The sequence below is a fragment of the Pleurodeles waltl genome, chromosome 9, assembly GCF_031143425.1.
Source record: "Pleurodeles waltl isolate 20211129_DDA chromosome 9, aPleWal1.hap1.20221129, whole genome shotgun sequence".
NCBI classification, from domain to species: Eukaryota; Metazoa; Chordata; class Amphibia; order Caudata; family Salamandridae; genus Pleurodeles; species Pleurodeles waltl.
In genome coordinates, this window is record NC_090448.1 from 1,001,391,929 (window position 1) to 1,001,680,286 (window position 288,358).

At 44.9% G+C, this 288,358-nt stretch overlaps 1 protein-coding gene across 1 annotated transcript; it reads right to left on the reverse strand.

The window, feature by feature from the left end:
• Positions 1–6,054: 6,054 nt before the first annotated feature.
• DISP2 (dispatched RND transporter family member 2) lies at positions 6,055–222,967 on the reverse strand. The gene is made up of 7 exons (XM_069208587.1): positions 222,685–222,967; positions 177,410–177,868; positions 101,834–101,957; positions 84,436–84,551; positions 50,154–50,284; positions 37,707–37,804; positions 6,055–9,942 (listed from the first exon to the last, which is right to left on the reverse strand). Exons 1-7 carry the CDS (start codon positions 222,753–222,755, stop codon positions 6,523–6,525), a joined length of 4,419 nt encoding a protein of 1,472 aa, XP_069064688.1. The 5' UTR covers positions 222,756–222,967; the 3' UTR covers positions 6,055–6,522.
• Positions 222,968–288,358: the final 65,391 nt, after the last annotated feature.

Consider the following 288,358-nt stretch of genomic DNA (forward strand, 5'->3'; position numbering starts at 1 on the left):
GCCATTTACAAAACAAAAGCAATTGAGACCCCAAAATATCTCTGTGCAATGTACAAAAGCCAGTTTGCGAGTCAGAAAAGTCTTTCCAACTTGCAAGTGGCTTTTGCAAACCTTTCTGTGTTAAGAGTAGGAGGAAGAGTGAATGCGGCATCCCTCTCCTATTTATGAGCCCCAAAAGTATGTATCATTGTTACGTGACTGTAAACCATTGGTCAGTTGCTGACTCCTGAGCTAAGGTGCCAAGTGATTTGTAAAGTGGAAGCTATCCTTGTGGGTCAGCTTTTACTTTAGGAATCATTGTGGGCGGACTGTATGGACACAAGGATGCATGCCTCCCCAGTGGCTTCTCTACCTGATAATATATTTTTTTTAAAGCAGCACCTGTCTTTTAAGGGACAATGGCTGTTTTTATTTTATTTTAAATTTCAATACAGGATTTCGAAAGCAGAGCTGATGGTCTGCAGTCCCTTGCATGCCTCATTCCTTCCATTCGAAGCCATTTGCTAAGTTTGCAGGTTGCTTTTATACCGCATTAATATGCAGGAGGGAGGAGGATTTCTGAATATACATTTTGCAATGCGATTGATTAGCACAAGTTGAATTATAAAATGCAACACTGTTTGCAAACCAATTAATGTGTAGTTTGCACCTGATTTGGAAACAGGGCTTCATACATTGGGCCTATAATAATTCCACAGTTGTCATGAAAAACATTAAAAATGTCATTCTCTGCTTTGCTTCCTGGCCTTGAAATGATATTTCCTTCAGTTGTGTAAGTTGTGATATATAGCTTTCCTTTGTTTACATATGATCACAGGGTTGACATTTGTTACTAAGGGAGATTCACCTTACACCACAGGTTCCTGTTAGTTAAGCAAAAAGGGTGGGATCCGCAAGGGCAGAGTGTGTGTTGATCAGATCCTTACTCTATGCAACATCATAGAGCAGTGGATGGAGTGAAAGAGAAAACTTTACATCAAATCCATTTATTTTAATAAAGCCTTTACCAGTAATCACCATGACAGGTTCTGGGGTACAGTGAGAGCCTATGGCATACCATAGAAGATAGTTCTCCTCATCAAGAGCTTCTGTCTTTTTACCTTTAGATTGTGATTATAGCTTCAAAGACAAGACTGGTGTGAGATAGGGATGTGTGATGTCAGTGTTGCTCTTCAAATTTGTCATCAACTGGGTGATGCGACTCACAACTGAGACCAAGCCAGAGGCCTTAGATGGGCCTTATTCTTTACACCTTGACTATGCGGATGACCTAGCTTAGCTCTCTCGCACACCAGCATATGCAGAAAAAGACATTTCACCTTAACATCTATTTACAGCATGTGGGCCTGAAGATCATCACAAATAAATCAGAAGTCATGCCACTCAACATCCCAGCCCTTAACCAATCAAGGTGGATGGAGAGGACCTAGCCATTACTAAAGAGTTCACCTCTCTAGGCAGTACTATCAGACATGCTGGAGGGGCAGACAGTGACATCAAGAATAGTGCACATTTTGTCGCCATGAACCATCTCTAACCAGGAACTGCTCACCACATGCAAGCAAGACAGCATGGACACCATCATTATGAGAAAATAATGAAGCAGTATAGGACACACCATCAGAAGAGAACACGACTCCATCATTAGAACATCTTTCCACTGGACTCCAGAAGACAAATAGAAGAAAGGAAGGCCAAATAACATCTGGAAGTGAACTGTGGTAACAGAAATGAGATCCCTGAACCATACCTGGGGCACCCTTTAGAAACTTGCAAAAGACAGAGAGAAGTGGAAGTCATTTGTTGCTGACCTACATACCAGTCTGCATAAAGGGCAGTAAGTAGTAAGAGGTTCTCATAGAACCTGTTAATAAATAGCTCACCTTAGCTGTGTCTGAATGAGAGTGTGCCCCTAAGCTTAAAAACACACATAACATATACAGTACACTTACTACAATAAGTATCTGTTTCTACTTAAGCACTGACACATTCTTATGCGAGGGTGGCAGATTAATAGAAATTCAATGCAAAAAACATATTTCACAGTGGAACCTGATCAGGAAATTAAGATGAATGTCTGCCACCCATCAATAAATTCTGTAGAATGAGTGTACATATGGTTCTGCTATGTTACCATGCGGTCCTGGGATTGAAATTGATTAACAAATAATTTGCATACTTTAACAAGTGATATATTAGTAGTGGGAAGACCACAAACCGTACGAAAACCTACTCATATCAGGGATTTTAAGGCTCAGGACCTTCAATAAAGCATTACCCTAGTTATCATTCAGGAACTCATGTTTTTCTGGCTGATGAACCCAGCAGCGCAAGGAGATATATATATGGGAATATGATACAAATAAATACCCATCTGTGTACTGAAAACACTTTTGCAGTCACCTAGGGAGTCAAGTCAAAGATAGCCAATGTGTTGGAACACTCTCATATCGAAATTCTGGAAAAACAACCGGAAACGTGCAAATACCTTGCTTCTAAAAACACATTATTGTCCAGCATCAGAAAAACAAAAGGTCACCTTCTGGAAAAGAGTAATATATATATTTTTAATTGTTCCATTGAGATCACACAATTTCTTATGTACAAATAAAGGCAATAACTGAATTATCTTCTGAAATGGAAACACATTTTATAAGATGAACCTATGATGTTAAAATATAAAAATGCAAACATGTAGGTGCTGTGATCAGTCTCTTTACACTTGAAAGCACATTTTTTGCAAGGGCATGATTTACTTTTATAAATCAAAATATGAGTTAAAAATCCTTCTATTGCTAATGTTCCAAGCACACCCCATATTTCAAAACATTTACTCCTCAACTCCCTCCTTCATTCTTCAATACAACTTGTGTCCCTTCACTTATTGAACCAATGTGCATCCATTGAAATGCATGCTAAAGTCATTATGGAGCAAAAAAGGAGCATCATGTTAATTACCATCCATTAAATTGTGTATTACAAAGGGGGTTATGAGTTATGTCTAAACTGCAGTACACCTGTTTTGGTGTAGGCCCTGGAGCATATCTTGGCAATAAAGACTTCCTTTTGGTAAATGTAATGATCTCTATGTTTAAACTCAACCCAGTTTTTCTTGGGAATTTTAAAGGCATAATGTATTGTGATCAGCTGAAATTACCTAATACTGAACCTATAAGAGTTTGAAAACATTAGTTTTGTATAGTATGGCAACCTGAGTGATCAATTAATTTTAGGTAGCTCATGCAGATACAAAATGGTACCCTTTAAAAACAAGCTGCACACCCTTTCCAAGGTCTGACTGCATTTCTACAAGGGGGATACAATGGGAATAAATAATTTCCCTTGTATTCTGACTGCATTTTTATAAGGGAAATAAATAATGCTGCCATGCCTCGCAGAAAGTGCATAGCTTTGCATTCACCGAAAGTGCAAAGTGAGAAGGTAAACAAAAGCTGTATGGACCATTTCTTATTTCCTAAGCATTGATTTAAAACTTCCCTGGCAAATGAACTCCATAGGTGTTTTCAGGATAGAGGCACAAAATTACCATGTTTATAAGACCCTGCTACATCCTATGTTTTATTTGCACTCATACACAGGCACCAATACTTCAAACCCTAGTTTCTAATTTGATAACATCATAATACTGTTTGGGAACCTACTTTTTCAGTTTTAATATTTGCAGTTCTTAAAGCAATACCAGTACAGCAGGAAGATAATTTGTTTAGAAAAAAATCTCAGCTGCTATATTCTGATCACTGGATCGTCTAGTCCAAACATTGAGCATGTCTGACTTACTATTTGGTAATTGTATTGGAGCTTCTTTACTATGGGGTACATAATAATTCCAAGAGTTAATGGTTTCCTGAGAGGATGGTGTGGATATGTCAAAAACAGTTTCCCTTAGGGTTAGGTTCTGGGTATCCCTCTTTCCATTTAGGTTACCTTTCTCAGCCAGGTACAGTGACCCAAAGACATCCACATCTGATGAACTACTTGATTCAATCAGCTTGGTGCTCTGGTCAAGATCACTGAGACACGTTTCATTTGAGTCATTTAGGATATCAAACGAGCTTCCAGAAGAACAAAGGCACCTAGTAATCCTGGTAGTGAAAATACTTACATTTGCTTTTCACTTCTGCAAGGACAATCCCTCTTTTAGGATACGTTGGCTTAACTTGTTACATTTAATATGTGATCACTTTCAATTGGGAGCAGGTAGAAAGGTTAAGGTGGTGTCTAAGGAATTTTAATTTAAAACCTTCTTCATTTTACATCACGATTCTGAAAATGCCACTTTTAGATAGTTCAGTTACAGAAATAGCTAGCTAGTGAATCATTTGTAAAGTTATTTAAAGAAGCAATACATCTTAGTATTATATTCAAAAATGGTTATCAACAGAATACAACTGAAGCCAAAAGACCAAATAACTAATCATATAAATTGATCAAAACAAGGAGTAACAGACACACACAAAAAAAAAGTCAAAGGAATTGTATGTATTGTTTGTAAGTGGAAAAAATAAGAATTGTAGGGCACATAAGGCATACACAACCCAACATATATTAATCACATATATGTACATTAAATCAAAGTCTCATTTAACATCATAGATTAATGCATGTAAAGTCCACTGTCTTCTTATATGGAATCAGTCTTTTCTATGCATCGATTGATCCGAAGATCCAATCATTAATGTATGAGAAGTGGAGTAGATGTCAGTGTTTTGTCTCTTGTGTCACTAGTATGTGAGACCATTCTCAAGATGATAAGAGGGTTTCACAGTGACTAACAATAATAAGTAAATGTAACTGGCAATAGTGGGCTTAATATATTAATTGTTAAAAAGATAAAGAGTGATTCAGATAAGGACTAAACATGCATGTTTTGTCACAGTTGGAGATTATTTATTGTCAATTTGTGCTCCATTGAGATTAACAAGCAAGAGCAGTCGGTGGTCACCTCCCATACCGACTTGTAACCGCCAACTGCTCTTGCTTGTTTTATTCAGTTTTATTCTGTTGATAACCATTTAGATACATTGCCTGTTTAAATAACTTTACAAATGATCCCCTCGTAGCTATTTGTTTTGGTCAATATTGATACTCATGCTCTTGAGGGGTTATTGGGTTGCCCATCTTGTTTGATGTGACTTTTAGAAAGTTGGCATTTTCTTGTACTAAACATTTGGTGCCCTGCTGCCTGTATCCTGGGTCACATGACTAGGTCTGACTGACAGTTGGTCTTTGTGTATTACTCTCAGACAGTAGGTCAGTGGGAAGATAGGTGTTGACAAGATGGGCCACCCTAACAATGAGGGCGGGGTGTCACCCAACACTATTGCACATCACAAAGGTTCTGCCCGGCACATTGACAAAGGATTTGTCAGTCTTTTTTGCCCCCTGACGGGCTGGGGCCAAGCAGGGAGGAACAAAACTTCAAACACCTCTGAGGGGGATTACTTCTAGAAACCTCTCCTACTTCAAAGTGGGCACTAGGTATAACAAGTGGATCTCAAGCCCCAACTCTTCAGTACACCTCTGGACCTGTTGAAGACTCAGAAGGACTGCTGTGCTGCACTTGCAAGAAGGACTTCTACTCTGTTGCCCTGCTACCCTCCTGCCTGCTGCCCTGCTGCCTGAGTGAAGGACTGGACCGGCTCTTGAATCCAGGACCACCAGAGTGACTCCAAGGGCCAGTTGGCCGGCCTCCCAATCAGAGCCGTTGAGACAGAACAGCCTCCAACATCCAGCATCTGGACTTTGCCTACTTTTAGTTCTGTCCCCCGCCTCAAGTGGTGCCACCCTGCCCTAGATCCTTGGAAGTGGGCTTGAAGGTGCTCTGCCAGCCCATATGTGGTCCCAACAGAACAGATGCAGCACTATGCATTGCCTTGCAAGACTCACCGTAACCGTAGCATAATGCATCCCTGAAGCAGGACTTCAAATTGCCATTGCAACTTCTTTGCACTGCTGTTTCACAACGCATCCCCAAGCATGGACTTCGCATTGCCACCACAGCTCCTTGGATCCACCACTGCATGACACATTAGTACATTTTAGTTTTAATTTCCCTAGTATTCTGGCTGCACTTTTACAAGGGAAATAAATAACGCTGCCATGCCTCACTGAGGTGGGTATTTCCACAGTTAACATGCCACATAGAAAGTACAGAGCTTTGCATTCACAAAAGGGCAAAGCAAGAAGGTAAATAAATACTGTATGCAACATTGCTAATTTCCTAAGCATTGATTTAAACCCATCACAGAACATTAGCAAATGGACTTTCAAGGTGTTTCCTGGATAGAGGTACAAAATGACTATGTTTATAAGACCCTGCTACATCCTGTGTTTAATATGCACACTCATACATGGACACCAATACTTGCAACTGTAGTTTATCTCATTTGAAGACATCATAATACTGTTTTGGGAACCTTCTTTTTAAGTTTTTATATTTACATATCTTAAAGAGACACCAATATTTTGACAGCAGGAAGATAATTTGTTTGGAAAAAAACCTTAGCTGCTATACCCAGAATTCTGGTCACTAGATCGTCTAATCCAAACATCGGGCATGTCTGGCTTACTATTCGGTAAAATTATTGGAGCTTCATTACTGTAGGGTACATGATTTTTCCATGAGGTAATGTTTTGCTGAGAGGATGGTGGGGATATGTCAAAAACAGTGTCCCTTAAGGTTAGTTTCAGGGTATCCCTCTTTCCATTTAGGTTACCTTTCTCAGTGAGGTATGATGACCCAACAACATCCACATCTGATGAACTAATTGATTCAATCAGCTTTGTACTCTGATCAAAATCACTGAGACATGTTTCATTTGAGTCATTTAGGATGTCAAATGAGCTTCCAGAAGAACAAAGGCACCTAGTATATTTATATCCTTCTGCCTCTGGCAGTTGTTCCGTTCCAGACCTGGATCTTCTCTGCTGTTGAACGCTGCTCCCTTCGTCAGCAGATGCATCTAAGTGGACTTCTTTTTCAATACTTGCAGAATGGCGATGGTCAAACACAGATCCATTCCAAACCCTAGGACTGTATTTTTGGCATCTACAACCTCTACAGAGTTTATTTCTTAAAGCTTCTGTTTCTGTTTCAAAGCTGATTTGCTTGTAAGGTGATGATGTCTGCATGGCAGAACACTGCCCAAAATCCGCTTGATGACTGACAAGGTTCTCTCCCATTTTTGGTGCGTCAACCTTAAGAGTGTGATGGGTTCCCACCCTGGAGGACTTGTTTTCCTGGAACTGCATATCTTCTGAGAGGACTGAGGGTCGGTTGGACAACTTGCTTGTACAAGTGCTATTATCAAAACTGTCACTGCGTTTCCGAGACAATGGCTGAAGTTCATACTGCTCAGTCTCTGCATTGGACTCTTGATCTTTTCGTAACTTTATCTGTTTCTCATTTCCTACACAGGTGAATGTTCCATTTGGCCTAGGATCATCCTGATACTCCTTTACAGCGCTGCTACATGGCCAAAGAATCTGTCCAAAATTTTTTTCAGGTCCAAAGAAACAGCATAAAGACTGGAAAAAGAAGCTAGCGAATCCACAGCTTATGCACTTGATCATCATAATAAATATCCCTAGTTTTCTATATGCCAACACAGTTGCTGGCAACATTATAATCCCAGCAGAGAACAAAGCAGAAGCCCCCATGGCTGTTGCACAGCTCATCTGTTTGATAGAAAAAGCCACACGAGTCAAGCGATCAGAATGTGGGCACATGTGGTAAGAAATACTGTAGTTTACGGTAAAGTCAACAGAGAGACCAACTGCTGCAGAGACAAAAAGAGACTCAACTGCATTAAGCTGCCATTCTAAAAGGACCAAGAGCCCAATGGTCACCAATACTGTCCCTCCAATGGCTATAACAGAGAAAACACTGAGCACAATATTCCATGTAGTAAGTAGTAGTACCACAAATGCGATGGCTATGGACAAGCCGGTTACCACTATGGTTTCTGTGCTCAGACTGAGCTGGAGGTTATACAAGTCCAAGTTACTTGTGAACCACCCATTTTGAAGCCCAGGCGGAGCTGCCCTTATTTCATTCGATAGCCAGTGGCTTATTTTGTTGTAAAATTGCCTGGTTGTACTGTAATTGAAACTGTAATGATAGTCGGTCTGAAACTCCAATACTAAAGCAGCTATATTTCCATCCACATTAAATCGTAGACCCAAATCATTTGCATTGCTATGATCACCTCCTTGTTCCATAACCATCATTTTTATGCAGTGCACAAAGACATCACTCCTGTATGGGAAGGGGAAGTGGTTGCAGCACAGATTAAGGTTGTGATCTCCCTTGGAGCACTGGCGACTGCCCATCCACTTTTGGAAATCCTCCATGAAGCAAACTGTGGGTTTCTTTTCTGAACTGAAATAGTAAAAAGATAGATTTTTTACTTTGTGGCAGAAATCAAGCAACCACTTCTGGGCGTCAGAGCTCTGGATGGAAAAGGTAAGATCAGGCACAAGTGTGCCATTGCTTTTTGGATTGAAATGATCCCCATTGTCCACAGGCATGATGCCCCAAACCAAGGTTATCGGCATTTGCTGCCCTTCGCCATGCTCCTGTCTTTCAAACATGAACTGGTGGCAGTACTCTGCATCATATCGTTCAAATGGGTGACTTAGTCGGAATACTTGGACAGATGACAGTTCAGAAGTGGGAAGTTTCAGTTTTGGGCTAAAGCACGAAATGTACGCACCCCCTATCGCTAAAGCAGTAAACCAGCAGATCCAGATGTACCGAAATTTGATAACACCACATGGCAAAAGTTTTTCAAACAAAAGTTTTGAAGTTTCAGACACAGTTTTTTGGAGTCCCCCAAATTTTTGGTGGAGGGACAAAATAATTTTTTTGTGCCCATGGGTATTCCAATATTCGTCCACCTTGTAGGTACAGTTTGTTGCTATGTAGCGTTCATAGAGCACCATAGATGCAGGAAGCCAGGTCACCATAAAGGTCAAGCTGATAAGTACAGAAGTCCCCATGTAGATGGCAAAGCACCGAACAGCAGTAATTTTGCTCATGTAACTAGAGTAGAATGCGGATCCAGTCGTGAAGCATGAAACCAGCATAAGATACCCAAACTGGTGCATGGTTTGGTGCACCCACTGCTGCAAACCTACTGTTGGGTTCTGCGTTTTATTTAAGTTCCACAAGTCATAGAACACAAAGGTGTGATTGGCACTTATACTGCTGAGCAGGACGATCGCTATGAGGTTCACAAAAGGGAAATAGGTCACTCTGAATGCTACCTTGTACAAAAAGAAAGAAATGATCAAAGAGCTGATAATTGCCATCATAATCATAAATGTGATGAAAACAGAGCGCAAATAAATAGATATACTTAGAAAAATTACTAATATTGCCAGAACAGGATACACAGTATCCAAGACCAGGTAGTGCTGAAATAACTTCTGTTTTAGTCCAAGATCCATCCCAGTGATTGAAGTATAGTTATCAAAGAGTTCCCAGGATTCAAGGTTGTCCAAGTAGATACTCATCATTGATGGTCCTTTCTTTGCAGGTAAAAACAACACGCTATACTTCAGTGAAGGTACCTGGTAGTTGGTGGTCTGGGGGCTCAGGAAGTCTTTATCAACAAGGAAATGAAGGAGTTGGTAAATGGCACTATATCGGGTACATTTTTCAGGAACTTTGGCACACTGGGGATGCTTCTCTGTTTCAATGCTGGGACCTAAGCACGCCGGAACCAGGGTACCTCGGTGGTAGTCTGGTGCACAGGAGCGAAGTACTGTCAGAGTATGGGAGATATCAGCCTGCGTGATCTCGAAACATGAAGATCTATTGTAGAGGACGGCAATGTAGTTCCCGAGAGACCAGCTGGGGCAGCACTCGTTGGCTTCTGTACGTTCACACAGCTCTTCAAAACTTGAATGGGAGCGGATCTGGGAATTAGTAATTAAAAATAGGTGGTTAGCCGAATATGCCATTCCTTTACATAGCAATAGCACCAATACACAGTAGTGAGAATTAGAATGAACAATGAACTATACTAAGTATTGTCTTATAACATATATATATTTGCTTTTTCCAAAGTATAACATCACATCAATAAGAAATAGGCACTTGAAATGATTCTTCAGCTCAGCACTGTTAATATGGCTGCAATGCAGATGGCTCCTGCACTGCTTCTATAGGAAAAGCTGTCCTCTTCATGTGTACAACAAATTACTAAATCATAAACATCTGAAGCATTGTCTAAAAGCAGATGATTATTAACATATTGGCCGTGTGCACTGCATCCCCTGTAAAATGATTCATTTGCAAAACAAAAGCAGATGTGGAAAACTGCAAAAGGCTCAGGCCTACAAGAGGGAAAGGCAGAGCTTAAACCATGGCCTATTTTCAGAGTTGTCCTTTCAGTTTATTGTTGCCCTCTTAGAACCAGTTCCCACTTTCTCTGGACTGCAAAAGGTGTTTAATATTCTGATACTACACATGGAGGCGTGGCAATGTACACTGACCACTTGAAGAAAATGTAGTGTTTGGATGGATTCTGTGCTCTATATCTAATATATATTAGTTGACAACTTTAAAAGCCTTCTAACATTTAGGCTGTGTCTTTCTAGCATGTAGCGACCTGTTGATCAGTAGCGTAACAAAAAATAATGGAGCCCCTGCATATTGTAAAGGGGGTCCCCTGAGTGTCCCATCTCTCCCAGATCTTCATTGGCTATGGGCTGAATGGGGGCCCGCCTGAGCTGAAGAGGCATGTGTTACGCCCCTGCTGTTGATGTTTATTGCAGGGTCTTCACTACAATGTCAAACGAATCTTACAGATACAATTCAAACACGTGGCCAAGCAATTTGTACTCAGTGGTGTGCAGTATTAAGATATGTTGCTTCTAGCAGTCACCATGTACTGCTGAACTAATGCAATTTCTTCTACACAAAAATGATGATTAACCTGCAGCGTGCCCAGATAAACTCCATTTGCTTTATCTTCAGCATCAACGCCATGAAAGCCTTAAATAGCTGCAAAGAAAACACAAGCGTGACCTACAAAGTCATCTATGACCATGCACCATGGTACATCACAATTGTGCTTGTAGTTTATAAGCCAGTCACACACTTATCTTGGCTCTTATAACCTGCTGGCCAAATAACACTATATTGAAAAGAGGGTCTTCCCCTGTTAACAGCATTGCATGTAGAAATAACCAACCACACATTTTAAGTTTTGAACTTGTAGTGAATCCTAGTTCAATTTAATGGGATAACAGGAGTTAGCTTAGCCTCTGGCTTGCAGACTCGTGCTCCTGTCACCTAGTGACTTTTAACCTACTTAGCTTGCTCTGTCTTAGCCCATTTTATTATTTAATTCTTCTAAGATGGCTGCCTTGTTGATAGTTAGACCACTTGTTATGTGTTACATTATCAGTGTCACCGCGCTAAGGTGTCAAGATCAAGCAACAAAGACAAACAAACAGTAGGTGTTCACACATAGGGATTTTCCCTCTCTAAACTTTCGAGGGATTGTTTATATTAATTGCCGTCCCAAGCATTGTAGTGTGGTTAGTTTTACATATCCTTTGCGCATTAGCTTCAGGCTTTAGGCCTTTGTGCACTTTGCCCTGAATGTATTTTATTCATTTGCTGACAGCTTGGAGCCTCTGTGCACTTTGCTCTAAATGCTTTTTATTAGGCTTCGTACTGTTATTTTTCAAATAGCCAGTTCTACGGTGTTGTTTTTTATTCATATCACACTGTTTTGCCTACTTCAGCAGTGGAGTTCTCCATAACATATTCACTCTGTGCTTCAGTCAAGGATACAGTCTGGTACATTGCCGATAGACGTGGTAGGAGTTTAGATTTGGCATTCCTGCGTAGGGACATTTTGTGATCACGATGACATGTTAGTTATAAAATCACTTCCTTGTCCCAATACACGCAAGAGGGAGATTCCGACCAGGGAACCACAACTAGACGCTGACTGCCTCGTTGCAGATGCTGAACCAGATCACAGGCCTTTGCTCAGGTATGAGGGCTGATGTCTCCCCAGTGATTCGGAAAGGCAAGCTAGAAGCTTAACATGCTGTGCTCTAAATAGAACAAGCAGAGTCAGAGTAGAAACTGTTAGACACTATGATAGCTTTGTTCTTAGGTTTTACTCTCCTAGTGACTATTTCAATCCTACTGTGTTGTATTGTTCTGGTTATTGCGGCTCACGCCTTATTATCTAAAATACAGTCGTTTTATTAAAACATTATATAAAACTTATACTGTCTTTGTCATTTGTATATGAGATCATATTGTAAATGAGAGTTGGTTTGGATCTGAGTGACCACGACTTCCCTGAGAAGTTCCAAAGAGGTCATGCGCTCGGCTGCCTAATCATTTCTTCCCCGTGGGAGAAATGAGGCACTGCTAGTTAGCCGGAGAAAAACCAGATTTAGGGTGACAGAGGTCCTTCCAAGTGGGTCAGACTCAGTCCCCCACACCGTGAACGATCCTGCTACCTAGAAATCCAGTAGTCTCATTTAGGATAATGAGAGCCCACGCGACATGGCGCCGCCGTTTGGTCTGGCTCTAATATTTAGGTCCGACTGACTCTCTCGGTCTCATATATATTTTGACTCCTCGGTTCCGTAAGCGGAGACGTCCGTGGGGCTGAGGGTTTCCGCCACCACGGGATAGGTACATCCTATTGCTTAGTGGTTGGTTGTTCAAGCTTGAACTTTGAAAGGAAAAACCCCGATTTTGGTGTGCCTTCTCTGACCTAGTGCTGTTTGAATACATGGCGAATCCAGTTGTAGTGAATATAGCACTTAATATGCGACATCCGCTCACAAGTCACCTGATAGCACATGGACTGGCGGTCCAGGGGGGTCCGGTCACTTTTGTGGTGGACGCCCATGCAGCCTATAGAACAGAACTTTTTTATTCTTGGGTCGTATTTCCAGCAGTAGATGGGGGTACAAACACTTTTCACAAATACACTGTTGCGAATGTCCCTGGACAATACAGGGCTTATGCATACTTAGAGATACCTTTATCTTATCAAGAACACCATAATTGGCTTGATGGCGCCCTCCCACACACAGTAGCACAAGTAAGGTTAGGTCCTCTGAGTAATGATAGTCCGACCTGGCCTTTATTGGCTACTTACACACTATATCCTGCGGTTGCTAATTTGGCAGTGGCTGACGTGCGTCGTTTATATATTGACTTAGCAACTACATACAGAAGACTGGTTCAGTTTGTAATGCAGGCATTAAATACTAATGCAGCGCGTGCTGCTCCGGCGCACCCACAAGCAGTGGTTCCGGGTATTAATCCGGCCACTGTACACTCAGTTATGGGTAAAGTACCGGCTAAACGTGAGGAAACTCCGTTTTGGCTGGCGCAAAAAATTAATATGCTGGAAGCAGTATTTCCCAATACGGGACCTCAGGATAAACATAGAATTTTGACGATGTGTTTGCCGTATGTGATGGTTCCTACTGTGGATTATTGTAATACCTGGGGCACGGTGTTTGCTGCGCTCTACACTACGGCACACGGTACACCGACATTAGCTAATTTACCGGAGGTGCTTAAACAAATTCAGGATGAATATGGGGCTGCCCCTGCCTTAGATTTGGGCATGCAGTTGATGGGCAATTTTGCCGCGGTTTCTTCTATTATTTTGAGTAATCTCAAGGGAGAGGCTGTAGCACTCTCAGTGCGAATGCGTCTTCGGGACGTTCCGCAGATTAATCAGGAGCGGGAACTTCCGAGAATAATAGCAGAAACATATTCCAGTATTGGTCGCGATAGCCTAGGGGCTAGACCACAAAAACCCCAAGTACAGGGTAAAAATAATAAGGATAATGCTAAGCAACAGCAACCTGAGGGTGCTAAAAAGCGCTGGTAAAAGAAACAACAGCAAACACCTAAGAAAGATGAGGGACAGTCTCCACAACCGGAGACCCCGCAGAATAGGTATAATCTCAGGAATAGGGATAATTTGAAAACGCCTGACCGATATCAATATACTGATACACACCAATCTCGTTCCTTTCAGGACTCCTCGGACAAGAGAAATGAGAGAGGTGGGCGGTCAGAGCGGAGAAATGATTACGTGAAACCGAGACAGGACTCACAACGCTCAACAGAGGTTTCTATTAAACAAGAAGAGAAACCACTACAGCAAAAGCAACAATTTAAAAAGAAAAAAGTGGCGGCAGTCTCAGTTAGACATGCCGCTCAAGAAGAGAGCTCTCTTGACGAACAAGACATGGGCGTTGGCACTGTTAGAAAGCGCGGCAGAGGTCACAATAGTTCGCCGGAGTCTTCTAGAGCATCTGGAGGTGAAAGCAACTGATGACTTCATACAAGTCGAAACGGCGGATATGCGAGTCTCTGATCCTGATAGAGTATATAAAGTGACTCTGCGATTAGAAGGGGACATTGACCGCATTGTACACGCCATCTTTTGGGACCATGTGGTAAAATCATATGATGTTCTGTTGGCCGAACAAGATTGGCCACCTGACTTTGTTTGCGACTGTCCGGTTGGGGAGGAGGTTATTACACCTTCCTTCTCACCACTTGTTCCGAGAGAACTGGCGGAGTCCTATAGTAAATCATGGGCTCTGGCACAAGCCCCCGCCCTATATAGAAATAACGTGGGGTGGGATAAGCAATCACCTTACCATGTAATTCCAATAAAGGGCGAACCTCAGCCACAGCCGCAGTATCCTATCAAATTTGAGGCAAGGGCATCGGTTAGGAAAATTCTTACACAATTGGAGTACCAGGGTGTAATTGAGCCCTGTGTCTCGCCGATGAATAATCCCTTATTTCCGGTTGCTAAACCGGACCATTCATATAGGATAGTGGTGGATTACAGACATTTGAATAGTCATACACGCACATATGCAATACAGAATTCACATAGAGCAGCGCTTATGAATAATATAGTGCGTAAGAAATACAAAACAACGTTAGATATCTCGAATGGATTTTTCTGCCAAAATATAGCGCCCGAAAGTCGGGACTATACCAGTTTCAGTGCATTTGGCTCTCAGAAATTTTTTTGTCGTTTGCCTCAGGGGTATAAGAATAGCCCAGGACTGTTTTCGGCTCGTGTGACTGAAATGTTGCACGAATTGGACCCTGAAGCGTTATCATATGTTGATGACATATATCTGACGGACGATGAGATTCTGCAACATCTAAGGCGCGTATCGCGCATTGTTGTAGGGTTTGCTGATATTGGCTATAAGTTTAATTTTAAGAAATCAAAGATTGCCTTCCTCAGTGTCATTTTCCTGGGATATGAGCTGTCGAGTGAGGGCAAGAGCTTAGCGCCACATTTTTTGGAGAAATGTGCTTTATTGCAGCCTCCGAATACGGTTCGGAAGCTCCAGTCATTGTTGGGGTTTCTGAATTTTGGCAGAACTTACATTCCTGATTATGCTACGTGTGTAAAACCCTTATACGAATTGATTCGCCCCATTTTTTCGAGTAGATTTTGGACGATTGAGCACACACACATACTACGAGAGTTACAGACTGATCTCTTAGCAGTTAAATACCTACACACACGGGACAATAAGACACATTTAGTCATCAGGGTGATACCTGGGGCTGTTGGGTTTACGTATGTCACCTTTAATGAGGGTGAGACAGTCCCGATTGCATACAAGTCCCACTTGTATTCTGCTGCAGAACAACGATTTGCACAGACTGAGAAAATGCTCACTGCAGTACAGATGGCTGTGATTAAAGAAAGACCGCTTGCCCAGGGCCAACGCATCATTGTCGTTTCCCCGATTCCGGCCTTAGAGGCTGTTACGAAAGCGAGTGTTCCTAATTCGAAAGCTTTACACCCGCGATGGATACAATGGGCTACGTCTTTGACAGCCACTGATGTAGATTACATATTTGACCCTAAACTGCAGACTCAAGAATTTCTTCAATATGAAATGGAGTACCCAGTTCCTGCTGGTACGTTGCCTATTGACCGATATCAGGTGGTCATGTACACCGACGGCTCTGCGCAACCAGCGGTTGGGACTAAACAACAGTATTCTGCTGCATGTGCGGTGGTGAGCGGCACTATGGAGGGGGAAGTGTTTTGCCCCCGACATACTTACACTAAAACTTTGGGGGATTGCACGGCACAGCTGGCTGAGCTCAACGCTCTATTGTTAGCGTTGGAGCACGCGGATCCGGCGACTTTGACCTTGCTGGTCTGTGACTCCTACTACTGTGTTCAGTCTTTCAATGAATATTTACACTATTGGAAGTTAAATGGGTTCAGAGATTCTAAAGGCAACACCATTAAACACAAACTGCTGTGGGGTAAGGTTGCGGCTCTGAAAGAAACGCTTCCTAAAGTCCATGTTGTGCATACACTTGGACACCAGCGCGTTGGAATACACGTTGCTGCGAATACTTTGGCTGATGAAGCCGCAAAATCAACAGTGGCTGTAGCCACTGTGGCCGCAGTGACTCGTTCGAGTTCCAAACCAGACACAGAGATTTCGGCCTCCATAAAAGCTACGGCTGATGGCATGCCATTTCCTAAAGGATTTCCTTCTAAATATAGTTACTGCTTGAGTAGTGCGCTAAATGCGATTGTTAATATTCCAGGCATTGGTGTACGTGTACTACCCAATAAAATTGAGAGACCTCGATTAATTTCTGCAGCACATGATGGGGTGGCGTCTGCACATGCTGGTGTGGCTGCCACAATTTCACTTTTACAGGCTCGTTACTGGTGGCCTGGTCTCTATAAAGAGACAAAGCAATATGTCCTTTGTTGTGACGTTTGTCAACAGAGTAAAGCTTTGTCGGCTAAACGCCCGCAGCAGACACCCCTTCTGATTTCAAATAAACATTTACAGTGTGTGTACTTGGATCATTGTGGTCCGCTGACACCAGATAGTGCATACAAATATATTTTGGTTGCTGTAGATTCGTGCTCCAGATTTGTGTGGGTCTGGCCACAACGCTCGGCTGACGCTCGGACTGTTATTAAAGATTTGCGCATCTTTGTTGATACATTTGCAGTTGCGGCTTTTCATTCGGACCAGGGCCCTGCTTTTGCCTCTAAGGCATTCAGGGACAACATGGCTTCGTTGGGGGTCCAGCTCCAATTCTCGTCTCCATTTCATCCTGAGGGAAATTCTGTCGTGGAGCGTTTAAATCGTGATTTAAAGCAATCCTTAACGGCCAGGGTTATAGGTACGGGTCGTAGTTGGCTAGCCCACCTGTATGGAGTACAGAGAGCACTTAATAACTTGCCTAGAAGGTCACTGGTGGGTCGTACTTCATATGAGTGCCTGTTCGGAACACAAATGTATGTTCCTGATCTAGATGGTCCTGGTGTGGAGGCGGCAGATACGCCCTTTGACATAAATGATCGTGTCACTGTTTTGCAGGATTTACAACAATTCCGTGAAGATAACTCTTCTGCAAGTACTGCTTCCACAGGAGTTAAGGGTGAACCAGTAACATCTACTGGTTGGATACCCAGGATTGGGTATCTAGTGCGTGAAAAGGTCGCAGTGAAGAAAGAATTTGGTCCTTCTTATCGAGCACCAGTCCCTGTGTTAGGGGTAAGCGGCACGAGAACAGTGATTTTGCCGCCGCTGCAAGGGGCCAAAGGAAATTGTTTTGTTTCCATTGATAATGTCAAGTTACAACATGTGGCCGATTCTGCACAGCAGACCAGGAGGGACACCCAGTAGTTCCGGAATCCCTCTCACTACTGGGGATGAAGTCCCGGTGCAGGTGATTTACACCAACGCTGTTTCCTCTCCGAGCTTGGGGAGGGTGGATGATGATCTTGCGATTGTTCCACAGACGACGATTAATATGGAATCTTTTGATCAAGTTGCTGTACGTTCTACTGATGTTTCTGAACATGTGGTTTATAGCGTGCCTAGGCGAGAGCCTCCATCTGCTTCTTTGTTCACAATTGCACCTTTTGCAAGAACTGCCTCTGGCTGCTTCAACAACGCTGATGATGCAGTGTCCAGCTCCTCGTCCTCGATATCTTCTGTCCGAGGTCCACGTAAGCTGCTGGGTTGGCTTAAACTCACATATTTTGTTTGTCCTTGGAACTATTTGTGGCTTTTTATGGCTGTAATGACTCTTTTTTTATGGTTGGGATTTGTGGTTACTTTTTTTCTAGTAATACATGGTCATTTTCTTCCTGATCGATCTGACATTGAACACGTGGAGACTGTGTTAAAACCACATTTTTCATCTCATATGGTTCGAAGAGACTTGTCCAATGTAAACATTTCTGCAATACCGATTCCGGATGGGATTGTGTGGGATAAAGTAATGTTTGATATATATGGTCCCACTGAATTGATTCAAATACCGTATATCCTCAAGCTATCAATGAATGATATTGTTATACCAGGCATTGTTTCTGATGATTGGGATGTGAAGACAGTAGATTCTATGCTAACAGATTTGCAATATTATACTGTCTACGACGAGGAAGATGCTTACCAATTTAGAGATAATCATGGTGACATGTTTTGCTACAACTATTATGGACACCACTTTATTCATAAAGCTAGTAGCCCTAAGTCCATATTTAATTATCTGCAATGGGAACATTGCTCGACTCCTCCACAAGGGAGTTCGAAAACGAATTATGATAAATTTGCATATTTTTCTGGGCATAATCAACGAAATGCTAAGTCTTACTATTTTAAAGTTACACCGTATTCTAATAAGCAAATGTTATTGACCGATACTAAATTATTGTATTCAAATTTGTTTGTATCTAAACTTTCGGTCGAGGGGTATGAATACTGGTTTAAGACTGTTGACTTGAAAAGTGTTTGGGGTACAAAAAATTGGCAGATGCAAGGCAGGGACACATTATTTAGAGCATGTCTTATCCCGGTGCAGATGATTTTCCTCAATGACACAGTGCAACAGACTAGTTGTCTGGGCTTGGCAACAGTTAGAGTTGACTCTGCCTAGTATACCTGTCCCTTCCAAATTAAACAACTGACAGCACTATGTGAATGCTACTTTTAGTGAATTTACACATTGGGTCCAGAATGGTACGCTTAACACTTCATCGCTACATCCGGGCGGGTGATTATTATAGCCTGTGGACATTAATAAGTGTCATCAACGTTTTGTCACCTCTTCAGGGGGGTTCAGGACTAGAAGGGCAGACCCTCGCTACATTTCACCAGAGCATGGTGATATTATAACTACATACAGCGTGGGGAAGCTTTGTCAGCAATGGTTGAAGTCATCCACGCTGGATGCAGTTAAGTCACATCTCACGTTACTGTCTAATGATACTGATTTACGAGATTTTTTGTCAGGTCCCAAGGTACCATGGAAGAAGAGATTTTTGTACGAAGTTTATAATGAGATTTGGAAGCTTTCACAACAGGAGGCTGCAGCCCGGTTGAGGCAGATTGATCAGGAAAATCTGCTGCAGACTTTGGGGGTCATTCTGACCCTGGCGGTCGGCGGTCTTTTTTCATGTATTCTGACCATGGCGGTTACCGCCATGGTCAGCCACCGCTTCACCGTTCCGACCGCCACGGCGGTAATGACCGCCGGGCTGGAGACCTGGGTCTCCAGCCCGGCGGTCGTCACATACCGCCGGCGGTATTCCAACCCGCCTGACCCTGGCTTACCGCCATGGATTTCATGCGGTTGGGGACCGCCATGCAATCCATGGCGGTAAGCACTATCAGTGCCAGGGAATCCCTTCCCTGCCACTGATAGGGGTCTCCCCCACCCCCAACCCCCACCCCGACTCCCTCCCCTACCCCCCCAACACCCCTGCCACCCCCAAAAGGTTGCAGGACCCCCGTCCCCCACCCCGATCCCCAACATATACACACACATACACACATACAGGCATGCATTCATGCACGCATTCATGCACATACACACACCCCCCCGCATTCATGCACGCATTCATGCACATACACACACACCCCCGCATTCATGCACGCATTCATGCACATACACACACCCCCCCGCATTCATGCATGCATTCACACGCCCCCTCAATATACACACACGCACACCCCCATGCACGCACACAACTCACAACACCCCCCACCCCCCTTCCCTAGCGGACGATCACCTTACCTGTTCCTGGTGATCCTCCGGGAGGGAACGGGCAGCTCCGCCGACACCGCCACGCCAACAGAACACCGCCACAGCGAATCACAAGTCGTGATTCGCTGGGCGGTGTTCTGTTGGCGTGGCGGTGGAGGTGGAGCTACCTCCACTTCCCCGCCTGCCGCCAGTATGGCTGTTGACGGCTCTTCGTCCGGAAACGGGCGGAGCGCTGCCAACAGTCAGAATGGCCCATGCGGAAGACCACCAGCACTGGCGGTCTTCCGTACGGCGGTCCCTCGGCGGTCTATTGAAAAGACCGCCGAGGTCGGAATGCCCCCTTTGTCTGTTGTTGATAATGGCATGCATACCCTCTCTGATCGTGTTTACACGATTGACAGTATTGTTTCCTCTGCTATTGACATTATTAAATCGGACATGTCTTCTTTATATCATGGGCAGAGTCAGACGCGGTCCATCATGCAGCTGGGTTGGACTCTTCAGACCTTGAAGGCAGGTCGCGTTTCATGGCAGCACATTCGTGCCAGAGAGATCTTTATCTCCTTTAATTTGACTCGTCAACAACAACTGATGGCTAAAGAGGAAGCGACGTATGTTATGTTGCATATTGAAAAATTGGAGAAACTGCCTTTCACGGTTGCTGAGATTCCTTCAGCTGAGTGGTTGATTCATGGGGTTATTAGTTTGCCTATCTCCACTCTGCAATTTACTTCTTATTTGAAGCATATTCCGGTGGGTAGATATGAACTACTGGGAGACAGTTACATACACGAGGTGTGGGAGCTTCCATTTCAGTACAGATGTATTAATGGTTTGAGGGAGGTTTTTCTTAGCGGTAGTGAATGTGAAGCTTCTGTCAGCCATTCCATGGTTTGTAAACAGCTGTCCTTGCACAGAGCGTGTAACGCTTCGATTGCTAACTTAGCTTGTTATCTGAAGGGAGTTCCAGTCCCGGATATTAAAAACACTTTCCAGGTGCTTTCTAACAGCAGTTACATTGTTCTTAACAGCGAATGCTGCTGTGGCATGCGTGCCGGAATAGTTTACGTTGTCGTTGTCAACAAGGCCGTTACGTGCTGCGGGAATGTGTTGTTTCCCCCCACTCAAATTAGGGAGGTAGCGGACATCTGGCCTCATATTGCTACTTCCAAGGTTAGTTTCGACAAGTTGAGTCGACTAAAGGCTTTATTGTTTCAGAAGCATGTGGTCCTTACATCTGCTAGCGAGACCTACGCACTTCAGGTGTCATCGGCGGAAATACAGTCCCTTTTGAATACTAACTTTCCAAGTCACTTCGGTGAACTGGTGGGGCGTATATTTAATGCATCCAGCACAGCTGGTATTGCACATTTTTTCAAAGCCGTTGGTGTTGGTTTTGCTCACACCTTCTCTTCCATATTCGGTTTAATACCTTCGGCTATACACTCTATTTTCGGAAGCATTTTTGGGGGTTTCCCGATTACTTTGGCTTTGTTGGTTGGAGTCTTGCTGTTATTGCTATTTTTTCGCAATGGCTGTCCCGCCACGACGAGATCCTATATTGCTGCTCCCGTCAGCGCAGCTGTTTCGTGAACGCATGATGCAGCATTTTGGAGCTACACTCCTGGGCCATTTGGAGTGTGACTGGTCTCTGTCATTCAGACCGGTTTTGGATTGTGTGCAACCCGTGTTTCGGTGCCTTTGGTGCTCGTTTGAACATGCACTGGCTTTCTGCCTCTCACTGCAGCACCCTCCAGTGGTCGATCCTGATCTGTTGATGTTCCCAATCAGGGCTCATTCCCAGACTTGTGCAATACGGTTGCGTTTGCTTCGTGAGGCGGTTTATGAGATTCCCTTCCTGGAGGAAGATGGTTTTGTCTCATTCATAGGCCCTGCACGGGGTGCCGCCCTGAATGGTTTTGGGGCTTTGGAACACACCTGCTCCGTGGTACTTTGTGGCGTGGATCTTCCGATATTGACATATATCGAAGTGGAGGAGCTCCTACGTTCTATTGCTTCTGTCTGATAATTGGATTTTTTTCTCCTGCAAAATTGACACTAAATTGAATTTGGCTTTATCGTCATATGTTTCCTAAATTTATGACTTTGTTGTCTTCTGACCTTGTCGAAATATATGGTTTTATATATTGCTTATATTTGGGGCATACTTTTATATTATTGGAACCACTTGCTACCGACAAGGGGAGGGTGTAGTGTGGTTAGTTTTACATATCCTTTGCGCATTAGCTTCAGGCTTTAGGCCTTTGTGCACTTTGCCCTGAATGTATTTTATTCATTTGCTGACAGCTTGGAGCCTCTGTGCACTTTGCTCTAAATGCTTTTTATTAGGCTTCGTACTGTTATTTTTCAAATAGCCAGTTCTACGGTGTTGTTTTTTATTCATATCATACTGTTTTGCCTACTTCAGCAGTGGAGTTCTCCATAACATATTCACTCTGTGCTTCAGTCAAGGATACAGTCTGGTACATTGCCGATAGACGTGGTAGGAGTTTAGATTTGGCATTCCTGCGTAGGGACAGTTTGTGATCACGATGACATGTTAGTTATAAAATCACTTCCTTGTCCCAATACACGCAAGAGGGAGATTCCCACCAGGGAACCACAACTAGACGCTGACTGCCTCGTTGCAGATGCTGAACCAGATCACAGGCCTTTGCTCAGGTATGAGGGCTGATGTCTCCCCAGTGATTCGGAAAGGCAAGCTAGAAGCTTAACATGCTGTGCTCTAAATAGAACAAGCAGAGTGAGAGTAGAAACTGTTAGACACTATGATAGCTTTGTTCTTAGGTTTTACTCTCCTAGTGACTATTTCAGTCCTACTGTGTTGTATTGTTCTGGTTATTGCGGCTCACGCCTTATTATCTAAAATACAGTTGTTTTATTAAAACATTATATAAAACTTATACTGTCTTTGTCATTTGTATATGAGATCATATTGTAAATGAGAGAGTTGGTTTGGATCTGAGTGACCACGACTTCCCTGAGAAGTCCCAAAGAGGTCATGCGCTCGGCTGCCTAATCATTTCTTCCCCGTGGGAGAAATGAGGCACTGCTAGTTAGCCGGAGCAAAACCGGATTTAGGGTGACAGAGGTCCTTCCAAGTGGGTCAGACTCAGTCCCCCACACCGTGAACGATCCTGCTACCTAGAAATCCAGTAGTCTCATTTAGGATAATGAGAGCCCACGCGACAGCATGTCTGTTATCTGTTGTTTGAGAACACACCTACGTCAGGGGTCCTTGTAGATCTGTATAAATATATCGCACTTTAGACAGATAATCAGAGGGATTTCAACCAGAGGGCATCGCCACCATCGCTGATATCGATGCTGCAGTCGTCTTAGCGCTGACCCAGTCTTCGTGTCCCTGCGGAGTCTGAGATAGAGACCTCATTCCAAGGTAACGAGGGTTGGGGGCTCCTCTCATGGACATGGAATTGGCAGATTAGGTTTAGCAAACCCAGCTCTCCTTTAGGTAGGAGCTTAGGCCTCTCACATTAGGGTATTAGGGCATAGTACATCTTATATGTCTTTTCTATGCATTGCAAGATGGTGGGGGTCTTTGTAATAATGACTCTCGTCTTCACAATTCTGTTTCTTGCATTATTCATTATCCTAATCATTGCAGCCCATGCAACTTATCTCCGTTTAACCACAACACTCCCTGAGATGTCTTATTCTCGAGTCCATGCGTAAAGGCTGCCGCAAATCACCTTTTACTATTGTGTTTCTGGTGAGGTGCTGCTAGTGAGCCGGTAATGTTGGGACAACAGTTGCGACTTGTTGTAGGAAAGGCGTACTCACCTACAAACAAAAGTACTGTCATCCTTAAACCAGCAGTCTTGCCCAGAGCAAGAGTCCAAAACTACGACATGGCGCCACCAACGATGGTGTTTAGGCACTAATTTACGGATTCCCCGACTATCACTGTCTCACAGACAACAGGTACCCTAAGTACCATTATACGGATACGTCCGTGGTCTTTGGGAAAATCCTCCTCAGCCGAAAAGGTAACATCTGATTAAGCTGTAGGTTGTTTGAGCTCGAACTTATAAAAGGACTTTACTCCCCATTTTTGGTGTTCCGTTTTTATAAACAAATATGGCTAACGCCATTGGCATTCCTGAAAATGCTAGACAAGCACTAACACAAGATTTATTAATGCATGGCCTTACAGACGAGGGCGGGGATGTTACTCTTATAATAGAAGCTAATGAAGCATACCAAACAGAAACATTTTACTGTTGGGTCACCTTTCCTGAGGTCGACCAAAGAACACATACGTTCCACACATATGAAATTGCGAACGTACCTCAACGGTACCGAGCATACGAGTATCATGAAATATAGCTCACATACCAAGAGCATCAGAACTGGTTTGAAAGCGCCCTACCACATATACTACAAAGAGTGAGGTTAGGTCCATTAAGTAATGACGGACCAACAAGGCCTATGTTTGCCACCTACACACCTCACCCAGGCATACAAACTATGCCAATAGCAGATCTGCGAGATTTATATAATGAATTAGTGACATTATATAGACGATTTGTTCAGTTCGCAATGCGAACATTGAACACAACACCAGCGCGTCCAGCACCGCCAGCACCTGGTGGTTATCAATTGGCTACTGGGATTAATTCAGAAACAGTACATACTATTATGGGTAAAGTGCCCGCGGAACAGGAAAAAATACCGTTCTGGATTGCCCAGAAAACTAATCAGCTGGAAGCTGTGTTTCCCAATACGGGACCACTGGAAAAACATAGACTGCTCACTATGTGCTTGCCTTTTGGGATGGTTCCCTCGGTGGATGACTGTGCCACATGGGCCATATATACTACCACACATGGTACCCCGACACTTGGCAATTTACCGGAAGCGTTAAAACAAATACAAAATGAGCATGGGGCTGCACCAGCCCTGAATTTGGGGATGAAATTAATGCGTGACTTTGACGCCGTATCCTCAATAATACTCAGTAACATTAAAGGGGAAGCGGTAGTACTGGGGATACGCCAGCGTCTCCGGGAAACTCCACACCAGGAACAAGAGAGACAGCTACCGAAAATTATTTCTGATACCTACACTAGTATAGGACGGGATAGTTTGGGAGCCAAACCAAAGAAATTGGAGTTACAAGGTACCACCCATAAGGAGGGTACAAAGCAGGCACAAGAGGGCTCTAAAAAGCGCTGGGACAAACAAAAAGATTTCAAACAAAGAGAGCTGATTCTCCACACCCGGAGAACTCCGAAAGGAGATACGATCTCAGAAATAGGGAGAACGTTGAAACTCCAGACAGATATACTGATTCACGTCCCTCTCGTTCCTTTCAGGACGCACAGGATAGACGTAGCGAGAGAGGGGGCCGTCAAGATCAACGTCCTGAGTACGTGAAAGAAAAGAAGCACTCGCCACAGTCTACCATTAAAAAAGAAGAAAAGACTACTCAGCAAAAGCCACAATTTAAAAAGAAGGTGGCAGCATTGACAGCTAAAAATGCCAGTATACTTGGGAACACTGTTGAGGAACAAGACGTGGGCAGTGACTCTGTTAGACAGTGCGGCAGAGGTCACGATATGTCACCAGAGTCTGAAAGATCATCTGGATGCGACAGCAACTAGCGATTTCATCGCAGTTGAAACAGCAGATGGCAGCGTTCTCCCCCCGATAGGGTTTATGATTTAAAAATTCAGATAGAGGGAGACGTGGAATGCACTATTAGTGTGATATTTTGGGATGAACTTACTAGTGATATCCTATTAGCCAAAAGAGACTGGCCACCTGAACACGTCTGCAAGCTCCCACATGGGGAAGATGTAATTTTGCCTTCTTTCTACGATCTTGTTCCGGAAGCAGACAAAGAAGCCTATGCTTTCTGAATGGGCTTTAGCGCAGGCACCTGCGTTATATTGCAATCATGCAGGTTGGGACAAGGAGTCTCCTTGTCATGTTATTCCCGTTGGGTCTACGCCCCAACCGCAGCTACAATATCCCATTAAACATGAAGCAAAAGCTCCGGTGAGGGAGATCCTCGCCCAACTTGAGTACCAGGGAGTGATTGAGCCCTGTACATCTGCCATGAATAATCCGTTATTCCCTGTTGCAAAGCTGGACCATTCATATAGAATAGTCATTGATTATAGACTCTTAAATAGTCATACACGTACATATGCTATACAAAATTCACACAGCACAGCACTAATAAACAATATAGTGTGTAAAAAATATAAAACAACATTAGACATTTCTAATGGACTCTTCTGCTAGAATTTAGCACATGAAAGTCGGGACCTGAGTGCATTCTCATTTGGCTCTCAGGAAACGCTTTTGTTGTTTACCTCAAGGCTATAAAAATAGCCCAGGGCTATTTTCAGCCTGTGTAACATCAATATTACATAATATTGATTCCGAGCTGTTATCCTACGTGGATGACATATATCTCACAGACAACGTCCTTGACATTCATCTTGCGAGGGTTAATCGGATCGTTTTTGGATTTGCAGACCAATGGTACAAATTCAATTTCAAGAAAAGCAAGGTAGCCTTTCTTAGCGTATTATTCCTGGGATATGAGCTATCAAACGAGGGTAAGTGGCTGGCCCGCACTTTCTAGAAAAATGTGCTCAACTGCACCCTCCGAACACACTTAAGAAACTACCGTCATTACTAGGTTTCTTTAATTTTGGCAGGACATACATTCCAGATTATGCACAACGGATCAAGCCACTTTATGACTTGGTTCAGCCCAATTTTTCTAGCAGACACTGGACAATTGAACACACACGCATCCTTAGGGAAATGCAACAGGCATGCTAGCAGCTAAACACTTGCACACACGTGACAATACAACAAATTTGGTCATCAGACTAATTGCTGGTGCCATTGGATTTACTTATGTCCCCTTCAATGAGGATGACACAGTACTCATAGCATATAAATCACATTTATACTCCAATGCTGAACAGCATTTTGCACCTACAGAAAAGATTCTGATGGCAATTCAGATGGCCGTCATGAAGAGAGGCCACTTGCCCAGGGGAAACGTATTATTGTTGTCTCCCCAGTGCCGGCCTTAGAGGCTGTCACCAAAGCAAGCATTCCTAACGCTAAAGCATTACATCCACGTTGGATTCAATGGGCAACGTCTCTGACCGCCACTGATGTCGATTACATTTTTGATCCAAAACTTCAGACACAAGAGTTTCTCCAGTATGAACAAGAGTACCCCGCACCTCTAAATATCTTGCCACTAGACAACTACCATACTGTCATATACACTGATGGTTCAGCACAACTGGCTGTAGGTACTAAACATCAATACTCAGCAGCTTGCGCAGCCATGAGCGGAGTGATGGAAGATGGAGTCTTCCATCATCACAATACCTACATGCAGACCTTAGGGGACTGCACAGCCCAGTTGGCTGAGCTTAAAGCTCTTATTCTAGCGCTCGAACACACAGAGCCAGGATGCCAGACTTTAATAGTCTGTGACTCATATTACTGCGTTCAGTCCTACAATGACTATCTCAATCATTGGAAACAGAACGGGATTAGAGATTCTAAAGGGAACACCATTAAACACAAAATATTGTGGGGGAGGGTGGCTAATCTTAAGGAAAAGCTGCTGTGTGTCCATGTAGTCCATACATTGGGACACCAATGTGTAGGAGTACACGTTACCGGTAATACATTGGCTGATGAAGTGGTCAAAGCAGCAGTAGCTACGGCTTCTGTGGCTGCAGTGCCTCATTCTCAGACGAGATTGGATAATGAAATATTGATTGCTGTTAAAGCTTTGGCTGCAGGCAAGCCCCTTCTGAAAGGATACCCTACGAATTATACTTACCATATCAGTGCGCAGAATGTTGCTTACACAACAATTCCTGGGGTTGGAGATCGAGTGATCCCCAATGAAGACCAGAGATTAGATCTAATTAAAGCAGTGCATGAGGGTGTCGCTTCTGCACATGCTGGTTTACAGGCCACAATAACACTCCTACAGAAACACTCCTGGTGTCCTAGTCTATGCAGACGAACAAAGCAGTATGTCCTTTGCTGTGACATTTGCCAGCAGATCAAGGGCTCTAGTATCAAACGCCCACCGCAGACATCCCTCTTAGTGTCCGACAGGCCACTACAGTGTGTGTACCTGGACCATTGTGGTCCCTTACAGCCTGATGGTGCATACAAATACATTTTAGTCGCTGTAGATTCTTGTTCTAGATTCCTGTGGGTATGGCCACAGCGGTCGGATGACGCCCGGACTGTTATAAAAGACTTGCTGATCTTTATCTGTGCATATGCAGTTGCAGCATTCCATTCGACTGTGGGCCCTGCATTTGCCTCTAAGGCATTCAGGGACACCATGGGGACAATGGGTGTTAAACTCCATTACTCCTCACCATACCATCCCGAGGGAAATTTGGTCGTGGAGAGGCGGAATCGTGATTTAAAGCAGTCCTTAACAGCTCGAGTATTAGGTTCAGGCCGCAGTTGGTTACATCACCTATATGGGTTCGAGAGAGCACTGAATAATCTGCCAAGTCGGTCCTTGGGGGGACGCACTCCATATGAGGTTCTCTTTGGGATACTTATGTATTTCCCAGATCTTGATGACCCTGGTATGGTGGCAGCAGAAACACCATTTGACATAAATGAACATCTCACTGTTTTACAGGAGCTTCAGCAATTTCGTGATGATAAATCGTTTGCAAGTGCTGCCACCTTAGGAATAAGGGATTTAGCGTAAACTTCGACTGGCTGGATTCCTAAAGTTGGGGATCTGGTCCGTGAGAAGATCACAGTGAAGAAGGAGTTTGGTCCATCATACAGAGCACCTCTACCAGTCTTGGGAATTCAAGGCACCAGGACTGTCATCTTACCACCACTGTCTGGTTCTAAGACAAACTGATTCATCTCCATTGATGACATCAAACTACACCATGTGGCCGATCCTTCACAGTAGACCAAGAGGTCCCTTGGGTGGTTCCCGATCCCCTCTCACTACCCAACAGGACATACATCAACATAGTAGGATGAACACCACTACTACAGACTATGCAACAATGTCAACTGCTGTTCCAGACACCTCCTTGACCATGGGGAGGGCGGAAAATGAACTCTTGCTGATTCCAGTCACTACTGCAGTGACCACCCCGGTTCAAGATCTAGCTGTTTTTTACACAAACACATCACAGACTAATGACACTGTCTACCAAGAGCCCCCACGTGAAGTGGACCAGAGTACGGATGGTGCACCGGCTCCCGTGTTTGCAGAGACTGACTCTGGCTATTTCATTGACATTAATGATTTTTCTTCGGATTCATCCACTACTGTGATTGACACTGTTTCAAAAAGAAGTAAGCTGTATCAATGGCTTAAAAAGAACTATTTGAAATACCCATGGAACTATTTATGGTTCTGTTTGACATATTTTGCATTATTTTTATGGATTGGTTTTGTGACTGTTTTGTTTTTGCTTATAAATGGTCACTATATTCCTGATCGCTCCTCTGTGGAGCCCGTTGATGAAGTTTTAACTCCATATCATTCTTCACATAAGGTCCGAAGAGACTTGTCCCCTGTAAATGTTACAGCAATACCGATTTCTGATGGGATTGTGTAGGACAAAGTTCCATTTGATATATACGGGCCTACAGAAATTATTCAAATACCATACGTGTTCAAAATTTCAATGACTGATTTAATTACACCTGATGTTGTCTCTGATGATTGGGATGTCCAAACAGTTGATTCCATGCTAACTGAAATGAAGGACTATTCCGCTTTTTTAAGTGATGATGTATATGAATATACAATGAATTATGGGGAAATGTTCTGCTATAACAATTGGGGACATTACTACCTACACTGTGCCACTAGATACAGGCCAGTATTAAACTACACACAGTGGGAACACTGTTCTACACCACCGGTGGGGAGCCCAAAATACTATAGTGATAAATGTACATACTTTTCTGGGCATGACACAAGAAAAGCAGAGTCGTATTATTTTAAAATACCTCCGGCACAAATTAGGAAAATTTTGCTAACTAATACAAAACTGATTTATTCAGATCCCTTTGTTTCCCGGCTCGAAGTTGAAGGTTACGATTACTGGAAGAGCACTATTGATTTGAAAAGTGTATGGGAAACACAAGATTGGCAGATACAGGGTAGGGAGGCTTTAATTTGAGCATGCCTGATTCCTGTGCAAATTATTTTCTTAAATGACACTATTCAGCAGACATCCTGTCTGGGGTTAGCAAAAATAAAAGACTTGAACACGCCCAGTATCCCCGCTCCGGCAAGGTTTAAAGATTGGCAATACTTCCTTAATATCACAGAGGACAAGCTAGATGCAGTGGTCAAGGCTGGTACCTACAATTCTTCACTTTCCAGTCCCGGCGGGTGGTTAATCTGGCCCACTGACACTAATGAGTGTCAGGCGCGTTTTTTGAACTCTTCAGGGGGTTTCTCGATTAACAGGCCAGACCCTCGCTTTGTATCGGGTCAGCATACAGGTATAGTTACGACATACAGTGTGGGTAAGCTGTGCCAGCAATGGGTACAGACCAACACGTTAGCCGTGGTTAAGAAACACCTGAATACTCTTTCTGAAGATGTAGACTTGCAGGATTTTCTGATGGGTCCTAGGAAACAGCGCTCAAAAAGGTTTTTATATGCTATGTACAATGAAATTGGGAAACGTTCCCAGATTGAGGCTGCTGCACGTTTAAGGCAATGTGATAAAGAAAATTTAGAAAAAGTATTAGCTGTTGTCGACAACGGCATGAATACACTGTCCAACAGGATTTATTCACTGTCAAATATAGTGTTGTCTGCTATTGATATCACTCCGACAGACTTGTCTCGGTTATATCATGGGCAAACACAGCTACGCTCCATCATGCAGCTGGGTTTGACTTTACAGACACTGAAAAATGCCTGCATTCCATGGAAGTATATTACTGGGAGTGAATTCTTCACTGCTTTTAATTTTTCCAAGGAACAACAGACAATGGCTAAAAGGGAGGCTAGTTTCACCATGCTTCGAGTAGAAAAGTTAGATAAGTTGCCCTTCACTGTAGCAGAGAGTCCTTCAACTATCTGGCTTTTACATGGCATAATTAATTTACCGATTTCGACCTTTCGTTTCTCAAGCTGCCTGAAACATCTTGCAGTGGGAAGGTACGAGCAACTAGGAGATTGCTATATTAAGGAAGAGTGGGAGTTGCCCTTTGACTACAAATGTCTGAACGGCGAAACAGAGGTCTTTCTTAGCAGAAGCAAATGTGAGACTGCTGTTCGTCATTCCATGATATGCAAGCAGGTGTCTCTTCACGGTCTTTGCAATGCGGGAGTCGCGAATTTGGCCTGTTTGTTGAAGGGTACTCCCGTCCCTTTGATTCGCCCGATATTTCATGTACTTTCCAATGGAAGTTATGTGGTACAGAACGATCAAAGCTGTTGCGGCATGCGACCAGGAATTGCCTACGCAATCTCGGTCTCGAAGGTCGTTACGTGTTGTGGAAATGTTTTGTTTCCCCCCACACGAGAGATAAAAGTATCTGACATGTGGCCCCACATAGATACTATTAATGTGAACTATGACAAGCTGAGCAGGCTAAAGGCGCTATTGTTTCAAAAACAGGTCGCCTTGACATCCGCAAAAGAGACGTATGCTCTCCAGATTGCGAGATCATCAGCCGAGAAACAATCGCTATTAAATACCAACTTCCCCAAGCACTTTGGAGAACTGGTATCCAGAATATTCAATGCTTCGAGCACCACTGGGATTGTTCATTTCTTTAAGGCTGTTGGGTCTGGTTTCGTGTCCATCTTCCAGACTGTCTTCGGAGTCATCCCGTCAGCCATCCATTTGTTCTTTTCAAGTGTGTTTGGTGGCTTTCCAATTATTTTGGCTTTGATTGACAGACTACTACTGCTATTTCTTCTGATTCGCAGAGGTTATTTCTTTACAGCTACGCAGAGCAATGGAGCCGCTCCCACCAACTCCACTGTGCTGTGAACGCATGGTTCGGATCTTCGGTGCACCCTTGCTGATGGAACTGGAGCATGACTGGTCGTTGTCATTTCGGCCCCTTCTCTGGTGCATTCAACCAGTCTACCGCTACATATGGTGCCTGTTTGAACATCTGCCTATGGTCTGTCTTGCTGTTGCACCAACATCTCCTGTGGACCACGAACTGCTGATGTCCCCGATGAGGGTTCATACACGGTCATGCCCCTTGAGACTGAGGTTGCTCAGCGAGGCCACCGATGAGCTTTCCGTTTTGAGATCTACTGTGGATGAGGACACTGCAACGGATAACGTTACACCAGAAAATACTGCTCACTACTGCTCTGTGGATCCGTTTGTACGCCCAATACTCGATTTGACATCAGATGATGTTGACTCATTTTTTAGGTCTTTGGTTGGTGACTTCGATGACACTCTTCAAGATCATGCGTACAGCAAATAATTTGATGAATTGACTTGCCATTCCCGATTCAAAATTATGCATTTATATTAACTCACTTTGGCACGCTGTGCGTGTCATGGTTGACATTAACATCTCTGTATGTGTTTTAGCAGATTTGTTTTTTATATCTTTTTAACACATTTTACAGATTTTTTTTTTAGCTTGTTTTTATGCTTTTAGCTTTTAGTTCAGAGCAATTTTAGCGTTTGGGTTCCTGTACCTTCGTCATACCTGTTACGGCCATGGGGAGAGTGTAGTGAATCCTAGTTTGTTTAAATGGGATAACAGGAGTTAGCTTAGCCTCTGGCTTGCAGACTTGTGCCCCCGTCACCTAGTGACTTTTAACCTACTTAGCTTGCTCTGTCTTAGCCCATTTAATTATTCAGTTCTTCTAAGATGGCTGCCTTGTTGATAGTTAGGCCGCTTGTTATGAGTTACATTATCAGTGTCACTGCGCTAAGGCGTCAAGATCAAGCAACATAGACAAACAAACAGTCGGTGTTCACACTTAGGGATTTTCCCTCTCCATTCTTACGAGGGATTGTTTATATTAATTGCCGTCCCAAGCATGTCTGTTATCTATTGTTTGAGAACACACCTACGTCAGGGGTCCTTGTAGATCTGTATAAATATATCGCACTTTAGACAGATAATCAGAGGGATTCCGACCAGAGGGCATTGCCACCATCGCTGATATCGATGCTGCAGTAGTCTTGACACTGACCAAGTCTTCGTGTCCCTGCGGAGTCTGAGATAGAGACCTCATTCCAAGGTAACAAGGGTTGGGGGCTCCTCTCATGGACATGGCATTGGCAGAATAGGTTTAGAAAACCCAGCTCTCCTTTAGGTAGGAGGTTAGGCCTCTCACATTAGGGTATTAGGGCATAGTACATCTTATATGTCTTTTCTATGCATTGTAAGGTGGTGGGGGTCTTTGTAATAATGACTCTTGTCTTCACAATTCTGTTTCTTGCATTGTTCATTATCCTAATCATTGCAGCCCATGCAACTTATCGCAAATTGCAGTTATGTTAAAATAAAAACTATTGAAACTTCACTGCACCTTTGTCATTGCCTGTGTTTGTACGAGACATGATATATCTGTGAGAAAGGGGTAATCTCCGTTTAACCACGACACTCCCTGAGATGTCTTATTCTGGAGTCCATGTGTAAAGGCTGCTGCAAATCACCTTTTACTATTGTGTTTCTGGTGAGGTGCTGCTAGTGAGCCGTTAAGGTTGTTGTAGGAAAGGCGTAGTCGCCTACAAACAAAAGTACTGTCATCCTTAAACCAGCAGTCTTGCCCAGAGCAAGAGTCCAAACTACGACAAACTTGACTGGTTACATGTAAAAAAATCACTGTTTGCTTTGTCTCTGGCACCTAAAATAATAAACGTTTTGTACTTTGGACGATCATCTTCTGCTGCCACCCCCTAATTTCTTTATTACGCTGAGGAAGCAATTTGGTTGGCAAGCACTACACAAAACTATATATATATCTTCACACCAAGTTGACAATTAAGTCAAGGATGCGGCACTCACAGGATTGAATCCGACTTCTTTTATTACATCACAGGACCCCTGTGATGTAATAAAAGAAGTCTGATTCAATCCTGTGAGTGCCTCATCCTTGACTTAATTGTCAACTTGGTGTGAAGATTATTGATGGGAGTAGGTCCCTCCCTGCTGCAGGCACCGACATGAGACGAGCGCGCCACTTTGGACCTGTTGGAGTTAATATATATATATATATATATATATATATATATATATATATATATATTATGCAAAGTACTCCGAAAACTGCATCAGACCCATTGCTTTTATATATATATATATATATATATATATATATATATATATATATATATATATATATATATATATATATATATATATATATTTATTTATATATTACCTAGTGGAGGCTGCCACTAGGTGGTTATAGTTAGGACCTACTTTCTATAGAAAAAGCTGTTTTTTACTTGCCTAAATCTTTGGTGCTGCTTGTCGAATCTTCACAAAAGTTTCTAAAAAAATTTGACAGTTAAGTCAGCTGCTGTCTGGAAAGATCCGTCAAGTGGAGGCTGAGAAAAAGGGCAGGTAAAAAAGGAGCTTTTCCCATTTTAATTCCCAAAGGGATTTCGAACAGCGACAGGGCCCGAACCACCGGAAGCAATTACACAAAATTTGGCAGAAAGGTAGGTCTTGGTCCAGAAAGCACCCTTTTTATTATTTGGTGTAAAACAGTTCAGTAGTTTTTGAGATAATAAAGAAAATCCAAATTTGTATATATAGGGATGTGAAGGATTTGCGACCCCTCCCAATATCATGCAGAGATCTGATTGGCTGACCACACTTCAACAAGGAAGTTTTGGCAGCCATGTACGGACTGAACTTCAGCTGGGTCCCTGAAAAAAAATAATAAGAAAAGGGGTCAGGGTAGGGACACCCTGGCCCATTAGCTCCAGTGCTGGGGTCCCAGACGCCCTCCCCTCCCACAGAGCAAAAAAAACATTTTTTGTCCCCAAAATAAAATTCAGCGGACATCGCAGCAGATCTGCCAAACATGGAAAAGAAAACAAGCACTTGTTTCTATGAAGCCCCCAGGTGGGCTGGGGCCATTGCAATTTTAATGCGGGGGTCGCTTGACCCCCCCCCCACCTTCAGCTCTGGGGACTGCAACCTCCCTGGGGCTTCTGTCAAACAAACAACGGGAGACTGTCCAGCCCTCTCCCCCTGGCAGCCCTGTGGACCACCACCTCCCCAGGGCTTCATTGAAATTCAACGTGGGAGGGGGCGCTCCCCCACCCACACATCCCCATGGACAACCACCTCCCTAGGGGTTAATTTAAATTCAAGGTGGGGGTGCTGCGCAGCTTCCCCCCAGCCCAACGGACCATCACTTCCCCAGGGCAATAATCTTTGGAGGGGGGCCATCCTGTGATGTGGCGGAAGCAAGAGTAAATGATTGTTTAGCAGTTTGGTGAACTCCTGTGTGAAAATAATTGTATGGTTACAACATATTTCAGTATCTTTGCAATGAAGGGAAGCCTGGGATAAGTCACAGGTCAGACAGAATTTGTGGGGTTTACTCCTCTTTTTTTTAGGGTAAGGTTATGACCGCATGTTTTTGATTTTGAGCATTTTACCCATAGATATCAATGCATCTATAAGATTGATCATTAGAGGAGTAAATGCTGGATGTCCTAGGTTAACTACTTTCTTGTTGCAAATAGTTGCCTGGGGAATATCTTTTTAAAGAATACTATGATCCGTGTAAGGCATTAGTGCTGCAGCACACTGGCTGATTAGTTAACCAGGCGGTTGGTCTAACTTAGTAAAATTTGCATTAGCTCTTGAAAGATGGGAATGACATGGAGAGATCTAGGCTTTGAACTACCATTTATTTAATGAAGAGATTTACATATTGCTAACATTGTCACCGAAAGGTCACTTCGGAGTGCGGGTAGCATCAAAGAATAAATAATATAGGAGTATTAAGGGCAAATTAGAATCCGGCTGAATATGAGGTGACCCAATCCAGTGTTCTTCATTTGTTACCCTTGAATTTTCCAAGCTGGTCTTTAATAGACCTGGAACAGCTACTTGATGTAATTTCCAGTTTCTGAGAATCAGGCTCGAAGGTGGATATTGTTTTGTTATATTCAAATTGCCTCATGGTCTCTGGCATGTGATTGGCTTTGAGTAGGCTCCACAACATTTATTCCAGTGTCTGCGTTTAATTTTTATGTGTTTTGCATTAAACCAATTGTTTACCTGCTACTTTATTTATTGAATTTGTTGGACTTAAGCGGGACCAGATGCTTAAGGGCAATAGTAATTTTTGTTTCTAGATGATTTATGATTTATGTTGAGAAATCTGATGTTGTCTGATCAAAAGCCTGAAGGGCCAGTGCTTGCCTAAAGCTGTTAGGGCCATAGAGATAAGAATCCCTGCTTGGGAGAGACAGCACCCACAGTACGTGTGGAAGCGTTTTACTACTACCTCACCTTCAATAAGACATTTAAACATGCTGTTTGGTCAAAGCAGGACCTGGATGTTCAATAATCAGTGGTCTGGTGAAAAGATCTGTTAAGCAATCTATTTTGGCATACTTCGCAGGAAGGACTGAAAATGAAATAGAGTTTTTCAAGTTTTTTGAAGTGCCTTTAATTAGGCATTTTGTTAGGAGGCAGGGCTTACCACTGGATGGGAGACAAGCACTGGGGCATTATGTTTTGAGACTGCCTGTGCTTAGTGCTGCTTAAGGGAGGAGATGTTGCGCAGTACAGCAAGGATTGACGGGCTTGGAGATAGGTTACATGCACAAGGTGGTTGCTCAGCGTGATACTGCCCGACAATGAACTACAGATCCAAGGAACTTCTGTACTCTCACAGGGCTTGGCAGTGTTGGAGGCCACTTTGAATAATCTAGTATAACATCCCTCCTTCTTCGCATTGTCCTCGGCAAGCAATCAAGTTGGATGTTGCTGCAGTCCGATTCCTTGCTTTGTATAGCATTACTTGTGTTTTTTGGGTATCCTATTTTCTGCTTGAGAAATGGTTGACAGGTATTCTGGATTTCAGAGAATTATTTCGGATATCGAGTGAATTGAACACAAACTCTGAACTGTTATTCAAACCTTATATTTAGTGAGCACAGATTTTGGGTCTACTGTTTTATTTTTTCAAATGAATTGTTTTTTAAGTAACTGAAGTTTATCACCAAGCACCAAAGATGTGAGTTATGGAACACAGAACAGAGGGACTAGGGTCTGAAAAGAACTTCAGTACTTGTGACTCTCTTTGTTATTGCAATTGCGCTACCATTTGAGCGAACAAACAGTGCAATGACATTTGCATGTAGAGAAGAGAAGTTAATACCCATTTCTGGAGCGGAAAATTACCAATGAACCGTTTCCTCTTTTGCTTTCTTATAATTAAACACTAATCTTTTTTTACGTTTAAAAATGCATATCAAATACACAATTCCAACATTCAGAAAATGCATACATTAATTTAAGATGAACATGACAGAAGGTTTCTCCAAAACATCATATGATAAAGTTTAAATGCCTCACTAACCTTATCTTGTTCTATTCGACACATAGACTGAATTGCTTGCAGGTTCCATAAGCTCCCAGATGTTTTTGACATAAACACAAGCTGGGAGTAACTCTTTCCTACAAAATAAAATATACGTTTAGGCAACACTGGCAAAGATGTTTGATCAATGAGATAGTGTGTAACACATACAACTTATATTTTAGAGCAATGCTTTTTCACACATTTGTTTTTAGTTGTGTTTTACTAACATAAGATTATGAAGGTATTTGAGTAGCAGTAATAAATCTAAACGCGTTTGAACTGAGAGAGACTTTAATACCTTTTGGTGATATATACAGAACACCTCGTTTATGTTAAATAATTTTATTCTAGAATTGCAAGAATACAAATTACAAAAGCTTGTATTTCCCCTCATAAAGCACCATGACATGTATTTCTTCACATTCTCCCACCAGCACAACCCCCCTACTCTGATAACCATCTCATGTTCAACTTCTCATCTCCTACTGGCTACTCAACAACGCAATTCTGGTTGAGAGCTGGGAGTAGCCATTTATCATCTACTAATGGCTGCTGAGCCGCTAAACATTGTTATTCTTTGCTTGCTGAATTAGCTGGAGGTAGCACTTCTTGGACGGGAAGTCTCCCACTTAAAGCCTGATTGGTCACTTACCCTAGTTGCCTTCCACCATTCTGCAATGTATCTATTCAGTGGAGCTGAGGTGGAGCAGCATTATGTGATATTTTTTTTCACTTTAACTCTTGCATAATCGTTGCTGAGAGAGGCAATTGCTTTTCTTAGCTCGCTGAATGAGTTGGAGGGAGTGGAGGTGGAATCTGTCGCCAACCGTCGGACTGACTGCCCCTTCCCTAGTTGCCAACTACCATTCTGCAATTCCACTATGTATTTAATGTGGTTGACGATGGGAAATCGTTTTTATACTTGTTTAAAACACTAAAGCTTTGCATTATTGCACATCACATTAACACACATTTCAAAGAACTGCCCGCTGGTATTTTGGTGTTCACTGAACATTTAGCTTGATTGCTCGAGTAAGCAGAGCCTCATTATGAAGTTGGCATAGACAAGCGAGAAACTGCAGATTTAGTGAAGCCAACTTTCTACCGTACGCCACTGTATTTATATTCCAATGTTTCCACACATTCATCACACAAGAAGGGCTGTTGACCTTCTTGTTAGCAGCTGTCTTGAGTTTTATATTAGACCATGTGCTCTTTCTCCCACTTATTGTAATTAAGAAAATGTATAAATGTCGAAATTTAAGTGAAAATTAGCATTGCATGTGTAATAAAGAGTACAGGTCTAGTGTTTGGGGTGCTGTTGTGGCGGTCACCTGGAAGGGAGATTATGTTTCCGGGGCCACTAGTGATTATTAAAGCCGGGCGAAGAGCGGATGATCTTCAGTGTTTTCCCGCCACATATAAACGAGTGTCTGTCTTGTTACACTGGCGACGAGCGGGCTCTGAGCCTGAGTGTAAACAGGAGGAGCGTCGGACATGCTCCAGAAGGTTGCAGAGCGTCGGAGGAGCCGACCAGAAAAAAAATAATAATAGAAAGAGAACTCGTCCAGCGCAGCCACGCGGAGGCGTAAAAGGAAGGGAGGAATAAAGAAAAGGGTGACAAGGTGAAGAAAAATAAAAACAAATATAAATAACATAAACAAATCCAATAATAAATATACACAAAGAAAAAAGAAAAGAATTACGAGTGGGGACCAACACAAGGAAGCAGTCAAAGAGAAGGAACCACAGGTCAGCCACGCACAGCGCCATGGCGGATGACCTAACACCAGCCCTTCACCTGCCACCACAGCATTCCATGATGTGTGCACTCCTGCTATTCAGTGAACTAGCGGACCCAGCCACTGCTTTGCCAAGATGGAAGGTATGGGTTGGGTGGCTAGAAAACTATTTTGTGGCCACCTGGGAGAGGGACGGTGCAGTCAAAAGGTCCCTGCTCCTTCACGTTGCAGGGGATGAGATCTACAAACTGTTTCGACACCTCCAGAACACTGGCAACTATGATGACTACAATGCGGCGGTGAGGGCCCTGAATGGGCACTTCGATCCACAGCTGAACCCGGACTTCGAACCGTTCAAGCTGCATCAGGCGCGTCAAAGGGAGGGGGAGTCGATTGATCTTTTCTATGCCCGGCTACAGGAGCTGGCAAGCATGTGCACTGAAGACGACAAGCCGAAGGAAATAAGGACAAGCCGAAGGAAATAAGGACACCGGTCATACAAAGATGTAGAAACAATACGCTAAGGGGTCTGATACTGAGACAACCCAACATCACCCTGGATGAGATACTCATCATGGCACAGTCTCATGACTTATCGGCTACCAGGGAAGCCGAAATGGACATGGCAATGGCACAAACACCAGAGAAAGCGCCAACAGTGAAAGATAAATGTGTGGATGCGATACAGATGCAGCAAATGAAGCAGAAGACGCCACCGTACGCCCAGACCAGACAGGAAGGGTGCTGCAACCAGTGTGGACGGGGTGCGAACAATGCCAGGGCTGCCCAGTGCAAGGAAGAACGTGTTTGAATTGCGGAAGGATGAACCACTTTGCCGCTGTCTGCAGAGGAACCACAAAAAGGTGGGGAATGAGAGGAAGAAGGGCACCCACCAAGGCAATCAAACAACTATCCCTGGACGACACATCATTTGACACCCTCTACCCCCTGCCCCAATACAGACTGGAGGACTCCTCGACAGAAGAAGCCTTCCTCATCTCGTTCACCAATGACCTGAAGAGGTGCCGGTGGCCACAGCCAACATGCATAGTGGAGGTCAAGGGGTTGAGAATCAAAACACTGATAGACACGGGAGCAAGAGTGAATGTCATGGGTGTCCACCAGTATCAACGCCTCCATCCTCGTCCACTGATGACACCCTCAAAAACCAAGATATTCACTTATGGGAGTCCCACGCCCCTGCCCCTAAAATGGCGCATAACTATGACTGTCAGGGCGGAGGACAGGACAATCCACACCACATTCCATGTTGTGTACAGAGAAGCTGACACACTCCTAGGCAGCCAATCGGTGGAGAAGTTGGAACATGTGTCATTCGCGAGAAGCATAAGGACTTGCCAGATAGACAAGGTACTGAAGCAGTTCCCTGAGCTCTAGGCTGTCTAAAGGCAACCCCAATTAGCCTTCACATTGACAAGACTGTGAAGCCGGTCGCTCTGAGATACCGGCGGGTCTCGTTTAATCTTCGACCATTGGTGGAACAGGAGCTACGTCAACTTGAGGAACAATGGGTCCTCGAAAAAGTGTCAGGGCCCACCCCCTGGGTATCGCCAATGGTGATAGCCGAAAAGCCAAAGCAGCCAGGCAAGATTAGACTCTGCATTGACATGCAGATCCTAAACACAGCGATCCGAAGGGAGAGGCATATCACTCCCACAATCGATGACATCATAGCGGATCTCAATGGCTCCAAGTGGTTCTCCAAGTTGGACTTGAACGCGGAGTATCACCAGCTAAAGCTGACGGAAGAAAGCAGGTATATCACTACCTTTTCCACGCACCTTGAACTAAGGTGGTATAAGCGATTGAGCTTTGGAATATCCTCGGCTGCCGAAGTGTTCCAGGACGCCATCCGCCAACCTCTAACGGGACTGCTGGGTGTCATGAACATAAGGAACGACATCCTGATCTACTCTACCACAGCCGAAGAGCACCACCGACATTTGCACGCCACCCTCAAGCGGCTATCTGAACATGGGCTCGCCCTCCACCAGAAGAAATGCTCTTTCTTCCAAAATTCCATTGACTTCTTTGGGTATGTGTTCAACCAGGACGGTATTCAGGTAGACCCGCAAAAGTCCAATGTGATCAGATAGGCCCCCGCTCCGCGAACGGTGACGGCCGTGAGAAGTTTCCTGGGAATGGCAACATATTGTGGGTTTCATTCTACAGTTGGCCACAATTTCTCCGAGCCCGCACGAAAGCTGAGGCACCCTGGGTGTGGGGGAATCGAGAAGAACAAGCATTTCAAGCGCTCAAGGAGGCACTCTTGTGCAAGACCACCAAGGCCTACTTTGGCCCTACCAAGAGGACGGAGTTAGTGTTGGATGGAAGTCCGGTGGGGCTTGGCGCTGTGTTGACATAAGAAACCGAGCCGAGCAAGTGGCCCCCCATGCATATGCCAGCAAGGCTTTGACCCTGATGGAGAAATGCTACTCTCAAATTGAGCGAGAGGCTTCGGCCATCAAGTGGGCCTGCAGCCATTTTCATCTGTATCTGCAAGGCCAGCCGTTCAGGGTGGTCACCGATCACCAACCTCTCGTTCCGCTGTTCAAGGGGACTGCATCCAATCCACCTCCCCGGATTGAGTGGTGGGCCATCCAACTTCAACCATATTGTTTGGAGGTGATCTACCGCCCAGGGGCCAGGAACCCTGCTGACTTTCTGTTGCGGCCCCCCAGGGAGCCGGCCCCAGTCAATGATGCTGATGAAGAAACCACCGAAGTGCAGGTCCAGGCGCTGGCCCACAACAGTTGTCCAAAGACGATGAACCTGGAGGAAATCGCAGAAGCCACGAGTGAAGATGGCATTCTGTTAAGAGTAAAACAAGCCTTTGAGAATGGGTCCTGGCATGAGTTCCTTAAAACCAACCATCATTGAACTAGGGCAGACCACGACAGGGTGATCAAGCTGTGGAGGGTGAGACACAAACTCAGTCTGTCTCCCAAACGGCTCCTTCGGAGGGGGCATCGGCTGATAATCCCTGCTCAATTGGAACAGTGAGTGATCTTGCGCTATGGAGGGCATCAAGGGACCACAAAGATGAGGGAAAAGGTGTGGTTTCCCGGACTTGAGGCGGGGTGGATAAGTGCATGAGACAATGCCCCGCTTGCCAGTTGACTACCACATCTGAAGTGCAGGCGCCAGTCATCACAAAGAACCTTGCCTCACACCTTGATCTAAGGTCAGCCTTGTTTTTTTAAGTTTCCCAGACAGGAGGACCACCCTTTTCATTGTTGACAGCTGTCCTGTGTTTGAGGTAGTTGACTCTACATCTTTTGCCAAAGTGGGCCCCGCCCTTGAGAAGATATTTGCCATGTTTGGTCTCTTAGAAAAAGTGAAAACTGACAACGGGCCTCCATTCCATGGCGCTGAATTTCAAGAGCTACTGAAAGGCCTGGGCATCCACCATAGGAGGATCATGCCCCATTGGCTGCAGGCCAACGGTGAGGTTGAGTGCTTTATGCGCACCATAAACAAGGTGTTTCGCATTGCCACGGACCTGGAAGTCAGCCTTCATCAGTTCCTGCGGGAGTACAGGGGGCCCCTCACTGTACCACGAACCACCCTCCCTTTTCTTTGATGTTGGGTGGCGTACGGCGAGACTCCATCCCCACTCCCCCTCAGTGGCAGCCTTTGCCCTACCTCCCGGAGTTGGCACAGGCCAAGAGGAAGGCGGTGAATGATCACACCAGTCAAACGAGGCATGCGGCCTGGCGGGACGTCCAGATTGGCAATCGGGTGGTTGTCAGAGACAGGCGCCCTGGATGGAAGTTCCGTACGCCCTATGAGCCAGGTGTCTGGACTGTCACTGGGGTGCCTGGCACCATGGTGACTGTGGCCAAGGAAGTGAGACGGTGACCATGAATGTTTCCTGGTTTCGAAAGGCCACTTTTGAGGACCCTGCTGAAGGACTGTCAGCTCCATGGCGAGGCCAGTGAGTGATGGAGATGAATCCCGGTGCCCAGGTGTCTGGCAGGTGGTGAGTGACCAGTACCCTCCCCAGTCTCCTGTGACCACCAGTCCGGTGGCTCACCCGAATGGGTGTCACTCCCAGTCACACAGGTACAGCCTTCGGCCCAATCCTGCTCCCAGCCAGAGACTCAGAGACTTTGTGTGTTTGTTACCAGTTAGTAATGTTTGAATCCAATATGGCAGGGATGTAATAAACTGTGTGGGTCTAGTGTTTGGGGTACTGTTGTGGTGGTCACCCAGAATGGAGATTATGTTTCTGGGGCCACCATTGATTATTAAAGCCGGGTGAAGAGCGGACGCTCTTCAGTGTTTTTTCCACCCCGTATAAACATGTGCCTGTCTTGTTTCTGCAGCGCCGCCTCACTACTCAGACGGTGAAGCACTAATCTGTTGAAATTGAGAATTTGAATTTAGAATAGTTATACTGCCTGCTATATTTTAGTACTTAACATGTATTAGACTTTCAGTGGGCTTCCCAGAATGTTATTTTTGTTCGACAACACAGTGTCAGCGTGCAAAGTGAGCTAAGGCTGGGGCCATCAGGCCGGTGGTTAGAGGCCAGAAACTCTGTTTGTTTTTAAAATTGCATGGTGTCCTGAACGTAGAAGCCAAGTCAAATGGAACGTTCACCTGTTAAAGTAAGAAAATGGTCCCAGTGTACCAAACACTGGTTGAAAAACTCTGTTCTCAATTTGTGATCAGCATTTTTGCGACCAGTGTGGTATTTGGAAACTACCTTATGTAGTAATAGGTCGGTTTGCAAAAAAGAAATGAATCGTAGTGGATCACAATTCTACCTACCTCATGATTATTAGTGAGATATGTTGCAAATTGCGACCTACTTTGATTCACTGCCATCACAGGGATGCTGGCCTGCTGGGGTAAGCAGACCACCATGTCTGTGATAGCTTTTTAATAAAGCTAACTTTTTTTGTTTTCAAATACATCCCGTTTACCTTAAAGTACATGGGAATGTGTTTATAAAGAAAAACTGATTTTCATGTTTGTTTAAGAGGCAGTGGATCACTGCCTCCTCTTAAGCCCTTTTTTCACATCCATAAAAAGAAAGTTGTTACAAGGGGACCCCTTCCGTTTTGCATAAAAGTTACCACCTCCACTGAGGTGTAGATAAAATACCAATATTTTCTGATCAGACTTTGGTTGTGAAGCATTGATACCCAGCATACTGAAGACATGCACACATCTGTATCCAATTCTAAACATATTTAGAGATTCTAAAACACTTTTCGGGATTGCGAAATGTGTTTAGTACATATGAAAAAGGCTTTAGCATTTGCAAACCCTCTGATTTACTGATTTGGATGGTTTGTGAAAGTTAAAACCCTTTGTACGTCTGTCCCAGGGTTTTATCTGATATTGCCTATGATAATACTCTCTCTATTTAAAAAAAACTATTTTCTAGACTGCATCTAAATAACAGAAGCCTTGGAATTAGGGGTGAGCTGATAAAGGAAGCATCCCATTTAGCTTCTAAGTAAACTCTTCAAAATACATTCCTCAAATTGGTGGTCTAACAGCTCCGTCTGACCCTCTCAGGAGGTTCCCGAACAGCAGCTTTCAGCACCACCCTGTTAGGTTCCAATTTTATTATAGACCCCCACCACACATTGAAGACCCCTTCCTTCTCCAATGTCAGTGCCTTCTCATCCATTCTCCTGTGGACTACTTCTTTTGACTCAAAAACCTTTAGTACTACCTTCATATCTCACTCACAACAGGTTTCCTGTTCCCAGATTTAAGCCGCTTGTTTAATTCTTCCTTTTCAGAGAGCCATAGATTGAACATAGTGAGATAAGCCATGACTGAACCATAATATTCTACTTGTCATCTGCCTCTCCCCAGATATTATGTTCTCTTTATGTAGTAGTTGCACACTGAAATATGACTTTCAGTCAATCCATTCAGGTAGGCTCCCATGGGATTTCACCTTCTTCTGTGTTCAGCATTCTCCAGCTGCTGGCTACATTAACAGTTGTTCTTCAGGGTCCAAAGAGTTCCAGACCTCCTGGGTGAGTCCCACCTGCCCACCTGCCTCACTCTACACTCTACAAAAACACAGCAGGTCTGGTTATCTGATAGGCATAGGAGGCATTGGGAGTCAGTTTTGCCTGTAGAACTCGTTATGTTTTCTATGCTGAAACACCTATAGGAACGCAACCCCTCTAGTGGCACCAAGTTCTTAACTTTTACAATTGCACAGAGTAGGTGTGCTTTCTCTGGTTACTTTTGGAGTATCACAAGCTCTTTGAAGATGTAAATAAGCCTTTTTAGGCGCTCTATCATATATGCTCAATTGTCCTTTTAACATGAAGGCCCTACTTTTCCTATACCTGCTTCTGCAGCTTTGCCAGTAAAGCCCTTTGCTGGTGCTCCTGAAGGACAGCACCCAGCTACTACTGTCCCCAGAAAAGACAACTTCACAAGTCCAAAGAGTTGCACATGTTTTATGGTGTGTGGGCTTGTGAATTGGTGCGTGGCCTGCCGATTTGGTCCCAACCGCATACGCTCTGTCAAAATTATGTTTCCTTTCCCTATGAGCGCAGCTTCTTTATTTGTCTGTCTGACTGACACACGGAGGTTTCAAATGTTAATAACAATACACCATACCTTGCTTGTAGTATAGCACGATCCCTTTCAATAATTTATGGGCTAGTTTATGTGGTTAAAGAATAGGCCAGGGCCAGTTGTCTCATGGGGACTTCTGTGTGCCACTAAGGAAAATGACAGGCAGGGCTTGCATCTTCACCTTTTCTAAAAACTTATATTTGATTTAAATGAATTTTTCAGGCCTCGTGCCAGCCATATCAGCCATTTCTGAGAGGTTTCTTTAATATGGGTCAATGATCCCATATCCAAAAAATAGGTTATAAGGCTGGTAAATGTTTTATATTTATTCAACCAGTTATGAATAAATGGCTAATCACACCTCTAAGCTGGAGATGGTGATTCAGACATGAGATGCAGTTGCACCTGGCCAGCCTTCTATTCTACTTTCAGCTTTAAAGACTCTAAATAACAAAGTGATCATGATCATGGAGGAGAATTGGGCCTTGACATGTTCTGTCAAGTGGTTTTAAACTCAGTGCACTGAAAAAAGTGGTGGTCTCTAAAGGGGGGTGGCTTATAACCTGTTGGCATGCTCTAACACATGTAACCTTGATACATGTCTGGCCCTCCTGGTTATCCTAGCACTGTTTTTTGTCTTACTAGTATTCCTAATTATCATGGTGGCTCAGGTCCTCGTTCTCCTGGTGGCTCTCCTCCATTTGGTCCTTCTCCTCCTGGTCATACCAGTCTTGATCATCCTGTTCATCGGGGCCTTTATATGCCAGGTCCTGGCCCTTTTGGCCATTTTGGTTGTCATGGTGATTATGGTCCTCTGGTGGCCCTCCTCCTCCTTTTGGTCCTCCTCATTCTCCACCATCTCACCATTCTCTCTAGGTATGCCCAGTTGTCATGATATTCTTGTGGTCCTGACTTAGTCTTGTTAGTGGTTCTGATCCTCCTCCTCTTCAGTCTTCTTCGTACACATCGTATTCTTTCTCTTTATTCTCATGGCTCTATCCCTACTGGCCCTCTTCATTCTGTTCTTCTGGGACCTCTTGTTCAAGGTCATCTGGTTGTAGTGGTTTGGTCGTGGCCATTCTAGTCCTGTGCCTCTCCGTGATACTGATCCTCCTCTTGGTCCCGCTCACCTTGTGGTCCATCCTGGTGCATTCCTGATCACCCTCCCACTGGCCCTTCTCTTCACCATGGTCTTCTCCCTCTTCATTCTCCTCTTTTTCCATTGAATAGCTTTCTGCACAGGAAAGTGTGTGTGAAATCTGGTATGTTCAGGGAAATCCATTCTGCTTAATGTGAGCTTGCACCATCTGGCATTCAGAAAAACAGCAGGTGTTACTGGTGTGACAACAGAAAACATACTCATTAGAGTTTCACCCTTGTCACTCATAGCTCTAAAAAATATATTTTTCATCAGCCTTAGAGGTGGGGTGCACCCAGAAAAAGGGTGAGTGTAAAAGGAGTAGGGGCATGGTACTTTTCCGAGTGCATCTTTCCTGACTGTCTTTGCTCTACTGTGTTTCATCTCCCTCATGGCTGTTGATATATTGTTTTGAAGGGTGTGTTATACGCAATATTTTTTTAGATATAGTAGTGGAAGATTCTGAAATACTAGTGAGTAATGTGATGAGAAGAGGGGCTTAAGGTACTCATTTATCCTGTCTTTTGTTTCTTTTTTCTGAACTATAACTGTCAGGTTCTGTAATCCAAGGTTGTGGGAAGGAAGGGGTCTGGAGTCGAGGTTCCTTTGCTGACCGTCAGAACCAGGTTCTGCCACTATATTGCCATTAGGTAGATCTGTAGGTAAGGCCCGGCCTAGATCAGTAATGGATGTCCATCTACTGTACATTTATCTGTGAGGACAGACTCTGTTCATTGCCTGAAGCGGTATGCAGAAAACGAATGAAAAAGACTCCAAATTACTGAATTATGGTAGCATTTCTAAGTTTCCCTATTTTAACTTGTACATGCTTTTGGGCATTTGTTGCACTAATAAATCTCCTTCAAATCAAATCAGATAATTTCATACTTATTATATAAGGATACCAAATGACTTCAGTTTATCAGAGACTCAGTGATTCAATCCTGTGCCTATGTTTAACAACCTAGTGAATTCTGTGAGTTGTAGTCCTGGTTCACTTCAGTTTATCCACTTGAACTAACACAAATAACAACTAAAATTATTTGTAAAACAAAAGCTCAAGACTGCAGCATTGAGTCCTTGGTAACACCAAGTCATCATACTGTATGCAGTCACAGCGTTGTTATCTTTCAGTATGCTAGTCTTCAAGATTGCCCTTGCCATCCAAAATAAATTTACTTATCATGATGACTAAACCTTCTGACTATGAAATAAATAAGCAAGGGGAGGAAATGGGCCAGGAGAAATTTCTATGTATTTTTATAGCCTTGTTTACTTTAGAAACAGTAAAATTATGTAAAGCATCAATAACATTCAATCCACATAATATCCATCTAGAGAGAGTCTTAACATACTCCCATGACCTGGTATTTCCTGAAGTATTCAGTGCAACACAATGTCGATAGGGTGCCAGCCTTAATTCTCTTTGATCTCTTTAGGTCTGAAAGAAAAGGGCATTGTTGCTTTATATCAAAAGTCACACACCTAGTGATTTTTATATTGCTTTATCAAGGGCAGATGAAACCTTGATGTTGGAATTGCCTCAATTGCCCTTTGGTAGACCTACAGACTTTTAACATGAGCAGTGCAAAGATGTCTACAGGGCCAGTGCTTGTTTATCATCTGACTGGAAAGTAGGAATTGCAACCCAGAAGAAGTATTCTAAACCGACTTTGGAACTACATTTTTACCTTTATAGGCACTAGTGATGAATAATTAAATAAATTCAGAATTTGTAAAGCGTGGCAATTCACCCGTGAGGGTCTTGAGGTACTGATCAGGCACGGGAGGATTAAGTGATTTGCTCAGAATCACAGGACGTTGAGCCGACACCAAGACTTGAACCTGGTTCTCCGAGCTCCGAAATCAGCAGCTCAGGCCGTTATGCCACATCCTCCAGTGAGGGCACTAAGAACCAGTGCAGCAGTAGCAAAATCCAGCAAGGGAGCGACTCACAAAGTTGCACTAGCCAGACTACATCAATGATCAGTCAGCCCTGCCTCCCATCTTGTCATTCCAATGTTATTTTCTTAATATGACTTCACTGTATTTTTAAGGACTGTCTTTAATTCACTTGTCTGGAACTGGGGCATGAACTTGAAGGACCAGGACAGGGTGCCACTGGACTTTCGGAGGTGGGGAGTTAGAAGACCTCTAGGCAGACACCAGGCAGCCACTCTGCTGAGGAGAATACCTGCTCATCATGTGAGCAGTTGGACTGGGCACAGGGAGACATAATCGAAACTTGAGTACAACCCTGTAGATATAGTTGGTGGCACACCAATGCTGCAATACAAGGTGTGTCACTGATGCACACAACAAAACACAGGGAATGATTTAGATTTTGGCAGACGGGTTACTCCATCACTAGGGTGATGGATATCCCGACCACCGAAATATAAATCCCATTGTTTCCTATGGGATTTATAATTTGGAGGACGGGATATTCTTCACTGTTGTGACGAAGTAACCCATTCGCTGAAATCTAAATCAGTCCATTAGTGTGGGGAAGGATAGTGAAGGACCAATGGTGGGAACAAAAGGATGTCTTTCCAAGCTAACACTCTTATGACAAATCACCACACCAAGAAAATGTGAGATAATATGCTCTCAAGTACAGCTATTTGATAGCATTAATAAAAGCAATTATATTAAATTAGTTCATTAAGAAACTAAAGAATGACCATGAATATGCCATGTACTCTATTAATCCACACATAAATGATATTACAGGGCAGCTGAGGTGCAAATATAAAAGTGTAAACCGTGGAAGGACTGAATATGTTTTAAATCATTCAATTGCTTCATTCCAAAAAGTCATAACAATCTCCACATTTATGGTTTAGGACTACTCTTTTGAATGTGTACATGTTTTTGGGTAGGTTTTCAGAGATTGGTGGCACATTTTCTTCTTCACTCCTGTTGTTTTTCCCTCTCTTTCAGCACATTAACAGGGGGTCTCTGTAGCCTGCTGTCACTTACCTGGCGGACCACAGAAGAAACCATCTTTCCCAAACTCTTGTTCCACCATTCTGCGGGTCCGTGCATCTCTTTTGTTAGTCATGACATTGACTGACGGTTCTGATCTGCTGCTCAGGCCCATCTCATCAAAACTAGAAAGAAAAGAGAATTACCTAACATGTCCAGATGCAAACGTGATGCAACATGGAAACTGTATGCCACACTAAGTAACTGACAGTAAAAATCAGCAGTCCATTCTGACCTGCTAAGCAAGGCGCCTTCCCATCTCTCACCCCACCACTAAACAACCCCAGACAGGTTTCAGCCTATCTCAGCCTCATTGATAGAGTGAACCTTGAGTCCTGTTGCGCAATGAGCAACGCATCCATGTCTGGACATACCTGTTACACTTGGAGTGTCAACTACAACTCGATGGACCCATGCCCCCACTGCATCTACAACAGAGCCAGTGCATCCATCGCTCCCAAACTCCCCAAGACACTGAACTGCTCTTTCAAAACAGCCTCCTTCCCTGAAGACTGGAAACACGCCAAAGTCCGCCCCCTCCTGAAGAAACCCACAGCCAGCCCACCAGAGCTGAAGAATTTCCAGCCCATCTTGCTGTTACCTTAGTCCTGGAAAACGCCATAAACACACACCTGCGACAATTCATCGAGGACAACAACTCACTAGCTACCTCTCAGCCTGGCTTCCGCAGCAACCACAGCTCGGAGACAGCTCTTCTTGCAGCCACCAATGACATCCGCACACTCCTCGACCGTAAACACACCGCAGCACTCGTACTCTTCAACCTCTCAGCAGCCTGACTCAACAAGGTCTCCCACAGCACCCTATGCACCAGACTCCACGACACAAGAATCAGCGGAAAAGACCTGCAATGGGTTAGCTCTTTCCTCACCGGAAGAAAACAGAGAGTCAGGCTCCCACCCTTCAGTCCAAACCAATAGAATTCAGCTGTGGAGTCCCTCATAGATCCTCCCTGAGCCCAGAGCTCTTCACCATCTACGTGGCCCAGAGCAGTCTTTGGCACAGGCCACAGGATGAACATCGTGTCATATGCAAATGACACAAAACTCATCTTATATCTCACCAAAAACCCGGACAAAGCAAAGAGGAACTTTCACACCGGAACAAGCCGTCACTGCTGAGATAAGGGACAACTGCCTCAAGCTCAACTCAGAAAAGACCGAGCTCATCATTTTCGGAAACTCCACTTTAGCCTGGGATGACTCCTGGTGGGCCACATCACTCAACGCCCCACCTACTCCGACTGAACACACCTGAAACCTAGGAATCATTCTCGACTCTTCCCTCTCGATGACCCGACAGGTAAACACAGTCACCTCTTCCTGCTGGCACACCCTCCAGCCACTGTGCAAAATCCTCAAATGGATCCCTGACGACTGCTGCAAGATAGTCACCCACCCCTTAGTCACAAGCAAGCTCGACTACGGCAATGCACTCTACCCCGGCACCACGGCAAAGAATACCAAAAAACTACAACTCATCCACAACACCTCCGCCAGACTCGTCCTGAACATACCTCGCCAGGAACACATCTCCCAAAACCTCAGGAACCTCCATTGGCTCCCAGTGGAAAAGCAAATCAATTTCAAACTACTCACCCACATCTACAAGGCCCTTCACAACATTGAACCGTCCTACCTGAACCATCGCATCTCCTGCTATAACCCCACCAGACCCCTTCAACCCTGCCAGCAGGCACTGGCCACCATCCCATGCATCCGGAAAACCACCGCCGGAGGAAGATTTTTTGCCTACCTTGTAGCAAATAGCTGGAACAACCTGCCCATGGACCCCAGAGAGAGCCCATCACCCACTATCTTAAGGAAGAACCTCAAGACCTGGTTCTTCAAATGAGGCACAGACCCCCCACCAGCACCTTGAGACCCTCACAGGTGAGTAGTTGCGCTTTACAAAAACTGATTGATTACAACTAACAACAAGGTGTTTTGATGAAATGTTTGAATAATCTAAGCCGCAGATGATTTCTCAAAGCTGCATCCCATCCCATCATTTTTTCAGGCACTTCGCTGCTGAAGACAGACACCTTAAGCAAATCAGTAGTGACCCTGCTCCCTAGGGGGAAGGTCAATACCTAGTAACTGTGCTTCAAGTAATCAAACATTTGAATATTCATTGATCAATCTACAGGTACAGTTTAAAAGAGACACATTAAAATTGGGGCTGTATTCACATTTGATCTAATGGAGGACTTCTTACAAAATCTTGCATTTATATATGCTACATAAATAGCATTTAGTAAAAAAGGGAGAACTTTTAGCTACAATGGAATTCCCAAACCTCTGAACCTAAGCAGTTCTCTCACCTCTACATTTACTAAGGAGTTGTCCAAACATAAGAGATTTTCCAGACTGTCTAAAGCCCGAAAACCTTCGCAAATCAGTCCCGATATTCACAAGGATATTTAAAGTCAGGAAATCAGACCTTTGCTTGTAGTCAGCGTGAGAGCTTGTATATATGCATGCCAAAAAGACTGTTGTGGTGTTCATGCTGACGGTCAAAACACTGACCGCCAGCGACCCGGAACCCCACCGGCCACATTATGAACATTTCTGTGGGCCGGCCGGGACATTGACGGCGGCTCCACATGGAGCCGCCGACGATGCCTCTGTGCGGCAGGTGCAGTTGCACCCGTCGCGCAGATCACTGCCTGAAAATCGGCCAGTGACCTGCGCGACGGGGCTCTGCACCGGGGCCCCTGCACTGCCCATGCACAGTGCATGGGCAGTGCAGGGGCCCCCAGGAGTGCTCCGGGGCACCCCCTCCGCCATCCTGAAAAGGCTGGCGGGAAATGAAACATTATCCGCAGGGTAGCGCTGCTACCCTAGCGGATAGTGTTTCAACTCACCGCCAGGCTGCCTGACGGTGGGTGAGGGCTGCCGATGGCAGCCCTCACCATGTTTAGAATATGGCGGTTTGGCCCTCCATGCCGAATGGCGGCTTCAGCCGTCAATGCCGGCATGGCGGGCCAAACCGCCATGTTCGCAATGAGGGCCTGTGTCCTGAAAAAGGTGGGGTGAACCATTGTAAATACCACCGAAACGCCGATTGACAGTTTTTTATTTTTCATTTTCAGTTTTTTTATTAAGTACTATAGTTATATGAAAATAGTTTTTAAGTTTGTGATTTATGGTTGAATCCTGGAAATTAAAAAAGATGTGTGAATAATGAAAGATTTGTAGAAACGTTTTTAAGCATATTACGGATTTTATGCCACAAAATATAAAATGTTGGCATGTAATAAATGAAAATATATAATTTTGCATAAACACAGTTGTATAAAAGTTTGTTTATTGAATAGATGGCATTTGATGGCTCTTGTGTATATTGATTTTTGTCTTGGTGCATTTTCATTTGTCTTTTTGAGAAAAACGTAATCCCAGTATAAAAGGTGCACAAAAGGGAACTTTCTCTTTGTTTGATATACATTGACTCTGTCCCTTTTGGCGATTGTGGGTACATCAAGTTTTCCGATCAACCCATTCCTGAAATCATGTACCGATAACTTATGCAACTCCTGAAAACCGAACAACTTGTATTCTTATGGAACGTACTGACTACCGGGGTCTGCGACCGCAAAACATTAGCCACATATGTCCACCGTACCTCGTTGGACACGTTATGCCTCTGTTGCTCCATACAGTTTCATTCCTCATCTTGCTATTTAAAGTAGCGTAGAGCACTAGTTCACTAAATAAATAAACAACGTGTTGATTACTTATTTTTGGGCCATATTTGCCGAAAATTGACGGGGTTGTTGTTTGAAACGTATCCAAGGACCACATTTAGGGGGTCATTCTGACCCTGGCGGTCATTGACCGCCAGGGTCAACGACCGCGGGAGCACCGCCAACAGGCTGGCGGTGCTCCCAAGGGCATTCTGACCGCGGCGGTATGGCCGCGGTCAGAAACGGAAAACCGGCGGTCTCCCGCCGGTTTTCCGCTGCCCTGAGGAATCCTCCATTGCTGCGCCGCCATGGGGATTCCGACCCCCTCACCGCCATCCTGTTCCTGGCGGTTTTGACCGCCAGGAACAGGATGGCGGTGAGGGGTGTCGTGGGGCCCCTGGGGGCCCCTAAAAGATTTTCAGAAAATCGCGACGGGTGCTACTGCACCCGTCGCACCCTTCCCACTCCGCCGGCTCCATTCGGAGCCGGCTTCCTCGTGGGAAGGGGTTTCCCGCTGGGCTGGCGGGCGGCCTTCTGGCGGTCGCCCGTCAGCCCAGCGGGAAACACAGAATAACCGCGGCGGTCTTCTGACCGCGCAGCGGTATTCTGGCGGCTCCTGCCGGCACTGCGGTTACCGCGGCCGGCGGGAGTCAGAATGACCCCCTTAGTGCCTTGGATGTGACCTGAAAGATTGGTGGAGTCCTGGCCTCCGCCAGCCAGGTGGAGTGCTGCCACATTCTGAGATCCCTCCTGCCTGACTCAGATCTCACGGCCAAAAGTGTATATTCATTGTAAGAAGGGAAGTAGACCCAGTGGACACCATATTTTTGGCTCTGGTCAGCATACTTGTTTTACTCAAACAACATGAACTGGAGTTTGTGTCATTAATAAAAAAAAATACAATGACCCAAAGACGCAGAGAGTTTTTCTCATGCATTTCTGAATCATTGTTTGAATTCCTTTCCAGATCCATGCAGGGAAGATGAGTGATGGTTGCCCAGCTCAGGAGCGGTGTGGGGACAGTCACCATGACCCAGCAGCCCACTGGCTTCTGACGGTGGGACTAGCAGATGCTCTGCTGTCACAAACCGTGTGGTTCCCTCACCTCTAAATGAGGCAGGAGAGCTGCAAAGTTAGAGGATGAGGCATCCACTGTTTTTTGACAAATGCCTGCAATCGCCAAACCTCTCTGTATGATGGTTAGAGGCCCTGGGGCTTTACACACTGAAACACATTTATTAAGAAATGTAAAGTAAATGCAGTTTTCAATGGTAATTATAATTATACATGCAAGGTGCAAGAAGAAAGCAAACTATTTACAAATTAACTGAATCACTTGCACACGTTATTTACTGAAACCAAACACCAGAATACAAATTTAGCATATGATTAGTACACACTGCAATAATGCTCAACTGCTGTCTATTGGAGCATTTCATGTAATTAATTTGCCAACTTATCTATCGGGGCTGGCAGATAAATCCTAAACAAAGAAAACACTATTTACAAATGCCAACATCAGTATTAACGTCTCCAAATATTGATCTGCAACATTTACATTTTTACAAAAACAAACGTTTCATAATTATCCTAACGAGCACTATGGGCTAGGTAATTGCATGGTACACACTCTGGGAAAACGGGATGTGAAAAAGAAGGGAAGGTGAATGTATAGGAGATAAAGGGTAAGAGGGAGAAGGAAGCAAGGAGTGGGGGAATGAGAGGACAAGAGTGGAGGAACCTCACACTGTATAGAGCACGAATCACTAACCACCATATATGAAGAATCCTTCCTCCAAATCAATGTTACAAAATCTTGGGACTCAAAAGAGAGAGTTTGAGCGGATCAAAGGACCTAGCATATGAAGCCTGCTCTAGAGGTGCCATAAGATTGATGCAGTCCAAAAGTTTGTGCCACTTCTTGGGAAGAAACATAAGATCTATCATCAGATGCCACCATCAGTCTTGCAGGACTCTACATAGTAGCCGTGGCCCCACTTATAAAAACCTCTTTAAGAAGCGCTTGCAGTTGCCTTCTTGTGCATGTGAGCACCAAAACTGGGGAACAGAAAATCTCTAGCATTCACCTAGTCAACATGTTTCTGGAAGGGATCCTGGTGGTCTGGCTCGCCGAGCACCACCATAATTGTCCTATCTTCGCAGTAATGGGAGATATTTTGGATGGGGATGAGTCTGATACACACGTCTCATCCACATCTACTGCTTCCTTTTTGCCGGGGTAAAATGTTCCTCAAGGGAAGTCTGCATCTCGCTTGTGAATCATCTTTTCAGGAGGATCAATAGCTAGTCCAGGCCTCTGTTACCTCCCTCTCTTCTTGCATTATCCAAACCACAATCTTGCTTTCAAGAGGCAGCAGCTTGTATATATTTTCTAACATTCTTTTAGCACACTGTGAGTTCATAGTCCACTCAAATTGAGCAGCCCTTCACCCTGTCCATACATATAGTGTTTCTTCTTTACTTAAGTTCAAGTAGTAAAGATATGATCAGTGTTACAAACCTCACCTGGAGCACCAGTGTATTCCTATAACATCTTGAGCCAAGTAACTGGACGTCACATAGAACACTTCCATAGGCCACCCATAGAGTCAACCTGTGCAAAGACACTGCATACCAAACAAGTAGACCAGATACGGACAATCTCCCTCATTAGAGAAACGTAAGAAAAAAACATTCCTCAAGAAATCAACGCCTTGAATTTTACAGATGGGTGCAACGCAGACCTACCAAAGTACTGGCACATTGTATAGTTCTTTCACCTCAGAGGCTGCAAAGTATTGGAAAAAATAATTTGTTCGTCCTGTCAACATGCAACTTACTACAAAGGAAGGCAGATCCATGCCTCAAGAAATAAATAAGCACTAAGTAAAAACAGGTGCAATTCCTCTCATCCTGCTGCAAATCGTCATATGGTATGAACATCTAACGTCCTACTACTTAAGGCTGTGGGTGGTTCTGGGCTAAGAATGATGGCAGGCTTGGACCCCCAAACCTGAGGCACAGTTGAAAAGGAGGAAAATTGTGAATAAGCTGAGGAACTCTAAGGTGCGGCGCCTGGTCTCTGAGTAGGATATGCAGACTCCATCAGAGATCCCATGAACTTCTGGGATTTTAGGATTACACCGCCATCAAGCTGTCATAGCCAGGAGCTGGGTGCTGATAAATTAATAAGGGACTGCCCTCAGATAATCGGTTAGCTTCACGTCCTATTCTGGGGGGCAAATGGCAGTGTTTCTAAAGGCGCCGGAGCAGGCTCCCAGGCAGCGGCACTTATCACTCACTGAAAGGTGTATTGTGGGTGGCTGAGTCTTAAGTGCAATAAAACAGGCTTATCCCGTCTTCATGGCTGCTGGCAACTGCGCATTTCATTCTCTGCCAGTGCCATCATCGCCTGCTTGAGTGCCGCAGTGCATTGTAAGGGTGCACATTTACAGATGAGTAGGTTAGTGCATGAGCGTGTTGAGGAGTGTACTGATTTGCTCATTTAATTTGGCATGATTGTGGCATTAGACAATATGCATGGGGATTATCCCTATGTAGTGGACATGAGCATGGGATATAGGATGTCTGGCTATGGCCCAGGGCAGAGGAAAATATTGCTCAGTGGAATATTCTAGGTTGCATTGAGGCAGGCCCGGTTCCAGGAATTTATTTCTGGATGGGCCAAGGGTGCGATTGGGTGGGCCAACGTGTGCCCAATTTACGACAATTCTGGAGGTAGCCTACAACCTGGGCTCTGGTGCCACTGCATCTGCTGCATCATTGGAAGGTAAACCCCCGTCTCCTCTTCCCCAACACCCACCTCCCCACTGCAGCTTGTCTCAGACATGAGCTAAGCTCTGCACCGGGCTTGTTTCTTTTCACCGGCATGCCCAGAGTTTTGTCTCAGACAGTAGGAATATAAGGAAAATCATCTAAAGACGGTATTTTTCTTCCCTTCAGTAAACAAGTAAAACAGCTATTATGAAAACAATGCACTATAAAATGTATTCTAGAGATTTCTTGTTGACCCCTGATTGATAATTAAACAAAAGTGGGAAAAAATCACATTTGCCAACATGGAAGAAGCACTTAACAGTTGCTTTCTCTGTGGCCTCTTTTGCGCTTAATGGGAGGGCCAAAGGTCATGTTTGAGCAGGCCTGGCCCGCCCGCTAGAACTGGGCCTGCGTTGAGGCCAGCCACTGAAAATATTAGAGATTCTGTGGCAGAGCGTTGATAAATATAAGGCAAGCTATGATTAAACACTGACAATAAAAGCCTTTGCACGCTGTTCTGGGTGTCGAACTGGGTGATATCAGGCTGAAAAGTATCAATTAGTGATTGGTGCATTCATTCTTGAAATTAGGTCTTCAGCTCAAGCTTAAAATCTTTCTAGGGTTGGAGTGTTGCTGTATTAATACGGGGCTTAAAGGAGTGGGTTTTCTTAAATGTTTAGGTCACACCTACAGGTAGCTCTTAGCTGGCTTTTTGCAAAATACCTCTTGTGGATCAAACCAAAATCCTACAGTGGGCTTAGAGCGTGCCCATTGCTTACCATTGTTATTCCTTATTGTCACTCTCATTTGCTTGATGCTTATTCGCTGGCTTGCCTTCCTTTTCTTGGGTTTGGCCGTCCTGTGGAGCATAGCCTCTTTACTATTCTTTTGATTGGCTCACTTGTATCCTACTATTGCTCACATTTAGGGAACTACTTTTTTCTTTTTCACTAAGTACTTTCTGATCCTGCATGTGTTATCTTGCTCCCCCGTTACTTTCGTTTTACACACTCACTGCTTGACTCCCCTACCTGCTCTTTACCTGTATAACAAAGAGCACTTTCACTCGGGGGTGGGAGGACGGTTAACACATGAGACCACCTTGTGGGAATCTGGCGCCCTAGCAGAACTGAAAAACTTGGCAGGTAGAAGGCAATGGGACCGAACAGAGATAACCAAACTGGGAGATGCTTGGGGTGTGCAACTCTTCACTCCTTTGAAGAGATGCAGCAGAATACGAAATGGTAGACGGTCAATAAGATGGATACTCACAGTTGCAGCATGCACTTGTGCTCTATAGGGAGGAACGGCAAGATATGGCAGAAAAGATCCCTCTCAAGTACCGGGTGCTCTCAGACCCCCTCCACAAACAGGATATTTCACTGATTTACTGCAAATTGCAGAATTACAGCCAGCCATCTCTTGACAAACTTTGCACTAAATGAGAATGCGTCCTGGAAATATGAGAGGATGAGGACGTGGGGAGGCCTGTCGCCATCCAAGTGAGGTAGCTATTAAAACTCACCTCAGATAGGTACAAATCAAAATACTGCACTACGTGTACTACACAAGAACTAGATTGTTTCATATTGTGAAGAATGAGAACGATAGATGCCTGAGTGGCTGTGGACAGCAAAGAACATTACCACACACGGGTGGAAGTGTCCCAAGATACAAGCCTACTGGCACCGAGTGGACTGGTCCATTTCTGAGGTTCTGCAGGAAAAAATCAAGGTGGGGCAAAAGTGTCTCTCTTGAGCAGTTGGGGGTACCAAATAGGGTATAATAATGGCAGATTATTTTGCAACCTGGCACTCACAGTGGCCAGACGAGACATTGCCTGATTGTGGAGCAGGGGAGAGTCTAAGGTGATGGCACTGTGGAAGACCGACTTAGATTGGTGCTTGCGGGCTTAAACCACAGTGTACAAAGCATTGGGTTGTTCATGGAAGTTTGATAAGTTTTGGTGTCCATGGTAAGACTTCAGAGACATTGGGTGAATCTGGCATAGACCTCCTGCTCGAGACTCTTGGAAGTCCTGGGAACCTTCAACTTCAAACAGGGGGTGTCGGTACAGATAGAATGCTGTATTACGATGATTGCTTTGGCACTGAATAATAAAAAAATAATAAAATATTTATTTATTTTAAAAAAAGAGTGATTTAATTCCCCTCTGTTGCTCCCCTGCTCACATTCACTTCCTATTGCTTCAACATCACCTGCTCCTCATTCCCTCCACTATTGCTCCTCTACCCATCATGGTCCTCTCTCTCTCTCTCTTTCTCTCTCTCTCTCTCTCTCTCTCTCTCTCTCTCTCTCTCTCTCTCTCTCTATATATATATATATATATATTTTTTAAAAAATATTTTTGGGTGGCCTGGTAGCTGCCATTTGCTTCTGGGTCGCTCTGCATTGCAAAAAGAGCTTTCATTCAAATATAATTTTTTAAAATTTTTTATTTGCCGATCAAAGTCGCATCTGCCATCTTGGTCCAGCAAATAAAAAATTAAAATAAATAAAAGCTGCCACGCAGTTTCAGAGGTGCACACATGTATGATAATGCATATGTCATCACTTAATTTTTCTCTTTTTTTCGCCAAAACTATTCTGCATCAGCAAAAAGGATTGGCAACAAGGCAAGGCTTACATTGGGTTTGCTAATGCTTGTTCTTAAGTTATAATAAATGCACGTGGTTCCTTTTTGGAAGTTGTGATCTATGCATGCCATTTCATTTAAGAGGATGTAGGAAATGCAGGTAGTTTATCTGTATGGACTCTGTGTTTATGCCCCTGATCTGACACTTTCCAAGCATACAGAATTAAAAGGAATCAATTCTGCACCAAGTTTAATCACCTTAGTTCAGACATATATATAATCATAGACTTGTATCGCTCTAGTATTGGCATATTGGCCACTCCTAGGTCTCTGGGCAGCTAGACCATGTGCCTTCCTCGCCTGCCCTCCCTCAGATCTCAGGCAGATGCTGGAAGTGCATGATCCCACAAAATTGATACATTTTCTAAATCATCTTCCAGAATACGGTCCAGGATTTGCTTTTGTAGATCCCCTGGTACTACAGACTAAGCCAATGTGCCAATCCAAGACTGAAAACCAGTTAGTGCAACCATCCCACAACCCACTGAACAATATTTGAGTGAGATGTGCTTCAGGAAACTAGCACTCCCACGAGATGTCACAGGGATGGTTAGTGAAATCCAAATCCTCATTCGTCAAGGAATAACAGACTCAAAAACACTAGGAAATAATGAATATATTTTAAAGATTTATTTTTAAATCAAAATCCTATTGTAGTGCACACTCTGTGAATTGTAATTAGAGTAAAGATAAACTGAATAGTAGCTGCAGTGTTTACCAAAGTATGAACAACAAAAAATACTGCAATAAATTTGCTTTACAATCTGTATAGTAATCCCACCCTCATTCTCCTATTCCTTAAGCTAAACTTAGCATCAAAAGGCTAGCCCAATTTGAGTTTCCAAGATGATCCACACCTGCTTATCTGTCTGAATAATAAGACTTTATGTTCAATAAAGTAGCAGAGCCTGCTATTCTTTTCTGGTGCTTCCAGCTGGCGCAATAAGCAAAGCAAGTTAAAGCTGAAAGCTTTTCTGCTAGCTTTTCGCCAAAGTAGGTGATTCTATTCTGCATGGCTTCTCTCTTCTGTGTCATCTGGTTCTCTGTTCCTCTCTAACCTGTGTACAGCTGATACATCTTTATTTAGTTGATGTTGAATCTTTCAGGATAACCACTTAGCACAACGTGGCCTGATGCTCTTTTGTTTCCTTTTCATTCTGCAAGACAATGCTCTTTGAGTAATAAAAGTAAACAAGAAATGTAGTTATCAGCTTTACATGAAACGTTGTTCACAACTCAATATTAATATTTAATTTAAAATCATGTAGAACAGAACAATCAAACAGTTAGCTCAGATTAAATACTGTGAATGTAATCAAGCAGGCTTGATTGTCTCGTTGCAAAGAAGAATGACACAAAAATAATTGTGCATTCTATATTAATCACATGTATTAACTTTTAAATGGTTAACATGTGTAACCGAAAAGGGGGATACCTAGAAGAGAAAAGCAAGATAATCATAACAATGTAGTGCCTTGGTCTTTTGAAAATTGACGCTTGCCATTGGTCCAGTCAGCTTGTAGGCCTGGTAGTCGGCCTCTGTGACTCAATGATATACCCTACATTTGGGAATACAACAGCGTACCCCAATATCCTCAGTAGCTGGAGACCCATCTTGATCCTGCCTTTTCAATACTCAACTTTCAGAACACCTAGAACTTTATCAACTCCTAGAAATGTTAAATCTGGCTTTCACAGCAATCACTACAAAGAAACAGCCCTCAATGCGGCCACTGATGACATCAAAATCATCCTTGCCCGAGGAGAAATGGCTGATTCTCCTCGAGCTCTCCGCAGCTTTCAAGATGGTCTCCCACAACTCAATCATCAGAAAACTTCAGTACTTATCATGGACAGAACTCAACAACTTAGACTCCCCCCCCACACCTCAGATCCCATGAAACTTATCTGTGGATTCCCTCAAGAATTGTTTGTTAGCCCAACCCTCTTTAACGTCTACATGACTCCCCTCTCGGACATCGTCAGAGCCTATGCAATCAACATAGCATCCAATGCCAATGACACACAGCTCATCCTCTCCCTTATCAACTCAACCAGCTCCGCCAAAGCAAACTTTGCCAACCGCATGAGCAACACGGCTGCTTGGATGAATAATAACTGCCTCCAGCTCAACACAGACAAAACCGAACTCCTGATCTTCAGCAACAGCCACTCCCCCTGTGATACCTCTTGGTGGCCCTCCAAACCTGGCCCACGTACACCTACAGATCATGCCAAGAACCTCAGCATCATCCTGGACACTATCCTCTCCATGAGCAGACAGGTAAACGCCCTTGCCTCATCATGCTTCCACATCCTTCTAATCAAGAGACTCAAGTAGATCCCACTTAGCACCAGGCGAACAGTCAACCAGGCTTTTATCACAATTAGACTTGACTATGGAACCGCCCTCTACTTCGGAATCCCAGACAATATTGTTCTGCGCTGACTCCAAACCACCCAGAAAGCTGATGCCAGAATCATACTGAACATCCAGCAACATAACCACATCTCAGCAATCTCCACTGGCTCCCAGTCCACCACAAAAAGCGTTACCGAAGGTAAGTAACTTGTTCTTCTGATGGATACAACTACCTGTGGATTCCTCACCTTATGAATAGAGTCCCAAAGCCGTACCGCACTCGTTGGTGGGTGCCCGCCTGATTACACCAAGAAATCTTGCAATACCGAGCGAGCAAAATGACCCTCCTCACTTCAGAGTCCAAACAATAATGTTTTACGAAGGTATGGAGGGACGCCCAAGTTGCTGCTTTACCTATGTCTACTAATGGAACTCCTCTTGCTAGGGCCGAAGAAGCGGACTTAGCCCTAGTAGAATGGGCCCTGATACCTTCAGGAGGAACTTTCTTCGCCAGAGAGTAACAAACTTTTATACACAGGATGACCCACCTGGAGATTGTTCGTTTCTGGACTGCTCTGCCCTTCCACTGTCCAACATACCCTACGAACAGCTGATCATCCAGACGAAAGTCTTTTGTCCTCTCCAGGTAGAAACTCAGGGCCCTCTTAGGGTCCAACCGATGGAGCCTCTCTTCATCCTTAGAGGGGTGTGGAGGAGGGTAGAACGAGGGAAGGGTAATAGCCTGCCCTATATGAAAAGGAGTGACAACTTTTGGCAGAAAAGCCGCCCTGGTTTTCAACACCACTTTATCAGGGAAAAACATGGTAAAAGGAGGTTTAACAGAAAGGGCTTGAAGCTCCCCAACCCTCCTAGCAGAAGTAATCGCAATCAAGAAAACAGTCTTTAAGACCAAGTATCTCAACGGACATGAATGCATAGGCTCGAAAGGCGAACCCATCAGAAACGTCAATACTAGATTCAAGTCCCACTGAGGCATGTGAAAGGGCGTGGGAGGAAATTTATTAACTGAACCCTTAATAAACCTATTTACAATCGGAGATTTAAATAAAGAGGGCTGGTCTGGAAGACAAAGAAAAGCCGTCAAAGCCGTCAAATAACCTTTAACCGTAGCTACCGTACAGCCTTTCCTTGCTAAATCAAGAGCAAACAAAAGAATATCTGAAAGGTGGGCCTTCAAGGGATCTTTTTGATTCTCTCCACACCAAACCACAAATTTTGCCCACCTACTGGCATAAATGGATTTAGTGGAGTGTCACCTGGATGATAGAATAACATCCACTACATCCGGTGGGAGAGAAAAGGAACTCAGGTTGCCCCGTTCAATCTCCAGGCACGAAGGTGCAGGCTCTGGAGGTGGTTGTGTAGAACCTGCCCCTGCGACTGTGAGAGGAGGTCTGCCCTGAGCGGGAGACGGAGCGGAGGGCACTGAGAGAGTTGAAGTAGGTCTGTATACCATACCCTTCTCGACCAGACCGGTGCCACCAAGATGACTTGGGCCCGGTCTTGACGAACCTTCCTCAAAACCAGAGGAATCAAGGGTATGGGGGGAAACGCGTAAAGCAACTGGCCGCTCCAGGACATCTGAAACGCATCCCCCAACGCTCCTTGCAATGGATACTGGAGGCTGCAGAACAACGGGCAATGCGCATTCTCTTGAGTGGCGAATAAATCCATCTGAGGCGTACCCCAAATCCCGAAGATGTAGAGAACCAGGTCTGGATGGAGACGCCACTCGTGATCTACTGAGAAGTGACGACTGAGACTGTCCGCACGTACATTCAGAGCTCCGGCCAAATGATTCGCTATTAAGCAAATCTGATGGTCCTGAGCCCAGGACCAGAGCCGCAGAGCTTCTCTGCAGAGAAGGTACGACCCTACTCCTCCCTGTTTGTTTATATACCACATCGCAGCAATGTTGTCTGTCAAGACCTGAACTGACTGACCGCGAAGGGAAGGGAGGAAGGCCTTGAGCGCCAAACGTACCGCCCGCAACTCCAACAGATTGATATGCAACATCTGTTCCGCTGGAGACCAATGACCCTTGATCTCCAGGTCCCCCGGATGAGCTCCCCACCCTAGAGTGGAAGCATCCGATATCACTGTGGCCACAGGAGGTGGTAGTGAAAACGGTTTTCCTTGGGAAAGGTTGCCATCCACTGTCCACCAATGAAGATCCGCTACAGCGTCCCTGGAGATCTTTATTGAATCCCTGAGATCTCCTTTGTGCTGGAACCACTGCCTGCGGAGGCACCACTGAAGAGCCCTCATATGCCAGCGAGCGTGAGTGACCAACAGAATGCAAGAAGCAAACAGACCTAGCAGGCGTAAGACCTTGAGGACTGGAACTGGCGCTCCAATTTGAAACATTGGAATCAGTGCCTGAATGTCCCAAACCCGCTGAGGCGGGGGGTAGGCCCGAAACAATGTTGTGTCCAGTACTGCCCCTATGAAGGAGTTGAGAGGGCTCCAGGTGAGATTTGGGTACATTTACTGAAAAACCAAGATCGAACAACATCTGGGTTGTCATTCGCAGATGAGACAACACAAGCTCTGGAGTCTTGGCTTTGATCAACCAATCGTCCAGGTACGGAAAAACCGCTACTTCCCTCCTTCTGAGATGTGCTGCAACAACCGCCATCACCTTCGTAAAAACCCGAGGTGCTGAAGTAAGTCCAAACGGAAGGACCGCAAACTGGTAGTGTTGCGTCCCGACCACAAACCGGAGATACTTCCTGTGTGACTTGATTATTGGAATATGAAAGTACGCATCTTGGAAGTCGACAGACACCATCCAGTCTCCTTCGTTCAACGCCAATAGTACCTGCGCTAGGGTCAGCATTTTGAATTTCTCCTGTTTGAGGAACAAATTCAAAATCCTCAAGTCTAGAATCGGTCTTAGACGACCGTCCACTTTGGGAATCAGGATATAGCTTGAATAACACCCCTTACCCCTTTCCTGCAACGGCACCAACTCTATTGCGCCCTTTGACAACATGGTCATAACCTCCTGTTGCAACAACAGAAGCTGGTCTTCTGAACAAAAGGAGGGACGGGGGGAAAGGGAGGAGGGGACACCTGAAAGGGGAGAGCATAACCTTTTTCCACAATTCTTAACACCCACGAGTCCGTTGTAATCGACTCCCACTTTTGTAGAAAAAGACTCAATCTTCCCCCTACAGGAGAAGTATGGACGATAAAGTGGTGAAAACTAGGGCTGCTTCTGCTGTTGTCCACCGGAGGAGGAGGATGAAGATGAAGGCTGCTGGGCTGGCCCTCTAGCTCTACCCCTACCCCGCCCTCTAAAGGCACGATAGGGCGGATTGGCAGGTTGCTGGGCCAAGTATTGTGACCTCCGAAAGGCAGAGCCACGTGTAAACCCCCTAAACCTGCGAAAAGGTCTATAAGATGCTGCAGCAGAGGTCTGTAAGCCTAAAGACTTAGCTGTTGCCCGACAGTCCTTAAACCGTTCAAGGGCAGAATCCGCCTTGTCTCCAAACAGCTTTTCCCCATCGAATGGTAGAGCCATTAAGGTGGATTGAACGTCCGATGAAAATCCAGAGGACCTTAACCAGGCATGCCTCCTAGTAGCCACAGATGTTCCCATGGCCCTGGCTACCGAATCAGACGTGTCCAGGCCAATCTGTATAATTTGTTGTGCAGCCACCTGCGCATCCATAAAAAGAGATCCAAATGACCTTTGCATCTCCTGTGGCAGATCCTTGGCCATCTCTTTAGCGGAGTCCATAAGGGCGTGGACATACCTGCCCAGCACCCAGGTAGAATTAGTAGCCTTGAGCGCCATACTACAGGATGAAAAGATCTTCTTCGAAGACTGCTCCATCCTCTTGGACTCCCTATCAGTTGGGACTCCAGGGAATGTTCCAGGAGCAGACTTCGCAGAGCAAGATGCCTGGACTACTAAGCTTTCCGGAGTCGGATGTCGTGACAGGAAAACCGGATCTCCTGGTGCGCCCCTATGTCTCCTCGCCACTGCCCTGTTCACTGCAGGAGTTGTTACTGGCTTCCTCCACAAGTCCAGTATAGGCTCAGTTAAAGCCTCATTGAAAGGCAACAAAGGATCAGCACTGGACGCAGAAGGATGCCGTACCTCTGTGAGCAGGTTAGTCTTCACCTCCGCCACAGATAAAGGCAAGTCCAGGAACTCTGCTGCCTTCCTCACCACTGTATGGAAGGATGCGGCCTCTTCTGTAAACTCCCCCGGAGACGCAATGTCCCACTCCGGGGAAGTATCCAGCCCGCTAGCAGTGGCCAGACCTTGGAATTCATCCGAAGGTTCAATCTCACCTTCCTCCAGCTGTCTATATTCTTCCTCCTCCAAAAGCCTTAAAGCCTTCCTACGAGACCGAAGATGTGTCTCCAGAGCCGGCGTCGATAAAGAATCCATCGACGCCGACGACTTTGAACCTCGGAAAGGCCCAGGAAGAGATGGGTGACTTCTAGCCTCAGCCGGTGCCGGCGCCGACACTGAGTCCAACGATGACCTCCGCGGAGTTGGTTGGCAGGAAGGTGATGGAGCCGGTCTGGAAGGAGACATCATCGACGTCGAATGGCGCGGCGATGGCGTTAGCTGACGCGATGGTGGAGCCACCGTCACAGGTGGTGAACTCCCACAAGGGGATACCCTCGGCGCCGATCCGACACTCTCCGTAGGACAAAAGGGCATGAATGGAGCCGCCTTTTACGGCGCCGGAGAGCCCAAATCAAATGCCAATGGCCCGTGGGACCCGCCTGTGCACCCGCAGGGACCATAGATTGAAACACGGCATACATTGCATTAAAAAATGCAGCCCGATCCGCCCCTGGAGCCGGGAAAGCCGGGTATTGCTGAGTAGAGGTCTGCTGTACATCAGGCTCAACTCCAGACTCCTGGGCTGAGGCGTCACAGTAGGGCTCATCTCCCATGTCTTCTGGCGTCGAGAAGACCGAGACTTCGACCTCGATCGGCTCCGCTCCGACCGGCGCCGAGAGTCATGACGGCGCTGTGAATCATGATGACGCCGCTTCTTATGCTTTTTGGGTGAAGCATGGGAGGAATCCCTCTTATGGCCCTTCTTCTTTGCTTTTGCCAGAAAAAGCTTCGCCTCACGCTCTTTTAAAGCCTTAGGATTCGTACTCTGGCACGATGAGCATCCTTCAACATCATGCTTAGAACTAAGGCACCAAATACTGTCCGAATGAGGGTCGGTCACTGACATCCGACCCCCACATTCTCTACATGGCTTGAAACCGGACTTCTTTGGAGGCGACATTGTAACCACCAAAAAACGCAACAGTAATCAACGGGCCAGGAAGAAAAACCGTTGGCGTCGAAGGTACGGAAAAAAGGAAAACTGATGTCAGTGCGCCGACGAGGACCTCTTATTGGCACGTTGACGTCAGACAGAGTCACGTGGAGCCGTGCCATTATGACGTCTTCGTCGACGTGGACAGCTAGGAAGAAGACTTTCCGTCGGATGCTGGCGCAAGGACGAATTCATAAGGTGAGGAATCCACAGGTAGTTGTATCCATCAGAAAGATGTAAGTTTAAGCTAATCACCCACACCTTCAAAGCTCTCCACAACACTGGCCCAGTGTAGCTCAACCACTGTCTCAATTTCTACCAACCCACCAGACACCTTCGATCTTGGTCCTAGGCAAAAGCACACCTCCCTTGCATCAAGAAGTCCAGAAGTGGAACACACTCCTTCTCATACCTTGCAGCTACAATTTGTAAGGACCTCCCACAACACCACAGAATCTCCTCCTCCCCCATGGACTTCCGAAGAAACCTCAAGACATGGCTCCTACAGATGAACCAGACAAGATCTCCTCCTCCCTCCTGAGGCATGCCCTACACAGTTCCTGGATACCTTCACAGGTGATTAGCTGAGGTCTACAAATCAACATAATATAGCACAATTAACATTTGTTGAGGCACTCGATTTAGAGAAGATGGGAATCATTAGGCTGGGAAGGCAAAGGGTGAGAGGCTATCACCACCGGAGAAAGGGCAGAGAAGGCGACATATGGTGTTAGGGTAAGCCTCAAACCTGATGGGTGTTTGGGAGGAGGAGAAGCTTTGTGGATGATGGTATAGTGGAGGTGATTTGAAACAGAACTGGAAATGGTTAACTGGCACAGATGGAGCATCACAAACTGCAGGTGTCTCTTGAATTTATGTGGAGTATGACGTCTGTGTGCTGGTTGCACTGATACATTTTACCTCAGACACTGATAAGTCAGCTTTGCTTGTCTAGTTAGAATGGGTCCTACATCATATCTTGTGATTAGTGCTGCTTGTAGACGGATGGTGGTCATATGATCTCTTTGCCAGGTTAGACTTCCTGTAGCAGCCAGAAATCTGTCATAACAAGATATTTGTTCACTGCTTTGACCAACCATTGCACAGTGATTTATACCGGAGGTCAGGAGGAAGAGCTTTAGTTTCCATTCAGGCCAGCCTTGTCTGCAGGAAGCACTAGATTTTTCAACTAGGTGCTGATTTTATGTCGTACAGAAGGCATCCAAAAGTGAGGATTAGACTGGTTGAAATTTTTCTGTGGGAGTATCGCAATTAGGACTCAAGTCGCAAGGAAAAGTGAATTTTCTGTGCTTTTTGATTTCTAGAATTCACACCAATAGTCTTGTCTAGATGTGTCAAAGAGTTATGTGGAAGAGTTGTCTGTCTGATCATCAAACTGTCAGCAGCTACGACAATTTGTAGATCTATTATGACCTGCCTTATCAGCTATTTGCAAGAAATGGGAGACAGTGATGTTAGGAACATCTTAAAATGTGTTACTCAAAACATTTGCAATCATTGAATATTTGTTCAAATAACTTCTTTCTCTGCTATACACTTATGCTTATGTCTTAACCTGAACTGCCAAAGTTTAAATAACGTTTTGATAATGTTTTAATGTCTTAAGTCATGTTTAGAGCAAAAGTAGGTCATAAAATCCAATTAAACATGGCCTGACATGAGACCAATATGCAGTGGTGTTTCATGAAATAAAGAAGCCTCTGAAAGATTTGGTAAGTGTACCCTCCAATTTCACTTCACTAGCAATTCACAGATATCCAATGGTCTGATGGTCAAGCAGAGACCACTTGAGTATTGCACTGTGTCTCCCAAACCCTATGCTACACGTTGTCAGTGTGCCTGAATGTGTGCAGCTGACATCTTCATGTTGAAGTGTATCTCAGCGTCTCACTGATGTCAATTAACTTCACCCCTATGTTTGCATATGTGGTGGTTAAAAATGTGATTTCAACCTCTGTGATGCTCTCTAAAATCCTGTTCCATCACTGAATGGGAAGATGTTGTGCAGGGATGATATGAGGAAAAGAGATCATAGGATGGACGTCAAAGTTCATTATGTGTGTTTTGTGGTGTGGTGGTTAAGACTGCTCTGATAATCATGCTGCAACACAGTGGGTCTGCAGCAATCCTTGGGGTATTTGCACACTACTATACTCTGGTACCCATTCGCTCTTTCACATATTCATTCACTTACTCATCTACTCCAGTTTTGCATTGTGCAACTGCAAGCAATGTGCCAGTCGAGGAATTGCAAACTCTCTCCCTCCTGCAGACTGGTACATACTGAGACAGAGGGCATGATTTAGATATTGATATTGATATAGATATGTCCTATGGGATTTAGATTTCAGCGTATGGGATATTCACCACTGCTGTGACGGAGTAACCCCTACACCAATATCTAAATCAGGCCCAGAGTGTTGATACCTGTTTAGACCACTACAGAACAGAGTGCTGGTGTAGTTTCTGTACGTCTTTTGCCAGTGACTTAGAGTATTGAAATGTATAAGGCAAAAAGAAAGAAATATTTTATTTGCTGCAAATTTACACTTACTGACAGTTGTGTCAAGTCTCCTACATTCCATTTGCCATTCATGTACACTGCAGTGGTGAATGTGTCTACCGTTTATCTAGGAAAGATAGCTGTATCATGAACTGAGACCTCCAATGACATTTCAGTGTTGTTTATTACCTTTGCTATCATAGATGGGTTTAGCCACTGACTCCTCATAGGTCTTGTAAAAGAGCAAAGATCTTTTCTTTACTACTAAGCACTGAGATTCCTGCTATGAAAGGCTACTGAATGACTCACAGCAGCAATTAGGCTGCTAAAGCTACAGCAAAGAAAAACAAGCATTGGCAAAGCCGATAGGTCTCGCCTATACAAGAACTATTGTCTTTGGCAATGTGTTTTTGCCAAGTTGTTCACCAGTGTGGCTGCTGTTAAGCATGGCTGAAAAATAGTGGCGAAGAGTGTCGTAACGTGGAGTGGGATAGTACAGTGTCGTAGAGTGTATCTGTTTGAGTAGAGTGTCTTAATGGTGAATGAGGGAGTAGAGTGTCATGGAGTTGAGTAGGAGGAAGTAGAATTCATTGGTTCAGTGGCAGAGAGTGTCGTAGACTGCAGTGTTCTGGAGTGGTGTACAATAAGGTGGGGTGGAATAGGGTGGAGTGAATTGGAGTAGATTGAGGTGGTGGGGTGAGTTGCCTTAGAGTAGTGTGGGATGGTCTGGATTAGGTTAGAGTGAGGTGGAGAGTGGGTGGAATGAATGGGGTGGATTGAAATGGGTTGGGTGGATTGAAAAGGGGTGAAGTGATTGGATTGGGGTGGACTGGAGCAGGGTGGATTAGTTTGAGGTGGATTAGATTGGATTGAGGCGGGTGGACTGGATTGGAATTATAGGACTGGGTGATGTGGATTGGAGTGGGGTTGGCTGGATTGGATTAGAGTGGGGTTGTTTGGAGTGGGGTTGGGTGAACTGGAGAAGGTGGAGTGGGGTGGGGTGGATTAGACTGGACTGGAATGGGTGGTTTGGATTGAATTGGATTGGACTGGCGGTTGGATTGCAGTGGGGTGGATTGGAGTGGGTTGGGCTGGATGGATTGAATTTCTGGAGTGCTCTGAACTTGGGGTAGAAAGGGGTGGATTGCATTGGGGGTAGGCTGGAATACAGTGGGGTGGATTGGATTCGACTGGATTGGAGTGAGGTGGATTGGAGTGGTGTGGACTGAATGGGGTGGGCTGGATGGGATGGACTGGATCGGAGTGGGGTGGGTTGAAATGGTGAATGACGATTGGAAATGGGTGGGCAAACTGAAGTGGGTAGATTGGATTGAGGTGGGGTGGACTGGATTGGGTTGGGGTTGGTTGGATTGGAGTGGGGTGGGTTGGGGTAGATTGGATTGGAGTGGGGTGGAATGGAGTGGGGTGGAGTGAAGTGGGGTGGAATGGATTGGGGTGGTGTGAATTGGATTGAGGTGAATTGGGGTGGGGGATTGGAGGGGTGGGGTGGATTAGATTGGGGTGGATTAGAGTGGGGAGGATCTTTGGAGTAGGGTGACTTTGGGGTGGATTTGATTGGTGCGATTTGACTGGGGTGGACCGGATTGGAGTGGATAGGGATGGATTTGAGTGCGGTGGATTATTGTGGATTGGACGGCAGTGGAGTGAGGTGGATTAAGGTAGACTGGTTTGTACTGAGTGCAATAGGTTAAAGTGGATGGGATTAGAGTGGGATGGGCTGGAGTGAGTGGATTGGACTGAAGCGCTGTGGATTGGGTTGTAGTGAATTGGACTGCAGTGGGGTGGAATGGATTTGAATGAGTGGATTGGGTTGGTTTGGAGTGGGATGGGTTGGATTGGAATGGGTTGCATTGGAGTGGGGTGGGTTGAATTTGAATGGGGCAGATTGGGCTGGGATGGGCTGGATTAGAATGGGGTGGATTGGACTGGAATGGGTGGATTGGAGTGGGGTGGTTTGGACTGGTCTAGGGTGGATTGGACTGGAGTGGGGTGGATTGTGGTGGATTAGAGTGGGGTGATTTGGGATGGATTGGGGTAAACTGGATTGGGGTGAGGTGGATTGGATTGGAGTGGGGCAGACTGTTTTGGATTGCAGTGGGTCAGATTACAGTGGGGTGGATTATTTTGGATTGGAGTTGGCTGGGGTGAATTGGGATGGAGTGGGCGGGATTTGATTGGAGTGAGGTGGATTGGATTGCAGTGGGACACATTGTTTTAGGATTGGAGTGGGCCAGATTGGAGAGGGGCAGATTGTTTTGGATTGGAGTGGGGCAGGTTGGAGTGAGGCAGACTGTATTGGATTAGAGTGGGGCAGATTGTTTTGGTTTGGAGTGGGCACAGATTGGAGTGCAGCAGGTCGGAGTTTGGGCAGATTGTTTTGGATTGGAGTGGGGCAGACTGTTTTGGAGTGGGGCAGATTGTTTTGGATTGGGGTGGGGCAGATTGGAGCGCTGCTTATTGGAACGCAGCAGATTGTTTTTCATTGGAGTGGGGCACATTGAAGTGGATCAGATAGTTTTGTATTAGAGTGGGGCAGGTTGTTTTTGGATTGGAGTGGGGCAGATTTGAGTGGGGTGTGTGGGGAAGATTAGAGTGTGGTAGATTGGATTGGATTGGGTTGAGTGCTTTGGACCGGGAAGGATTGATCTTTGGTGGATTGGATTGAGTGCAGTGTATTGGGGTGGGGTGAATTGGTGTGGATCGGAGTAGGGCGGATTGGAGTGGGGTGGATTGGGGTGTACTGCATGATTATGTGTTAAAGTATGTCTTATGGAAATGACACTTAAAGAAATAATGCTGCTTTGCAATATTTAGAAAAAGATAATGGTCATCTTTTGAGAACAGTGCCCAAGAGCAAAAACAAAAAAAAAACATGAATGCAAAGTGAGAAAAGACTTGGTAAAATAGAAGAAAGTTAGCTATAGAAAATAAAACTTTGCAATTGTGTTTGTCCTGCTGGGCCCCTTTTTGCGAGTCACACTTCTTCTGTTTGCAGGGCTCTAAAAGTTAAAAAGAACAAAATAGTACCCCAGTCACTTCGGGAGCAGGAGTCGGGTATTGATAAAGTTGAATCATTCAGTGATTGGTCCCTGCTCCACATAAAGAAACTGAAACAATGCTGGTCAGGCAGTGACCAATTACAAGGCTGTAAAGAAGAGTGCCATGCAAGACACATGATAAGCAACTGGTGGGGTCCAAGCCCCTTTTTGTACACAATAGTGTCTCGCAAGAGACACATGTGCTAGTACATACTCTTGCAGGCTTGACCCTAAAAAGGGGCTGTTCAATCTATGTTATGCACTGGTGGAAAACAGGAGACGTTTTTTGCACTGATTTAACAGGAGACGTTTTTTGCACTGATTTTGCTCTTTCCAATATAAGGAGTTAAACAAATAGAGCTTGCTTTAGTCTGTGTGGCAGTATAATGTCTGTGGGGCATTCATTAGAGTTACTGTAGAGATTCCTTTTTTCCCATATTTCATACTGGGTGATATGAGGTTCTTTCTAACTTCTTCACAATTGTGTAGTTTGAGTAGTACATGGTAGTACTCCAGCCTCAAAATGAACTTAAACTAGGTCGCCTATGTGTGACGTTTTTGTGTTTATGTGTGACACTTCAATACTGTATGGGCGTCATGTTGATTGACATTTTATCTTAAGCAGAAACTAGCAGTTATGCTCATGCATTGAGATATTTCAGAATTATGTCCAGGCAACGTGATTTTTCTGAAATGATTCCATTTTGTGCTATTTCATGGTCTTGAAACAGCTGCATCACATCTGAACAGGTTGTGGAAAATCTTCAACCTACTTCTGCTGTCTATTTCTTACTCAGTATATCCGTGATGGAGTGTGTATTCATGGCTATATCAGAAAATAGAAGTCAGAATTGCATACAGCACTAGAACTAATGGACAGCAGATGGTTCATAAGGGAGCCACCTTACATGGGGTGAACATAACGTAAGCACAGCACTTCACACTGACATTTGATGCCCCAATCGCCCATTAGCAAAAATGCTCCCTTAGGTTGGAGGGGTGTCCCAGTGGCCAAACATGCCTTAAAAAAGGAACCCACAGTGATGTGCTTATCCAAAACTGACTTTTTATTAAGAGTGAAAATGCATTCTGTGACTAGCAGTTTCCATATGGGCAGTTGTCTAAAAAAGAGCACCACAACCCATCTACATCACATGATTCATTCTGTGTACAAATGTCCCAAGCTAAGAAGCAGAGGTGCTGAGTGCGTCTGGGGGTGGTAGTTTGGTGGAGGGTGGTGGTTTGTTTGGGCAAAGGTCAAGGGTGGCAGGAGAATGTAGCAGATGCTGAGGTTTCATGGGTTTAAGCTACTGTGCTTCTATCGCCGATCATTATCTGAAATACAGTTGTTAGCTTTTGTTGCACAAATTGCAAAGGAAATCATGCTGAACAAATTACGTGCAGCGCTGTTCTCATCTGGATGAGCTTCAGAGTCAATTAGCTTCCCAGTTAAGATTTCACTCTGGCTGGCAGCAAGTCGCAGCATTTGGGCCCTCATTTCAACCTTGGCAGTTGGACGAGGCCGACCGCCAAGGCTGAACCGCTAGTCGGCCGCCCATGCTGCCGGAGACCCGCCAGCCGCATTTGGACCTCCCCACAGAGTTTCCGCCCGCCGGCCCAGCGGGGATGTTGGCCGTAACATTGCAGCCGGCTCCTAATGGAGCCGGTGGCAATGTTGCGGTGCGGCGGGTGCAGCAGCACCCATCGCGCTTTTCACTGTCTGCCAGGCAGACAGTAAAAATCGCGACGGGCTGTGTCTGGGGGCCCCACAACTCCCCTTACCGCCAGCCTTTCCATGGCGGTGCCTACCGCCATGGGCAGGCTGGCGGTAAGGGGAGTCAAAATCCCCAGAGAAGCGCTGCAAGCAGCGCTTCCCTGGCGGATTCTGACTGCCAGGTGATCCATGGCAGTAAACCGCCGCGGTTATAATATGCCGATTCGTACCGCCAGCCTTGGTCTTCTACCAGCACTGCATTATGTGTATCAGTAGTTACAGTAGTCAAGAGTCCCACCTAGTCCCCAAGAAGTCCACTAAATATTTTTATAATACCATTTATCAGTGCTTTCAGTAGGATGAATAAATGGGGGTCTGGGGTAGAGAGAGCATAAAAATGGCGTGGTTGAAAAAGCACATTTAAGAAATCTTTACAAGAGTCGACCTCTGCGAGAAAAGGTGCAGCTGAACACATGCGAATACAGATATTTTTCATAAATAGGGCAATGAATAACTGAAATCAGCAGATAAAGAAGTATTTATTTTATTCTATGGCATTATATCCTGGGTCAAAAGCAATAAAAAACTTGACAAGGTAAATTTAAAGCAAGAGTCATTTTAATCAACAAGTTGCCTTCAGTAATGCTTTTTTCCTCGTGATTACAATATCTACCTGTGGATCCCTCACCTTTTAAATACCACAATGCACTAACATTCTACGTTATTTTCTCTCTCTAGCTCTCCATGTCCACGAGGACATGACAATTGCATGGCTCCCAATGTGACTCCGTCTGACGTCATCGGAGCCATAAGAAGTCCTCACCGACGTGCTGAATTTAGTTTCATCAACATTTTTTCCCGTGCCTTCGAGGTGAACGGGTAAAATAAACATCACAAATACAACAGGAGCATTCTCAAATCAAAGATTTATATTTGTACACTTCCTGTATACAACATATCAAATACAAACATTATCTACAAACAGATTTCTTCTTCTTGTTGGTATATGCAGACTGGCAACGGGGAGGCGGATGGGTGGAGGAATCCACAGGTAAATACTGTATCCATCAGAAAAAGCATTAACAAAGGTAAGTAATTTGTTCTTCTGATGAATACATCTACCTGTGGATTCTTCACCTTTTAAATAGACTCCCCAAGCAGTTCTACACTCAGAGGTGGGTACCTGTCTGCCTATACCAATAAATCCTGCAAAACAGAACAGGCAAAATTACCGTCCCTCCTCACTTCAGAATTCAAGCAATAGTGCTTTGCGAAAGTGTGGAGGGAAGCCAAGTTGCTGCTTTACATATGTCAACAACAGGAACATCTCTAGCCAAGGCGGAAGTAGAAGACTTAGCTCTGGTAGAATGAGCTCTAATACCTTCAGGTGGCCCTTTCTTCACCGTAGCATAGTAGATCTTTATGCAGAGGATGATCCATTTGGATAATGTCTTCTTTTGCCCAGATAGTCAATAAACAGCTGATCATCGATCCTCAGATGACGTATTCTATCAATGTAGAAGCTCAGAGCTCTTTTTGGGTCCAATCGATGCAGCCTTTCATCCTCCTTAGAAGAATGGGGAGAAGGATAAAAAGTAGGCAGGGGAATTGATCGGCCTAGGTGGAAAGGAGTCACCACCTTCGGCAAGAAAGCAGCTCTGGTTCTCAGAACCACCTTATCCACATAAAAAGTAGTAAGTGGGGCTTTAGCACTTAAAGCCTGTAACTCAATAACACATCTAGCCGATGTGATGGCTGTAAGGAGGACAGTTTTAAAAATAAGAAGTCTTAATGGACAGCTATGCAATGGCTCAAATGGAGCACCCATAAGAAACGTTAAAACTAAATTAAGGTCCTACTGAGTCCTAACAAATGGAGTAGTGGGATATATATTAGTGAGCTCCTTAATAAACCTCAAAACTATAGGAGACTTAAACAGGGAAGGTTGATCAGGTAAGCAAATAAAAGCTGACAGTGCAGACAAATAACCCTTTACTGTTGGAACTGCACAGCGCTGTTGCACCAGGAAGAGTGCACACTGCAAAACATTCAATAACCAGAATTTCAAAGGGACAACATCCTTTACAGCGCACAATTTTACAGTGTCGCCCGGTCGATAAAATAACATCCACCACTTCAGGGGGAAGAGAAAACAAACTCAGGTTGCCCTGTTCAGTCTCTGGGCCTGTAGGTGCAAACTCTGGAGGTGGGGGTGTAGAACTCTGCGACTGCAAGAGGAGGTCTTCCCTGTGGGGGAGACGGAGCAGAGGGCACAGTGATAGTTGAAGAAGGTCTGTGTACCACACCCTTCGCGGCCATTCTGGGGATAATAATATGACTTGGGCCCGGTCTTGGCGAATCTTCCTCAGAACGCGAGGAATCAAGGGTATGAGGGGAAACGCGTAAAGTAGCTGGGTGCTCCAGCTCAATTAAACGTGTCTCCCAATGCTCCCTGCATCGCATAATGTAGGTGGCAGAACTACGGGCAGTTCGCATTCTCGTGAGTGGCAAACAGATCTATCTGAGGTGTCCTCCATAACCTGAAGATGTGAAATACCACATCATGATGGAAGCACCACCAGTGGTTGGCTGAGAAGTGTTGGCTTAGACTGGCTGTAAATACGTTTAGAATGCCGACCAAGTGATTTGCCATGATGCAAATCTGATGGTCCTGAGCCTAGGATAGGAGTTGTAGAGCTTCTTTGTAAAGAAGATACAACTCTACTCCTCCCTGTTTGTTGACGTACCATATTGCGGTAGTGTTGTTCATCAAGACCTCAACTGACTGACAACAAATGGAAGGGAGGAAGTCCTTGAGAGACAGATGTATTGCCTGCAGCTCCAACAGATTGATGTGAAACCAAACTCGACTCATCTCCAGATCCCCCAGATGTGCTCCCCACCCTAGAGTGGAGGCATTCGTGATCACTGTGGCCACCGGAGATGGAGGACAAAACATGTTTCCTTGTGATAGATTGCCATCTACGCCCCACCATAGGAGATCCGCTGCAGTGTCTCCGGAGATCTTGACTGACTCTCAGAGATCCACATTGTATTGAAACAAATGCATGTGAAGGCACCACTGTAGGGCCCTCATGTGCCAGCATGCCTGAATGACCAATAGAATGCAGGAAGCGAACAGACTGAACAGGCGTAGAAACTTTAGGACTGGAACAAGCACTCCATTCTGAAGTTTCGGAATCATAGCCTGAATGTTTTGAATCCTTTGAGGAGGAGGGTAGGCACGATTCACTGGGGTGTCTAGTACTGCCCCTACGAACAGGGCGTGCTGAGAGGGCTCCAGGTGAGATTTGGGTACATTGATGGAAAAACCCAAACTGAACAGCAGTTGAGTTGTCAAATGCAAGTGATGCAACACCAACTTTGGAGACTTGGCTTTGAGCAAATAGTCATTCAGGTAAGGGCACACTGGTATTCCCCACCATCTGAGATGTGCTGCAACCACTGCCATCACCTTTGTGAACACTCCAGGTGCGGAAGTAAGACTGAATGCAAGGACCGCAAACTGGTAGTGTTGTGACCCTACCATGAACCGGAGATACTTCCAGTTGGACAACAGAATGGGTAGGTGAAAATACGCATCCTATAAGTCTATGGAAACCATCCAGTCTTCTTTGTCTAGCGCAAGAAGGACCTGTTCCAAGATCAGCATTTTGAAGTTTTCCTGTCTGAAGAACAAATTCAAAATCCGCAGGTCTAGGATGGGTTGTAACAATTGTCCTTCTTGGGGATAAGGAAATACCTTGAATAACATCCCTGACCCATTTCCTGCTCTGGGACCAACTCTACTACGCCCTTTAGAAACAGAGTTTGAATCTCCTGCTGAAGTAGCAGTAGTAGTTCTTTCTAACAAAAACCTTTTGGGGGAGGAAAGGGAGGGAAAACTCTTGGAAGGGAAGGGCATATCCATTTTCACAATGCTGAAAACCCAACTGTCCATTGATGTGGACTTACATTCTTTTAAAAAATGACTTACCCTCCCTCCTACAGGTAAACCCTGCTTGTTAAGATGGTGTTACTAGGGCTGCTTTCCTGAAACATTTAGCAGAGGGGGTAGAAGAAGAAGAGGAGGAGGAGGAAGGCTGATGGGCCTCGTTGTTTAGCTCTGCTGCATCCTTTATTGGATCTGTAGAGGGGATTGGCTGACTGCTGTAAATTCTGCCTCCCTCGAAAGGTGCAGCTCTGACCAAACCCCCTGAACCTACGCAGCAGTCTGTAGATTGTGGAGACGGACTGAAGGCCCAACAATTTTGCTGTTGCCTTGCTTTCTTAAAACCTTTCCAAGGCTGAATCTGCTTTGGCACCAAACAGTCTGGATCCGTCAAAAGACAAATTCATGATCCAGAGCCCATTAACCAGGTGTGTCACCTCATGGCAGTTGATTTTCCAATGGCCCTGGCCACTGAATCTGTCATATTAAGGCCTGACTGAATCACCTGCTTTGCTGCAGCTTGACTGTCATTAAAAAGTTCAGCAAAATGGTCTTGAACATCCTGCGGTAATTTGGGAATCATGCCCCTGGCTCACTCCATTAAGGCATGGATATATCTTCCCAAAAGACATGTGGCATTTACTGATTTCAAGGCCATGCTACCAGAAGAAAAAATCTTCTTCAAAGATTGTTCCATCCTTTTTGATTCCCTATCTGCAGGAGTTGTTGAAAAGGATCCAGGGGTTGATCTAGAAGAACAAGAAGCCTGGACCACCAAGCTCTATGGTGTCGGATGTTGACTAAAAAACAGGATCTCCTGGTGCCATTTTATATATTCTGGTAATAGATTTCAACACCGCTGGAGTCGACACAGGCTTCTGCCACAAGTCCAACACTCGTTCAGTCAGGGCCTCATTGAATGGCAGTAAAGACTCTGCAGTTGACATGAAGAATGAAGGATGTCCGGTAACAGATTCAACTTTAACTCCGTTATCGGAAGAGGCAAGTCCAGCATTTCAGCTGCCTTTCTTATGGGCCCTTCGTAGGATGTCACCTCAGGTGGAATATATACCCCCTGGAGAAAATAACTCCTACTCTGGGGCAGTGTCTAAACCACTTGCCACTTCTCTACCTTTGAATTCCTGGGATGGTATAGGAATTTCACCCTCTTCCAGTTCAGAGTCCTGATGGGAGTCTAAACATTGTTGCTCTTCCAGAAGCCTCAAAGCATCCCTACGAGACCTCAACCTTGATTCCAGCAACAGCGTCGGAAGAGAATACACAGCATCAGTGACATCGGTTTTGGCACCGGATAAGTTGGTGTTGGCACCGGCAGCTTAGATGATGGAGCCATAGAATCAATTTGAGCTGGTTGAGTGATTTGACATTGGTTGAGACTTCTGCAAGGTCACTACCGGTGCCACTGCCGTTGATGATTCCTACCGAGTGTCAGTAGGTGAAGGAGTCACTTTCCTTGGTGTCATCAAAGGCCAGAGGTACTGGGCCGTCGGCATGAAGGGCAGGAATAGAGCCTGCCTATGCAGAGCCAGGAAACCTCCAAAGGAGAAGGACCACGGACCCATGGGGCCAGCCGGTGCACCAGAGGGAGTTAATGCTCTGTTGAAAATGCTAAACATAGTATTCAAGAAGTTCATCAGATTTGTCCAAGGAGCTGGCAAAGTAGGATAATCCCACTCCTGTTGAGGTCGAAAGGATCCTGACGTTGGAGTGACCACTTAGTTTCCTGATCTGGCTGAGTCACCTATTGAGACAACAAAACCTTACTTACCTCAAAATGTGTAACTAACACGGAGAGGTAGGAAAAACCGTTACACATTGAAAGCGCAGAAAAAGGGAACTGACGTCAGCACATCAGTGAGGACTCCTTATGGCTCCGATGACGCCAGGTGGAGGCGTGTGCGGAGCTGTGCTACTGTGGCATCCTTGTAGACGTGGAGAGCTAGTGAGAAAACATTCTGTTGAGTGATGGCACATTGGGGTATTCAGAAGGCGAGGAATCCACAGGTGGATGTATCCATTAGAATGCTTGCTATTGTTACCCTTGGAGCAAGTGTACACAGGGTATACCTTTGTTAATCTTCTGGAATGAACTATCATCTGGATCCCTGAGTCACGAATGCTCTGTGAGGGTTTAGCCCTGGCCGAGAATGGCCCTGTTCGTGAACTGTTGTGTATCCACAAAATAAAAAGTTGCTAATTGGTATGATCTTAACACACACACCACTCACTCCATCATTGTTCTGTGTGCATGCCAGACCATCTCTAGAATAACCCTGCTGTTACAAATATAAACAATATTCATAGCAATTGGAAAAATAAATTTCAGTGGTAAGAATTCCCTTGTCCTTTGGCAAGGTGGAGGGGGTGGTGGTGGATGGGCGAGGGTAGGCAACATATGCCCATGCTTTTGCAAGGTGGGGGGGTTGACATAATGCCCCCAGACTTCGATTCTGTGTGGGGGATGAAGCAATTTCTGAAACAATGGCAGAAGAGTCTGGTTACACATGGTCAACTGTTAGCTACCCTCTTGTTGAATGCCATGCTCAGTTGGGGTTGGCTGCCCAAGGACGGTTGAGTGCAAGGTCTGGACAGAAGCCAGGCCCTTTGACAAATCTCTGCTGAACACATCCAAGAGCTGTGCACTGTAGGACTTGACTTCCTTCAGAGGGTTAGGCACCAGGGTTAAGGCCTCACCCTCCACTCAATGCCTGCTGCCAATAGCCAAAGACCATGCACCAGCAGGGTTTGGCTGCCCGCAGCGTGTTGGGCACAGCGGTCAACCGCTGAAAGCAAGGGCTGCTTTCTCACAAGATGTGTGTCATATATCATCAGAAAACCTGATTTTCACTGAAAAAAATACTACAGTGAATGTATGGTTTCTTCTGTTCAAAACATCCTAATGTATCTAAGTAATCTTCTGAAATTGAATTAAAAAATCCCCAGTAAATGTGCAATTAAGGTTCGAATTAAAACCAAAAAAAAACTGAAATTGGCCAGTTTCTGTTAGTAACACAATCCATGACTTGCGCCTCTCCATGAAAACTACAGTATAAAATCAAAAGCCCTTCATCAACGAATTTCCACAAAAAAACAGAACTGTAATTGACAGTTCTCATGAGTTTTCAGCTCACTAGTTATAACACCAAGCTATCATAAATATTTACTCTCACATACCTGTCAAACACCTTTTTAAAACAATCATATCTGAAAAAACTACTGAATAGATTTACACCAAATCAAAAAAGAGCACTTCCTTGCATTAATCTGCATGAAATTTAGGAAGTTGAAATTTAGCTAATCTCAATAGAGATCAGACAAATTTTGGGTCAGAGGTATCAATGTTCCATTTTGCATTTCCTAAATAGTGAATTTTAGGTAATTGCTATTTAGGAAATGCAAAATGGAATGTAACAAAATAGCGATTCCCCTAATAGTGATTTCTACAGTGTCACAATTGCTAATAGGGAATCGCTATTAAGAAATAGGCTCCATTCGTTCCTAAGGGCCTTCAGGCCCATAGGTGCGAATGGTTTTTAATTTCCTAATTTGCGATTTCTTATTAGGGAATTGCAAAGAAGGAAATGCAAAATCAAGGGTGCCAAGGGTGTAAGGCCCCCTTTGATGCACCCCAAAAGTTAATTGTGCACTTGTGAAGTGCACACATGCTCTAGGGGGATGTGTGCGCTACATGGCATTTTTAAAAATGCATTTTTTTAAATTGCTCTTGGTTACCATCAACTTGGAGTTCATGGTAATAGCATTTCCTAAATGCCCATTTCGCATTTTAGAAATGCTTGATACATGTGCTTATGAAATTGCAAATAGGTAATCCCTATTTGCAATTTCATATTTAGGGACACTGCAAATTGTGATTCCCTATTTGAGTCGCAATTTTATGGAATTGCAATTTTTTACAAGTCCCTAAAATTGGGACTACCAATGCCTTTCATATATTCGGAAAGGCTAGTTTGCATTTACAAAGGGTGGAATTGTGCGATTTCACCGTTTGCAAATGCAAAATACTTTCATAAATCTGGCCCTTTGTGTTCTAGAAATCATCTTAAGTTTTGGTCAGACATGGCAATGTTATAAGCAAATCAAAGAATGCATTTTGAATGGAAAGTTCAACTGAATTGTATAACTTCGACTACGATTATATATCTCCATGCCTACATGTTATAAGCAGATTGAAAAGGCGGGAAATGAGAAAACACTCCTGCTTGACATTCTTATACTATTCAATAGGCTGGTAAATGTATCCACTTTCCACACATTTTCTGAACGACCACTCTCATCAACTAATCGCATAATAAGAAGAATAAGGGGAGTGCGTCTTCTGGTGTATAGAGTATTATGAACGTTTTAATGGTTGAAATTCAGTTTCACAAACTCCGCTGATATTTCGGCATAATTAACCCAATCACAAAGATCCAGCAATGGCAATTACTACTGGTTTTACTAGAAATATGTAATTGAGAATTTTTTTGGGACGATAACAGATTAGGGACTCTCGATCGGATCTTTAAAAATGGCTATGATTATGTTGATTTATCCAGATTGAGGCAGAACAGCCAACAGCGATGGCCTGCTGAGAGACTGTATACAAACAAAATGCGTAGCAGCTCCAGTCAGGTATAGGTGAGCAGGGCCGGCTTTAGGGCGGTGCAAGCAGAGTGGCCGCACCGGGTGCTAACCTGGATTAGGGGGCTCTGACCTCAGAGGGGTGCTGTGTTTAGGAATAATTTACGAAACTTGTGATTTAAAATTCCTTGTGCATCCAGTCTTCAGGAAGCAATTAAAATGTCAAGATACCTCTTGGGATTACTGTTCCTGCTAGGGAGAGAGATGGGACGCCATCAAGTAGCGTTGAGGGTTTATATGCCTCCTGCAAAGAACAGATCTGTATTCTGTGTGGACAGTTTAGTGGATTAGTAAAGCCAGCATTTACAAGAGCTTTAAATCAAATGAATATATGTGAAAGGGGAGCTATGGTGAGATGAGGGGCACATTTGCCGGGTGGTATTGAGTGAATCCGAGGAACTGGTCATTGTGTGGCGGGCGCCAACAAAACCTGTCTCAAAGAGCGCCACCAGTGCTAAAGCCGGCCCTGTAGGTGAGTTTAAGAGAGTTCAATCAGAATTTTCACATGGACTTAAAAACAGAGCAATGCTTCTACCATACCTGCTCTTCTCTGCATAGGGGTAAAAGGATAACTTCTTCTTATAGCCGGTGTGACTCTGCAAATGCTTCCAGACAATCTGCTTCCTTCCAATGTCAGTGTCTCTGGGTTCAAACCCCTGCAGTCCAATAAAAACACAAGCCATTTTAACATCTGCACAAGTAACTGTTAACATTAGTTCTTTCCATTACCTCTCATTATGATAGCTGCTATTAAGTATTTGACATGAAAGCTATTCTTTACGTAAGTGTGAGAAGACATGTGATGTATGCATATATAACATGTAATTCGAGGGCACTTCATATACATAGATTGACGGTACTTGGTTGAATGGTAATTGATGGCACATGGTAAAAAGTACATGTAAGCAAATATTATATGTTGCATTAACTAGAGAGATAATGAAGATGAGATGGGCCTTGGGTGCAATCTACAACATGTTGATTGCGGAGATTGAACTGTTCTTTACAGAGTGAGTTTCCAGTGGGGGTCTGAAATCATGAACAGTGTATGGTGTTTTGGGGGCTGCTAGACGTTTTTGACTGTTTGAGAGAGTACTGTTGGTGCAACTGTTTTGATGATCTTAAACCCAAGTTTTAATAGTTTGTAGAGAGCTCTGTTTTCGCTGAATACATTCTGACCTTTTCACAAACGGATGAGGTGTGGTATATTTAATAAGATTCTATTGGGCTCGTTTGGTGACGGTAAGTACTTTGACCAATGGGAATAAGGACCTAGGTCTAGTGCAGGCACAAGTGTCTTGGATTCATGGAATAAGATGTTTATTTGGCTACTGGAAGGTTTAAAACTTGGGACTTGACTGCAGTGGTTGGAAGAGTAATGGCAAATTCCAATCACATGTTGGGGTTGAGGAGCAAACCAAGGATTTGGGCTGGTGATGGTGTGGCCAGATTGTGAGGGGAAAAGACCATATAACTAGGTAGGATGGTAGGTCCTGAGGTGGCAGGGAAGTAGATTGTCTTTGTTTTTGATGAACAGAAGATAGCCTAAATGGTCAAGAGATTTAGGAACACCTTTAAAAATATTTTAACATCAAACATTAACATCGTTATTTGCTTTTCTTTGAATATACACACAGAGGGTCCTTTCCAAAAGTAGGGCATTCATCCTCAACTCTGGGAGCCATGAAGCCCCCAACTTTTCCACAAAATGTCGGCCAACTCAACACCGCCTTCGATTGAGGCTGTTTTGTTTTTGACAACTTTTAATTGCCTTCCCAAAAATGGAGTAGAGCTAATGTGGAATAAATAATGTGCGGTATGCTGATTACCACACATTTCTACTTTATTACCTTTTATCATGGAAATTACTTCTAGAAAAGGTCTGGTTGGAGCCAAACACCATAAAATGCAGCAATTGTAAAATAAAGGATTTGCTACTTTGCTTGATTTAAAACGTTGTATGCACTTTTATGAAGCTATATCCTGGCACAAAACCACAACTCCTACATTCAATAACATTATTACTTATACTCAGAGTCAATTCTAAATGACCTACACTGTCTCAGTGTTTGTGTTTTACCACGTGGTAGACTTCATGTGAGATTTCTCGACTACTGAATCATTTATTTTACAACAGTCTCCTCAAACTCTTCTCCCTAAGAAGAACTCCAAATTGGGTGATAACTTGGCAAAATTACGTAGACATTCCAAGAGCTGTTTGTCTTTCTAAAAACAGGAGCCTATGACGAAAACCCTAAATGTCTTACAAAACTCTTATGGGCGGAAATAAAGACCCCTCCAGTAATCTAATTACCGGCTGGACATAAAATACAGGAATAGATCTCCACAATCAAGGGTTATTAGAGGTTACTCTTTTCATAGGAAAGAACGGACTCAATCATTGATCAAGAACATATTGCGTTCTCTCTGGATACAGCTAACTGCCTTGCCAATATGGCTTGCTGTCATCCTCCTGCAATGACTAGGACTTACCCCAGTCAACATCAGAGAAGTCTTCGATGTCAAGGTACTCGTTATAAGAGCTTTTTCCACTACAACTATGCTTGACACTGAGACACTTCATGCTATTATTGAGGGACCCTGCACCAAACTGCTCAACACTGCAACAGTATGAATCTTTGAGACACCAATTGAAGAGTTGATGCTGCACACTGTTGCGGCTCCCTTACCATCCATGAGATCTCCTTCGATGTTCAGCAAATCTCCAACAAGTGTAACAAAACCATTCAGGCATCTGCCAAAATAGGCTGTAGGTGGAAATCTGCAACACCAGGCAAATGTTTTTACAAGGAATCTGAAGGGATTCTACCTAAACGTTTAGGCAATGTTTAGTTCTTTGGAGATGAATGGTTAGGCCTTTATAGATTCTGTTTGCTTCAGACACACCACTTACTGAAAGAGGGTGTGACTCAGACAGCAAGCACTTGTTTTCCACCTCCACAATGGGTAAGAACTTGAGGCTTTGCAGACCATCTTATTTGACCACTTTTTAGCTGTCAATGATGTGTGAATTTCTGAAAGATTTACCAGAAAATTGGAATGTTGTGAGCTACACTGAAGCTTATGAAATGGCAGAGGGCCAATAATGGCTGTTACAGACCTTCTGGTTCAACATTCTCCTACTTGTCTTTGTTTCTCCCTGTTTAATTTAGAAAATTCTGAACATTCTATATCTAGTGGGTAGAATGTTCTAATAACGTTATAGCCTTACCCCTCTGGCTATACCAGACATTAAAGGCTCCCTTCCTTGTTACACTGATATAGCCCTTGGCAGTAGGCTAAAATGTCTAACCTTCTATATCTGTCTCAAGCCATCTATTCATCTGTGAACCAATCATCTGGTAACTCTTAAGGCTTCAGTAAACGCTGAACTCTTGGTTCCTCTTTTTCACAGCATTATTGAAATAGTGTATGTTTCCAGGTATAACAGCAACAAAAGTAGAAAGCTGGAAAAGGATATCCTTTCCATCGAATTGCTGCCCTACAGTTAATCCATTTGCAATTTTGCAGTAGGAAGGAAGCCTTTTGCAGAGTCTATCCTAAATTACGCATCCAAAGGCAATAAAGAAATGGACATCATAGGCACAAAGGTATGCGCTTATCTTTCTAGTATACCTCAAGATCTCCTTGTTTACCAACTCTCTTTGGCCATTGTGTCAGTTCCATCTAGGATACATTTGGGTAATTTATGGACAATCTTCCCCAGACATCTTTAAGATTTAGACATATTGTCAGAAACGTTGGCTTTTTTTCCGAAATCCACCATCAGTACTCACCTTGTAGCAAAGCTCAAACCCTATTGTGTGTATAGCTTGATCCAGAAATGACTGGTGGGGCACTTTCAATGTCGAAACTTTTTATTGAGAAAAATCTTTACAAATGGTTGGCATGTCATCATGAGTAACATAACATTTGCAAGTAGTATTTTGACAAGTAGCATTAGTCATGATATGAGCAGGAACTATTATACAGGTGTATGTAACCTTAATTAAGAATGTTTTATTTTTCACACAACCGTAGGGCAAAAAAAGAATGAAAAAACACGACAATTAAGAAAAGATAGGAGATGAGAGTGGGTAGGGAGAGGATAGGAAGAAGGGGAGAAAGAAAGAGGGGTGATAACCTGGTATTTGATGGAGGTTTGGTCGGGCCTCTGAGATGGGTGTTTAAAACAAATTTGTGTGACGAGGTTTGGAGGCCGGTGTGGAGATGGTTAAATAGCAAGTCAGTTCAGAAATAGTCATTTACTTTTAGGGGGGGGGGTTAATCACTTCCAGGTATTGGCCATAATTCCATAATGCCTTGTTAGCTGAGATACAGAAGTATTAGGCGGAGAGAATTGCATGTGCCCCTCTAGTGTACCTCAGCCATTCCCACCACACATGACTGGAGACATTTCCCAATGATTTCCCTAATGAAAGAATGTTTTTTTGTGCCAGAGTGAATAGAAGGTCAGCCAGGAGAAGTTCTTCTTAGTTCAAGTTCATAGAGTATAAAGGGTGAAAGGCTTCACAGATGGAATATGAGAAATTCCTGGGGAATTTTGTTTGGAGGATGGATGGTGTCAATAGTTTCATGGACTTTAGTCCAGACGTTTACTAAGAGGGGGCATTCATATAACATGTGTTGAAGTTCAGCATTGGGGGAACTGCAGTTCCAGCAATTGTTGTTGTCTAAAAAGGCCTTGAGTGGAGGGTCATTGTGGTGTATAGTATGACCTATGTAGGATTAACAATTTAGTCTGGGCAAGATTAGGAGTTAATTTCTTGGAGAAAGTGGTATTCCAGAGTTTCAGCCACCCCATATTCTGCAGCCTCAGTAATTCTGCCCTTTCTCTTCTACGGATTTGTGGAGCAAGGGAATGTGGGGCTGATCTTATCATAAATATTTGATGCCACATGGCCGCCTTTCCTGAGCTTAGTTAGTAGAGTTGGAGGCGATGCTGGTTAAAATGGAAAAGGTCGATGTTTAGAAACTGCAGCTTTCACTTCAAGGAAGTCATAGAAGTTGGAAAAGGGTAAGTTACATTTTAGTGAAATATCGTGAACTGATAGGGGGTGTGTTCTACTACCAAGTTCACCTACCAAGGAGATTCCTGTAGTCCTCCATGAGAGGGCAGAGGGAGAGTTGGAGTCAAGTTTGATGTCCCTGTAAACCAAATAGAGGCTTGTAATGAGTGCCTGATTTTTTTGTCAGAGAGGCGGGCATCGACGCAGACGTTATTAAGGAAGGGATGATCTTTGTGGATTGTTTAGAGGCATGAGTGGGGAAGATTATCTGTTGGTAATCGTTTTAGTGAGAGCCAAGGGGGTATGAAATTCAAGGATCACTGAACCATTTTGCTCCTTGGGCTGCCAGGAAGGCAAGTTGGTATCTCTTGAAGTCAGCAATGTTGGCGCCTCCTAAGTGCTTTTGTAGGTGGAGTTTTTTTTTACAGAAATACACTGTCTTTTAGAATTCCATATAAATTTATTAAGATAGCAGTGTAGGTTGGCAAAGAAGTCATCAGAACAGAGAATAGGTGAAATGGTTAATAAGTAGTTAATTATCGGAGTGATTACCATTTTCATGGATTCGAGTTTACCCCACCAGGTCAGGAATTTTGGTGACCATCATCAAAAAGATTCTCTACTTTTTGCAGTACTGAGGTTTCATTGTGTCTTATAGATTAAGTGAGGTTGTCGTTGAATTCAAGGCCTAAGTATTTAAGAAAGTTAGGTTGCCACACTAAGCAAGAGCTTCTTGAGGTTTCTTTGGTGCAGAGAATATTCAGCGGGCGAACTTCTGATTCATCTTTACTGGGAGTATACCCCAAGACGGCAGCATATTCATTGATTTTGGACACAATTTCAGTGATAGCAGTGTCCGCACGTTTAGTTGTGATTAATATATCGTCTGCATATGCAGCCGTCTTATAGCTTCTATCCCCAATATTTATGCCTATGGAGGTGTTTTTTGTTAAGTGACAATAAAAGTGGTTTGATAGCTCGGAGGAAAAGGAAGGGGGAAAGTGGGCAGTCCTGCCCTGTACCTTGTTTAAGATTGAATGAGCCCAATAGTACCCCATTGGAGCTAATTTTGGCGCATGGATTTGAGTATTACCATGGCCATTGCCATTTTTAGGTCAAGCGTGCAATCGCTCTGGACTGATGTAATCTATCTGTGGGCTTTTAACCACGCCCACCGCATGCCCATCACTATCACTTGTTCATAGGCTTGCCTTTCAAAAATCCTTTGTTACCATTAGTAAATGCTTCATGTTGTCCCTCCTTGGGGCAGTTTTGTTACCGCCTTGGCCATCGACCCTGTTATGTGGATAATTGCACGTTTGCTGATACGTTTGACTGCGAGCGAACTTCTTTTTCCTTTTGTGTCTCTCTTTCGCACTGATGCTAATAGCGGCCATGGCGCTTTGAATTGGCTTGCTTATGTCACCTGTTTTACTTTCCATTTACAATGTATGTGGAAGGAAAAGTCCAGTTAGGAATTTACAACACTAATAGCTCTAACGCGAGCCAACGTAAGACCCACTGCATTGCAAATACTTGTTATAAAGGAGTCACCCAGATTAAAACAGGACAAAGTGTATTTTAAAAAGGGCCATGTGACCTTGTTGAATTCTATTTCAGCTTCGAGTGCTATTGCCACTACTGGTAAGTTTTTGGATTTAGAGATCTGTAGGATATGTAATCTAATATTGTCCTTAGAGAGTCTACCTTTCAAGAAACTGGCTTGTTATGGTCCGATCAGTGGGAACATTATTGCTTCCATTCGTTTGGCCAAGATTTTAGTGTAGGTTTTACAATCTAAGTTGATCAGCAATATTGATCTGTAGGTTTTGGAGTATGTGTGGTCTTTCCCTTCTTTAGGTTGGAGGGTTATTGTGGCTTCTGCGGTGGTGCCAGCTATGTGACATATGTCTGCATAATCATGGAAAAGATTTAGTAAAGGGATATGTAATTCATAGGCAAATAATTTATAGAATTAAACTATAAAGCCGTCTGGTCCAGGGGCTTTACCGTTCTTGACGGACCTAATTGCCTGTTTAATTTCTAGATTGGTGATGGGATTGTTTAGTGGGGGGTTGATGCTCAGCATCCAACTTGGGAAGGTTCAGCTTGTTCAGGTAGGTTAAACTATCTTCCACAGAAATATTAGTATTTTTATAATTTTTTAAAATCTGTTTTTATTGTTTTTATAAACAGGTAGTGGCTTCACAATGACATATTTTAGGTAACAGCATTTGCAGTTAGATACATGCGTGTTAGTGGTCGACGGCATTCATAGTTCATCAGCAGAAACATAATCATACTATATTTTAAAATCATACTATATTTAACAAGGGTGATAAGCAATAGGTGTAGTAGCATGGTATACTGTCACATGTATTAACATAACAGTAGATGTTACTAAGAATTAGCACTAATATAGACTTGCAGAAATTGAGCCAATCTTGAATAAGAGCAGACGCATGCATAATGGTGTCTGCAGTTGTGCTATACATGTCTATAAAGAACAGTTCAATCGTTTTTAATCAAACATGAATAGAAATAACCAAATTGTAACGCATTAACAACTAGGTAGGGAGTTACAGAGTGCTGTTTGTGTTTTTTTTTATCAATGTTATTGATACATCTGTATAGGGGAGTGGAGAGGTATCCAGTGGGTCTCATTTAAAGTGTTTCAAAAGAGGTAACTGACTGCTAATGAGTAGATCTATGGTACTTTGGTGTTGTGCAAGTGGTTAATAAAGTTGAGACTAATTCTCCTCCATATCTGCCTCATTACCCATTGGGGGTTCTGACCCATGTGCAATCATGTTAGTGATGGGTGTATTTAAATAAGCCAGTATAGCATCCCAGCTAGTGGCTATTGGGTATTTGCGGAGGCCAAGGGTGTCTTCTAAACAAAGGGCAACGTTTTCCACTTCTGTCCAAATCGTCATTGATTGCGACTAAGCCTCATAGCATGGCACGTAAGACAACTTCCATCTGCATGTGATTAGTCTTTTGGCTAGTATGAGACCTAGGTCTAAAGACCTCAAGGTGACACGGTTACTTTTGGCTCTATGGAAGAGTCCCAGTGTGCAAGTTTTCCATGTAACGGGGATTGTGCAGTTCACACAATGCAGCAACCGCTGCATCACCGCCCTCCAGTAGCTCTGTAAGTTGGGGCATGACCATAATATGTGTAAGAAATCAGAAACAAAGAGAGCGATGGCCCAGAAATTTCTTCCTGTGTGAATGCCCTTTGGGTGGTGGGGACTCAAACCGAGGGTATGGACCAAACACCTAGTTGTATTGAGAAATCCAGAATAAATGAGAGTGAGAACCCACTTGTAATTTTATTATAATGTCCAAATAAACTGAATTAGAAACTTGCAAAAATGTCCTTGAAGTTAAATCATTTATTCAATTATTTCGATCTTTTGTGGATCTAAATGTAAATGGCCCTGTGTATCTCAGACAGGAGTCATCTGGGAGCTGCTTTTTTTGTTTTTTAGATAACAGGCTAAGGTTTTCCCAGCAGTATTACCTGCACATAATTTTAGCGAGTTGAAATTCTTCACCCATTTACCAGCTCTGGTACTTAGGAGTTTATTATACTTGTAGTGTTTCCTGTTGATAGTGTCTAACAGGGACATACACTTTTCTGAGTAATGCTTAACTTCGAGTAATTTTTTTTGGTTGTCTAGCTTTTTTAGCGGAGCATTTTTCTGTTTTTTTGATGCGTGAACTGATGCCAATGTTTAACCTCCTAAAGGTCAATCAATCAATCAATCAATCAGTTTTTGTAGAGCGTAACTACTCACCCGTGAGGGTCTCAAGATGCTTGGAGGGGACGGGGGATGGACAGAGCCTTATCTGAATAGTCACTTCTTGAGGTTCTTCCTGAACATAGTGAGCGATCGGCTTTGTTTGAGGTGCATGGGTAGGTTGTTCCAGCTCTTTGCTGCGCGGTATATGAAGGACCTTCCTCCGGCGAGGGTTTTCTGTATGCGTAGGATAGTGGCCAGTGCCTGCTGGGCGGAGCGGAGGGGTCTGGAGGGGTTGTGGAAGGAGATGTGGCGATTTAGGTGGGCCGGTCCGATGTTGTGAATGGATTTGAAGGTGTGGGTGAGTAATTTGAAGATGATTCGTTTCTCCACCGGGAGCCAGTGGAGGGTCCTCAGGTGCTGGGTGATATATTCCTGGTGGGGGAGGTTCAGGACGAGTCTGACGGCAGTGTTTTGGATGAGTTGTAGCTTTCTGATGTTTTTTGTTGTGGTGCCTGCGTAGAGTGCGTTGCCGTAGTTGAGCTTACTTGTGACTAAGGCGTCCTGTGGCAGTCCACTGGGATCCATTTGAAAATCTTTCAGAGTTGGCAGAGGGTGTACCAGCAGGAGGAGGTGACCATGTTTACCTGTCGGATCTTTGATAGGGAGGAGTCAAAGATGATTCCTAGTTGCGGGCGCGGTCAGTCTGAGAAGGCGGGACGCTGACAGATGTGGGCCACCACGAGTTGGCCCAGGCTGAGGTGGAGTTTCCGAAGATGATGAGCTCGGTCTTATCTGAGTTGAGCTTGAGGCAGCTCTCTCTCATCCAGGCAGCGGCGGCTTACACTCCTGTGCGGAAGTTCCTCTTGGCCTCGACTGGGTTTTCAGTGAAGGACTTTACCATGCATGCCTTTAGCACGCATGCCTTTACAACGAATTTCGGTGTAAAAGCATGTTAGGTAAAGCAACATGCGTGGTAAATTCTTCCCTGCCCTACCCCCGTTCACCTGATACAATACTCCACCCAGCTCAAGCCCTTAAAACTGCCCATTTCGTCCCCTGCCCTGAGCCCTAAACCCCCCCAACCTGATCCCTAAAAGTAACCCTGCCCTGTCCTAAAAACTATCCCAACCCCTCAGCCCGCCCTAAACCCTAAACCCTACCCTGACCTGTCCTAAAACTTACTGTAACCCTTGCCCTAGAGCCTTAAAAACTACCTCACCCTGTCCTAAAAAGTACCCTGACCCCCGCCCTGAACCCTAAAACCCCCTGCCACTGTCCCTGCCTTAAACCCTAAAACCTATCCTGTCCTAAAAACTACTCCTTCCTGTTATAAAAACTACCCCGACCCCCAGCCCTAAACGCTAAAAGCTACCCTGCCCTGTCCTAAAGCCACCCCTACCACCGCCCCCACCCTCTCTTAAAAACTACTCTGCCCTGTTGTAAAAACTGTCCCAACCCCCGCCCTAAACCAAACCCTGTCCTAAAAACTACCCTGACCCCTGCCCTAAACCCTAAAAGCTACCCTGCCCTGCCCTACAACCTACCCCACCCTGTCCTAAAAACTACCCAACCCCCGCCCTAAACCCTAAAACCTATGCTGTCCTAAAAACTACCCAGCCCTGTCCTAAAAACTACCCTGACCCCTGCCCTAAACCATAAAACAAACCCTGTCCTAAAAATGACCCACCCTGTCCTAAAAAATAGCCTGACCCCGCCCTAAACCCGAAAACCTACCCTGTCCTAAAGACTAGCCCACCCTGTCCTAAAAACGTCCCCGACCCCCGCTCCTGCCCTAACCATAAAATCTTGGCTGCCTGAAAAACTACCCTGACCCCTGGCCCCGCACTAAACCCTAAAACCTCCCCCACCCTGTCCTAAAAACTAGCCCACTCTGTCCTAAAACCTAACCCGACTCCCCTGCCCCGGCCTAAACCCTAAAACTTACCCTGTCCTTAAAATGAACCCAATCCCCCACTCTAAAACCGACCTTGTCCTGAAAACTACCCCACACTGTCCTAAAAACTTCCCTGACCTCACCCCTGCCCTACACCCTAAAAACCTACCCTGCCCTGTCCTAAAAACTACCCTGACCCTGCCTTGCCCTACACCCTAAAACCTACCGGACCCTATCCTAAAAACTACCCCACCCTGTCCTAAAAACTACCTGACCCCTCCGCCCCTGCCCTGAACCTTAAAACCTACCCCGCCCTGTCCTAAAATCTACCCGCCCCACCCACCCCTGCTCTGTACACTTAAACCTACCACACCCGCTCCTAAAAACTACTCTGACTCCCGCCCTGTGCTAAAAACTACCCCAACCCATCCCCCCCAAGCCCGGCCCCACTTACCTCTTTCTCCTCTGCTCCTTCCTGTATTGCCCGGACACCTAGACCACATTCTCTTCCGTTACCACGCATATGCGTAATAAACACATGCGTGGATAAAAGCATGTGTAGTAAACGGATATGTGTGGTAATGGCAGAGTGGTTAATGCATAGCGTTGCACTGAAGCCCACTTTCACGGTGAATATAAGGACTCAACCCTAACATAGGGTCAATCTGATGGAGCCTCTCCTCCTCTTTTGGGGGGTGTAGTGGAGCAAAAAACATCAGCAGCATAATCAATTGACTCACTGGGAAGAATGGTATCATCTTTGGCAGGAAGGTAGCCAGAGCCCTCAACACCAATGTATCTGGGGAGAATGTGGTGTATGGAGGATGCACAGAAAGTGCCCGTAATTCACTCAAACCCCCAAAGAAGTGAAGGCTGATAAGAAAGAGCCTCCAGATTGTCCGAAGCTGCTGCAAACAACTGTGCCTCAACTCAAATAGCTTGCACATAAGGAACGTCAGGAACAGATTTAGGTCCCACTAAGGCATGGTGATAAATGGGTTTTGAGGGAGCACATACGCCAGGCATCAATACCAGTGATTTAAATATAGAAGGAGTAGCACCCCTCAACTCTCTACGAGTCCAGTACCAACTTAAAGGTGTCTTTAGGCAGCAGCAGATTGACTTCTTGCACGAAAATGGAGGTGTGGTCTGTCGAAAATCACCCTGGTGATCAAAGGCAATCTGTAGAACCCATCAGTCTCATTTCAAGGATGGATTTCAAGATTGGGAGAAAATAACACATCCTGTCCACCACCGCTGGTCGTGGGCCTGTGAAGCCAAATCAAAGCAGCTTGAGAATTATGGAGGCAGGGGGCAAGCGTTGGGAAATTGCTGCCCTGGTGGAGTGAATGGATACATCCTCCACCATGCCCTCTACCCACGAAAGGGCTGAGTTTGCTGCTGCACCACCTTGCAAGTAGGACACTGATGGTAAGCCAGGCCTCTAACATAACCCTTAGATCTTCTGGTGGAATTGACAGGCTGGGACAATAACTCGAGTGCCATGTCAGCCTTTTAACTGACCAGGCTAGTCACATCAAAAGGCATGTTCATAAAGTGCACTTGGCAATCTCCTGAAAATTCAATTGACCGCATCCAGAGGTGGTTTGCATTTAGCATGGCCTATGCAATTGGTGATGTTCAGACCTGCACACAAGAGATACTTCGCTACTTCCTATCCATCTTGGATCATTTAGGCCAGGGAGTTCCGAAGGTCCTATGGAATGTCTGATAGAATCTCGCTTGTTGTGTCCCATTGGGCTGTAGAATGGGTGATATTTGGACCATGTTATATATCTGAACATTCTCACAACAGGTTTAAGCTTGGAAGGAAAGGAAGCGCCATTCATAACAACTATTGGCAATCCCATAAGGTCTTGCATTTTTGTGAATTAGGTCTATTGGCATTTTAAATGACAATGGCCCTCATTATGACTGCAGTGGTCTTTTCCGAAGACCGCCGCGGGTGCCGGAAGACCGCCAGTGCTGACAGCCCGTGGATATCCGCACCTCTGGCAGTCGGATATCTGGCAGCATTCACTACGGTGGTCAGCGGCGCTTATGCAGTTCTACTGCCTGCACCACCACACCAGAAAAAGACTGCCCACAGAATGACGACCAGTAATTCTGTGTGGCGGTCTTTTTCTGGCGTGGCGGTGCCGGCGGTGGTCACCCCGTTCCCCCAAGATGAAAGGAAGCAGACATGTTTTTAGAACTTGTAAATTACAAACTATTTGGCCTGCATTCCAGAATTTGAAAGGGGCTCGATCAGATCTACTTGTAGGCTTTTGTGTGGAGCAGGTGTCTCCAACCAGTCGATCGTGAGCTACCAGTAACTCTCAGACAACTTCAGAGTAGCTCACAGCCTGGAGTTCATTTTTACATAAGCACAGGGTCACATTTGTCCTTTTAAAGTTAAGGGAAGGCTGTACTTATTTTACATTGTTATCATCAGGCAACAAATAGCAAGGCCTGATAAGGAGCAGTGCTGAAGTCAGATTTAAGTCCCAGGGCACAGAGGTGAAGAATTGTAGCAATAAGGTATTTAACTCCTAAATAAAAGTCCTCCCAACTCAGTATTGGAGGTAAGAACAAAATGATGTTTCTTGAAGTTTTAAATTGGAGAAAATCAAAATGATAAATTACCTTATAATCAAGTTAACTTTTCATTCTAATTTTATAAATATTTTCAAAGGCCTCTTGCTGCCAGTGGCTAGCAAAACACTGTGCCATATTTATAACTGAAAAACAGGTAATTTTTTAAATGGGAGAAATCTAAAGTGCAATAAAGTTTTCCACATTATGAACATTTTTGCACTTTAAATTTCTCCTAATTAAAAAATGGTTGTATGTTTGTGTTATACATGTAACGGTGCCACATATGGTGAAAGGTATGTCATATGCCACAAGTACATACGACTCAGGCTCTCAGTTACCCATAGACATTTATCCCATTGATATGCACATAGGTTCATGTATCCTCAAGACCACTCTCTCGCTGACACACATGGCAGCCCTATCATAGTGCCCTTAGTCAAAGTATTTTGTTCAAACCATAGTATCTGGCATTATGGATATTAGGCTTAAAGTCAAGGAAGCTGGGCTGGGGGTGTCTGGTAATAATGCGCAAGTTGTTTAGCCTTCGGTAGGGCACAATGATTTTCACTAATCTGAACTAGCTCTCGCGACAGAAAAGGTTGGAGACCCCTGGAGTGTGCTGTGTTTTAACAGCTCAATGCAGTGCAGGGAGCCTCTTCTACTGCAAGCAGTCCCGGTGGCTGAGATCAAACCCGGCATAGCCAGATTAGAGGGATTTCCAAGCAAAACAACAATAACTAGTTAGCTGCACTATATATTACAAATGCTACAGGGATTTCAAGGTGCCTAAGCTCAGACATAGCAGCTCGTCTACTCACCAGTTTGTCAAGCAGGCTGGTGCCACATACTATAAAAGTTTACATAAACGAGAGGAATAGGACAATATTTCACAATACTATGCTGGAGAAAAGTTTGTACGAATACAGCCTTGTATCGACTACACTATTATCTATCACACCTGCTCAAAAGTGTAAATGAGGAGACTAAAATACACGCACATTCAAATATTGCCTCTGCTCAGATTGCAAGCAGCTATCAGTATTGCACTATTAAAAGCACATAAATCGTGCTGACTTCCTTGTGCTATTACATTAAGATTATCTGAAGTCTGCTGAGACATTCTGACACTATAACTTCAAAACCATAGCAGGCAGACTACGTTCTGATACTGTCTTGTTACATATTTAGCATGCGCTTTGGAAGGTATCCTTACTGTTTCGTTCGGACTATAGCATAACTCATAGTAATGCCCCACTAAAACAACAGTAACAATGCTTAGTTGTTCTAAAACTGTCTCATTATAGAATAAGATTCCATGCTGAGAACTGTCCAACTGAAGGTACAGCGATCCCCCTGAGAAGAGCAGATTCAGTCCATTAATTACACAGTAGCCGTGCTGACACGTGCTCTTACAGCCACACTCAAAACACAACAACACTGCTGAAAACATGTCCCATTATCACTAGTAAAATATGACTGCCCAGCTAGGAAGTGGAACTACTGCCCAGTAGGCCAAGAGCAGTTAAGCTGAGATGAGCTAGTTGTGTCTGATTCAAAGTGTGGCAGCTCTACGTCACTGTGCGCATCCACTGTGCTGCATTGCAAGCCCTGCTGAGAAGTATTTCTGCTGTGTAATTTAAGGCATAGCTGCATTTCTGAGAAACCAATGCTCTATCCCATTTAACGTATAGCAACCTTAGTAAGAAGTTAGGGGTTTCATGAAACGTTTTAATCACATGAGATGACTTCATGTCCTATACTAGCTCAGAAGGGGGAAATGGAGTTCAGAGCCCTCTTTATTGTATATCCTACCCCTGCTCTTGAGACAACATGGGCTGCTTTTAAGAAAATGTTGAGAGCTGGATGCAGTGATGGAAGCCAGCAAGGGACAGCAGACCTCAACCCTTCTATTTGCACCACTCGTAGAGGATCACAAAGGGTTACTTGTCTTAATAATATTAGTAAGGGACCACCTAGGAGCATACATTTTGCAATGTGAATGATTTGTGGACCTGCCCAGGGATACACCAGGCCTGCATCAAGCACTCAGATTATGACTGAGTTCAGGACAAAGCAGGGGTGTGGGTCAGTGGGCATGGTTGAGCATACTGTGTTATAATACCACTAATTTCTTTGTGCTGCCCACATTTCTTTACTAAACTGTTATCTGCGTGTCATTTACTATTCATACCTTTCTTTTACATCTAAACGCCAACCAAGCAATTGTTCTGTAATTTAATAGAAAGGTCTCTGGACCAAATCCAGAAATAATGTAATGGACATTGAAGAAAACCTTTGGTCTGACTCCAATGTGCAAATGCATACAATACAGGTAAACTCACATAGTGATTGAATATATTAGCATATCAGAGGACACAAACTCTTGAAGCACATAAAAGAAAGTCCATCATGACAGAAGCAAAACACTTCAATAACAAGTTAAACTGGAGAGCTTGTCATCAACTCGTACTTCACAAAACATACTATACAATCCTATAATAACCCAAAAAACTGTTTCAAGACGTCAGATTTTGCAAAGACCTTAAATCTCCCAGACTCTGCTCTGTAAATTTGTAACTGTACCTGAAATGTTTGATGATTTATGCATGGAGCGCGGCCCTTATTTTCTTTCAGTTCATGCATAATCTCATTAAGAGGGATGCAGTTCTTCTCGGAGGTGGGAAACGATTTCTGACTAGTACAAAACATGCTTTGACACAGTGCTTAATTTGTTAAAAAAAAAAAAAATATATATATATATATATATATATACACACACACACCATGGCCCTCGTCAGGAGTTACTGCAGTTTGCACCAACTATTGCCCCTGCCAGCGTTGCCAGTGACAGTACAGACACAACTATTTACCTTCACACTTCTTCAAGTGTGATCATTCAGATTGTTTGAGGCCCCCCAAAACTATAAGAATGGCATAAGTCAGTATAATTAAGAAATAACTGCTATTGTGCTTATCTCTAAATTCGACAAACAGCACCAGCATTTCTTAAAAACTTTTTCATGTGTCTCCGAAAATGGTAGACTTGGTAAAATACGCCACTTACATCACGGCTTTTTCATTCAATTAGCTCGCAAAATTAGGGATACAAAATATTGCATTACTGAATTAGGGTGTTAACCTTGTCTTAAATGTATCTGGTTATGATGGTAAACTGATGTCAATTAATTGTTGTAGTAATAAGAGGTCGACAATGTATTTTATGTATAGAGTCTCCTTTTGATAAGTGTGTTAAGCCACTCTACAAAGACCTCTGCCATCATTATGCTTGAGGTAAGACAACTGCTACATGTCTATTGGTAATTTTTACAGCTTTGCTTTCTGCACATTAGGCATTTCAATGTGACAAAATAATGTTATCGATACTTTTCTAAATTATAACTGCAATATATTAATTGTAACTGCTTTGCCCAGAATATATTCCATCTCTAAACCAGAGCTATGATGCAAGCAAGGCAATGCTGTGTTCCAGATTCTCATCCACTTTAGACTGTGCCCCATGCATCCTGTCCTTGTAGATCATCACTCCATTTTTGGAATATGGTCCCCACTGGGGACACTCTGGTGGGGCCTAAAAGTCTCCCTTGCTTGCTTACTGTGTTCCTTAAGCTGTCAGATCAAAATCCATACTATACATGGTGATTCCGCTCCTCTAGTGCGCCCGGGGTCCTTCTGTTACATTCCCTACTTACTGACGTGCTTTCAACTCCTAAAATGTGCTAATCAACACCAGAGTAGACAAGGGCCCTGGTCTTTATATCATGGCTCAACCGTTTGAACCACCATTTTCAGAAGTAAGAAGAAAATGAACGTGGAATGTAGTTGCATACATGTACATGTATAATGGGCATCTGATGATATAAGGATTTCCTGAATAAGATCCGCTGATTCATTATCTAATGTAGTTTGGTTCGTCTTCTTTCACTGCCAGCATTTCCCAAGATTTCATGATTATAAAGAGGAAAATAGAGGCAAGGGCCTCTAAAACATTTTGCCCTTCCATCAACTTGTCCAGGAAGTGGAAATTCCAAGAGTATAATATTAAAATCATTCTGGTAGAGACAAGTTTTAAGAAATTATGAGGGGAGATGAAGTAAATGAAAGACTGCAGTATGGGAGAAACAGACAGAGTAGAAGAATGAGATTGAGGTTTGGGGAGCATGAGAGGGCATTTGCCAACATTCAAAAGAAATGAAAGTGACCCATTTGGCCACATTTGTGGAATAAAAGAAGGAATTTCAAAGAATCTGACAAAGAACAGAGACCAACTGCAAAGAATGGTGAGAAGCGGACCTTGAATAGGAAGCATAACAAGAACCGGTGTGGCGACTTTAGGGTCTATTGTAAGGGCAAATGAGATGCTAAAGAAAAGAAACAGATGTCACAATAATCTTGCTTAGATGACACTAGTAAATTTAGCAAGGGATTAATGGTGTGAAAAGTGAGTTTCAATTTTAAAAATATCAAGAAAGCAACAGCAAGTTTTGGCAGTAATGGATATGAAAGCAGTGAAGTTGCCTGTGATGGAAAATTCCATTCCTCTTACCTACTCTGAAGGCAGATAACCACGTTTAGCATATATCATTATATTACTGCATATTTTATAAGGCCGCCAAGTCTATGTACATATTTGCACTTCAGAGACTCACCATTAGAGGCTCAGAGAAATCTGGAAGGTGCCCGACCAGAAATCCAGCCAAGGTACACACTAGGACCAACAAAGAGCACAGCCCCAATACAGCCATGGGCCATTCTGCAATCACTTGGGAGTAACTGAAATAAAAGAGAACACAAACAATTTCAATATTATCATAAAACGGACACACAACATAACTTATCTATAACACGTGTTCTCCAGAGATAGATTCACATGTGGCAGAATCACAGGCCACATATCGCTTCATTAATAAACTGCAAGAGTGTGATTTGAGTAAGTGCCTGGCAGCAGTAACTATCTGAAACCTGGCCAATATTCGACTGCCCTTCTACTAAGTAAAGAGCAAGTTTTCGCCACTCAGTTGAAGCTTGCAAAATGTTTATACTGCAAGCCTAATCTTGCATAGATCACCATTATTGGACTACTGTAGTTCCTGTAAATTGCTGTTTTGCTTATGCCTGCGGTAACCATGTTGCTGGTTCAATCAGAAATGCCTCTTAACAATGGAGAGCCACAACAGAAAGGTATTCACAATCAGTACTTAATTTGTTAAAATAAAAAGTGAAAGGCCCAATGTTTTGTTCAGAAGTCCGTGGCCGCCGCTATTAAAGATCGGGTGCCGGATACTAAGACTGTATAGTTTTGATTCCATCTCATTCCTCTTTAATCCGCCACCACTCCTTGCCTATTTATCTAGCTCCAGTAGTTCCTTTTTATCCCTGACTTTTCCATTTGCCACTGTTTTTCCATCTTTCTCTTCCTCCTTCTGTACCCCTGTTTCGTTTTTCTTTCCCTTGCTGTGGATCACATTTTTCGAGGAAACGTAAGTGCGGGTCTCCCAAAATGAGGGCCAGCAGGCCTACATGCAACCAGCAGCTCAGATTAGGCACTGTTCACAATTATGTAGTCTCGCAAACAGATGGTGAACATTGGGACTTCTCTATGAACAGCATTAGGAAAGTTTGGATTTTAGGCAGACAACCCCCTTGTACAATATGCATAAAACATATATGGGGCTATTCACAAAGGTGGGTGTACAAATGTACTACTTCTGGCTATTCACAAAATCTGAGTGTAAAATTCCTCAAACACTTACATTTACAAGCTTAGACCCTATCCCCGGAAACAGGAGGTCGAGCCAAATTTGGAGTAGTGTAAAGTTACTACTGCCAAAAGAATCACAAGTAAGTCTAACACCACATATGTCCATCACTGATACTGCAACATCCTCCCATTGCCAAAAATTGAAGCAGGGACTTAAAATAACAACCATAAGAAATAATGGTGATTTAAATTATTTAAAACCACTACAAATATAAATAAATATAATTTAATGTTAAAAAATATGCATATAAAACATACTTACTTTTTATTTATAAAATATTTCAAAAATCTCTTTTTAAAGTAAAAATGAATGAAACATTAATGTTTAGTAAAATATAAATAAAATATTCTTAATTCATTCTGTACATCACTTTTAACAATTATTAATGCATAATATAAAAATCTTTCGGTGGGAAACAATTTTTTTCATTTATACTTCAGAAAAATAAGTTTAATTTAATGTATTTTAACTAATTGAATATTTAATTCACAATTAAGTTAATAATGTTGTACCATTTTATAGTTTGTTCTACGTTTAAACAAAAAATATACAACTATTTATAATAATATTTAACATAAAAATAATTGTAATAACTTTTCCAAGTTTAATAAACTGTTTTACTTTTTTATACTGAAGTAGACACATTATTTTTTGTTATGCATTTATAATTAATAAACCTGAAGTATATAATTAATTAAAAGTAATTAAATTACTTTTTTTATAGAAATTAATGTTACACAAAATTTTTAATTCAAAAGAGGTTGTTCTTAAAAGTTAAGAAACAATGAATAAATATGTATTAATTATCTATTTTCTATACATTAACTTATATTTATTTATATACTTTACTATTTAAAATAATTTAATTTAACTTGCCATTATTTCCTAAGGGGTTTTATTTTAAGTTCCTACAACTGTTATTTTCTATGGGAGAGTCTTTCTTTACCCATGACTGGCCATGTGTGATGCTGAACTTACTTCAGTTCTGAGCCTGAGTGAGTTTATACTGTTTTGGGCCCCTGGTGTAATTGTAATAACTCTACAAGTGCAGATTGTGTATAGACAATAGTCTTTTGTGGGTGAGAGAACGCAGAGAGGGATTAATGGAGGGAAACTAAGAAAGAAACCTATGGTACAATGACAATGGTGTACTAAAAAAAAGAGTCTCTGTTTTGTACCTTCCTGGCACAAGAAAGAGCAGCCACTATGGATTCTGGATTCGCATTAAATTGAGCACCTCTCACAGTCCCATGCCCCAGTCATGTGCCGACATAGTTATATTTGTGGTTGATACCAATTTTGTTTCCCTCAACCTCTCTGATTATTGTGGGTGTCATTATTTTTTTTAATCATTTAACAGTTTATTGTAGTCTGATGTTATGTGTGATATATTACTCTTACTCATTGTTTTAAATTATTATCCTCTAGGGAAAATAGTGATCTTCTTGGCTGCGCATATACTTTTGTAGAATAGCTATGATATATACATGGGGTTGGACTTGGCCCTCTCTGCAGGGTGACCCCTACACATTTTGCCTTCACTTGTCCTGTTTTCTGAATTTCGTTTTTGTTGTCCGAAGGACTCGGTGCACTTTACTACTGCTAACCACTGCTAAGTGCTTGTGTTCTCTCCTTGAAACATGGTTAAATTGGCTTACACCCAATTGTCACATTTCATGTACTTATAAGTCCCTAGTAAAGTGGTAGTACGTGTACCCCGGTCCTGTAAATTAAATGCCACCAGTAGGCCTGCAAGATGTATTGTGCCCCCACTACAGTAGGCACTTAAAACTTTTCCCGGGGCTGCCATTGCAGACTGTGTACAGTTTGAAACAGCTAATTTGACTTGGCAATATAAACTTTTGCCAGACCTAAACTTTCCTTTTTAATACATATAAATCACTCGTAAATAAGCTCTCAACAGCCCATAGGGCAGAGTGTATCTAAAAAGTTGGATATATACTTTTAAGTTTTACAGTGCAATACGGTACTGTGCTTCCCTACCTAACTTCCTACTGAACTGCTTACTGAATGTGCTTGTGTCTCGATCATGTTGGACTTCATTTTGTTCTGTTAGCTAACACTCCATTGTATCTTTTTTAATGTACTGAGCTGTTATGCTCTGTAAAGTGCTCTGATACTCCTGGGGTCAGGTTTGTGTTATAGAATACTGCAAATAAATAAATAAATTAAATCTCTTGGTAGTGAAAAATGGTTAAATGTGTGTTTAACTACTGTGATGTCTACCTCTCTCATAGGATAGCTTTGGGCTACCTTATTACATTTAAAAAGCGCTAACCTTTGATTGGGAGCAGGCAGAAATAATATGTTTGGTCTCAAATGAATTGTAATATAAAATCCTTTTTAATGATAAATTGCCATTTTCTTGTCTTAATCATTTGGTGTCTGCAGCCTGTATCCCGGGTAACATGGTTGTCAATAGAGTTACAGTTGGCTTTTGTGCATTCCTCCCAGAAAGTGAGACAAAGGGGGATTAGATGTTGCCAGGATGGGAGGGTCAGAACTACTCCCTGCCCCACTTACATTTCAAAGGGGCTGCCTCCAGTACACTAAAAAGGAACGTGACACCAGTCATTTTGTTACCCTAGACCTTCTGAAGCCTGTGTTGCGGATGAAGGACATTTCCAGAACCAGATATGGGGAGAAGTCTTGAAGTTTCTCCCACTTCAAAGGTTGGCACCAGGTGTAAATAGTAGACCCTCAGACCAACTTTTAATTTCACTGACCGACCTGCAGAGGAGCCCCAGAAGGGCTGCCTTGTACTTCAGAGGACTGCCCTGTTCCTAGAAGCTTGTCTTGTACCCTCAGAGGACTGTCCTGCTGCCAGAGGCCTGCCTTGCTGCTTGATTCTAAGACTACCAGAGTGACTCCAAGGGCTAGTAAGATGGCCTCCTGTTCTGAGCTACACGGAATCAAGCTCCCACAACTTTGAACCTGCACCTGGACCCTGCCTGAAGTGAGTTCTGCCCTCCAAGTGGTGCTCATCAGTCCTGGACTGTTGGAAGTGGTTCATAGTACGGTGCTGGCACAGAGGCTAAGTGGTTCCCTCATGTGCATGGGGCAAAAAATATAAAGAAAAGTAGCAAGAAGCAGAACAAAGTCAGATAGGAAGGCATTGAGACATTATGGGGGTCATTACAACCCTGGCGGTTCACCGCCAACAGGCTGGCGGTGCTTCCAGGGGGGATTCCAACCGCGGCGCTTCCGCCACTTTTGTCCCGGCGGGAGTAATCACGAGTCCCCCTCCTGCCAGCATTTTCATGGCGGTAAGAACCGCCATGAAAAGGCTGATGGAAAGGGTAGTTGCGGGCCCCTGACATGGGCAGTGCAGGGGTCCCCTGCCACGGCCCGTGCCGCTTTTCACTGTCTGCTGTGCAGACAGTGAAAAGCGCGACGGGTGCAACTGCACCCGTCGCACAGCTGCTACACCGCCAGCTCCATTTGGAGCCGGCTCCTATGTTGCGGCCGAGATCCCCGCTGGGCTGGTGGGCGGAAACCAGGTTTCCGCCCGCCGGCCCAGCGGGGATCTCATTATGGCCGCGGCGGGAGTATGGGTGCATTGGCAGCCGCCCGGCGGTCCAATCTTGACGGGCGGCTTCAGCCGCCCGCCAAGGTTGTAATGACCCCCAATGTTTCCCATAAAGATGTTTTAATGGCCACTTGGTCCTTCTGCAATACAGCCCCTCAGTCAAGCTACATACTGAACTGCTTACAAGAAATGTGTACTGATCTCCAATATCTCATGTTACTCAGCAGGATGGTCATTTTCCAGCAGTGCTGAAGTAACAGATGTGCTGCATGCACAACAGGCTCAGAAGTAAACCAAGCAGGTAGGTGCACTGGATAGAGTCGATTGATTGAAACATAATGTAAGAGGTCATTCATTTGAGATGCTTTTCTTTTATACTATGTATCACTTCAATGCTTCTGCACTGAGAAAGCCACAGTGTACTGTGTCTTGGTGGTGACCAGCACTTAGCACGCAGGTACTGCTCTGCTATGCCTTCTCTAGATTTTTGTACCCTGGAATTCATAGAATTCTATCCCAATTGCATGACCCTCAATGCACTCTACATCTTGAAAACCGCAGCACCAAACAGTTAACCAGTATTCTACCTCTAGTGCTCAGGCCTCAATGCATTTTTCTTTATACCAGTCCTTCGTTTCCTCACAGAAGAAAAACAAGAAAGAAGGTTTGTGCCCATACTTACCTAGAATCACAGAAATCTGTCAGACTCCCTTCTGCATCGTGGGTTGGTGCAAAGGTCATGGTTTTAAATGTAAATGAGAAGTATGTAAATGTTACATATACTTCCCTATGTAAGATGGCATCAACTCATTGCCTGTTAGTACATAAACTCAATCAAAATGACAAAGTAGTACTTCTGGTATATGATTGATAGTCTAAATTATATAATGAACAGCACATCTGAATCAGTTAATCTCCACTACTTTAGTGTCTGTGTTTGCTGGTGTTTGCTTCTGGTACTTTATGTGACGTCCTAACTACTTACCCTTTGTATTCTTCTTGATTTTGGTTCTTCAGCCCAGATCTGGAATCTACCAGCCACTTTGCTCCAGAAATTTTCCTCCAAACATAGTCAAGGTTCCTCTGAAAGAAATATTGCTTTTTCCATGGGACCAGACTGACCATACTGAATCTTTGGTGATAATTACATCAGACTGATGGCAAAGCTTTTTTCTAGTCAAAAGAAAGTCACAAAGTTCTTGGCATCAAGATTGTACAGGGATTGTGCTGGTGTTCTTTCTGCATTGGACAATACAAGCAATGATATCTTACGTTGAGAAGACAAATCAAAAAACTTTTATATTTCTGGAAAACAGTTATATGCCTTGCAGTACCTTGGTCTTTAAAATAAACGATAGGACAGGGTCTTTATTTACTGGAGCACATCTGTGATGAGGCATGGTTGTTGGGCTTCACCGAGTTCTACTCTCTGGGAGAAATAAGCAGCGCAAACATTCACAAAGAGCGACTGCTGTCTGGGAGATCTGGCCACAATTTTCAAAGGAATCAGAAGTACACGTGTTGAATCAAATACTGTTGGTGCTGGGAGAAGGTGCAAACATTCAAGGAGTATAGGGCATATTTAGACACAAATAAAATAAGACTCACTCCTCTAGCAGAGATCTGGGGCTGTTCTATGCAAATGGTGTGCTTTCCACATTTGCACCATGAAGCACATTTCAAAAGGTGCCCTGGGTGCAAACAGGGACAGTGCTCCATATTACAATGTGCCCAGGGAAGCCGCAAACTTGCACTGCCCTCAGGGGATATCTGGGAGGTCCACTGGACCCCCTTTCTCCCTCCCCTTCAAAGGGCTGTCTTTAGGAGGTGCACTGAAAGTACACCATCCTTCTGTGGTGCACTTTCAGTGTGCCTTCTAAGGGTATGTTTGCCTGTGCACCCCTGTCCCTAATACGGAGCAAGCACAAAGGCAGAGTGACTCCCTCATGAGGGAACGCTGTCCCATAATAGCGCTGGGGCTACATGTGCATCAGCACTTTACTGTAGTATTACAGAAGTGGATACACAAGCATCTACGGCCTCTTTACTAATAACATTGTGTTGTGGGGGACACACAAAGCAGATGCACATGCCTGTTGTACCCCCTGGGTACAATGTTTAATAAGGCCCCTGGAGTGATGAAAGAGGAAATGAAGGAGCAAGACTCATGCAAAATGTATAGTCTATCTAAAACAGTAACCAGGAACAACAAAATGAAGTATGCATTATCAATGCATGCAAGGAGAGTACACAACCCCCGTAATAATGCATATGATACTCATAACCAACAGCATTTTGTCCTCAAAATGTAAAACACGTATAGATCACATGGTAGGATTGAGGGGGAGTAGATCAATTCTGGCATAGAGTAGTATGACAACAATCAGAGCTGATCGCTTGGTCGTTTGCTCCAGGACCACAGCTTTGTTTGTTAGATATAGAACCATGTAAAAGGGCCAAGGAGCAGTTGAAAATAGTAGAGGTGGGTTCACTCTGGTGATGAGAAGAATGGCCTTCCTCCATTGACAGCCCACCAGCCTAACATTTACAAATTAGGTACTAGATTTAGTGAAGTGGGTAACAGTTGAATGTGGATTCAGAAATGACAAAATTAATGCCTATGACCTTGCAGTGGCCACTTTCGATATTTCATTCAAAGATGAAGATGATTGACTGAAGTACCTTGTTAACATTTTATATCTGTAATAGTAATAATATTATGAAATAACAGAAAAGGTGACACTTTGCATAGATTGTAGAAGCATCATGTTGTAAAGTGTACACTGTCTACTCTGCATTTTTGTTATTTTCTTTCCTTTTCGTTGTTACTTTCTTGGCTACATGTTGAACCCAAATAAAAACATTATTAAAAACTTTAGGAACGGGTTGTGTACAAGATGGTGCTGGGCTAGCTGTGCTTTCATGGAGCTCTACCGCCCGCTTTAGAAAAGCTAACAGATGCGGAGTGTTCCGGGCCACCACAGCGACTCAGCATTCTGGGGGAAGCACCCAGCACACACTGAGCAGCAGCATTGCTCCTCGGAAGCTGCAATAACACCTGCTGGAGAGATCCTCAAACCCCGGGGAAGTGCGCCAATGCCACCAAAATGGCAGCCGCCACAGAGCCTTGATCCCTACGGCCCCGGCAGGCTGCACTGAATCGCTCCTGATCCTCCCTCAAGGGCTCCAGGTGCAATAGCGGTGAGACCTGCGGCAGTGATTGGGCATGCCTTGTGGCTAAAACTCTGAGCGGAGTGCAGAGGTGAGGCGCTGAAGCCGGCCCTAGGCCCTGATGGTGACAGTGGTAATGGAGGGTTGGAGCGGGCCATGCCATGCTCTAAACGATTTCCAGCATTCTTGGGGCCACTGGAAGCAGCGAAAACACTCACCAGGTGGCCCTGGGACTGCAGCACAACGCTGAGAGGCACATGCAAATAGTGATGGCAAGGCATTTCTCTTCAAGGCCCCAAGAAACAATTCACAGAACTGAACCTACTGGTGCGGCAACGGGCCCAGGCATCATATGGAGAAGACTAAGGGGGCGCTGCCAGGAGGAATGCCAGCGCACTCACTGACAGTCTCATAAGTTGGGGTTAGACTTTCCGAGGCTGGGACCTCGCTGGGGAGATAGAGTCATAACTGGAGAGGCACTTCTCAGTGCCCCGCATGCCCTGGAGTGGCAGCCCCCCCCAACAGCACTCTTGATCTCTATCCACAGAAGGAGTACTCACTGAAACGGCGGTCCCAGAGAGCTTTGGGCTCACCTGGGCCCCATAGACTTAACTTTAATGGGGTCTTGGCCCCCTACCTCAATGCCACATCAGGTGGGACCTGTGGTGCAGATGTGCCCCACACAAACAGAGAGCTGGGGATATAACTGTTAGAGTCAACATCCAGGGGGCCTTTGTGCTGTGGCTGTGCGAAGGCCTTCTTTCCCCTCCCCATCCGCCTCGTAGCTGAATCCCCGACCAAAGGGACCCTCTAATTATAAAGGAGTACGCTTTGCTATTCAAGGCAACAGTGATCAGTGTTTCCTCCCTTCTGACCATCATCAAGACCACATTGGTGGACCCAGTTTATCACTACAATGGCCACGCACCGCAAAAAGAAAGACACTGTTTCGAAGAACATGCTTAGTAAACCCTCCACCACAACTTCGGGATGCCTCACCTACACTGCCCTCACATGCAGCCGCTATTACCCGGAGACCCCCCCCCAGAGGAGGAGGCACCTGTCACCCATGTCTTTTTGGAGACCCTGTTTGGTGCCTTGAGAGACAACATTGCTGCCCTCAAGCAAGACATGAAGACATGGTGGTAAATGTCAAGGACATTACGAAAGACCAGGGAGACCTGGACGAAGAGTGGTCACCTTGGATCATGGTAGCAGGTCACAAGAAGAGGAACTCAATGACCATCATCGTGAATTTCTAGAACCGCGTGAAAAAAATAAAGAATTGCAATACCACCTGGAAGATCTTGAAAATAGATCACAGCGTTTCAAAATCAGAATCAAAGGGGTTCTGTTGCAAGCAGATTCTGGGGAACTGGAGGACTAAATCATCCACTTGTTCCGTCATGTGGCTCCAGACCTAGCAGACAAGGACATTGTTTTGGATCACACCAATACAGCGAGCCGACCATTTAAGTCCCCTGGCACGCTGCAGGATATCCAAACTTGCTTACACCACTACCATCAGAAAGAAGCCATCATGGCAGTGGTATGAGACCAGAATGCTATTACCTTTAAGGGAGCAATAGTGTGGTTGTTCCAAGACTTGTCTCCTACAGCGCTACAGCACCATAGGGCACTTCGAACCTCCACAGTGTTTCCACAGGAGAAGGGGATCCGGTATAAGTGGGGCCACCCTTTCCAGCTTATCTTCTTTTGGAATAATGAAACCCACACTGTCTGCACCGTGGCGGAGGTCCATTCCATACTGGGCTTTGAGACACCCCGGGGGGGAGGAGGCCAAACACCCAAAGCCATGAAACACATCATACTCCTCCACCAAGTCACAGCGCTCCTCACAATCAAGAAAAAGTACATTGCTAAACCCATGTAAATGGAAGCCGCAAATAAAGAACAGCCTTGCTACACCAACTCCAGCACCGGGACAGCATATCACACTCTGACAGCGATTACCAAAAGGATGGACTGCCTGTGCTTTACCCGCCAGACACCCCAGCCCAACTCTTGAGGAACCCCCTGGTCAGACTTATCAATTCTGGCATAAAGTAGTATGACAACTATCAAGACTTGCGGTGGTTAAAATTACCTTCCTGCCAAGATACTGTACATTTAATTAAAGACTACATATGTGCAGGTAAATAGGTGCACATGGCAAAGAAACAAGCATCTCTAGCTACTCCGGAGGATGGCTTGGGTATTCCCCACTTGACGCGGCACTACCAGGTGGCACAGCTCAGATAGTTAGTAGAATGGTCCAGGCCCCGCACTGAGAAGTACTGGTGCTTTGGAGACCAAGCAGTAGCTGGGATCCACATCTGGAAAGTGCCATGGCTTCCCATGCCACACTGACCACCAGGGGTTTATATTTCCCCCATAGTTAGGGTGATTGTGGGAATCTGGGACATAGTACAGTTGTCACAGAAACTCTCCACTCGCATATCACCACAGACACCAATAATGGGGAATCCCGACTTCCTGCTGCCCCTTCAGAGGACCACATTCTCACAATTGCAAAACACCAATAGCAAGAGTGTGGGTGACCTGTTTGATCAAGATGGTCCTATGGACCTTGCACAACTCCAGTCTAATTATGGCATTCCTCCTAGTGGATACTGCCAGTATGTCGCCATTAGACACTAAGTTACACAGCCACACATACCCCCAGATGCCAACTGACCCCTCACACCTTTTGAGAAATGTCTCCTCACCTGTCACATGGACAAAAGACTCCTCTCTGACATTTATACCTTACTTAATGCCCCGTAAGCTAAAACTAAATCCCTAGCACAGCAGCGATGGGAACTAGAGTGTGAACGCCCTTTCACCCCTAGTAAGGGACAGACAATCTGCTTTGAGCCTGCACAACTGCTTGTAGCACCTTTGGTAAGGAGACTTTACTAAAAATTTTGCATTATTGGTATTACACGCCTGCTAGATTAGCTAAATGGAAACAGGATGAGGATTATGCCTGCTGAAGGCAGTGTGGACATCTAGGCACACTGACACATATTCTCTGGCATTGCCCCAAAATACAATATTGGATGGATATCCTGGTAGACATTAATGAGATGTATGGCACTGAGCTACCCACGTTCCCCAGCTACATTTTGTTGGGCCTCCCCATCGCACTAACAAACCCCTTATTATTGGTGAGAAGGAAGGCTATCACCCTTGCCCTCTGTGCAGCAAAGCAAGTCATACTGTCTAAGTGTGGTACAGATAAGCACCGACACGGCTGGATTGGTAACATAAACTATGGGAACTTCTTGGCATTCAGAAGCTGATGCGGTAGTGGACCACAAATTACCACAATTTGACAAGACAATGGAACCCTGTATATGGTTTCTATCTCAAGAATTTAGGCAAAAATCTATGTATCCCACCTCACACAAACAGATCATGGTTCTGACTGGAGCGTAGAGGTGGCGCCCTAACCTCTGCCCTCTACCCCATGGGCTGAACACATGCATTACCTAAAACCAGGAGTTGTTGTGTAGGCCCCTACGCCCACCCCCCCTCTCCCTGGCATCTCTCTTTCCTATCCTCTTCTTCACCCCTGCTACTTTCCTCTCTTAACTCTCCCCTCCGTCAGGTTAATCTACTTTTCTTGCTACACCTCACCGGCCTACGGATGTAGGTGAGGAGTTTGTTATGTATTTTGTTTTTTGAAATTCAATAAAGCAGATTTAAACCTAAGAACTTTAGGAACTATGGAAGAATGGGTCCTAAAAATACACCTAGAATTTTGAAACACAGTGAATCTTGTCAATAGGCTGGGGGTGTATTACGCTAAATATTCTTGTACTATTGTATGAATGCAGACATCTACGTTTGCATATATTCATCAGCTCAAAGATACACTGGATCTGTTTCACCAGTACAAGATTCAGTTGCCACATTCATTTCAACTATGTGAAAGTAAACATTGATGTCCCACTTGTTTGAAAAACCAACAAAGACTTGTCAGTTTTAGAGATAAGTAGCTTTTAAGCAATGAATGTTACACATTTATTTTAACAAAACGTAAAGCAAAACAAACAATTGCCTCACAAAGGAAAAAGGGCTTATTCCACATGACAGTAAGAACCACCTAATATTTTCCAGTCACTATAACAGAAATTGGTGGCGGTTTTCCGGAAAACCTAGAAGCCCTTCTAGAGCAGATTGTAATCAATATGCATTGGAATTCTTAAACTACCGTACCAGGTTTAGAAAGGTGAATTGTGTGGAATTGTACTTGCACATCCTAAAAATACACCTTGTCTGCTGGGATGCTTTAATTGAATATTAGAGATGCAAAGGAGTGTGAGTTCTAAATTTAAGTGGCCCAAGTAAGAGCTACAAGGATCAGGTCCATTCAACACTGCAGATTTGTTGAAAACACCAGGGCTCAAAGGGACAGGAAAAAATAAAAAGTTCCTTGTTGTATTCTGGTAGTTCTAATTTTGTAGGTAAAATTATTTTAGTAGAATTGTATTAATGTGCATACTGTTTAACTCTATGAGAGTTCTGGTTCTGGTACTGAATCTCTGACGGAGTGGTAGTTGGAGATCTGAGTCCAGACTCCTGGGATGTTCGTTGGTGGGCTCCATCTACTTATGGAAATAAACTTAACCACTTCACCTGGACAGCTGTCCACAGTGTAATTACAACAACTTTTTTTTATAACTCTGTTTTATTGAATTTATCAGAAACAACCAACATAAAAATACAACAGACAGTGCATTTTCATATGAGAAATCTGAATGTCCATTATTCTCCTGGGCGGAGGCTGATGAAACCTGTAGGACATGGGACATCTCCGAGCAGACCAGCAATAACCTTCTCCCTCCCCTCCTCCAGGACCTCATATGTAACTAAAGCATTTATACACCTCATTTACAGCATACCTCTTTTACCACAGTTGGTTGTCACTTATACAAATAGTATAACAAACCATGATCAAGGGTCCCCATCTGTGCTCCAATCAGAACCGGAATCCTGGGTTCCAGTGAAGCGTTCTAACAGTGCACTCCAGGCCATTATGTCTGCCAGTACCCCTTCTCCACTGCGTGTGAGTCTCATATTTTGTTCTTCGGCTACACCCCATTCCAAAACATCACAGGACCAGTAAGTGGGGGATGGGCTGCGCGTACCCATCCAACCCATAGCCACCCTTTGCTTAGCCAAGACAATAGCAAGCTGAGTGAATCTGTAAGGGATGCATCTACCCCGAGGTCTCTGTATGATACCCAAGAAGCAAGCTAAATGTGTCGCCTCGAGTCCCAGACCAGTGGCCCGGTCCAACTTTCGAACCAACACCCACCAAAATTGCTGTACCTCCCTACAGGCCCAGGCCAAGTGAAGAAAAGAAGCACCCGTCTCCCCACATCTAGGGCACCCGTGCCCTACCTCCTTCGTAGAGTCCATCTTATTAAGTCAGACAGGCATGATGTAAACACGATGGCCAAAATTAAAGTGCAATAACTTAAATCTGTGGTTACAAGAGACCGTGCGTACCAGCGATATAGCCAAATTCCACTCCACATCTTCCATGGGGTTCTCCAGATCTCAATCCCAGGCCCTGCGCACTGCACATTCTACACCCACGCTATCCCCACGTAGCGCTCTATAAAACAGAGTCACCAAATGGGAATCATCTCCCCAATTTATTAACCAATGCAATATCTTTGATGCCACAGGGGCCACCGGAAACCCGGACCAGACCTCTTGAGCCACACTCTCAATCTTGGCATATTGCAAGAACTGGCCAGTGCTCAATCCAAACGAATCACACGCTTCCTGAAAGGAAATAAACTCACCATTGGGATATATATCACCCGTCAGCAAGCCTCCGTTGACATGAATGTGTCCATTTCCCAAAAGGGGGCTAGACTCCAAATCTTCAGTTCCCTATCAAAGGGAGCATGTCGGAGTATCCTCTTAACCGCCTGTTACTGGGTCCCAGCTGTATTCTTGACCAGGTAGCGGACAGGAGTTACCGACCTACCACCTGACATCAATGCATGCACCAGAGCCTCATCTCCCAACATGCCCGCAAACAGCCGCTTCTCCCAATTATCTGTCTGCGTCATCCACTTAGCAGCATGTTGTAAATGAGCCGCATAATAATAGAGTCTAATATTAGGGAGTGTCAAGGCTCCATCTTCCATATCCCTTTGTAACGTGGACAACGCCACACTGCTCCGGCGGCCAGCCCAAACCAGGGAGATCAACAAGCTTTCTAGACGATTAAAAAGCCGAGCCGTCAACGGAAACAAGGAATTCTGGACCAGGTAGAGACACCGCAGCAAAAACACCATCTTGGCCACAGCCCCCCTTCCCATCACAGATAGAGGCAGCCTATTCCAGAACGAGACAGAGCGCTCCAACCCCCTCCCCACCCGTTCCACATTATGTGTCAGATGTGCCGTTGCCGTATGTGTAACCAATATGCCCAAATAATGAAAACTTTCAAGTTCCCACCTGAGCCCCACCTCAAAGCCCCTGGTGGGGCATCACACAACAAACCTATAGGGAACAGCAGGGACTTCTTCCTATTCACCCGTAACCCTGACAGCCCCAAATTCTTCCATCAATTGTAACAATAGGGAAACCGAGACACGTGGCTCACGGAGGTACAGTAACACATCATCGGCATACAGGGAGACAACATGAGTTGCCCGACCCACCAAAACACCCCAGGGCCCCAATTCCTCAAACAACCAGGCCGCCAGTGTCTCAACCGCTAAAGGAAAGAGGAGCAGTGACAATGGGCATCCCTGGCGGATTCGAGTACCAAGCGTCCAAACATCCGATAGCTCTCCGCTCCCCCGTACGTGTGCCGTATGAGCAGTGTACAATAAACAGACCCTAGCACAAAATCGAGAGCCAAAGCCCATTCCCTGCAGAACTGCCAATAAGTATTCCCACTCCACAGTATCAAAAGCCTTTTCTAGATCCAGTGATACCAATGCCAATTCGTCTCTCACCTTCGCAGTTTCATGTAAAACGTGAGCCAGACAGCGCAAATTGTAAGTCGTACTATGACTGGGAATGAAACTGCATTGGTTCTCATGTACTAGACCCCGAATCACTCCCCACAATCAAGTAGCCAAAATTTTACATAGAATCTTGACATCCGTATTGAGCATAGCAAGCGAGCGATATGAGAAGGGATCCACAGGATCCCCCCAAGCTTAAGCACTGAACAGACAACGCCCTGACGCATTGTCTCAGGAAGAATACCCCGTTCTCGAGCTTCCTCAAACACCACCAGCAATCTCTCCCTCAGCAAAAGAGGAAACGCCTGATACAATTCAATCAGGAAACCGTCCTCTCCAGGCGACTTAGACCTCGACAACACGTCCAGAGCGGCACCCACTTCTTCCACTGTGGTCTCAGCCTCAAGACTCTCCACCCCATCTGGCTCTAGTTGTGGAAGGTTCATCCGTTTCAGAAACTCTCCTAACCTAACCGAGACAGGGGGACCAGCCCTAGACACTACCTGCAAATGCCCCACTAATGCCTGAAAAATGTCTATGCAAATAGTAACCTGTACCCCCTCTGCATTCCTAATATGTAAGGAGCCATGCCAAGAATTTGCCAGACTTGTCTCCCTCCCTGTGAAGGTGCTGTCTATACAATCTAAGGTTAACCTTATCCAGAGTGTCCCAGCAGTCACTGACCTTCTGAACCAGCTGAAGCTGCTTGCTCAACCTCCAGGGTTACCGGTGTCTACTGCTGGACTACCTCTAGTTCACTTTCCCAATCTGTGAGTTCCTGTTCCATTTGTTTGCGCACCCCACATGCCATGCTGATGCACACTCCCCTTAGGACCCCCTCCATAGCATCCCATTCCATGCCCCTTGAGTTAGTCGTGCCCCAGTTAATATCCAAATAGTCCTTGAGGGCCGCGGCCATTTTCTCACAACAACCAACCTCCATCGAAAACAAGGGAGGCATACGCCACCCACAAGACACATTAGCATCAGACCCCCACAGCACACGCATCAACACAGGTGCTTGATCAGACAAAAACCTCCCCAAATGCTTAACCTCCATTACCTGTGAAGAGGCCAATCCGCCCAAGAGGAAACGATCCAACCGACTATATGTATTGTGAATCTTAGAGTGACAGGTGTATTCCCTGGCCTCTGGATCCAGTTCTCTCCAACCATCCCACAGCCCTGGATTATGCAAGACCTCTGTAAGGGATCTCAACATCAATGGTTTTGTTCCCCACTTAGGGGGAGAATGATCCACCTTGCCATCCAGTATGCAATTATAGTCCCCAGCCCATATCAGAGGGGAGACTATCCCCTCCCCCAGTAGCTCAGGTATGGTGTAATAAAAAGAGGGATCATCTATGTTAGGTGCATAAGTATTTTGAATGGTAAGGGACATTCCATCCAACACGCCATGTATGTGTATATATCTCCCTTCCACATCTGCTTCACTATATATATGCGTGAACGGAACCCCAGGGGCAACCCAGAACAACACTCCCCGTGCATAGGAGGAAAAAGGGGCAGAGAACACCTGTCCCCGCCACTTTGTAGCCAATTAGTGTGATTCCTTGTCTGTCAAATGAGTTTCCTCAAGATACGCTATGTGAACCTTATGCCGTCTCAGGATGGACTGTACTCTGTAACGCGTAGTGTAGCTATTCAGACCGCTAACATTCTATGTCAGTACATTAAACTGCCGACCCATGTTTAGATTGTAAAGCCACCCCTCCCGCTCCGGCCCATACCCAAGATCTCACACTCAACAATGCACTGCCAGTATAAGCATCAAACCGTGGAAAACTTACACAAACTTTGCAACCCCGAAGCCCCGCACCCACCCCGGATGAACAGTAAAACATGCTTATCAAATTATATACTGTAGATCTATTTATATGTACGCTGCCAGCACAACAGCCCGCACCCCAACACCCAAAAAGTGTACCACAACTCTGGAAGTGAACCCCCGTCCCCACCAGTAGACAGAGTTCCTTCCACCCCATAGAAACAGTATCTAGGATAACCTAACCCCCCTCAACCATACAGTACACAGACATATGAAGCCCCTTAAAACAACTTCCATAAAAGTTCATGACTCCCAGTCATGCCAGGCAGAGCCCATATGTTGAACACAGGGCCCTCAGACGAGCCGCACAAACAGTATCTCCCATGGACCCATATAGTCAAGAATCAACAGATAGCAGCCCAGCCTCCACGTCCAATGGGCCAGCCAGTTTGACAACCTGCTCAGGATCCACTTTTGCCATAGTACCATCCTGATGTATTTAAATTCTGCTGACAGAGTCTGCTACATCATCTCCCTGCGCCGAGACCCGTGACAGGCCATCTCCACGCCTCCTCCAGTCCGAACCATCCACTCCAGAAGTGCAAGCTGAAACGACTTATCCCAACCTTATGAACAACCTTATCCCACATCTCCAGCCACTTCCAGACATCCTCAGGATGCTCAAAGAATTGCGTTTTACCTCCCGAGATCACCTTCAGACATTCCGGATACAACAACATGTATGTGATGTTCATGGCACGGAGCTTGGCCTTCACATCCAGAAACCCTTTGCGGGAAGGCTGGACCTTATTCGTATAGTCTGGGAAGATGGAAATCTTGTAATTCTCAAAGACAGCCCTATCTGTGTCACTGGCGGTCCGTAGAATACAGTCCCTGTCTTTATAGTTCAGTAAGCGCGCAATGATGGCCCTCGGCGGCGCCCAAGGCCGAGGAGGAGCAGCCAGAGCCCTGTGAGCCCACTCAACCAAAAAACACCTTGGACAACCCCTCCCACTGCAAACCTTCTCTGATCCATTGTTCAACAAAGCTTTCCACCTTGGAGTCCTCCGCACATTCTGGAAAGACAAGGAGGCGCATGTTGTTCCGTCGTGATCTACTCTCCGCATTCTCCAGTCGCGCCTCTAATGTCCCAACAGTTGATGTGACACGAGCCATCTGCGTGCGCAGCACACCCACCTCTGTTTGCAAGTCCACAATAGACCTCTCAGCCACCTTAACTTTGTAAGATACCTTGCGGAGGTCAGCCCACAGGAGGTTAACCTCTACAACCACCATTTCTATTTTCCGCTCCAGGGCCACTCTTGCGCCATGAATGGCAGCTAGCAACTCAGCACGCATGGGCTCCCCCACTGTGGCCGGCACCTCTAATACCTCACCCGACCCTCCTGTGGGATTTTGTCTCTGTGGCTGCGGAGTAGGGGTAGTTTATTGTTCCATTGCGTTCCTGTATGAAGGCGCAGACTGCAGATGACGCCCCATCTTACCTCCACAGATGATTAATAGGATAAATTACCACCAGGTCACTGGAAATTCACTGTTTAGATCAAGTGCCCACCGTAGGGGCCCCCAAACGCCCGCGCCGCCTGCCAGCCACTTCAGCCCAGCATGGGCAGGTGCACACACCATGCGCAGGAGCACAGATCCAAGTCCTCCAAGCCTCCACACACACTCTAGAGGTAGGAAAACAAACACCTCACCGTGGCCACAAAACCATCCGTCGGGCCCCAGTGTGGCCTCCCTCGTCGCTGGCCGCCAGAAGGCCCCGCAGAGGAGCAGGCCAACCCAGGCCACTCTCTCGGGACCCAGTCTGGGCCCCTGATCACCTCCGCTCCCATCCTGTGTCCCACCAACTCTCCTGAGGGGACTTCTGTGGGTGTGGGGAGCACCACACCTGGAGGCAATCCAGAGAGGGGCACACGAGCCCCCCCTCACCTCCCTCACCACTAGGATTCACTACGGAGCGGGTCTGCAGCCACTCCCGCCCCAGCTGACCTCACTGCTGACTTCAGTGGGGGGGAGTAGCCCCAATCAACCCCCCAAACACACTCCAGTCTCCTGGTGTGGGGCGATGGGCCACTGCCCCCGCCACCCATGGCCGCCGTGAGCCTGTCACAAGGGCGCGGTCACATCCGTCCAGATAGGCCCGATCTCAGAGTTCCGTCAGGGGCAAGAAAGCAGAAGGGGGCCCGCTGATGACGTCTGGGGACCTCCACTTCGCCTGTGCCGGGGGGGCTGGCATCCAGCACTCAGGATTCCTGCAGGAGAACTTACGGGATGGGCGGAGCGCACTAGAGACGCGTCCCATCGGCCATCTTAGTTGGCCACGCCCCCCAACTACAACAACTTTGGTGCCAAGTTAGAACTCACCATCCACGAAGTCCACCAAGCCAGTTGGTCATCAACAGTGCCTCTCGACAGAGATTCCCTGCATTCTTCTTCTTTTTTCTGAACGCTTTGAGTGTGGCAGCATGGTTGGGAAAGTGCTCCATGTCTGTGTTAATAGATATATTATTGGCTGACAAATGTAGTTGTATATGCAGGGAGCCATTGTCTCCCACAGTGAATGCCCTTACATCACTATGTAAGCTATGTGAGATCAGTGGATGTGGCTCTTCCTCTTCAAGATTGGTGGTCCAATTGTCTGCTGGCAGTGTGACGTAGCGCACAAACATACACAAATGCAAAACCATTTTCAGTGGTTCAATATTTAATCTAGTTGTTGGACGTCTGCGTACATATTTATGTGTGGACATTTTTTTTCTTCACACAGCAGTCATCGTTTACAGAATCCATACAACACTATGGGTCAACACTTTATGTTCACCATTTATTATCTTCAAGGGTATTATCCAGAACAGTGTTTTGGTTGTTCCGTATTGTTATTTTTCAAGATACTTTCTACTGACTCATTTCAGCAGTGCCAGTGAAAGCAGTGTACAGCAAACACCACATATTCTTCCTAATCTAGGGAAACCTACACAAACATGGAAATATTGGTTTCTGGTTTGCCAGAATTACTTGGTTGCTAATGGTGTAGTGAATTATGTACCAGCGAGGAATGTTGCCTTGCTGTTTTATTGTGTTGGAGCAGAGGGCCAAATGATCTTTGATAATTTATTTTCTCTCCAACCACCTACAGATGAGGAGCCAGTAAATGCAGATAGATGGTATGTGTACAAGGAAGTCGAGAAAAGACTAGAATTACATTTTTGGGGGGTTCAATAATCATTTTAGAATGGTTTAACTATTATTCAAGAAAACAGACTGTATCTGAGACAATTCACCTATATGTGGCATCATTAAGAATTTTGACAGGTTCATGCAATCTCAAAACCAGTGTGGACAGGTATATTAGGGACCACATAGTACTGAACTGTGCTTTTAAGAAAGTGCAGGAACATTTGTTGTGTTGTACAAACACTATAAAGGAGGAAACAAATACGATTGCCACAGGAATTGAGCATTCTGTGGAGTCAGTGAAAGTGATTTCTGGAGAGAGTGAGAGCCAGATGTTTAAGTGTTAAAAAAAAGTGCCTGATGGTGGAAAAAATTGATATCAGGATGTTCCATGAAATGCTACAGATGTGGCTTTACTACTCACATTGGTAACAGTCTGAAATGTCCTGCACTGAGTAAGCAATGTAACAAGTGTAAGAGAGTGGGTTACTTCATAACAGAACATACGCTAGGGGATCTTTATCAATTAAAGTTAGTAGTGTTTAGGAAAGTGAAGAACCGGAGTTGTGTGATAAACAGTCTAAAGTAGTTTTGACAGTTGATGTAGTTGATGAGAAAGGTTTGTTGGCAGGAAAGAGAGGACCTTATTGTGATGTGTGTTTTGGGGAGATTTAACTCAAAATTATGGCAGATTCTAGTTCACCTGTTACCATGCATTCTAAGGTAACCTTTAAAGCTTTATGGCCAAATATTACATAAAAAACTTGACATAAGGGCAGTGGCATATGGAGATTCTGTAGTTATAATGTTGGGTTTCTTTGAAGACTCTAAGTTTATCCGGAAGGTAATAGCTACATAAATCTGTGTGGCTGTTGACAGAAGAGATATTATGGGCTAGGGGGATCAGGGTAAATTGGGAATTACTTTAAGACCTGGAACTGACACACCAGTCATGCTGGTTAAATGTGAGTCTGAAAATTTGGATTTTATCCTGAGAAATTATCCTGACGTTTTTTGTGATTAGATCGGTATAGTTTGTTGGATTGGGCATGAAATTATTTGAAAGAAAAATGCTGTTCCTATTGCCCATAATTTAGAGATGTGCCATTATGTATAAAGAGTGATTTGGGGAAACACCTTCAAGATCTGTATGACTGTAAGGTTATTGAACTGGTAAACACATTGGAGTGTGCTAGTGCCACTGTCATTGCTATAAAAGGGGGGCAAATTAGGTTATGCACAGATTAGGTCCTCTAAATAAAAATGTTGTGGTAGAATCTCACCCTTTCCCTAAAATTCAAGAATTATTGGCGACTATAGGTAATGCCAAGTATTTCAGTAGTATGAATTTGTACTCTGTAGGCACCTTTGCTCACCACTTTCATAACTCCATTTGGTGCTTTTAAATAGCTTACTTCTGGGTTAGCATACGTGGCCAGAGTGTTCCAAAAACGTATCATTTGTTGAAAAATGTACTAGAATTTTAGTCCTTCAAGATAATTTGCTACATTTTGCTAGAACGATTGAAGAGCATAATGAGAGAACTGTGTAACCTCAAAGAACATGGTATGTCTGTGTCACTTGATGAATGCAAATTTTTTACCAATTCTACTGTTTATCTAGCCCATATGATTACTTCAGTGGGTATCAGGCTCAAGATTGATCTCCTTGAGGCTTTAAGAGATGCTCCTTTTCCTAAGAACAAGGAGGCGTTAAGGTCGTTTGTAGGCCTCAATGATTACTACTCCATATTTGAATAGGATTATGCTACAATTATGGAGTATCTAAAAAAATGCTTTGAAAGAAAGACAAATGTATTTGGGGTGAGGTAGAACACCAAGTCTTTCTTAGTATTAAGTCTTTTTTGTTTAATGTGACAGTGTTGAAGACCGTGGGGAGTGGATTGAAATGTATCATAACAGTGGATGCCAGTGCAGTGGGCTTGGCAGAGTTTTTGCCAGAAAACTGATGCTGGCGAACGTACTATCACTTTTGCATCTAAGACTCTCAATGAAGCAGAAAGGAGATACAGTACAATTGAGAGTGAAGCGTTAGCTTGTGCCTGAGCCATCAAGAAATGTAAAACGGATGTCTGGGGTGCACACTTTATTTTATGTACTGACCATAAGCCTTTGACTTATTTGTTGGGTAAAAAAAAGTAATGCACTGGTTTCATCAAGGCTGATTAGATTTGTATGTATGTTGCAGGAGTACCATTTTGAGGTGCAATACATTCCTAGAAGGGCTAATCAATGTTTTGACTGTTTATTCCAATTACCTCTTAGTTCAGATGTGGTAAATTTGTTTGATTATGAGTGTGTGGTGGCAGGAGCTGATGTTGTAAAAAAGGTGTTAAGGTGTAGTTACTGAGGAGGACTGGGTTGCTGCCTGCCGTCAAGATGTTGTTGTAAAGAAAGTTTTGGAATATGTTGAAGACGGTGGCCTCATGCTAAGCATCTTAAGGTGGGTTTGTTGAATTATCTGCATTTCTCTGATGAGGTATCTATAGAACCTGATGTTTTGTTAATGGGTGATAAGTTTGTTCCACCTACAAGCTTGAGGTCTAGAATTAATGTACTTGGACACTGTGAACATTTGGGATCGTCACCCACTAAGATTATTTTACGACATTCTTTTTAGTAGCTTTCAATGGATAAGGACATTGCTGATATGGTTAAAAAATTTAAAGAACTTTTGTTATCTAATTAGCATTGGAAATTGAAGGCTATGCCTTGGTGCCTGTTCCATTTCTCCAGAAGCAGTGGGAAAAGTTACCTTTGGATTTTGTTGTATCGGTGCATGGTTTGCAACACAATATGGGTTATTTGATCGTGGCTGTTGATTATTTCTCTAAATAAATTCATTACGACTTTGTGGACATTAGCACATACATTGATGTACACTATTTGTCTAAATGTTTTGTTATGGAAGGTTTACCCCTGGAACTTGTTATAGATAACGGGGTACAGCTAATTTCGGATAAGATGGAAACATTTTTAAAAGACAAGGGTGTGAAGCACTAAATGGTGACTCTTTATAGTACAGAGCCTAATGCTGCTGTTGAGAGTGCTCTCACATGTGGTTTTGATGTATCTAAATTTGTCAGAGAATGTGGACTTATCATAATACTCCACGCACAGTTTCTGATGAAGCTCCTTTAGTTTTATTATGCATAAGGGTGGTGCGTTCCATTTTGAGTCCTGAATGGTTAAAGGAATGACCTGCATAATAGATGATGTTGAGGTTGATGTTGAAAAGCTTAGGTGCAGGGTGAAAAATGTACATGAGAAGATGAATATTCAACATGATCGTCCTCACATATCTTTTAATAAGATGTTAGATATGGGGTTATGGGTACTGTTGAGAAACAAGAGAAATAAACATTTCAAAACAGATTTTAATTTCAATGGTCCCTATCTGAATGTGAGGGTGACTCGTACCACTGTTAAATTGGTGGATGGCCGTTGGTGGTCAAAAAGGGGATGAGTTTCAAAAAAATTGGTTGGCATGAATTTAAATGCTACAGGTAGTTTGTTCTTTGATCATTTGCCACATTCCCTAGTGAAGGGAAAAGTGATTTTAAAGATATTTCAAATTCTACTAGAAGTTTTTCTAATGATATAGGTACTAATGAAGATCAGTTTTCTGGCCTTGTTTTGGATAGTCATAACCAATGGGGAAGGGTTTCTTCTTGTACAGACACTAATGTCTCATTGTACAGATACTCATGTGTCTAGTCACCTTACTATCACAAAACAACCTTGTGTTACGTAACTTAGTTGTGTTTCTAGAAAAATTGTTTTGATGTATAAAAATGTATTTTTGTTTTTTATGTTTTTGTTGTTTGTTTTGTTTACTGAAGGGGAGAAATGTTGAAATCTAGTGTTCTTAATAATATAGGTAGAATGATTTTAGTAGAATTTTAATATATTAATAGTTTGCGTACTGTTTTGCTCTCCGTTTCTGGTTCAGGAATTGGATATCTGACGAGTGGCAGTTGGAGATCTGAGTCCAGACTACTGGGATGCTCCTTGGTGAGATCCATCTATTTATGGAAATAAACATAACTATTTCATCTAGATTGCTGTCCAAAGTTATTTTTAGGGCATAACCATGAGATTCCTGCAATAGCTTTTAAAAATAATTCCACACCTGTTGGTAACCCAGATTTGAAGCATTTGCAATTTTTCCTTTTCAATGTAGTTAACAGACTGAAGAGCGGTCTACCCCATTGCTGAAAGTAGACATTTTGTACACCAAGCTTAGTTTGGCATTACTAGGTACTTGCTTAAAGTGTAAGCGCACAACACTTGTTCGATTCCCTCATAAGGTTATCTGCTGCCAAGCTGCTTCCATTTGATCCTAAAAGGACCATTCAGTGTAGAGCGAAACAAAGGTTCTGTCTACTCAGCCCTGGTAAGCTAACAGTTTTCAACAATAGTCAAGCACAAACATAGTTTGTTTGATGATGTCTCCTTAAGTTTTGAGAGCTATTGTGACATAAGTTAGTGCATGGCCCTTGTAAGGTTTCATGTGGAGGGAGTGTGGGATAATTCTCTTCACTTCTGAAATAAAAAAATTGTTATGTGTAATGTACAATTTTCATTGACATACATTGATTTGTCTCTAAGAAAGCATAGGCAGAAAGGAGTTCACTTCTTAATGCCTTGAGATCATGCTAACTCATCTGAAAAATTTATTATTTTCTAAACTAAAGCCTTGACGTTGACTGATGTCCCCCTGGTAGCTAAGTGGGGGGATTCTGAAACCACTATTTACTTGAGCAATTCCTATCTTAGAATAAGCCTTTCAGAAGGCTTTTTCTGGAATAATACTAGATGAGAGAGGAAGGTTTTGGGGAGGAGATGATAAAAACACCCTCCCAATTCCCTAAAGTCTAAACTAGAGGCTGGCAAGGGGCAGAAAAGCATACATTGAAGTTAGTTCTGTGACGTAATCTTGGAAGAAAACAGAGGTTCTGGACGCAGTTGAATGTTGGAAATCCAAGTTTAATCTGAAAAAGGAGTAACTCCAACCACTCTTGTCACAGGTCCATAATCCAGCTCCCTTGGAACTTTGAATCAATACATTCTGAGATCCAAGGAAGCTGCCCAATGACAAAAGGAAACTTCAAATATGAACACCCAGTTAACCCATACATGTAAAGCATTAACAAATTATAACAGATATCACACCACCTCTCCCCCCCACAAAAACAAAATGATCACTTACTTAAAGACAATCTATTAAAATTCCATATCCTTCCATCTTCCAATTTAGCCGCACCTTTGGACACCTTAGCCACCCTAAGAGAATTATCAAAGTGTTCACTTTCTGGAAATTTGTTTGGCATCTTCACTCTGACCACATCACCAAATACAATTTTTATGTCTTTCACTGCTTTACCTTTATCAAAGATCAATTTCATTTTGTTACCAGCCAACAATTCTTTTAATCTGGAAGTTTTATTCTATGATCCAAAGAAGCCTCTTTTTCTCCATACCTGTGTACCCAAGGAGGATATTACTTGGAGTTGGGTTTACACTTTATGAAAAATATGAAAGGACTGAGGCCAGTGGTGGAGTGTCCATAACCCCGTTAGCCCAATCATCCCTTTTAGCTCTAGAGATCTGGATAGACTCTTTGAGAGTAGGATTAATTTTCTCAATCGTACCATTAGTCTCAGGTTGGTGCAATGAGCATTTTTTATGTACAATTCCTCTCTTTTCTAAGTATTTATTTATCTCCACACTGAAAGGAATTTCCCTACAAACTAAAGGAGTAGTTCTCACTTTTTTACTTTTATCTTTGAGTTTGCAGACACAGCAATCTCTCACTATCCTCTCTGCTTGCGCATCCATTCCTGGCCACCAGTGTGTGTTCCTTAACCGTTCTTTGGTTTGACAAATCCATTGATGACTATAGTGAGCCATTTTCAACATGCAAGTCCTCAATCCTATAGGAACCACAAAACCTGTTTCCTCTCAAGACCAGATTGTTGTTCACAGATAACTAATCTTTTACTTTTTCAAAGCCACACATCCCACCTTTTGGCCAAAACATCTCCCCCTGCAGTATGTCCCTCACTTTGTTCAAAACGCCATCCTTGAGAATTTCCTGTGACCAATCTTCTTCCAAAACACAACCACCTGTGACGACACAAACTTTGGTACATTCATCCTCTCAACAACTCTCTCCAGATCTGTTCTCTACTTCAGCTTTATCTTTCACCAACATTGATAACCAGTCTGCAGTCTTGTTTTCAATTCCTGGCATATACTCAAACTTGAAGTTGAAATCCTGTAAACCTACCCACCATTTAGTGATGTGAGATGAAATGCTATCTAGACCCTTTTTGTGAAACAATGCCTGCAAAGGTCTGTGGTCAGTCTTGACCACAAATTCAGCACCCCACAAGAATTGTTTGAATTTCTTAACACTCCAATAACCTGCCAGTGCTTCCCTCTCAATGGTTGACTAATTGATTTTGGCACCCATGAGTGAGCATGATGCAAAAGCAATAGTTACCAAAATCAGATCCTTGGTCCTGCTTAAGCACAGCACATTGGGCCTAATGTATCAAACTACTTTGCATTCGGAAACAGTGCGAATCGCAAAATTCCACCATTTGTGCATGCAAAATAGCCATACAGAATATATGAAAGGCATTCGCAGGGCAATTATAAGGAATCGCTAAAATAGAAATTCCCTAAAATTGTGACTCTACTTTGCGAAACGCAAATTGCAATTCCCTAAATAGGAAATCGCAAATGGGAATTCCTATTTGAGATTCCTTATGCGCATGTATTAGGCATTTCCTAAATGCGAACTGGGCATTAGGAAATGCAATAATCACCAAATCCAAGTTGGTGATAACCATGTGCAATTATTTTTAATGCATTACAAATGCATTTTTAAAAGTGCCATGTAGTACTCTTCACATGTGCACAATTCAATTTTGGGGCGCCTCAAAGGGGGCCTTAGGCCCTCGGCACCCTTGGTTTTGGATTTCCTAATTTGTGATTCCCTAGTAAGGAATCACAAATTAGGAAATGGAAAAAAATTCACACCTAAAGGCCCAAAGGAACAATTGGAGTTGCATTTTTTAATAACGAATCCCTAATAGCGATTGCGACTCTGTGGGAATCGCTAATTTCTCACTTACCATTTTGCATTTCTTAAATAGTGATTTCTTAAAATTCGCTATTTAAGAAATGCAAAACAGTACTTTGATATATCTGGCCTCTAGTCCCTTCCCACTGGTGTCAGTAAGAAGATAACAAGGACAATCAGGAATAAAATGTGTTAAATGTTGAGCTGCATCCAAACTTTGCTTTACCTCAAAGAATTCTCTCTGGCACTCCTTAGACAAGTTAAACTGAACTCCTTTTTTCAACAATTGCCTTGTCGCACAAGTACGCCCTGCGAAATTCTCCACAAACCTGATGCAAAATTCTGCCATTCCCAGAAAAGCCTGCACATCATCTTCTTTCTTGGGTGCAGAGAGCACAGCAGTAGTTCTAACTACATCTTCTTTGGGCTTTACACCCTGACTAGAAATGATTTGACCCAGGTAATTAATCTCTGGTAGACAAAACTTACACTTATTCAATTTTAACATAATGCCCCTCTCTAAAGATTTTCAAAACTTCCTTTACCTTTTTGACCTGTGATTCCAAACTGTCACTATAAATAAGAACATTGTCTTGGAAAAACATGACCCCCCTTTGTGTCACCTAGCATGTTATTCATGAACCTTTGGAAAGCTAAAGCCGCCAAACACAGTTTAAATCTGAACTCTCCGAAAGGAGTGAGGAAAGTGGTGTAGTTCTTAGAGTCAGAACTGCAATGCACGTGGTGATAGGCGGAGGTAAGATCTAACGTGGAGAACTATCTCTCTCTGCCTAGTACACTGACCATCTCCATGATATTTGATAGGGGAAAACTGTCCTTCACTACCTGTTTGTTGAGTTGCCTCGAGTCAATGCAGAGTCTAATGTCTCCTGAATTTTTGCATTGCTATAACAATAGGTGAGATTCACTCAGATGCCTCAGCCGCCTTGATGATTCCTTAGGCACACAGATGGTCAAGTTCTTTCTTGACCGCATCTCGTAAATCTAAGGGAACGCTTCTTACTTTGCTTTTAACTGGAATTGCCTCTTGTGTGATTTGGTTGCAATGTACGCATCCTGTTACACATCCGACCTTATCCGCTAACACCTCCGGAAATTCTTTGGGAAAATCAAGGTTGAAATTCAAAATAAAATCTTTTCCAATTTTGAGCTCTCTTACTTGAACCTGTGGAGACATTGGGATAAAGGAAGATAACTTCTGATGAGGCCAGCTAAGAATAGTGTCCCTCTTTACCAGAACATAATTTTTCCTTGAATTACATTTCCCTGAAATTCAATATTTACTGCAAAATATCCCACCAGATCAATTGGCTTTCCTAATAACTAAAAAGTAAAATATCTTTTTTCAAGTTTGATTTTCCCACGAAAATTCTTATCAAAGTCCACTTCCGATATCATTGATAATTTGGCACAAGAATCCTACATCATGGAGATCTGCGTGCCATTGACACTAACTTTATCAGAAGGGTAATCACAACTCGCATCCAACACACGACTGACATCATGCACAATCCGTAAAATCAGTGACTCATCTACAATATCTAACTCATTCAATTTTTCTTTTATCTCTTTCGGTCTACAATATTTGGCAAAATGCCCTCTTTAGGAGCACTTTTTGCATATAACTGTGATTGCCGGGCAATCCGTGGAATTTGCAAAATGATTTGGACTGCCACACCTGAAGCACACTCCATTAAATGGTACGTTACTAGAAAGTGTATTTCTTGCATTGGTGCCTACTACATGTACTGGAATGATATGATTTTTCTCCTTCTGCAACTCCTTGATGCACACATCAAAGTGTTCTACTCTTTTTGTTATCAAAGCATTTTTTGACCAGAGCTCTTCTCTAATTTTATCAGAATTGCACTGCAGCACAAATTGATCCCTAATTCTTTTCTCCACCCCCATTCAGAACTTGCACAATGAGGTTAATTTACACAAACTTGTAACATAATCTTCAACAGATTCCTCAGAACCCGGCTTTCTTCTCCCAAAATTAAATCTTCCCATTATGATAGAAACCTTGGGCAAGTAGTGGAGTTCTAATTTTTTTAGTTCTCTTTCAAACTCGTTACCACTGTGCTCACCCCCACCATCTTCAGAAACTTCAGGCCCAGGAAGATCTTTATAAATGTCCTGTCCTTCTGCCCCCAGCCAATGAAGTACCATAGCAGTTTTTTTCAAGTGACAAACCTGACCCACATACTTTTAAATAATTTATGAAAACCTTTTTCCACTTCACACAGGGAATCACAGGTTCAAGTGGGGTGTGCAAAAAGGATGGTGAAGGTGCAATGTTCTGCATGTTACTGCTAAAGAGGACTGAGATAGAGGGACTGCCTGTGGCCTACAATAGGTTAAGTGCAGTCATTTGTATGGGTGAGATTAATTGCTGTCAGCACACAGTGGGTAGAAGGAGCATATGTCTGGGTAGAATAGTTCAGCAAAGCATCTTTAGTGGCATTAAACTCTCACTAAATACAATAGGGCAGAGAAGAAAAGGAGGGCCCTTCTCATGGCAATGCTAAATAACATTTCACCTTACGAAGAGAAGTCATTCAATTGCACCGAAATGCGAAAAAGGTTGAACGTTTCTGGGAAGCTTCACTTACGCTCTCAATTAGTCTCATATTGAACTCACGTTGCTGCATGAGGACGTGGAGACATCAGATATTATAGTGATGATGCATCTTTTCACCCACAACGCACCAGGAAATCACAGCGCAACTGCGTGAAAACATGGGCACAGTATTCCAGTGACATCGCGCTTAGAGGAAGAGGCCAACAGCTCATCAAAAGCATCTGTTGACAGCACCCATAAATAAAATAGAAGAAAAATACAGTAATACCAAAAAATCACTGAAGAGAAAAGCACATAAACACTCAAAGACGCTGTAGAAACAGGATAATATGAAGGGTAGTACAGGCAGTGTTGAAATTGCTCTGTTGGCACTATCGGACAGGAAGAAAATTAAAGGCGAATAGAAAAAAATCCTATCATCTCCAAGTAGTGACCTTGCATCAGTACATTCCAAGATACAAGGAAGCTGCCCAATGACAAGGGCTAATTGTACTTGCGTTTTCTGTTGTAACCTGATGTTGTTATAATGCATTCTCCATGGTCACTCAGTTCCCTGTTGCTCAGCCAGGGGGGTGTAATGGAATAGAATGTTGATGAGTACTTGAGTGAAGTGAGTGTCAGTTTGACGAGGGTGGGCTGAGCAGTAAGGATGCTGCTCCAGGTGGGGCATTTGTCCGTTCACCTATTTACTTGTAACTTGTAAGCTAAGAGACTTTGGGCCTTATTGCGAAGCAGTGGCCTGACCGCCACATTACAACCCTGACAGTCGGACCACCAGGGAACCGCCAGCTCCACTAGGATCTGGGATCATGGCAGTCTGGCTGAGATCCTAATCTACCAGATTACGACTTCGTTCTCCACCAGTGGTTTCATGGCAGTAGCACTGCCAAGAAAAGGCTGGCAGAGAAAAGGTGCAGGCCCCCTTCCCCCCCCGGCCAGCATCTTCAAATTGTTCACTGTCTGCTTTGCAGACAGTGAACATTGCGAGTGTGCTGGTGCACCCTGCAGCTGATAGCATTGCCGCCGGCTCGATTCTGAGCTGAGACAATGCTGTAGCCTGTTTCCCACTAGACTAGCAGGTGGAAACTTAGGTTTGTGCCCGCCGACCTAGCAGGAAACCCATAATAGCTATGGCAGGGAGGTCACCACGTAGACGGTGGCCACCATGTCGGGAGTTTGGCAGATGGAGTTTTTAGAGAGGTATCTTCATTTACAACACTCCCTAACTCCTTTGTTCTTCTGGAGCTGCTGACCTTTTACAGGGTCTTGACTCCAAGAGGGCAATCGCTTGCCTGAAAGATTGCAGATGGGTGTGGGAATCAAAGATACATCCTCTGCAAACAGGTAACGTAGGTTTTAAGATGAAGTTTATTTGAAGAATAAAGTCTCTGTTACAGGTAACAAGTAAGATGTTAAATGCCTATGTAAATGCCCCACCAGCAGCAGCAGCTTTGCTGGTTAGCCCACTCTCTTCAACTGCCCTTCTTCTCAACCAGACACTAAACCAACATTCGATTACCCTACACTCACACTGGCTGAGCAACAGGGAATTGGTAACTAAAGAGAGGAAGCATAGCAACAATTCAAGTCACAACATATCTACTCTCTTTAAGGAAAATAATCAAAATACATAATGGGTATCTTTGAACCCTCATCAAAGAAGTAAGCAAAAGGTCTCCTACAACACAACACTATCCTGTGCATAATAAAAAAGGATCTTCCAACCCTCACTGCAGTAGACCAAGTAAAGGTATCATTCAATCCCCACTGCAGTAGACAAAGTAAAGGTATCTTTCAACCTACACTCATCCCTGAAACACAGGGCATCTTGTGACCATAGAAAAGGGTCTCTTTCACCCTACACTCATCCCTGACCATAGAAAGGTATATTTCAACCTCCACTCATCCCTAAAACTCAGGGCATCTTGTGACCGTAGAAAAGGTATTGTTCAACCTACACTCATCCCCGAAACTCCGGGCATCTTGTAACCATAGAAAAGGGTCTCTTTCACCCCCACACTCATCCCCAACACTCAGGGGATCTTGTGTACTCAAGTAGCTATTCATAAAAAGGTCTCTTTCATCCAGGTAGAAATTCTTAAAAGGGTCTTTTCCAACCATACTCATGCATAACAACAGCAGGCAAAAGGTATCTTACAACCCTCACTCATCCTTGCCCCACAGGATAATACATATTCGTGCACAACAACTGTAGGCAAAGAGTAACTCAGCCCTCGCTCATCCAAAACAACAGGATACTACATAATATTAAACTTGACGAGTTGTCTTCTACTCACCCTCACTCAAACAGTAGGTAAAAGGTATCTTCCAACCCTCAATCATCCTGAACCACAGGACACTACATACATTTGACAACAGGTCTCTTTCAACTCTCAGTATAATAACAAAATGGTATCTTTCAACCCCAGTAGGCAAAGGGTATTTTCCAACCCTCGCTGATCCTGGACCACAAGACACTATATAAATTTGGAAATAGGTCTCTTTTAACCAAAAGCAGCATACAGCAAATCCAGAATAGCATTGAAAATTTACTCAGGCAGGCACCAGCTTTCAGAAGAGCAGTTAGCAAATCACCTAAGATTCCAAGCTTGCTAGAAGATATGGAAGCCCTTTCGGAACAATCACATGGATGGCTAGTCCTAAACTCATATGCATTGGGTAAAGAATCATACATCCTCTCCGCCAAACTAGCCTGAAAAACGAAACAGAGCCTCTTACGGATGAGGTTGGGAGATTTACCAACTCCTGATTTCCTACAAAAATGGAAAAGAGAGGCCAGGTCGCAACCACAGGTTTTCAGACTATGCCATCAGACTAGGGAGACACTAACCCATGTGATTTGCATATGTCCAGCAAGGGAAAGTCAGAGAAGGGAACTACTGAGAAGGGAATTTAAAACCCTAGGGGTTCAATCCTGCAGGTCGGCTGTTATGATAGCACTCGACCCAAGTAACGAAAAGTTAAATATCAGATTAATCCAGTTCCTGAGAATCTTTGCCGCCCTGGCGTTCCCACCCAGTTCATCCAGCTCACTCTATGTAAAGAAAGGGACTGTCCAGTTATATAACGCCACAGCCTAGTCTATAGACATTAGGTGTCCCTAATGTGAGGGTTTTGTTTATTTTGAATGCACTTTCAAATAACAGGTTGCTTTGCCTAAAAAGGTGCCAATGCCCTAGGTGTCCCCAATGGGATGGTTTTGATTATCTTAAATGTATTTTCAAATATCAAAGGCAATGTGACCACAGCACACAGAAATAAATAGTCCAATCACGTAGCAAGGATTTGTATCCCTGGTGGTTTAGTTGAAGTTGGAGAGAACAAAAACGTGAAGATCCCGAATCTGTTGTGGAAAGTGTCTTTATTTGTAGGCACAGTTAGCCCCAGGATTGTGCATTCATCAAGATACAGCCCATCAAGATACAGCCAACACGTGTTTCGTCACTCAGGTGACTTCATCAAGGCTGGGCCGTCCGGCCAGAGAAGCAAAACTTGGAAGAACCCTATGGTAAGGCAGGTGGGCCTTAGGCGGTAGGTGGAAATCTTGTAAAGTGAGATATAAATATGGGGTAGTAACCTCACAGCAACAGGTGTGGTGGGTCCAAGGGGTGACCCCGTAAGATTGAAGATTGGAGGAGGCCCTGATAAGCCTGAAGTCAAGACCCTTCACACAGGGCCGGAGCAGTGAGGCAGTCAATAGGCAGCTCCCATTTACGCGCTGTACGGTTTTGTATCTTTTAGATGTTTTTTATGGTTTTTATTAACTAATAAAATACTTGTCTGCTACTACTACTACTCAGGCAAAGAATTCAGACAAAACACTAAGCCTAAACATCCAGTATAGCATCACCAAGATAATGCATAACTTTCCACATAGCACTGAAAATAAGTCTTTAGTATGACATTTTCAGAATTTTATCAAAACACTTGACAGTATATAGATGAACAAAACATTAAAAATTCTTCCCCTGGCAGATAACCCATCCTTCACCCCGGTGAGCGACTTCTTACCCGAACAAATCGCAACTTGTCTGAAGATACAGAATCAGAGTACCATCCTGTCCCTCGCTTTCAGTGAAATCAAAATATATATCTTACTTGAATGCTCACAGTACCCACGGTGGTGCCGAAATCCAATCCACTAACGTTTCCACACACCAGGCTAAGCAGCTCTTTAGCATTCAGTGGGCATGCAGCCACCTACACTCTTCACAATAAGCATGTCCAATAACTAGGCTGCTATGAACGGCCAGTAGTATTCCGCATCTTTGCACGACAGATGCACCCGATACACTGTCAATAGAGTTGACTTGTTTAACACACAATAGACAATTGAGCAGTTCCATTGACGCTCTGCGTTGTGTAGTCCATGTTCTAATCTTCCTGTCTCTCTGCATCAAAGTTCCTGTCCCTGGCAGAGCGTGACACAACAAAGATACTGCTTGGAGCGTGCCCGAGACGCTGCTTGAACGGCTGGCTGCAGATAATTGTAAATGGCAACACTAAGCCTTAGGAAGCATGCGCTTCAATCCTCATGGTATGGGATAAGCTTTAATTTTGCGCTCAAAATGCAGAGTGCGGTGACAGTCAATGCTTATATTTCCAAAAACAGCTCTGCAACTTTTGGCCCAATAAAAATGCTTTCATACTGGCACCTAGGGTGACTACCTGGCATTGAGGCAAATTCTGGACAGGACTGTAACAAATTCAGGACAAAGGGTCAAAATTCAGGACAAAAGTTCAGTACAAAGGGTCAAAATTCAGGACAAAAATTCAAGAACAAACTTCAGTTTTACAGACACACCCAACAGAGGCCATGTCTCACTATGTTGTCAGTGCATTTATTTACTCTTTCTTAACATAGCACTATTTATTCACCGTGGTCTTTTTGTGATTGACTCCTGGTGTGCTATATTCAGGTGTCACATTACGTCCTTGTTCAGTAGAAAATTAATGCCCTTCAGCACCATGTCAAGGCCATCACCCCTACCCAAATCTACCCAATCTTTCTTGAAGAGAAAGTAATAGCAACATTTTGATTATGTTTCTAAACATTTTAAAACCCCTGGCAAACATTTTGGAAAACATTAAGGTAATTAACCAAATTGAACAAAGACATCTGGCTCACCCCAACCGCCTATGGACTATCAACCGAAATAACATTGAATGAGGCAGGGTAGATGGGCAGGGTAATGTCAGGATGTGAGGTACCCACGACTTGTCTGTAGTCTCACAGCACTAGAGTGAATGTCTGGGGCTCTACATTTATCTCAGAAATGGGAGCCCAGACTACCAATCAAAGAATATAAAAGAGGAGGAAGAAATCGAGATCAAATGGGAGATCCACGGCCAGTGATTCAAAGGGTTGTTGCTAAGAGCTGGATAAATAAGGAAGAAAAGAACAAGGTAGGACAGTTCCTAAAATCAGACAAGATGTGTCCACCAAGACTATTGGAAGGTATTGGGTACCTCTGGAGTTGTCTCTGCACACAGGAGATAAACAGAAGAGGCACTGTCAAGTGGTAGAACAAGCAACACCCATCCACCTTGGCAAACTCTTCTGGTGCAATGGTCCGCTGTTCGTGCTTGTGAAGGGAGAGCAGGGGCCAGACCCCTTGCAAGGTTGTGCAAGGCAATTGTCCGCTTTGTCCATGTCTTTAAATGGTTTTGAAATTGAGCAAAAGCAAACTAGTGATCTTGGTTATCCTTAAGTGTCAGGTACAGATAGAATCTTCAAAATATTTGGGATGTTAATTGAACAAACAAAATGTAAAAATGTTAAAATGTAATTAGTGTTTCTTTTCCCCTTTATATATAATTAGATCTCAGATTGAACTGGCAACCAGTTACCTTTTTGATACCTAGTTATTAATATCTACCATTCTCCCACTGATTTGCAGGATGAAAATCTCAGTAGAGCGTCACGGTCCCTCCAAGCCCAGTTTTCTTTTTATGTCTTCTCTTCTGTTTTCTGTAGTGGGCCATGTGGCACTAGTGAAGATGGTGTGCTACCCTAATGATATTATTATTTTGCAAACCTTCCCCTGCTCGTCCTTTACTCCACAGACATGCCACACATCTGATTTGGTCGGTGTGGTGCCGTCGGGTAGCTCTTTCCACTCTAAAGCTACCAGTGACTGTGGGTGGATTAGGTCTTCTGGACTTAGAATGCTATTATTCTGCTGCACAGGTCCAATGGGTGGCTTGCTGGCTTTGTGCCCACCTCCCAGCATGAGATGGGGTTTATCAGTAAAGACTTTTAAGGAAGCCTTAATGCATTGCTCGTTGTTTCCTACTGACCGTTCCATGGATCACCATCCAGGGTTCTCATGCACAGCTTTCTCTTGCCTTGTTAGAACCTGTAAACTCAATGACATGAAGAAGCCCTGTGCTCCTGCACTACCTTTGCTAAGCCTTCCCACTTGCACGGCTGTGCTCAGAGCAACTCCATCAGTAGCATGCTGCAGGTGTCTTAAAATTGGGGGATTTGTTTCTGGGCAGTGAACTACTACATTTCCAAACCCTTGTGGTAGACTACCATCTTCACCCCTGTCAATTCCTTATTTACAACCACCTTAAATAATCATTAAATGCCCTATTACATGTCTGCCACCTAGCACTAACTCTACAAGAGGTGTGCCAGAAGCTCTACACCATAGGATATGGTTTGCAAATTGACAGAATGGGTGTACAGACCTTTCCTACAACATGGAAACCACTCCAGGCCTTCTCGTCATACTACCTGGGTGATTGCTGTGGCCAAACCTCTGCAAGGTACGAACTGGACTAAATATTGGACTTTCCCCACAAAGTATCCCACGGCTGTCACTTTAACTACATTCATAGTGCTTCCTTGGGAATGCATTACGCCCGTTGCTTGCCATTGGCCTTGTGGTTTGTAACTCAAATTTTGTTGCTTTCAATTTGCTGGCTTTATTTGTTTTAGGCTATACAGCTTGAGTTCGTCCCTTCCCTTGCCCAAACCTTATTTACAGTATCCTTCCGAACACTGCACTCTAGTTCAATGCACTCTACACCACTGCACACTGACACTCTACTCTGCAACACTGCACTGGCCGCCACTATACTCTACACCACTACTCTGTACTACTACACTCTGCACCAACACACTGTATTCCACTGCACTCTATGCCACTCTACTCTGCCCTATGCCACTCTATGCCACTGCACTCAATGCCGGTGCACTCTAAACAACTGCACTCTATGCCACTGCTCTTTACTCTGCACCACTGTACTCTGTCACTGTTCTCTGTTCCACTCTACACCACTGCACTGACATGCTACTCTGCAACCCTGCACTCAACACCACTCTACTCTGTGCTACTGCATTCTATGCCACTGCACTCTATGCCACTGCACTGTGCATCACTGCACTCTATGCCACTGCACTCTAGGCACTATATTCTACTTTGCACAGCACCACTCTACAATATCCACTCTGCACCACTCTACGCCACTGCACTCTATGCCACATGAGTCTACTCTGCACTGTATGACACTGCACCACTCTGCATTACTGCATTCACTGCCACTCTATTGTATGCCACTCTACTCCATTGCACTCTATGCTACTCCACCCCATGCCACTCTATGCCACGGCACTTTGCGCCAATGCACTCTAAAGAACTGCACTGTACGCCACTGCCCTCCACTCTGCACCACTGTACTCTACGCCACTGCTCTCTGTGCCACTCTACTCCACTGTACATCACTGCACTGACACTCTACTCTGCAGCTCTGCACTCGACACCACTCTACTATGTGCTACTGCATTCTATGCCAATGCACTCTATGCCACTGCACTGTGCATCATTGCACTCTATGCCACTGCACTATAGGCACTATATTCTACTCTGCACAGCACCACTCTACAATACTCCACTCTGCACCACTCTACGCCACTGCACTCTATGCCACATGAGTCTACTCTGCACTGTATGACACTGCACCACTCTGCATTACTGCATTCACTGCCACTCTATTGTATGCCACTCTACTCCATTGCACTCTATGCTACTCCACCCCATGCCACTCTATGCCACGGCACTCTGCACCAATGCACTCTAAAGAACTGCACTGTACGCAACTGCCCTCTACTCTGCACCACTGTACTCTACGCCACTGCTCTCTGTGCCACTCTACTCCACTGTTCATCACTGCACTGACACTCTACTCTGCAACTCTGCACTCGACACCACTCTACTCTGCTCTGTGCTACTGCATTCTATGCCACTGCACTCTGCACAGTGCATCATTGCACTCTATGCCACTGCACTCTAGACACTATATTCTACTCTGCACAGCACCACTCTACAATACTCCACTCTGCACCACTCTACGCCACTGCACTCTATGCCACATGAGTCTACTCTGCACTGTATGACACTGCACCACTCTGCATTACTGCATTCACTGCCACTCTACTCCATTGCACTCTATGCTACTCCACCCCATGCCACTCTATGCCACGGCACTCTGCACCAATGCACTCTAAAGAACTGCACTGTACGCCACTGCCCTCTACTCTGCACCACTGTACTCTACGCCACTGCTCTCTGTGCCACTCTACTCCACTGTACATCACTGCACTGACACTCTACTCTGCAACACTGCACTCACTGCCACTTTACTGTACACCGATCTACTCTGTATTACTGCGTTCTACGCCACTGCACTCTATGCCACTGCACTCTATGCTACTCTACTCTGCATCACTCCACTCTATGCAACTGCACTCTACAGCACTATTCTCTACTCTGCACTGCACCACTCTACACTGCTCCACTCTAGGCCACTGCACTCTATGCCATGCAAGTCTACTCTGCACTCTATGCCACTGCACCACTCTACGCTACTGCACGCTCTGCCACTCTATTGTATGCCCCTCTACTCCACTGCACTCCATGCCTCTTTACTCAGTCCCACGCCACTCCATGCCAGTGCACTCTAAACAACTGCACTGTACTCTGCACCACTGTGCTCTACGCCACTGCTCCTATGCTACTCGACTCCACTCTTCACAACAATACCACTAACTTTTAGCCATGCTGAGCAGCAGCCACTCTGATGTATAACATGCCTAAAACACATTGGCAAAGCCAATAACAACTCTTGCGTAGGCGAGACCTATTGGCTTTGCCAATGTTTGTTAGTACTATGAGGTACCAAGGTCCCTGAAAGAACTGTGAATGTGTAGTCCTTAATCTAAACATGCATTTGACGCCTCGCCAGGGGTACTAAGCGCTATATAAATGCAATTACATCATAATATAGGGCGCTACAAAATGCGCAAATACATTTAGGTTAAATAAAAAAAGGTGCTTTTCAAATACAGATTTGAATGATGTACAGTTTATACCTAGTACTAAAAAAAAATTATAACACTCCATTAAAACCACACACTCCAAAGCTCACCTTGGAACACCCTTACAGTACCTCTCCAAAAGAAAATATCTTTGCCATCAAAAATCTTCAAGTGACTCCTTTGATTAAAGTCAATCCATGTTTCCAAGCCCCTTTGCATTTGCAGATTTAGCAGTTGCACACATTTGTATTTCTTTAGGGAAGGAGACACCCTGGCAAGGAGGTCTGTTTCTTATCTGTCTGCCCCTCCCTCTCTCAGAGCACAGGCGACTCCCTGCCTTTCGGTCCAGCTGGGAAAACTGATCTGCCCATAATTTCGCCCTGCCGACAGTTGTCCTTTTGGTGAAAGGCTAAAATTACGGACAAATGCCGTCCGTTAAGCCTTTCATCACTGGTAATGGATGGCAGGGCGAAATTACGGGCAGTCCGTGAAATTTACGGACGGGTGGTCACCCTACTGGCACCCCTGTTAACAAATACATGTGCTCCGGATAACGACTTTTCCTGAACAGTACGAAAAATCTCTCATGCTGGAGCACTTCAAGAATTTAGAGCCAGATGTAGCAAAATTTTGCGAGTCGCAAATGGCCTGAATCGCAATTTGGGACCCCGCAAAATCGGAAATAGGATGCAAAAACCCAATTTCCGAATCGCAAATTGTGACGCGAGCCATTACCGACTCGCAAAATTTGCGACCCCATTGTGCGAACCGCAAATAGGAAGTCGCAATTTGTGAGTCGCAAACCATATGAAAAAGCCACTCGCAAATTGCGACTAGTCGCAAAAAGCCCATTTTGCACACCCAATTTACCACGAACTCAGAGCAGGTGGTAACCAGAACCAAAGTATAAAAGGAGACCCAGAAGGCATCTGGGTTACTCAAGATGGCGGAGATATATGTGATAGCAAGGAGGAGGAGAGCTCAAGCCACACAGCAGAGGAGGAGGAGGAGGAGGAGCCAGAGACAGGAGAGGATATACAGAACCAGGCAGACACTTTTCCAACAAATAGAGGAGGAGATATATGATAAATACAGACTCAGCAGTGCAGAAATATTAGAATTAATAGATCTACTCAATCCGCAGCTGCAACGCCAGACTGTGCGCGGCAGCGCCATCCCCACACATGTGCAAGTGCTATGCTCACTGCACCTCTTGGCCTCGGGTAGCTCTCAGGGGGTCATTGCTGTGGCAGGTGGGGTATCCCAAAGTGCACTCTCACGGTTCTTCAGATGTTTCTTAGATGCCATACTCACACACATGTCCAGATACATATACCTACCCAGGAATGAGGCAGAAATCAACAGCACCAAGTTGGAATTCTAGAGGATTGCCAACTTCCCTCATGTAATAGGGTGTGTAGACGGGACACATATACAAATATGCCCTCCTGCAAATCTGGAATATCTGTTCCGCAACCAGAAGTGTACCCACTCACTGAACATCCAGGTGGCATGTGACGCCCATTATGTTATCACTGACATGGTAGCCAAATTCTCAGGGAGTACACATGACTCGTACATTTTCAGGCACAGTGGGATACACCAACGCCTAGAACGTGGGGCGTTTGGAGACGGATATCTCTTAGGTATTGCTGAATACACCCTGAAGCCATACACACAGGTCACTGTAGAAACCATCCATGCCCTGCTAACATTGTCCATTTATGCCAAACAGGTGACAGTGCATATGCGCTACGACCATGGATACTTACCCTGTACCTAACACCCAGCAATGAGAATGAGAGGCGATATAACAGTGCACATAGGAGGACCCGAAATGTCATAGAGAGGACCTTTGGACTGTTAAAGGCAAGATTCCGATGCCTCCACAGAAGTGGAGGTGCGCTCCAGTATGCCCCAATAACAGCATTCAAGATAGTTGGCGCATGCGCTATACTGCACAACATTGCCACAAGACGTGGGCTACATCTCACCCCTGAAGTCCCAGATTCGGAGGATGACGAGCAAGAGCTACCACATCGCAATCCTGGGGATAGAAGCATTGCAAATCAAGGCAGACAGAGACGGGACCACATTGCAAACCAATACTTTGGAAGGTACGTGCTAACTGTCACCACACACACTAATGTCACACACAAAGAGCCCAGTTGTGAAGTGGAACAAACAAGAACTTTTATTAAGTGAACCTAAGTAATGATGAACTGAACTTTTGTGAAGGGGCTGTAAATGTCCACCTGCAATGAGGACACATTCACCTCATGTGCCTCAAGTGTCCTGCAGTGCATAGGCTCAACACCTCTGCCTGGGACACCCAGCATGGCTAGTGCTCGGTGTGTCAGCAGACCCCTGACGTGCACTGCCACTCCTCAAGACTCGTGTGTCCGTGGTAGATGCGCTGCTGACGGTGGACCCCTCCTCACTATCCTGAGGTGTCTCTGCCATGCCCCTAGCCACCTGTCTAGCCTCCATCATGTCCACAGCGTGGCTAATCCGACCCAGTCCCCGAGCCACATCCCCTGCAAAGTGGCCCAAGTCCACCTGCAAACTAACTGTACGGCGTGACAGCCCTGTGGTGTTGACTGCCAGGCGGACGATGGATGCAGCCATGTGGTCCAACCGGTGTACGAGTTGCCGCTCACGGCGCCTTGCACTCTCTCTCTCTGACACTAGTTCTGTTACGAGTTGACAGATGGAGAGTGCAAGGTCACCGACATTCTCGTTCAGACGTGTGAACTGTGTGTTCACCTGTGCCAGCCCTGTGGTGAAATTACGCTCCATCCGTTGCATTGTCCCTGATATTACTCTCATCTGCCTTGTTTGCAGGCGCTGACCAGTTATGAGGGCTGCCTCCGCGGCGGACATAGATGAGTCACCTACATCCTCCTGGGACACTGCTGGGACATGGACTGCGTCTGCGACGCGGTGGAGCTTCAGGGTCCTCCTGTATGACACTGTGGCTGGGACCAGGTGCTGCGTCGATTTTCACAATGTCCATTGGTGCAGCTGGAGGGGACTGTGGTTGGGAGGTGCTGGGCCCTGTAGTGGCTGCGCCGGACTCCTGTGCTGCCTGTTGGCTGCTCTCTGCACCCTGGACGGACTGGCTGGTGGGGGTGTCTTGTGGGAGACCTGTGGGACATAGGGAACACACTGTCAATATCTAACATCTGTTGTATGCCTCCTAATAAACTGTTGCCTATCAGCTGACTACTGAACTACATTGCCCATAATGCACCATTCTGGTGGTTGCAAGTCTGGAATGGAGCTAGTTTGGTTGTGCATGCTGCTGTGTACTGGGTGGGTGGGGGTATGGCAGATATGGGTGTACATGCATGTTTCATGGTACTCACTTGTTGATGTCCCTGGCGCTGACGTGTCCAGCACTTCCATTCCAGCCACTGCCTCAGGCTCAAGGGTCTGTTCCACAAGTTCCTCCATGGGTGTGGGTGGTGGGACGGTGGATGGGCCTCCTCCTGTGCCCCTCATCTCCCGGAGGCGCTCTGCCACCCTCTCCTTGGTCCTGGAGCGCAGGTCATACTATCTCTTTTTTATCTCCTCTATACTCCTGTGGCTCACCCCTATGGCTTTGACCCTCTCCTGGATGTCATTCAAGATCCTCCTTTTTTCCGTCTCTGGCACACTCAGGGCAGCCCTTCCGAATAGCTGGTCATGGTGCTGGCAGCATTCGTCTGTCAGCACCTCAAGTTCCTTTTCTGAAAACTTCTGTTTTCTCTTCCTGCCAGAGTCTTCCATTCTTGCTGCTGTTCCTCCAGGTGGTTGCTCAGCAGTTAGAAAAGGGTGTGGTCCTCCCTCCTCCCAGGTGTATTTGTTAACTTCCTGGCTGTGATGTCATCAGCAAGAGCCAGGAAGTGTTTTCCAAACTGTTCTGCTGCACCTGCATGCAATTTGCGGCACAGTCGCAATTTGCGACACCCACTTGCAATTTGCGTGTCCGTTTTTAGCGAGGTTGCAAAAAGCGACCTTGCAAACAGCGGACTCGCAATCTGCGGTGCGACTTCATTTGAGAGTCGCAAAATGAAGTCGCTTTTTCTTGTTGGATACCATTTTGCAGGTCGGAAATTACGAGTTGCAACGACTCGCAATTTCCGACTCGCAATTTTTTTGCTACCTACATCTGGCCCTAAATGTACTCACAGTCTTAGCGCTAATATCAGGCTGCATGAGCCAAGTTGCTAGTCCACTCACCACAGTGTTGTATAATGTTGTCTAAGCCAGTTCCAACCTTTTTGACAGCAAAGTCACGATAAATCAGCATACATTCAAAGTTACGCAGATCCAAAATGCCCTTTGCACTTGTATTGATTGCAGGCTGTCTAGTTGAAAAGACACTGGTGGGGCTTTTGGGCGTTTCACTTTTCTTCAGGCTTCACTCTCTTCTCTTAGATTATTTCATAGGTTCACTTATCATCTCATTTTGCTTTGTTTCTTGTAGACTTTATCTTTCTCTTCATTCTCCTTTTATGTGTAGTTTTCAACTCGTCAAGATAGATCCTCAGTAGGTAACTTAGGTTTTAAGATGAAGTTTATTTGAATAATAAAGTCTTAGTTACATGTAATAAGTGAGATGGTAAATGCCTAAGTAAATACCCCACCAGATGCAGCATCCTTGCTGTTCAGCACACTCTATCCAACTGCCTTTCTTCCCATCCAGGCACTCATCAACATTCTATTACATCACACTCATGAGGCAACTGGACACTAAGGAGAGGAAGCACAGCAACAATTCAAATAACAACAATGGGCTTTAAAGGGGTTCAGTTTTGTTCTTTTGTTTTGTTTTGTTTTCTTCTCTTTGCTATATGGCAGTTTCTTTCTTTAGTTTTTATTAGGTTTCCCAATCTGTCATGGGGATTGTAACATGGGATGTTTTATCATTTCCTGTTTATTTCATGCATAAGGGCTCAAATTTGATTGGCAAGTCAGAAGCATTCCTGTGGCAATTATACAATCTTGCCACCTGCTGGTTCCAGTGTCTTGTGCTAGGAGGTGTTTCCTATCACATTCTGTCCTGCATACTTGAATCCTGCATTTGCCTCTCAGAGTTCTTTATTCTGCACAGATTTTTTTATTCCTAGGTCTTTTTCCTCCTAAAACTGTGACAGATTATTGTGGCCACCTGTTGGTAATACTTTCAATTGAGTGATTACATTGTGGCTTCTGGAAGTAGTCGCCCGTAACTTGGAAAGTCCAAGTTCTGGCTTGAACTTAGCGTCCAGCTTTGAACAGTCTCCCTGTTACAGCTCCTTTTCTACCTACAGATGTATAAATATTAGAAAAGAGCCTTGTTGTCCAGTTCAAATGTCAGGGTGCTTCTTTTTTGTATTCGTCTGGCAGCGATTTTGATATGGAAAACATAAATTGGGAGTGGAAGGAAATTTTTGAAGAGGGACAGTAGAACACTATCCCTAGTGTAATACCCAAATCTACCTATGAATACTTTTCTCTTCATCTACACACCTCCCTCAGACCAGACATGGTGTCCTGACCTAGTTTCATGACATGCAGTGTGGCAGGATTCATTCTAAGGCTTGATCCTTTGTTGGAAAGGCGCAACCAATGGACTATGTTGAGTATGGCATTGCTTACAGAAATTTGAAAGTAGACTGTAAGTCTATGTGTATCTTAAACTTACTGTTCCTCTTGTGCTATAGCCTTTTCCTAGTGTCTCCACCTAAATGTGGTCAGTGTTTTTTCAGCTGGACTCCATGTATGTCACCTTGGAACTCCAACTAAAAGAAGGGTGTTTTTATACCATATTCTGGCAGCCCAAAACAAATCAATTAACCAAAAGAGGATCTCAATCACAAATCACTAATGCCTGGTGGGTCGACATATTGCTGCTTTTTGTATGGCCCATTATGGGTCTCACACTGTTATCAGGACAGAAATGAGTCACTGGTAATTTTCATCCACACCTACAATGCCCTGGATTCCTCTATTCAAAGTTGCCAACAGTCCACTCTATCACCCATTTTGCATAGAAAAAGCTGCAACCCAGACAGGTAAGTATTTCAGGTTGTGGTGCTATGCTACCAAAGCACTCCCTTCAAGCCTCTATTTATTTTGTACTTATTTTGCTTCTGCTGCTAGTTTCAAGGGTAGCAGGTAAGGCTCTAATGAAAGAGGAAAACAAGTATGAAGTTAAGTCTTCTCTGGATGTGTGCATTGTCTTTAAATTACAAACAGCCATCACTCCTAGTGTAGGTGGAAGGGCATACTCACCTTTAGATAGTGCCGGGTGTTCCATTTTTTACAAGGGTACGTGTGCCTCTATAGCTGTAAATAAGCACATGAAATGTTGAGTGTATTTAGACAGTGCCTGGGCAATGCCAGCATTCATGCTTTTGGTACACATTACAGAGGTTCTCATTAGAAAATCTAATTTGCCCTACTAATAATATCAATACTGTTGCAGTGTGTACACACCTTCACACATTCACCCCTAATGAAGGGACAGTGATTGATTCACTATGCTCTCCTGTTAAGTTTGGAGTTATGGCTGCAAGGTGTGTGCATGTTTCCTTGTGAAGGATTGGTTTGTCTGCGCCAGACTCACCAACCTTGCTTCAAATGGCAATGGAGGGATGGTGGGTGAAAGGAGCAGCTCGGTTGCATGACGAGAGACAAATAAGACAGCTACCTAAAGGTCCTTGCTGTTTAAAGGTAGGTAGCCCATGTTCTTATGGATACACATGGATTTGTGGGCCTTCAGCCTGTATATACAGCTAACCCTACATGCAGTGCAGTTAATAAGGCCTGAACCCCATGACTATCAATCAGCTGCCGCCAATAGTCTTGTCATGGCATGGATATCGGAATTTTAGTCCATGATGTTAAAAGATGTGTTTTGGGGGGTACCTAATCTCCAGAAGTGTCATTCTCTGCCTTGGGGTGGCATATACAAAAGAAATTAGAAGAAACACTTGAAAACCCATTACACAGATCTTGTGCATGAAAACTGGGTTAGTCATAAAAGTTGAAACGAGGAACATAGCGGCACAAGGCAAGTTTGACAGGTAGTTGTGACCGTGATGCCTCAATACTTTTTAATTTAATGTTTTATTGTTGACATTTTCTTGTCACTGAGACCTTTTCACATGTGCAAAAATGCCATTAGAAGATACATTTTGATAACAGGAAGATTTTTTTACACATAATGTAAGAAGTGCAGTTTTGGCAGGCAGCCGATCTCACTTTACTGCTGCAGGGGCTGCCGTCAACAGCCCAGCACCATGACCCTGGCAGCAGTACAAGGACTGATAGCAGCCAGCTTTGCCCCCTCCCTGCGCCTCCACCCTACCTTCATGCCCCACTTGTCCCCGGTAGACAATTTCATCTGCTCAGAGCAGCTGGAAAATGGCTGTGGTTTTCTCACCAGAATATGGAAAAATGCACTCTAAAGGGCCTGGTGTTCCCAGTTATGGGCAGTTAAACTGGGGAACAGCCAGAATTTGGTGCAGAGAAGCAGGGGCAGCTCTTTCACTATGGTGAAGGAGCGTCGCCCCACTGGCTCTGCCAGAAGCAGAAAAATAAAATAGTTTACTACTGTTTTATTTTTATTTTTCTGGCACAGCCAGCAGTGCAGGGAGGGGTGAGGCTGGGCCATGGGAGGTGGAAGGAGGGAGGAAGGGAGAGTGCACCTAAGTGCACATGTGTGTTTGGCCAGCCATCTGAGAAACTGCACAGATCCCGGGGCTGTGTTCCTGGCGCTGCTTTCATGCAAGGTTTTGTATAAAAGCAGTGCCAGGATTGCTGGGGAGCCTGTGCTGGTGTCCCAGCAGTTAATGCTGGGACACCAGAAGAAGAGGAGTGCGAGGCAGCAGGAGGCGGCAGGGATGGAGGCAAGGTAAGTGCTTTTTTTTATTTTTACCTCGTCTGAGTCCCAAGCCCCACCCCTACCACCCCTCCCCTTGAATTATGGGACAGCGGCCGCTGCAGAGAAGCTGGCTGAAATTGGTGATTACAGCTGCTTGGGTAGGAGGACCAGAAGGGCTCCTCTGCTAAGGCAGTCTGGAGTAGATAAGGAAGTATTCCTGTAGTACTGGTTTACATATTCTCACGTGCCTTTGTGAATTGACTCCTAAAACATCTAAAATGTGTAAAAAATAGCAATATTTAGGAAATAGTCTTATACAATTAATACAAATAGAAAGGCCTGTGCCCTCCTTGCACTAATTGGCACTCTTTGCAGTAATTGGGTGTTGGACATTTCAGTGCCAGCACTGATTCATAAAAGCATGCATGAGTACGTGAAGAGTACTCCTGTAGTACTACTTCCTGTACTCACCCATACCTTTGTGATTTTGCCAAAAGTTTACCAATTTCATATATTACTATGCAGTAAATAAATAGGAAACTTTAAGATAGCTCTATTTTTTTGTCGGCACAGTGCAAATCGCTAGATAACTAAAACACAAAATTAAATCAGAAACATGTCCACATAGGGTAACAATGAAGATTTTCTTTCAAGAGGTTATAGTTATGTAATTCATTTTTTATCATTAAAATACTTCACGAAAAGTATAACGAGTATCAAGAGCCTCTTATTTCCACATTCCCAATACGGCTAGCAATGTGGTAACATTTAACTCCTTTACCCATGCTAAAGATGGACCTCAGATAAATATAATGCAACGGCGTGAAAACAAACTCACTGACAAGCCTTCTGTGCTAACAGCAGCATTCTTAAATGGCATGCGAAAAATTCTAGTTTGGTCGATAACTTCATGTTTGACAGGCGCAGCCCGAACTTTAGGGCGGAGGGGCCACGCCCCCCCACCTTTTGCACCTCATGAACAAAGGTCAGCCTGACAGACACTCTTCATGTTCAGGTCAGGCAGCCAGGAGCAGACGTGTGCGATTTGCGCAGACTCCTGGCTGCCTGACCTGAAGTTTGCTGGGCTGAGGAGGTCACAGCTCCTATTAGCGTGACCTCCTTGGCTCAGCAAAGGTGCCTTGAGGCCCTCCCCTGGGTAACGAGGTAAGCGTCACCCATTGAATTCGACCTTGGCGCTTCAGGTTTAAGCCCTGAAGCGCCAAGGGCGACTGTCAATCAGTGACATTACGTCACAGAGTGGGGTGGGGTCAGCAGTCTCACTGACCCCTTCCCACTCTGTGATGAGGCTGGGACTGCTGCCTTCCCTCACTGGCTGACCTGAGGGAAGGCAGCAGTCCCAACCCTCCTGGGAACTCCGAGGCTGAAGGTAAGAGTGTGTGTGTGTGTGATCTTTTAAAATGAATGTTTGGTGCGTGCGTGCATGTTTGAATGTTATGAGTGTTGTTAATGGATGTGCGTGCGTGTGTGTAAAAGAATGAGTGTGTGATCTTTGAAAATGAATGTTTGGTGCGTGCGTGCGTGCATGTTTGAATGTTGAGTGTTGTTAATGGATGTGCGTGCGTGTGTGTGTGTGAAAGAATGAGGGTGTGTGTGCTTCCCGCCCGCCCCTCCCTCCTAAAGCTCCCAGCCGCCACTGATGTTTAATAACATAACTGGATGTTTAATAAAGTAAATCCATGTTTAATACCAAGCCTCCGTGTTTAAGGGCAGTGAAATGGATAATTTTACTTTCTTTCCTTCCTTATGTGCAACAGAGGACATTATATACCTGTTTGGGTATCGTCCAGCGAGTGCACTGTTTAGAATACCCGATCACTGTAACATGTCACTTAGGGGGTGATTTTAACCTTGGCGGACGGCGGAGGCCGTCCGCCAAGGTACCGCCGTGAAATGACCGCACCGCGGTCAAAAGACCGCGGCGGCCATTTAGACATTTCCACTGGGCCGGCGGGCGCTCTCCGAAAGAGCGCCCGCCAGCCCAGCGGAAATGCCCCTGCAACGAGGACGCCGGCTCAGAATTGAGCCGGCGTAGTTGCAGGGGTGCGACGGGTGCAGTTGCACCCGTCGCGTATTTCAGTGTCTGCTTTGCAGACACTGAAATACTTTGCGGGGCCCTCTTACGGGGGCCCCTGCAGTGCCCATGCCATGGGCATGGGCACTGCAGGGGCCCCCAGGGGCCCCGCGGCACCCCCTACCGCCGTTCTGAACAGGATGGCGGTAGGGGGTGTCAGAATCCCCATGGCTGCGGAGCGCGCTCCGCAGCCATGGAGGATTCTGTAGGGCAGTGGTAAACCGGCGGGAGACCGCCGGTTTACCCTTTCTGACCGCGGCTGAACCGCCGCGGTCAGAATGCCCTCGGGAGCACCGCCAGCCTGTTGGCGGTGCTCCCGTGGTCGGTGACCCTGGCGGTCACCGGCCGCCAGGGTCAGAATGACCCCCTTAATGTTTTATAAAGTGTAGGCCCGAAATCTTTCAACACTCAGCTTTTGTTACTTGAAAGTGCACAATCTCAGCATTTTTTCAGAACAGGCCCTGTTTCACAATCTTCCTACTGTTCCACTGAATTAACAAAACGAATCAAAGGCACTAATGACATTGTGAGCAAAAAATTGATTAATGTTGCACCTCCCTCGAGCTAAACGATTATATCCGATATTTCTTAAAAATTCGAAATAATAAAGACACTTAAGTTTTAATCATACATTGACAATGGTTATGCCGGAAACATTAAGACAGGAAATTCAGAGGTTTAAATAGGACCTTACCTTATCCTTTACCATCATTATCACTTAATCTTATTTACGACCTATGCCACAATTCAATAAAAATTGTTTTTTCAAAATATAACTTCTACTCAAAAACATCCTCCTGGTGGGGGAGGAGGTGTTTGATGTGGGTGTGTAAGGGTTCTAACAGTAGGGATGTGGCACATGAGGTTGTGTGTGTGGCCATGTGAATAGTGGGTGTCTGATGCTTTGTGTTTGTGGGGTTTTGATGATGTTTATGATGTCTGAAGGGCAAAAGGTAGATTTTTTCACCCCGCCTTGACAAAGGATGGGAGGCAATAACCCCACCACACTCTAAATTTGGTAAGATTTAATTCAGTCATTGTTAGGGAGTGGGACCTGGGGGTCCGTCTAAAGAAATACTAGAGCCCTGACCTCAGGGAAACTGAGTAGTTTGAATGCCCAATTTTTACTTTGTGTTAGTAGCTGTAGAAATAAAATACTTGTCATTTTTTTATGGAAGTGAAAATATTTGGCTTGACGATTTATTGCTGCTTCTGTGCACATTTTGAGTTGTGAGCCTGTAGGGAGCCTTGGACTGCTTGAACCACGCCATTCCCGAGAGTTGAGTGCTGAAAGGGTGCTTGTTCCAGTTGCTCAGAATCCATTGTAAGCCGGGCACAAGGACATCAGGAGATAACAATCTCAACCCAGTCGGTTGGCAAAGTAGCTCCCTCTTGCTTGTTGGCTTCTGAAAAGGGTCCTGACAATTGGCGGCAGTGGTGGGATTCAAACCTGCACTTCTGAAGAGACTGGAGCCTCAATCTAGACTTACTGCATAATGACATGAAGGACTGCGCTGTTTAGTAAGCCCCACAGTTAAAGCCAGAGTAACAGAGAGAATGCAGAGAGAAGTTGAGATGGTTTGCCAACCTCTTCTCCCTGATTCCAAGGTTGACACTTGTATGTGTCCATGACATAAACACACGTGACAGTCTGTCAGTGAAGGGTCGGATGTCCAGAATGCTTGACTGGGTTTAGAGATGCATTAAGGCATAAGTTGCCAAAATGTTGGACCTGGGGGTCATTGAGAGATTTCATAGTCCTTGAACTAGCCCTGTGGTTCCAATACCAAAACAAGTGTCTACTGACTTGTGGTTCTGAGTGGGCTACTGATCCCTCATTGAGGTAACCAAAGCCAATGCCCGTCCAATTCCAAGAGCGTAAGAGGAACGTAAGAATTGTGGATTGGATTTGTGCTGCAAACCAATTGAACACCTTGGATCTGACCAGTGGATATAGGCAGATAGCTTTGGCACCAAATGGCAAGGAGAAGACTGCATTTTGTATACCAGAGGGGCTGTGTCATTTTATGGTGATGCCCTTTGAGTTGAAGAATGCTCCTGCCACTTTTCAGTGCCTAGGAAACCATTTTCTCTTTGGGCTGCAGAGCTCTGTGTGGCTCACCTGAATGACATTGCATTCTTCAGCAAATCATGGCAGGACCACCTGAGACACCAAGGACAGGTGTTGGCTAGCTTACAGGAGGCAAAACTGACAATCAAGGTAAACAAGTGTCAGGTGAGGCAATGCTCAGTAGTCTACCTTCGGCATGAGATGGGGAACGGGAGGATTTGCCCGTTGGACACCCAGATTCAGTCTGTGATGGAGTGGAAAGTGCCTACTTCCCAGACTGAGGGAGATTTTTTAGGACTCACTGGGTATTACAGGAACTTTGTGGCAAAGTAAGGAAGGATAGTTGCCGCATTGACTGCTTTGACCTCTAACAGGCAGTTAGGAAAGTGATATGGACTGTGTAGGGCCTATGCACTGCACCTGTACTGAAATCACCTGCCTACCATCATCCTTTTATTGCAGAGATGAATGTCTCTGACAAAGGAGTTGGAGCAGTGTTATCTGGATGACAATGAGAGAGTGTGTCCAAAAGCCTTTATTGGTTGGAGGTTACTACCCAGACAATAGAACTCTGTGGCTACTAAGAAGGAGTGCTTTGCCATACTGTGCTCTTTGACTCAGTGGGAGGTCACAAAGAAGGGGCCTGGGCACATCCCAGGAAGGAGATGGGGCTGATAGGAGAATCATAAAGAGTAGGGCTAGTGCCCTGGGCTGCTCTTGTGATACAGGTATCACTGTGGCTGACTTCCAGATATGAACTCTAGCCACTCCCATGGCCTGAGCAGTGGGGATATCAGCTTTGGAGTCACTGCTGCTGTAGCAAACTGCTTTCAAGAGGAAGAAGAGGGCAGAAGAGTGGTATTTCAAAAGAAGCAGACCCCCAACATAAACTTCAAAGACTCCGACTCTAAATCAAATTTGGTGTCTGCAAATGGACTATAAGAAGGGGCACTTGAGACCCCAAAAACTGTCATCTGCTGAGCAGCCAGAGAAGCTGTGTGAGGAGGGGAAGCTCTATAAAACTTCTGCTTGTGACCAGGACTGGGGGTCAAGGCCTGCTAGTGTCCCAGCTATATGAGGGGACATCACCCAGGGAATCCAAGACCACCTGCCTCGGAGCACCAGCGCCTGCCTGCTTGCCAAGACCAGTGTGCCCTGTGAGGATGAGGAGAGAGTTGGGGAAGCAAGGTGCAGTGAGGGACCCTGTTGTGTGGACTCCCTTTCTGAGGTGTGAGGAGACAACTGATGCACCTATTGGGTTGCTGTCAGTGTGCAGGACAAAGTTGGAGACCGTAGTATGCCATGGGAGGGCCGTTGTGAACTTAGCTCTATGCATCACTGTGCCGAATGGACAGGAGTCCAAACGTATTGAGGATCCATGACCTTGTATGCCAGAAGTGTCCACCACTTGAAGACTACAGTCCTGTGAGGGTGGCAGCCCTTCAGCAGTGGTGAGCTGCAAGACTGTATGCTAGAAGAGGCCGCCACTGAGAACTTCGCTGTGCTGACAGGCTGGGCCCTGTGTACAGGGAAGATGACGTAAGCTCATAAGCCAGAGGGGTCACTGGGAGTGACAAGACAAGCTACCGGTTCTACAACCCCCTCCCCAAAGGAGAAGTGAGGAAGCTGTGGGAGAACCTGCGCACATCATCAAGACGAGAGACTAACTTCAGGATTGTCGTAATACCCCCCCAAAAGGGAGCGGATCAGACACTTACCCTGCAAGGAGGAGCCACAGAGACCTCTTTTTTGTATGCGACCTTGTGTATGAGTGCAGCCAACTGGGGCCCCGGAGGAGCTTGCTTGCTAGTTAGCACTGTGGCACTGGTACACTGCTGACTTTATATAGACTCAGGGTGTACTCTTGAGACTCAGACTACTAGTGAGGTTTTCCCTGGATATTGCCTGTAGTGAAACGGAAATAACCAATATAGCTAAGAGTGATGAGGGAATGGGACCTGGGGACAGCCTACGAAACAATAGAGCCCTGACCTCAGGTCAGCTGTGTAGTTGTTTGCGAATGTCGTATTTCGAGCCTTTGTTGATTTCCTTGCACCCATTCCCCCTCCAACCCTACCCCTCTGTTCGAGGGAGCCTTGGACTGCTTGGAGCAGGGTATTCCTGGGAGTCAAATGCTGAAGGAGTATTTTTCCCAGTTGCTCAGAACCCACAGCAGGTTGGACATCAGGAGTAAAAGTCTTCAACTCCCCCCTGACCCCCTCATGGTTGGGCCTGATAGTTCCTGGTTGCCCTGTGGCTCTCTGAAAGGGGTCCTGACAGTCATTTTATACTTCTGTGAAGTACATGTTTGCATTTACTTTCAAAAGTGATACGTTTGGTTTATTTTCTTGTATCCACCAGTGCTACCCCAACCCTGCTCCAATTTAGGAAAGACTTGATGACTGAGCTCTTTAAAGAACACAACATCACAATGAAGTAACAATCCATCACAGCCCTCTGAACTCGGCTTCCTTTCTAATAACTTATTGACTGTATAATTGCTTTTGATCCAGTAGAGCGGTTCGCTGCCTGTTGGCTAGGTTTGCACTATACAAATACCACATGCATACATACATAAATACATACATTTAGCACCCCCGTAATACTTGTGAACAGTTTGACCAATTTGCACAAAATGTGACATGCTTATGGCTTCAATTAACAACTCAGTTTCTCCCACCTTTGCTGCAAGCAAGACAAGAATGTTTACATATTGTACTACTTGTCTATCTAGCTACCCATGTGTCTCTATCTGTCTGTCTGTCTGTCTGTCTATCTATCTATCTATCGCTCTATCTGTCTATCTTTGCAACTCTGTCTATCTAATTGCACAAATCTGTCTACTTCACAACTGTATTGGTATATCTGTTTGTATATCTATCAATGCAGTGCTATCTGTTTATCCAGTTTAATATGCTACCTCAATCTATCTAAACGTTCTGTCTATCTGTCTTTGACATTTTTTCCATCTATCTATCTATCTATCTATCTATCTATCTATCTATCTATCTATCTATCTATCTATCTATCTATCTATCTATCCATCCACTCCCCACCCACCCATAGATTAGTGTAGTGAAGGCCTCATACAAACAGTAGTTGTATAAACTATATTGGTTTTATTCAGCACGGAGGTGACTGCGGTTGGTGCTTCCTCTCCAGCCAGCAGACAAATGACAATGAGAGAACGCCCCCTTTGTCACCACCTTAACACTCTAGGATCCCTTAACACAGTGTTTGAATTAAAGCCACACAATAATAACAGTTAAAACCTTACATGCTTATTAGCCTACGTGCGTAACTTACGTGCTTAACTACAACCATTAGGCCACATCAAACATCCGTCATCCATAATGTAACTTGCATCTATGTACCTTTACCTAATATTTTAGTATGGATTCATCTCTGATCTTATAATGCAGCCTAACTGCTCAAAGGAGTCAAGTATCATTCTGAGTCATACATATATGTCATTCACAGGTGGAAAACAAAATGCTTGCATTCCCAAGATGAGTTCCCTACTACTTATCATAAATGTTTAATGATGATTATTTCACAGTTTTCTAATTAGACCTTAGCTTTGTATCCCTCCAGTGTCAGTTATTTCCCAGTCATTGGTCTGCCTGGTTGTACTTCTAGTACCAACATAAATCTTCTCTTACGCTACGTTGACCATTTGGCCTTTAATTTCAAGAAATCATTTGTGGGGTCTGTGTTACCTGCCCCATAACTCCCTACCGAGCATGTGAACGGACAGCCTCCCCTTATCACTCGCTTAAAAGTTGTTTGTCCACTATACTATTCAGGTTTGTGATCTAGTAAGCATTGTGTTATCTGCTTCACATTGATGTAGAGAATTGTGACCCTAGCAGCTGATCTCACAGTGACTTAGAAATGTGACACAGTGAAGAGCTCACCATAAGCATCTATTGCCAGTTGTACCAGCATAGTTTTAATACACATTAACGTGTCACGATTGCAATCTCTCTAAAATATAATGCATTACTTAAACCCATATCCACAGGTTAAAAGGCAGCAGCGTAACCAGTAAAGATATGGCACACGAATACCACTTTCAGAATTCGATTTGACTTAAACAGCCTATTCTAAATATTATCAACACAAATATCTTCCCATTGAAGTTAATACCTCCTTTCTTGTCCTTCTCTCTTGTTGGGGCTTTCTTTGTTCTCCCCCCCTTCCCCCCCCCCCCTTTACACCATTTTCCTGACTTTTCTCAGTTAGAGTTTACAAACAATAATGCTTCACTCCATGCAATTGTGCTACAGTTCTGTTTAAACATTATGCATGTATTTTGCGCTATATACGGAAAGTATCCCACGGAGTATTAACATTATATCCACTGCAAATGATTACTACCTCTCTCTCTCTTCTCTTTTTGTACCCTAGAATAATAAAATATTTTCAAATGAAAAAAAAGAAAGTCTATCCCACAAATGTGCCAATATTTTGTAAACATCATTTAGGATACAATATTTATGTCAGGTGCTATTTCTGTAAATGATATCCTGGCATATAATCCCAGTACACCACCCTAATAAGTAGAATGATGTTGTAGATTGCTCAAGTCAAAGGTATCAAAACCTACAACATAGGGCCTGGTTATCAGTGCCAGGGTATTAGATCTTTATCAGATGCAATAAATTACTCCAATCATGACATCACCTACAAAGAAGGGGCATTTTATCAGCTTGTCCCGGCATTTTTGACCATCAGATGTTTACCAAAGAAGAATTGAGGGATGCCATTTTTTCAGCCAAACTCCTAATTGCAATATTTGCGGTTCATTTTTTGTATGTGTCTGAAAACTACAGTAGAGCTAAGAAGTGAAACATTTATGTTTTGCTTTTCCAATAACTATTCTTTTTCACTGTAGTGTGGAGCCAGAAGGCACTATAAAGGTAATATTTATTTCTGGAGTATGAAAAACACTATAAATGCAAGGACTGACCCTGGAGACACAATAAAGGAAATAAGAAACCTATAATTATGTGGTGATGCTGTAGAAAGGCTCTCTCAAATGTTTGATTTTTTTTCTTTCAACTATTGTAATTGTCTGACTACATGGAGATGTCAATTGCAGTTTTTGTGTTGCAAAGATTTAGACACATGGTATCATTGCATTACAGCCAGATAGACCACTTACTGACCCTGAGTCAGTTGAAGTTCATGACATTGTCATTCATCCTGAGGGATTTGAAGTGCTTGGAAATAAAAAAAATACAGTAGAGGCCTTTCCCAAGAGGTGGGAACCCCAACACCATTGTCTGTTCTTGCTGCTGAAAGCTCTGATAGGCATTTTGCCAAAGCCATCGTTTGTAGCAAAATGTGTCTTACAGCAGAAGGGCATACTCACAATGAGAACTTCAAATCAATACATGAGCCGGCCAACACTGGACATACCTTTTAGGCATCTTGAAAGCCCTGCCATGTCTGTGGGATAGAAAAGATTATGAAGTCATCATTAGTTACTCTTGGTATAGCACTACTGCCCCACGAATGTGCCAGCATCTACAAAATATGGCAGCAACACCCCTATCTGGCCAAAGAAAGTCTTATCGCTGCTACTATGATGAGGACACCATTTGGCTTTAGGGAGGATGTGCTACTTCATGTATGCTTTTGTCTCCCTGATTAACATTGTTTTATGATGGTGAAATCAAGATGCCTTTCTTCGAATAGTGTGAGACAGAGCTTTAAGATAGTTGGCCTATATCTTCTCTCAGTGTATGCTCTTATCTGATATTGATACACTAATTCCATGTAATAGTAATGAGGACTATTTACTACCATGAGTATTCTCCAGGCTAAATTCAGCTTGGCCTTGATCTTGCAGCCCATGTTGAATGTAGTCTTCCTTTACACAGGATAGAGGTTTGTTCATGTTAACCCTGGGCACTTCACTTCTAAACATATTGATGGAAAGATGATGAAGACATCCAGATACCACTCAAGTGTGACACTGAAACATCATGACTCTACAGTGTGGCCTCTTTCACATTCTCATAAAGTGCTGTTTATGTGTAACAGTGCTGCATTGTGAAGCCTGAATCCAAATCACCAACAAGGCCACGATATCACACTATGTTATTAACAGTCAGATGGTCTTTAGATAATGGATGCATTGTTATGCATTTAATGTTTTAGAAAACATAATGCACAATACCTTGTTTCTCATCTCGAGCTTCATACAACACTACCGCTGGTCCAAAGCGCTGAAAATGACCGCTGTTAGTATTACCCAATTTAGTGGTACTTAATTTACCCAAGTCTGAAAATGTACCCAAGTCTGAAGCACAACAGGCAGAAGCAACTTTGCCAGGACAACTACTTGTGAGCAGCAGAAATGGGGAGATGTTTACCTTACTGACCCATTGTGCAAAGGGAATAGATGAAAAGTATAGCTGCCATTTACTATACTCAGGTTCAAACCTACTGACACCAGGTACCAATCAGTCACACTAAAGACATGGTCTTTGATTGCTCATCTTTACAAAATTATTCTTGTTGCTAACTGTGATTATACATTATGGCAGGAGCAGACTGACATACTCTAAAGGTAAAACACTTGACATATATTGCAAAGTAGGACACGTTTCCTGTTTCACTCTGCATTGAAAATGCGACAAAAGCTTTTGATAGAGTCAACTGGAATGTCATAAAATGCGACCAATTGCCAAGGGCTTCTAAATCTTAGAGTTTAGGCCTGTTGGCTTCTGGGACTACCGGCCCAAATGTAAGGCCCATGTGGGAGGATTCTATCCCAGCCAGACTGGTAGATTTAGCTTCTCAAGAAATATGTGGTTCTATGATGCAGTACAAATGATCCAGGATCTCCCTGGTGATAGTGGCCTTTCAAACGTCTGCAGCATATACATCCAAGTAGGTAAGCACAGAGTCGAAGGAACTTTACAGGTTTTGCCAGATCCACTCCTACTGAACCTTTCATCATCAGTGAGACCCCTCTCAGGTCCATCAATGAGGCATTCCTCAGCTTTCAGGGGCTCTCACCAGTGGGACTGGGCCAGCAGTGTCCTGGAGGGGTCCTCTGCCAGCAAGGCCCACTATTAGTGTCTTTCACGTGCACTGGAACACTTCATTACAGGGTTATGATAACTAGGATAACTGCTCTCTCCTGTCACCTCCGGTTTTGTGAGGTGCTCCCCTGCGCCCTCTGTGCCAGAAATTCAGTACATGCAGCACCCTAGCTGGCAATCCCTGGTTTAGAGGCAAGTTTGTTTCAGTCGGGCCAGAACTGAGGTGAAGCACGTCCTGCTGCGCCAACATATTTGGCACATCCCCGTGCAAAGCCTCTGACAGGCCTTTAATTAGTAACCACCAACTTGCAACCATAAAACAAAGTTTCCAAACTCACCTGTAAACATTATAAGCAACTTTCATCAATGAGTAGTGGTATCATGCTAAAACATTCAGGTATTATACATGTGTGTGTGTGCACTCAGTTTTTTTAAGTCCATTGGTAAAATCATAGCTTCTTTGTCATCTATTAGTGATATTGTGGAGTTCTTCCTGGTGACCAGCATGACCTCTACCTTGCACATGACTAGGCCCCAAAACTGAAGGGCTCATACAGGAGTGAAGAATACTGCCCCCTTCCCAAGTCAGAAGGTCTGTCCCGTTGGTATACTTAAATTAGTATTATCTGATCTTAGCTGGAACTTGAGAACCAGAATTAGCAAGTACAGCAACTGCAAGGACAAGAGAGCAATTGTGAATGCTCCTGAGTCTTCTGAAAAATTGCGTACAAGAAGAAATGACTGATAGGCATAGATGAATATCTCTCAATAGGTAAACCTTAAAAGCATCTTCTTGGTACTCAAGACTCCTGTCCATCTATGATTACATTTTCACACACTTGAGTCTCAGACAGCTGCAAACAGATTAATCTGTTTGAAAATAACGAGCATGGCTAAGACTGACTGCTTGATGCTAAGACGTCAGCACATATGAACAGCAACTAGGATTATAAGTGATCAACTATTGCCATGACGCCATCACCAGCCAGATGGCAGAAATGGTGTTAAATAATGGTGTACTGTAATTAAGAAACATATTATTGCAAAAGGAAATAAAAAAGTAACAAATGGTAACATCATTAGAAACCTGGCCGGGAGCACCATATCTCTGCACAAAACCATATGTCCTAGCAGCCCATATAGATGAAACGTCTTCCCTCGGGAAAACCATACTACCACTTTTAGATAATTGATTCTTTGCAGTAGAGCGCTTTCAGTTGTGCAATTCAAATATCTGTTTCTGCAGCAGACTGAAAGTGTATGTTGCAAGGTGAGTACAGGCTGAAAGGACTGCTTAGCACACATATAAATATATTCACTGTAGTTTGAGTTGATAGTAAAGACCCATAGGTTGCTAATATCCAGAATCTACCTTCAGATTTGGTGGTCACCTCCTATGTTTTGCACTGCTGCAAATAAGCATTAATTGATGGTAGAAATGATACAGGAGATCTACAACCAGGCTTGAAGTACTTGTTGTACAGATATAGCTGATAACAAATCATGATAGTGCATGGACTCCACAATGAGTTCTTTAATATGATAGTTGATCCATCGCCTTCTTCGTCTAACTGGAGACAGAGTTCCTTTTGGAATCTTTTGTGCAAGAAATACGCATGCATAACAAGTGGAGCTTGTGACTGGCCATTTTTGCATTGGCCTTTGCATGTGGACATGCAAGTCTTCTAAACTGGTATACCTTTTTTGTGCTTTATTGGTCTTCGAGTCTTTATGTAATGTGGAAACAGGCTGAGCCCTTCAACTTATTGAGGGATATTATTAAGGAAACCAACAAAGGCTCATCTTTAAAGCTTTAGTTTTGTTACTCAAATCCTTAGCCATTATTTTCCAACATTTCCAACACTCTCCAACAAACTTCCTTCATGTGCAAGGAAGCTTTGTGGATGAAGCCTTTGTGAATATCTTGTAAAAGTCTGTCTGTTTTATTTCCCAATGTTTGTCTCCAAGTTGGTACATTATTACACGTGTGCTTTGAAGATAATAATTTCATTCCTGTATCAATCTTTTAATGGAGGGGAATTTCAGAAACTAAAGAGGACACTGCTGAAGTGCTTAGACAAATGTATTAGCTTGTGAATGAATTTAAGAGGAAGAGCCAATCATTACAGATCCTGGAACCGATACAGTCAAATTACGCATAACTTTCTTAATTTTAAGGCAAGCAAATCTGGAGAGAGCCCATTTGATAATGTGTCCTGGAGAATTAGAGATCTGTGGCTTAATTGAACCAATATTAAACAGTGACACTGACCCAAATGAGGACATTGGAAAGTGCTTAAGCACTTGATAAGTTTCATGATGAGCCTGATTACCTCCTGGGATGAGGTGCATTATGCAGTTTTGTTCTATGCAGTATGTTGAGATGGAGTTTTAGAGTGATGGATTTATGGATTTCTCCAAATGCAATTCGTGTGTGAACTTTGCTGAATTGATTACATCTACCCTCTGGGTTTCCACTGGTGTATCATGATATTTAGGAGTGCTTGACCTAGAAGTGAAGTTCCATTTGAAGAGGACCCAAGACCTTGGGGTTACATCAGCACCGCGTAGATCCAAAGGAACCTACTCAGAGGAAGGGATGAGTAAATTGTGAAAAAGTGCAAGAGCTGTATTAGATGAAGTCACATTATTTAGGTGTTGGGGAAGTTAGCTAGGTTCACTATTAACAGTGAAGATTAGGGCAAACCGGTGCTATGTCATAGTGTTCTTAAGGTACTATGTGGCACCACAAGGCATCCGAGGTGTTTATTTTCTGGAAAGCCAAAGGACGGCCCAGATATGATATTTCTACCTTCCAGTGGCATAAAATAAAGAGAAATGCCTCATAAGAAAAGGTTTATCTGTTGAGGTAGACTTTTCAGGGATCTTGGTATAATCTTCGTCCATAGGCACTAAGAATTAACCTGATGTCAATCTTCCGAACAGATAATACAGACTTCTCACGTTTCAGCTGTTGGCAAGCACCGGCTGTGGATGCTAAAATTAAAGTATCAACATAGCAAAGGAGAAAGCCCAGTCTTCTGTACTTACCAAGAGCAGGTATGAAAGTGAAGTGAGTGTGCAACTTTGTAAGATGTGTGTCCATGTTCACATGTGGTTCATTTTTAATTGCTTTAAGAACTAGTGTCTGGTACTGAAGCATAAAGGAGTTATATGCAGACATACTTAGGATTATACTTCACAGCCAACTCACATGTCACATGTGTTAAAACAAAACTGAGAGGATGGCAGGGCACCTCATTTATACATCTTCCACTTTTTGTAATTTTCTGCGTTCATGTTGAGACTGCTGCTGAGGGAACCTAAAGTCCATGAAAATGATTTGTTGTGGAATTGTGTCGAACTGCAAGTCTTCCCTCAGGTCTGTTATATAACTGTACTATGTAAGCAAACTTAGTAACCTGTGATCTGTTTAAAAAACAAATCATATTTTATTACCATTTTCAGTCCTCCAGTGTGATCATTTTCCCACAAAGCTCCCATTCGTTATGATTACTGCACTTTACAATTTTCTCTGGATTAATCACTACAGTGCATGCGGTCACGTTTTTTTGCAGTGTTCCATAACAATTGTATGCGTGGTGAACATAGAGAACAGTAACAAACAATGGGTTGTAAAACCTCTAACTACTTTTATGGGTCATCATGTGTTCATCTGCTTCGTAATGGGAATAGGTTTGTTCCCTCATGGGGGCCTTTCCACAGATTCTTAAGTGAACACCTATCATGTGGCTTCCCATTCTTCCAGTTTTATATATATAGTGGCTCTCATGAGTAAGGAACGCAAAGTTGCTATCTCTGCGCCTACCCTGCCAACCACATCAGATCACCATACCTTGGTTGTGGGGGCTCTACTGCCTTCCAAAGCATTGCTCTTCTACATTTTGCCAGTACCAGAGGTCGTTTGACTAAGCCACTCTCTAGCATCCCTAACAACCTCAAATAGCATCTCTCGGAGTTACATCACTGCAATGATCATTAATCTGCTTGACTACTTCCGTCCAATACAAATGGATGACGAGGCAGTCTCATATCATGTGGTCATGAGCCCCAATATCTGGGGCAATGTCCAAAATTCATTTCACAGTGGTGCGGTAGGCTCCATGCAGGAAATTACATTGAATCCATTTGAAGCTGTTCTTTCAGGAAACTGAAACCACACAGTGCAGGATTTTATCCCAATTATCAGAGTACTAGATAATGTTTTGAGGCTATTGTTGCCCTATGTATTTAGATTTCATTTCTTCGGATTGGGGGTCCATTGGGCAACACACTGTGGCTGTGATGCAATGTATTAGTTCACATAACTAGAGGCTTCCAACAACCCTTTCTGTTGCAAAAGATGTAATTTGACTAATGCTTTTCTGCTCCTTCTCCCTTTCTGGAGCAATGTTGAAAGGAGCATGCCTAGTCCTTTGAACAGTGACTGGGGTAATATCACTGCCAGTCTATTAAACAAGTATAATAACATAGGTTATATTATCATCTCAGATAGTGTTATCCTACCCACAATTTGAAAAAACGAATGGGCTCTCAAAGAGGCCACTTTTAACAATCTTTTCATTGGCAAACCTCTCACCTGCCATTATACATGGGGTTCATATGTCCTCAATCTGCTCTTGGTTTATCGCCCTGTACAAACTACAAACTCCGCCCTCTACAAACTTTATGCACCTCTATTAAATGGTAGAGGAAACTTTGTTCTAAAAAATAATCATACTAAAATCTAAGGATATTCTATCTTCTGGTTTGAACAGCTGCGGCCTGTCCATTGGGGCTGAGGGGCCATGCTCCCTCACCTTTTACACCTCAAGAAGAGTGTCTGTCAGGCTGAGCAAAGGTCAGCCTGACAGACACTCCTCATTTTCAGGTTAGGCAGCCAGGAGCAAGACATGTGCTATTTGTGCAGTCTCCTGGCAGCAGGAGCTGAACTTTTCTGGACTGAGGAGGTCACAGCTCCTGTGGGTGTGACCTCTTCAACTCAGCAAAGGTCCTCGAGCCCCCCCCAGCTCCCATTGACGAGGAATAGAACTCCTCTGGGACCTCTGATGCTCAGGACTGCTGCCTTCTTTCATTGGCTGACCTAGCAGTCACCAACCCTCCTGGGACCCACCTGGGACCCTCCTGGGACCTCCGAGGCTGAGCTGCAGGTAAGAGTGGTTTTTTAAAATTAATGTTTGGTGCATGTGTGCGTGTATGTTTGAATATTTAGTAATGAGTGTTGTGAATGGATGTGTGTGTGTGTGCGCTCGTGTATGTGAATGAATGGGTGTAAGTAAGTGTGTGTATGTGTATCTGTGCATGTGTGTCCTGTCCGCCCCCCCTCCCTCCTAAAATTACCGGCTGCCACTGAGTTTGAATCCCCCCAAAAAATGCTTGCTAAATTCCTTTAGTGATCTTAAGGTTTATAATTGATCAAGGCCTGATTTAGAGTTTGATGGAATGGAACTCCGTCACAAATGTGACATGTAACTTGTCCGCTGTATTACAAGTACAATAGGGTTTAATGCACTTTTCATACTGCAGAGAGGATATCCGTTGCATTTGCGATGGAGTTTTCCATCCACCAAAATAGAAATCAGGCCCTCTATCATAAAGCTACACACCAGGGAAGCCATGTCTTTGATTACCAATTTATCTCAGCTAACATGCGTTAAATGCACTTCCTGTCTAAATATTCATTTGGCAAGGGGGACCTTTAGCTGTTCGGATTCCAAAACCATCTTGAGCTCCAACTTCAAGAATCACTGTTTATGAGAGGCATTGGAGCTACTTTTTCACGGAAGAATTAGTTGACATTGTTTTATCATCTTTTCAAACATAATGTCAAAATTCTAATCTCAAGAACATTAACCATCTCCTTGCGGCTGTAAACTTACTTAACTCATTGATGTATTTGTACCAGTACAGCTAGTATTGCATTCCACCAAACCTATCACCATATGTAAGCCCTATTCTTCCACAGAAGTCCAACCCTTTAAAACCAAAATGAGAAGGGCATAATGCCTCTAGTGGCTAGACAATTTTCAAGATTCCAAATTACTTTATAAAAAATCATTATTTATCTACGAAGGACAGATGCACTTAGCCAAGGAGAGATATTATTCTCAGCGAGTCAGTCATGCTCCCAATCTAGCCAAGGAGCTGTTTAAAGTTATTGGAGAACTCACAGCCCCTCGTGCCAATCCAGCCCAATTCTCAATTTCACAACAGCTCTGTGAAGCCTTATCTATTTTGTTTATTGAAAAAACCATTAATAACACGGTCTTTACTGAAAAAGATCCTGAAGGCCATTACTGTGGAGACTTTTTCTCCATGCATTATGACCAACAATACAGTGTCTAACGGCTTCTCCCTTACAGAACTTCCTGTTTCAGAAGTGACACAGGCCATCTCTACTCCAAGCCATTGGATCTACATCCCACCAAAATTTTGAAACAATTTGCCCCTCACCTTGCTTCTGACGTTACTATATTGTTTAATCTCTCCCTTGCCATGGTAAGGGCCCTGACAACTGGAAGTAGACCTCTCTTGAAAAGCCTAGGCTTTCTTCCATGTCTGTCCCTTCAAATTACGCCATTTCGTACAAAAATGTTGGAAAGGTATTTGTTTAACGAATCTCAGTTTTCATTGAAACTAATAAACTGTTACATCCTTGGCAAGTCTGATTTAGCCCAGGTCATAAAACAGCTGTTCCCCACCTCGGTCTTAGATTACCTCAGACGGAGTATCGACAGTGGTTACACCCATGCTCTAATTTCATTAGATCTTTTTGCATTTTTGTACTTTCCAGGATGCCATTTTTCTTTCCAGACTGAGTGACCTAGGCTGCAACTGGCTTTAAGTTAAATGATGTTTAATTTTTACTTCTCTGTTACTTAACATCTGCCTGGGACCCATTGCCCAACTACTTCGACCCACTGGTATTCTCCTCCATATGTATGCACACAGAAACCCATTTTATCTCAACTTCAGCAGATACAACTTTTACAATTGGCTCCGAGACCACTATGTGTAGACTTTGCATTTAAACTCCATTAGTTCTGAACTGGATGGCTGCCAACGTCCTGAAATTAAGAATTGATTATTACATGAAATGATATCCACAAGTTGAATCTTATTGCCTGAGGCAATGGGCTATTGTCATCCTCTTTCAAAAGGTATGCAGAACCCAGACATCAACATTGACATTGATCTTTCCTTAGAATACTAGGGCCCATATTTATACTTTTCTAGCGCCGCATTTGCATCATTTTTTGACACAAAAGTGGTGCAAATTTACAAAATTCAATTATATTTTGTACATTTGCGATGCTTTTGTGTCAAAAAATGACGCAAATGCAGCGCTAGAAAAGTATAAATATGGGCCTAAGTCTCTAGTGTCAGCAGTACATGTTTTTGTCAGCTGAAGGTCTTGTGGAAAAGTTTACCCAAAATAGACAGCTACTACCACATCTCAGGGGTCTTAGCCCTGGTTCAAACTTGTCTAAAATATGGCAATGCCTATTACTTGGGTATTTTCGACAAAGTCATGAAGCTTCTTCAGTTGGCGCAGAATACGGCTGCATAGCTATGTTGATAGTTCTTGCTGAGAACGTATTTCATCAGTCCTCAAGCCATTACACTGGTTACATATTAAGAAGACTGTATTTAAGGCTATGACAGTTTTGCATCAGGTAGTCCTCAGCTCTGCCTCCAGGTCCTAATTGCTAAATTCCATCTATACATACCATCTGAGACCCGTTGCTCCTGTGGACCTTTTCTGTTGGACATCCTCAAATCCCAGACTTCAATTTTGTGCAATAAAACCTTTTCAGTGGTGGCAGTTAAGCTATGGAACAACCTCCCATATGAGTCAGGTTCTATCGTAGCTCTTCTCTTTCATACATTTTTTAAAACATACCTTTTTTAACCTTTCCTATGAGATGCGGTATGTCTTAAACTCCTTTGCGCTAGGCTTCTTTTAGTTTAGTGCCAAGAAACTTCTGTGAACATGTGCTTAAAATATAAATACAAATTCATCAAGAAAGGGAGAGCAGGATTATACAGCACTCCTATTGTCTTGAGGATGTTGCCCTCTATAAGGTCCTTGTGATGCTATTAATTGTGTTTGACCAATGACTTTGTGTTTCACCATTGCGCATATTAGTTGCTCAATGTTCACCAGTAGCACATTACATGTTATGTTCAGTTTAGCTGCCTATTGGCTTTAACATGGAGTTAGCCATTACATTCTGTATTCAGTTTAGCTGCCTATTGGCTTTTACATGGCATTAGCCATTACATTCTGTATTCAGGTCAGCTGCCTATTGGCTTTGACATGACATTAGACATTACATTTGATATTTAGGTTAGGTGCCTATTGGCTTTAACGTGGTGTTAGACATTGCAGTTGAGACATTGCAGATGAGCTGTGTTTTTTCCAAGCTGTGTTTTTTCCACATGGTAAACCAAGCAGTGTTTTTCACACCAGACCTTAGCTGATAAGAGCATGTAGATTTTGTGTTTCCCTCGCAATCCAGTCTGAGAACGAGTGAGCTCGGGAGAATTGTCCACTCTCCAAGTTTCTTCGGTTCTCACACTGAGTTTGCTTTTAAGGATGACTCTGGACTACAGCAGGGGTAGATTGAATCTGCTTGACTTCAGACAGGAACGGAGACGTCAGTTGCCTGTCTCCTGTTTGGGTAGAAAATCTCTTTCTCGCAGTTGACCGGAGTCATCAACTTGCAGACCCCAGAAAGATGAAGCTGAATATAGGCCCTACAGCCTTGCCCCTACAGTGATGAATTTTGACTTTTATGCTTTGCTTTGAAGTTATGCTATAATATAATCACATGTATTTGCTGTGTACATTGCAACTGAGAAGTACTTTGATATATTTTGCTTTCATTGCTGCGACTACTTTTGAAAGTGTGCTTCCAATCTACTAATTTCGTCTCTCAGGAACCTTGCGGTGAAGTCATAATAACAATAAATGTCTTCTTTAAACTCAGAAGTGCATTCCAGAGAGGTTCTGTAAGCTTGGTTATGAGATAAGAGCAGGAAAGCAGAACAGTCCTTTACCCACCTGGTAAATCTGGACCCCAAGATACTTGAAGGTCAACGCTACGAGAATTTAAGGGGACGTGAAATCCCTTTTTGTGCATCTAGGCTTGTGTCATGGATTGGAAACAGATATGATTTTTCCCAATTTAATTTTAAACCCAATAGTTTACACAAGCAGTGTAGTTATTTGATTTCACATATTTTTGTTTCTGTAGTTTTAAGGTACAAAAGAATGTCATCTGCATATGGGGATATTGTGTGCAGGCACTCTCCTATGTTTATTCTTCCTGTTGCTTTGTATCTCCGAAAGTGTTCTGCCAGTGTCTCTTTAGCCAGGGGAAATTGGATCAGCGATAAATGTCATAGTTGCCTAGAGCCCCTCCTTATTGACTACACCTCAGAATATGTCAATATACAGCAGTTTAATTCAACTTAATATTGTCAGTTCAACTCCCTTTTTTTCGAAGACTGCCTAAAGATATGGCTGGCTAAGTGATTTTAAGGCCTTTTCTAGTCCAGTAGTCTATTAAATTCCCTATCTCCCCCATTGTTGGCATTAGTTTGCTTTCCGGAAGAATCACTCACAAAACGAGCAGAGACCAATGACTAACAGTAAAGTTTTTAGAGTTCAATACGATTTTCACTTAATTTTTCATTCTATTAAAAAAAATTTAAAGGTAAGAATGAGCCCCTGCTCAATTCAAGTGGCGGCCAGCAGCTTTAGGAGGGAGGGGGGCGGGCGGGAAGCGCACACTCACACACACACACACACTTATTCTTTCACACACAGACACGCACGCACATCCATTAACAACACTCATAACATTCAAACATGCACGCACGCACTAAACATTCATTTTAAGTTCACACATACTCATTCTTTCACACACGCATGCACATCCATTAACAACACTCATAACATTCAAACATGCACGCACGCACCAAAGATTCAGTTTAAAACATCACACACACACACTCATTCTTTCACACATGCACGCACATCCATTAACACTCATAACATTCAAACATGCACGCACGCACCAAATATAAATTTTAAAAAATCACACACATGCATGCATGCACATCCATTAACAACACTCAGAACATTCAAACATGCACGCATACACCAAACATTCTTTTTAAAACATCACACACACACACACACACTTAACTTCAGCCTCGAGGTCCTAGGAGGGTTGGGACTGCTGTCTTCCCTCAAGGTCAGCCAATGAGGGCAGGCAGCATTCCCAGCCTCGTCACAGAGTGGGATGGGGTTGATGAGACTGCTGACCCCACCCCACTCTGTGACGAAGTGTCACTGATTGACACTCGCCCAGGGGGGCTTCAGGGCTTAAACATGAAGCGCCCAGGTCGAAGTCAATGGGTGACGCTTTCCTCGTCACCCAGGGGAGGGCCTCGAGGCACCTTTGCTGAGCTGTGGAGGTGATGCCCATAGGATCTGTGACCTCCTCAGCCCAGTAAAGTTCAGCTCAAGCAGCCAGGAGTCTGCGCAAATCACGCATGTCTCACTCCTGGCTGTCTGAGCTGAAAATGAAGAGTGTCTGTCAGGCTGACCTTTGCTCAGTCTGACAGACACTCTTCATGAGGGGCAACAGGTGGGGGGGCGTGGCCCCTCCACCCTAAAGGATGGGACGCGCCTGCTTAATTCCCCCACTCTCTGCCTTTCCCCTACCCCTCTCAGCTACCCAATAAAACCACTTACGTGGTCAGTAGCGTCTCTTCAACAGGGGCTTCAGAGTGCAGCCCTGGTGTCTGTGATCATCTGTTGTGCCTGCCCACACTGCTCTTTATTTAGTATAGCAGTGTTCATTAAAATACAAATTTCATGTTTTCATGAACATGCAGATGAGCCTCTCCAGACTCCTGATGATGAAAGAATGGGCCCGGGGGAGGTGAGTGATAGTCCAACTATAGGATGCTAATTAAGAAAATGGCACTCTGTAGGTGGATGTGTAAACTGTACATGTGTAACAGGCGTATTTCTAATTAAGGTCCACTCACACAGGTATGTAAGCCTTTGACTGTCGGTGTGGGAGTGAGTGTATATGTGAATGTGTTTGTAAAAGATTGTGTTTCACTCAGTAAGTAAAAGTCAGTATGAGGGGGAAAGTGAATGGGCGAGGGTAGAAATGAGGTTGAGGGAAGTAGTGTGAGTTAAAAATAGTGGGTGAAGGGGATGAAGAAGCGTAAAGCATGAGAGTTGTGGGTGTATGTGAATATGTATGAGTAAGTGAAAGTGAGAGAGTGGGGGACATTGTGAGTGAATGAGTGTTTGTTTGTTGGCATATTAGTAAAAGTGAGAATGATTTAAAATAACAGTGTGAGGAACTGTGAATGTGAGTCAGAATGAGATAGTGAGGGAGAGTGAGTGTGAGTGAGCAAGGAAGAGAGTGTGTGTAAGGGTGTGATATGCTTGTGAGTGTGCTGCTGGCCATGGCATACTCAGGGCATGTGTGGCTTCTGAAGGTGCCTATGGTCTAGTACTTGCACTGGCGTATTGTAGCTAATACTTGAATGGGAGGGCAGTTATAGCATACTGGAGGTCATTTTTGGAATAAGGGGCACCCATGACAAATACTGGTGCTTATGTACTGGAGATAATTATTGGCCTAAGGGCTATCACAGAATATTGGGCATGGGGAGGTACCTTGGCATACTAGAGACATTTTCTGACATATGTAGAACTTATGATGTGTGGTCAGCACGAATGGCAAAATTCTGGCTTAGACGAAGTGTATGTAATTCTTTGCTCAAAGGGGTTACCTCTCACAAAAGCTGAAGACAGTATACAGGAAGATCAAGCCCGTGCCCCACAACTTTCAAAGATCGCCAGCTGCCACAGCACGTGGGTGAGATTATAGTGGTCTGAACTTGAGTCAGCACAATTTGTCTTCTAGCAGCTGCATGAGTGTTCCACAAGAGGTAACATCTTTAAAGCTGTTAAAATTCTTGGGATTATTACTTTTCTGCAGGTCGCTGCAAAGTATGCCAACAAGGGGACCACATTTTTGTGAAAGCTTGTCACTCATTTCTGATAAGAGTATATTTTTCTGCCGTAAATGGTGCAAAGTATATGATAACAATCAAGGAGGTGTGAGAGTAGTGGCTTGCCCCACTTGCCTCAATGGTCTGCTTTCCTGTCAATTGCATAGTATTGAGCAGGACAGCCATCCTCCTGTGTATAGCCAATTCGCTCCAAGAACCTACACCAGCAGTATGACCTCAGAATGTTTGGGGACCTCTACCTTCAGTATCTCCCTTATTGCTTTTAGGATTCCCTTCCAGAGTCTCTCAATGTAACTCATTCCCACAACATGTGCAAGCTCATTCCCTTGCTCCCACATTCCCTCCTGTGCCTGTCCAACCCATCATTATACATCACATGCATTTGCCCCATCATGAGGTGCCATCTGTGGAGGATTTCGATTAATAATTCTGGGCCTTGAGTAAGTGACACTCCCCTTTTGGAGTTCCTTCTTATTATATCCCATTGCTGTTCCATGAAAGAAATCCCAGTTTTTCGTTCTACTTATCGTGGAATCTATTTTTCTATCTCTCTCCACCTTTTAATGCAGTTTGGATATTTTACAGATAAGTTGTGTATTGTCAGATACCTTATGAGGAACTTTTCCAAATGGGGTAATAGCCATGGCTGCTGCTTTCACATATGAGCATCTGAGTGAAGCACCCAGTGGTGAACCTGCGTGTACTTATATCCCTCTGATTCTTTCAAAAGATTTCATCATTTATTTTTCAAAGAGGTCCAAAAGCTTTGTACTTTTTCCTAGTCATCAGCCTTGAAATGCTTCCCTATCTTTGCTGAGTCTGAATCCTGGGTTACCTATGATCAAAGTTAAAGGTACAAGTAAATAATTTCCATTCTGGCCCTCATCTGATCCCATTTCCTGAGAATCGAGCTTGTGACTTGGTTGCAAGTCATTTTTATAGACCTATATCTTGGATTCAGCCAAGACACCTCCCATAGCAGTCACCTTGCCTGGGAGTTATCCAGGAAATACTGACTGTTAGACTTGTCCGCCTTAAGGTGGTTTTCCCCCAAACTTTTGTTTTCTCCCTTCCTGTTTTGCTGACTTCAGTTTTGTGGGCTATAGGATCCTGCACTTTACCAGTGGTAACCAGTGCTAAAACATGGTAAAACTGGCTTAAACAAGATTGGCATGTTTACTTTACTTGTAAGTCACTGGTAAAGTGGTATACCATATACCCAGGGTCGGTAAAATAAACGCTAATGGCTGGCCTGCAGCATTTATTGTGCCACTCACTTAAATAGGCCCTTAAAACATGTCTCAGGCCTGCCATTGCAGCCAGTGTGCTGTTTTCAACTGCAAATGCAACTTGGCAAAATAACTCTTTTGTCAAGTCTAGAACTCTCTTTTTAACACATATGTCACCCCTAAGGTTGGTCTATATAGCCCTGGGCAGGATACATTGTATTTAAAAAGTTGGACATGCACTTTTGAGTTTACATGTCCTGGTAGTGAAAAAACCCACAAATGTGTTTTTTGTGTTTTTCATAACTTTGAGGCCTGTCTCTCCTGTAGGATATCATTGGGTTACCTTATTACATGTATTAAGAGATAACGTTTGTTTGGGAACAGGTGGAAATATCATGTTTGGTATCTAAGGCACTGCAATTTTAAATCCTATCAAGGTAAAGTTGGATTTAAATTCACAATTCTGAAAATGCCACTTTTAGAAAGCCAGCTGTTTCTTGTCCTAACCCTGTGGTGCCTGCAGGCTGTATCCTTGGTCACATGACTAAGTGTAGTTGGCTGGTGACCTTTGTTTATATATACAGTTGGGGATACCCAGCCTGCCCAGATCCATTAAGGGAAATCCCACTTTATCTGGGATTATGGCTTTCTTCCACACTCCTACAAAGTTTGACTATATCTGTTGAAACAGCCTTAGTAGTTCATGCTTAACTCTCAAAGAAAGTGTTAGGAACAAGAATAATAGTTTGGGTAGACAGGTTTTTAATGTAAATAGCTTTCCGGTAACCAGTTTAGACAGAAATCGGACACCTTATGAGATTTGCTAATAAACATTTATTTGGAAAGGGTCCTTAATTTAACATTCTTTATGAAATCAGTTACTATGGAGCAAGTGCAGTCTATCTAGGGTTAGGTCAGAATTTAAGTCATCAGGGATTTTGCGGCAGATGAGCAGGATACAAGGTCAAAACAGCATAATTTCCCTAAACAAATAACAATTGAGCGAATTACACCACACTCGTAATGAAACTAGAAATTTCCTCAGGGGGAGCCTTTGTTTTGTTTGGTATAAATCCATTAAGTAGTTTTTTGAGAAATTAATGTACAAAAATGTGTCAGGTTGGCTTGAAAAGGTTAAATTATAGAAATCTGGACCGTTAGTTCATAAATTGTCTGCAGACCCAAATTAAAAGAAAATGTAAAGGTATCCTACTGGATGAAGGACATTTTTCTCTCGCTATTGATCTTAAGTTTAAAAACTCAAAGATGAGACAATGAAGAGGGCTGGATGCAAGAGAAAACTTTCTCTAGCAGCTGACAGTACCAGAAGTGGAACACAACCTCACCCCTCCAGTTTGCAGACTCTGAACGAACAAAGTATGAGAACTACACTTGCAACATGGTTTGTGCACATTCAAGTCCAAGGACTTGAATACTTAGCAACTATGGCAGGTCTCCCAGTTGGGTTTTTGGGCACGTTTAAGAGCATTCTGAGGTTTTTATTGACTGATAATTCATGCAACCTTACTCCACGTCACAAAGTGCCTCACTCTTGGAAACAGGAGCCATATCGCTTTTTGTTAGACAGCAGAGCAGTTGCAACTGGGAGTCAATGCTGTTTCACACTGTAGATTACTGCCTGTCTCAGCAGATTAAGGAGTGGTAGTACTATCATCTGCTTCTCAACAAGAAAAGGAAGGCATCATCTGCATAGGGGAGACCGCGGGGACGGAAAAGAACACCATGGATTCTGTAGTTTGGAAGTGTTTTGCCCATACCTCTAGAGAGAACAAACTGAATGCCCAAAGGGTTAAAAAATTAAATTTGAGCTACATGAAGATAAGTGGAGCTTATCATATATTTGGGACATCAAGCATGTGGAGGCCGGTCAAGGAATATCACAAACACAAGTTTGAAAAGTTCCTATGTGAGAAAATCTAAATGAACACACAGGAAGCAGGAACACTAACTGTACCTGCGAGGTGATGAAAGAAACTGAGGAGCAGAACAACCTTCCCCTACGCATCATTGCTTTGCAGTGCAGGCTGAGCAAAATGAATAAGGGGTGTGGTGAACAGAATCCAAGGATTGGGAATGAAGGACAGAAGGGCACTATTAGAAATTTCACTGATAGCAAAAACATGTTTGTAGTTATGAAGTGGCCATTTGACACTAATGTTGCAACAAAGTTCAGTTAAAACAAAAAAATACATAAAAAAGAAAAAGAAAAAAGAAAATACATTAAAATAACCTGTGTAGGTTTAGTCCTAGGAGCTGCAAGGCCACCCTCAGCAGGCTGGGTGCAGGGGCTGGCTGCAGGCAAAGCCTTGTGGCCAATCCCTTGTTCATGGCCAAAAGCTGTGCACAGCAGAGGATGCCTTCCCAGGGAGGTTGGCTCCAGAGCCTGACCATCTTTGGCCAACCCCTGATCTGCACAATCAAAGGCCAAGGATGGGAATACTTTCATAAATGTAGGATAAAGACCAGACAATGGACAATGTTTGGAGACAGAGGAGTTATGCATTCCGTGGCTCTGGTTTTTATTGCATATTTATGGATATTTCACCCTTGCCAGATAATTTGTAGATTTAACAATAATATTGTTTCTAGCTCAGAAGCATCAAAATAATACTGCCAAAAAGTTTGCTCCGTAATGCCTAATAATTTGCCTTTTTTATTTAGATATTAGCGCATAATTAGGTCCTCCATTGCTGTGTAATCTTAGTGGCCCTGACAATGGTAAAGAGCAGTATGTGGGTGAACATTGCTAGACTGCCGACATTTTCCCTCGAAGGCATTTTGTACCTGGTTATTTTAACTTCAGTGTAAATAAAAACTCACTGGAGTATGATCACATAAAACACTGGAAAGACTTGTAGGTCCATGGCAAAGATTTTGTAAGAGGTTGGATTATGTTGATCCCAATCAGGCTTTCTGATACATCTACTTAACGATGTTCTGTATTTTTATTCATCACAATATTAATTAACCCCAAGTCATAACTTCAATTATACTAATCTGCTGACAAAAATTCACTACTCTACTAGCTCATGTTATGATTGGAAATTCTGTTACATTCCTGTTTCCACTAACAACTCATACCATTAATAGTACATTTTCAGAGCACTTATCCAACATCAGTCCTATTTCTCTTTAGATTTGTGAGAGTTGATGAAGGTAAGCAACAACTAGATACATATCAATTCATTGCCAGTTATCCTTTGCGGGAGGCATTGAGATGTTCTTTCATTACCTTTGTCTGATTTGATAAACAGGCTTGGTGCCCCCTGCTGTTCTAATCCAACAGATGTACATCTCCTTTATCATTTAAAATATTTCTTTTTTTTATCAACAAGTGGTCAGTTGACATATGTTTCGTGAAGACAATACTTGATGGTGTGTTATGACAGCTTCATAAAAATAATAATAGTGTTTTCGTATATTTCAGTCATCATTGTATCCTAATAGCCTTATCTAAAAAAAAAAAATCAGTAACATGCACCATAGGCACTCTCAAGCAAAATCTTTACCTTAATAGATATTTTAATGTTAGCATACATTTACCGCTTTCACCACATTTTCCTGGTACTAAGAAAGGTCATATGCACTCCACTTCACGCTGTATACGTTGCTAGCAAAATATTTTGTTGGAAAGTATATAAAGGAAGCACACCCTCTATCCTTTACACTGGACACTTTTTTTACAAGTGACTTGTGGTGCAGTATGAATTTTGTCAACTAAATATCAGTCTATCACAGTGCGTAAATAGAATGAAGTCAAAATATACATGTCAAAATTCCCCACTAGGATGCACAAATAGTCGAGATATGTTTTTATATGGTATGCAGAGATTGCCGCAGATATCAACATATAAAAAGATTAATAAGAAAACACCGGAAAATCCTAAATGATTTGGATTTAAGAATTGAACTTCTTTTCAGGTGTTAATTGCTCAGCATTATGCTTAAGGAATGAGAGATGTTGCCTTCCTTTAGCTCTTCGGCTCCATCTATGGAGTGTTAGTCATTTGGATGTCAGACTCTTACCTTCTTTTGCATATTACTCATGAGAAAGTAATAACCTCACTGCACTGCATACTTCACTTGCATCGATCTGGAATTAAGCAATATTTACCAAAATGGCACTTACTTGACTGGATGAAGTTCAGTACAATATTATCTTCTGAGAGCCACGTTAGCAGCTGGGTTGACGTTTCTAACAAACAATACATCCACTGTACAAAATCTTGTTCTGAATTTATAGAGCATAGAGAATTCTTTATCTTTACCTTACTGTTATGATGTGATGTTGCTTTCCCCTTCGCTGCTTGTGGTCGCGTGGCCACTGTTTCCACTGGATTTCTGAGGTCTCTTTCACTGAAGCAGATGGGGAGGGAGTCAAACTCGACTGGTTAGAACACATATTTCCTTTCTCTTCGTGGCCTGGCAAATGGGGCATTGTGTATCTGTCTTTTGAGTCTATTTGACTGCAGCAACAGCATCTCCGATTTGGGTTTAAATCCATTGTGGAGGAAGGCACCTGCCCATTTGTTCTATTTGAGGTTGCTCTATGTGAGTGGCTAGAGGAAGAAGGCAGAGGTTCTCTTGAAAATACTGGTGATGCGTTGATTGGACATTGATGTACCCGACAAACTCTTTCGTGGGATCCTCCTCCGCAGTACGGTTCAGTCCTTGAAATGCGTGGTACATTTTCACAGGCGTGGTTAACTTCTGGATGTGTAGTTAACCTGTGAGAATAAATGAAAATAAGACTAATTTATTGGGTCTATCTGAGAATCTACTGTTCTACTGCTGACTGCTAAAGGCTCACATCTCCCCAAACCCCACCAAACAGCAAAAGCTCCACTCACTAGTGGATTGACTGACCCAGCAGGGATATGATGCACTATTTATTCAAATAACAGTACCATCTGAATGTATTTATTGTATTTATTATGTAGTTCATTGGACCTTTGCAATTTTAAATTACATAAAACATTACACTATTCATAGTACTCAAAATGAGTGTCCACAAAGAAAAGGTTGCCTTAGAATTGCCAAACTTCACACTCATAGAATAGTTTTTTTTCTGAGCGAACTTTATGAATTTTGCTGATCCAGAGTAGAATCTACTGGCAGTATGCTTGTACCATATTATTTCGATATTGGGGAAAAAACCCACAGATAATTATCATGCCTTGGAATTCTTCTCCAGATTAAGTATTTCCTCTACAAACTAGAAGATTGTTCTTAACCCACCAAACTCTAAATCAGACCCTATGTACTGTACAGTGCTCTTGCAGTAGTTTAGCGTGTGCTCACGAGAAGTGTTCATTGATGAATACAAACATACTGGAATAACATATCCAAAAGAATCATTATTCTATAAATGAAGGGAAAATTCTCAAGTATAACTGTAGACATTGTACTTATGTTGTTAGGCCATCTTCTTCCTGGTATTTAAAATGTAGTCATAACAGGTGCAATGGTATTTATTCATTTGACAGTTTTCTAATCTGCTGACCAGACACAGGCCCATCTTTATACTTTTTTAGCGCCGCATTTGCGCCGATTTTTGACGCAAAAGCGGCGCAAACTTGCAAAATACAATTGTATTTTGTAAGTTTGCGCCGCTTTTGCGTCACAAAATGACGGTAATGCGGCGCAAAAAAGTATAAATATGGGCCACAGTGTGCCAGAATGATTTACATATTGAGATCAATAGGTACAAACAAGTAAACATGCGTTTAAGAATAGTGAAAGAACATAGAGTGCCTTAAGTACAAAATAAAAGTGTGTTACAAATATATCCAACAAGTGTCAGAGAAATGCAGGATAGGATCGGACATGGGGCGGCAAAGGTGGACAGAGACTCCTCAGAATTTTGAGCAATCCATACATAGAGTAGGGAGCTGTGTTTCATCCAGCTTAGGGGTGCCCATCAGGGAGCCGCTCCCTGTAGTGATTATCAAAGGAGGGAGTGTTTTCCAGATTCCATTGAAATAAATAGTTTGAAGTTATTGTCCTGATCTCTGGAGGGATGGAATTCCAAATCCTAAGATTGAGAAGGGCTGTTAATTGATTTGGTTTAATTCTCTTCAGGAATTTCAAAGAGGAGTGACTGCGCGTCTTAGATGATGTTGACCGCCTGAAATTTTGGGTTTTGGTTTCTAAAGTTCTTGGACTGCACTGTGTGTGATGCAGGCAAGCTTAACAATGTTTCTAGTGCCAGGTGGGAACCATTTCAGCAAATAAAGTATGGGAGATATATATCAGCTGTCCTGGCTCCCGAGGCCAGTCTATCAGCTGTGTGTAGCGTTGGTTGCCTTGGGGGGGTGGAGCCACCGTGTATTTTCGAGGTTCTAGCCAGAATGGAGTTATTGTTGTCCAGTCAAGAGAGAACTAGACCCTGGGCCACTCTTGAAATCCTGTTCCAGGATGAAGTTTTCAAGTCCTTTAAGGAGTACGAGTTGGAGTTAGGCTCCATTAACAATGTTATTCATGAGGGGCTACAAGTTGAGGAGTTTATGCAGGAAAAGGCCAGTGATTTTGCAACGTTAATGATTATTTTGGTGGTGTAGGGAATATGTTTGCCTTTCAGCCAGACTTGTGAAGGGATGGTGCAGTTGGAGATTGCAACGAGGAAGAAATCTGGTTTTATTTTCAGATAGAGAGCTGAGCTCCATAACTGTATCTCATTTAGGACTTCTGGGAGATTCTGCAGATCATCGTGAGACAACATTTTTAAGTAAAGTTGTATATTGTCTACATAGAAATAACAGGTGAGAGTCGACTACCCAAAGACTAGGGCTAAGGGACCCAGATAGCTATTAAATAGGGTAAGTGATACAACTGAGCGAAGGGGGACATTCTTCGTGCAAGTCTGAAGAGTCAGTGAAAACGTTTTTTTGCTTGATTAGTTGGCTTTGGTTTTCCAAAAATGATGTGAACTGTTATATGCAAACTCCACCTTCACCTATCCTTTCTTCAAGGATGTTCATAAGGGAGCCATAATTCATTGTGTTGAAGGCTGATGACGGGTCTAAGAGGACAAACAGACAAGAATCCTCTTCATCCAGAATTAAGAGGATGTTGTTGATCATTTTTGTGATGGTTGTTTGTGTGCTCTGGGGTGCTCTGAAATCAGACTGAAGATCAATTAATAGATTGTTTTTATATGATGGTTTTAAGCTGTGATTTGACTCTTTAGCGGGGAAGGAAAGATTAGTTACATGGCTGCTAAAGAAATTACTCTACCTTGTGTGGTATTCCTAATTTCATTAGGCTCTTTGGAGTCAGTTTTGCACTATACTGTTCCACAGGATATCAAACTTTGATACAAAAGTGCATGGGCAAAAGAAGAGGAGAATTATCTGTCATATTAAAGGCACAACAAACCTCACTAAAGCTAAGGCTGTTTCTTTACAGGGTTTCGAAACCCTTTTTGTCAGATGCAACCCTAGCCCAACCTTTTCATGTTACTTTCTCCTTCTCTACAGACCACCACCTGTCAATGAAATATGCCCAGACAAATTTCTAGACACAATGTCGAAACTTCTTACAAAGTACTAAAACCTATGCATCCTTGGTGACCTCAACGAACTAACATGCCACACCTCAGAGCCATCCTCACGGGCACAGGTGCACACAACCTACAACAGCTTATTCCTTTCTGACACTCATCACTGTGCACACATTAGATATCACCTTTGCCAACCAAGACCTAGTCACGTTCCAAAGGATTACTCCAGTCAAGTTTCCATAACACTACTTTGTTGACTTCCAACACAAGACACCACAACTCACTCCAGCTAAAATAATCCTAACCTTAGTTACATATCAACCTTATAACAAGCTGAATATGGAAGAACTAGAAAACCTGCTTACCTCCAACAGAGATCAGGTCACAATCAGTGCTGTAAAAACACTTTATAGATGACTCCAGAAAACTTTGTATCTCTTAATTGCTCTGGAAATATCTATGCATAACAAATATAAACATGCTTCTTTCATGAATGCAGAATAAAATAGATCAAAAAACAAATTTCTAAGCTTCAACCCAACTGGCTCAGAACAAACCACCCACAAGATAAGATATACCTACACAAATACAAAATATACAAGTCAACAATAAAAAAAACAAAAGAAAACTATACTGTTCCAGCCGAATCCACAACGGAAAGAGTATAAATAAATAGTTTTATAAAATACTCACAAAATTCCATAAGCCAAAATACATAGAAGCTACCAATCCCATTTCTCAAGAATTTTGTGACAAACTGGCAAATCATTACACAAATACAGCAAATATGTTGGATTCTTTCTTAACCGAGAAAAAAATAACAGCCTCAACGCATTTGCAACAATACCCTCTGTGGAAATGCTAACCCAGCCTCTACGCTGGTTCAAAAACCTATCACTATATAAAAAACTATCTCTGATTTTCAGGATTTTTTCAAAGCAAGCAAGGGATTTGAGATGATATCTGTCTATCTCAAATCTCTAAAAACATTATTTTATCAGTTTCCATCCCAATCAAAACGATCATCAACAATTCCTTAACCACAGGAGCTTTCAAAGGATACTTAAAAAAAGGCATGCACACACCAGTTAATAAAAAAAGCCTAACCTGGACAATCAAGACCCCAACAGCTACAGATGCCTAGCAAATGGATCATTCCTGGGCAAACCTCTAGAAAGAGCAGCCTTTGCCCAGCTGTCACATACTTTCTGACTTCCAAACTGCATACCGTCCAGAAAGAGGCACTGAATTGGTCCCAATCCTATCTAGGATGACCTTAAAAACACTGTACACCAGAACTTGGATGCTGTCCTTCTGCTCTTGAGCATTTCAGAGACCTTTGAAACAGTGGATCATAACACACTAATCCAAAGATGTGAGGAAGCCTGAACAGAAGGCACAGCTCTCACTTGGATCACACCTACACAATAGAGCAAATATTAGACACACTTTTCCATCCTTATTTACCATACAGCATTAAAGCAGGAGTTCCTCAAGGCTCAATCATCACACCGTTTCTTTTCACATCTTCATTAAATCATTATCATATCTGGTCAATGGATTCAGCTTCACCTGCTATATATAAGCTGATGCACACAGATACTTCTGAAATTGGAAAGCCCAAAATGACAATCGAACATCAAAATTCTTCAGTTGCCTCGGGCCATTGAACAATGGATGACACAGAGTCACCTCAAAGTGAATGCCTCCAAAACTGAAATACTCACTTGTGGCAACTGGAAAACCTATGACCTTATTTGTGCCTGGGCTGATGATCTAGGATGATTTCCAAAATATCTATGGAGGTAAGAAACCTCAGAATTACCATAGACGCCAGGCTGTCAATGCTTGCACATGTGGATAAGGTAGCCAAGTCAAGTTTTCTCACAATTAGAACATTGAAACACATCTTCCTGCACCTCCCACAAGATTCAACCTACCATCTCTCTTGTCCTATCAAAACTGCATTACGCTAATTGTCTGTATCACTTTTGTCAACTATGAGAAGATTACAGAGGTTCCAGTATGCTACTCTTCGACTCCTCCTACATCTAAGGCCGCAAGCACACATCTCCCCTGCCTTGTGGGCCATACACTGGTTACCAGTTGCCAGAAGCTTTACTTTCAAGCTTCTTTGTATCACACACAAAACAATACATGCAAAGGTCACTCTGTATCAGGAAGAAAATCAACAAATACATATTCCAAAGGAGGCTATGTTTAAGAATGGCTCCCTGCCTCAAAATTCCTTTATACATGAAAAGAACATTTTTCTCCATTCAAGGAGAGAAACTATGGAATTTGCTACCCACATACATAAGATCCACTTACAACCATTTCAACTTCAGAAGATTAGTCAAGAGCAACTATACTCACAACACAACAGAATGTCATGTATGACAAACTATGCTTCTCATATTAAGGAGATGAGGTTGCCATTATACATTTGTCATTGTACATTGAACTATGCTTCTTCTTATAAACAGACATGTATAAGTGAAAAGAAATTATATTACATCACAAGATACATGTGTATATCAGACCATATCTATATTTATGATTCTATGTACATACAAGTGCATATTTTGAGGGGTGTATGCTAGGTAACAAAACCTACAAAGTGTATTGTGTATATGTGTATGTATAAGTTAGAGTTTAATAGTTACTAGATTAGTAATACATGTTTTTTTTCTTTTTCCTTGTGCATTAATTTTGTTAAGCTTGTGCTGTTGACTTCTTGTGTATTTTGTGGGGTTTAGAGTAGGTATAGAGCAGAGGTCTTCAAACTGGGGGGTGGGCCCCCAGGGGGGCCTCAAGTGATCCCGGTGGGGGGGGCGCCAGATACTGGCCAAAAGAAGCATTATACAGATAACACGACTTTTGTTTTAAGCTGAAGCTTGTTATTGCATTTTTAAAAAGGTAACAGTACTTAATTGCAATGTTTAAATAGGTCTAGACATATTTAAACATTGCCATTTTTATAAAACAATTGTGAAAAATTCTGATGGGGGGGCAATGATTTTTATTTTTCAACTGGAGGGTGCGGCAGTAAAGCTTTGGAGACCACTGGTATAGAGTAATGGGAATGGATTATAAATGGGGAAGTAGTAAGTCGCTTCTGTAAGTAGTGTGTATGTGCTTGTTAGGTGAATTGGCTAAAAAGGAAGAGAAGGTTTGAGTGGGATATTTGGGAGTTCATAGTAATCAGAACAGTTGGGATGAGTCAGAGAGAGGAGAGATCGGACAAAGGTCAAAAAGAGTACAGAGTTGCATACTTCTCGTCGCAGAGTGCTTCAATGCCTTGCCAGGGGTAATAAGCACTATATAAAAATCATTTACAATTACAATTAATCAATATTTTTAATTACCATTTTTAGATTTTCCTTATTATTTAGCATTTTTGTGGATCAAGGCTAAGGCATTGAATCAGGGGTCTCCAACCTTTTCGGTGATCAGAGCTACTTGTGTTCAACGGAAATCCTTCCCAGCTACTAATTTTATTAGATATATAGTGGTAACTACAGCAGACTAGATGACAGTAGTGTCCACTATATGTAACATTAATAGCAGGGATCACCTCCGTGCATCAGGCATGGTTGTCAGAAGTAATGTAAAAATAAATGCTTTGTTAACATGGGATGCCTCTACATTGGTAATACATAACAGCCATAAATGGAGTGCCCCTAGAACCAAGGTAATAATGTTAGTAATAGTCTCCCCAACACTATTTCATTTTTATTACTCAAATGACAGCTTTCAACATGCTTTGGAAATTCAACAGTTTTCTTTTCCAAACATCAGCTTATGAATTCTGAAAATACAGATATTTTAGTTTAAAATACATACTTTTAAAGTTTGGTATACATATAGTCATTCAAACAAGTAAAAGCTTCTCATGTAGTTCACTGTATTGCACACAGCAGGGCTACTTATAGGTAGCTAGAGAGCTATCAGTACTTCACGAGCTACTCGTTGGAGAAGCCCGCATTTAAGCATAGGGCCGGCTTTAGCGCTGTGTTGCCCAGTACAACAATCATTTTTGATGCCCCCTCCCCTATGACCTCCTCTTCGGATTCCCTCACTACCACCGCCTAAAGATGCCCTCATTTATCTGTAGCCCCTATCTCACATACATTTCATTTGTTTTAAAGCATTGGTAAAGGCTGACTTTACTAATCCACACAGCAATCCACATAAAATACAGATCTGTCTCTTTGCAGGAGGCATATTAACCCTCTGTGCTACTTCATGGCAAGTCAGAACTGGTAGTAGACAAAACTCTGAGCTCTCTCTAGCAGGAACATTATTCACAAGAGTTATCGTGACATTTTTAATTCCGCCTGGAAACTAGACGCACAGGGATCTCTGCAGCAGATGCTTTTAAATCGTGAGTCATTGCTAAGCACAGCGGCCCATCTGTCTCCACTCGAATGTCAAGGCACTCTCTCCTGGTTAACGCCCAGTGCGGCTGCACCAGTCGTACTGCCCTAAAGCCGGCTCTGTTATAGCGCTATATGTAATTAAAGCACCTATAAAAAAAGCAGTAAACAATACACAAAAAAACAGGTACTGCCACATCAGAAATCCTAACATAACAATAACTGTAGCCACTAAAATAATAAAAAATGTGAGCTCGTAGCAGAAAAGATTGAGCAGGAGGGGAACAAAACCCCTTAGACCTTTAGTTTAGTAGCCAGATACTGAGGGTGATTCAGAATATGTAAACAATGAACAGAAAACAGATTCCAAAGGGTAACCTGTGGAGTGAGCAGACACTGGGATACATATGCTTAAATCTGGTACGACCACCACTACCAGTCTGGCAGAAGACTGGAAAATGGCTTTCAGAGACCAAAAGCTAGAAGCTTAGGAACATTTAAATATTGTACCTTCGTCATGTCTGCCTCCTTAGGGCACTTTGCCTTGTCAGAAGCCTATCTCACCAAACTGATTAGATTTTATTTATTTTTTTTCCAAAAGTGTCCACCCTTTTTGTTAGGCAAACTCTTTTATAAATAAAACTGATTTGGGGTTCTCACAGTATTCTAACGAAATTCCAAAGTACTTCAGCTTCTCATAATGTATCAGACCCCAAGCAGCATTTCTCTTTTCACCCAAATTATGTGCATAAAATCCAATTTGCCAGGTACATTTTGATTGAAGAACTTCAGTAGAGATAACAAGAGAGTAGGGCAGACCACTTTAAGAGTCACATCTGCCTCCTTCCCCTTTGGGATTCTGTTACTACCTCAATTTGGAACTCAGTAATTGATAATGGTTAGCGATTGGTATTGCAGTTGCAAACCATTGATATATAACATGCAGATTTGCAATTTGGAAGGAATGTCCCTTACAAGCTCCTGTCAAATTATGAGTGGCATGAGTCAAAACCCCTACTTTGCGATTCAGAAAAATGTTTCAGAATTGCAAAATGCAGTTAGCACATATGACAAGCATTGGCAATGTCAATAGGTCTGGCTTTGAAGGAATGTTGTATGATAATGTGAAATAAGTAAATAGCAAGGAAATTGATATATATTTGTGTGTAAGCAAAGAACTGTAGAATAATATGGATATAGGGTAAAACATCAAGTAACATTTGCACTGTTAGGCCAAACCTGAATATCTGTGTAGACTAACAACTGTCCTCCTCATATCTGTGCTGTTGCCAGGTAAAAACATCATAAATTTTCTAGTTATCTAGGACACCTGAATAGCTTTACAGTATCATGTGTGTACCGCTGCAACTTCAAGCTCAAGCAGCTGGATAAATAAACAAAATGATCAAAGCTGTGATGAGGGTAAGCACTTCATTGTGGAAGTGCACAACTTCTGCCCAATAAACACATTTGCTCCTGGCTCCCATCATGTGGGAGGAGACAAGGCCTGTCACCTGGTGATTTTCACATAATTGTTAGTAAAACTGCATGAGGACTTTGCTGATACAATAGCCAAGTCTTGTCCCCACTTCAGCCCAGCTTTTTTCTCTGACAATGGGGGAGCATACAGTGCTCCCTCCTGCCAGAACTAATGTTCTCATTCCCTCTCATACTCTTTCTAGCCAACCTTCCCCGAACTCTACCCAAGGCAGAAGCCCTTGCACAATTTGCCACCTGTTCAGAACTGGTTGCAAATGTGTGTGTTAACCCCCTCGGAATAGGGAATACTATGTGGAACATCACACCTTAATCCCATGTTTGCAGAGTTATTTTCCATTTCAAGGGATTTAACTCATAATAGGAGTAAACCTGTGGAGATACTGGTCTGAAACAGTAATTTTGGCCACCCGGCATCTGCACATGTGTTTACTCCTAGGTCATTACCAGGGCCTCAATAGTTATATAATTTAGAGAATTTCCCCACTTCACAGTAATCTGAGGGGCATACAGACAAATCCAGGTCTTGAAAAGTAATTTGTTTGCAAAAGTCAAACTCAGGTGAATATAAAATTGTAATGCTAATGGAATATTTACATTAGATAAATCATGGAAATACAAGACATCATGGCTTTGTTCTAATGTTATTCCTTTAACTTGCTGGTTTCATGAAATTGATCTGAACACTATCTCTCAAGTTTCAAACAAGGATAAAATCTATGGGACAAATTTCCCATTAGCCCAAAAATGCAACATAGACTAAATCTGGGTCTATATTACAAATTATCATTGCAGACTAAAAGTATTTTAAAATAGGATGACAATAGTTATTAAGGCCTTCCCTAAAGCCTCTTGCCACACTTTGACTAAAAATGTCAATTCTCCACTTTTCTGGGTCAAACAGCTGCCGATGTTCCCCTCCCTAGTCCGCTTGAGTGGTTCCAGGGGATCCTGCAGTGTGTGAGAGAGGGCACTAGTCAGCAAGGTAATCAGCCGATTGCCAGCACCCGTTGTGTGCATTGCTTTTATCAACGGGTGTGAGTCCGGTTCCATGTCCACTATACCCATTAATATCTCCATTTAACACACCAGCCGTCCATTGTGCAGGAAGTGGCCCACCAGTAGGCCTGCATTGTTCACTAGTTTATTGAAGGGGATAAGTGCCTCATCCTGGAACGAATTGCTCAGGGTGCTCACACCCGCTGATTCCCAAAGCTCCACTCCCTCCCAGCTGATCTGTTCTCTAAGTACTTGCAAGGACTTCAATTGGACCCTAGGGGCATACTGAGACATATCTGGCATGAGATGCAGGGCTCCCCGGTAGCTGACATATGCCACCTGTAGTAGATCCCTAGCGGGAAAGGGAAGCACCGCCCCAGGGAGAAACAATTCACAACCAATCGTAGTGCTCTCCTTTCAGGGACCAGTTCCAGCTCCTCCCTGTTCCTCCCCACTAGCCAGCGGGTGGGTCATTGTAGCTGCGCTACCAGGTAGAAATGCTCAAAGTTCGGGGCACTGAGTCCGTCCCTCTCAACGGGGAGCTGCAGTTTGGCTAAGCTTACCCTGCACCTGCCTTTGTTCTAGATGAGGCCACTGAGCCTAATGTGCAATGTTACGAATATACTGTGGTTTTTTTTTTGCTGGTAAGTTAGTAAAGTAATATAACAGCCAGGGAAACAACACTATCTTGGAGAGAGCCACTCTTCCCTGCAACAAAAGTAGGAAGGAACACAAAGTGACTTGAGGCCAGACAGAAGCGATCACCTTCATGAGATTTCCATCTATGAGATCTCGGGTCCCATGGTAAACATTGACACCCAGATAGTGGAAGGTGCTGGGCTACCAGTGAAGGGTATGAAAGCCCACCATGACATGCTGTGAAGGTCAATCCGGATTGATCTTAAACAAGCAGGTCAATTTATCCCCAGTCCCAAAGTGGAACTGAAAGCATCCAGGATGTTCACTATCTCAGCAATGCCCAACCTGATGTCATTGACATAGAGTGGGACACTGACAGCATGTATGGAGACTACGTGACTCGTGCCTTCTATCTGTCTGCCCCATTCACGACCTGCCTGTTGGAGCTTCTGCACAAGAGGCTCCATCGCTAGAGCAAAGAGCAAGAGAAAGAGGTGCCAGCCCTGACGCATGTCCCTGCATACTGGGAAGGGACGGATATTACTAGACAGTTAGCTTTTATAGAAATGTTGTACACTCATATTAAAGGCTCTACCCATGATTTAGTCACCTCTACAAATATGTTCTTGCTATTGATCCCCGTTGATTGGTTAGGCCATTCCCAGTTCTCTGTGGTATTCACACATTATAAAACAATAAGCCAATCATCAAAAAGGAGCCAACCTGGTTGTGTGACTCCAAAACTATTGACATCGGTGCATTGTCAGCAATGGCTTTTTTAATTTTCCCCATGTCTCTTCTACTCATGCTGGCAAGCCACCACTACTCAATAAAATGATTTCACAACTGAACTTCTTGACAATTTAGCACCTTTAAAAAGAAAAAGAAAAAGAGAGCCAAACTCTCAGTTCAGTTCTCTAGTAAACTGTTTGATGAAATAAATTTCCTTGGAGAAAATTGTACCTTCTTTGTAAGCCGAGCTATTAGACTGCATGAGAGATCGATTTTATTACAATCACCATTCACATCAAATCTCTCATTATACTGCTACCAACTCTCCTAGAGAACTATTCAAAGAAAAATTGTCAAATAACCTACAACTTTCTTTGCAGTCGAAATCCCTGATGTCAAATGTGAAGAATCTGCATAGCTCTGTGAAAAGAATGTTACATTTACTGAACCATCTTTACCTCTTTCCACTAATTCTCTACATAACCCTAGGAGTAATTGCCGGGAATTTGAAGAAATGTCCCATATTCATTCCCATATGAATTTGACAAACGTAAAAGGCAATGGAAACCCTCAAATGATTTCACGAACTGACTGCCTGAAGAAATGACCTATACCCTTTGACCATACTGGACCAGTACAGTGAATTTGTTTCTTTTGCAAGCTTTTTTTTCTGATTGTCTCAAAATTGGTCATGGGGCTGATTTAGAGTTTGGTGGAGAGGGCACTCCGACGCAACTCCAATGGAGTACCCTCTCTTATAAACTGATTTTCGCCCTGCCTGATTTACAAAGGGCCAGTCCTTAAGTAGATCAGCAATGAAGACTACTCCGTCTCTATCTCTGACATGCTCCTCTGACAGACTGATGGAGTGAGGGCAGTTGGAGGTTTGGTTATTTGACCATCTCCCTGAATTAGAGTGGGTGGTCGAATGACCAGCTTTCACTGTCTGTGACTTGGCAGTAAGGGGCAGTAAAAACTGCAAAAACAACAAGCAAACCCCATGGTATGGGGTCATTCGTTCTGACTTTTTTTATATACATGAAAACATGTTCAAAGTTTGACAGATGGTACCATCATGTTGATGGTACCATCCGTCAAACGTTTAATACATTGACAGGACGTGCTGTGATATCAGTTCCTGTCTATGTTACGAGATGTCTGAGGCGGTAGACATCTCTAAATTCAGAGTATGGTTATGCTGTCAGGGGGACAGAGTATTTTACGCCATCACCAAAGAGAGAATAAAATATATATATCAAAGTCTAAATCAGGCTTTAAGTCTCTCCCCTGTTAACTAAACTGTTAACTGATGCTAAATATCTTAATAACTTTCAGACTATTTCTGGACTTTCTTTCTAGACCAAGCCCATTTGAAGCTGTGCAGTCTCACATTTTAAACAACATGACAATGATCTCTTTGAAAAATTGCAATTCAGATTGGTTTGCAATATCAAGACCTTGGTCATGGTTTTTAATAACATGTCATATATTATTAAAGCTGTAAGTTCAAGTCTACTTTTTTGATTGATTTATCTGCCCTCTTGACACTATCAATCATTCCACCGTTATCAGGACTCTGCAAGGTTGCATAAATATTGATGTTGTAGTTCTAAATGTTGTTTTTCTTAATTCACTAAATGATGTTAGCAGTTTATAGGTGTACTCTTCTTCTCCAGTCCTGTCAGTTTGCTGGAAGAAGTACCATATACTTCAAATGTGATCCTAACTCCCTTCAATCTCAATCTAGACACCTCTTAGTGGTGGCATCTAGAATCTACAGAGCTTTTACCATCAACTTGCAGATGCTAGTCCATTTTATCTCATGATCTCTTCACTTAATGACAGTTCTCATATTGACTATACACTCTAGATTATTGAAATCTAGATGACAGTCCACTGTTTGAAACAGAGAGCCTGATTTAGAGATTGGTGGATGGGATACTCTCTCACAAATATGATAGCTATTCCAACTTTCTGCTCCATCTGTCATATTCCTTCTGCCGTATTACAAGTTTCATAGAATACAAAGTAGTTGTAAAAAGGCGGACGGGATAACCATGACATTTGTGGCAGAGTACCCCATCCATTAAACTCTAAATCAGGCCTAAATGTCTCCTGCACACTCTAACGTTCTGTAACATAGTCCTGTAATTATTATTAGTTAAACTCTTCAGTAATTACTCTTGACAAAGAATCAACCTTCAGTTTCACATCAGCGGTAGGTATGAGAACTTTTTACCACTGAAGTTTACTGCTAGGAATTAGAGAGTTCATCCAAGGACTAAAACGCCATTGTACAATCCCTTCATATCTCAAGGCTGCATTATCGCTGTTCCATCTTGAAAGGCCTTGCAAATGAGTGCCTCACTCTAACAAATACAGCCATGCATTTTGCAGCTCGCTTTGTCAAAGCAAGTAGACATGTGATTACACCACCTAATTTTAAAAATGTCCCAATGGCTAAAAAATGAAGAAAGCCACGTGTCATATAAAGATGCACTCATCTGTATCTGACAAAACAATTAAAGGTCTCTGGTAAACAATGATATCTATATAACACTGAATCCCTCCTATTGGAAAACCCATTTTTTAAACTATCAGTGCACTATGGCGCAACAATATTATGATTCACTAACTCTCACCTGTTCTCTGCACCCCTACCTCCCAAGTAGCATTCAAGAACTGCTCATCATGTTACACTATATAAATAAAAGGTACATAATACCTATTTACAACTTTCTCCCAATCCTTCTTTCTTGAATACCTTTTGTCCTATCTCACTCCTTCTCTGTTTGTCTAAAATCCTGGAGTGACTACATTTTATTCAACTACAAACTTTTATGGAGGAAAATGGCATTTTCACTTCCGCCCCTACAGACACACTGAGTTGGTTGTGGTTGCCGCACTTGATTACATGAGCAGAAAAATTGATGCAAGAGGCACCGGAGCTCTGATTTTTTTAGACCTATTGGCAGCTTTCACCACTATTGACCACCTAATTCTAATTGGCAGACTTGAAGAGATAGGTATCAAAGTTGTGGCTCTTGTCTGGCTCAATTCTATTATATCAGGGCAACTCATTACTTTACCACCCTTCTACAGCACTGTGATTGTTGAATTGTTGTGTTCATCAGGGTTCTATACCTTTCCCTCTTGCTGGTCAATGTTTACATCCGTTATCTTGCAAACATGCTACAGATCTGAGAAAACTTTTACATGTTCGGGATCGTACCCAACTGCATTTTTGAGTCTCTTCAAGTCATGCCAACACTAAAACCTCTCTACTAGGAAACAGCTTATCACTGACACTTTGTTGAATGCCCACAGGCTATCTAAAGTTAAATCCAATGAAACCTGAGTTGCTGCTGATCTCCCAAAATCTCTCTACAGGAAGTCTTCTCTGGCCCCCAACCATGGGCCCTATTCATACCACCATGTCTTCAGTTCAAACGTGAGGTTCTACCTGGATTCTCAAAGTCCCAAGTTCCTGCTTTTTCTAATGAAAATTGTTACACACCATCTTCCGGTTTACTGATGAACATCTTCCATCCCTCTGATAAATGCACTAATGCAATTGTGATTGGATTATGGGAACGCAGTATATCTATCTGCACACAGCACCCTTTTATCTCCAATCCTGCTCAGAATACAGCTGGCAAAATGATAGCCAGCTTAAAAATGTTGGATCATGCCTCGTAAACAAATTCTCTTAAAAGCCATATTCCTTGTACAGAAAGCTATTTATCTAGGAATACCAGATTTTATGGTGAACACATTCAACTGGTATAAACTAATCAAATTGGAGCATAGGTCTCTTTGTTCCTAATCTCGCATGCATACTTATGTGGATATATCTTTTTCTGTTACTACAGAGTGTGGAAATCCCTCCAATTGAGTCTTCTAGGTCAATCTGTCCTGCTCCAATTCAGGACATGATTTAATTAATTTTGTGAATTGGAGCAGGACAGATTTACTTAAAAGACTCAACTGGAGGGATTTCCACACCTATTTATCCAATCTATAACAGTATACTGAAATTTAGCATGTCAATCATTAGCAGTCTCTAAAGAGTCTCTTCAAGAACCAGGAAGTGATAAGCAAACACTGTGCACAAATGTGATCATCATAACATTGCATATAATTAAAAGGCAATAAATTAAGGATGAGAATTGATTAAAAATAATCTAATATTAATTTTAAAGTTTAAAAAAATGAGGTACTGTTTTTAAAGAAAGGGTAACCTTTATAATATAATTCAATACATGTAAAAATTGGAGGATTGGGTTGCTAGTCACCCATGACCAAAGATATATTACAACCATTTTCTATTTTAAATAGGTAATTTATTTTACTTTAAAATATTAAAAAAATAAGTAAGACTTGGGTTTACTGTAAGGAAGGAAATAAAATAATTTACTAGTTTTAATACAAAAATAAATTAAAAGTATTATGCTAGTATAATCTACAGAAGGAATAAAATAATTAGAGGCTTCTAATGAGAAAAATAATTAAAATGGATTAGAGTTTGGGTTACTATTAGGATTCCATTAAGAACAATAAATAATATGATATGAAAAAATATTTAAGGGTGATATATTTTCAGTTTAAGATAAGTTGAATAAAAATGTACTTGAATTAAACTAAAAGAAATAAATGCTCAAATGAATGGTTACTATTAAGGCTAAACTAAGAATAATTAATAAATTAATTCATTAATTAATTCTAATAAATAGAATGTGATATCCATTTAAAATGAATTTAAGCAATAGGACCAGTTAATAAATATGAAGCAGATAAAAAAGCATTTGTAAGTGGAAAAAAGAATCAGATTACAATTACCGTTAGGAAAAATAATGTAAAAAATATAATTAAAACATGTACATTTCAAAATAACTTGAAATAGATCTGTATTTATGTTGAAAGGGCTAGGTAGTGGTAATGTGTAGGCCCTTGATATAGTGCTGCATTTTAGTTATAAGTTGATCAAGTAGTAGATGTAGTAATGCACAAGCCTTTTGATGATTGCCATCTTTTCTCGAATTGTTGCCTCTATCTTACAAATCATACCTAATCATGTTAATCCTTATTTATGTTATTACTTGAATATTGCATTTTCCTCATCATTCACCTTTCCTTTTCTTGGCCTTCCCTCTTTCTTCTCCACCTCTTATTCTTTGACATCCATGTAGTTTTTTCCCTAACCCCCAAATATGTTCTTCATCCTTACTACTTTATCTGACATAGCCCTTACTCACTTTGCCTGATCACATGTGTTCATCTGCTCAAATATATTGCCCCTAAATCCCCAGGGGCTGGTTGTGCAATACTTTACTTATCCGTATACGCGAAGCAGGGGTAGGTGCTTACGGCAGCTACGACCTGTCAGCAAATTGGTTGATGATTATACTGGCGAGATTACATAGGCTCTGCGTTTTCCGTTGGAGCCCGTTCTTTAATATAAGTAGGGTTCCTGTTTACCAAACATGCACTTATCATAGCTGTGAGGATTAGGTAGGTTTAAATTTAGGTCCTGACGAATCGCACCCAGATCTTTTTAGACATATTTTGAGTGAGAAAAATGTTGACCTTTTTCTATTTTTGTGGTATTGGGATTTCCAATTTTGCCGCACATGCAGTTGATCCCTAGATTATAGGGCTCACCAATATTTGACTCTTTTCCTGGACAGGGTGAGATAGACATTACTCTTTCTTCCCCTCACATAGTGTTTGTAATCTTGACAGAGGCTCATATGTTCATTAAACATTTCACTTCATGGTCCTTCTAGTCAATTTTAACAGTTTATTCACACCAGTCCCACACAATTTACATTCACTCTCTGTAATTTTTCCTACAGAAGATCTCCGGCAAGCGCCCCCACAAGGGGCCCGTCAGACATTGCAGTACCGGTCTGACGAGGAGCAAAGCCTGATGATGAAGCATGTCACCTATTGGTGAATGAGGACATTTGTTCCTGTTTCAGGCTATTCACAGGAACATGATTTAATTTCCCCAGAATTAGGGTTCAATTCTTTTCTTTAGAATTGCACATTCATTGTTTTTTTAAAATACTTTAATTAGCCATTGCGTTTTCTTTTCATTCTTCACCCTTTTGCCTTTTATCCAACCTTGTTTAAACGTTGTGTTCAGTTAAGTTTCAGCATCCAAAAGCAACATGGCCTTCTCTTTGCACCAACTGGAATCATGTTTCTGCAGGTCCTTTAACTACACCTGCCTGCTAAGTTAATTTCTTTAGTTTTAACATCCTTATTGCAAGCATGTAGTGGTCCCTTTTAGCAATAACCTGTTTTTCTTTCTTTTTATTTTTGTGGCATATGCTTACAATAAAAAGGTAACCATTGCGCATGCAAACCTCCCCAATTCAGACCTATTGGCTGTGTCAGTGTTTGTCTCTATTGTGTTTCATTTTTACTTCCATCTTATTCTTTCTTTTACTTTTCATTTATAAGTAGGTTGTTGTGTTTGTACAGCACCTGTATACATTAACTTTTCTTTGTATGCTGTAACTAATTAATTTGTTTTCCATTGTGAAACAGTAATATGTTTAGGCCATGTGTACACTATGCAAAACCACAAAAAATAAATAAATATTGCAATACAAGCTAATAGGCATAATTTAATTTTCACTGAAGCATCCAACTGGATACTGGAGCAATTCTCTAAGCTCACAGACGATTTGATTAAAAACATGCCTCCAAGTACTAAAAAGCAAGTCCGAAAACTTCAAATTGTGGATTACATTTGTGTGTTTATATCGTGCTAGCTACCCCAGTTTGTCATTGAGTGAAGTTGAAAAAGACACTGGTTTCCATGACCTACCTGGTGCTTAGTTGAAAGATAGCAAAAGGCTTAAACGTGACCCCAGATAAAGTGCAAGACTCTGGGGCTGCAGGAAGAGGGTAGCCTTTAGACGTTTTGCTTCTAACTTGGTACATGTTTACAAGAAATTCGAAGGTTTTCCTCCTCTCATCAACGTGTACATTTCCCCCCCCTTGCATAGCTATCAGTTGTGCAGCAGGTACAGTGACACCGGAGCTCACAGGTGTGAGAAGCCCTCCGCACACAAACTGCGACCGTGATTCACGACTTAACAGGTGACATCAAGGCCAATGTCCTTGCTTGCACGTGGCCCGAGGCACCCTTGCTAACCCCAGTACTTGGGCCAGCACTGGTAGGGGGCTCAGTTGATGAATTTCCTCTTCATATGGTGGCTTTTTGGTCCCCAGTAAACCACTACGGAGCCTCCATCCCTCACAGTTGCCATGAGGACAAGTAAATAGATCTGGCGTTGCACCAGAATGTGGTGGAAGAAACATCGCCCAACAAAAGTGTCATGAACTAAATAAATATCTTCTACCAAACTATACCGAAGATAAGTGTATATAGGTAAGTATAGGTTTACTATATTTAACTCCACATGTCTACCTTGACAATAGATACATCCTCAGGGTAGGTGGAAGTGGAGTTGACATTAGTAACAATAATACATCTTTACCTACTTATATATAAATAAATATCTACCATCACGGTGTTTTGGCAGTCGATATTTCGGCCACAATATTTTTGAGATGCGATATTCGATATTCTGACGTCGGGTACAGACAGCTCAATCAGAGCCCGAGATCAGCTGCAGACACCCAGATAAGCACACCAAAAAAGCCCACAACGGAAAACCTCAGGAGACCTTGGTGGCTGAATTGACTGAGACCAGCACTAAAACTACCAAGTGTAGGCTGGCTACTGATGACGCAGATAGAGGGTCCAACATATATTCATATATGTCTTGTAATCAAAATCGTATAATGTAGTGTGATTTTAGTAAAGAAAATAATGTACAAGGGAAATTGTGCCCTCGGGGTAGTTCGCCATCATTATAAACGAGCTTTATTAATCATGAAGAATTGAAAAATGTAGTAATTTGTCATAATTGCAAATGTATGCCATGATTTCTTAGTTGAAATTGTTTTTGCTTAGCTTAAATTTAGTAGAGGCTTTGGCCTAGTTGCCTGGTCTCAAATTCTAACTGCGTGGCTTTTCCTTGAACTAATGAAACATATATTCTTGCTTGAAGTTGTATTTTTCCAGTAGAGATGACTAATACACTTATCTCCAAGGTTTCGTACTAGGCCGGTTTCATCCCCTTTGATACAAGGTCAGTCTCTGCAGGTGCGGACAATGAAGGTACAGATTGTCAAGGCGCGGCGGCCGCGCCGCGGCATTCTACCGCGGTCTGCGTGCGGGCCGCGGGGAAAGCCGTGGCCGGCATACGAACCACGGGGGAAGCCGCGGTCTGCATCCAAGCCGCAAGGGAAGCCGCGGCTTGCGTGCGGGTCACGGGGACAGCCGCGGGTTCGTCCGGGGGTCGCGGCACTCGCCGCGCCCCCTTCTTTTGTCTTTCCAGGAAAGACAAACGCGGCGGGAGAAAGACCTCGAGTTTGGTCTAGATCCTGCCTCGCACTGCGCATTAGTGCGCTTTACATTTTTGACTGCATGTACTTGGGCACCTACCAGCATGCACAGGCGAAAGCCGGATATTTGCACATGATGGTGCTTTTATGCAGACCTTTTCCCTTTCCCAGCATGCTACCCACTTCCTCTCTTCCCAGCATGCATTATTTTTCTTTGTTTGGACGCATGTACCTGATTCACTATTATACTCTTTTTCCCAATTCAAGATGGTGGTGTTTCTACTTCCTGTTTCCTACTTCCTGTCTAGAGGTATATAAGGGGAAGTCAGCTGCTTGTTCATTGTGTTGCAACACTCCTTGGTGGTAGTCACGCTCTGACTGGTTTCTTCCTGTGAATCCAGTGTTTCCTGATCTGTCTTCGTTTTCCAGTCTTCCTGTACTCCGGATCTTCCGCTCTAACGCCTTGGTGTCCTCCTTCCTTTTCAGGGAGTTCCTGTTGGAGGTTTTTTACCCTACTGGGGTTTTTCCTCTGGGACTCCTTCTGGAGGGCACGGACTGTAGTGGCTTGCTATTGTCAAACAGCACAGTGGCTACCGGAAGGGGTCGCCCCTACCTCGGCCAGAGCAGAACCTGCCGGAACCGGGGCCGTTCCCCAACTCTTCTCAACTTCGACGGTAAGCCCACTGAAAACCGTGACAGATTGCAACGCCAAAAAATCCAGTTGCAGTCCAGAACCATGGATAATCCAGTGGCAAATACGGAACCTACGAACCAGACCCTGCTTATGATGATACAACAGCAGGCTCAAGAACTCCAACAGCTACGTACTGAAAATACCGTCTATCGACAAGCCTTTGCATCCAGGACCACAGATGTACCCTCAGTAGCTGCCACTACACCCCGTTTCTCCGGAGATCCCAACAAATTAAAGGAATTCCTGGATGCCTTGACGGTTTATTTTGCCTTTCGCCCCTCGCAATTTGTACAAGACAAAACCAAGGTGGGGTATTTGATTAGCGCCTTTTCGGGGCCAGCATTGGCTTGGGCCACTCCTTTAGTGACAAGAAATGATCCTTGCCTGTCTAATTATTCCACCTTTATCACTACTTTTAAACAGATGTTTGAACGCCCTGGACTCGAGGCGTCAGCAGAAGAAGCTCTTTGCGAAATCCAACAAGGGAATCAAGATGTATTACAATACGTCACCCGATTCAGACAATTAGCAGCAGAAACATCCTTGGTGGAACGTACCTTGGTGACACTGTTCCGTAGAGGTCTCAGAGAGGACATTAAGGACGAATTGGTGCACTCTGCTAGAATAGAGAACCTTAAAGGATGATGGATCAGACTCTAACAATAGAATATCGGTTGAACGAACGCAGAATGGAGAAAAAGAAGAGTCGTTTGCCATCTCACTCAGTGATGACTCGCACCTTCTCTCATCGTACCGAGGAAGTCCGTCCTGAACCTAAGGTGAATACCGAGGAAGAACCAATGCAAATTGACATGGCTCGAGGACCTTTATCAGCTAGTGAAAGAGAACATAGACGAAGGAAGGGGCTTTGTCTATATTGTGGTGCAGCTGGTCACCTAATTCGCACCTGCCCCATTCGCCCAACCAAGCCCTTGGGAAACGCCAACTCCCGTCCTCAGTGACGAGGGTGAGGACGGGATATCGTGAAATACCTTCTATTTGTTCTTCCAGGGAGGAAGGAACTGCTCTTTTTCTTTTACCAGTTATCCTTCATTTAACTGATGGCCGGGAAGAAAGAACCTTGGCCTTACTGGACTGCGGAGCCAGTTGTATCTACTTAGATGAAGCATGGGCAAAAGAACGACAGATAGTACAGATACCTAAGGAAGTACCAGAACAAGTACACACGGTGGATGGATCACTCTTAGCCTCAGGACCCGTACAATATACCACCCCTACCTTCTGTCTACAGTTTGGGAAACACCAAGAAACTCTTTCGTTTGATTTAATTTCATCACCACACCATGTCATGATCCTGGGAATTCCATGGCTCACACGGCACAACTCTTACATCAACTGGGAAACAAGAACTATTTCCTTATCCTCTCACTTTTGCCAACACCACTGCTATCTCGCAGGGGATTATTGGTCCCCAAAAGGTCTTTTAGCAGCACCCCCTGAGGTGGGATGCTCTATTAACGTCCTGCAGGGAGTTCCCAGGCATTATCAGGAATATGCCGATGTATTCCAGAAGCCAGAAAAACCTGAACTGCCACCCCACAGAGAATACGATTGCGCCATCCCTTTAGAACCAGATACAGTGGTTCCTTTCGGGCGGATGTACTCTCTCACAGAACCGGAGAAGCAGATTCTTAAGGAATACCTTGATGAGAACCTACAAAGCGGGTTGATTGCTCCCTCTTCTTCACCTGCGGGGGCTCCTCTCTTCTTTGTGCCTAAGAAAACTGAAGATTTGCGTCCCTGTATTGATTTCAGAGGATTAAACAAGATCACTATTAAAGATCGGTACCCGCTACCCCTCATAAAGGACATCCTAGAAGAAGTCAGAGGGGCAAAGAGATTCACCAAGCTGGATCTTCGAGGAGCCTACCATCTTCTAAGAATTAAAGAGGGTGATGAGTGGAAAACCGCTTTTAGAACACCTTTTGGTCACTATGAATATAGAGTAATGCCATTCGGACTCACCAATGCCCCTTCCATTTTTCAAAGGTTCATGGATTCTATCTTTTCTGATCTTTTGCAACAAACAGTAGTGGTGTATCTCGACGACATTTTAATCTTTTCTGTTCATCCAGAGGAACACTCTAAGCATGTTCGCCAAGTTTTAGAGAGACTCCGACAACACCATTTATTCTGCAAACCTGAAAAGTGCGAGTTTGATCAGTCGGAAGTAAAATACTTGGGGTATTGCATAAACCAAACTGGAGTCGCCATGGATTCAGACAAGGTGCAAGCTATATTGAATTGGCCATCTCCTTCTTCTATCAAGGAGACTCAGGGCCTGATTCTAACTTTGGAGGACGGTGTTAAACCGTCCCAAAAGTGGCGGATATACCACCTACCGTATTACGAGTTCCATAGGATTATTCCGTGTTAGAACGTGAATTACTCGCCTTAAAAAACCGCTTGCACAGAATGGAGACACTTTTTGATGGGCTCAAAAGAACCTTTTGAAGCCCGGACAGACCACAGAAATCTACAGTGCTTAAGAAACTTTCAGTGTCAAAATAGCCGGCAGGCTCGATGGGCTTTCTTTTTCAGCCAATACGACTTCTATATCACTTACATCCCTGGTTCCCAGAACATCCTGGTGGATGCCTTGTCCCGACGTTACCCTGAGTGCAGCGATTCTACTGTACAGAACCTATTTGATAATAACAAGATCATTGGAGTAGTACAGACTTTTCTAGACCAAGTCAAGTCCGAATATGCCCGTCTAGAAGAAACAGAGCTGAATAAGTTGCGGCCGCAACTTCATAGAGATCAAGAATATTCCTATCATGATAAGGCCCTGTTTTTACCCACTAAAGTAGTACAGACCGAAGCCTTACGCATGTGCCATGACTCCCCCATCGCAGGTCATCGAGGTATGAAAGCTACTCAAGAACTTCTGCTTCGCTCCTTCTGGTGGCCAACTCTCAAGACAGATACAGAAGAATATGTATCATCCTGTCCTATCTGTGCTCAATCTAAGACACCCCGTACTAAACCAGTAGGCTTACTTCGCCCACTACCAGTTCCTCCAGGACCATGGCACACCATCTCCACAGATTTTATGTGCTCCTTACCCTCTTCGAATGGAAATCACGTAATAATGGTAACTGTGGACTCCTTCACTAAAATGGCGCACTTCACGGCCTTAAGAAAGTTGCCAACGGCAAGAGACCTAGGTCAAATCTTTACACAAGAAATCTTTCGACTTCATGGATTACCTCAGGTCATTATATCAGATAGGGGTCCTCAGTATATCTCCCGATTCTGGAAACAATTCTGTAAGACCCTAGGAATCGAAGTAGCTTTATTATCAGGGTTCCATCCTCAAACTAATGGTCAGACGGAACGACTCAATCAAGGCCTCGAACAATATTTACGTAGCTTCTGCAATGCTACTCAGAGTAATTGGGCTACCTATTTACCGATTGCAGAATTCTCCTATAACAACTCCATACACAGTGCCTCGAAGGTTTCCCCTTTTTATGGCTCCTACGGTTTCCATCCAAAGGCCTTTCCGACTCCCCTGAAAGATACTTCCAATCTTCCTGCCATCTCCTCCTATGTCCGACAACTACGGGGTGTCCAACGTGTTCTCCATTCCAACCTTGTGGCCACTAAGTCTCGCATGAAAAGAATAGCTGATAAGAGACGTTGTGAGGCTCCTCACTATCAGGTCCATGATAAAGTTTGGCTCTCCTCTAGATTCCTACCTCTCCGACTCACTCAGAACAAATTCAGACCCCGTTTTTATGGTCCCTTTCTGATTGTCCAAAAGATTAACCCGGTATCTGTGCGTCTCCGTCTGCCCCGGACGTGGAAGATACACCCTGTATTCCATGTCTCTCAACTTAAACCTTACCTACCTGATCCTTTTCACAGACAATTCTCCTGTCCTCCCCCTCTGTTGGTTGATCATGTGCCCGAGTACGAGGTCCAGGAAGTCTGTGACTCCCGGTTTTTCCATGGGCGTCTCCAATATCTTATTCATTGGAAAGGCTACCCTATGAGTGAGTGCTCTTGGGAGGATGCCCCTTCAGTTCATGCCCCTCTTTTAGTCCGTCGCTTTTTCCGACTCTTCCCTCACAAACCTGGGGCCTCGGGGGAGGACCTACTGTCACGGTGCGGCGGCTGCGGCGGCCGCAGGCTCAGGCGGCCGCGCCGCGGCATTCTACCGCGGTCTGCGTGCGGGCCGCGGGGAAAGCCGTGGCCGGCATACGAACCACGGGGGAAGCCGCGGCCTGCATGCAAGCCGCGAGGGAAGCCGCGGCTTGTGTGCGGGTCGCGGGGACAGCTGCGGGTTCGCCCGAGGGTCACAGCACTCGCCTCGCCCCCTTCTTTTGTTTTTCCAGGAAAGACTAACGCAGCGGGAGAAAGACCTCGAGTTTGGTCTAGATCCTGCCACGCACTGCGCATTAGTGCGCTTTACATTTTTGACTGCATGTACTTGGGCACTTACCAGCATGCACAGGCAAAAGTCGGATATTTGCACATGATGGTGCTTTTATGCAGACCTTTTCCCTTTCCCAGCATGCTACCCACTTCCTCTCTTCCCAGCATGCATTATTTTTCTTTGTTTGGACGCATGTACCTGATTCACTATTATACTCTTTTTCCCAATTCAAGATGGTGGTGTTTCTACTTCCTGTTTCCTACTTCCTGTCTAGAGGTATATAAGGGGAAGTCAGCTGCTTGTTCATTGCGTTGCAACACTCATTGGTGGTAGTCACGCTCTGACTGGTTTCTTCCTGTGAATCCAGTGTTTCCTGATCTGTCTTCGTTTTCCAGTCTTCCTGTACTCCGGATCTTCCGCTCTAACGCCTTGGTGTCCTCCTTCCTTTTCAGGGAGTTCCTGTTGGAGGTTTTTTACCCTACTGGGGTTTTTCCTCTGGGACTCCTTCTGGAGGGCACGGACTGTAGTGGCTTGCTATTGTCAAACAGCACCGTGGCTACCGGAAGGGGTCGCCCCTACCTCGGCCAGAGCAGAACCTGCCGGAACCGGGGCCGTTCCCCAACTCTTCTCAACTTCGACGGTAAGCCCATTGAAAACCGTGACACAGATAGTAAAATAATTGGCAACCCATGTTGCAACTTGTGTTCCAAGGCCCCAAGGACAATGTATGCATAAATGAGCACTAGTAAAAAGACAATTTCATTGGACAATTTGAAGCCAACCTATGAACCCTCCAATGGGAGACCCTGCAGAATTTGGAATGTTTCTTACTTAAACCCACTGGACAAAGAGAAGTCAGCCATTTTCCTTGATGCCATCTTTGAAGCCAAACGCCAGACGCCATCTTAGACGACATCCTGATGCCCTTTTTCCATTACTGAAAAAGAGACTTTGAGAATTCTCACCCTAGAGACTTTAACTTTAATTTGCCCCGTCTTGCCCATGGAGTAATTTTGCCCTACTCACCTTGCTGCCGCAAGGAAATTTGCCCTCAACTTTGCCCTTTTGAAATTCTGCCCCATGCTGACCGAACCGGTACCTGCAGGACGAAGATATTCTTGAATGCTGATTGTATTGGTAAATATGAAAGGATAATTGTATTATGCATTGTGTTTTTCTCTCTAGGTACCAACTGCTATTTTGATAGGGCCCAAGGTAGAAGTTTTTCCAAATTTGTGTCGACTAAATTCGTTTTGCATGAAGCCCACACATGCCAATGCTAATTAGAGGTTAGTCGAGGTATACAATTGATGCACCATGTTGAACTGAAATCTTGTTATGCTGACCAATGTACGAGATTAGTCAAATACAGTTACTCATATTGGTGATTTGCATTGCCATAACTGAATGCACCATTATTCAGATATTTCGTAGATTGCGTTTCTTCCGCCGTTATGGACAGCTAGTAATGTTCGTATACATATATCATTTGGTTTTGAGACTTATATACATTGTTTTAGCTTTGTTAATATAGAGAAATAAATTCACTAACTTTTAATAAACCGGTGTGGTTATTCATGACTGAAAGGTCATGGCGCGTCGAATTACCAACTGTTATTGATTCCTAATGTGTTATTTTGATCTACTAATTGAGTATTGGCCATCACGCACAACAGTTATTGATTATCGATTTAAGTGACCCGACTATTCAAGGATGAGGAGAGCCCAACTCGGCTAAAAGGTTCACCGACCTCCAACGTGTCCAGGTACAGGTAATTTATAAGGGATCGACGCGTTATCAGTAGATGGTAGCAGAGATTGATGGTTTCGCCCTTTTGGACCCCATCCGAGCACTAGGCGGAGTTAGGTTAGAATTTTCTTTGATAAAACAAGTTGGAGAGATGATGATGCCCTAAGTCCCCAATGACTTTCCCGGGATCTCGGAGCTTGCGAATGGAGGACATGGAGGTGTGAGAATGTTTTCGGCGTATCTAGTGACGGTATGAGTGAAGATAGGGTTTTTGCGCTTGCATAGCTTATTGCCGCAGATGAATTGAGAAGTTTGTGAGGATTTTAGCGGGGTTACGAACTCCAGTTGAAGTATTAGAGGAGTGTGACTCCAAAGTGTGAGAGTAGGGAAGTCGTCGAACTTCATATGTGTGTAGCGCTTTGTGCAGGAAAATTGCCCACGTGGTTGTTGTTGTTGAGACGGGCCCTGCGAGGTCAAGAGACTCCGGAGTATGTTGAAAAGTGTATGAGACACTTGATTGATGTTGTAATCTGTTTGGTTTAATAGGTTGATCGGGCGTGGTCAACAAGTTGGTATGAATATTGAGGCATGAAAGAAATTTTCGACTTTGAGATTTGACGAATTCTAAAGCGCGCTAGAATAGTTCATTGATCAGTTGAGGGTAAAGTTTGCGGGTCAAATTTTACTTGCGAAAGTGGGAGACCGAGAAAGATGGAATAACTGCTGAGGCTAGTGAAAAATCCCTGAGGTCTCTGAAGCAAGTGTGTTACCCCTTCCTGTAGTAAACCAACAGATTTGTTTTCTTCCTTTTGGTTAGTGCCCGCGATATATTGCAGAAATTAGTTTTGAGTGAAGCTGAATGAAGGAGGACAAGCCGCGGGACTTTGTCAGCCGCAGTGTGTGAGTGTGACGTCACTAGGAGCCGGGCTGGGATAGGTTGGTCGGTAAGAAGGGTCGCGCACGGATTGGACGCAGTCCATGAAGCGCAATTGGTAGGGAAAGGCAAGCGAAGAGTATTCCGGGAATTAAAGTCACTTATTGATTACTTATTTTTGAGAAAAATAAAAGACGGAAAGATTAAATTTTTCAAAGCATTTAAGAGTGCCATGAGGGGAGATGCTTACATTAAGGCAAATGTAGGAGAAGAAACACCGCCTGAGGGTACACCAGCTTACATCTTGATTGAGGAAAGGGGTGTCGCACCATGTCTTTGGCTAAAGCAATGGTGCAAATTAACAGAGAAGCATGGAAGTGTAGCGTTCCCTATCCATGGGTCGTTTAACCTAAGGGTTTTGGAGAATTTAAGATTTGCGCTATATGACATGAAAGTACCTCCAAGACCAGCACAGTTTGAGGCACTAGCAATTTGGGAGTTGATAGCTAGAAACCAACAACAAAAGAAATTTGAGACAAGAATAAGAAATTAAATTATTCCCAGCAATTACTGATGAGGCAGAGATGGAAGGAAGGAAAGCTACCTATAAAACAAACAGGAGTCAGTCTAGAGATAGGGAGAACAACAGAAACTCAAAAAGGTCAGACGAGTCAGACGATGAGGATTTTATTATACAATTGCTGAATGATCGCCCGCCACCATATGTGGAAAGCGAAAAAGGATCAAGCATTAGTACTGCCCCTCCAGAACCAGTACAGGGTAATGTGACACCAAATTTGAGAACATCGCAAAGACCGAGCAGTCCCGATATGCCTTTTTCACCACAAATACCACAAGTTCAGAGGATATATCCTGACGTGCCTCTATTGAAACCTATCGATAATTATCAGCCGCAGATTCAAAGACACTGCTGTGATGAGCATAACTTGGGAACAACTTCTGACATAGGGGCTCAGGGAGGACAGAGTTACCAAAGGCCGACATTGATCCAAGCCGAATCAACACAATTCTTGATGCCTCAAAAGCAGGTACAAGAAGTGCTGAGGCACACTCAAGTAACAGAGGGTCAGTTAGGTTTGCCAGCAATGATGAATCATAATGTGGGGATTAACATGCCACAGAATTCAGGGAACAGACAGAATCCAGATGCAATATCTCTGCCTATTACTGTGGGTCCGCCAGTACCACTGTATATACAGGCAAATTCAAACGCATGTGACCAAGGGGTAATAACACAAAGGGTCAGATGTAGCAACAATAGGATTTGCGACTCGGAAATTGCGACTCCGAGCGACTCGCAATTTCCGAGTCGCAAAACCTAATGCAGAAAGGTGTCTCAGACACCTTCTGCAAGTCGCTATGGGGTCGCAAAGACCCACCTCATTAATATTAATGAGGTGGGTCGCAAATTGCGGCCCCATAGCGACTATGGGCACTCACTGACATGGAGGCCTGCTGTAGACAGCAGACCTCCATGTCCGTGACTGCTTGTCAATAAAGCAGTTTTTTTTTTTTCAAGTGTAGCCCATTTTCCTTAAAGGAAAACGAGCTGCACTTAAAAAAAAATTCGAAACCTTTTGTTTCTGAATTTTTTCAGGGCAGGTGGTGGTCCCTTGGACCACTACCTGCCCTGAAAAAATATTTTGGGGTCCATTCACAAAGGGGAAGGGGTCCCATGGGGACCCCTTCCAATTTGCGAGTGGGTTACCATCCACTTCAAGTGGATGGTAACTGCGACTTCATTTGCGACCGCGTACGCGGTCACAAATGGAATTGCATACCACTGCGAGTCGCAAATAGGAAGGGAACACCCCTTCCTATTTGCGAGTCGGAAATGCATTTTGCGAGTCGGTCCCGACTCGCAAAATGCATTTCTGCATAGCAAACTCTGGTTTGCGACTCGCAAATGGCAATTTTTGCCGTTTGTGAATCGCAAACTGGTTGCTACATCTGGCCCAAAGTGAGATAGGGAGAAGATGCATAGAAATTACTCCAGAAACGACTCCGATAGCAACACTGCCAAATGGATCTGGGTCCTTGTCGGGATTTAGTCCAATTCCAATTTGTGCCCCGTCGACAGTGGTAAGGTCAAATCCACCACTATTAATACCGTTAACCTCAAAGACTGAAACATTACCGCAACCATCAGTAGCAGTTGATGTAAGTGCTACATTGATGGGACTGAATGCGCAACAGCTAGCACAATTGTTCAACAGTCTGAACTCCCCACAGAGTACATCCAGTGGGAAGGGAGAAGAATACCTGAATAGGATAAGATTGGGCATGGAAGCAGATGAACTAGTAGAGGGAACAATGGGTCTGAACAGGTTAGAGTCATACACAGAAGAAGAGCTGAGATACATGTGCCCCAGGATTACAAGAGAAGTGAGTATCATACATAAGAAGTTACAAGAAATTGCAGACAGAAACGAGATCGATATAGGTAAAACTAAACACTTGAGCAGAAGTTACAGGCTAGACTTTGAGACAAAAGATTTTGAGCACATGAGATCGGCAGGGATGAAAACGCACCTCAAGGAGATACTGCAGAGCGCACAGGTATGGAGATGCCTAGATAAGTGGGAAAGCAGATGGGTTAAGAAAAAGGACAAAAAGAAGGAGAGTTCCCCAGATCGGAATGAAAAGGCACAACAGAATGATGATCTGATAACCATGTTGCCAATGAGAGAGACAGCAGGGGGAAAACTTGTACATGTACCATGGCACAGGTGCGATATTCAATCCTTTATGGATGATTTTCCCAAATTGAGGGAGAAGCCGATTGAATGGTATCAACAGACAGATAGATTTGTGAAACTCGCAAAATGTCTCTGGGAAGACCTGAATACCTTGTTTGAAATAGTGGTTCCGGCAGATTTATGGGAAGACTGTAAAAGAGCTGTAGGTTGGCCAACAAGTGAACCAGAGAGAGATAGGGACACAGGTGCACCATCACCTACGGTAATGAGTTTATACCATAAAGTGATCGAGCACTTGAAAATCAAGGTTGCGTCGAAAAATGTGGATTGACAGAGGATTGACAGGACAGCACAAGAGGCTAAAGAGTCGATACATGTATACTATCAGAGATTGTTGAAAGCGTTTAAAGATTATAGTGGCAAGGAAACGATAGAGGCAAAGGACATGCTCCATTTTGTCTTCAGATTTGTGGAAGGGCTGAGACCTGAGGTCAGTCTGATGATCAAAATGCATTTGATTTGTTGGCAGTCAAAATCGATCGATGAAGTGTTGAACTATGCAAAATACTGCAGTGATGAGATTGAGACAAAACAGAAAAGGTTGAAGGAAAAGGTGATGGTGATGCAGCTTAGAGCAGCTCAGACAGGTTTGCAAGGTCTGCAAGGGTTTCAACAACAGATGCCGCAGCAACAACAACAGGGAAATGCTATGTTTCAGCCGCAGATGCGAGGCAGAGGTCAAGGAGGTTTTGTGAATAATGGTCCTGACATAAATACTGTTATGATCCCAAATGGTATACAGGCAATGAAAAAGGTGATGCCATGTCACACGTGCGGAATCGTCGGGCATTGGAAACGGGAGTGCCCAATGATGGTGCAGGAAGGTGTAGGTCAGCAAAACAATGATGTCAATGCATTACAGAATATGAGAGGACCGAAATTGAGGGGTCCAAATCCAAATTTTCAGAATAATATGAATCAGATGCAGGGTCTACAACCCATACAACCGCAACAGGTGCAAATCCCCGTGCGCAAATGGCGCAGTTGCAGTCAATGCAGAAGTGTTAAGCAGCCCATGTAATTCACCAATTATGGGACTGATAAAACCGAGTGGAAAGGTCCGGATTGTTCAGGATTTGAGGAAGATAAATGACATAATAGTCAAATGTTGTCCCGTGGTACCAAATCCAGCTGTGATAATGTTTCAAGTTCCCTGTGATGCTGAGTGGTTCTCAGCCATCGACCTGTCACAAGCGTTCTTTTCTGTGCCTCTTCATGAGGACAGCCAATTTCTCTTTTGTTTCAAATTCCTGGACAGGGTTTACAGTTGGTGTCGAATTCCTCAAGGGTTTTCGGAATCGCCATCAATTTTCAATCAGATTCTAAAGAAAGATTTGGAATCGTTGGAATTACCGTTCGAATCAACCTTGGTGCAATACATTGATGATCTACTAATTGCATCAAAGACAGAAAGTGACTGTACAGCTGATACCATTGCCCTACTGAATCATTTGTGAAGGAACGGACACAAAGTGTCCCCTTCAAAATTACAATTCTGCCAGAAGAAGGTGAAATATTTGGGTCACCAAATAGAGAAAGGGTCACGAAGAATTATGAAAGAAAGGATAACAAGTGTGCTCCAGATGAGTCCACCAAAGACGAGAAGAGAAGTGAGAAAGTTTTTGGGAATGGTGGGCTACTGTCGCCAATGGATTCCCAATTTTTCGACTCTAGCAAAACCTTTATTGAAATTGATCCAGAAGGATGCGCTGGATGAAATAGAGTTGAAAGGAGATGAGATGGATGCTTTTATCGAATTAAAGGAATGCATGTGCAAGGGCTCCAGCGTTAGGTATGCCTGACTACACAAAACCTTTCACATTGTTTTGTCATGAACGTGATGCATGTTCCTTGTCTGTCTTGACTCAAGCCCATGGCGGCGTTAACAGACCAGTAGCATATTTTTCAGCTACTTTGGATCCGGTCGCAGCAGCACTGCCAGGGTGCTTGCGTGCCGTAGCAGCAGTTGGTATCAGCCCAACCCAGAGTGAAGGAATAGTGATGGGACATCCTTTAACAGTCATGGTCCCTCACTCAGTTGAGATACTTTTGACACGTTCCCGAACATAGCACATGACTGGTGCTAGGCTTACAAGGTATGAGACAATAATTTTGGGATCACCAAATGTGCAGCTGAAAAGTTGCACTACGTTGAATCCGGCAACATTGTTTCCCAGTGAGAATGTCGAAATTGAGAATGCTGAAGACGTCGAGCACGACTGTCTTCAGGTGACTGAATTTTGTACGAAACCAAGACCTGACATCAAAGACACCCGATTGGAAGACAATGATCAAATCCTCTTTGTTGATGGTTCATGTTTGAGAGATGCACTGGGAATATTGAAAGCAGGATATGCTGTATGTACGATAACAGGTGTTCTGGAAGCATCTTGGCTTCAAGGTGTTTACTCTGCACAGGTAGCGGAACTGGTGGCACTTACTAGAGCTTGCCAACTTTCCGCATTGATGAAAGTCACCATTTACACTGATAGTCAGTACGGATTTGGAATAGTGCATGACTTTGGACATTTGTGGTCACAAAGAGGCTTCATGACCTCTTCAGGATCGCCAGTGAAAAATGGTGAAAGAATAAGAGAGTTGTTACATGCCATTCAGTTGCCAGGAGAAGTTGCAGTGGTAAAATGCAGTGCACATTCAAAGTCACAAGACTATGGGGGTCATTCTGACCCTGGCGCCACGAATGACGGAAGCACCGCCAACAGGCTGGCGGTGCTTCCAAGCCCATTCTGACCGCGGCGGTAAAGCTGCGGTCAGAAAACCGGGGCCGGCGGTTTCCTGCCGTTTTTGCCCCGGCTGGGCGAATCCACCAGGGCAGCGCTGCAAGCAGCGCTGCCCTGGGGATTCTGACCCCCTTACCGCCAGCCTGTGTCTGGCGGTTTTCACCGCCAGGAAGAGGCTGGCGGTAAGGGGTGTCCTGGGGCCACTGGGGGCCCCTGCACTGCCCATGCCCCTGGCATGGGCAGTGCAGGGGCCCCCTAACAGGGCCCCATGAAGCTTTTCACTGTCTGCCTAGCAGACAGTGAAAAGCGCGACGGGTGCAACTGCACCCGTCGCACCGCCGCAACACCGCCGGCTCCATTCGGAGCCAGCTCCTGTGTTGCGGCCCTCATTCCCGCCGGGCCGGCCGGCGCTAACTTGGTTAGCGCCCGCCGGCCCAGCGGGAATGTTGGAATGGGGGCAGCGCTATTTTGGCCGCGTGGGGGCCAAATGGCGGTTCCCGCCTGGCGGGCGGCAACCGCCGCCCGCCAGAGTCAGAATCACCCCCTATGTTTCTTTGGGAAACGGGTATGCAGATCAAGTCGCAAGATTTTGCGCATTGAACTGTATATTGCTCAGAGACGAATGGAACTTGATAAATGAGCCAGAACTTGAGCCAAGCGAAGCCTTTGCTCTAAAGGTTGTAGATACAATAGATGAATTGAAGTCTTTACAAAACGATGTTAGCGAAGATGAAAAACTCTCATGGAGTAAATTGCAATGTGTGAAGAAGCCAGATGATTTGTGGGTGTCAAGTGAAGGGAAATTGGTTCTGCCTAACAGTCTGTTGACACAATTGGCCAGATTCTACCATGGGCAGGCTCATCTTGGGAGGGACGCCATGATCAGGCTGTTCAAAACTGATTGGTTTAACCCCAAGTTCCGTCAAGTTGCTGAAGCGGTTTGCCACCGTTGCGTCATTTGTCAACAAATGAACGCGGGGAAAGGAACAGTAGTAAATTTGAGCCACATTGGGAGAGCTGGAGGTCCATTCAGCAGGATGCAGATGGATTTTATTGAAATGCCTGTGCATGGAGGTTTGAAGTACGTGTTGGTGATTGTGTGTATTTTTAGTCACTGGATTGAAGCATACCCCACACGTAGAAATGACAGTCTCACATTTGCCAAATTGCTCTTGAGGGAACTAATACCACGTTTTGGATTCCCGATCTCTTTAGAATCAGATAGGGGAAGTCACTTCAATAACGAAGTAATAAAATTACTGTGTGCAGCGCTGAACATTGAGCAAAAATTGCATTGTAGCTACCGCCCTGAAGCCTCAGGTCTAGTGGAGCAAGTGAACGGCACATTGAAGTCAAGGATGGCGAAAATATGTGCGTCAACAAACTTGAAATGGCCTGATGCACTGCCTTTGGTGTTAATGTCTATGAGAAACACCCCTGATAGGAAAACTGGACTGTCCCCGCACGAGATCCTCATGGGCAGAGCCATGAGACTTCCAGCAGTCCCTGCAAATGCTCTTTTGAATATTACAGATGATATGGTATTGGACTACTGCAGAGGTCTAGCTGATGTGGTACGCTCTTTTTCTCACCAGGTGGAGGCAACCACCTTGCCACCGATCCAAGGTCCAAGACACGCCCTGAAAGCAGGCGACTGGGTCGTGATAAAGAAGCACGTGAGGAAGTCGTGTCTGGAACCTCGATGGAAAGGGCCTTTCCAAGTGATTCTGACGACCACTACCGCTGTGAAATGTGCGGGAGTTCCCAACTGGATTCACGCCAGTCACACGAAAAGGGTGACATGCCCCACAGAAGAGGAAGTTGAAGCACTGAAATCACCAGTGACCGACAAGAAAGTACCAGGCACCGAGACAAAGCAGCGAGAACCTAGAGGTGAACAAACAGAATTAGAGGAGGGAGAGATACTCTCCGAGGAAGAAACAGCCGATCCATTTGAGGAGAACGGAGGAGAGACATCAGAAAGCGACGGAGATCCTGAGGGTGACAAAGAGCCTGCAATAAGTGAAGAAGCAGGAGAGCCTGATCAGAGGAGGGCTTTCCCAGAAGCAGATGATACAAGAAAGGAAAAGGAAAATCTGATCGACCTCCGGGAGGAAGAAAAAGAAGAGGGACAAAGTGAAATCGCTCAATCTCTTCCGGAACCAGTTGCAGGTCCCTCGAGTGAAAACAGTGCGAAACTGAGGCAAAGTATATCACCAGTGAAACTAAGGATTAAAGAAATACCAAATGAAAACGAAGAATCAAAGCTGAAAGAGAAAAGAAAAGAAGTGTCTGTCGCAATAGCAACACCAAGTGAAGAGAAAGACCTGACCAAGGAAGAGAGCACCCGTGAGAGAGAATCAAAGGGAGATGCAAAATTGAAAAGGAAAAGAATACCGAGCAGAAGGTACTCTGGTCCGGAGTGGGCATACATAGCCGCTAACGATTGGTCAGACAAATTCTTGTCTCTCAGTCTCGAGAACGAAGAGGCAGAACTTCACTTTGGCCCTTGAGAAGTGAAACCTCATGAACTTTACCGAATGAGACTTTGATAACCTGATTGACTTTTAAAACCGGCTAAGACATTGCTAAATTTGATTGACTCTGAAACCGATTTTAAGACAAAGCTGCTAACCGATGAGAGACTAAGCTGCTAAAGAAAACTGTGTGAACATTAAACTCGTTCAGCTTTGTAAATATATATCTGCAAATCTGATTTGATAAAGTGTCTTCAACTTTCTGATTCTATACAGATCATGACAGGCTACTCTACACAGGGGCATAAAATGAAGTGTTGTAAATACATGTGTATAGGCTTAATAACTGCATGCGTACTAATCATTGTAGCAATAGTTCTTGGAATGCATGGGAAGGATGAGAGAGAAAGGAATGATGCTATTACTTCTATACCTGCCACTATTAGTACTGAACTAACATCTTTAAAGAAACTCGAACAAGATGAAAGGCATCTGCATGATAAAAAGGAACTTTCATCTAATGTTTTCTATCGCTTGTTGAGTGAGTATGTTGAGACCATGGATGCGAAAGATTGTTATGTGTGCACACAAATACCTACCTCAGTAGTGGAAGGGGTGACGTATCATAGCATGCCTCTTACGTATGGAAGTACATGTAGTATAATAATGTCCAGATTTTATGGTCAGACTTACATTCATTATTTTTACTCTAATTATGATGTTACATTTGCATATGTCCCCATAATCGAGTACCTGAGCAAAGTGGCCAGAGATTATTATATAAAATTGATGAGGGACTTCTTTGAGCCGTTGTCACCTTTTCACACAGCTCACGCACATAGAGAGAACCTTACATGTTTGCTTTCACCGGTGGAAATAAACTTCTTAGACCGCACTGACGACAGGAGGAAAGAAATGAAGGAGGAATTAGAAAGGGAATTACATAAAAGGACATCTGTAGATAACTATGCTTTTGCCGCCATAAAGACACAAGGGAAAATAGCTTTAGATACATTACACGTAGGGAGATTCTGTATACATAGACATAAATCATATTATGACACAGTCTTTGTGGGAACGAGTGAGTGTAAACACACGTTTTTGTTTCAACCTAAATGGACGTTCATGCTGAATGGACAAGACCCAGTTATTCCAGGGATATACTATATTTGTGGACTTAACGCCTATTATCGTCTTCCTAAAGGATGGTATGGGAGATGTTATTTGGGAATAGTATTCCCAAAGATTTATCAACTAGACGACTTAAAGAAATTTCCAAAGCTGTCTGAATCACATCATGTTCAGAAAAGAGAGACAGCTTCTGGTGTGGTAGGAGATATATTTGGAGCTTTGATTCCTTCAGTAGGAGTCATATTGAATTCGATCAAAATACAAAAGTTGTCTACTATTGTGGATAACATGCTGACAAAATTCTCAGGAGCTATAATCCTGATGGATGCTGAACTCGCTGCAGAAAGAGCTATGACTCTTCAAAATCGGCTTGCCTTAGACATTCTTTTAGCAAAGGATGGCGGCGTTTGCTAAATGCTTGGTACTCGCCACTGTTGTACATATATACCGGACAGCAGTGGGCGAATTAGAAAAATGCTTACAAACTTAACTAACGAAAGTACAGATTTAAAGGAATTGAAAGAACCAGGAGTATGGGAGAAGGTTGGAAAAGGATTTGCTTCAGTGGGAAATTGGCTCAGGAACGTTTGGAACGGATTGTTACTAAAAATGATAAAGGGAATATTAATAATAATAATTTGAGTATTAGGCATTTGGGGAATTTGGAAAGCTATCAAAGTGTTGAAAGAAAGGAACAAAAGGAAAAGAGAAGAGAAAATAGAAAACAAAATAGTAGAAATATACAGAGAAAAATCAAAAGGAACCAAAAGAAAGAGGGAATTGATTGACATGCCAAATTACTAAACAGAATTTTAATGGAATAAAATTTGTGGGTAGATTTGATGTGATGACATAATTAGTCATCAGAGGAGGGATTGATGACGCAGAAAAGAGGGTCCAACATATATTCATAAATGTCTTGTAATCAAAATCGTATAATGTAGTGTGATTTTAGTAAAGCAAATAATGTACGAGGGAAATTGTGCCCTCGGGGTAGTTCGCCATCATTATGAACGAGCTTTATTAATCATGAAGAATTGAAAAATGTAGTAATTCGTCATAATTGCAAATGTATGCCATGATTTCTTAGTTGAAATTGTTTTTGCTTAGCTTAAATTTAGTAGAGGCTTTGGCCTAGTTGCCTGGTCTCAAATTCTAACTGCGTGGCTTTTCCTTGAACTAATGAAACATATATTCTTGCTTGAAGTTGTATTTTTCCAGTAGAGATGACTAATACACTTATCGCCAAGGTTTCGTACTAGGCCGGTTTCATCCCCTTTGATACAAGGTCAGTCTCTGCAGGTGCAGACAATGAAGGTACAGATAGTAAAATAATTGGCAACCCATGTTGCAACTTGTGTTCCAAGGCCCCAAGGACAATGTATGCATAAATGAGCGCTAGTAAAAAGACAATTTAATTGGACAATTTGAAGCCAACCTATGAACCCTCCAATGGGAGACCCTGCAGAATTTGGAATGTTTCTTACTTAAACCCACTGGACAAAGAGAAGTCAGCCATTTTCCTTGATGCCATCTTTAAAGCCAAATGCCAGACGCCATCTTAGACGACATCCTGATGCCCTTTTTCCATTACTGAAAAAGAGACTTTGAGAATTCTCACCCTAGAGACTTTAACTTTAATTTGCCCCGTCTTGCCCATGGAGTAATTTTGCCCTACTCACCTTGCTGCCGCAAGGAAATTTGCCCTCAACTTTGCCCTTTTGAAATTCTGCCCCATGCTGACCGAACCGGTACCTACAGGACGAAGATATTCTTGAATGCTGATTGTAATTGGTAAATATGAAAGGATAATTGTATTATGCATTGTGTTTTTCTCTCTAGGTAACCAACTGCTATTTTGATAGGGCCCAAGGTACAAGTTTTTCCAAATTTGTGTCCACTAAATTCGTTTTGCATGAAGCCCACACATGCCAATGCTAATTAGAGGTTAGTCGAGGTATACAATTGATGCACCATGTTGAATTGAAATCTTGTTATGCTGACCAATGTACGAGATTAGTCAAATACAGTTACTCATATTGGTGATTTGCATTGCCATAACTCAATGCACCATTATTCAGATATTTCGTAGATTGCGTTTCTTCCGCTGTTATGGACAGCTAGTAATGTTCGTATACATATATCATTTGGTTTTGAGACTTATATACATTGTTTTAGCTTTGTTAATATAGAGAAATAAATTTGCTAACTTTTAATAAACCGGTGTGGTTATTCATGACTGAAAGGTCATGGCGCGTCGAATTACCAACTGTTATTGATTCCTAATGTGTTATTTTGATCTACTAATGGAGTATTGGCCATCGCGCACAACAGTTATTGATTATTGATTTAAGTGACCCGGCTATTCAAGGATGAGGAGAGCCCAACTCGGCTAAAAGGTTCACCGACCTCCAACGTGTCCAGGTACAGGTAATTTATAAGGGCTGGTCGCGTTATCACTACCAGTTCAGGAAGGCATTGAAAATCAGCCTCTTCTGCCAGGCTTTCTAAGCCTCTGAAGATGGCATGCAGTTGAGAGAGGGCCTAACGGGCTGGATTTTGCAGCAAGACCACTGACGTCACCAGGCCTCGTGGTGAGATCATCAGGAAGTGGAATGTGGCAAATGTTAAGAAGTGAAAGTGGAAGTCTACTTCCCACTTCTGTATTGGAAGCAAAGAACAGCAAAGTTACCTAAAAAGGGAAATAAATAGAACACCGGTGATGACATCAACAACGCTCTTTTGAGCTGACGGGGTCTGTTATGGGTGAAGAATACGGTATGAGAAGTGGTGTACCTCCTTTTAAACGGATAAATGCTTTCAGTTCGGCACTGGTTCGCTGGTGAAATTAAACAATATGGGCTGTTAATTCTGGGCCAGACCTCGAAATATTGTTGTCAAGGGAATGCTCTGGCGCACGATTCTTATTTACTGTTAAAGCCTATTTGTGGCTCCAAGCCCGACTGCGTATTTACAGGGAGCAACAAAATTATGCAAGTTAGCCTGACCTTGCCCCAAATGCAGCAATATGTCCTCGACGAGGAATAACGGCGAGAAGTCCTGGATTAGGAACCTGAACGGCGAGACCGCATCCAGTGTGCAGAGACCATCAATCACTCCCATAAGCCTGACTAGAATTGCCAGGCCGCATCCTCACTGCACTGAAAGCAGAAGGCTCACAGAAACCCCTTAGCAAGGTATCAACAATCAGCCCTAGAGGATTGACCTGATCTGTCAGACTACACCCCTGCTACACAGAATAACAAGCAGCCCCAGAAGCAAAACCTACACTGCTCGGCCACATCCTCACTACATGGCATAACAAGAAGTCCCAGATGAATAGCCTGAACTAGGGCACAATCCCTCTGCACCGAATAAAGAGCAGCTCCTTAAGTATGGTCTGAATCTCTAAGCCACATCCACCCTGCATGGAATAACAAAGGGTCCCAAAAGCATGGCTAGAGCTGCTTGGACGCTACCACTCTGCACCAAATGAAAACCACCCCATATGCATGCTTTGAAATGCTAGGCCACATTCCCTCTGCACTGAAAAACAATCAACTCTGGTAAGTATGGTCATCACACTCCTACAAAAGTACCAATTCGGACTATTCTAGACCCCAAAAGCTATAAGAATAGCTTGGGCAACAGGTAAGGGGCATTTTAATATATATTGAATTGATCATTAACCTTTGGTGTGGTCATCTCTAAAATAGTCAGACCGTGCCACCTTGTGGCAGACTATCACAAGCGTCAGTGTTGACAATTATGTGCTGGTGTCGAGCACCAGAAACCACTGGCTCAAATTAAGCACTGGATACATTTTATAAACATTTTGAAAGTTTTCTAATAATGTTCATGTGTTTCAGATTGTATACTTTTTATAAACAACTGTTAGACTCTTATGTGAATTGCTTTGTTTACGTTATAGACTGGCAACATTAATAATAAAAAATCACTGAGCTAGTGCAGAACTGGTGCCATTTTGTGCTGAAGGAGGCTTATCATGAAGCATGCACTGGCTAGGAATCAACAGCTCTCCAGCCTCACTCTGACCCAGCTCAAGGAGACTGAACCACTGGTTGGCAGAGCATCACAATAAATATTGTGCCGCCCAAACACCAGCTCCTAACCCCAACTTACAACACACAAGTGGAAAAGCAGCAGCAGGGGCTTTGTGAAACTACATTCTGGCAGGACTGACGGCTCATTCCTCAATCAGAATGGACGAACATTTTGCAAATATTTTTGAGCTAGATATTTTCTACAGTGTATGAAAATCTCATCTTCACAAATACCAACCACTTAAAGTGCGCAATCAGCGTTAGACAACAGTGTCGGCTGTCAGGAAGTGGCCAGTGAGCTATAGAGTGTTCAAAGTCTGCTTTTCTTGAAATATTTAAAGGCAAAGGAGGATTTGTCCACTTGGAATGGTGTGATGTTGTCGCCAGACCAAAGTATCTGAAAGGCGGGCAGAGCTGGGACCAATCTTGATTGACATGATGCTGACAGTTGGCCAGCTCCTCTGGCTTCGATGAGTCTGCCACACAGAGGGCCTGTGACTACTAGCAGTGTGGCCCACATTTGCAAATCACTACACTTTTGATCTTGTACAGACAAGGTGTATATGTATTGTGCAAGATATGTGGGCTGCATGCATTTGTGCTGCAATGTTCGTGGTAATTTTAGGGAAAAAACAAATCCACCAGACCATAAAACATGCCCACAAAAAGACAAAAACGCTTCCTGCACACTGACCTGTCTTACCAGTCCTTCGGTTCTAGTGCTGGTGCCTGAAGCTCTGCTCAAAAGCCCCCTGTCACCTGCACTTTTACACGCAGGAGCCAAATACCAAGGCTGTGTAGTCTTCTTAAATCCACCTCGTGCCTCTTTGATCCACTACCCTTTATCTCAGTCTTGTGGGTTCCTGCTTTCCCGATTTGTGAGTGGTTTGCCTCTCTCTCTCTTCCTCCATCTTTCTGATCTGTGTGATTTCCCTCTCCTGCTCTTGGTAATTAGTGGCCACTGGCGGAAACCACCTGCTCAAGTTAACCACTGCCACTAGGCCTTTGTCTACAGGTCCTCTTGTGCAGAGACGTTTTAAGGCATGGACAAAGTGGGGTGTGGCCCAGGGTCCCACCTTCCAAAAGGGCCCCTTGTTATTTGGTCAGGACAGGGCCCCTCATTAATATATGGGAATACTCAAGCTTTAACTAACTATACCTCTTTTGGTCACAGATTTTTTCCAAATATACCACAGCCTCATACGGGGCACGCCAAGATCCACTTCCATACTGGTCTGTGTGCTGTATGTGGATCAAGACAGTCCAAGGACAACTCGAGAAAAGGAGGGATGTTAAAGCGTACAGGTGCTGATTTTAAATAAGCAATTGCCCATCGTTGGTCTTCTTTCTTTTGCTACTGCTTAACTTAAAAGATATGATCAGTGGCTGTATATTAATTGAAAAAGGCCATAAATTGAAAGTTTTAGGATGAGGGGACCTAAATAGATTTGGCCCACGGCCCCTAAATTCGTAAAAAATGTCTCTGCTCTTGTCCTGTGACTGCTGGATCAGTGGAGGCGTGTATGTCAATGCGTGGTGGCTAACGGGAGTAAACGGCGGGACAAGAGGGGTCAGGGTGGGTGGACCCTGGGCTGGTATCACTGCTCATCTGTGTGCTAGGGAGACGAGCGGTACAGGGTACGCTCCAAGGCCTCCGACAGAGAAAGATTTCCACCAGTCATCGACCCTCAAGGCTGTGAGGTGAGGGCAGTAGAAGAAGGGATGCCTGTTAGCCACAGGCATAAACCACACGGATGGTTCAGGAGCGGATTTAACCCTTTGTGCGTTGGCTTCTACAGCGGTGACGCCTCCTCTGGTACCAGGCCAAGCAACGCGCAGGTTATGCCGGAGGAGCGCCGGGGTCGAGTGCAACGACAGATGGCAGCGACTGGGAAGGAGGCCAAGTTAAAGATGAGCTGTGTTGAGCAAGGTCGTGTGCTACGTGTGCTCTCGTGCGTGGGTGGTCAGGAGTGGGAGTGGGTAGGGCAGGGCGGGAATCACGGTCTGTTGATGGATGGCGTTCTTGTGCATCAATTGTGCGGCGAGCAATTGGTGAGGTCAGAAGGAATAAATAGGCCGTCGCGCGGGAAGGATAGGGGCGTAGCAATGTCCCAACCCTACAGGGCGACCTCATTCAGCCTAAGGCCAGTAAATATCTGTGCGATAAGGAGACTCAGGGGACCTCTCCTAACGTTCTGTGTGTGTGAACGGGGCGGGGGTGGTCGGGGTGTGTGGGGACGACAGACTGATAGTTTGGCATGCAAGACGTAGGTGAGAAAGATAAACGTAGATACCAAGACACGCTGGGTCCTGTGTGGGTTTGTTCCAATGGTACTAAGCGACTGGTATTGTCTGACAAAACAGCAGCCATTTGAAGTACCTGTGAGAGGCCTCTGGGGGCTGTGAGGTCAGGGAATTACTATTGAGCCTCCTAAGACCGGGCACATGCGAGGGGCTGGTCAGTCTTGTCACAGTCACACACAGTAGCGTAGCAACTGTGACATGGGCCTAGTGAGAGCAAGGAAAACACCCCTCCGACCGCGGGTTTGCTAGTAAAAGACAGCCACAATAATGATTCAGTAGTCCCCCCACGCCACTAAGCTCCGGTGCAGCTGCGCCTGCTGCACTATTAATTGCTACGCTACAAGTCAAAGAACTGTCTGGGCCTAGTCCGTGCGTCCTATTCACCGTGCAGGAGTGGGCGCTGCCCATGCTGTCTCTGTAGCAGAGCAACCTTGCACTGCCAGTCTCAGGAAAAGTGTGGACCAGTCCGTGCACTCCTAGTCGCTCGTGAGGTCTGGCCCAGTTCGTTCTCTATCAGTCACCGGAGATGTGTGCTGACAGGACGTGCTGGCCTGGTCACAGGTGACATGTGGGGCTGATCCGCACTCTCAGTCACTGGAGAGGTGTGGGGTTGGCCTGGACATGGTAGAGGTGTGAGGCAAGACCTTGGTCTCACAGCCACTTAAGAGGTGTGGGGCTAGTCCGTGCTGGCCTGGCCACAGGAAAGTTGTGATGTCTGTCCACGCTCTTCCAGTCACTTAAAAGGTGTAATGCCGGTCTGTGCTCGCCCAGTTACCGGAGAGGTATGGCGCTAGTCCTTATTGGCCTGGTCATAGCTGACATGTGGGGCCGGACCGCACTCTCCCTTTCACTGGAGAGGTGTAGGGCTGGCCTGGTCGCGGTAGGGGTGTGAGGCAAGACCGTGCTTTCCAGACACTGAAAAGGTGTGGGTTAAGTCAAAGGAGAGTTGTGGGATCCGCTCTCCCAGTCACTGGAGAGGTGAGGGGCAATGTCTTACTCTTCCAGTCGCTAGGTAGGCGTATTGTTGTCTGCTCTTGATCACCTAGTCGCTAGACTAAGTTCTGCCCTGGCCAGGGAGAGTTGTGGGTGCCATTCGTGAGCGTGCCCCTAGTGATGTTGCTAGAACGGGAGAATTTAAGTCGGCTGGACACGTGGAACTCCGATGATGCACCGGAAGGAGAATGTGGACTCCGTCAATAATATTGTCCCTTAAAGTGAAGTAAAATGCCCAGTGTCTGTCCTCTGAATGCAGAGCGGTGCTGTCGGTGTTGTCTCATTAAGGTGAGACGGGAGCCTGATATTTGCTCTTTGCGGACGGAGGTTCCGTTCTCCCGTCTTCAGAAGGGCGTGAGAGTGGGGCCCTTGTCTGTTTCCCGAGGGCGGAGGTTGGGAGTGTGTGTGTGTGTGTGGTCCCCAGGCTTTCTTGTGCAAAGAGAATGGCAATGAGGCATTTCGTCTGGCTCTTGGAGGATCAAGGTGCAGTTGTCGGGGCCATCTTGCTTGCAGGGTTTGACGATTAGCATAAACATCCCATCTTGCTCTAGTCTAGGGTATAGAATGTCGTGTCCCAAACTGGTTCTTGCAGGAGAAACCTCAGCGTTAGCTGTTGGGAGTGGGGGTTAGAAATCAGCCTGACTTCGCGGAGGGTGGGAGGGTTTCCAGTGCTTCCCTTTGGAGACGAGACTGTAGGCTTGTGTTTGCCCTAGCGTGTGCGGAGCCACAGCCTTGCGAGGGAGAGGGAGGGGGGATTGGAGACTTTTTTGGTTGGAAGAAGAGAGAGGGCGTGATGTGTCCACTCTTGCTCTCGAGGGGCGAGCGGTTGTTTAAATAGTAGCGTCCATAGCCCTTTTGGGTTTTAAAGCACGTGGGGACAGCCTCGCCTTTGCTGTGGGCATTAGGGCAGATAATGTGAACCACGGCCTTCCGCTCATTTGAAGTTCGACCGCCAGGTCTGGTTTAAGGTGATGGAGCCTGCAGGTATGCGCTGGGGGAAATAAGGCTAGTGAAAAGGAGGACCCTTGTTTTTGCCGGGGGAGAGGATTGTAACGTTGGAGTCCGCAGTCTCTGCCATGATAGGATAGTTGAAGCTCACCGTCTCGTAAAAAAGGGGATCTCTGGGTTGGACAAGCGAGAAACCGATGGACCCTACCTTGGTTCTTCCGCCGTTTCCATTTCTTCGGCCCCGGAGCCTCGCTTGCTGGGGACGGCAAGCCTGTCCATCGGTCTTTCGATTCTTGAACCAAAGTTGCGCCTTGGGTGTTCTGCTGAGGCTAGACGGCGTTGCCCTCGGGCTAGAGGCTGTGCGGGCTTTTGGGAGCTGTCCGCAGCGGTGGTGCTGAAATCTCTTCTTGTTCACATCACCGCGCACGCGCAAACCGAGGCGACTAGCAGCGCAGGATTCTCATCTGATCCAAAGGACGAAGAAGAGTCCTGCGCAGTTACTATGGTGAAAGGCCGAAAAAGCGAGAGATGTAGCCAATCAGATTTCTAGTTTGGTTTATAGCACGGGGTGGGCGGTCAGAGACTCACTCATGTCCTCTTAATCATTTACCCAATTAGAGGAAGCGACAGTTGAGTCACCATAGCTTTGGCCAATCTCTAGGCTGGAAGAGGAGAGAGAGCGCGCTGGCTTCTTTTTGCTTTTCATTTGCTTTTTCAGGGAAGCGAGGATGATGCAGTCAGAGGGGCAGGGTCGAGTTCTTTGACAAGCCAGCGGGAGGACGCGCTCTCATTTTGCAACATTCAGTTTTTTTTAGATGTGCCATGTGCTGCATCCTGCGGACGTGGGAGGTCTCGGAGTACAACGATATTTAGCACCAACGGTTCTCCTATGATATACACAATGTGGAAGGATTATGCCTTATTGATATAGTTAATATGTTGAAGGAATGTTGACTAGAGATTGAGGTAAGTCACCAAATTTATTAAATATATCACAAGTAGGAAATTCACTCCACTCACGAAATCGGCGAAATTTGTCGGGGTTTCGGCCAAAGTCTGCCAATCGACCTCGTGGCGGAATTTTTTTCCCTGCGAGGCTCTAAAAATGCAATCTTGAAAGCACAAGTGAGATTTGGAGTCCCCTAACGTAATTTCCGGTTGCTAGGAGGATTTCCACAAAGATTTTTCTAACATGGTCTGTTGTGAGCGGTCATGATCGTTCGCGGTCAGAGCGCTGCTTCTCGAGGAGATTTTCAACTCAGGCACCATCAAAATTATGTTGAATGGCTGAGCGCCCTTGTGCATTCTGTCGTGCCTGCCGTTCAGGTTGTTTTTTCAGGTTGGAGTGCGAGTAGTGTGACATGCATATTTCCACCTATCGGTGGAATTACGCGGAATCTCGCAGAGTTTTTATGTAACTTCACAGAATTCCACAAAGTGAAATTCTATGAGTTCTGCCTATCCATTAATGCAAGATGTGCTTCCAGGAGTGACCCCTGACCTGTTTTTAAGGTCAGGGCTCTCTTCACACACCGTGCAGCTCCACCATACTGCGCCCGTGCCCTCTACCCCGCCCTCACTGCTGCTGCGAGTTTGAGGCCCTCCACCACCCGCAGGCCTGCGCCTTATCCCTGGTGTCTAGTGGTTGCCGTAAGTATTGTGTGTCTGTCTTGTTACAGTCTTTCTTTTGTGCCCTTTTCTCTGCTTTATCTCAGTTTTTCAGCCTCTTTTCTTCTTTGTTGGCCTTTTTTGCCTTGCGCTCTTATTACGCCTGTTTTCTGCTTCTTCTAAGCTGTTCTTTCTCCTTGCACTTCCTGCTGTTGCGTCCCTGCGTCCCCGCCCCCTCTCATCACCATTCCCCCACCGCTCCCACCTCCCAGCTGCTCCTCCCTCCCACCAACCCTTCTTAATGGCGGCCGCTGTGCGGTGTACAGAGTGACCCCTGACCTGTTTTTAAGGTCAGGACTCGCTCCACATGCCGCGCAGCTCCACCAGACTGCGCCCGTGCCCTCTACCCTGCCCTCGCTGCGAGATTCGAGGCCCTCCACCACCTGCAGGCACCCGCCTGCGCCTCATCCCTGGTGTCTAGTGGTTGCCGTAAGTATTATGTGACTGTCTTGTAGCTGTTCTTCTTTTGTGCCTTTTTCTCTGCTTTATCTCAGTTTTTCTGCCTCTTTTCTTCTTTGTTAGCCTTTTTTGCCTTGTGCTCTTATTCCGCCCATTTTTGGCTTCTTCTAAGCCGTTCTTTCTCAATGCCCTTCCCGCCGCTGCGTCCCTGCCCCCCTCGTGCCCCCATTCGCCCACCGCTACTATCTCACAGCTGCTCCTCCCTCCCACCTCCCCTTCTTAATGGTGGCCGCTGTGCAGCCGCAATGCTCACGCGCCGGAGGTGCACCAGGGGCAAGCCAGTCCGCGCTAGGACCGTGCCCAGCGCCAGACCCACTGGCCCCCGCATTCCCCATGCCACCTGACGCTGCTACAATGCCATCGACCTCCACGCCCTCAACACAGGCCGCTTTGCCACCTGCTTCCAAGCCACCCGAAGCTCTCCCACAGACCCTTCTCCTGCTGGAACTGCAGCTTCACCTGCCCCCAAGCCGCCAAACATCACGCCAGAACCAAACACAACCACCTCAGCTGCATCCTCCTCAACACCCGCTCAGTCCACAAGAACGCCGTCGAACTCTGGGACCTACTCACTTCATCTTCCCCAGATGTCGCCTTCCTCACCGAAACTTGGATGGACCCCTCCTCGGAACCCGACATTGCCATAGCCATCCCTGAAGGCTATCAGATCACCCGCAGGGTCCACATCAACAGACCGGGAGGAGGGATCGCCATAGTCCACAAGAACACCGTCAGAATCTCGAACAACACCGATGACGCCCTGGACGCCTCTGAACACTTACATTTCCAGTTTCACATCAACGCCAACACCACCCTCAGAGAAACCCTCATCTACAGGCCTCTTGGCCACAGTTCAGTGACTCCATTGCCGACATAATCAGCACCCCGCCCTTGCCTCTACAGACTACACTCTCCACGGTGACCTGAATTTTCACCTTGAGAACACCAGCAACATCAACTCCACCGCCCTGATCGACAACCTCGCCAACCTCGGCCTCAAACAAGTTGTCACAATGCCCTCCCACACCGCCGGCCACACGCTCAACCATGTCTTCTCAGCCAGAAGCCACATCACCTTCAACCATACCACCGAACTCCACTGGACCGACCACCGCTGCGTCCACTTCACCTTCTAGAAACCCGCCACTCACCACCACCCACAACAGATCCCCCGACGCAGCTGGAACAAGATCACTGAAGACTAGCTGATCTCCACCCTTACCTGTGCCCCGCCACCCAACACCACCGACCCCAACACAGCCGCCCTCAACCTCAGACAATGGACAGATGACTGCACCAACACCCTCGCCTGATCAGGAAACCCTCCAACAACCGCACCAGCACTAAGGCCATCTGGTTCACTGCCGACCTTCAGGCCTCCAAGTGGGAGTGCCGAAAAATCGAGAAAAAGTGGCGCCACAAACAAACAGAGAGCAACCACGCAGCCCTCAAGATAGCCATCCGCAGGCACCAGCAGCTCATCCGGACCACCGAGAGATCCTTCTACGAGGATCGCATCGACAACAACGCGCACAACAGCAAAGAGCTCTTCAACGTCGTCAAGGAACTCGCCAACCCCAGGTCCTGCTCCATCGATCCCCCTCGTTTGCAAGACCTCTGCGACTCCCTTTCCACCTTCTTCCACCGCAAGATCACGGATATACACGACAGCTTCAACTCTTCGACCTCCATGACCACCGCGGCCACCACAAACCCCAACGCACCCAACAACACCAACCTCCTGCTCTCCTGGACCCACATCAACAATGAGGACACCATCAAAACCATGAGAACCATCCACTCCGGATCACCCTATGACCCCTGCCCCCACCATGTCTTCAACAAAGCAAGCCCCATCATCGCCCCCTAACTTCGTATGATCGTCAACAGTTCCTTTGAGACCGCCACCTTCCTGGAGAGTTGGAAGCGCGCTGAAGTCAACGCCTTGCTAAAGAAACCCAAAGCAGAGACCGGAGATCTCAAGAACTACCGGTCCATCTCCCTCCTTTCCTTCCCGGCGAAGGTCATCAAGAAGATCGTCAACGGCCACCTGACCCGCTTCCTGGAAGACAACAACACGCTAGACACCTCTCAATCTGGATTCTGTAGGGACCACAGCACTGAGACCGCGCTCTACAAGTGCTTGATTGATTGATTGAATCTCACGTGACAAGATTCTGACCAGGAGAAATGCTAACATTCTAAACAGGCTTAATGAGGAAGTAGGATTCCTTGGAAGGGAAGGAGAGAAAAAGGTGAGGATAAAGGACATTTGCAACAATTACAATTGTTGACGAATTTGGCAATGACCCAGTGTGAATGATAATCCATCAATACAAAAGTGTACCTGTTGTGAATTTCAGGCAAGCTGAATGGATCCTCTATGTCTAGACATAGTTTATCCCATGATCTGGGTGCAACTTCTACAGTAGAGAGATGTGTTCTATGGGTAGATTTGATTTTGTCATTTATACAACCGGCATACCAATATTTTTACTTTATTTTCTATAACAGAGTCCACACGGGGGAACCAGTAATCTTTTCTAACTTTATTCTTTTTAAAACCTATTCCCAAATGGCCTTTGTGGTTAATGTTAGCAATGCGTTCTCTAATACCTTGAAGGGGTGCAATATTTCCCAATCTTACATGAGCTTCCCCTCTAGGGACAATTCCTCTCTCATATGCCAGTGTGGTTGTAGATCATCAGGCAGTTCTTTCCATTTTTATGCCCATGTGTGCAGAATCTTCTCGATTACAGAGGCTAATTTCTTGTCCACTTTAATGCAGCTTTCTCACTCTTCCTCGAAGATTTGCAGGCAACAATATACTTATTCACAATAAAATAGTACCAACTATTAGATTATGAATATCATTGTCACCCGGAATTCTCAGCAGTCAGCTGGCTGCATGATCTTTAGCCCCAGGAGCATACTCCATTCAAAAATTAAAACCGTGTGAGCCTATGATCCATTTGGCTCTTCTGGGAATAGCTCTTTCCATCCCCTTGAGAGAGAAACCCAAGGTTAAAAGTTTGTGGTCTGTCCTTAGGAGGAGTAACGCACACCAAAGGTAGAACTTGAATTGGTTGATGGCTCTGAAGCATGCTACCAACAAAAAAATCAAGTGAAATGGCCTCTTAGGTACAGGGCTTTCATCAGCCTGTGAATGGGACAATACATGGAAGACTCTGGGCTCCATTTTGGGAGACCGAGGGCTGACTAGAGGAGCATGAGAAGAAACAGGATTCCCCCAGACAGATTTGTGGATTGCTTCATTCCTGTGCACTGAGTAGGACACTCACACTGGAGGAGGAAGAGCCAGGCCCTTCAAGACACTTCAAAGGGTGCTCTTGGATTTAGTGAGCGGTCACTGGAAAGAGGATTGGCCACATCTCAGGCAGGAGATGTGACTGATAAAATAATCATAAAGAGTAGGGCTGGGGCCCCGGGGTAATCTTTTGATACACATATCCCTGTGGTTGGCATCCTGGGGCTGTATTACATAAAGTGCCCCAGGAGCACACTGGGCGTTTTCGCCTGCTTTACGCACCCCCTGGGCACTTTGTTATTACAGATGGATCTGCAGTCACTTGTGTGGACCAATAGTGCTGGCATACATATTGCACCAGCGCTGTCATCAGAGAGGTTTCTCTCATTTGCAGGGTGGCATGGCCCCATGCAAATGAGGTAAGCACTTTGCCTCTGCGCTCTCGCCGTATTACTGATGCAAGCACAGAGGCAAACATGCCTTTAGAAGGAACACTGAAAATGCTCCACAAAAAGGTTCCACACTTACAGGATAAGTCAGAGGAGTGGGCACTTCAAAAGGAATCAGGCTCGCGACACAAACTTCAAAGACTCAGACCCTAAGTCACATTTGGTGTCTGGAAATGGACTATAAGACATGGAGCTCGAGGCCCCCATAATTGTCAACTGTCATGCAGTAAGTCAGGCTGTTGGAGAAGAAGTATTGCAAGTCTTCTGCCCATGACCAGGACTGAGTGCTAATGCCTGACGGTCTCTCACCTAGGTGAGGGGACAAAATCTAGTGAAATCCAAGACCACCTGCCCCTGGAGCCAGGAGCACCAGTTGCTGGCTGCTTGTCAAGACCAGTGAACCCTATTATGAAGAGGAGAGCTCTTGGAGAGAGTGAGGTCCAGTGGAGGATCCTGGTTAGAGGAGCCCTGTAGCAAGGTGTGAGGAGATGTCTGCCGCTCCCGTGTGCAGGTTCAAGTTAGCGATCCTGTATGCCAGGGGAGAGGTTGTGGGAGCAAAACCCTGGTAATTGTCTGAACCGCAATACCTTATGCAACCTGATTTTTTTCACCTGAGGCAGTTGAGCTCTGGGATTTTTCGTTGATCAAATGGTAAGAGACTACACTCCCCATCAAGACAAACATTAATTTAGCAGAGTAAAGTCAATATAGAAACCGGGACCATTGATAGCTGAGTTCTAGATCAAAAATAGAGTTAAAAGGATTTATTACAGAATTATTATTAAAATTGATACTGAGCAATGTATAAATTTGTCATACAGACTCAGATCCAGAATCACTAATCATAATAAATAAACAATGTAGGCAATTACATTTCTAAATTCTAAGTGTGGAACTCATAAAGATTACTGACAGCATCACAAGGAAGGATGGAAGGAAAAGAAGGTCTCAAAATAATCGAGCAAGATCTCAGGAGGAAAATGAGGAGTCGCCCCTGGAAGTTCAAAACCATGGGTTTTTATACACAAATTATGCATAACAATTAATAAAACTGCACACTCAGCATGATATGATCATGGCTAAGTCACATTGGCAAATCAAAATCATCAACACATAATTATTAAAGTTACTTAACACAAACCCATTTCTTAAGCTAGGAGAAATTGTCCACTTGCTTCCTGAGCAACTGCACTCCGGAGACATGCAACAAAATTTGAAACATTTCTCAAACAATAGCTCATATAATTATGTTCTTTTGCACGCCTGCATCAGAACGTCCAGCAGAAATCCTTCAAAATGATATATCAGGTGCATGATGGACAGTTTTATTCACAATGAATACAAATAGCCTCTTGCGCCATAGCATTCTGTGCTCTGTGGAATTTGTGGGGAGAGATGACTTGCAACGGGCACTGATTGGGAGGGGAAAAAGACCGAAGCAAGATGAGCTAAACTCTATACTGCATCCATTTTAAAATAATGGTGTCTCGCACAACAATGTGGTATAAGTATACTGCTTTTTAATCACCCTTCTAAAAAATAATCAAGTCGTTTCAAGCGTAACAGCATTATTTAATTGGTTATAAGTACATACAAAATAAAAATTATTAGTTTGCACGAATTATTTTCACATAAAATTTCACATCAGAAAAAAGCTTTTACAGGGTCACCGTGAAGTTAGTCATAAATGGCATAACTGCCATGCTGATTGGGCTGTAGCCTATGTGTGGAGTGAAGTCAGCAACATAGTATGCCAGAGGACACCATCATGAAGATTACCACTGTGCCAATTGGGCTGTTGCCCTTGTGCAGAGTGAAGTTGGTAAACACGTATGCCAGAGAGAGCCTGCGTAAAGATTACTGTCATGCTGATTAGGCCATACGGCTGAGGGTTCTTCTTTGAAGATTACTGTTGTGCCAATCAGGCCGTAGCCTGTGTGTGGAGTGAAGTCTTTGACCCTATATGCTAGAGCAAGCTGCTGTGAAGAGGAAGTTTCTGCCATCCTGATCTGGCCATTGGGTCTGTGAGGAAAAACGTCAGTGACCCCATATGGCAGATGATGGCCACCGGAAAGGACAAGGACAGTTGCCTGGTTCAAGCTGTCATCGAGTGGAGAGGCTGCTGTGGTGACCTGTGCGGTCCTGGGCCCCTGACTGACGATCGGAACTGGAGAAGTCAAAATCAGAGGAACTTACCATATCACACGAAGGGAGCATCGTGGGCTGCCTGCTGCTGCCCCTGAAGAGCTGAGTACTACTCACAACAGCAGATCCTGCAGCTCTCTGCCACCCCATAAGTGAAACGCTCCCAGATACTCCAATCCTACAACCTCTGCAGGAGTGGGTAAGACTGATCATATTACCAGAAGACTTTGGGTCAACTTGTTCTGCTGCATAGAGCATTGTATGCTTGAACACTTTTGACTTTTAGAAGGGATGGAGTAGGACTACTGAGACTCGGACTACTAGTTGGGCTTAACACAAATGTCTCTATAGCGAATGGGGAATAACCACTAGGCTTAGGGAGAGGGAAGTAGGACTCAGGAACCTGCCTGTTGAACACTAGAGACCCAACCTCAGGGGGGCTGTGTGTATTGTTTATGTGTGCTGTATTTTACCTTGTGTCCATATATAAATACCTCTTTTCTCTTGAAAGCAAGAATTTGACTGGACACTCATTTATTGATGCTATTGGGCATATTTTGTGCTGTGAGCCTGTGTTCTCCCTACTTCATGTACCTCGCCCTCCACCGCAAATCTTTGACTTTGCCAACCTTGCTACTACTGAGTCAAGTGCTGAAGCGGTACTTTGCCCAGTTGCTCAGGATCCATAGTAGTTTGGTGCTGGGACATTGGGAGTAAAAGGCCTCAACCAACACAGTTGGACCCAGTGGCTCCTGCTTGCCCACTGGCCCTCTGAAAGGGGCTCTGACACATGCCTTTAAAGAAATGTTGTGTCAATCTTTAGAGTACGGCCACCGTGGATGCAAATCCAAAAGACGTCCTCTGGGATCTGAATGTTGCAAAGGGAGTGGTAAAGGATGTGAAAGGTTTAGATCCTGGGTGGTGTACTACTTAATGATATGCTGAGGAGAGATGGAGGACACTGAAATATTTGGCATCACGTATACGGCTGAGCATTTCATTGATCCTTGGTAGAGGATGCTTCCCACCCATATTTTGAAACATAAGTCTCTTAAATCTATGCAAAGGCATATGTTACCTTCACCATGCTTAGCAGCAATGACAATGAGCAAAGGAATAGGCTGTGCTTTTTGTACCACTCTGATCAGTTTAGTAGGGGAGAAAGAACATGGAAAATATTCTGGGTTTCTAGGTTACCAAGAAGTAATACTGCGGAAAGGATGCCTATCTTACAATCCAATCTAGCACCATGTCTTCACCCTTGTTATTGGAACAGTGAACCCTCACAAACAGCCCTGCTACTGAACCTCAGTCCTTGCCTTCATATCCTGTTTCAGAACCAGTGCCGTTACTGAGAGTTCTGCTAATGCACATCAGTGATGTAATGCAGATCCAGCTATGTCACATGTCAGAGGGCCACTTGGGCCTTCATAAGGTGGGACGAGTGGGGTCTATTGCCAGGGCCCATTTCTGCCACAGATAACTCTATATATCACAAAACCTGGTTTATTAGTTTGCTTTTGATATAGATTCCCCATAATGCAGGTAACCTCAGTGGCCACAAGTTGTCTCAATAAACCAGAGAAGGGCCCCACAAAAACCTCTACTACAGGCCTGCTCCTGTTATAATCAGCCTCTGTTAAGCTGCTACAGAAAACATGCTCACCACACATGAGCCTTTTTAAAAGTGCAGGAGAAAGTGTTGTGCAGCACAAGTTGTCCCATATTAAGGAGTGTGTGCAGATACAGCCTTTGTTCAAGACAGATACAAACACAGATTTGTCCCGTTCTTACACAGTCAAGTTGGAGTTGAATGAGGTTAAGTAAATTAGAGAAACCCCATGGATGAGCTCTCTAGGCTTGAATGAATCCCACATATAATTTTGTGATGATTGATAGATATACTTCCTGTGTCCCGTGGGCATATAGGGTTGTCCTTGTCATATATACATTGATTGTTTAAATGACATATTAGATATCAGTTGCAAACATCCTCGGCAGCATTTTGAAATTCTGTATTCTGACAATATTTTTTGAAAATCCTACCTAGACCATCCCTACCTGCATACGTTTCGTAATGCAGACACTTGCACAGAGCATGTAGCATCAAATTGGGAAGCATATGTTCATGCTCTGCATTCACATACACAGTTTCTGGGATACCAACCTTCAAATCCTTCAATTCTTGCAAGTCTGCATTGAACCCATAAAACACAATTCACATTGTATGCCCTTTTTACTGATTTAGCTCTCAATTTGTAATTTTCATTTCCTTGTACAACTAACTTTTATTGTAATGCCCACTTGCCACTTAATCTGCATATTTATTCCCAAGGGTAGTCATATCCTTGCCAGCTTTATGAGCTGTACACTTTGCAAAAGCAATTTCCTTTGGCTTTTGCATAGCTTTCACTAAATCCAATACGTACATACTATTTTTTATAGGAGCTCCTGACGATATCACTTTGTGACCATAGCTGTCCATTGTCATGAACAACATCAAAGCTGTGCTGGCTGTCTGTATAAATCGTCACATTCAAAATCTCTGATAGACAGCAAGCTCTTATTAAGGCACCCAATTCTGCCACTTGTGTTGAAATTATATTTGACAATGAAGATGCTCCTAATGTCCCAGAAATGGAACATACTATAAATGCATCTTTCAGTGCTCCATCTGGGTCTCTCAAGCAAGAACTATCAACAAGCAATGCCAGATCAGCCATTTCCAAAGGCATCTCTTTAATATCTGGTCTTGGTTTTGTGCATAACTCGATCACCTCAAAGCAATCATGGACTGATTAGGCATCAGTTTCATCATCATTCTCCCTGTCTTCTCAACCTGTGCCTGAAATAGTAAGCAGTGTTGCTGGGTTCAAGACATTGCATCTCCAAATGGAAATGTACTCCGCTGCAAGTATGATCTGCTCATAAAGAATCAGTCTATTGTTTGTCACATGTTGGGTCCTAGTCCTTGTCGAAAGGACCTCAACTGAATGAAGAACTTATACAACTAAGGTATGACTCATCACAATCCCTTCACTTTGTTCAGTGACAAGGCAAACAGCTAAAACAAATTTCAAACTACCTGGAATACTTACAGCCACTGAATCCAATACAGCACATTAAGGGGGTCATTCTTACTTTGGCGGGCGGCGGAGGCCGCCTGCCAAAGTAACCCCGTCAGAACACCGCACCGCGGTCGAAAGACCGCTGCGGTGATTCTGAGATTTGCCCTGGGCTGGCGGGCGGCCGCCAAAAGGCCGCCCGCCACCCCAGGGCAAATCAACCTTCCCACGAGGACGCCGGCTCAGAATTGAGCCGGCGTAGTGGGAAGGTGCGACGGGTGCAGTGGCACCCGTCGCGTATTTCAGTGTCTGCATAGCAGACACTGAAATACTTTGCGGGGCCCTCTTATGGGGGCCCCGCGGCACCCCCTACCGCCATCCTGTTCATGGTGGGTTTCCCCGCCATGAACAGGATGGCGGTAGGGGGTGTCTGAATCCCCATGGCGGCGGAGCGCGCTCCGCCGCCATGGAGGATTCAGAAGGGCAGCGGTAAACCGGCGGGTGACCGCCGGTTTACCCTTTCTGACCGCGGCTGAACCGCCGCGGTCAGAATGCCCTTCGGAGCACCGCCAGCCTGTCGGCGGTGCTCCCGTGGCCGGTGACCCTGGCGGTCACCGGCCGCCAGGGTCAGAATCAGGCCCTAAATCTCAGTGTTTCTGTGTAAGGATCAAAAGTGCACATCCATTGCTCTTATGACAAAACAGGAAAAATATCAAATTGTACTCATGCATACTGAGCGCAGGGCGCATGACACAAACCCTCTTTCAATTTTTTAAATACATTCACTTTTCAGATGATACCTGATCTTAGACATTTCTGCATGTCAACCTTATTAAAGGCTGCTCAGTTAAAGAAAAGTTTGGAATCCACTGACAACACTATCCAACAATTCTAAAAAAAACATCCAGACCTCCCTTTGGTTGGCTGGCTGACTCAATTTCAGCATTACAGAATCGCAGTCTTTAGAGACTTTCCTGACACCCCCCTTTTAAATATGGCACCTAATACCAAGGACTTCTTTGTTACAGTACTGCATTTTAGTTGGGGAAATCTTATGTGCAGTATTAGCTAGATGATTATATGATTCAACAAAGTAATGCAACCAAGCATACAGTCCTCTTTTTTCTTTGATGCGACCAGTAGGTTTTCAGTATATTGAACTAAAAGTGAATTGCATGGCAACTTCAAACTCTCTAGATATTTCTTCAAATTTGGCTAAAATTCAAAGTACTTTTCATGTACCCTTTTGGGATTCTACATCACACACAAACATTATTAAAAATTTGGAACACAAAAAGGAATTGTGACTCCTCATTCAGAGAAATCAAGAAGAATGCTTGGCATAAGTCAATGACCGTATACCATTCTGCTGTTGAGGAAATTTGAAACAAAATCACTGCTGGATTCGGTATTACTGAACACTATGGAACAACAATTTTATTAATCGAGTGGTGATCTTGTATAATTCTCCTCTTGTCATTAAGCTTTTTATTTCCCATTATAGGAGAGCTACAAGGACTACCGAGTACCTCCTAGAGTTTTCCCTGCTCAGTCATCTTTTCAGTTACCGGCTTCATCCCTTCCTCTGCATCTTTTGTAAGTTTGTATTGACCTATTCTGGGAAACATTGCATCATATTTAATCTTTGACTGGTTTTGCTCTTTTAATCAATCCAGTCACTTTACCAGAAAAATCAAAATCCTGGAAAGGAAATGGCGCACCAGCAAGGAGCCCATAGACTGGACCACCTTCAAAACATCGCAAAACAAGTACCACCAACTCCTGCAAGAGACAAGAACGAACACCTTAGCAGTCTGCATCAAAGCCAGCTACAACCATAGCTAAGCACTCTTCAGCATCACCAAGTAGTTCTCCCACCCTTCAGTACCTGAAAACATCATCACACCATCTCAAGAACTCTGCGACACCCTGGTGGACATCTTCCACGACAAGATCTCCACCATTTACAAAAACTTCGAACCCCAACCCACCACTGCCGACACACTCAACCTTCTTGACCCCAGAGTCGCTACCCCGACCACCAGATCATCACCTGGGACCAACTCACCATGCAGAGCACCATCAACATCATGCACTCCATCCACTCAAGAGCACCCATGGACCCCTGTCCCCACCACATGTTCAACCTTGGCAGCAAGACCAATAGCAACAAGCTCACAGCCATCTGTAACACATCCATCATCTCAGCCACCTTCCCAGATGAGTGGAAACATGCTGAAGTCAAACCCCTCCTCAAGAAACCGTACACTGACCCCAACAAGCAAAAACATTACTGGCCTATCTCCCTGCTCATCTTTTCCGCCAAAGTCCTCGAATAAGCCATCATCCTCCAACATACTCAATACCTAAAGAACAGCAACCTCCTGGGTGCATCCCAGTCCGGATTCCATAGGAACCACAGCACTGAAACTGTCCTGATTGCAGCAATTGATAACATCAGAACCCTCCTATTCCAGGGGAAGTGGCTGCCCTAATTCTTCTCGACCTCTTAGTAGCTTTCAACACTGTGTCCTACAACACCCTGATCAAGAGGCTGCATCAGTTCAGAATCCAGCAATATGCCCTCAAATGGATCACATCCTTCCTCTCCGGAAGAACACAGAGAATCCACCTTCCACCATTCACCTCTAAACCCAAGAACATCATTTACAGTGTCCCTCAAGTTTCATCCCTCAGCCCTACTCAGTTCGACATCTACATGAGCCCCTGGCCAATATCGATAGGAACCATAGACTGAACATTATCTCCTATGCAGAGGTCACCCAGCTCATCCTCCTCTCCCTGTCAGAAGACCCAAAAACAACTTCCACCTGTATATGACTAGCATTGCCAACAGGATTCAAAACAACTGCCTCAAGCTCAACACAGGGAAGACTGAAGTGGTGATCTTCGGAAACAACACCTCCCCGTGGAGCGACTCCTGATGGCCTGCCACACTGGGACCTGCTCCCACACCTAGGAACCACGCCCAGAACCTCAGCATCATACAGGACAGCAAACTCACCATGAAGAACCAGATCAACAGTGTCTCCTCCGCCTGCTTCCTCACCATGTGCATGCACTGAAAGATTTTCAAATGGCTCTCAGTCCACACCAGATGCACCGTCATGCAAACCCTCGTCAGCAGTCACTTGGACTACAGCAACACACTCTACGCAGGGATCACCACACACCTCCTCAAGAGACTACAGATCATTCAGAAGACAGCAGCTAGGCTCATCCTCAACCTCCCCAGAAGGGCCCACATCACCCCTCATCTGAAGACACTCCACTGGTTCACCGTCCACAAAAGATGGCAATTCAAGATTCTGACTCACGCCTGCAAAGCCCTCCACAACCAGGACTAAGACTCATCCATCACTTGAGCTTCCACCATCCCCCCAGATGCCTGCGATTTGCTTCCTGTCCCCTAACTCACACCCACATCTGCTAAAGAAACAGTGGAAGATGCTCCTTCTCCTACCTCGTTGCAAAGTCCGGAAACAGCCTCCCCTTCCTTCTGCAGACCTCATCCTCTCTTCAGGACTCCAGAAGTGGATTCAAGTCCTGGCTGTTCAACTGATACCCCCCAGCAGCTTGATCATAGCACCTGGATACTCTCACGGTTGATTAGCCACTCTCTAAATATCCAGTGTGATTGATACCTCATCTATCACAGTATGTCGGAAGTCCAGAGGCAGGTCTTTTTTGGTTAAAACTGGGAACAATTCAACTCTTTATTCTGAGGAATTCATTTTGAACAAAGAATCATCATCCTGTATCTATATTCACAACACAATGTGGTGTACAATATATCACACAAATCATTTTGCAAAGCAAGTCCCTTCCCAATATGTTCACAGGACTTGCAAAACACGAAATAAATTGGTGCTTATTCTCCATTTGGCCAGTTTCAACTGGTACATTTGATGCAACCTGATTAACAATTTGTTTATTACTGATCCCTACAACTTGGACTTCCCTTCCCAAAAGAGATAGGTTTGGATTTCCTCAGAATGAACTGTAGAATGGATAGCACCAGTATAAACCAAAAATGAAACAGAATTGCCATTGACTTCTCCATCAAAACATGGGCAGTTTGGTCTACCTCTAGGCCTGCTGCAAGTATGCAATTCTCCTCCACCCAAGGGTTATGAATTACTCTCTGCCAACTCATCAATCAAAATCAATAAACTCTGCTGGTACCCTGCACTATAGGACGTCTTGTTCCTCATGTTTTGATGCATAACTGGAGCTGTTAGCATTGTCCTTCTAAATTACTTCTGACTCAGCTCATTCTGTTATGAATTCTGCATATTTGGAACCATCATATTATTTCTCAACATTTGTGAAATTTGTCCTGCATTCCCCTGAACTCTGTTAGGATTCTGATGACACTGTCTTCCAGTGCCCGATCTTCTCACAAAAGAGGCTACTTCAGTGCTCAAATTCATTTAATCACCTATACAGCCACTTCATATCTGCACTTGACTCATTCCATTGATTCCATTTTGGACAAAATTCATATTTGAATCCATTTGATTTTGGGAGCCTTTTTCAAACTGCTTTGTCTGAGCAATTGTCAGCTTTTCTTTGAGCTGCTTCTGCTTTGTCTCAAAATAATCACTTTTATTTTTTTGCTAACATGCAGATCTCATCTATGACTTTTTTAAAGCACATCTCACTCTTTGAATATGGTTACTAGTTTCTGGCTTCATTCCATTCACATAACAGACTCAAAACCACTAACTCCATCTTTTTTTTTAATTTTTGACTCTGCTATGTTTCCTATAGCTCAATCTTTCATAGAAAGAATGCATTCACTTCTTTGGCTCTAGTGAGGTTCTCAAAATGTTATGCCAATTTATATCCTCTACAGGAACTTGTTTTTTTCAAATTCATAATAATAGCCTTTTATTTGTCTGCTATCTCTGTAGCTGGTGCATTGTTAGGACCAGTTTTAGCTTGTTCTTGTGTCGGCCATCCAACCACAACCTTAAACGCTAGTCACAGATCACCAGGAACCACAATCTCAAATAATGAGAAAAGTATGTCAACTTATGTACCTCATTATGAGCGCTACCCGACCCGACCATTCTGGTGTCCATTAGGGAGCATCTGACAGAATTCACTGATCTTACAGAACAGGAATCGCAGTTCTTGTCCAAAGGCCATGTTGCACAGGCTTGTGGTGAAGGAGGCAGACCTGGACCCAGTCTTGCAGGTAAACTAAGATCACATAGATGTGCAGATCCCATTGTGAAAATAGTAGACGTAAAGGCGCACACACACTACTCTACACCATCCATACTTTCGGCCTTTAAAAACGTGTATGCTCAGTTGTACAGCACGTGCAGTACCACCACTCTAGCCAAGATAAATACATTTCTAGGAGATGAACATTGGCCTGGCTATCACCTGGCCAACAAGAGTAGCTCCTTCAACCTATCACAGTTGAAAACACTAAGGGTGCTATCCACACTGTTCCTAATGGGAAGGCTCCTTAACTTGATGGACTAACAGGAGAATTTTATAACAGAAACAAATACTGCCTCCCTTATTGTGCGAGGCCTCGATTGTGTCCCTCTTGAAACCGGATAAGGCCTCTGATTACTGTGAGTCTTTCAGACCACTGTCATTAATAAACATAGAAAAGAAAATACTTGCTAAAGTGTTGGCGATGTGCCTCCATCCACTACTCCCTAACTTGGTCTTACTGGATCAGTCCGGCTTTGTCTTCTCCCGCTTGCCTGCGCGTAAGCTGCACACCATTTTTGCATTATTGCACCAAGTAGATCCCACATTTCAGGTGGCAGTAGTCCTGCTAGATGCAGACAAAGCCTTTGGTTCCACCGCATGGGATTACATGTTCACTGTCATGACCTGTATGGGCATATCAGCGACGTTCCTGCGCTGGATATGACTTCTGTATAGTGATTCGATGGCTCGGATACTTCTAAACGGTTACGTGTCAGATGGGTTCTCAATCAGCAGGGGGACACCTCAAGGCTGCCCCCTTTCGCCACTGCTATTTGCTCTCACACTAGAACCGCTAGTGTGTCTTATTGGACAGAAGCATGCAGCATCTGCCCTACGATTTGATTTACAGCTGATAAGCATTTCTCTTTATGCAGATGATATGGTCATATATGTAAGGGACCCTTTAACACATCTCTCCCCTGTAATCTGGGAATACGTCAAATTTAAACACTATTCTGGTCTCTGCATCAATTGGTCAAAATCTGTTATTTTCATACTCACGCCTGCCACCCAACAGTCTGCACTGGATTTTCTATTGGTCTGGGACCTGGACCCGGTCAAGTATCTCAGCATTTGGATACATTGGGACCCTGACGTGGCTGTAAGAGCGAACTACGGTAGTGATGTCTCCAAACTGGAAGACCAATTTGCCCGATGCTTAATATTACTGCCATCGCTAGTGGATAGAATAGCCTTCATTAGGATGCTAATCCTACCAAAATGTTTCTATTTGTAAACATCCCCATTGTCCTACCAGCGTAGTTCTTTAAAAGACTTTGGCCCTAATTACGAGTTTGGCGATCCAAGGACCGCCACAGTGGAGGTGGCGGTCGCACCGCCGACCTGGCTGAGAAGACCGCCATATTATGACCATTGCGGTCTTCTGAACTGAACACAGCCAAATCCCCACCAGTACCGCCAGTGCGGATGGATCGCCTCGGACGGGGGTAGGCATCTCCAGCCCGGCAGGGACCATGTTTCTGCAGAGCGTATTACGAGGTAGCACACCGCCAGGGTTTCCACCAAAACCCTGACTGAAACTAACCACATAAAAAGGGACACTCACCTTCAGGAACACAGACACTTCCGGAGCCGCCATGGAACCAGAACTCGAAGTTTTCCCAAAGCTCCTGCTCGCACTGCATCTCCAGAACCAGTGAAGGCAACAACAAAGAGGACAACAACTGTAAGTACACACACCTAGCACACACTGGAGGGAAAGCCATTAGAACACACGCACACACAACACACACAGCCGGGATGGATAGCGAATGACACACACAAGCAAACATACATCCATACCAACACACACACACACCCACACACAAAGCACACAGATGCACATGTGCCATCCACACATCAAGCACAACACACAAGTATCAGACGCACACCTCCCTGAAAACACATCACCACCACATGCCAACACACATATACACAACACCAGAGTCACACACCAACACAACAGCAGCTACACCAGTTGCACACCTACACATGACAACACATACCCACAACACTCATAGACAGCTCACAACCAGTCAACACAGGTACACACCCACACAACATACCAAATAACACACCACGCCCACACAGCACACAACGCAGATGAGAAAGTCATACATACATACACGGACACACATACAGCAACCACAGAATGGCAAACAACAGCACCACAACACATCACACCGCACAGAATGCACAACTAAGCAACACGCATACATGGAACCACACAATCATAACACTCACATAAAACACATCTCTAACATCAGGACCAATGGCAGGGCCACACATGCATACCAGGCAACACAGCTAGCACAACCCACACACACAAACCAAAGTCCATAAGCAGCAAACAGACACATAGAAAGAAAAGCAGGACTAGCATGTCTTCATCTACACCAACAGTATGTTGGACATGATCTATTAAATATGAACATAAATAAAATGAACAACTAAAGCCAGTGGCCAGTCTATGTCTATTTGTGCCCATTGTACATATGACAGCATACATCTGCCCCAACTTGACTCCTGACTGGAAAATATACCTCTACATGGTAGGGACATCAAGATGGAAGGCACGCACCTTAGGGATGAGAGTGTGGTGGTGGTGGTTGGGGGTGAAGGGATTGGGCTTGAGAGGTGGGTCCTTGGTTTTGGGTTTGGGGGGGCTTGGGTTTGAATTTGGGCAGGGGGTCTTTAGGTTTAGTTTTGGGAGAGGGACTCTGGATTTGGGTGGGTTGGATTTCTTTGCAATCCTTGGGATACACCTGGGGGCATGAGAGGAGGGGGAGGTGGAAGGACAGGACTTTGCAGGTACACAGGGCGCTTCAGGGACTCATGGGGTAGGAGGGGGCTTGGTAAACTAAAAAAGGAAACGTACACAAGGGCAGTCATAGGAAGCGGGTTTGGGAGTGGAGGGAGTGGGAGTGGTTGTCGGATATGTCCTTGTGTGTGTCTTGGGTGCAGGTGCGTGAATAGTATGCATGTGTGTGCTGGGTGTCTGTTGAGTGGATGAGTGCGGGCGTTTAGGTGTCTTGGGAGGAGGGTGGGAGGAGGTGAGGGGAATGGTCATGATGGATGGGTGACTGTGTGTTAGGATGGTGGCTGCAGGTATAGTGGATGTGCTGCATGTGGGGGTGTCAGTGGTTGTGCTGAGTGCTGATACGGTGATTGGGGTGGATGTCTGGGGATCAGCTATTGTGGTGACTGTGGGTAAGATGGGACTAGTGGCTGGATCAGAGAGTGTTGATGTAGTGCCAGCAGGTGTGAATGGTATAGTGGCTGTGATGAAGGGGGTTGTGGGGAAGTACATGCAGGGAGTGGATGTTGGGTGTCTGCAGAGGTGTGTTGTCTGTGTGCATGCCGGTGGTGGGTCCTGAGGTGCTTGTGTTTGTCATGTGCAACCATGTCTGTTGGAGTGGATGCCTGTGTGTGTGTGAAGGTGTGCTGTGGATGGGTGTGGGGAGAGGGGATTGGGATTGGGAAGAGGTAGGTGGAGAATGAACGGTGGACAAAGGGACGTAGGTAGGTAGAAAAGGTAGATGGAGAAGGGACGGTGGGCAAAGGGACACTGGCTGCTGTCACGGAGGACGCCAGAGCCTGAAAGGATCTCTGCAGGCCAGACAGGGCACTGTGAATGCCTTCCAGAAACACATTGCTCTGTTGCACTTGAGTTGCCAGTCCCTGGATGGCATTTACGATGGTGGTCTGACCCACAGAGCTGGACCTCAGGAGGTCATTAGCCTCCTCACTGAGGGCTGCAGGGCAGAGGTGCCTGCGGCGAAGGAGACACCCACACTCATGGGTGAGCAGGCATGGGCAACTAGGTGGGAAGCTACAGGGAGGGCGGTGATAGTAAGTGGGGTGGCGGACAAAGATGGTGCTGGGGTGGTTCTAGATGGGTCCACCACCACCAGGGAGTGTCCACTGGAGGAGGATTCCAAGGATGATGTCGATGATCTGGTCCCCCCTGAGGCACTCCCCTCGCCCTCCATCCCACTGAGTCCCTCAGCCTTGCTGGATTCAGCCTCATGGGTCCCGTGGGCTGCCGCTTCCCCACTCGCCAGTGCCCCTTCTCCTTTGCCAGATGATGCTGATGCACACAAAGGGAGAGAAATAAGGGGGGGAGAAAGATAAGTAGGGAAACTGTAAAAACCTGACTCGCATTAACAAATATGTATATGTACATATCACATATTACATCACATGTCAGGGCATGCCATTGCAATTGCACTCCAAGACTGCCAAAACCTATTTCATCCTGCAAAGCTGTAATGGACATGTCACATCAGATGCTCACACAAGTAGGAATATGGACATAAAGAGGCAGTGACACTGCATCACACCAGCGTTTTGGGGGGGATATGTAATTTCCCATGGATTCACATAGTTGTCACTTCAGTGACCCCCCTGGGCACTTACCACATCTGGTATCATCTTATTGTTGTAAGGCCAAGTCCACACACTGATACCTACAAGAGCTGTACTTGCCGTACCATCAGCCTTCATGTAAGATCATTTAGCAGTACCCCTTTGTTGTGTCCCTGCACATCCCTAAACACTGAAGGTGACATAAGATTGCATAGTCAGCTTTCAGACCAACACTCCAGTTCCTTGGAGGCCTTTCTTGTGGTGGAAGTGTGGAGGCATACCCACTTACAGTCAATGGCTGCAACTATACCGAGCCAATACATACACTGTTCCAGTAAGAGACTAACACAGATGGATTTGCTTTTACAGCTCTGATACACTTATGGTGAGGACTGGAGCTGCTCAGACACAATGCATAAGTAGTCACAACAGCCCCAAGCAAGGTAAGTTTTGGAGTGCACTCCACTGACAGCATTGTCTTGTCACACATAAACATGGGTACCCTGGCAGGTTCACTGATGCCCATCGTAGTTATGTCTACCATTGTTCACATTCACAGTATGTCAGAATCAAGCCACCCAATCCCACTAAAGCCGTGTCAAGTGTGAGATAACAGTCAGTACTCACCCCCTTGTGGCTGCTGTGCTGCCCTCAAGCGCCCATCCACCTCAGGGCAGGCCACTGCCAAAGTGCGGGCTATTGGGGGGGGGGGGGTCAACGTCCTACGGGCATCCCTCCCTCGTTAGGAGGACATCCCCAGCTGGTCCTCCACGATCTTCCGGGCCCAGAGTCTCCAGTCCTCCCACCGCTTGTTGCAATGGGTACTCCGCCGACTATGGACCTCCAGGGTCTGCACTTGCTTGGCGATGGCACGCCATATCCCCTTCTTCTGATAGGCGCTGACCTGGATGGGTGACACAGACAGGAGGAGAACCTGATTTGGAATGGCACAACATCAACAGCAGTGGACTACAAACACCAGACACACCACATTGCCATTTACATCCATCCAAACCGGTCACACTCCACATATCCATTCCCCCAGCATGCATGCACTTCGTGGACGGTATGCCTAGGCCATTCACTATGACACACCTAACACACACTACAATGGCACGGCGCTCACCTGCTCCTCTAGGGCCCCATACAGCTGTCCATACAGGGGTAGGACCCCTTCCACCAGTTTCTCCAGTTCTTCTTGGGTGAAGGCCGGGGCCCTATCACCTGCAGGATGTGGCATGATGGCTCCTAGAGACAGTACACAGCAGCTCAGGTAGTGGAGGTATTGCTTGCAAGAGTGTCAGGAGTCAAGTGAGCTACACGGCAGAAAATGGCGGTCACGGCTGCCGCGTACAGGACCTTTTATCGCCGGCGATCCTCGTTGGTTCCAATCCTCCATAGGCAGCAATTTTAACCAGTGAGAAGTTGCACAGCATTTGCGACCGCCTACTGCCACGATGGCATACGCAGGCGGACTTGCATCACTTCCAACTGTCCTGTGCTGCAGGACAGGAGGCTGACATTTTACTTAGAGGTAATTGGATATTCCATAAAATTTAAGTGCGTCATGAGAGTGAAATGTCCATAATTCTGCACAGGCCCATGTATTTACATCATGTATGGGCACATACATATGACATTCAACACGGATGTCACCTGAAGTGCATTTGCCCCCACATGCTGCCCTGTAGGTCTAGATCACTGTCATACCTACATGCATGTTTCATGCAGAACACACATGTGCACACGACATGCAACATAACACATGCATTGGGTGGCACAAACAGTTTACAGGGCCATCAATGGGCAGCACGCATGGCATTAATGGCACTACTACATACACAGTGAAGTAACTGTCACCCGTTCAGGCATGTCTACATTGTTTAGTGTGTGGCACGAGAAATTGACCTGCCAACATGTTGGGAGTGCTCATCACATGCTACATTTTCTCCTCTACATCCTAGATACCGTGTAATGAGGATAAGGAGAAATGCACTTGTGTACCGTCCGTTAGTCGACCTCGCCAGCTTGGAAGAGAGACACATCGTGCAGACCCATCGTCTGAATCATGTCACCATCATGGAGCTCTGAACTCAGTTAGAGCCTGATCTACTGCCTGCCATCCACAATACCTATGTCCTCCCTCCCATGGTTCTAGTATTGTCGGTGCTGCACTTCCTTGCCACAGGGTCCTTTCATGTCACAGTGAGCTTGTCTGCAGGGATGTCACAGCCCATGTTGTGGGATGTACTGCCAGCTTTCCTAAAACACCTGGACAGTTACATCAGGTTCCCCCAAACTGCGGATTTGCCCACTGTGAAGGCTCACTTCTATGACCTGGGACACATTCCTCACGTGATTGGTGCCATTGATGGCACCCATATTGCTTTGATTCATCCAAGGGTCAGCGAACAGGTCTATCGTAACCGGAAAATGTTTCACTCCATTAACGTGCATGTGGTGTGTTTGGCAGACCAGTACATCTCCTAAGTGACTGCCAAGTTCTCGGGATCTGTCCAATACATATTGAGGTACAGCAATGTCCAACACATGATGGCACGTCTACAAAGAGAGAGGGATTGGCTCATTGGTAGGTATCTGTGTGCATATATGTCTCTGTTGTTGCACCTGTCAACACTACCTTCCCTGTGCCTGTCCTTGGTTTCCAACTGGTCCTGCTTTTATTCATACAGGAGACTCTCGATATCCTAACCTTCCCTAGCTGTTGACACCATTGAGGTACCCTACCACGGATGCCGAGACACGTTACAATGAGGCCCACGGCAGGACAAGGCATGAGATAAAAAGGAGTTTTGGCCTACTCAAGGCATGATTCCGGTGTCTCCACGTCTCGGGAGGTGCCCTCCTCTATAGTCCCCAAAAGATTTTACAGATCATTGTTTTCTGCTTTATGCTCCACAATCTGGCCCTCAGACATCAAATCCCATTACTGGCAGATGAGGAGATGGCCGCTGGACCAGTGGCTGTTGACGGACACACGGAAAGTGATGAGGAGACAGATGATGATGGGGCAGCAGAGTCTAGGACGGAGCTGATCAATCAGTACTTCCAATGACATACAGGTATGTTTTTTGTGTAATATATCACGTGAAATATTTGCACTTGGATTCAATAAACAGCCCCTTCTGGCCAGGTATATCAGTGGGGATGTCACCTTGACACTTACCATATGTGGGTGGTGATAGACAACTGAGTTTATGTTAGGAGCATTGTCAGTGGTTTAAACCCTGCCATTTGTACCATATGCAGGTTGCTAGGTTGACATCTACGGAGGACAGTCCTGTAGTGTGCTATGTGTCATGTAATCTCCTGTCCAGATGTGAGTCAAGCTATGGATTTTGTACAGCTCTTCCTTTCATTTCCTAACTGTTGCCTGAGCCATTAATGGCAAGTTGGGTCTGCTAACAGTTGGAAGTGATGTGCTGAGCCAATTCCAGATGTCAGCTACAGGTTCTTGGTTATGTAATTCTTGTGTTTCTTGATGTTGAGGTGTAATGTGTTGTACCCTGTTTCCTTGGCAAAGCACAAGGGGCAATGCTACAAATTACTGCATATGTGCATAGGGTGGCACCATGGCTCACATCCTGATTTGTGTCCCTGTGTTGTCCTTTTTATAGATTGGATAACTAGATCTACTCTGGTATGTTGCTGGACTGATAACTCTCCTTGAGAAGTCTAATGTGACACCTTTGGTGTCCTGTGTTCCATGAGGTGGATGCCTCCCTCTACTGTGATTTGCACTGGCTGTAGGTTGATGGGTGTTATGACACATGATATTTTAGTTTGCTCACATTTCCACATCATACAATAAAGACACAAATGCATATGCTGTGCTCCTCAGTGTCTATTGTGCACTTATTGTCCTACAGTTGATGAGTGGGGTCATAGTGGATGTTTTCATCAGAGTAGATGGCCTAGCTGTAAGTAGTACAGGCCCAGTGCCCAAGGGCCATCGGAAAAGTTGAGAGATAACATTGAACAGTCAATAGGGTGTGTCAGTGGCACACAAGGGAGAATGTTCAGGAGAGGTTCACTTCCCTTCAGTGGTATTGGTGATGGCTTCTGCTCCAGCCGGATGCCTGGATGGATGACCATGTTTGAAGGGGGGTTCCTCAGCTACAGAGGGAGGGGTGTCAGTGGCCTGTGGATCCCCTGGCAGGGCCTCCAGTCCAGTGGCTGCCGCTAACATAGATGCCGCCTATTAAGGGGTGCCACTGGAAGGGGCCTGCTGGTGGGTGGAGGCAGGACTCAAGATGTTGGGGAGGTCACTGAGCACCCCTGCAATGGTGACCATGGAGGCACTGAGTGCCTGTCACTGCTGCATTGCATCCTGATGGTATTCCCTCTGCAGCCTTTGGTTTTCCCCCAAGATGGTGAGAATTTGGCCCATCTTGTCCTGGGATTGCTGGTAGGCTGCAGTCGGGTCCCTTGGCTGCCCCGTCCTCTGGCCCACAGGTGCACTCCCACGCCCCTGCCCTGAAGTGCCTGTGCCACAGGCACGGTGTGCCCACTCCCAGCATCACCAGGACCTTCATTGTCTTGTGTTTGTGGGTTAGACTCTGGTCCCTGTATTGCGGGGCACACAACTGATTGACCAGTCCTTGTGCCACAGGTTTGGGGATGAGAGGTTGGCTCGCTGTAATTGACATGATGTGGGGGTGGTGGATGTGGGCAGGGTGAGGATGGGAGTGGTGGACTGACCAGATATGCCTGATGGGCCAGGTAAGTCATCACTGTCAAGGCATCCTGAGGCGTACTTGTCACTGGGGCCTTTATCCTTTGGAGGGTGGCAGTCTCTGGCATCATCTCCATGGTGCCAGTGGCTGGGGTACCTGTGAAAGGAGTGGAAGATTGTTATCTGGTAAAGTTGTGATTGATTGTCTGTTTGTCTGATGCATACAGTGGCACAACTTGATTCCCAGTTATGGCAATGACATGCAACACTGCAGGCATTGTTTGTGGATAGTGGATTGTGAGCGAGATGGCACGTTACACTGAACGTTGCGACATGGGGTTTGCATTGCTGTCATTGCCATGAGTTGGTCCTCATTCTAAGCATCTAGTTGGTGTAGGGGGCGTAATGGTTGTACATGCAGGAGTTGTACTGTGCATTGCTGTTAGCAGGTTTTGAAGTGGATGAACAGGTGCTTTGTGGGAGTTGTAGTGATTGTTCTTGGCCGTGCTATTTGTGCACTTGGGTGGGACTGTGTGGGCATTGTGTCAGGGTGATGGTGTGGCATGCAGGGGAGGGGTATTAGGTGATTGGGTATGAGGTGAGTGTTAGAAGGGGTGACTTGGGGAGTGAAAAGGTGGTGAGGGGTATGTTGGACAGGTGTACTTAGTGCCAGGGGAGTGATGGTTTCTTACCAGATTCCAGTCCTCCAGATAGTCCAGTCAGGCCCTCAGGATGCAGGATTGCCAAGACCTTCTCTCACGATGCAAACACTGGGGGAGTCTTGTGAATGGCTATATGGTGTTGTGATGCCATGGAACGCACCTTCCCCGATAGGTCATTCCACTTCTTCCTGATGTCCTCCCTTGTGCGTGGATGGTTGCCCACTGAGTTGACCCTGTCGACAATTCTCTGCCATAACTCAATTTTTCCGGCAATGGATGTTTGCTGGACCTGTGCACCAAACAGTTGTGGCTCTACCCTGGGACTTCATCGACTATGACCCTCAACTCATCGTCTGTGAAGCATGTGTGCTTTTGATGTGACATGGTGGTTGTGTTGTGGGTGGTGGTGTGTGTTGTGTGCAAGGGTGCAGTGTGGGGTGTTTGACGGGGTGGGGGGTGTTTTGTTTTGTGCCCTGGTTGTATGTGGTGTTTGTGTGCAGTGGCGATGTGTGTATTGTGTTGCTGGTACAGTTGTGTGGTGTGTGATGAGTGTGAAGTGTGATGGTGGCTATGGTATAACAGTGCTCTGTCCTCTGTGCGCTCCTCACTGTCAGTGTGTGTTTTTCTGGTTGCAAAGGATTGTGGGTGGATGTGGGGGTGTGGTATATAGTGCAGTGAGTAGGTGTGTCTGGTGTGTGATTGTGTCACAGGTGTGGGGTATTTGAACTGGTCAATGTGGTGTTGTCATCTGACAGGAGTGAGTTCTGAGCGCAGTGGTTTGGATCACCAATGTTTTTCCACCATGGAAGGTCCGCTGTGCTGATTTGTGGGTCGTAATCTGGTGGGTGGAAAGTTGACGGCATGGCGATGCTGGTGGTGCAACTGCCTCTTTCCCACCCTCCTTTGTCCTGGCAGTGTCGGATTTCTGGCGGTTTCTAGGCGGTATACTTTGTAGACTCTTAATACGGCGGGATGGATACCGCCAACACTGGCGGTCTTTTGGCAGCTGCCACTGCGGCGGTCTTACCAAAAGACCACCAAACTCGTAATGAGTGACTATGTGCATTGCTGGTCATGCTGACATGGGCGGGAAAGCAAACAAGTATTAGCTGAGACATACGATGTCTTTTGCCAGTGGGGGCTTCAACACAGCAGACTTTCACTTGTACTACCTCTGTGTGCCACTGCATTTTGGCCACTACTGGTATTTAGCGCACAACTTCACTCCTCATATCGTGGTGGACCACGATGACACCTTCCCAGTCCTAGTTTTGGCTATTTTACCACACAACCCCTCATTACAACCCTGGCGGTCGGTGTTAAAGTGGCGGTAATAACGCTAACAGGCCGGCGGATAGAAAAATGGAATTACGATCATGGCGGAAATCGCCAACACAGATAGCCACTTAACACTCTGACCGCCACGGCGGTAGCAACAATCACTGCAGCGGTCACCACCAACAGACAGGTGGGAGACAATGTACCCCCCACACCATTACAAGGCACCAATCCGCCAGATATTCCGGGGCGGTACCTACGCCATCAAAAGCACAGCAGAAACAGAACACAGAAGGGAAATCACTCACCTCTCAACAATCAACAAAGAACCAGGACGCCATGGAGCCCGAGTTACAGGTCCTGCCCATGTTGCTGTATCTATTCATACACGACGAAGTGGAAAGAAGGCGGTGGCGGGGACGACGACGGTGAGTACTGCACCTAGCATGCAGGGGAGGGGAGGAGGGAGAAGAGAGTGACATACACACACGAAATGTAACATCCCCAGACTGACCCTCACCCACAACACCATACACACTAACAGATCCAACAACATTGCAGATACACCCCGTAACCCCCTGGAAGAATGCAAAGACAAAAGGAATTGAGTCAAATCTTTCATATATTAGAAATAGGCAGATAAAGTACAATTGTAAAAAACAGTATATACAAATATTTACAATATGTTCAGAAGGCCGTACACTGTCCTTTGAAGATGTCCATGGCCCAGTGGGCAAAAAAATCAGGAGCGAAGCCCACACATGACACCTGCCTCAAAACGGAGAGAACACTGCAGGGGCATCAGGTCAAAAAAAACAACAGGCACCTCAGGGGGAAGGGGAGGTGGGACAGCTCAGCCGGATAATGGTTCGACGCCACTGCTTCTCGAGGGGGCTCCATGCCCACTGCTTGCTCCTGGGGAGTGCAAAGGCACAGTTTCTCAAGTCTCTCAAGTGGGTGGTTTGCCCACTGCTTGGTCCTGGGGAGTGCAAAGCCACAGTCTCTCAAGTCTCTCAAGTGGGTGGGTTGCCCACTGCCTGGTCCTGGGGAGTGCAAATCCACAGTCTCTCAAGTCTCTCAAGTGGGTGGGTTGCCCACTGCCTGGTCCTGGGGAGTGCAAAGCCACAGTCTCTCAAGTCTCTCAAGTGGGTGCACTGCCCACTGCCTGGTCCTGGGGAGTGCAAAGCCACAGTCTCTCTTGTGTATGCCTTCTCCACTGGTTCTGGAGAGGGCTTTGTGAGCAGAGTGCTTCATCCTGCCAAGGACTGTGTTAGTGGATGTTTTTCTCCACTGGTTCTGAAGGGGGCTTTGTGCCCAGAGTGCTTCATCCTGCCAAGGACTATGTTAGTGGATGTTTTTCTCCACTGGTTCTGGAGGGGGCTTAGGGCCCAGAGTGCTTCATCCTGCCAAGGACTGTGTTAGTGGATGTTTGTCTCCACTGGTTCTGGAGGGGGCTTTGTGACCAGTGATGCAGCACTGGGGGTGTGGCAGTTGACTTTGTCTCACCTGGGTGTCTCAGCCACGCGATGTACCTGGAACAGGTAGCATGATACTCCATGGAGCCAGACCCACACTCCATCCTCCGGTGACTTAGGCTGCCAATTGCTGGTTCGTGTCAGTGCTGGAGGTGGTGTCTCAAGTGGCGTTTTCAGGGTCCAGGACGTCACCTGCAGACTCTGAAGGCTGCACACTGGGGATGCTGCTGATGGCCGATAGAGTGGCATTGGATGTGCATGTGGCGGTGCTGATGGTGGTTCGGACGGCGGTGCCTGTGGCGGAGATGCTGCCAGTGCTTGCTGTGGTGCACGTGACAGTTGTGGTGGATGAAGACACCACACCAACTCCGGCAGCCTCGGATGGCTGATCCTTGGGGAGGATGCTGCACACTGACGTTGTGGCAGCGGCGGTGCAGGTGGCGGTGCAGGTTGCGGTCGTGACTGTGGTGCATGTGGCTGCCATCCAGATGATTTGGCCTCTCACCAGCTGACATTGTGCCCAGAGGTGGTGTGCCCTTTGGCTTGTGGTCCTTCCCCATCTTGACAGTCGCTGCAGAGACCTTGCCACTGTCCACTCGGTGTTTGGGCGAGGCCTTGCTGGGTGGGTAGTGTGACTGTCCCCTGCTGGAAGCTGGCCCCTTTTTGACCTTTGCAGGTGGTGGAATAGGGTGGTCCTTCCTGTCTGTCGGTGGCACACTTGCAGCTCTGACGGGTGCCCCCTTAGACAGTCCTGGAGTAGCATGGACCACAGAGGATGCAGATTTGCTGGCTGAGGTGCTGGGCTGGGATCTAGACATCCTAGCCCTAGGGGAAGGACAGGGGGGAGGTGTAGGAAAGAGGTCAAAGTTAGCTAGGAAACGTTTTTTAGACACACTGGTAAGGGAAGATGGAGGGGGTTTGGGAGTGGAGGAAGAGGTAGTGGTTGTAGGAGGTGTATGTCTGCTGAGATTGGGTGAAGGTGCATGGGTTGGAGGCTGTTGTGAGGTGGATGGCTGTTGAGTGGGTGTGTGCCTACGTTTGTGTACTTTGGGAGGAGGGCTCACAGACACACTGGGAGAGGACACAGGGGACGTGTGCATGGTTGTGGCGGTGGTGATTGCTCGTGAGGGGTGTGTAGTGATGGGCGTGCTGGTGATGGAGGTAGTGGCTGATGATGTTGTGCACGCAGGTGTGAGTGGAGATGAGACTGGGAGGGAGTTGGAGGACGTGGAGGAGTGGGACACAGTGGAGGAAGTGGATGTTGGTATGTGTGCATGGGTATGGTGCTTGTGTGAGTGCCTGTAGGATGTATGGTGCTTATGTTTACCTGAGCCACTTTTGTGTGTTGATGTGTGTGCATGCTGGTTGGAAGGTGTGCTTGGGATAGGCTGAGGTAGAGGGGATTGGGTCTGGGTAGTGGAAGTTGGAGAGGGGAGGCTGGAAACAGGGACAATGGCTGCCATCAGTGCTGAGGCCAGAGCCTGAAATGCTCTCTGTTGGGCCTCCATGCCAGAATGAATGCCCTCCAGGATATACATTTGTTTGCTGCAAATGCCTCTCGACACCCTGGATGGCATTCAGATTGGTTGACTGCCCAACAGTGAGGGATCTCAGGAGGTCAATAGCCTCCTCACTGAGGGCAGCAGGGCTGACTGGGGCAGGGCCTGAGGTGCCTGAGGCAAAAGAGATGCCCACCCTCCTGCTGCTAGGAGGGCGGTGCTGGTAGAGGGTGTGGTGGCTGTACCTGTTGTTGCGGTGGGTACAGAGGTGCCCGCCACCGCAAGGGAGCTCCCATCAGAGGAGGAGTTGCTGTCGCTGGTGTCCCCTCCTGTCCCCGTCCTCCCTCCCACTGGTGCCTTCACCCTCCGTAGATTCACCCTCCAGGGCCATGTTGGATTCAGCTCCCTCCATCGCCGGTGCCTCTGCTCCTCTGACAGATGATGCTAATGCACACAAGGACAGGGTGACAAAACAAGAAGGGGCGAGAGAGACAGAGAAAACACATGGTCAATGCCAGCAACACCACTACCGTTGGTGGACACAATACACAGGGAGCAGCCCTATGCAATAGGCCATGCACTAGCAGTTAGTAGGAAAATCACCTGCCCCTGGGGTACTATGCCTAACACCATTTGCTGCACACCTGGAACCCGCAGGAGCCTGACTTGTTGTAGATGCCCACTAACACTATTGGGATTGGACTGCCTCAGAGCCTGCCTCACAAGGGACATACCCTACCTAGGTCACCCTGGCCTAGGGGAACCCACAGCCCACGTGCCCCACCCAGACACTTTGTAAAGAGCGGAGAGTCAGCTGAATGACACTGTACTCACCCCCTTGTGGCTGCTGTGATGCCCTCAAGCGCCCATCCAACTCCGGATATGCCACCGCCAGGATCCGGAACATCAGGGGGGTCATGGTGCGACGGGCACCCCTTCCACGTTGTGAGGCCTCCGCCGTCTTCTTGCTCCAGCCGCGCAGGTCCTCCCATCTCTTGCGGCCGTGGGTGCTCCATCTATGATAGACCACCAGGGTCCGCACTTCCTTGGCGATAGTACGCCAAATACCCTTCTTCTGGTGGGCCCTGACCTAGAGGAAAGGTACAGGATGAAAGGAAATTACTCTCCCGTACGGCCCGTCATACTCATTGCCCACCAGTTCCCACCCATGCCCTCAAGCATATACACTCACCATCCTCACATGCAGGCTTCAGCCCTCCCCCACAACATGTATCATCCATCCTCACCACTCCAAACAGGCATTGCCCACGCATCATGCTCACAGTATACTCACCTGTTTGCCTGGAGGACCGTAGAGTAGCGTGTACTGGGGGAGGACCCCATCCACCAATTTGACCAACTCCTCCGCGGTGAAGGCAGGAGCCCTTTGTCCAGACACATGAGCCATTGTCGCTTCCAGACACAGGTCACAGCAGCACTCGCAGTGTAGGTCCTCTCCTGTTGAAGGTCAGGTATCAAGTGAGTGAAGCGATAGAAAATGGCGGTCACGTCTGCAACAGTGTGTACCGTACATAGTCATTGGCTCCTGGAAGGGAAACAGCTTTAACAACGCAGCTCGAGTCACGTTGTGCCTTTACAATGTGTCCTGAACCACAAATGCGTCTTTACAACTCATTCCTTTATCACTCAAGTCATTACAACGACTTGCCTTAGGGAAAGTGTTGTTGGACTGATGTTGGACTTTAAGTCCAACACTTTCCCTACTGTGGCGCTGACTGGAGTTGAAATAGTAAACTATACTATTCCAAATTCCAGCGCTTTCCCCAAGGCAAGTCGTTGTATTGACTTGCGTGGTAAAAGAATGTGTTGCAGAGACGCATTCGTGGTTTGGGCCCCGTTCTTAAGGCAGGCGCGCTAAAGACCTGCGTTGCTCCGACTCACAACCCTCCTGGAACCCATAGAGCCCAATGATAACCAATGCTAAATTGCGCAGCGGTCATCGACCGCCAACCGCAATGCTGCACAACGCCAGCACAGTTACCTCATTTCCTCTTGTCCATCCTTACAGGTCAGGCAGCCGCCATTTCAGGGGGGCACACGGCATGGCACCAAACTGCGTCACAGCACTATTTGACAGATATACGGACAAACAACGACACACACAGATTTACTCACTACTGAAAACACACTTGTGCAAACTATGTGGTACATGACCCTCTGCTCACCATTCCCCTCCATAGGGCACATCCGCTGGGGCATATGATGAGAAGGCGTCATCCTCCGGTGTACAGACCCCTGGTGGACCTGTCGACAATGGAAGACAGACATATCATTATCACCTACAGACTTGATCGTTTCACAATCCAAGAATTGTGTGCCCAATTGGAGCCAGACCTGATGTCAGCTATCCGCCATCCCACAAGAATACCCCCTCTAGTGCAGGTCCTGTCAGTGCTCAATTTCCTGGCAAGTGGCTCCTTTCAAACTACAGTGGCCATGTCCTCAGGGATGTCTCAGCCAATGTTTTCTAGCATGTTGACCAGAGTGTTGTCAGCCCTGCTGAAACACATGCACAGCTACATCATTGTCCCCCAGGTGGAGGATTTGGCCACAGTGAAGGCTGACTTTTATGCCCTGGGACAAATCCCAAACATCATAGGTGCCATTGATGGTATTCATGTGCATTTGTCCCACCCCACAGAAATGAACAAGTGTACAGAAATCGAAAAAGCTATCATTCTATGAATGTGCAGATGGTGTGCTTGGCAGACCAGTACATCTTTCATGTGAATGCCAAGTATCATGGCTCTGTGCATGACGCTTACATTTTGAGGAATAGCAGTATTACTTATGTGATGGGCCAACTCCAAAGGCACCGGGTGTGGCTAATAGGTGAGCCCATGTTCCCCACACAGTATGAATAGGTGTCTGGGTATGGGGTTGTCCCTAAGGGTTAGTGTGTGTCTAACAGATATCCCTCGACATTTGCAGGTGACTCTGGTTACCCCAACCTCTCATGGCTACTGACCCACTGAGGAATGCCAGGACAAGGGCAGAGGAACGCTACAATGAGGCACATGGCCGAACTAGGTGGATTATTGAGAGGACGTTCGGCCTCCTGAAGGCCAGATTCCGGTGCCTCCATCTAACAGGTGGCTCCCTATACTACTCACCAAAGAAGGTGTACCAGATAATCGTGGCATGCTGCATGTTGCACAACCTGGCATTGAGACGCCAAGTGCCTTTTCTGCAGGAGGATGGGCATGATGATGGTATTGTGGCAGTTGTGGAGCATGTGGACAGTGAGGAAGAGGAGGCAGAGGAAGAAGATATTGACAACCGAACCAACATCATCATGCAGTACTTCCAGTGACACACAGGTAAGAGACTGGCACTGCTCCTCCCATATCTCACTACTGTAGGACATTGTATAAGTCAGCCTCTTCACGTCTGTGTATGGACACTGAAAGTTCACTTTGGCTTTCCATTTCACAGATCAGGGTACCTCGTTCTGCCTTCTGCTATATTTACTGCTGCCCTACAACTGTTATACAATGGTATGAGCAAATGAACATTTACATTGATATTTGTGGAGGATGTTGTAATTATACATTTGTGTAAAAATAGACTGACTCCAGATTGGTTTGTGATTCAAGGGTGTTTATTTATGGGCTAATGTGTATAGGGGTATGCGGAAGGGGCTGGGGTGATGGTGGAGGAAGGTCCATTATGAGTCCAGTTTCTGGGTATCACAGATACATTGCCCAATAGGGCATAGGAAGGGGAGCAATGTCAGCTCAAGGATGGACAGGGTGAGAGAGTAGGACAGGAGGGTGACGTTCAGGAGAGTCTTATATCCTGGCGGGGGTCTTGGCAATGTTCTCTGTCTTCTGCCTGGATCGCAGGGACCGTTTGCGGGGATGTTCTCCTTCTGCAGGGGGTGGGGTGCTGGTGGCCTGTTGTTCCTGTGGTGGGGCCTCCTGTCCACTAGTGCCAGTGGACGTGGAAGGCTGTTCATCGGTTGGGCTAGTGTCAGGGGCCCGGTGGTATGCCACTGTCTCCCTCATGGTGTTGGCGATGTCTGCCAGCACCCATTCAATGGTGACCAGGGTGGTGTTAATGGACTTCAAGTCCTCCCTGATCCCCAGGTACTGTCCCTCCTGCAGCCGCTGGGTCTCCTGAAACTTAGCCAGTACCGTGCCCATGGTCTCCTGGGAATGGTGGTATGCTCCCATGATGTTGGAGAGTGCCTCGTGGAGAGTGGGTTCCCTGGGCCTGTCCTCCCTCTGTCGCACAGCAGTCCTCCCAGCTTCCCTGTTGTCATATGCCTCTGTCCCCTGAACCGTGTGCCCACTGCCACTGACCCCAGGTCCCTGATTGTCTTGGGTTAGTGGGTTTGCCTGGGGTCCCTGTAGTGGTGGACACACTGCTGATTGACGTGTCCAGGGGACAGTGGCATGGGCCAGCTGGGTGTGTGCTGTGGTTGTGTTTCCTGAGGGGGGAGGTTCTGTGGTGGTTTGGGACTGTGGCAGGGGAACCGACTGTCCAGAGGTCCCTGATGGGCCGGACTGGTCATCTTTATCCAGGCGTGCAGAGCTGCTGTCATCACTGTGGGCCTCTTCTGTAGGGGGACTGGATAAGGCTGGCACCTCCTGTCCGGTGACATTAGGTAGGGGTCCTGTTGGGGTGTAAATGCATTGTTATTATATCTGTGTGTGCCATCTTGTGCAGTGGGTGTGTTTTCCTATATTCCTGTGCTTGCACTATCGCCTTGGCCCTTGTGTGAGTGGTGATTGTGTGCCCTGGGTGAGCCTCTTTACTGGGCATGCTTTGGTGATGGGTGTCCATGCAGGTCTGTGATGGGTGTCCATGCATTGTTGTTGCATGCAGGGCTTGGTATTAGGAGGTGTGGGTTGTGATGGTGGGGTATATGTGAGGTGTTGGAGTGATGGGGGTTAGGGTAGGGGTAGGAGTTAGTGATGGCGTGCAGGTAGGTTGGGGGGATATAGTAGTAAAGATATGACTTCCCAGAGTCCAGTCCTCCTGCTACTCCTGCAAGACCCTCAGGATGCATAATTGCCAAGACTTGCTTCTCCCATGTTGTTAGTTGTGGGGGAGGAGGTGGGGGTCCTCCGCCAGTCCTCTGTGCGGCTACCTGGTGTCTGGATACCACGGAACTTACCTTCCCCCGTAGGTCGTTCCACTTCTTCCTGATGTCATCCCGTGTTCTTGGATGCTGTCCACTGCATTGACCCTGTCGACAATTCTCCGCCATAGCTCCATCGTTCCTTGCAATGGATGTCTGCTGCACCTGTGATTTGAATAGCTGTGGCTCTACCCGGATGATTTCCTCGACCATGACCCTGAGCTCCTCCTCTGAAAACCTGGGGTGTCTTTGAGGTGCCATGATGTGGTGTGAGTGATGTTTGAGTGACGTGTGATGTGATGTGTGGGGTGATGTTTTGAGGGGTGTGATGTTTTGTGCATGGATGGTGTATGAGAGATGGTGTTGTGTGCCTCTGGATGCTGGTGTGGTCTTTGCTTTTCTCTCTCTCTGCTTCTTCAAACATTTTCGGTGTAAGGGGTTGTGGGTAATGTGGGTGTGTGTTTTATAGTGGTGTGAGTGTGTGGGTGTGGTGTGTGTATTAGGTGTATGTATTTTGAATTGTCCAATGTGGTTGTGCTTTGTAAGTGTGTATGTATGGTTTACCGCGGTTGAATGACCGCCGCGTTGATTCGTGGTTCGTGATTGTGTGGGCGTATTCCTGTTGGCGTGACGGTGTAGGTTTTGGCTCCGCCAATTTATCACTGACCTTTGATGTGGCGGACTTGTGTGGGTGTCTGTATTGTGGAGGACTTCTTAGTGTGGGTCATAATACCCGTAGCAGATTTCCGCCGTGGACACGGTATGTTGGCGGCCGCCGGCAACGGCGGTCAGCTGCATTTACCGCCAATGTTGTAATGAGGGCCTAAGTCTGACCCACTGCGGGTGACACCTGTCGCTCCAATCCGGGTTTTGCTCTGGCTAACTAGCAGTGCCTCATCTCTACCCGAAGGCAGGGATGACTGCGCAGCCGAGCGCATGAAATAATTGGTTTCTCAGGGAAGCCGTGGTCACTCAGGTCTCATCCGTTTCTCTCAGTTACCTTAGTCTCATATATAAATGACAAACAGAGGCTGTATATGTTTTAATAATGATTTTAATAAAACAACTGCATCTTAGATAGCAAAGCGTGAGCTGCAATAACCAGGACGACACAACGTAACAGTATTAAAATTGTGACGAGGTGAGTGAGGCATAGAAATAACGCTATCATATTGTCACTATGGTCAATAGACTAACTCCTACCTAGGCTATGATAGAGCACAGCATGTTAAGCTCTAAATCTGCCCTTCAGGTTCCCCTGGGAAGACATCATCCCCCATACCCGAGCAAAGGCCTGCAGTCTGCGTTTGCATCGGTAGCGAAGCATTCAGTTGTGGTTCTCTGGCTGGAATCTCCCTCTAACGTGTAAGGAACAAGGAAGTGTTTTTATAACAACACAGCTGATGTTCTGAGAAATGTCCCTACGTAAGGATGTGTGTTGTCTACGAATGTTGGAGACTAGACTTCTACCAAGTTCACCGGCAATGTACCCTGATGTAGCCTTGGAAGAAGCACAGAGTGAGCAAGAATGTCTTGTTTGAGAACAGAGTGCTGACCTAGGCAAAAACAGTTGGATAAACAGAAACTAAAACAAGACCGTAAAAGTGGCTATTGTAACAATAATAAAGTAAAGCTGAATAAAATGTATCTAGGGTAGAGTGCACAGAGGCTTGTCCTAGTGTGTTAAAATAACGTGCATGGAGCTATAACTAAAATGGCTATACAACACCCTCCCCTTGTCAGCTGAAGGTGGTTCAAAGCCTAAAGACATATACAATTGCTACTAAAAGCTCAACCCAAGATATATATTTAAAATCAATGTCAATTATAACAAGTCGATGGGACACGTGAGCATGTAGAAATACAATTTAAAACATGAACATGTGGCATAAAAGACCGAATTTCAAACGGCAAAGTTATTTTTGGAAAGGTCCAATCGATTCCGGGACCATAGAGGACAGGAAATTTTCCACTTCGGCTGATGTTAAAGTTGGAAAGGCATCGCCAAGAAGGATCAAGGAACATTTGTGTTCCATAGCCTCTGCCAAGGCGGCATTCCGTGGTGTGCCTAATGATGAGTCACAAGCCACATCCTCTAGGAAGGGCAACTCATAAGTAGCTTCCCGTAGCAAACGTAACCTCAACGCGCATGTCTGGTAATGAGCCCTCAGCTAGAACACCAACAGATCAGCATCCAATGAAGGCAAGCAGTGGGTAGAAAGACCGACTTCCAGTGCGTGTTCGAAAGAGCACCAGAGGCACCGAAACATGGGCTGCACACAATGTAAAACCGGTCTGAATGACAGAGACCAGCCACACTCTGATTGCTCCAGGAGTGTTGCTCCAAAATACTGCATCATGCGTTCACGACACAGCTGTGCTGATGGGATCGCTTACATTCCTCCTTGTTGCGGCGGGACAGCCATTGCACATAAAAACCAGCAACAGCAAAATGCCAGCTAATAAAGCCAAAGTTATTGGAAATCCCACAAAAATACTAGAATTTTTTTTGTGGATGGCTGATGGTATTAAAACGAGTATGGAGGAGAAGATGTGAATGAAACCAGAACCAACAGCCTTAAATAAATATGTTGTACTGGACGCATTAAATATCCGTCCCACAAGTTCACCAAAGTGTCTCGGAAAGTTTGTACTTAAAAGGGACTGTATTTCTGCTGACAACCTTGCCACCTGAAGTGCGTAGGTCTCGCATGCAGATGTGAGGGCCTCATGCTTTTGAAACAATAAAGCCTTGAGTCTGCTCAACATGTCAAAATTCACATTTGAAGTAGCAATGTGAGGCCAATTGTCAGCTGCCTCTTTTATCTTAGTGGGGGGGAAAAGTATGTTCCTGCAGCATGTAGCAACTTAGAGACCAAAACAACACAAACTATTCCGACTCGCATCCCACAACAGTCATCACCGTTGAGGAGGACACAGCTGCCGTTTGAAAGCACCTGCAACGTAGGTCTGTTTAAGGGGACTGGAACTTCCTTCAGATGACAAGCCAAGTTGCTGCAGACGTGTTACACGCCCCATGCAAGGACAGCTGTTTATAAACCATCGAATGGCTGACTGAAGTCTCACATTCACTACCGCTAAGAAAGACTTCTTTCATGCCACTGAGACATTTGTATGAGAAGGGAAGTTCCCACACCTCATGGATGTAACTATCTCCCAGCCTTTCATATCTGCCTACCGGAATGTGTTTTAAAAAGGAGATGAATTGAAGTGTAGAAATAGGCAGATTGGTGACCCCGTGTTTTAGCCACTCAGCAGATGGTATGTCAGCCACAGTAAAAGGCAACTTTTCTAATTTCTTGATGTTTAGCATGACATAAGTCGCTTCTTTCTTAACCATTAGTTGTTGTTGTTGTTGTGTTAAATTAAAGTAAGAAATTATTTCCTTTGCGCTGACATGCTGCCAGGGAATGCGACTTGCCTTCAATGTTTGAAGTGTCCAACCCAGCTGCATAATGGACCTTAGCTGACTCTGTCCATGGTGTAAAGAAGACATATCTGTTTGTATAATGTCTATATCTGGCCTATTAGTTCTAAAACGCCAGAGGAGTTGATAAAATGTTGGTGACAACCAATGGTATCTATTGGCAACAATAACCACCCGCCAGGACGTGTCAGTGAAACATTAAATGTACCATTCTGGACCCATTAGTCGAGCAGATCTTCAGAAGCATTTGTATATTTTTGCCGTTTGTAAAGTTTTGCAGGGACAGGTATACTGGGCGTGTTTAATTCTTTAATCTTTGCAAAGCCTAGACAACTTGTTTGTTGTACTGTTTCATTTAAGAATATCATTTCTATAGGTATGAGGCATGCTCCGAATAAAGCTTCCTTCCCCTTATTTGCCAATGTCTAGTTCCCCATACAGTTTTTAAGTCAATCAACTTTAGCCAATATTCATAGCCTTTTATAGTCAACCGGGAAACAAAGGATTCCGAATATATACATTTCGTATTCGTCAATAATATATGTATATCTTTAGTAGCTGGCAATTTAAAATAATACGACTCAGCATTTTTTACATCATGCCCAGAAAAATATGTAAACTTTTCAGAATATGTTTTGGAACTCCCTTGTGGCGGATTCGGACAATGTTCCCATTGTGTATAGTTAAAAACAGTTTTGGGGCTGCTTGCTCTTTGTATGAAATGGTGCCCATAATAATTATAGCAAAACATATCACCATAATTTTCTTTAGATTGATAAACATCTTTGTTTTCAAATACAGTATAATACTGCAATTCAGTCATCATAGAATCAACTGTTTTCACATCCCAATCATCGGAAACAATGCCTGGTATTATTATATGATTCATGGAAAGTTTGAACACATATGGTATTTGAATAACCTCCCTGGGCCGTATATATAAAATATTACTTTATCCCAAACAATCCCATCAGGAATTGGTATCGCGGAAATGTTCACAAAAGATAAGTCTCTTCGGACCTTCTGTGATGAAAAATGTGGTTTTAAGACCTCATCCACCAACTCAACTGTTGAGTTTTCTGGAAGAAAATGGCCATGTATTAATAAAAAGAAAGTGATAGCAAAACCAATCCAAAGTAGGAAAGCTAGTACAGTCAAGGAAATCCATAGATAGTTCCATGGAAAAATAAAGTATGTTATTTTAAGCCAGTTCATTAGCTTACGTGTTCTTGAGAGTTCAAGTGTTTAAGAGGCGAATGAGTCTGAGACGTCATTGATGTCAGCAAAATATCCAGAAGCAGTTCGTGCAAAAGCTGGAGCTGTCTTAGTTGGTGGAGTTGGTGTTTCTCGCGGTGGCACGGAATAAATAGCACCATCCGGTTGTGTTGAAGCTGTATCGAATCAATCAATTATCTCTGTATTATTCGATGTTAGTGGAACCAATGCAAGATCATTTTCCACCCTCCCCAAGCTCGGAGAGGTGTCAGTGCTGCTGCTTACAACTTGTAGAGGAACTTCTTCACCAGTAGTGAGAGGATTTCAGGAACTAGTAGCTGTTCCTCTTGGTCTGCTGTGCAGGATCGGCCACATGGTGAGGTTTGACATTGTCGATGGAGACAAAACTATTTTCTTTGGCACCTGCCAATGGTGGTAGAATTACAGTTCTGGTACCGTGTATTCCCAAAACTGGGACTGGTGCTCGATAAGAAGGACCAAAGTCCTTTTTCACAGCAACCTTTTCGCATACTAGATCCCGACTCTAGGAATCCAGCTGCTAGGCGTTCCAGGTACATCCTTGATTCCTGTGTAGGCAGCACTGATAGAAGAATTGTCATCACAGAACTGTTGCAATTCCTGTAAGACAGTGACACGTTCATTTATGTCAAAAGGTGTTTCTGCTGCCTCCACGCCAGGACCATCAAGATCTGGAACATACATTCGAGTTCCGAACAGGCACTCATATGAATTACGACCCCTCAGGGACCTTCAAGGCAGATTGTTAAGTGCTCTCTGAACTCCATACAGGTGATTAAGCCAACTACGACCCGTACCTAAGACTCTGGCTGTTAAGGATTGCTTTAAATCACAGTTTAATTGCTCCACAGCACTATTTTCCTCAGGATGAAATGGAGAGGAGTACTGGACCCCCAACGAATGCCCCTGAGGCGAAAGCAGGGCTCTGGTCCGAGTGGAAAGCCGCAACTGCATATGTACAGATAAAGACTTGCAAATCTTTAATAACAGTCTGAGCGTCAGCCGAGCGTTGTGGCCACACCCATAAAAATCTGAAGCAAGAGTCAACAGCGACCAAAATATACTTGAATGCACTGTTCAGTGTTAAGGGACCACAGTGGTCTAAGTACACACATTGTAAGTGTTTATTTGAAATCAGGAGGGGTGTCTGAGGCGGGCGTTTGGCAGTTGAAACTTGAATTTGTTGGCAGATGTCACAACAAAGGACATACTGCTTGGTCTCTTTATAGAGGCCTGACCACCAATAGCGGGCTTGTAAGATCGAGATTGTAGCCGCCACACCAGCATGGGCAGATGCCACCCCTTCATGCGCTGCTTTAATCAATTGTGGTCTTATATCTCTGTTGGGAATATCTTGTACCCCTACCCCTGGTATCTTAACTTCAGCGTTCAGAATACCTCCCATTCAATAGGAATATTTGTCAGGAAATGCTCTTGTATAAGGCGTACCATCAGCTGTAGCTTTCACGGCAGCCCATATGTCTACATTCGGTTTTGAACCCAAACGATTTACTGCAGCAACAGCAGCCACAGCCACTGCTGACTTTGCAGCTTCATCAGCCAGTGTATTCCCAGCAACGTGTATTCCAATGCGCTGGTGTCCAAATGTGTGTACAACATGGACATTTGGTAGCGTTTCTTTTAGATCTGCTACTTTCCCCCACAGAACTCTGTGTTTAATGGTGTTGCCTTTAGAATCTCTGAACCCATTCTGGGGCCAGTAATGCAGGTATTCATTGAAGGATTGGACACAATAGTATGAATCACAAACAATCAGCGTTGGTTGTGTAGGATCCGTATGTTCCAGTGCCATCAATAGAGCTTTTAGCTCTGCCAGTTGTGCTGTGCAATCCCCTAGGGTTTGCGTGAATGTATGTAGGGGACAAAATTTATTGTCCTCCATATAGCCGCTTACGACTTTCGCAAGCAGCAGAATATTGGTGCTTTGTGCCAATTGCAGGTTGTGCAGAGCCATCTCTGTACATGACTCTATGATATTGTTTGATAGGTAGTGTGTTTGCTGGAACTGGGTATTCTAGTTCATACTGCAAAAATTCTTGAGTTTGTAATTTTGGGTCAAAAATATAGTCTGCATCAGTGGCTGTCAAAGACGTGGCCCATTGTATCCAACGTGGATGTAATGCTTTAGCGTTTGGAACACTGGCTTTTGTTACAGCTCCTAGGGCTGGGATTGGGGAAACAACAATTATGCGTTTGCCCTGAACTAGAGGTCTTTCTTTAACCTGTTCTGTGCTTTTTGACGAGATGATCTCGTCCAAGGCTACAGTTCCCCTGTGCCTTGGACGAGATCATCTCGTCCAAGGCACAGGGGAACTTGGGGGAGCGCTAGCGTGCCCCCGTGCACCCCCTACCCCCCCCAAGGCGGGGATGGAAGGGGAAGACCTTCCCCTTACACCCCAACCCCTCCCACCCCCCCTGTGACGTCAGCGTGCGAGCGCGTGCTGATTAATCACAGGGGCCTCCCCCATCACGCTGGAAGCAGAGCTTCCAGCGCGATTGAAAGAGAAATGCTAAGCATTTCTCTTTCAATCACGTGGGGGAGGCCCGGAGGGGCTTCAAAGGGAAGGAAATGTATTTCCTTCCCTTTGAAGTCTCTCCGAGGGTTTCAAAAGCCGGATTGCTTGCAATCCGGCTTTTGAAACCCCACTAGACACCAGGGATTTTTTTTTTGTGATATTGTCATAAGGGAGCGACCTCTTGGGCAAGGGTCGCTCCCAGGGGGGGCATGTTTTCGGGAAGGCCTTTTCTGCCCCCCCTGGGGGCAGATCGGCCTATTATTAGGCCGATCTGCCCCCAGGGGGGCCAGAAACCTCTAGGCACCAGGGATAAAAAAAAAAGTACTTTTTTTTTTTTTTTTAGGTGTGGAGCGACCCCTTAGGCAAGGGTCGCTCCCCTTGGGGGAAAATTATATTTAGGCCATTTCTGCCCCCCTTGGGGGCAGATTGGCCTATTTTGATGAGGCCAATCTGCCCCCAAGGGGGGCAGAAACCACTAGACACCAGGGAGTTTTTTCTTTGCGTGAATTTCACGCAAGGGGAGCGACCCCTTAGGCAAGGGTCGCTCCCTGGGGGGGGGGGGCAATTTATTTTAGGCCATTTCTGCCCCCCCTGGGGGCAGAAACCTCTAGGCGCCAGGGCAAATGTTTTTTTTTTTGTGTGTTTTTTTTCTTTTTTTAGAGATGGGGAGCGACCCATCAGGCAAGGGTCGCTCCCCTGGGGGGCAAATTGTATTTAGACCATTTCCCAAGGGGGCAGAAACCACTAGGCACCGGGGATTTGTTTTTTGGTGCCAATCAATGTCATGTAGGGGGAGCGACCCCGTAGGCAAGGGTCGCTCCGGGGGGGGGGGGGGGTGGGGTTTGGGGGGGCAAATTTATTTTAGGCCATTTCTGCCCCCCCTATTCTTAGGCCGATCTTCCCCCAGGGGGGGCAGAAACCTCTAGGCACCAGGGCAAATTTTTTTTTGGTGTTTTTTTTTTTGTTTGTTTGTTTTTTTAGAGATGGGGAGCGGCCCATCAGGCAAGGGTCGCTCCCCTGGGGGGCAAATTGTATTTAGGCCATTTCTGCCCCCCTTGTGGGCAGATTGGCCGATTTTAGGTCAATCTGCCCCCAAGGGGGCAGAAACCACTAGGCACCTGGGATTTGTTTTTTGGCGCCAATGTCACGCAGGGGGAGCGACCCCGTAGGCAAGGGTCGCTCCCGGGGGGGGGGGGGGATTTATTTTAGGCCATTTCTGGGGGCAGAAACCTCTAGGCGCCAGGGCAAATTATTTTTTTTGTGTGTTTTTTTTTGTTTGTTTGTTTTTTTAGATTTGGTAGCGACCCATCAGGCAAGGGTCGCTGCCCTGGGAGGCAAATTGTATTTAGACCATTTCTGCCCCCCTTGGGGGCAGATTGGGCGATTTTAGGTCAATCTGCCCCCAAGGGGGTAGAAACCACTAGGCAACTGGGATTTGTTTTTTGGCGCCAATGTCACGCAGGGGGAGCGACCCCGTGGGCAAGGGTCGTTCCCGGGCAGGGGAGGTTTGGGGGGGTCAAATTTATTTTAGGGCATTTCTGCTCCCCCCCCTCCTGGGGCCGGCTGAGCTAGAGGCCAAACTCCACAGGTAGGCACTTTGCAAAAAACACCTCTGTTTTCTGTGAAAAAATATGTTGTGTCCACGTTGTGTTTTGGGCCATTTCCTTTCGTGGGCGCTAGGCCTACCCACAGAAGTGAGGTACCATTTTTATCGAGAGACTTAGAGGAACGCTGGGTGGAAGGAAATTTGTGGCTCCTCTCAGATTCCAGAACTTTGAGGAACATGTGTTTTTTTAGCCAAATTTTGAGGTTTGCAAAGGATTCTGGGTAACAGAACCTGGTCCGAGCCCCACAAGTCACCCCATCTTGGATTCCCCTAAGTCTCTAGTTTTCAAAAATGCACAGGGTTGGTAGGTTTCCCTAGGTGCCGGCTGAGCTACAGGTCAAAATCCACAGGTAGGCACTGTTTTCTTTCAAAAAATGGGATGTGTCCACGTTGCGCTTTGGGGCATATCCTGTCGCGGGCGCTAGGCCTACCCACACAAGTGAGGTATCATTTTTATCGGGAGACTTGGGGAAACGCTGGGTGGAAGGAAATTTGTGGCTCCTCTCAGATTCCAGAACTTTCTGCCACAGAAATGTGAGGAACATGTGTTTTTTTAGCCAAATTTTGAGGTTTGCAAAGGATTCTGGGTAACAGAACCTGGTCCGAGCCCCGCAAGTCACCCCTCCTTGGATTCCCCTAGGTCTCTAGTTTTCAGAAATGCACAGGTTTGGTAGGTTTCCCTAGGTGCCGGCTGAGCTAGAGGCCAAAATATACAGGTAGGCACTTCGCAAAAAACACCTCCTGTTTTCTTTCAAAAATTTGGATGTGTCCACGTTGCGCTTTGGGGCGTTTCCTGTCGCGGGCGCTAGGCCTACCCACACAAGTGAGGTATCATTTTTATCGGGAGACTTGGGGGAACGCTGGGTGGAAGGAAATTTGTGGCTCCTCTCAGATTCCAGAACTTTCTGCCACAGAAATGTGAGGAACATGTGTTTTTTAGCCAAATTTTGAGGTTTGCAAAGGTTTCTGGGTAACAGAACCTGGTCCGAGCCCCGCAAGTCACCCCTCCTTGGATTCCCCTACGTCTCTAGTTTTCAGAAATGCACAGGTTTGGTGGGTTTCCCTAGGTGCCGGCTGAGCTAGAGGCCAAAATCTACAGGTAGGCACTCCGCAAAAAACACCTCTGTTTTCTTTCAAAAATGTGGATGTGTCCATGTTGCGCTTTGGGGCGTTTCCTGTCGCGGGCTGTAGGCCTACCCACACAAGTGAGGTATCATTTTTATCGGGAGACTTGGGGGAACGCTGGGTGGAAGGAAATTTGTGGCTCCTCTCAGATTCCAGAACTTTCTGCCACAGAAATGTGAGGAACGTGTTTTTTTAGCCAAATTTTGAGGTTTGCAAAGGATTCTGGGTAACAGAATCTGGTTCGAGCCCCGCAAGTCACCCCATCTTGGATTCCCCTAGGTCTCTAGTTTTCAGAAATGCGCAGGTTTGGTAGGTTTCCCTAGGTGCCGGCTGAGCTAGAGGCCAAAATCTACAGGTAGGCACTTCGCAAAAAACACCTCTGTTTTCTTTCAAAAATTTGGATGTGTCCACGTTGCGCTTTGGGGCGTTTCCTGTCGCGGGCGCTAGGCCTACCCACACAAGTGAGGTATCATTTTTATCGGGAGACTTGGGGGAACGCTGGGTGGAAGGAAATTTGTGGCTCCTCTCAGATTCCAGAACTTTCTGCCACAGAAATGTGAGGAACATGTGTTTTTTTAGCCAAATTTTGAGATTTGCAAAGGATTCTGGGTAACAGAACCTGGTCCGAGCCCCGCAAGTCACCCCTCCTTGGATTCCCCTAGGTCTCTAGTTTTCAGAAATGCACAGGTTTGGTAGGTTTCCCTAGGTGCCGGCTGAGCTAGAGGCCAAAATCTACAGGTAGGCACTTCGCAAAAAACACCTCTGTTTTCTTTCAAAAATTTGGATGTGTCCATGTTGCGCTTTGGGGCGTTTCCTGTCGCGGGCGCTAGGCCTACCCACACAAGTGAGGTATGATTTTTATCGGGAGACTTGGGGGAACGCTGGGTGGAAGGAAATTTGTGGCTCCTCTCAGATTCCAGAACTTTCTGCCACAGAAATTTGAGGAACGTCTTTTTTTAGCCAAATTTTGAGGTTTGCAAAGGATTCTGGGTAACAGAACCTGGTCTGAGCCCTGCAAGTCACCCCTCCTTGGATTCCCCTAGGTCTCTAGTTTTCAGAAATGCACAGGTCTGGTAGGTTTCCCTAGGTGCCGGCTGAGCTAGAGGCCAAAATCTACAGGTAGGCACTTCGCAAAAAACACCTCTGTTTTCTTTAAAAAATTTGGATGTGTCCACGTTGCGCTTTGGGGCGTTTCCTGTCGCGGGCGCTAGGCCTACCCACACAAGTGAGGTATGATTTTTATCGGGAGACTTGGGGGAACGCTGGGTGGAAGGAAATTTGTGGCTCCTCTCAGATTCCAGAACTTTCTGCCACAGAAATGTGAGGAACATGTGTTTTTTTAGCCAAATTTTGAGGTTTGCAAAGGATTCTGGGTAACAGAACCTGGTCCGAGCCCTGCAAGTCACCCCTCCTTGGATTCCCCTAGGTCTCTAGTTTTCAGAAATGCAGAGGTTTGGTAGGTTTCCCTAGGTGCCGGCTGAGCTAGATGCCAAAATCTACAGGTAGGCACTTCGCAAAAAACACCTCCTGTTTTTTTTCAAAAATTTGGATGTGTCCACGTTGCGCTTTGCGGCGTTTCCTGTCGCGGGCGCTAGGCCTACCCACACAAGTGAGGTATCATTTTTATCGGGAGACTTGGGGGAACGCTGGGTGGATGGAAATTTGTGGCTCCTCTCAGATTCCAGAACTTTCTGCCACAGAAATGTGAGGAACATGTGTTTTTTTAGCCAAATTTTGAGGTTTGCCAAGGATTCTGGGTAACAGAACCTGGTCCGAGCCCCGTAAGTCACCCCATCTTGGATTCCCCTAGGTCTCTAGTTTTCAGAAATGCACAGGTTTGGTAGGTTTCCCTAGGTGCCGGCTGAGCTAGAGGCCAAAATCTACAGGTAGGCACTTCGCAAAAAACACCTCTGTTTTCTTTCAAAAATTTGGATGTGTCCATGTTGCGCTTTGGGGCGTTTCCTGTCGCGGGCGCTAGGCCTACCCACACAAGTGAGGTATCATTTTTATCGGGAGACTTGGGGGAACGCTGGGTGGAAGGAAATTTGTGGCTCCTCTCAGATTCCAGAACTTTCTGCCACAGAAATGTGAGGAACGTCTTTTTTTAGCCAAATTTTGAGGTTTGCAAAGGATTCTGGGTAACAGAACCTGGTCTGAGCCCTGCAAGTCACCCCTCCTTGGATTCCCCTAGGTCTCTAGTTTTCAGAAATGCGCAGGTTTGGTAGGTTTCCCTAGGTGCCGGCTGAGCTAGAGGCCAAAATCTACAGGTAGGCACTTCGCAAAAAACACCTCTGTTTTCTTTCAAAAATTTGGATGTGTCCACGTTGCGCTTTGGGGCGTTTCCTGTCGCGGGCGCTAGGCCTACCCACACAAGTGAGGTATCATTTTTATCGGGAGACTTGGGGGAACGCTGGGTGGAAGGAAATTTGTGGCTCCTCTCAGATTCCAGAACTTTCTGCCACAGAAATGTGAGGAACATGTGTTTTTTTAGCCAAATTTTGAGATTTGCAAAGGATTCTGGGTAACAGAACCTGGTCCGAGCCCCGCAAGTCACCCCTCCTTGGATTCCCCTAGGTCTCTAGTTTTCAGAAATGCACAGGTTTGGTAGGTTTCCCTAGGTGCCGGCTGAGCTAGAGGCCAAAATCTACAGGTAGGCACTTCGCAAAAAACACCTCTGTTTTCTTTCAAAAATTTGGATGTGTCCATGTTGCGCTTTGGGGCGTTTCCTGTCGCGGGCGCTAGGCCTACCCACACAAGTGAGGTATGATTTTTATCGGGAGACTTGGGGGAACGCTGGGTGGAAGGAAATTTGTGGCTCCTCTCAGATTCCAGAACTTTCTGCCACAGAAATGTGAGGAACGTCTTTTTTTAGCCAAATTTTGAGGTTTGCAAAGGATTCTGGGTAACAGAACCTGGTCTGAGCCCTGCAAGTCACCCCTCCTTGGATTCCCCTAGGTCTCTAGTTTTCAGAAATGCACAGGTGTGGTAGGTTTCCCTAGGTGCCGGCTGAGCTAGAGGCCAAAATCTACAGGTAGGCACTTCGCAAAAAACACCTCTGTTTTCTTTCAAAAATTTGGATGTGTCCACGTTGCGCTTTGGGGCGTTTCCTGTCGCGGGCGCTAGGCCTACCCACACAAGTGAGGTATGATTTTTATCGGGAGACTTGGGGGAACGCTGGGTGGAAGGAAATTTGTGGCTCCTCTCAGATTCCAGAACTTTCTGCCACAGAAATGTGAGGAACATGTGTTTTTTTAGCCAAATTTTGAGGTTTGCAAAGGATTCTGGGTAACAGAACCTGGTCCGAGCCCTGCAAGTCACCCCTCCTTGGATTCCCCTAGGTCTCTAGTTTTCAGAAATGCAGAGGTTTGGTAGGTTTCCCTAGGTGCCGGCTGAGCTAGATGCCAAAATCTACAGGTAGGCACTTCGCAAAAAACACCTCCTGTTTTTTTTTCAAAAATTTGGATGTGTCCACGTTGCGCTTTGCGGCGTTTCCTGTCGCGGGCGCTAGGCCTACCCACACAAGTGAGGTATCATTTTTATCGGGAGACTTGGGGGAACGCTGGGTGGATGGAAATTTGTGGCTCCTCTCAGATTCCAGAACTTTCTGTAACAGAAATGTGAGGAACATGTGTTTTTTTAGCCAAATTTTGAGGTTTGCCAAGGATTCTGGGTAACAGAACCTGGTCCGAGCCCCGTAAGTCACCCCATCTTGGATTCCCCTAGGTCTCTAGTTTTCAGAAATGCACAGGTTTGGTAGGTTTCCCTAGGTGCCGGCTGAGCTAGAGGCCAAAATCTACAGGTAGGCACTTCGCAAAAAACACCTCTGTTTTCTTTAAAAAATTTGGATGTGTCCATGTTGCGCTTTGGGGCGTTTCCTGTCGCGGGCGCTAGGCCTACCCACACAAGTGAGGTATCATTTTTATCGGGAGACTTGGGGGAACGCTGGGTGGAAGGAAATTTGTGGCTCCTCTCAGATTCCAGAACTTTCTGCCACAGAAATGTGAGGAACGTCTTTTTTTAGCCAAATTTTGAGGTTTGCAAAGGATTCTGGGTAACAGAACCTGGTCTGAGCCCTGCAAGTCACCCCTCCTTGGATTCCCCTAGGTCTCTAGTTTTCAGAAATGCGCAGGTTTGGTAGGTTTCCCTAGGAGCCGGCTGAGCTAGAGGCCAAAATCTACAGGTAGGCACTTCGCAAAAAACACCTCTGTTTTCTTTCAAAAATTTGGATGTGTCCACGTTGCGCTTTGGGGCGTTTCCTGTCGCGGGCGCTAGGCCTACCCACACAAGTGAGGTATCATTTTTATCGGGAGACTTGGGGGAACGCTGGGTGGAAGGAAATTTGTGGCTCCTCTCAGATTCCAGAACTTTCTGCCACAGAAATGTGAGGAACATGTGTTTTTTTAGCCAAATTTTGAGATTTGCAAAGGATTCTGGGTAACAGAACCTGGTCCGAGCCCCGCAAGTCACCCCTCCTTGGATTCCCCTAGGTCTCTAGTTTTCAGAAATGCACAGGTTTGGTAGGTTTCCCTAGATGCCGGATGAGCTAGAGGCCAAAATCTACAGGTAGGCACTTCGCAAAAAACACCTCTGTTTTCTTTCAAAAATTTGGATGTGTCCATGTTGCGCTTTGGGGCGTTTCCTGTCGCGGGCGCTAGGCCTACCCACACAAGTGAGGTATGATTTTTATCGGGAGACTTGGGGGAACGCTGGGTGGAAGGAAATTTGTGGCTCCTCTCAGATTCCAGAACTTTCTGCCACAGAAATGTGAGGAACGTCTTTTTTTAGCCAAATTTTGAGGTTTGCAAAGGATTCTGGGTAACAGAACCTGGTCTGAGCCCTGCAAGTCACCCCTCCTTGGATTCCCCTAGGTCTCTAGTTTTCAGAAATGCACAGGTGTGGTAGGTTTCCCTAGGTGCCGGCTGAGCTAGAGGCCAAAATCTACAGGTAGGCACTTCACAAAAAACACCTCTGTTTTCTTTAAAAAATTTGGATGTGTCCACGTTGCGCTTTGGGGCGTTTCCTGTCGCGGGCGCTAGGCCTACCCACACAAGTGAGGTATGATTTTTATCGGGAGACTTGGGGGAACGCTGGGTGGAAGGAAATTTGTGGCTCCTCTCAGATTCCAGAACTTTCTGCCACAGAAATGTGAGGAACATGTGTTTTTTTAGCCAAATTTTGAGGTTTGCAAAGGATTCTGGGTAACAGAACCTGGTCCGAGCCCTGCAAGTCACCCCTCCTTGGATTCCCCTAGGTCTCTAGTTTTCAGAAATGCAGAGGTTTGGTAGGTTTCCCTAAGTGCCGGCTGAGCTAGATGCCAAAATCTACAGGTAGGCACTTCGCAAAAAACACCTCCTGTTTTTTTTCAAAAATTTGGATGTGTCCACGTTGCGCTTTGCGGCGTTTCCTGTCGCGGGCGCTAGGCCTACCCACACAAGTGAGGTATCATTTTTATCGGGAGACTTGGGGGAACGCTGGGTGGATGGAAATTTGTGGCTCCTCTCAGATTCCAGAACTTTCTGCCACAGAAATGTGAGGAACATGTGTTTTTTTAGCCAAATTTTGAGGTTTGCCAAGGATTCTGGGTAACAGAACCTGGTCCGAGCCCCGTAAGTCACCCCATCTTGGATTCCCCTAGGTCTCTAGTTTTCAGAAATGCACAGGTTTGGTAGGTTTCCCTAGGTGCCGGCTGAGCTAGAGGCCAAAATCTACAGGTAGGCACTTCGCAAAAAACACCTCTGTTTTCTTTCAAAAATTTGGATGTGTCCATGTTGCGCTTTGGGGCGTTTCCTGTCGCGGGCGCTAGGCCTACCCACAAAAGTGAGGTATCATTTTTATCGGGAGACTTGGGGGAACGCTGGGTGGAAGGAAATTTGTGGCTCCTCTCAGATTCCAGAACTTTCTGCCACAGAAATGTGAGGAACGTCTTTTTTTAGCCAAATTTTGAGGTTTGCAAAGGATTCTGGGTAACAGAATCTGGTCTGAGCCCTGCAAGTCACCCCTCCTTGGATTCCCCTAGGTCTCTAGTTTTCAGAAATGCACAGGTGTGGTAGGTTTCCCTAGGTGCCGGCTGAGCTAGAGGCCAAAATCTACAGGTAGGCACTTCGCAAAAAACACCTCTGTTTTCTTTAAAAAATGTGGATGTGTCCACGTTGCGCTTTGGGGCGTTTCCTGTCGCGGGCGCTAGGCCTACCCACACAAGTGAGGTATGATTTTTATCGGGAGACTTGGGGGAACGCTGGGTGGAAGGAAATTTGTGGCTCCTCTCAGATTCCAGAACTTTCTGCCATAGAAATGTGAGGAACATGTGTTTTTTTAGCCAAATTTTGAGGTTTGCAAAGGATTCTGGGTAACAGAACCTGGTCCGAGCCCCGCAAGTCACCCCTCCTTGGATTCCCCTAGGTCTCTAGTTTTCAGAAATGCACAGGTTTGGTAGGTTTCCCTAGGTGCCGGCTGAGCTAGATGCCAAAATCTACAGGTAGGCACTTCGCAAAAAACACCTCCTGTTTTTTTTCAAAAATTTGGATGTGTCCACGTTGCGCTTTGCAGCGTTTCCTGTCGCGGGCGCTAGGCCTACCCACACAAGTGAGGTATCATTTTTATCGGGAGACTTGGGGGAACGCTGGGTGGATGGAAATTTGTGGCTCCTCTCAGATTCCAGAACTTTCTGCCACAGAAATGTGAGGAACATGTGTTTTTTTAGCCAAATTTTGAGGTTTGCCAAGGATTCTGGGTAACAGAACCTGGTCCGAGCCCCGCAAGTCACCCCATCTTGGATTCCCCTAGGTCTCTAGCTTTCAGAAAGGCACAGGTTTGGTAGGTTTCCCTAGGTGCCGGCTGAGCCAGAGGCCAAAATCTACAGGTAGGCACTTCGCAAAAAACACCTCTGTTTTCTTTCAAAACTTTGATGTGTCCACGTTGCGCTTTGGGGCGTATCCTGTCGCGGGCGTTAGGCCTACCCACACAAGTGAGGTATCATTTTTATCGGGAGACTTGGGGGAACGCTGGGTGGAAGGAAATCTGTGGCTCCTCTCAGATTCCAGAACTTTCTGCCACAGAAATGTGAGGAACATGTGTTTTTTTAGCCAAATTTTGAGGTTTGCAAAGGATTCTGGGTAACAGAACCTGGTCCGAGCCCCGCAAGTCACCCCTCCTTGGATTCCCCTACGTCTCTAGTTTTCAGAAATGCACAGGTTTGGTGGGTTTCCCTAGGTGCCGGCTGAGCTAGAGGCGAAAATCTACAGGTAGGCACTTCGCAAAAAACACCTCTGTTTTCTTTCAAATATTTGGATGTGTCCACTTTGCGCTTTGGGGCGTTTCCTGTCGCGGGCGCTAGGCCTACCCACACAAGTGAGGTATCATTTTTATCGGGAGACTTAGGGGAATGCTGGTTGGAAGGAAATTTGTGGCTCCTCTCAGATTCCAGAACTTTCTGCCACAGAAATGTGAGGAACATGTGTTTTTTTAGCCAAATTTTGAGGTTTGCAAAGGATTCTGGGTAACAGAACCTGGTCCGAGCCCCGCAAGTCACCCCTCCTTGGATTCCCCTAGGTCTCTAGTTTTCAGAAATGCACAGGTTTGGTAGGTTTCCCTAGGTGCCGGCTGAGCTAGAGGCCAAAATCTACAGGTAGGCACTTAGCAAAAAACACCTCTGTTTTCTTTCAAAAATTTTGATGTGTCCACGTTGCGCTTTGGGGCGTTTCCTGTCGCGGGCGCTAGGCCTACCCACACAAGTGAGGTATCATTTTTATCGGGAGACTTGGGGGAACGCTGGGTGGAAGAAAATTTGTGGCTCCTCTCAGATTCCAGAACTTTCTGCCACAGAAATGTGAGGAACATGTGTTTTTTTAGCCAAATTTTGAGGTTTGCAAAGGATTCTGGGTAACAGAACCTGGTCCGAGCCCCGCAAGTCACCCCTCCTTGGATTCCCCTACGTCTCTAGTTTTCAGAAATGCACAGGTTTGGTGGGTTTCCCTAGGTGCCGGCTGAGCTAGAGGCGAAAATCTACAGGTAGGCACTTCGCAAAAAACACCTCTGTTTTCTTTCAAATATTTGGATGTGTCCACTTTGCGCTTTGGGGCGTTTCCTGTCGCGGGCGCTAGGCCTACCCACACAAGTGAGATATCATTTTTATCGGGAGACTTAGGGGAATGCTGGTTGGAAGGAAATTTGTGGCTCCTCTCAGATTCCAGAACTTTCTGCCACAGAAATTTGAGGAACATGTGTTTTTTTAGCCAAATTTTGAGGTTTGCAAAGGATTCTGGGTAACAGAACCTGGTCCGAGCCCCACAAGTCACCCCTCCTTGGATTCCCCTAGGTCTCTAGTTTTCAGAAATGCACAGGTTTGGTAGGTTTCCCTAGGTGCCGGCTGAGCTAGAGGCCAAAATCTACAGGTAGGCACTTAGCAAAAAACACCTCTGTTTTCTTTCAAAAATTTTGATGTGTCCACGTTGCTCTTTGGGGCGTTTCCTGTCGCGGGCGCTAGGCCTACCCACACAAGTGAGGTATCATTTTTATCGGGAGACTTGGGGGAACGCTGGGTGGAAGGAAATTTGTGGCTCCTCTCAGATTCCAGAACTTTCTGCCACAGAAATGTGAGGAACATGTGTTTTTTTAGCCAAATTTTGAGGTTTGCAAAGGATTCTGGGTAACAGAACCTGGTCCGAGCCCCGCAAGTCACCCCATCTTGGATTCCCCTAGGTCTCTAGTTTTCAGAAATGCACAGGTGTGGTAGGTTTCCCTAGGTGCCGGCTGAGCTAGAGGCCAAAATCTACAGGTAGGCACTGCGCAAAAAACACCTCTGTTTTCTTTCAAAAATTTGGATGTGTCCACGTTGCGCTTTGGGGCGTTTCCTGTCGCGGGCGCTAGGCCTACCCACACAAGTGAGGTATCATTTTTATCGGGAGACTTGGGGGAAAGCTGGGTGGAAGGAAATTTGTGGCTCCTCTCAGATTCCAGAACTTTCTGCCACAGAAATGTGAGGAACATGTGTTTTTTTAGCCAAATTTTGAGATTTGCAAAGGATTCTGGGTAACAGAACCTGGTCCGAGCCCCGCAAGTCACCCCTCCTTGGATTCCCCTAGGTCTCTAGTTTTCAGAAATGCACAGGTTTGGTAGGTTTCCCTAGATGCCGGATGAGCTAGAGGCCAAAATCTACAGGTAGGCACTTCGCAAAAAACACCTCTGTTTTCTTTCAAAAATTTGGATGTGTCCATGTTGCGCTTTGGGGCGTTTCCTGTCGCGGGCGCTAGGCCTACCCACACAAGTGAGGTATGATTTTTATCGGGAGACTTGGGGGAACGCTGGGTGGAAGGAAATTTGTGGCTCCTCTCAGATTCCAGAACTTTCTGCCACAGAAATGTGAGGAACGTCTTTTTTTAGCCAAATTTTGAGGTTTGCAAAGGATTCTGGGTAACAGAACCTGGTCTGAGCCCTGCAAGTCACCCCTCCTTGGATTCCCCTAGGTCTCTAGTTTTCAGAAATGCACAGGTGTGGTAGGTTTCCCTAGGTGCCGGCTGAGCTAGAGGCCAAAATCTACAGGTAGGCACTTCACAAAAAACACCTCTGTTTTCTTTAAAAAATTTGGATGTGTCCACGTTGCGCTTTGGGGCGTTTCCTGTCGCGGGCGCTAGGCCTACCCACACAAGTGAGGTATGATTTTTATCGGGAGACTTGGGGGAACGCTGGGTGGAAGGAAATTTGTGGCTCCTCTCAGATTCCAGAACTTTCTGCCACAGAAATGTGAGGAACATGTGTTTTTTTAGCCAAATTTTGAGGTTTGCAAAGGATTCTGGGTAACAGAACCTGGTCCGAGCCCTGCAAGTCACCCCTCCTTGGATTCCCCTAGGTCTCTAGTTTTCAGAAATGCAGAGGTTTGGTAGGTTTCCCTAAGTGCCGGCTGAGCTAGATGCCAAAATCTACAGGTAGGCACTTCGCAAAAAACACCTCCTGTTTTTTTTCAAAAATTTGGATGTGTCCACGTTGCGCTTTGCGGCGTTTCCTGTCGCGGGCGCTAGGCCTACCCACACAAGTGAGGTATCATTTTTATCGGGAGACTTGGGGGAACGCTGGGTGGATGGAAATTTGTGGCTCCTCTCAGATTCCAGAACTTTCTGCCACAGAAATGTGAGGAACATGTGTTTTTTTAGCCAAATTTTGAGGTTTGCCAAGGATTCTGGGTAACAGAACCTGGTCCGAGCCCCGTAAGTCACCCCATCTTGGATTCCCCTAGGTCTCTAGTTTTCAGAAATGCACAGGTTTGGTAGGTTTCCCTAGGTGCCGGCTGAGCTAGAGGCCAAAATCTACAGGTAGGCACTTCGCAAAAAACACCTCTGTTTTCTTTCAAAAATTTGGATGTGTCCATGTTGCGCTTTGGGGCGTTTCCTGTCGCGGGCGCTAGGCCTACCCACAAAAGTGAGGTATCATTTTTATCGGGAGACTTGGGGGAACGCTGGGTGGAAGGAAATTTGTGGCTCCTCTCAGATTCCAGAACTTTCTGCCACAGAAATGTGAGGAACGTCTTTTTTTAGCCAAATTTTGAGGTTTGCAAAGGATTCTGGGTAACAGAATCTGGTCTGAGCCCTGCAAGTCACCCCTCCTTGGATTCCCCTAGGTCTCTAGTTTTCAGAAATGCACAGGTGTGGTAGGTTTCCCTAGGTGCCGGCTGAGCTAGAGGCCAAAATCTACAGGTAGGCACTTCGCAAAAAACACCTCTGTTTTCTTTAAAAAATGTGGATGTGTCCACGTTGCGCTTTGGGGCGTTTCCTGTCGCGGGCGCTAGGCCTACCCACACAAGTGAGGTATGATTTTTATCGGGAGACTTGGGGGAACGCTGGGTGGAAGGAAATTTGTGGCTCCTCTCAGATTCCAGAACTTTCTGCCATAGAAATGTGAGGAACATGTGTTTTTTTAGCCAAATTTTGAGGTTTGCAAAGGATTCTGGGTAACAGAACCTGGTCCGAGCCCCGCAAGTCACCCCTCCTTGGATTCCCCTAGGTCTCTAGTTTTCAGAAATGCACAGGTTTGGTAGGTTTCCCTAGGTGCCGGCTGAGCTAGATGCCAAAATCTACAGGTAGGCACTTCGCAAAAAACACCTCCTGTTTTTTTTCAAAAATTTGGATGTGTCCACGTTGCGCTTTGCAGCGTTTCCTGTCGCGGGCGCTAGGCCTACCCACACAAGTGAGGTATCATTTTTATCGGGAGACTTGGGGGAACGCTGGGTGGATGGAAATTTGTGGCTCCTCTCAGATTCCAGAACTTTCTGCCACAGAAATGTGAGGAACATGTGTTTTTTTAGCCAAATTTTGAGGTTTGCCAAGGATTCTGGGTAACAGAACCTGGTCCGAGCCCCGCAAGTCACCCCATCTTGGATTCCCCTAGGTCTCTAGCTTTCAGAAAGGCACAGGTTTGGTAGGTTTCCCTAGGTGCCGGCTGAGCCAGAGGCCAAAATCTACAGGTAGGCACTTCGCAAAAAACACCTCTGTTTTCTTTCAAAACTTTGATGTGTCCACGTTGCGCTTTGGGGCGTATCCTGTCGCGGGCGTTAGGCCTACCCACACAAGTGAGGTATCATTTTTATCGGGAGACTTGGGGGAACGCTGGGTGGAAGGAAATCTGTGGCTCCTCTCAGATTCCAGAACTTTCTGCCACAGAAATGTGAGGAACATGTGTTTTTTTAGCCAAATTTTGAGGTTTGCAAAGGATTCTGGGTAACAGAACCTGGTCCGAGCCCCGCAAGTCACCCCTCCTTGGATTCCCCTACGTCTCTAGTTTTCAGAAATGCACAGGTTTGGTGGGTTTCCCTAGGTGCCGGCTGAGCTAGAGGCGAAAATCTACAGGTAGGCACTTCGCAAAAAACACCTCTGTTTTCTTTCAAATATTTGGATGTGTCCACTTTGCGCTTTGGGGCGTTTCCTGTCGCGGGCGCTAGGCCTACCCACACAAGTGAGGTATCATTTTTATCAGGAGACTTAGGGGAATGCTGGTTGGAAGGAAATTTGTGGCTCCTCTCAGATTCCAGAACTTTCTGCCACAGAAATGTGAGGAACATGTGTTTTTTTAGCCAAATTTTGAGGTTTGCAAAGGATTCTGGGTAACAGAACCTGGTCCGAGCCCCGCAAGTCACCCCTCCTTGGATTCCCCTAGGTCTCTAGTTTTCAGAAATGCACAGGTTTGGTAGGTTTCCCTAGGTGCCGGCTGAGCTAGAGGCCAAAATCTACAGGTAGGCACTTAGCAAAAAACACCTCTGTTTTCTTTCAAAAATTTTGATGTGTCCACGTTGCGCTTTGGGGCGTTTCCTGTCGCGGGCGCTAGGCCTACCCACACAAGTGAGGTATCATTTTTATCGGGAGACTTGGGGGAACGCTGGGTGGAAGAAAATTTGTGGCTCCTCTCAGATTCCAGAACTTTCTGCCACAGAAATGTGAGGAACATGTGTTTTTTTAGCCAAATTTTGAGGTTTGCAAAGGATTCTGGGTAACAGAACCTGGTCCGAGCCCCGCAAGTCACCCCTCCTTGGATTCCCCTACGTCTCTAGTTTTCAGAAATGCACAGGTTTGGTGGGTTTCCCTAGGTGCCGGCTGAGCTAGAGGCGAAAATCTACAGGTAGGCACTTCGCAAAAAACACCTCTGTTTTCTTTCAAATATTTGGATGTGTCCACTTTGCGCTTTGGGGCGTTTCCTGTCGCGGGCGCTAGGCCTACCCACACAAGTGAGATATCATTTTTATCGGGAGACTTAGGGGAATGCTGGTTGGAAGGAAATTTGTGGCTCCTCTCAGATTCCAGAACTTTCTGCCACAGAAATTTGAGGAACATGTGTTTTTTTAGCCAAATTTTGAGGTTTGCAAAGGATTCTGGGTAACAGAACCTGGTCCGAGCCCCACAAGTCACCCCTCCTTGGATTCCCCTAGGTCTCTAGTTTTCAGAAATGCCCAGGTTTGGTAGGTTTCCCTAGGTGCCGGCTGAGCTAGAGGCCAAAATCTACAGGTAGGCACTTAGCAAAAAACACCTCTGTTTTCTTTCAAAAATTTTGATGTGTCCACGTTGCGCTTTGGGGCGTTTCCTGTCGCGGGCGCTAGGCCTACCCACACAAGTGAGGTATCATTTTTATCGGGAGACTTGGGGGAACGCTGGGTGGAAGGAAATTTGTGGCTCCTCTCAGATTCCAGAACTTTCTGCCACAGAAATGTGAGGAACATGTGTTTTTTTAGCCAAATTTTGAGGTTTGCAAAGGATTCTGGGTAACAGAACCTGGTCCGAGCCCCGCAAGTCACCCCATCTTGGATTCCCCTAGGTCTCTAGTTTTCAGAAATGCACAGGTGTGGTAGGTTTCCCTAGGTGCCGGCTGAGCTAGAGGCCAAAATCTACAGGTAGGCACTGCGCAAAAAACACCTCTGTTTTCTTTCAAAAATTTGGATGTGTCCACGTTGCGCTTTGGGGCGTTTCCTGTCGCGGGCGCTAGGCCTACCCACACAAGTGAGGTATCATTTTTATCGGGAGACTTGGGGGAAAGCTGGGTGGAAGGAAATTTGTGGCTCCTCTCAGATTCCAGAACTTTCTGCCACAGAAATGTGAGGAACATGTGTTTTTTTAGCCAAATTTTGAGGTTTGTAAAGGATTCTGGGTAACAGAACCTGGTCCGAGCCCCGCAAGTCACCCCTCCTTGGATTCCCCTAGGTCTCTAGTTTTCAGAAATGCACAGGTTTGGTAGGTTTCCCTAGGTGCCGGCTGAGCTAGAGGCCAAAATCTACTGGTAGGCACTTCGCAAAAAACACCTCTGTTTTCTTTCAAAAATTTGGATGTGTCCATGTTGCGCTTTGGGGCGTTTCCTGTCGCGGGCGCTAGGCCTACCCACACAAGTGAGGTATCATTTTTATCGGGAGACTTGGGGGAACGCTGGTTGGAAGGAAATGTGTGGCTCCTCTCAGATTCCAGAACTTTCTGCCACAGAAATGTGAGGACGTCTTTTTTTAGCCAAATTTTGAGGTTTGCAAAGGATTCTGGGTAACAGAACCTGGTCCGAGCCCTGCAAGTCACCCCTCCTTGGATTTCCCTAGGTCTCTAGTTTTCAGAAATGCACAGGTGTGGTAGGTTTCCCTAGGTGCCGGCTGAGCTAGAGGCGAAAATCTACAGGTAGGCACTTCGCAAAAAACACCTCTGTTTTCTTTCAAAAATGTTGATGTGTCCACGTTGCGCTTTGGGGCGTTTCCTGTCGCGGGCGCTAGGCCTACCCACACAAGTGAGGTATCATTTTTATCGGGAGACTTGGGTGAACGCTGGGTGGAAGGAAATTTGTGGCTCCTCTCAGATTCCAGAACTTTCTGCCACAGAAATGTGAGGAACATGTGTTTTTTTAGCCAAATTTTGAGGTTTGCAAAGGATTCTGGGTAACAGAACCTGGTCCGAGCCCCACAAGTCACCCCATCTTGGATTCCCCTAGGTCTCTAGTTTTCAGAAATGCACAGGTGTGGTAGGTTTCCCTAGGTGCCGGTTGAGCTAGAGGCGAAAATCTACAGGTAGGCACTTCGCAAAAAACACCTCTGTTTTCTTTCAAAAATGTTGATGTGTCCACGTTGCGCTTTGGGGCGTTTCCTGTCGCGGACGCTAGGCCTACCCACACAAGTGGGGTATCATTTTTATCGGGAGACTTGGGGGAACGCTGGGTGGAAGGAAATTTGTGGCTCCTCTCAGATTCCAGAACTTTCTGCCACAGAAATGTGAGGAACATGTGTTTTTTTAGCCAAATTTTGAGGTTTGCAAAGGATTCTGGGTAACAGAACCTGGTCCGAGCCCCGCAAGTCATCCCATCTTGGATTCCCCTAGGTCTCTAGTTTTCAGAAATGCACAGGTGTGGTAGGTTTCCCTAGGTGCCGGCTGAGCTAGAGGCCAAAATCTACAGGTAGGCACTTCGGAAAAAACACCTCTGTTTTCTTTCAAAAATTTGGATGTGTCCACGTTGCGCTTTGGGGCATTTCCTGTCGCGGGCGCTAGGCCTACCCACACAAGTGAGGTATCATTTTTATCGGGAGACTTGGGGGAAAGCTGGGTGGAAGGAAATTTGTGGCTCCTCTCAGATTCCAGAACTTTCTGCCACAGAAATGTGAGGAACATGTGTTTTTTTAGCCAAATTTTGAGGTTTGCAAAGGATTCTGGGTAACAGAACCTGGTCCGAGCCCCGCAAGTCACCCCTCCTTGGATTCCCCTAGGTCTCTAGTTTTCAGAGATGCACAGGTGTGGTAGGTTTCCCTAGGTGCCGGCTGAGCTAGAGGCGAAAATCTACAGGTAGGCACTTCGCAAAAAACACCTCTGTTTTCTTTCAAAAATGTTGATGTGTCCACGTTGCGCTTTGTGGCGTTTCCTCTCGCGGACGCTAGGCCTACCCACACAAGTGAGGTATCATTTTTATCGGGAGACTTGGGGGAACGCTGGGTGGAAGGAAATTTGTGGCTCCTCTCAGATTCCAGAACTTTCTGCCACAGAAATGTGAGGAACATGTGTTTTTTTAGCCAAATTTTGAGGTTTGCAAAGGATTCTGGGTAACAGAACCTGGTCCGAGCCCCACAAGTCACCCCATCTTGGATTCCCCTAGGTCTCTAGTTTTCAGAAATGCACAGGTGTGGTAGGTTTCCCTAGGTGCCGGTTGAGCTAGAGGCGAAAATCTACAGGTAGGCACTTCGCAAAAAACACCTCTGTTTTCTTTCAAAAATGTTGATGTGTCCACGTTGCGCTTTGGGGCGTTTCCTGTCGCGGACGCTAGGCCTACCCACACAAGTGGGGTATCATTTTTATCGGGAGACTTGGGGGAACGCTGGGTGGAAGGAAATTTGTGGCTCCTCTCAGATTCCAGAACTTTCTGCCACAGAAATGTGAGGAACATGTGTTTTTTTAGCCAAATTTTGAGGTTTGCAAAGGATTCTTGGTAACAGAACCTGGTTCGAGCCCCGCAAGTCATCCCATCTTGGATTCCCCTAGGTCTCTAGTTTTCAGAAATGCACAGGTGTGGTAGGTTTCCCTAGGTGCCGGCTGAGCTAGAGGCCAAAATCTACAGGTAGGCACTTCGGAAAAAACACCTCTGTTTTCTTTCAAAAATTTGGATGTGTCCACGTTGCGCTTTGGGGCGTTTCCTGTCGCGGGCGCTAGGCCTACCCACACAAGTGAGGTATCATTTTTATCGGGAGACTTGAGGGAAAGCTGGGTGGAAGGAAATTTGTGGCTCCTCTCAGATTCCAGAACTTTCTGCCACAGAAATGTGAGGAACATGTGTTTTTTTAGCCAAATTTTGAGGTTTGCAAAGGATTCTGGGTAACAGAACCTGGTCCGAGCCCCGCAAGTCACCCCTCCTTGGATTCCCCTAGGTCTCTAGTTTTCAGAAATGCACAGGTGTGGTAGGTTTCCCTAGGTGCCGGCTGAGCTAGAGGCCAAAATCTACAGGTAGGCACTTCGCAAAAAACACCTCTGTTTTCTTTCAAAAATTTTGATGTGTCCACGTTGCGCTTTGGGGCGTTTCCTGTCGCGGGCGCTAGGCCTACCCACACAAGTGAGGTATCATTTTTATCGGGAGACTTGGGGGAACGCTGGGTGGAAGGAAATGTGTGGCTCCTCTCAGATTCTAGAACTTTCTGCCACAGAAATGTGAGGAACATGTGTTTTTTTAGCCAAATTTTGAGGTTTGCAAAGGATTCTGGATAACAGAACCTGGTCCGAGCCCCGCAAGTCACCCCTCCTTGGAATCCCCTCGGTCTCTAGGTTTCAGAAATGCACAGGTTTGGTAGGTTTCCCTAGGTGCCGGCTGAGCTAGAGACCAAAATCTACAGGTAGGCACTTCGCAAAAAACACCTCTGTTTTCTTCCAAAAATTTGGATGTGTCCACGTTGCGCTTTGGGGCGTTTCCTGTCGCGGGCGCTAGGCCTACCCACACAAGTGAGGTATCATTTTTATCGGGAGACTTGGGGGAAAGCTGGGTGGAAGGAAATTTGTGGCTCCTCTCAGATTCCAGAACTTTCTGCCACAGAAATGTGAGGAACATGTGTTTTTTTAGCCATATTTTGAGGTTTGCAAAGGATTCTGGGTAACAGAACCTCGTCCGAGCCCCGCAAGTCACCCCTCCTTGGATTCCCCTAGGTCTCTAGTTTTCAGAAATGCACAGGTTTGGTAGGTTTCCCTAGGTGCCGGCTGAGCTAGAGGCCAAAAGCTACAGGTAGGCACTTCGCAAAAAACACCTGTTTTCTTTCAAAAATTTGGATGTGTCCATGTTGCGCTTTGGGGCGTTTCCTGTCGCGGGCGCTAGGCCTACCCACACAAGTGAGGTATCATTTTTTTCGGGAGACTTGGGGGAACGCTGGGTGGAAGGAAATTTGTGGCTCCTCTCAGATTCCAGAACTTTCTGCCACAGAAATGTGAGGAACGTCTTTTTTTAGCCAAATTTTGAGGTTTGCAAAGGATTCTGGGTAACAGAACCTGGTCCGAGCCCTGCAAGTCACTCCTCCTTGGATTCCCCTAGGTCTCTAGTTTTCAGAAATGCACAGGTGTGGTAGGTTTCCCTAGGTGCTGGCTGAGCTAGAGGCCAAAATCTACAGGTAGGCACTTCGCAAAAAACACCTCCGTTTTCTTTCAAAAATTTGGATGTGTCCACGTTGCGCTTTGGGGCGTTTCCTGTCGCGGGCACTAGGCCTACCCACACAAGTGAGGTATGATTTTTATCGGGAGACTTGGGGGAACGCTGGGTGGAAGGAAATTTGTGGCTCCTCTCAGATTCCAGAACTTTCTGCCACAGAAATGTGAGGAACATGTGTTTTTTTAGCCAAATTTTGATGTTTGCAAATGATTCTGGGTAACAGAACCTGGTCCGAGCCCCGCACGTCACCCCTCCTTGGATTCCCCAAGGTCTCTAGTTTTCAGAAATGCAGAGGTTTGGTAGGTTTCCCTAGGTGCCGGCTGAGCTAGATGCCAAAATCTACAGGTAGGCACTTCGCAAAAAACACCTCCTGTTTTCTTTCAAAAATTTGGATGTGTCCACGTTGCGCTTTGCGGCGTTTCCTGTCGCGGGCGCTATGCCTACCCACACAAGTGAGGTATCATTTTTATCGGGAGACTTGGGGGAACGCTGGGTGGATGGAAATTTGTGGCTCCTCTCAGATTCCAGAACTTTCTGCCACAGAAATGTGAGGAACATGTGTTTTTTAGCCAAATTTTGAGGTTTGCCAAGGATTCTGGGTAACAGAACCTGGTCCGAGCCCCGCAAGTCACCCCATCTTGGATTCCCCTAGGTCTCTAGTTTTCAGAAAGGCACAGGTTTGGTAGGTTTCCCTAGGTGCCGGCTGAGCCAGAGGCCAAAATGTACAGGTAGGCACTTCGCAAAAAACACCTCTGTTTTCTTTCAAAAATTTTGATGTGTCCACGTTGCGCTTTGGGGCGTTTCCTGTCGCGGGCGTTAGGCCTACCCACACAAGTGAGGCATCATTTTTATCGGGAGACTTGGGGGAATGCTGGGTGGAAGGAAATTTGTGGGTCCTCTCAGATTCCAGAACTTTCTGCCACAGAAATGTGAGGTACGTGTTTTTTTAGCCAAATTTTGAGGTTTGCAAAGGATTCTGGGTAACAGAACCTGGTCCGAGCCCCGCAAGTCACCCCATCTTGGATTCCCCTAGGTCTCTAGTTTTCAGAAATGCACAGGTTTGGTAGGTTTCCCTAGCTGCCGGCTGAGCTAGAGGCCAAAATCTACAGGTAGGCACTTCGCAAAAAACACCTCTGTTTTCTTTCAAAAATTTGGATGTGTCCACGTTGCGCTTTGGGGCGTTTCCTGTCGCGGGCGCCAGGCCTACCCACACAAGTGAGGTATAATTTTTAACGGGAGACTTGGGGGTACGCTGGGTGGAAGGAAATTTGTGGCTCCTCTCAGATTCCAGAACTTTCTGCCACAGAAATGTGAGGAATGTGTTTTTTTAGCCAAATTTTGAGGTTTGCAAAGGATTCTGGGTAACAGAACCTGGTCCGACCCCCGCAAGTCACCCCTCCTTGGATTCCCCTAGGTATCTAGTTTTATGAAATGCACAGGTGTGGTAGGTTTCCCTAGGTGCCGGCTGAGCTAGAGGCCAAAATCTACAGGTAGGCACTTTGCAAAAAACACCTCTGTTTTCTTTCAAAAATTTGGATGTGTCCACGTTGTGCTTTGGGGCGTTTCCTGTCGCGGGCGCTAGACCTACCCACACAAGTGAGGTATCATTTTTATCGGGAGACTTGGGGGAACGCTGAGTGGAAGGAAATTTGTGGCTCCTCTCAGATTCCAGAACTTTCTGCCACAGAAATGTGAGGAACGTCTTTTTTTAGCCAAATTTTGAGGTTTGCAAAGGATTCTGGGTAACAGAACCTGGTCCGAGCCCCGCAAGTCACCCCATCTTCGATTCCCCTAGGTCTCTAGTTTTCAGAAATGCACAGGTTTGGTAGGTTTCCCTAGGTGCCGGCTGAGCTAGAGGCCAAAATCTACAGGTAGGCACTTCGCAAAAAACACCTCTGTTTTCTTTCAAAAATTTGGATGTGTCCACGTTGCGCTTTGGGGCGTTTCCTGTCGCGGGCGCTAGGCCTACCCACACAAGTGAGGTATCATTTTTAATGGGAGACTTGGGGGAAAGCTGGGTGGAAGGAAATTTGTGGCTCCTCTCAGATTCCAGAACTTTCTGCCAAAGAAATGTGAGGAACATGTGTTTTTTTAGCCAAATTTTGAGGTTTGCAAAGGATTCTGGGTAACAGAACCTGGTCCGAGCCCCGCAAGTCACCCCTCCTTGGATTCCCCTAGGTCTCTAGTTTTCAGAAATGCACAGGTTTGGGAGGTTTCCCTAGGTGCCGGCTGAGCTAGAGGCCAAAATCTACAGGTAGGCACTTCGCAAAAAACACCTCTGTTTTCTTTCAAAAATTTGGATGTGTCCATGGTGCGCTTTGGGGCGTTTCCTGTCGCGGGCGCCAGGCCTACCCACACAAGTGAGGTATCATTTTTATCGGGAGACTTGGGGGAACGCTGGGTGGAAGGAAATTTGTGGCTCCTCTCAGATTCCAGAACTTTCTGCCACAGAAATGTGAGGAACGTGTTTTTTTAGCCAAATTTTGAGGTTTGCAAAGGATTCTGGGTAACAGAACCTGGTCCGAGCCCTGCAAGTCACCCCTCCTTGGATTCCCCTTGGTCTCTAGTTTTATGAAATGCACAGGTGTGGTAGGTTTCCCTAGGTGCCGGCTGAGCCAGAGGCCAAAATCTACAGGTAGGCACTTGGCAAAAAACACCTCTGTTTTCTTTCAAAAATTTGGATGTGTCCACGTTGCGCTTTGGGGCGTTTCCTGTCGCGGGCGCTAGGCCTACCCACACAAGTGAGGTATCATTTTTATCGGGAGACTTGGGGGAACGCTGAGTGGAAGGAAATTTGTGGCTGCTCTCAGATTCCAGAACTTTCTGCCACAGAAATGTGAGGAACATGTGTTTTTTTAGCCAAATTTTGAGGTTTGCAAAGGATTCTGGGTAACAGAACCTGGT

What these genes read in the sequence shown, in the direction of transcription:
- DISP2 (XM_069208587.1), bottom strand. Translation starts at nt 222,755, where the DNA reads ATGGACAGGCTTGCCGTCCCCAGCAAGCGAGGCTCCGGGGCCGAAGAA. An exon ending in CATCACATCATAACAGTAAG is followed by an intron (nt 101,958 to 177,409) that starts GTAAAGATAAAG and finishes CTTTTATTTCAG; the next exon opens with TTACTCCCAAGTGATTGCAG. An exon ending in GTCGAATAGAACAAGATAAG is followed by an intron (nt 9,943 to 37,706) that starts GTTAGTGAGGCA and finishes ACTAATTCCCAG; the next exon opens with ATCCGCTCCCATTCAAGTTT.